Raw genomic sequence first — 259,000 nt, forward strand, 5'->3', positions numbered from 1 at the left:
GTAAGATATTTAAATTTAAGATATACTGAAATCGGGTATAAAATAGAGACAAAAGATGATAATTTCCTCTTAAAGAATGAAAGACCCCGGCTGTCAAAATCAGGTGATTAGCAAAACACAAATGGGTTAACTCTGGTCATGCCCTGATGTGTACATACGTGGAAAAAATGAAAAATACCTGACAAATATATTCCTTTTGATTCAAATCCTATCATATTGTTTTCTATCTTGTTTATAAATATGTGCATTTATGAATAACTGCCTGATTTAGAATTTGACTAATCAAATAAAATGGTTCATAAATAATTTACAATTTTTTTTTCTAAATTCTGACATGACGACCGTCCTTTAATATATATAAATTTAGTTTGGGTAGATTTTGATGATTGAGTTGGACCCGTTTATAAAACGTCTCAATCTTGAAAGAAGCTTGTGAAATTTTGTAAGCCACTTAGGGGGGCTAAGGACAAATGTATGGAGTCCTTGACAGTTGAAAACAGTAACAACATAAATCAATGTCTTAAATGAAAGCCTGTGCCAAATAATTTGGTAAGCATCAACCATATGTTCCTTAGAGAGAGAAGATTTATATATTGTAAGGTGACCCCTTTTTCTTCTTCTTTTTTTTTTGTCCCTAACATCTCTATTGTGACATCTTCACACCTTTAATTGTTATAAAGTTGAGATCCTTGCTGTTTCTCCTGTTTGATGTGTCACTTATTGTATTGGGAAGTTAAGACCCTCAGGTTGAAAAAAGAAGAAGAAAACGCAGACAATCTTCCTTTACATTGAATCAGCAGTAAAGGGAAAACCCATCATTCCTTTGTTTTTGTTGGTTCTAAAATGGGTTTTAAGATTAGGATTTTCAATGTATTTTTGTCGCTAATAAGTGACCGAAAGATGTAAAGTGAATATCATTTCAATTTGAAGTGAGATCAATAAATTTTTTAAAAAGGACAAAGTACAATTTAATCGTGATATTAATACGTAATTTCCTAAAAATTAAAGGAATTATATAAGCAATTATTCATTTTTGAGGAGGCCAAAGCGACTGTCTACCCCACCTACCCCTCCCTTCACGCCTACTTATATAGTTAAAAATAATGCATTTATCACATAATTATGAATGAAATAGATTATAATAATTTTGTTTAATGAATGTTATAGTAGGATTAGGGTTCCAAAAAAGAGATTTTTTAAGAAATATATATTGGTTTTTATGGATTACCATACATATGTAAGTAATCCTCAAACACATCTTTTAATGAAAGCATTAAGAACCATACAAAATTAGACTAAAGTAATAAATATTGCTTTAGATATTGCTATAAAAGCCAAAGAAAAAAGAATGCTGCAAAAATATGAAACAAGACAAGCTAAAAAAGTTGGTGGGTTTATACTTTTATTTATAATGGCGGAAGGCTTAAGAGCCGAAAGTTACACATTATTATTAGATTTAAAATGAAGAAAGGGAGGCCTATGGTCTAATGACCTTCCATTACTGTTCTCCAATATATAAGGAAGAGGGAAGGTATCTTATTTACGCCTAAAAAACAATACCAGTTTGAGAACTCTGAATAAAAAATGTTGATACTATATATAGTATTATTCCATTACTTAATTTTCATATGCCCATGGCTTTAGCCTTTGCAGTTTCCACTTTCCATACCCAACCAAAACCATACATATATATTATAATTATTAGATTAATGGTAGCAATGTATTTATAAAAATTTAAAAAAAAATTATTTTTTTAAAATTTTAAATAAAAAATGTGATAATAATATTGATTACCTTTTAAATAGAATAAACTTTTTGTTATTTCTAAATTGTATCAATGTTTTATTGATAGGGGCATCAACTCAATCAAACACTTTAAGTTAGTAAAAAAATAGGGTAAACTTCACTTAATGTCATTAAATTATTAATAAGTTTATGTTTTAATCACTCAATTTCAAAATGTTACGAAATGGACACTGAACTATTTGAAATCTTTCATTTAAGTCATTGGTTTGTTAAATTTACTAATATATGACATTTTTTCACATGCACCAATCAAAAGCTCTTCTTCTTCTTCTCCTTCTCTTCCATATTTTTTATTTATTTATTTTATGAAATAGCTTTGAATGTCATGAATCTACGAACCAAAATTCAATCAACTTTTTCTTTGATCTCTAACACTGATCGTTAGATCGACTTGGATCTGAGGTACATTCTTCTACTTGTTGATGGGTACCGATCCACCGTATCAATCACTGAATTGTCGCTTAGAGCTCACTAGCCAAACTTTATTAAGAAAGAAAAAGCTTAACAGCCCAATGACTTAAATAAAAAAACTCTCGAGTAGTCCAGTGACTTAAATGAAAAATTTTGAATATTGTAATAATCATTTTGTATCTTTTTGAAGCTGAGTGACCAAAACGTAAATTTAGTAATAATTTAATGACTTTAGGTGAATTTTACCCTAAAAAGTAAAGACAAAATATGTCCCCTTTAACAGTAGTTCCTAAAGCCCAAACCAGCCAATAATATGGGCTTAGACCTACCGCGTGACCGACAATAAAATAATGTGAGTTATGCATTCTATTATATAACTTTTTTTATAATATATATTCATTTTATTATTTAGATTTAGATTTTTTTTTAATATTTGAATTTATGTTCTTCTCTTAAAAGCTTAATGCGTCTTACCATTATTATTATAAGAAATGTTAATTTAAATTTTCATGTGATTATACTGAATAAAAAAATCATGTGATTATTAGAAAAGAAAAGAAAAAAGACGCAGACATGATGGTATTAATGTTAGAACAAATCGATGGTTCTCGTACACACTATCCATCTTTATTCTATTTAATTGAAAATGCCTACTTTAGCTAAGCACTCCAATTTTTGTACCTTAACTTTATGGGAATGGAAATTGGAAGGCTAAAAAACACCAAAGGCAACCCATGCCTATCTTTCTTTTATGAAAGCAATAATGAATTGCATATATATATGGCTCGTTGATATTTTTAGATTATTTTTATTTTTTTCAATAAAAGAATGATAAATTAGATTTTTTATTGACTTTTAGTTTTTTTTTTTGAAAAATTTCGAATCCAACTAAAAATACTAAAGTTTAGGAGAAAAAAATTTAATTTATCATTCTCTTATTAAAAAATAATATGAATGATGTAGAATCATATATTCATACAATCTTATCACTTTTGGACATAACTATAATATCAAAAGTGAACATAATAAAATACATGTTATTAACAAGTCAAATTTTATATTTTGGTAATATTTTAATTACATTTTTTTGTTATATAAAAAAAAGAATAATTCCAAAAAGAAAAAGGAGAGGAATATTAATATAAATACATAAATTACTCATACCATTACCATAAAACCTTAAATACTATAATTAGAAGCTCATCTCTATCACTATCATCATGTGAATTCAATAAAAAAGTCGCTATCATAGGGCTAATATATTTTGTCAATAAAAGTAATGTGGCCTAATACGAATGGTAGGGCCATTGGTTAAAAGTGGAGGAGGGTTCATCATAATTTTAGGATGTATATTTATTTCTTCTATGCACATGTTGATCGTATATACTATTTAAATTATATTTATTTATTGTATAGAATTTATAACGATCACGAAATTAGAACAGAATAATATATAAGTTAAATTTTAAGAACATAAATTGAATTTAAGTAAACCGTATTTTTGAAATTATTTTTAAAAAATATATACTAAAATAATAAATTATGTGAAATTCTATTTTTATAAATAGTTTTTATAATCTTAATTATTAATTACTAAAGGTAGATTATTAAATAAATTTAAATATTGTGGCCAGCTAAAAATTTATTGTAATATTATTTATATTTTAAATATTTATTTCATCTTAATAATGTATTTAATTGGTAATAAAAAAGGTGGTTTAAATGATTTTAAAATTTGGAGTGGATTATCATATAAAATTGTAAGTTAAATTGTTGAATATAAGTAAATTGAAAGAAATTATTATGAAAATACAACTTGCAAAACACCATCAAAAATTATATAAAAAATGCGAAGCGGTTTATGTTGCAATTTTCCCCTCTACATATGGTTTCTTTCTTTCCTTGCCCCGTATCAAAATTTTATAGTGTGAACACATTTAAAACTTAAGAATCTTGTAATATATAATATATATTAGATTTAAGATTTAGATGTGTTTAGGTTAATAAATTTTCATGGAGACAACAAAATGAAAAGATAATAAGTAAAATTTCGCTAAACATACAAAATATTCTCATACACACACAAAAAAAATCCTTTTCTTTCTTATTTTTAGATAAATTTCCATCCTTAATCAGAATTTTCACAGTTTCATATAGAAATAAGTTTTTAATTTATTTGTGTTGAAGCTAAAAAGTCAGTAAAAGTGAGAATTATAAATTTGAATACTTGTAATAGTTAAGTTTGAGTTTAGTTGTTAATAATATTTTAGCAATTTGTAAATAATACAAATAATTAGTAGTTACATTTAATTAGTTGACAATTTTGATTCAAATTTATAAATACATGTCATCTGTATAAATTTCATTTTATTTTTTAAAGAAAATTCATTCTTTTAAGTCTAATATGGTATCAGAGCATAATTTTTTTTCCACTATACAACTAATTATTTTCTTGCCATATAAACAAAATTTCATTTTCTTTTTAATAATTATGTCAAACTTCTTTATTGATATATCTTTTAGAGATTTCATTTTCTTTTTAATAATTATGTCAAACTTCTTTATTGATATATCTTTTAGAGATCGATTTGAACATGACAGTAAATTCTATTGCCTTTATCAATTAGATAAATTAAGCCTTAATCTTGTGTCTTAACCCTTTTTAGTGACAACTACGATATTTGAAAACAATCAATGCTAATGGCTCTAGCTTTCAAGAAAAATAGTGGATTTATTTATGGTTATCTTCAATAGTTTGATGCTTCTATAGAATAGATTCTAGATCCATTTATGAATTTATTCACTTATGACGATAATAGTGTGATATACTTAAATCAAGAGTGAACGATGAACTATATATGCATGACTCATATACTTTGATCTAAAGGAAAACATGAGTCCTATATGATTCAAAAGACAGATGATTGATAACATTATTTCCTCCATCATCAATAGGTTTCGACCTAAGGTGAAAGTCATAGAAAATTAGGGACCGTGAACTGACCCTTTGTAATGATTTACTTGCATTCTCTCCAGACCAATGTTTTGACAATCTTTTGTCCACTCTTGGATGATCTTTTACTTTCTTCTACTTTATTTTCATCTATTTCGGTAATTATACTTTTTAGAATGGAACTTTTTGGATGTGATAATAGTTGAATTTTTTTACATTGGTGCACATTTACTTATCCACTTCTTACTTAGTTATAATTATAGTATTTTGATTATTAATATTAATTTTAGACAAAGCATTGGTGATTAATTTACTTAGTTATAAATAACTTATCTATACCATATCTTCATCCATATGATAGTTACACTACTATTACACTGTCAAATTGATTTCAGCACTTACCCAAAAGCCCTCCGATCATCACCATCGTGCAAAGGTCAACCTTTCTACATACACCAAATTATACGAACAATATGCACATTGTCATGTGGTCAGAGTGAAAGATATGTTTTAGAGAGCAAAACGATACACGAGTATACTTGTAAGAAGTTCATAGTTTTAAAGAATTAGTGATTAAATTAGTTTGACTTAATGCCAAATTCAGTTAATATTTTTATAATAATAATAATAATGTACTTTGATTTGAAATTTCCTATATTTTTGCTAATTTAATTCCTTCCATCCGATAAGATTAAAGACGGAAAGCAAAATGTAATTATTTACTCATTAGCAATTTAATATAAGTGAAACCAAATTTAGAATCTAATCATCAAAATTAGTGGGGTAGGAAAGACCAAAAATAAAGTAATACTAGCATTACACTTTTGCATTAATTTTGTGTTTTAATCAATAAAAAGTGGTGTCCACATAAAAAGTTTAATGCTTCGTTCTCAAGTTTGGAACTTATTGTTATTGTTATTCACCCACAAATATTAAACCAACTCTACCGTTTTCAAATTGAAGAAAAAATGGTGCTAAAATATTTCTATTAATATTAAATACATTTTTACATAATATTTTTCCTTCATAAACTGTCACATAGTTTACTTAGGGAATTATAATTTCGTCTTCTTAAAATAGCATAAACATGTAGCTTTCATATTGGTAGTGCTCATACCTACATTGTTACTATACTATTTGATTAAGTTCGAAGGTTTATTTAAAAAATAGAGATCTCAATAAAAATATAAACCCGAAAAATGAGTTTGGGTAAAAAAATAAAACATGTCTTTTAAAAGGGCCAAGCTTCGAGCAGATTTTTTTGCCCGGGCTCGACTCGACCCGAATCACATGTCTATACCTTTTTATGTATTTTTAATTTGTTGGGAAATATATATTTTTAACATATTTGATGTATTATATTCTTAAATTTATTTTTATATAAAAATAATCTAAAAAAAATATTATGGTCAGACCAGATCGAGCTCGTGTTTGACATTTCTAATATGAGTCGGGTTTGAACAAAATTTTAAATTTACTTTTTTCAGCCAAATGCAAATTTAAAAAAAAGGCCTAAAATCTCAAACCCGACCCAATCTTGCCCATGATCAAGTGTAATTGTATGTACCAATTAAAGAGGTGTTCATGGTTGGTCGAAAATTCCAATCAATTTTTTAAAGAATTGCCTTATTCATATTCGTTTGATCCAAAAATCAATTACATTATTTAAAATAATATAAATCTAAATATTTTTATAATTAAATTTAAATACAAATATTTTTATTATTAAATATAAAATTAAGTTATATTGGACCAGTCTGAATTCACAAAATATCTATTTAAGATCCGACCTGTAAGCATCAGGCGTACCCCAACCTAGCAAATAGCCCAGCCTATTGAAATGGTACTAAATGAAGTTTGCAAAAGGGATAAATCTTAAAATGATACCTGAACTTTTAATTTAATGTACAATTTGATATATGAACTTTAATTTGGTGCAATTGTACACATAAAAATTTGATTGTGGTTCAAATGTATATATGAAACTTTAATTTTGATTCAATCATGCACATTTAAAGAAATAAATAAATCAATTTGTTCTTATTGTGGATAAATATAATTATATATATATGCAATATATAAACATAAAATTATGCTATACCAATAATTATGTTAATAATGCATGAGAATTTGTTCAAATCAAATCAAATTTAATGTATAAAATTGTACAAAATCAAAATATATGTATAGAATTACATATTAAAGTCATGTATAGTATTAAGATTTATCCCTTTGCAAAAACATCAATTTAATTAGACTTCTTTTTGCTATATTATAATAATTTTAATTTCAATTCCAAAACAATAAAGGTAAACTTCATAAATAGTTACCTGATTATTAAAAAATTTCTTATTAAATATTCTGACTTTAAAAAATTATAAAATAATTATTTAACTTTTTAAATTTTTTTAAAGTTCAAAACTGCTGGCTGATGTGGCTGTTAACTTGATGACTTATATTTTTGACAAATTATTTTTATATCTGCCCTTGCAGCTTCCTTTCTTTTCGCAGCAGACACTAATTTTGGGTATATGCATGATTTCAAGCCTATTTGGTCCTCTAAATTTCATTTAGTTTCTTCATTTTCGACAATAAGAAATGGGAAATTTAATTAGAAGGAGTTTAAAGTAGAAAAAAGTCTTATTTTGACGCATACAATCAAATCTACTAAATTTAATTTAAATCCACCCAAATTAATTCAGATTCGTCGTGCTTCTCATATCTTCATTCATTTGCATATTAGAGTTAATATTTGAGTTTTTTCTTCTGATGAACTGAAAAATTGGGTTCTGGTAGTGATGATAATTGGATATTTGATTCTGATTTTAAGTGTAGAAACTCATTTGCGGGATTCTGGTGTGATCTGGGTTATTTAATTATTATATGACATAGAAATTATGTGTATTAAAAATAATTTGTCAAAAATACAAGTTACCAAGTTATCAACCACTTAAACAAAAAAAAACTAAGTGATTATTTTATAATTTTTTAAAATTGAGTGACTTAATAAAAAAATTATAATCATTGAATGACCATTTATATAATTTACCTTAATTTTAATTAAAAAAATCACTAGTACCTAATTTTATTTCTAATAGTTGGCATTCTGCTAGTGGTTTAAATATATCTTCTTTTAATATTTTTTTAATGGAAAAAATTAACTGTTGTTTCTTAAATTCATGAATTCTCTTTATATTTTATAAATATATTTTAGAAAAGTAAAATATTTACCCTTAATCCTTCCTCAACTAATAATTAAAAAGATAATATATTTCAATGTACTTAAACTCACATTATATTATATTAACAACAATACCCACACTCAAATATATATTTTTAATTATGTTTTTAGGTGTTGCTTCACACCTCAAATGATTGCATGAATCTCCTTCATATTATATATACGTTCAAAAATGTGCTTTTATTATTATTATTTAAAACAAAACACAAAGGAACACTTTGGGTTGGAACAAAAATGATTGTGCCACATTTGATGTATCTATTTGATAAAGACAATTCCAATTAAGAAAAATCTCAACTTTATGTAAAATATGATCTTCCACTCCCTATATATCAACCATAATAATATATTACTATATTGGACACAGAATCAAGAGGTGGGCCATATGTTCCACTCTTTCAAACCTTCATTCTGTTTTTATTTTTAAATCACTTCTCAAAGCTTGATTAGACCGTCGTGGAAACTTGGCTTTTCTCCATGATTTAAAGTCTACTCTGTCCCTACCTCAACTTGCATTTCCTTCCTATACATCTCATATATTTTATACCGTATTAAAGTCTTAAGTTTTTCTTTTCTTGATAAGATATTAAAGTTTAGTTTGTCACGTACAAAAAGTTTTAGGTTATATACTGTTATTATTATTTTTTTATATTTTATAAAATTATGATTGTTAAATTCATTAAGTTATATTATTTTTAAAGTTTATTGCAGTAAATATATTATCATATGTGTAATGACATGTCAACTTATTATTTTCACATATTACTCACTAAATATTTAATTAATTGACTAAGAACTGTAATTTGTGTCAAAACTAAAATTTTAAAATTTAAAAGTATAAGAATTTAGAATGACACAATTACAGAATATAAACTAAATCTGTAATTATATGCATGGTACATGACTAACAGTTAAATTTAATCAAATGAATTTAACTGTTATTATTTTAGCCAATATTAAAATTTTAAAATTTAGAAATTACAAAAAATATATATAGGGACTAATATCAAAATTTAACCAAAATTCACTATCCAAATAATTGTTAGCTCAAAGATAATATAAGTATATTATGGAACCTTAGCAATGTATATATATGAGACAATGGTTGAACAATAAAAAAAATCACATCTAATCATTAATTTATCTTACCTTTATCTTTGGTAATATATAACTCTAAAAAGTTTCCTTTTCTCTTTATCGTTTCAAAAATTGGGAGTTGGGAGATTCCCTTTTCCATTTACTATATATTATCATTTGCCATCCGATTTTAGTTCATGAACCTTTTCTTTACCTTACAATTATTTTTTTCCCCTTTCTTTTGTCAGTTGTCGATTGAGTTTTTAACTCGATTGGTATGGACATTGTTATTAATATAGGAGGATATAGTTCGAGTACGTTGAAACGCATTATCTTCCTATTTATAAATTGAGAATAGGCTATAAATAATTCTAAATATTGTGTCAAAAAGAGCAAATGTGATTATAAAATTACTCAAAAAAATATAACTACTAAACAGATTGGATTTTCTTCATATTCAAATTATTTTAGGCATGAACTTTTTTGGGCATAGACTGTTTTTTATTCAGATTAGTTCAAGTTGAGCGGACTTTGATGGATTCAAATAATTATTTATTTTATTTTATACATAAATACCATATTATATGAATAAATTTTGTATATTTGAATTATTATAATAATATATATAAAAAAGTGCGGGTTTGAAAAAAAATTTAATTGATGAAAATAGCTTTTATTGTTTATTATATTACTATATTGATAATTGAATAATTTTTATCTTTTTTTATTAAATTTATAAATTTAATACTCATATTCTATAGTATTTATTTCAAGCTTTAAAAAATAAAGTATTTATCCCAAAATCTAAATATATTATTCAGAGTCCAAACCCAAATAACATACTCATTAGTATCCAAACCCAAAATAAATTACTTATATCCCAAATCTCAAGTCCAAAATAAAAAGAAATCAAACCCAATACTCAAATACAAATTGTAAAGTTAAAAACCCAACTCAAAATCTAATTTATAAAAATAATATTTTTATTAAAATATTAAAATATTTTTGTATATTGCAGAATATATATATATGTATGTATTAATATATTATGTAATACTATAGTGCATACTATAATTTATCATATATGTATTATTTATATTTAATAATATATATCATTATATCAACTTTATAAAAATATATATTAACATTACTAGCATTATTAACAATTTAACTGAATTTGGGTAACAATTTTAATATTATATCTATATGTTGTTATATTAATAGTTATATAATATATAATTATATTATGTAATAATTTATCTATATCTTATAATATATTAATAGCTATATATGCATTATAGTTATGGTAATAATTATATAATATTATTACATTATGTTAAAGAGGATCACTTACAGTAATGTAAAACAAAAACAGTATTACACACATTTGTAATTTTTTATACAATTAATATTTTAATAATTTGATTGTGAAATTTCATGTTTTATTTACATAGATCGTTCATGTCAAGTTTTGAATAAATTAAAAATGTCTGACAATTTGTTTAATATAAAAATATTTCAACCTTCAAATATATATATTAATAAAAACAATATTCTTAACTGATATGAAAATATATCGAATTGATTTGAAACTTTATGTGCATGAGCATGACAAGTATAACTATGTTGATAAATTAAATAGTTAATTTGTTAAAATACATACAGAGAGTTATATATGTAGCCGCTAAAGAAAATTTTGAACTAATTACAAAGCATCACGTGTCAAGCCAAAATTACCATGGTCAAATTAAAATTATTGTGCGTAAAAATGATGACATCACATACTATGTCATAATTATTACTTATCTCTTAATTAAATTAAATATTAAGCGATAAATAATAAATAAATATATTATTATTTCTCTAATTAATTAAATTAATATGAGATAAATAATAAATAGATGAGAAGTTTTTAAACTTGGATTCTGCCACATACTTTGGTACTTCTATAATAACGTCGTCTTAGAATTCGATAATGTGATACTGTGAACTAATAATATGATGACACGTGGCAACCTGATATCCTTACATGTGGCAAGCTTTAATAAAAATTTAATTTTTTAAAAGATAAATAAATTTAGAAAAAATTATAAAATCATTATACATAGAGAATGAACATGGACAAATGGTTGTCATTTAGTCCCTATATTTTTTTAAGAGTTTAGTCTTTCTACATTTTAGATTTCAAAATTCAAACCGAATTATTAACATAGTCAATATTTTGTTACATTTGCTGATTTGACATTTTGAAATTAAAAAAAAAACTTAATTGATAGTCATGTAATTAAAAAATAATATTGTAATGAACTTAAATTTAACAAATTAAATTTATTAATGTTAATAATTGAACCTGGATCTCAAAATTAAAAAATTAGAAGGACTAAATTCTAAGAAATAAAAGTATAAAAATTAAATTTTAACATTGTGAAGAGTATATAGACTTATTACATATTTTAACCTCTTTCTTCTTTTTTCAAGTTTTTCACTTCGAATTTGTTTATCTCTTTGAAACTTGTTTGTTGTTTTTTTTCAATAAAATCATAAATTATTTTTAAATTATAAAAAAATAAAAAATATTAAATATTAAAAGTTTTTATGAACTTTTAAAATTTTAATTTTAAAAATTATAAATTTTCATTTTTATGTATTTTTAAAGAGTAATGACCAAATTAATAAAAATTATAAATATTAAGGGCTAAAATAATTATTTTATCTCTTTATAATTACCACATCAACAACTTTAATAGAAAAATTGGAGGGACCGATATTTTTAAATATAAAAAAGGCAGGAACTAGAAGGACTAAATTTTAAATTTCAGAAATGCATAGGGACTTCTGAAAAATTTAAACCTAATAATTATAATTTAAGACGCCCGATTATTGTGCAACGAGGAAGATTAAAGTCGGAGCAGAGATAACAAAAGGGTGATGAAGGAGGAAGATTTAAGGCTGCTCTTCTCTATTTTATTATTATATGTTTTCTTTATTATTTTATATATAAGAGCTAAGCATACGCTTCCAGTCTCTTGCCTCTTCACAAATCGTAAGTTAAATTCCCGCCATCTTTATTTGAAGATTTGAGTAGCCATTATTGGCGGCATTGCTTCTTATGGAAGAAAAAAGAATTAGGGTTTATTGCTGCTTTTGGTGTCCCTTGGAATGTAGTTCCTTTAAAATACTTTGATGGTTCCTGTAAATCAAAGTTTATTTATGTTTAATTTCTCATCATATATCTTGTCCTATTTGATAAATTGGGGTAGATTTTATCTTCAACAAAACATGTGAATATTCCCTAAGAATTAATATGATGTATTTGCATGTTGAATCATTCCGTTATTTTTCTTGGTTTCAGGTTGTGCTATTCAAGTATGGCAGAAGTTGAGAACATTGAATTTAAGTGGGGTAAAAAGAGAGGAATTGGTGCGAGAAATAGAGATGTTCAGTTTTATGAATCATTCACTTATGATGGCCTCTATTACACTCTTTTTGACAATGTTTATCTTCACAAAGAAGGCCAAACTTTACCTTTTCTAGGGAAACTTATAAAAATATGGGAAAATCCCGATAAATCCAAGAAAGTGAAGATTTTATGGTTTTTCCAACCTAATGAGATATCAAAATATCTTAAAGTTGAATTGAATCATCCTAATGAAGTGTTCTTGGCATCTGGTGACGGAGTTGGCCTATTTAACATTAACCCTTTGGTAATTGGAATTCCATAACTTGTTTCAGTACTCCATATTTCTTTTATTATCTGAAATTTGACAATTGTAGTTTATATTTGTGGTTACTTGTGGTATTTACAGTCCAGTGTTTGAGTTTTGGTAGCTATCGAGTTTATTAATTTTATTTTGTGCTTTTTACTATAGGGAAAGACTTTGAAGAGGACAAGTTCAAGAGCTTTCCATTCATAGTGCTAATATCTTCTTTTAGCTACTCTGTTTACATCCTGTTAAATTTCTTGCATGAAGTGGGTAGATCACAAGTTTCAATGGTCTAAGTGTTTTCATCTCTCCTAACACTTTCGAGTTTGGACATATATGTTGGATTCATAGTGGTCTCAAGTACAGAAATTTGGTTTACAAATCTTGTTACTTATTCTTGAAAATGGTAATTTGTGTCCAATTCACTTCGGCCTTGAGGATAACTATCTTGCTAAAAGGGGTTTGTATTTAAGTTTTGCAGGCACTCAGTTTTAAAATGTAATTTTGCCAATCATTTTGATACCTGTTTTTAAGCATGTAGCATTCAGATATGTGTTCTATTTAAGTGTTTAGCAGACATTTATCTGACTAGCTACTAATTTCTCTACTTTAATTCAGGAAGCAATTGTAGGAAAATGCAATGTAGTTTGCATTTCAAAGGATAGCAGAAATCCACAACCCTCAGATCAAGAGCTCCAAAAGGCTGACTTTGTATTTTGTCGTACGTTCAATGTTAAGCGCTGCATTATTGTGGATGAAATGGATGAAAATATTGCTGGAATTGATGGTATTACTATTTATTCTTTTATCATTTAATGTTACTTCATTGTGATTTCCTGTTCTGTGCTGGTTGTATAAATTGTTGATATTTGTTTCTGGAATTGTTGCAGTTAAATTTATTTTTAACCGAATGGGTTCTCTAAAGCCCTCTTCTAGTCATAACACTGATGTGGATGATAAACATACTAGTGAGACTGCAATGACAGTAAATAAAAAGGTGATTTTGTCTAATAAGTTGAACTCGTTTGAGACTCAAAATTTTGAAGATAGACAAGGGGAACAGAAACCCGTTGTTGAAGAAACCTTTGCTACTGATGATAGACAAGAGAATGTCTTTAACTACAAATCTGCTTCAAGCCTTAAAGCTGAAGAAAACAAAGAGTTGAAAGTTGATGAGAAATTAAAGTCCATTGAGGATTTGGGAGAGTTAGATGAGAGGCCATATAAGAAAGCAAAGCTAGATAGTTTTGGGAAAGTCTCTGATTGCAAGAACAAGATTGATGTGCTTATACCAAATATCATTGCTTCTGAAGACGAACCCAGATGTGCTACAAATACTAATGGGACATCAAACTCTTCCACGAAGCTGAAGTTGGGGGATGACGAACTCACAAAACCTACTTGCAAGTTGCCAAACGAGTCTTCTTCATGGCCTTCAAATGATATCATCAAAACTGATGACAAAGCATTGGAAGTTATTAGTAGACCTGATTTTGAAATTGGTGTTCTGGAGTTATCTCCTTCTTTCCTTTCCTTTTGTTTATCCCTTGCAACATGGAGTTCTAATGTGCATTAAAGATTGTGAGCTTGGTCCTATAATGTTGAAAAGGATTGTTAGCTTTAGTTATTGCAGCCTTAACACCAATACAGTAGCATCAGACCTTCAATGCTTCTCGAAGTGATTCAATTCTTTCCCAGGATGGTACGATACCTAGTAGTTGATCTTTGCCTCTTCTGTCTGTTTTGGAACTTGCCCAGTCTGCATCTGTATTGGCTTCTAGTTTTAAAGATAATAGAAGGCAATTTACCCTTAAAGTATATTAGTGTTCTTAATACAACTTGAAGATGGGATTTTTGTAGGATCATGTATGAATTGACTCACAACACTAATTAGAATATATTTCCCTATCATTCTCTGATATTCTCTTTCATCCACTGCTTGAATATGTTTCTATTGTGAAATGCTATGGCCCAGCTACCTCAAACCCCAAAAAATATCTCAAGCAAGTCTTTGATTTCAATTTCTTTTGCAGGCTTTAGCTTTCAAAGCAGCTATTTCTTCATGATCATCACCTGTTACCAATGACATGATGCACATACACAATCAATGTAGTAAGTCCGTTTTTCAAGGTATTCTTTATAAATAGAATGTGACCACCTTGACTTGGAAGGCAGCTTTAATTTCTCATAGCTACCGAAGTGAGAATATACAATGCAAATTTGCAGTAAAGAAAGGATTGAACAAATCATGACACAATCTAGGAATTAAATGTCATCCTACTTTTAGAATTCTATCCTCTAGCTTCGAGGATAGTCTAATACGTGCCTTTAGTCACATGCAGAAATTGTTATTTTGAGAGTTTTTTTTTGAATAATTTTATTATAAATTTTGGTCATATCTGTTCTTTTTAACATAATGTCTACAATTATCTATAATATTTTTCTAACTCAAATAAAAAATAATACAAACTACCATTCAATTGATTATTCTTTCGGAATTAATAAAGAGTACGGAAACAAAACTTGATCACTTCAGTAATCATAACATCCATTTTACATCCATTTTAATATATATAATCTAATAAATGTAACAGTCACGCAACAAAGTAAGACTTTCGGCGGACACGTTAAAGCTGGAAAATGTGGGGCCCCTCTTTCTAGTTAGAGTACTTGTTTGGCTGGCTGGAGGAGCTTAGCCTAACTTCTTTTCTACTAATTTATCCATTTTCATTTGTTTATTATTGAGATAATGATAAGTTTAATTCTTAAATTATTTTTAGAATTTAAATATTTTTTAATAAAAATATTAATAAAAATATTAATTTTTAATGTTGTTGGTATGACATTATATGATTGTTTATGTTTACTTCATGCTAATATGACATTATTTGTCTATATATCACATCAACAGATAATTTAAAATTTATAAATTCAAAAAATTAAAATTCAAAAAATATTAAAAAACTCATAAAATGAAAAACATTAAGTACTCATACATTGTAATACAAGTTGACACATTTAAAATTTTAACATTTTAATTAATATTTTTGTCAAAAAAATCATTTCAATTCTTTTTCAAAAAGTTGGTGGTCAAATTTAATTTAAAAAAAAGTAATAATAAGGGCTAAATTGACAAGATATAAACATTAAGAGCTAAATTTGACATTATGTCTTTATTATCTAGGTAAACTATACAGATAGTCCCTCAACTATAAAAGGTTTTTATTTTATAAGCTCAAAATAAAAAATTTGCAATTTAAGCAAACATATTATATAGTTTTGTCATTTTGGTCATTAATCCTGTTAAAATTACAAATGAGAAGCTGATGTGGCAATTAAAGAATTGGTATAATAATAAATTTAACTCTCAACTTTTACATATTACATCAATTTAGTCAAATTTTTAAAAATTTGACCTTCAAAATTTACAAATATTTTAAATTTGATACTAATTCTAAAAGTTTAAAGAAATATATAAAAATCCATAAATATTTTTTAAAAATATATTAATAAATTTAAGTTTTATATTAATATTAATATTTTTATTAATGATTCACAAAGTCTAAATCGAATCAAAACTGAAAATTTTCATTTATTTACAAGCTTGTTGGTTTATTTAGGGAAAGGGGTTGGGAGAGATATTGGGGTAGGGTTGAGAAAAAAATCCTATTAAATCGAAAGTCGATTTGAATCGAGGTATTTAGACAATTTATGAAATGTAACTTCAAAAATTGTTGTTACTCAAAATCGAATCAAATTCTTTTATTTATTTAATATATAATTAATTTTAATTTTTATGATATAAAAAATATTTTATATTTGAAATAGTGAAAATGATGTAAAAGTTCTTGAAAAATTATTGTTTTTTAGAAGTATATATTTATGAAAAAAACCTTGAAATTTTATCAAATAATATTAAAAAATCATAAAACAAAACTCATTTTTTTATCAAAATAAGTCTTCTAAAAACAAAACAAAAAATTAATATGACAAATCAAGAACTAAACCGAGCCGGATTGAATTATGATGGATAGTTCAAAAAATCTAAAAAACCCAACTGAACCAAACCGATATCACCCCTAGATGGGGAAGAGGGAGAGGGACAGGGGTGAGGAAGGGCTTTTTATTTTATGTAATATTAATATTAATGTAAAATTTAAATTTATTATATTTTTTTGAAAATATTTATGTATTTTTATATATTTCTTTGAATTTTTTAGAATTAGGGTCAAACTGAGACTATTTGTAATTTTAGAGAGTCAATTTTTTGAAATTATGATTAAATTGATATGATATATAAATGTTGAGGGGTAAATTTGTTATTATACTGATTTTTTAATTACCACATCATCTTATTGTTTGTAATTTTAATGGAAGTGATCAAATGACTGAATTATGTAACGTGAGTATCTAAATTGAAAATTTTTTAATTTGAGTACCTAAAATGAAAAATTTTAATAATTGAATGACTATTTATATAATTTACCTTTATTATTTTGAGATCCCTGTTCCTTTATTATTATTATTATGATATCAATTTCAACAAACGTTTTAGGTGAAAAAAAATATTCTTACTATGATTTATGTTTTATTGACCCATTGGAATGAGTTGCTGAGTTGGTCATAGAGCATACCCTTTTATTTTTCATACAAAATATTGATAGCCAAGCCGTATATGCAGCCAAACTATTTGACTTCATACATGCTTAATGCTGATTTGAGCAATAAACTTTGCTCTTTCTCTTATATATATATGTATGTAAGATAGGGTTAATCACGTTACATGCATTTATATAAACCTCATCCTATTATTCACCATTTCTAGCCATGGAAATCAAAATGTGGCACAGACAGAGCTCCGGCAGAGAAACCATCACATTAGGCCGGAGCTACACGCAGCGTGGCATCAAAGATGATCGTTCTAAACCGAAGTGGACAAACTTTTGGAGGAAACTCAGAAGAGAAAGGAAGAAACTGTTCAGTTCTGGTGGTACATTCCAAGCTTCTTATGAACCAGATGCTTACTCCCAAAATTTTGATCAAGGAACGGGATGGGCGGAGCCTGATAATCTTTCTCGATCTTTTTCAGCTCGGTTTGCCGATCCGTCGAGGATCTCGAGAGCCAAATTATGAGTTGTTTGCATTCATGTAATTAAGAACTTGAAATAGGAAAGTGTTACCATGTTTAATATATCTTTTATAAGAATCCAAACTCATGCTTTTTGCATACCATTTTCTCCTCTTTTTTGAGCTATTTTTTCTCTGCATTGCCATTTGTATGTAGTTCATGTTAACTGGTTGGACTTAATGGTGAAAAAAAACTCAAGCAAACTTGTTAAACCCAGAAATATTTATGTTTCAAAGAATTGTTTGGATGTGTTTTCTGGGTCTTTTTGAAGATCACAACCCAAGACAAAGAAAAGCATGGGATGTTGCAACTTTGATTTGCTCTTTGCTTTATTCACAAGCAAATTAAGATGCTTTTGAGCTTCCTTTTTTTTTTTAACAGGTTTTCGCTAGTGGAAGTCACATTGAATAAAAAGCATAGAGAATCTTGCAGTATTTACTGTTTGTTTTGCTCATATTTTAATGAATGTAGTCAGTCATTCTCAAATAGCTAAGTATATTTTAAGTCAAGTTCCACTGTCTCAAAGTTCCTTTGGCTGAAGGAAAATGAAAATAGCCAAGAGAAGTAAGAAGATGAAGAAGAAGCAGTTGAAGTTCAAAACTATGTGAAATTGGCACCGCCAAGCCAGCTATCATGATTATCCCCTTCAACCATCAAATTATTGCTTTAAATTATCTCAAAAAGAATTATTGCTTTAAAAGTCAATCAAGCTATAGTAGACTTTTTTTTTATTTTATTATTGCACATTTTTTAAAACATTTTTTATTTTCAAGATAAGAATATTTAGATATTGTTTATCAAAATAGGTTTTTGTAATTATCATCTTGAAAACTATCACAAAGGTCTATTTAAATGGAGATTAAAATTTTTGCCCCTTTCAAAATTAATGGAGTTGCGGATTGAGTTCTAGTTTGTATGAATATCATTATTAATGTAAGAGAACATGAATTCGAATATATTAAAGTGCATTATTCTTTTATTGATAAGTTAAAGAGAAGTTATAAATAATTCTAAATATTGTGTAAAAAAATAAATATAATCAAAACCTATAATAAAATTATTAAAAAGATTTGAGCGAATTATGAGAGTGAGAATGATGGATGACATTATTCACCTCTCAAATTTATCCATGATAATTATATTTTATATTTATTTTCTCTTCTTTTGTTTGAAATGCTTATATACTTTCAACAATTTTGTTTCCATTAGAATTTTCTAAATAATAATGAGTAATTGATTTTACACAAAATAATTTAATAAATTTAATAGTCAATTATAGCTTAATTAAATATAAATTTTTAATTTAATTTTAATTAAAATTTTATTAATAAAATAATTTAATATTTTTTATTTTAATTTTACTATCACATATACAATTTCATAGCTATTTTTAATTTCACTACTACAATATTTAATTTTTCCATCACCATTATTTTTAATCTCACCATCCCATCAAAATGTAACTCTAATAACATTGTTTTTAGAACTAGATCAATGGTTGAACAAGCCAGATCATCAGTTTGCTGGTTTAACCAATTCAATTAAAAATTATTAAAAATTAAAAATAAATAAAATAAATAAATTCAATTCAACATGTTTCATACAGATTTCCAATTTAACTGGTTTAAAGTAATTTTTCGAACCGATATCTCGATCAGTTTCCAATCTAACCTGTCTAATCAGGTTAAAATATCATCGCGTATGGTCCATCGTTATTTCATTCTGTGCGCAAGAATAGGTAAGCCAAAACAGCATTAGCACCTTACCAATAATCTCTGCAGGAACAAAGGCCATCCTTGAACTGATGAAACCTGTTAGCATCTCTCACCACGAAAACAACCTTCACAATCTTCGACAAGCATTTTATGAAATCATGACAATCCCCACAAATTCTCAAGTTCTTGAACACCCTTATCACTCTTGCTTCATCCCACCCTCCATGGCAAAGTGCCAATCCGATTGCCAGCTTCTCACTGTGAACCCTCAAGCTCTCCACCTTCGACTCTTCGTCTATATCCCGCAAAGCAAATTTCACCCCATGAACATAACCCATTTTTTCTTTCATCCTTCTCTCCATCTCCTTCAACACTCGATGAATCTTGTCTATCATTGGGTGAGTATCGTCTCCGCCGTAGAAAAAGTGGACCACCTTGTCAATCTCCACCCAACTACGCCCTGCCTCTTTCCTTAACCCCTTTGCTTTTGCCATTTCTCTTACTTGCTCGTACTCCTTCCAGTATCCAGCCTCGGCGTAAATGTTTGAAATCATCACATAGTTGACAGGGTTTTCGCCATCCAATGTCAAAAGATTTTGGCCTACTTCTTTCCCAAGTTGCAAGTTCCCATGCACCCTACATGCACTCAGCAGCGTTTGCCATATCCCTACATTTGGCTTTAATGGCATGTTCTCTATCAGGTCTTTGGCTTCTTTCAAGCGTCCATCTCTACCAAGAAGATCAACCATGCAAGCATAATGCTCGATCCCAGGTTTAACCCATCGATTACGACATAACTGTGAGAAATATTCTTCACCTTCCTTGGTGAGTCCTGAATGACTACATGCTGATAGTGTAGCCAAATAAGTCACCCCATCAGGCTCGATATTATTCGACTGCATTTGGTCAAATAAACGAATTGCCTCTTTGCCAATGCCATGTTTTCCATACCCGGTGATCATTACTGTCCAAGAAACCACATTTCTTGCTGGCATTTCGTTGAAAAGTCTTTCGGCCTCATCTAGAAGTCCACACTTCAGATACATATCAACGATTGAATTGGACACTGATATCTCAGAACCAGAAGGAACCTTAACAGCATACGCATGCATTTGCTTGCCTTGCTCCACAAGTGCAAAATCAGCAAATACACCCATCATACTTGATAGAACGAAGCCATCCACTTGCTTGCTGTTGTTTTGAAGCTGCTTAAACAACTCAATGGCTTCTGCCAAATTCCCTTCTTGAGCATACCCCAGAATTAATGCACTCCAAGATATTACATTCTTCTCTCCAATCTGATTAAACACCCTTTGAGCCCCAGCCAAGTTCCCGCATTTCACATACAAATCAATAAGAGAACCTGCAATGGCTGCTTTTCCAGAACATGGAAACCCACTAGTGATCAAAAAACCATGAATCATTGATCCTTCCCTAATCTTCCCAAGACGACTACATGCTTTCAACACGGTTGTTAATGTATATTCATCAGGTATCTCTCCATTTTCTAGCATTCTATGGAACCAAAGTAAAGCTTTTTCACCTTGGCCTGCAAGTGTATAACCTGCTAGCATTGTGTTCCAACTTATTAGATTCTTAACTGGCAAAACATTAAACATCATTACTGCTTCGTTGATTCTTCCACATTTTGAATACATATCAACTATTGAATTTCCCACCACAGGGATAGTTTCAAAGCCAGTTAATACACACCTACCATGAATCTTCATTCCAATCTCAGGAACATTCAAAATCCCACAAGCTTTGAAATTCGTGGAAAAAGTGTACTCATTTGGTTTCAAACATGAAAATGCCATCTGAAAGAAGAGTGATAATGTTGCTTTGGCATTAACATTTTGTAAATGGCCACACATGAGCGCCGTCCAAGAAACCACATTTCTCTCAGTCATTCTGTCGAACACAAGAGAAGCAGTGTCCATTACACCACATTTTGAATACATATCTATAAGATCATTGCTCAACATCAAGTCAAAATCAAATCCCATCCTCAAACTAGCTGCATGAACCTGAATCCCTTGATCAAGCAACGAGTTTTTTGAGGAATATCTTAAGAGATTGGCTAATCTCTGCCTGCCACTCCAAATCGGAAACAACAACCGAATCATTGATTATCTTGCAAAACTGCGTCTCAGTTTAAGAGTTTTATTCAGCGAAAAACATATGTAACCATATAGCATAATTAAGAGAGCTATGAGGGAAACCTATGCCCATATTTCGAAGAGTGAATTCTTGGAGACGAAGTGTTGGTTTTTGTAATAAAAGCATGTTCTTCGAGTAACTCTTGATTCTCTGGGTATGTTTAATATGTAGGTAGAAGCATCCCATTCTGCCCCTTTACGGAAAAAAAAAAGTAAAAACCTCTTATTCATAGTCTGTTAAGTCGTAATTGGAAGTTCTTATCAGTCACATTTCGAGATCACAGAATACAGTTATTGGTCATATGACTAAGTTTATGGCGACAAATTTCACAGATATTCAACAGATATTCAATGGTTTGATCAACCTCCACAATCCAATCGAGATTTAGTCAAGTTGGACTATGTTAAAAGATTTGAGAGATTAATGTAATATTTAATTTTCACCTAAAACGAAGAAAACCTCCATGATACACCTTCATTTGCATGAATTTGGGACCTAAGCGAGTAATTTTCATTGCATCAAACCAATATGAATTATAAGTAAAATTGCATATGAATAGAGAGTTTGGATGAAAACTTTATGAGCAATTGGATTTTTATTCCTATTCGTTTATCAACGTTAAATAAACAAAAACATGTTTTTGAAACTCGTTTATTAAACACGAACAAAGTATGTTTAGTTCAGATTCATACCATAATTTGCAGTAATGCAATCTGAGAATAATAAAATGCAACCCAATACTTCATTGAAGATAGTTTTGAAATACAAAAGTATAACTTGCAAGTAACCCAAAGAATACCATTCTTGATCCATTCAACTTGAAAAGTTCAGCAGGGGTGCCTAAAAAGATACATCATAATCCCTAACACATCAAAAAAATATCAAAACAAATATATGCTATGTGAAGGAGAGGCCACATATTCAAAAGTATAACTTGCAAGTAACCCAAAGAATACCATTCTTGATCCATTCAACTTGAAAAGTACAGCAGGGGTGCCTAAAAAGATACATCATAATCCCTAACACATCAAAAAAATATCAAAACAAATATATGCTATGTGAAGGAGAGGCCACATATGACAATTATTGCATATACACTACAATCCATGAACACTGCATCAACCACCTTTTTTGCTACCAATCCTACATCCAAAGTCTTGCTTAATTGCTCAGCCCAATTATACTCATCTGTGGAAGTGGCTTTGTGCTCTTCTCCAATGGTTCTCTGTGAACTTCCATGATCACCGTAAAGAAGCCGCCCCATCACCAATGTTACATTGGTCAACAAAACCAAGTAAAGTGGCCTAAAGTTAAGAATGCTCCCTACGAACTTGTTTCCTGGAAGAGGAAACCCCAAATGCAACAATACAACTAAAACACCCACAATTACTGAACATAAAAGGCGTGCTTTCTCAGATCCATCAATGGCAGAACTTATTTGTTTAGGGGTGAAGAAGTTATGTTTCCGAGCAGATGTTTCTGAACCCTGTACTGTCCCTGACGTGGAAATTGGTGAACTTCGATCATTTGATGAAACCAGAAATGAATTCGGTTCACCACTTGTATCAAAAGCAGAACCATTTGAAGGCTCAATGCTTCTATCCCGTCCGCTGGATGCTGATCCTTCATCAATTCCACCATTATAAGCACTGGTCTGACCCTGATCAGCATCAGAAACAGGGTGATGTTTGAGCGACAAAGGACCGGAGGCTTCATCGTCGACATCAGGAGAAACTGCATGCCAAAAAAAACCCCAAAAGTAATCAATCACAAGAACATGAATCCATCAAGAAAACCATTTTTATTAATTTCGTTTCAGACAGTCCTTCAGTATTCTAGTAACTTGATGACATCAATGGAGGACATTTGATGGGGGCTTATGAGAAGCAAGTCCAAAGCTTTACCAAATGCAACATTTAACTACTATTGTAAATCCAAATTTCCATTTGCTAAGATTCAACTAAACCTAGATCCTCAACGGACTCATCCAATTAACAATACGTAATAAACGGAAACGACCCTTGAGTTCAAGATACACAAAAACGAGAATGGAGGGAGGGGGAAAAAGGGTACCGGCGGGTTGAGTCGAAAAATCAGTAGGTGGATCTTGCGGCGGAGGAGGGTTGGCGTGGAGTTGTTCATGAGAGTGAGGAGGAGTAGGCAGGTTTTGGAGCTGACCCGTAATAAAAGCCAAACGATCAGATCCTCTTTCGAGGATTTTCCTACGCCGACTTTCTCTGGCGCTGGTTGCCATATTTGAGACTGAAATCTTTCGTTCCAGAAAAACACGGCTGTTGTCGGTTGAAATTTACTGGAGCAAACGTAAGCGAGAAGACCAGAAAATGAAGATTTCCGCTGGGCTTTGCTTTGGAACATTTGGGTCAAACTTTGGGCTTTTGTTTATTGGATTGTCTCAGTTTGGGCTTCTGTAAGAATGGGCTTTAAAAAATTAAGGCATGATGTCAGAAGTGGGATTTGAACCCACGCCCTCTCACGAGGACCAGAACTTGAGTCTGGCGCCTTAGACCACTCGGCCATCCTGACAAGATGATAATTAACTTTAAAAGTTTTAGTTAAACTTCAATTAGATATATGCATCTTCATGTACAGTTGTAACTTAAAAGCAGATTAAATCTTATCAATTAATTCTTCATCCATTACTTTTTAGCATATTGGTTATCATTATCCATGTGTATGATACACTTATGAATTATGTAAATCATATGATTAAATTTGTATTAAATAATGATGAAGGGAAACTTAACCCATAATAATCTGAAATGATGTAATCAAGGCACCCCCACTAGATATAAAAACAAGGGGAAAACAGGGTTTCTGCTTTCTTTTTATATGTATTTTGCATTTCTAGATCATCTTATCCAACAACAGGCTTAGCATATATACATATATGGTGCAATTAAAGTAGTTTCCATAGCTAGAAAGTGTGTCAATTTTATACATAAAATATATAGGAAAAAACCATATTAAATATGTAATAAAATAGAACAAGCTTCAAGACAGATTATTCGGCTAAGATGATAGACTAAGCTTCTAGATCAAAATATGACTAGGAGTTCTCATTTTGGGATTGAAAATCACTAGGTAGTTTTCATTGGGATCCTCCTCCACTTGGGCTTGTGTAGGTGATATTTTGTAGTATGCAATTACCGGCTTGCTTGCCATTATTAACATATTATTGTCCCTCGTTACTTTTCTTCCTCCGAATATCTCTTTACCAAAACAAAGTAGCTGCTAGTGATCTGATCCAATCGAGCAGTGAAATGAAGAACAAGTCAGCCTCCGTTTCGAGTAGCCTATTACCGGCATTTGGAACCGTTGTTGATGATGGAGACCTGCACCTCAAGAGAAATGTTATTGCTCCTTATGATCGTAGGTACCGGTGAGTAATTCATTTTCAAATCTAAGGGGAAAAGAAACAATTAGGATGATGCTCTTATAATGTTATAATTAAGGTTAAAAAAAGAGAGGCGGATTTGATGACATTTATATATTTTTGTGAAAGGGATGCAGATGGTGGCAAACGTTTTTGGTAGGGCTGGTGATATACTCGGCATGGGCATCTATTTTGGAGTTAACTTTTGATAAGGCAGCAAATGGGGTGCTCTTGTTCATTGATTTGGTCGTTGATTTCTTCTTCGCCATTGATATCATCTTAACTTTCTTCGTTGCTTATTTTGATACATCAAATTTTATCCTCGTTGATGATCACTTGAAATTTGCGTTCCGGTGTGTACTTTTTTTACTTTTCCTAAATTTAAAATTTATTCTTTGTACCTTTATTTTACGAATTTAGTCTTTTTATTTTTCAGATTTTAAAATTCAAGTTTAACTATTAGCACTTTTATATTTTTGAGACTAAATTAAGCTGTATATTTTTACTATAATAAAAAAAGCAATTTCACCATTTTAATAACTTATATATTTATAATTTTTGAAAGACTAAATCAAAATTTTATCATTATTCGGAAGTCAAAGTATAATTTTACTATTATTAATTTAAAATTTTATAAATTATAAAAAAAAAAGAAAAAAATTTCATTTTAAAGGGGTTGAAGCTCATGCTAGCCCCTTAGCTACACCCCTGTTTACATCATTTTTTTAGTTACACTGCTATCAAGAAAATTTATTTTTTAGTTTTAAAATATCATATCAATGAATTTAACAAATATATATATATCTGAATTTTAAATCTAAAAAGTAAAACTAAATTCTTAAAAATAAAAATATAAATAAATTCTAAGTTTGTGCGGAGTATAATTACCTATGTAGGAGTTTTAAGGTTTATGTCCTAATTTAATTAATTTATTACTGGGAAAAATAACTTATAATGTGAAGAAAATTTTTTAGATAAACTTGTGGATTAACGTATTTAACAAATTTTATTTATCCAACTTTCACTAAATAATAATTATATAGTGTATTAAAAAAAATAAAATATTTCCATGTGTCTTTTAATATTAAAAATTTAAAAATAAATTAAAATAAACACATGTCATTTAATTTGTAAAGTCAAAACTCCATTATATAAAACAATAACCTATAAATATATTTTTTTTCTAAAATCTCAGTTTCCTTAAACGCGATTAAAAAACAAATTGATTTTGTATTTTCATTGATGCTTTTATTTACTTTTTAGTAATATTATCAATGAAATTGATATTAATTCATGATTCTAAGTTAATTGCTTGATAATGGATAAATTTTTAATTTTTAAATTTTAATCCATCTATGTTGGAATATATATTAATTTTAACGTGTGATGATTGAATATAAATAAATAAAGATATTCTAATATTTTTAAAAAATGTAAATTTTCAGATACGTGACAAGGTTCTGGTTATTTATGGATGTAGCATCTACAATACCTTTTCCATTAATAAACAAAATCCTTATCGATGAATGGCATACAGGCCAGGTCTTCAGCCTCCTCAACTTGCTTCGTCTTTGGCGTCTCTACCGTGTTGGTGAACTTTTCAAAAGGTAAATAATTTCTAGTTTGACAATTTCTTGCATTTGTTTTTTTAGCTACTCTCATTTTCAAAAGAGTCTACAAGAACAATACAAACCACAAATAATACATGTTCAATCAATTAGAATTAAAATCAATTCAGTACAAAACACAACGAGCTAAAAATCAGAATAAATTAGACAAAAATAAGTCTAGGCAGGAACTATGTATATTAGAACTTTAAACCTAAAATAATTTAAAAAATTTATACATGACATTTACACATGATAAGACTCAAACATGAAAGTTGTGCATCCATAACTTAACCTTCACCAACATACCATAGCCTCGTAGGCTATATAATAGAAATATTAGACATATAATATCTCATAACGATTATGACATGTAAAAATAACACAAACGAGAAATAAATACACGGATTATCACGACAATTTTCTTATCAAATTTGAACTCATTTTTGATAGGTTAGAAAAGGACATTCGCTTTAGCTACTTCTGGACAAGGCTTCTTAAACTAATATGTGTGAGTATTATTGTCTACTCATGCTTTTTTATATAGTCTACTACCTCTAACCAAACATTTAGAATTAAGCTTCATTGTTAATCAAATGGCAGGTTACCTTATTTGCAGTGCACTCAGCTGGTTGCTTCTATTACTGGCTCGCTGCACGCCATAAACCATCAGAACATACATGGATTGGAAGATTGATTGGAGACTTTAAGCAAAAAGGTTTCTGGCATGGTTACATCTGTTCCATTTACTGGTCAATCGTCACTCTCACCTCAGTCGGTTATGGAGAGTTTTATTCAATGAATGAAGGAGAGAAGATATTTAACTCTATCTATATGCTATTCAACATGGGCCTCATTGCCTACATAATTGGTAACATAACAAATCTCGTTGTCCAATCTGTGGTCAAAACCTTTGCCATGGTGATTCTCTCTTCTCTATTTTCATTTATAGGCAACAACAATAGCATACAAGACTATCATACTAATGTTGTTTAGATTGAAATGATCCTATTTTGAATAAGGTAGCTCTATGATGGTCAAATTTTCATTCCTATATTTCATATTTGTACATTGCAACGCTGCTACTTCAGCATTACATTTTAATTCAAATATATTGAACAGACCATAACCAGATCATGTCTTGACAGAGAGATAGCATCAATGAGGTAATGCGTTATGCAAGCAAGAACCAACTCCCGGAAGGGATGAGAGAACAAATGTTGGCACACATGCAACTAAAGTTCAATACAGCTGAGTTACAGCAAGAAGAAGTGCTAAAAGACCTGCCGAAGGCAATAAGATCCAGCATTGCCCAACACCTATTCTGGAAAACCGCAGAAAAGACCTACCTATTCCAAGGAGTCTCTGACGACTTTCTTTCTCAATTGGTAACTATATTTCCAATTTTTTATGTGTAGTTACATGGGAGATTCAAATTCCGAACTTCTCATTTAAGCTGCAGTGCAGGTCCCTAGTGCATTATGGAAAAAATAATAAAAATAAAAAATGGTTCACCCTAAACAAAATTACATTCCAACATATCACTGAATTTCCTGTCATGAAATGTTAATCAAAGCTGACCATCTTACTAAAGAATTACTGTGTTAGAACAGAACTTTAATAGCTATAAATAGCTTATCAGCCATTAGATTTCTATGGGGATTTCTTCTTGCAGGTATCAGAGATGAAAGCAGAATACTTTCCTCCAAGGATTGAAATTATTTTACAAAATGAGATACCCACAGACTTCTACATTCTGGTATCAGGAGCAGTGGTATAGCATCATTCATTATTTTAAGTTTTTTTCCGTTTTATTTAACCTTGGAAGCAAAATCTAAACTCAATGAAACTGCAGGATGTGGTCACATACAAGAATGGGACGGAGCAGGTATTATCTTTTTCTAAAAGTATAATTCAGAATGATCAGAGAACTTAATAACAAATGCACAAGTAGGTGGAACATTTGTAGACTCAGAGCATAATATTCCTACTGACTCCGAAAAAAGGTCTTACGAACTACAACAACAGATTTGAAGAGTATATAAGTTTTATTTTTTGCCTGTAGATTTCCTAAAATTTTGGGAGCTTGGAATGGGGAAAGCTCAAACTGAAACTAGATATGATGGGAGAGTATACTAAAAACACAGTATATATATCAAACAAATAGTTTAAAAGATAATGTCTCGGACTGCTGATAGGTTCAGAAGTAAACGGCTCCGTGGCAACATGACAATTTGACTCTTCACATTTTATACCTTCAAAAATGCTGCAGTAAGTAAGAAATTATTAATTTAACAAAGGTATACTTAAACCAGGAAATAGAGATTTCCAGTCAGCAAAAAGAACATGAAGATTGCTGCATTGATCAAGAGACCCAGATGAATGTTAGTAACATGAGAGTTATATTATTGGGATTATAAGAGTTAAAAAGCCAAAACACATACCATACCAGTAATTTAAACTAAAACATCTTTCTTTGCAATTGGTCTTATTACTAAAGTTCCGGTCTTTCCTTTTTCAAGTTTTTGTCAAATCTAGAATCTGCAGATATGGCAGGAGAAATTGGAGTAATTTTTAATATTCCCCAACCTTTCACAGTGAGAACTAAAAGGCTCTCTCAAGTTATCCGAATAAGTAATCACCAGTTCAAACAAATGGTGCAATCAGAGAGTAGAGATGGAAAGATAATTATTGCTAACTTCATGGAGGTACGTAAACTTTATCATCTACGGAAATAGGCAATCTATAGACAGTTCTACGCTATAAAGGAAGGAAAGAAAAATAATAAAGGAATGAAAAGACATTAATTGCAATTAAAAGCATTCCTTTAATGTGAAATCATCCACATGGAACCTAAAGCTGTTGAAAATATTTTAGATCAGAGCACATAACAGAGATTTAAATTTGAATAAGCAGTTCCATCAATGGTTTGGAGAAAAATAAACAATGAAAGCTCACCATCAATTCATGGACAATAGAAATCTTCATCCATAAAAGTTTTATTAGTTTAACCAAAAATTTAAGAGCGCTTCTTTACTCCATCTCCTCTATTCTCAGTACTTGAGAGGCTTAGAAAAAGACATGCTACAGGAACTACCTTTCCTAACAGAATTGCTGGCAGACCAGAATGTACAGGTATGTTTCCATTCTAAAGTTGAACTAACTAGACAAGGAAACGTGAGCCAGAATTGTGCTTATAAAACAAAGAACAAAGATCACATTTATGAAAATCTAGACCATCATTGTGTGATAAGCAGATTAGGTTCTATTATGTTTCTTTGCAGCCTACGGCACAAAATGAGGAGAAGCAAAACAGAGAAACAATGGATTCTACAGATGGAAATCCTACAGGTAAATAATTGCTTCTTCATTAATCGTATCAAATGGACATAATCACTTTTAAGGGCATTTGGTTCGAATCATCTTAAATTCACAGGGATAATCATACATTTCGACATAATATTCTGACTTTTGGTTTGCAAAGATTACCTTAATCTGGTAATACATCCCCAATAGTACTAAAATTTTGAAATATAAGGGTAATCTAAATTCCAACTCTTCCTTAAGTAATGTATGATTTTGTAGTAATCCTCATCCTTCTTTCTATAACAATTAACAATGACAATTTAGTAAAATCTGCTTTTAAATAATATTACATTACGTTAACCAAACAACAAAACCTTACATTCTATTACCAAACAGCATAATGTAGCATACCTAGTAATGTGCTAAGTAATCTTAGCTTACAATAATCTATCACCGAAGGAGATCTAATATTCCATGAACCAAATGCACCCTTAAGCATTTAAGGATTATTGCTGAAACTTACAGTAGCAGCAACAAGTTATTATCATAAAATAAACTATTTTAATAGAAACACTGACTTATTTTCTTTATATCATGTCAACTCTTGACTAGCATCTATTTTTTGTTTCGACATGTAACACATTTGAGCATATGAGTCAATCCTTTTTTTATGAAGGAAAAAGAGTGAATCAATCATCTATCTTGAATTTTAGAAACTCTGTATCCAAAAATGATGTCTTATAGTGATGATGACATTAGCTTTCTAATGCACGGATTACACAATATTGATGATATGCCTATAGCCCTATACCAACCAATTTGTCAAATAAATCCAAATATAAGTTCTTATAATAAAGTGCATAATATTCTATAGATAATTGCATATTATTGATTCAACCACCTTGCAGGAACATCAAACACTTCCGATCCTTCACTAAGTGCAGGTACCATCCGGGTGATAATATATGGGTATCATCCATCCAAGAAAACAATTTCTGGTGACAGATTGGGGAAGCTTATATATTTGCCTAACTCAATCGCAGACCTGTTCAATCTAGCAGGTACAGAGAACTACAAGCTTCTCAAAAAGCAAATATTTATTTGTAACTTCTGCATAGCAAGCTAAAGACAGAAGGAACGCATAAAACTGCCAACCAACCAAACAACAGAAAGAAATAACCCAACTAAAACTCGTTCCTAAGTTATGAGATCAGAAAAAATCAACCATACTCATGGGAGACAATATTTAACGTGATCCAACCTTCTAGTCTACATCCACAATCCAAAAAAAGAATAAAAAATCACTCCACTAACATAGATTTCATCCCTCCTCTACTCGATAATTTTAAAATCTAAACCTTAATGGCTGTTTAAAAGCCTATTACTTGAACAGTAAGAAATCTCATTCACTAAGATTTCCTACCTATTGAGAACATCTACTTCATTAATAAACTTAATTGTCAAATAATGTCTAACCAATAGAATTACATTAGAATCCCAATTGAATATTGACAACCAGATTTTGGGTCAATATCTAACAGGTGTCCAAGTGCATGACGGCATGTTGAAAATTTTTATCTTGAGATTTCAAACATGAAGCTTAGCATATTAAACCAGTAGAAGAGACAATTTCATTTTGTATCACAACAATATAGACTTAGAACAATTAATGTATAAGATAATACTTCTAGCCAAATTAATTTCATTAATACATGATTTGGAAAGCTTGTAAACTTACTTGAGAGGAAAACAGCATGTTCATGGCTATGCTAATATACACTTAAAGAAAAAACACAGGTGATAATTGTGTATCAATACAAGATCCTGAATTTCGTTATATCTGGTTAATGCAGAAAAGAAACTTGGAAAGAGAGGGAGCACTATTCTTATGGCAGATGGCTCAGAAGTTGAAGATCTTAGTGCTTTAAGAGAGAATGATCATTTATTCATTGTTTAAATGTTAAAATAATATTTATCAGTTATCAATATGTTGATCTGGTTAAGTGATGATCATTCTAAATGTCTAAGAAGTTATGATGCATGACATTTCTAAAGAAAGAAATATCTGCAATATAGCTGCATATGTATGTGAATGGATATGTGCATATCCACCGTTTGTGGACAGAGGCAATGAAAATTTACCCATTGTGCTTTAGCTTCAATGATAATGGTAGAGTAGTATTTATTTATGCCCCAATATAAACCCAAAAATTTACCCGTTTGTGGACAGGGCTTACGATTTTCATTCTCTGCTATTCAGCATGTCCAAAACAGTGTATGCAGCTTTCTGAAACTTTTCCTTTTCTTCCTCCAAACTTTTCTTCCTTTCAAGAGCAGATTCTTGCACTTCTCTACCTCTTCCATTATTCCCAAGGAGTTTTGATCAATTTCGCTGCAGAATTTTATTTAAAAGGTAAACAGAACATAATTTTTAAGAGAAATACGGTGTTTGCAACAATTTAATGATTTATTAAACTTGTCTCCCCTCTTAAAAGAACGTCTATGGAAAGAGCGAGGCAATAAACAAATATTGGATCCCAAAAATAAAAAATGGGCAGTCCTGGAGGACAACATCGCCTGTCTATGTTTAACAAGTTCATTTTCCTTGCAACAAACTTATTCCAGGAAAAAAAAAAGCAAGGGAAGAGTGATATAAAAGTGATGATTGCTGAATTTGTTAGCAACACAGAGTAATTAAAAAAGAGAGAACACTTGAGAGGAAAGAAAACAGCAAGTTATGCATTCTTTATCATGTTTGTGTAATTTTCATAAGAGAGCTTAAGAGAAAAAGAAGAAAGTGGATATGCATGAGTAAAACACTAATCATATCTGTGTGTAATCTTCATAAGAGAGCTTAAGTTTAAATAAGGAAAGAAAAATAATTAACAACTATTCCAAGATAAGTTCCACATCGCCATTAATCACCGGATGAAGTAATTCACTTACTTTATCATCTTAAGCATATTCTCCATTGCCATCTGAACATGTTGTGACAAATCTGCATTAATTAAATCAAAATTACCAACTAATATTGTGAGATAAATAAAGATACGGAAAATAACAAGATCTGAGAAAATAAAATTGTAAAAGCTTTACAAGGACCTATTCATAAAAGTGAAATTTGTCTGTTTCAACTTATCGTACTCAAAAGTGTCCCGAGTCCACAAAAATTACGAGTAAAACAGGCGATCTCAAGAAATTAACCATGAATTATGGAATTTAAAACTGATTCAAGCCTAGACCCTCATGTTTCACAGTGTTTCATAGACAATTGGAATTACGTTGGTAATAATAACAAAATGCATTTGTTACACGTGAAACTTTAGATCATGCGATCGGTTAAAGGAGAAATCACGTAACAAAAGAGAATACTAAATGTAATTTGAAACGTTAAGCGAAATGAAAGTAATTATTGGAGAAAGGGAGAAAAATAAACAGAGAGGGAGAAAAATAAACAGAGGAAGAGAAATAACCAAAAACGAGAGAAGAGAGGAGAGATTCAGGTTCTTCAGCCACAGGCGGAGGAAGAGAGTGGTGATCAACCTGCTGAGGTGGTGAAGTCGCCATTCCTTCTTTTCCAACTTTGAACAGAGCGTTCTTTTTTTACTTTCAGAGCGTTTGTCAGTTGATTGGTATGGACTGTGGGACTATTTAAATCTAAGCATAATCACTTACTTTCACTCTAATAAAAAAATTTATTTGACCCATTTAATTTTTGAGAAAAATTTAATTTAATGTAAATATATAACACATTAATAATTAATTATTTTTTATGTTTTTTAATAATATTAATTAAGGTGATTTGATGAATTTAAAAACTAAAAGAAGTGAATAATATTAGAATATTAGAATATTTATATTTTGGTGATAAGTAGTTATTCATTAATTTAGTTCACTGAATTTTCGTTCAACTGAATTTCATTCATCTCTTATTCCACCTTCTCCCATAATAGTCATCCTCGCCTAATCTAAAGAATAGCATTACAGAGCCTTCACTGAATAAATAAATAAAAAACATAACCTCCCATTATTGCCTTTTATCACTCTCCCTAAGCAAACACTTCAAGCACCACACACCAGCCTTGTCTCCTCGTTCCCGTTCAGTTGTTCTCATCCCACCATCATCATCGATAAAGATCTCGACATTGTAAAAAGCTTCTTCAAAGTTGAGACGAGTAAGTTTATTGTTCCCCTCAATCTCACTTCCATTGTGAGAATTTCATCTCTTCTTATCTGCTTGTGTATTTCGCTAGTAGGGAGCTATTTCATTTGCATTTTTAAAATCAATTTTTCAATTGTGATTTACTTGGTAAACTTTTTTTATTTATTGATGATCTAACTGTTTGGGAATGTGATAATGCGAGTATAGGGTCTCATATATCGAGTTTTCTAAATTATTAAGCGAGTATTTTCCAAGAGGGTTTGTTTGTTTCTATTTAAGGTCTTATTACATATACGGTTCCTTGTAAAGTATTTACCTATTATGATCAATAGCTTTTTATGTTCTTTTCACTGATAGGAACTTGTTGAAATTCGACTGATTCTTTTCTTTTTCTGGTGTTTTAAGTGGAAAAACAACAGCACAAAGATTTGATGGCTCCTTAGTCACTGATTTATAATATCTTTATGTTGCATTGTGTAGGTTTCGGGTCGAAGCGGAATGGATTGTGAAGGGCTTTAAACTTATTAAATGTATTAAAATTTTAAATATAAATAAAATATATTACATTAAATTTATATTATTTGCTTTTACTTTTACACGAGATCCTTTTATTATACACGTCTAGCAATATAAAAACAATTTGTAAATTAATGAAAGTTTGTCAAAAAATATAAATACAACATAACAATTTCATTAGTTCTTTTGTTGTACTTCAAGATCTGTCTTTGATAGAAATATTTGAGACAAGAGAAAGAGGTGTATTTTCCATTTTTTTTTAAATTATTCTTTAAGTAACATATAGATTATGACATATCAACTAATTTTTTGTTAATGTATGAAAATTATGTTTGGATATAAAATATAATTCTCAAACTATTTATTACTCCTAATCTTTTGTTCTTTTATTTAGAGGATAATTAAATTATCTGTTTTGCTAACGATATTTTAGCATATCTATCTAAAAAAATTATGATTAAATTATTTATATATATTATTATTGTTAAATTATATTTAATAATAATTTTATTAAAATATGATTAAATTTTTTTATTAAATTATATTTAATAATAATCCTATTAAAATTTAATAACAATAATAATAATCATTTATTTAAAAATATTCTGGTAATGGTACTTTGGTCATTTTTTTTCTTATGCTATTACAACACTATTCCATTCAACCAAACACAAAAATACTATTACAGTTCTATTTCATTCCATTCAACCAAACAATTGAATTACTAATTATAATTTTATTTCATTACAGGTCTATTGTAAATATTTTAACCCCTTCCCTTAAATTGTAACAAAAAACTATAAAAGTTATTAGAGGCAATGATGCGTGTGAAACTTTTAAGGTAAACTTCATTGGTGTCATCCAAATATTAAAGTATTTTTATTTTAATCACCCAAAAATAAATAAAAATCATTAACAGAATGCAGGTATGATATTTTTATTTGCATAATAACAAATTTTAATCCTTAAAAGTTTAGACTTTCTTAATTTGATATCGATTCTAAAAATTAAAAAAATGAAAAATTATTAAAATCTTAAAAAAAACATAAAAAATATTAAAAAATATTAAAATTTAAAAATATATATATATATATATATAAAGAAAAATATAAAGAAATATAAAAAAAATTTAGTAATGCCAGACGAAAGTACTCCTGCAATGATGAAATCTCAAATATCCAAGGGCTTATCAAGCGAGTGCGGGACATACATTCAAAAACATCCTAATTCAATTACCAAAAGCATGTATTTTCACAAAGCAACAAATTATTTTGTGAGTATTTTGTTTTTTATATATTATTTTTAAAAAATTTATACACTTAATGAAATTTGAACTCATAATATTAGTTTTTATTATTTCAATTTTACCATTTTAACTAAAATCACATTCATTTAATCATTTTATTTTATGAATTTGTTAAATATATACTTGGAGCTACACTATTGATCACTCAACTATGTATAAATTAAATTTTTATTTTGATCACTCAAATTCAAAAAATTATAATTAAGTAAATCAATTATTTAAGATTGGTTTCTTTTATCACCCAACCATTAATGGCTAACAGAAGGATGAAGTGGCCAATTTTTAAATTATTATAATAGTAAATAACCTTCAACATTTACAAATTATCTCAATATTTATGTCAATTTAGTCCTATTATTAAAAAAATATAAAATACATAAAAAGTTTTAAATATACAAGACAAATTATATGAAATTAAAAACCTTCATTTTATTTTTTAATCAGAAACTAATGTTTTCCTTCGATTTTCTTTTCTTAATTTTGAATGATTTTTAAAGATTAAATCAACCATCTCAATAACTAGTTTGAGACGGCAATACTTTCATTGAAGCTCAGAATTACAAGCTGCTCCAGCTGATGGGATGCAAACGCTCTATCACACGAACCCCAACTACGTTCCCTACTCTTAACAGGCACCAACCATCTGCTGCTGCCACTAACATGTTCTTTAACCTCAAGAACATCATCTACCTCCTTCAGACCAGTCAATTCCGACCATCACCCGTTCAATGGTGTCACCATAACAAGATTGACTAAACAAAACGAAAACTTACGAATAATTGAATAACCAACCTCTTAGTTTAGTTTAGTTTAAAAAAAAAAATTGCTAGACTAAAAAAAAAAAAAAGCCAATACAAAACAAATTTGTATATAAATCTTAAACCCTGCAAATATATATAAAAGCAAAGCTAAACTCATTGGTCTCTCTCTCATTGTTAAATAAAATGATTGTCCAGCAATCATCTGTTCCAAGATTTCAAGCGAATCAAGTGGACTGACTCTTCTAATTCTTGGAAAGTTCTTGGCTACGCTTAGCAGCTGCCACAACTGCATTCATCAATGTTCCCCGGAAACCATTCTTCTCTAACTCGTGAATGCCAGCGATTGTAGTCCCACCAGGTGATGTAACATCGTCTTTCAGCTGACCAGGGTGCTTCCCAGATTGAACAGCCATAGCAGCTGCTCCCAACACCTGCAAAAGAATGAACCTAATTATCATCTTAACAAATAAATAGAGGCAAAGAGCTAGAAACTAAGAGATCCCTTGATGAAGATGCCATCAACTAGCAATTGCTAGTATTAAAATCACTGATTAAAACGCAATCCTGTACTCAAGAACCAAGTGCTCCGCAATCAAGGTAAAGCAATTTATTATGGGAGAATTTAAGGATAATGATAGAATCGAATAATCAAGTCAACTTTGCTTATGGGAGTACCTACTACTTTTTCCCCTTGTTTTTCTTTATCCTTTATGAACCCACAACTTCCAAGTGCTCCACAATCAAAGTAAAGCAATTTTTTACAACCACGTGATCAAGCACTTCCATCATAATACCCATTAAAAATGGATTTCTGGTAAGCTTACACAATGAATGTATTTTCCAAAGTTGTCAGAACCAGTCTTGACTGACTGGTTTAATTGATTGAACCAAAAGCAGTGGTCCGACTGGTGGTACATAACCAGAAATGAATAAACCACTGTAAACTGGTAAAAAAAAAAACAAAACAGAAAACCAGGACAAGTAACCGATGGTTAAACGGTTATGATTTTTTATATTATTATTTTTTATGATTTTTTTATTTAATTATTTTTGAACTGGAAACTGATAGTCTGACCAGTCCCACCAATTTGGCTCTTACCACATTGATCAGCAAATTTTATGTATAAACCAAAGGGCAAATTCTCACCTTTAGCCTTACATGGAAATTCAAGGTAAAATTGTGCCAAGAGTTGTGGAGAGGTCAAGGATCTTTCTAAGAATATTAACGAACACTAAAATGCATGATTTATTTGTAGTAAACATAACATGATGCATAATGTATAACTGACTTACAGTCTGAGAAGCAAGTCCCAATGCTAGTTCTCGCGGAAGACCAGCAGCCACTCCCCCATCAGCCAAAGCTTCAATTGCTAAATATATATAAGCGGGACCACTGCCACTGAATATTTTCAGGAAACATATATCTTGTTAATCTAACTTTTGTTGGATAATCAAAGACAAAACATGATAATTCATTTTCAACCTTATTCAATGGAAGAGGTAACTCTTAAGAGAAAGAATTCAACCCAAGCAATCAGCCTCACCACCCGCTGCAAAATGCAGGGACTATTGAGGCATACTATTAGGTAATCAGTCTGTTTATTCTGCTATTAAAACAGCAGAATACCTAAGGCCAGTGACAGCATCAAACAGTTTCTCATCAGCTTTCCATGTCTTGCCAACTGCTCCAAATAATTTACCAACTAATTCCCCATCCTGTTCTGTTGCAGCTCCTCCCAAGCTCATAACTGTACATTATGGAAAAAGATCAGACATTTCTATTGCCATGCATTGCTATTATAATAAAAGATTGCAAAACAAACTTGTGAGACTAGAAGAATCATATTTTACAAAAACATACGAAAAAAAGATGATGATTTCTCTTATGGCTCATTTTTTAATTTGTATTATTACATATTAATACTTGGTCAAATTCTATAGAAGAATAAGAAATGATAAACTTATGGATCTCTACTGCTACCATTTGTACCCAACATGACATAGAATCCATAGACTGAAGAAGAAGAGGAAGATCCCAGTTAGCAGACCACAATCCTCTAGAATCTAATGACACCCTTTAATTGCTGGTCTTCTACAACAAGCTAATATGAAAACGCCAAAAGTAACTATCTCCAGGAGTATGAGGCAAGACCACAGGTATTCTAGCCCCATATTGTAGACGAACCTAAAGCAAACAACTGCTATGACCTCTATGGTAGATAGTATATCTGACCTTTTATTTCACATATCGACTCCAACAATATTTCTGACCACACCGATCTACACAAATATACTTTGCTATTCCAAAAAAACTCAAAATAAAACAAATGATGATGGTACTCCCACAACAACTTAATGAAAAGCTCTCAACACCAGGAAATCCTTTCAACTAACACCATATTACTCTACAGAAATAATCGTGCTGAATTGCCATGTTATGTGCATAGCTTCTACAGTAACTTATAGACAGAAATTTTGGCTTGAATCTGACAATCTGAAGACAAGGGTGACAGATCAATAAGATCAAAATCTTTCAAGTAGATATAGTTTCCATAAATGGTCCATTATTTGAAAAAAAAAATGGCAGCAAGTCATAGTTTAGAACACAACAAAATGCTAAATTGGACATGATAACTTCAAAAATTGCTTTGCTCATAAGCATTTAATGCAAAAAAGGTTATACCTGAAGCTCCCATACCAACAGCAGATGGTGTGTTGGGCATCACCCGGATAAATCGGTCATGGCCAGCCCATTCCTGAACAAAATAAAATTATGATTTTATTGATGTCTGACATTACAATGGCACATGAAGACAGTGAGTAAGGACTATTTTGCATAGAAAGAAAAAAACAAGACTGGTTTAAAAGAATTCACTGGTGCTTCATCTGAAAACATGAATTTCAGACTGAAAATTTGGAATTTGTTTATATAGAAAATGTCAGAATGAATGTACAAATCACAAATAAATTACAAGAGATTAAAACTACCAATGCATTTGAGAAAGCATGAGGGGTAGCTAAATTTCATTTGTCATCCAAGTATTTCTGATTCACTACTTCGTCAAAATCATAGATTTAAGTGTAATAATGAACATAATAAGATGTTTTAATGAGTTCTATAGCATAAACGTATGCATTTGAGCACAAACCTTTTATTCATATTTAAGTTAGCAAAACCCTAGGATTTAATTTGGTCACAGATATCAATAGAAAACTTTCTAGTTGAGTCCCCTAGAATGCACCAGAAAAATATTACGGTTTCTATCCCTTCCTTTTAGCAAGTTCCTTCTCTTCATATTACTTTGCGCAAACACTCTACATACCTTTTAGCCACAACCAGCCCATTCATTTTAGAACTTATCCATAAATCTTAAACTAATACCCTCAACTAAAACCAATAATTTAAATCCGTACTCCAGTGCTGATAAACATGAAACCAAATGCATTTAACTGACCAAGATCTCTGGTAACAGGTAACTTTATACATTGTCAATGGTTTAAAACTTGCATTCTATGAGCAAGGATCCAACCAAACTGGTAAGTAGGAACTTCTAATCCAGCTTAATGAAATCACTTACAAAAATCATCTGCATTTACCAGTGCACAAAGAACCAAAAGCCATAACATCTTTATGTCCTTTTGTTTTCTGTATTCTTACTATTAAGTTCTATTAAGAACAGCAAGTGTTAGTAAATAATACTCAAGCAAAAACTAAGATGAATATATTAATAACTATGAACCACCAAAATTATCACATTAGGAATGAGAAAAAGCTAAATATTTGTCAGTGTTTGTTTCCACACTTCAAAATTAAATCTATTCATTTCTAAACCAACAAACAAAACTTAAGAACCTTCCTGTATCACATGGTCAAGAAAGGTTATCCACCATAAGCTCAGATTTTTAAGTTGATGCAACCCACTTCTTGAAGGAGCTTAATATCTTAGAGGGAAGTTAGCCTAATGCTTTTATAAATCTTAATGTTCTAGAAAGAACTCGCACACTAAAAGGTATTTTATTAACAGTGGAGCTAGAAGAGTCTATTATATTTTTCTCATGCATTCTATTATACGAATGAAACCTTGAAAATGCAAGTTCTACTTAAAATCAGATGTTTTCCCACAAAGAATTAACCTAATCTCTTCACAGTTTTATTCAAAAAAAAAAAAAAAGTCTCTTCACAGTTTAAATTAACATTAAGAGTAGAAAAGATAAAAGAACTCAAAAGACAATAACACTCCAAATTGGCATTATGCTACTTAGAAGGTTCAATACTCTCACAGTGGCACTATAAAGGGAAGTTGTATCTCTCTTTTATCTTCTTTTTTTTCACCAAAGCTCATAAAACTGAAATACTGATGTCAAGATTTCATTAAGTCGTGAAAAACTATTTCTGGAAAGAAAGGAGATTCTTTTAAATCATATTATGCTACTCTTCAGTGAATAGCATGATAATGCATAATTTATACTAGCACCATGTGGTTTAGGCTTTTGTAAAGGCAAAGAGCTCAAAAGGACATACTTCCAGATCCTTCAGTTTTACTCCTGCAGCAATTGAAACCAGGAGCTTTTTCTTTGAAAGTAACGGCCTCAGCTGCAAGATCACATTTTTAACTGCAAACCACCAAGGAAGAGGTTTAGACTAAAAACAGAAGCTTGGAAATCATCCTGAAGATGTTCTGCGCGAATACTTTTTGCTTTCTGTTTCTCTTGGTGATATCTCTCTTCATTTAAGTTCGACATAATGACCAAATTAATAAATGCAAACTTGCAAATCCATAGTGCTCAATGTGTGATGTCTTTACAAGAAATCATGTGGTCCATGTATAAACATATTTGAGATAAAAACAAAACAAACCGGATCATGTTTTACTGCAGTTGTTAAACTAAAATACTATATTGTATTTTCTATAATTAAGGTAAAATAACAGAGACTTTAGAGCCTCATTCACAGTTCATATTCTAAACATTTAAAAAAATTCATTGTAAATCTCCTAACATAATTTTCAAGCTTCTCTAAAGGAGAAAAGATGTATCACAGCTGGTATATGTTGGGTAGGTTAAAAGGTGGAAGAAAGAATAAATAGTGAAAAAGTAGAAAGGTTCCTTCTAGTAGGAAAGAAAAGTGAGAAGGAAAAGAAAAATAGAAAAGTTAATCATTTTCCACTCTTGCTCACAAAAAAGAATACTACAAACTAGAAAGAAAACTAGCGAGAAAATGGTAGAGGTCTGAGTTAAGCATTACATAGTTACAAGAATATCCATCTATTTAGATCATAAATTTCACATCTTAACTTGCAAAATATATAATGGTAAAATTGCATTACTTTTATATTCTTTCCTTTTGTTTTTCAACTCTACTAGAGGGAAGGAAATACCTTCTTTCCTACCAAACACATCTACGAAAATTAATATGCTTTCTATCTTTACATGTTTCTCCCCTAAAAGAATTTCATCTTTACACATTTCTAACCACTCTGCCAAGGGAAGTCGAAGTTTCTAGCATTTCATTATAATAATTGAGAAAAAAAAGTACCTGCTGCAAGAATGGTATCACCAACTCTAGAATTTCAAAAACAAAAAGGGAAGCGCACAGAGGCAATGAAAGAGGAAGCATGAGAAAAAGGTACCTACTGCAAGAATGGTATTGCCAGCTCTAGAACTTCAAAAACAAAAAGGGAAGCACGCAGAGGCAATGAAAGAGGAAGCACTCAGGCTAATAGCATTACCTACTTGGGGTTTCACAGAAAAAATTATCACATCACTAGCATCCACAACCTGCTTCCAAATATCCATAACTTAGATCAGAAACAAAATAAAAATAAGAACACCATATTATTAAAACTTAACAGCATAACAATCTTAAAGGATGATTATTTCTATTCTCTTTTTTTCTTTAATTAAGTCTTCAGTGACATCTTTTCACTTCCTTCCAATTCCACGTACAAACAAAACTAACAGAACACATGTTGATTTTGCTATTTTTTTCCACTTTGTAAAGAACTAAAATATGTATATGCAAATGGTGAAAAGCAAAATAAAAGTAAGTCAAATAGTCCAAACCAACTTGGTTCTTTGATTGTTTTTTTACCCCTTGTATATATATATCAATGTTGTCAAGGGAGCCAGGCGCACTCGAAGCGCTAGGACCTTTATATAGCCTGAGGCACAAAAAAACCGCTCACCAGTCGAAGGCGCAAGCATATAAATATAAATATATATGTAAAATGTATATAAAAGTATATGTAACTAATACATATAATCAATAAGTATTAATTAAATAGTAAAAGAAAGATAATATAGTTCAATTTCTAAATTCAAAACATTGTTCAATAGTTTTAAGTGTAATAATTTTCTTAATGTATTGTAAAATAAAACACCATAAGAACGAAATTAAATATCATCACCAGAAACTAGCTCTAGATTTCGTTCATCTTCTCTTGAAAAGTTTTAACTTATAGGAGTTAACTATGTTAATTAGATCAATAATTAATTAAAAAAGTCATTTATTATATTTTATTATGTTTTTCTTTTAAAAGTCAGAATAAAAAAAATAAACAGGAGAATGGAAGGGCTCTTTAGTGAGGCGGGCTCTTTTGCGCCTGGGTTTGCAACAAAGGCGCTCAAAAGCCTAATTGATGTCACCTCGCCTTGAGGTGGCTGAGGCGGTAATGGCCATTTGCTGCGCCTTAGCGGCTAGGTGCATCTAGGTGCTCTCCTTGACATCACTGATATATATAAAGCTATTTATGTATTCTTATAAAAAATCTTTAAAAGTATTAAACATAAATATCTATATATACATAATTGTCCAATAACCAAAGTAAAAAAGAACTAACTAAATTTCTTTCCACCTGGGAGTAAATATCGTATCTTTAATAATTCAACATAATAAAAACAATACTAAATGTAACAAGAACAAGGGGGAAAGAAAGCACCGTACGTCGGTGTTGTGACTATAAACAGAGATGCCGAGTGACTGGAAGGCAGTACCACGACTGGGATTTGAGTGGATTGCTGTAGAAATACGTTGGGGAGGCAAAACACCAGATTGTACCACTCCTCTGGCAATGCTCTCTGCCATTTTCCCTGCTCCGATGAACCCTAGCTTGAAGTTTTCACTCTGTATAGGCACTGCCTCCATGTCGTTGCTTGGATTTTATGTCTGGGGAAAAATTAAAATCAAATTAACATTACAGAAACACGAAATTAAAAAGGTTTTACACATTTCTGTCATCCAATGATGTTTTCCAAATATTTGAAAAAAAATCTAGAGGAAATAAAGCTAGTTAAGTAAGACCCGTACAAAAAAAAAACAAAAGCAGTGAGTTGACTGGCTATTCAATCTTAACCTTAATCTGAAAGAAGAAAAACAGCTGAAGAAGAAGAAGAGAACACGTGCACTCCACGATCCCCAAATCAGTCTGAGATTTTGAGCATCGAAGGATATTGGAAACTGAATGAAGGATGGAAGTGGGCAATTAAATGAGAAGCGGAAAATCAAAACTATTGACGGCTTGAAAGTCATGGGCCCTAGAGATACTCATGGGCCAGGTCGAGCCTAATTCGAGACCATAGACAACTTATAAAGCCAAGAGCAATTGGGCTCGGAAGGAGTCTAATAATTTCACTTGCGCCACGGTAAACGAAGCCTTATCACTAGCACGAGATTCCTTCTCCTTGGACAATTCAGCCTTGAAATTCTTTAGCTTATTGTTCTTCTCCTCCACCTACTTATCTTTCTCTCCCAATTGACCCTTTAAAGCCTGCACTTTCTCATGTAACCTTTTTATTTTTCCCTCAAAAGTAGATGTTTTTTTGTTGGCTTCAAGATGTTTTTTTGTTGGCTTCAAATGTAGTTGAAAGTTTAGCCTCATCTTTTGCCTTGTTCTGAGCTATTTAAAAAGTTGTTATTTCTCAGGCCACTTGGTCACATGCTAACTTCAAAGTCAACATGGGCGCCATAGAATCTGCATAAACAAACACCATTAAGAAGGAAAACAAAAAGCTTAACAAAATTAGCAAGATTATAAGAACTAACCAAGGCAGCTGCAACATTGGATGGGAGGACAACAATGAGCATCGAGGGAGAAACTCTTCCGACGAAAGAAGAACCTATCATGGCTGCAATAGGTTGAATTGAAGAAGCAATCGTAATGGAAGGATTAGAGTTGTTAGCAGCAACAACAGTAAAAGGGGTCTAGACGTGGTCAAAAGTACCACTAGGAGGATTGACCTCAGTGGTCAAATCTTTGGCACTAGAAGTGGCACTCTCTCGATGTTGCTCCCCACCTGTTGAGAGTTCGGAAGGGGTTGCCTTCCTCTTTTTGTTTACCCGTTTCCTCAAGGCAGGAAGAGAGATAGACACCTCTTTCAATAGGTCTTTTACTATGGCGTTTGCCTTCTCCATGATATATTCACCTTCCATGGTTGATCCTACACAGACAGGTCAAAAACACATTAGTAACATAAAAAAAAACCATAAAACAATACCGTATCTTACAACATTTCCTTTTCCCCGAGCCAAGGGGAAAAATAATGAAATCTGTATCCTTTATGAACTGTTCGGTCCAATCTCGGATCATTCCGTAAGGACCTCCAATCGGAGGTATGAGAGGCAAGGGATTAACCACTGTACTCCTTAATACTAGCCACTTTCAATCAGAACAAGCTCCTATATTCACTAAATGGTTCCAAGGTTACAGAGTCCTCCCCGTTAACATTAGGCTATAGGAGAGACACAATCAAAGGGGCATGACTCTGCACGAGGTTTCCAGCGCCCTGTGAAGTAAAACCTTTTTGCAAGATCTACCTCTGAATGCCCGTAACCCTTTTTATCCAAAAGATAGAATTTAACATCTTCATGTCTCAGGGAATAAGAAGCAGACTCTCTCGGTTAATAATTTTAAATTGTTCTCGTGCATTGAGGTCTCTAATTAGTGAACGCCTAAATTGCAAACTTCCTTGGGAGGTAGAAGCCACTTGGTGGGGAAATTGAAGTCACTCTAGTACATGCATGAATACGGTGAAATTTATTAAATTTCATTCATCAGAGTTGTCAATTTTCAAGTTTGGAAAATCAATCGGCATGCAATTACTTTTTGGATGGGATCTAGACATTTCTGGGCTGAGATATCTTCGTAGCGTTCGAAGATCTATCTCTTAGCTTCGAAACGCATTTTAATCACTTAATTTTAAGTTTGGAAACTCAAGTTATGATCATTTTAGTGAAGACTATATGAGCAAAATTTCTAGACAGGGTTGTTACGAAAATTATGAGTTTCGGGCTTTTAATTCAGGTTTAAATCATATTGAGTTTGATTTTTAAGATTAATTTTAACAAAGACCTTTTTGCTCATGAATTCGTGCAATAAATTCTTTTTTCCCTTATTTCGTTGCTCTCTCTTCTTCTGTAGCGCACCTTCCGTGGAGGCTTGACTCAAACAAAAGGAGGTGCAACTTTTAGGTTGAGTAACAACAGTTCCCGTTGTTAGAGTCGGGACCTTTATCACAGGTTTAAGAAGAGAAACCTTAGGCCAAGCTTTAAAAGAAGAACGAGACTGGCTACTCGAGGAAATTGAACACCAAGAGGTATGGTCAAAATTCGAAAAATCATGGCTAGCTACCCCCTCGGACCTCGCAAAAGTTCCCCTCCCAATTAACCTCTCTCATGGTCGTTTCCTTCCAGAATACCCATTGCTTTCCCTAGACCTCTTCAAGACTTTGCCACTTCAGCCCTAACGAAAGACGAAAAAGCATATGAGGCTAATGGACAACTCCCGTTGTTTCAAAAACCATCATCTATATCCTTGGGAGTGTCCCTACAAACGTCTTCCTCTCCAATACAATACTTGAAAACATTACTCAAGGTAATCTCAAGAGAAACCACTAACATTCCCTTTCAATCATCATTTTATGCTCGTGAAAACCTTCAGGTACATCCAATAGACATGAGTAGTAGTAACATTTCTCAATAAAAGGACGCGTCCACTCAACAGGAAAATCGAACCTCTTACAAAACTTCAACTTTACGAGAATGTACTTGCTATGATCAACATTCATTCCTACCTCTCAACTATAAAACAAATTCTCTATCCAAGGAATAGTTTTCCAAGGATGGAATTCAAACAACCTAGGAGATCTTTTCCACTTCCCGAGGAAATACATATAACAAAACATCCTATCAGAAGGGTATATGCCTCTTATATGACACATCATAAATTACCTAACCAATAACTACTGGAAAGGCCTGTCAACTATTTCGATACTATATTGAAATCATAAAGAACATTCTCGGATGAAGTTTAAAAGGGGGAGAGTAAAACTCGCCTTAAGAAAAATAATGGAAGAAATAACCCAAGCCTCCTGTTAGTGGAGTCAGGGCCAAACAATTCGCTAAGATGATGCAACCCTTCAGAAATGTTGAATTCATACTTGTGGTGTTCCACAAATAACCCACTACACATCAACAAGTTTTTAATCTCTTGATGGGTTGTGGAATATGGATAACTAAGGCTAACAATGGATTCATCATTTTTCCTTTTAGACTTTTTCACAATAATTTTTCGCTCCTTCACCACCTCTCTTGGCAGAGCATTTCCAAAATGACCACCACCTCAGCCTTGAGTTCGACCAAATCTTCCATTCTCTCTAACCATTTCTTTAACAAAGATGACAAAATGACTCTAATAACAACAAGAGCTAAAAGATTAATCAAATTATAAATACTTATCAAAACCAGAAATCGTTGCAGAAATCAATCAAAATCAGAAAACCAACAAAAAATAGTTATGGAAATTTCAAAATGAAATAAGACAAAAGTAACTTCAAAAAAGAAAACCTATAGAATATATAGATCTATCTCATGAAACACATTGTTTTGAAAAAAAAGATATCCAATGATGATTCACCATTTATTTGGAAAGGTTGTTATTTATCATTATCACGACTCCTCAGAAACAAAGTCTTAAAGTATATTTATAACAAAATCTCAAAAGTTCTATCACAAGTTTCATTGTCAAACCCAATCACCATCCATTGAAAAACCTTTAAGGAAGGGAACAATAAGGCTTAGTTTGGATGGGCGATTGGTGCGGTGCGGTGCGGTGCGTTTAGCTTATTTTTTGTCTCACGCTACAGTATCGCTATAGTATCTAATTTCACTGTCACCGCTGTTTTTACACTAACCACAGGTAAACGCACCGCCCATCCAAACTCACCCTAAGACAATATGTCGCCAGAAGGGCCACTTTATAACCCTTCCTCTCAACTTGAACGGGGGAAAGAGGAATATTGTTATACCCCATCCATATAAATACATGTGGCAAGTCGAAAGGACATCTGAACAACAAGATAGCCAACAATGAATCGGGACGTCACCCACAAATTCTGCCTTTTGGCACAAACATCTAGACAAGTGCAAGCCATCTAGTGGCCAAACCTTTAAGCTTCCGTTGGTTACCAAACACCACATGAGTTCAATTGCACTATACCGTTAAGCTAGAATGAATAACAAGATCTGTCCCATCACAGACATCCTCACCCCATCGACAACATCCACCCCACTCATTCCATAATGATCACTACCATCTTACATGGGACCTTTTGTAACGCCCCCGTACCCGAGACCGTCGCCGGAGTCGAGTACGAGGTGTTACTAAACTTAATTCATTAATTAAACAGCTTAAACAATTTATTTTAGAATTTCCAAACAAGCTATCTACTAATTTTTTTCTAGAATTTTTGGTCGAGCCAATTAGTACAGTTTATTAGTTAAAGGGGATATTTGAAATTCATAACTTATTCATCATTTAATTCCATTTCTTACTATTTTTAGTGATTTTTCAAATTCACATCATTGCTGCAGCAATATTCTGTTTTGTAGCCAATTTTACCTTTCCAAGGATTTTCATGGGTTAGTTAAGACATAAAGCATACATGTTATCATATATAAACTTGATTAGCTATTCCAATAGCTAATCATTTACAAACCCTTTTCTTACCAAACCATAACCATATCATATGATCATTTACACAAAGTGAGTATACTGCTATACATGCCATATTCAAAATATACAAGCCATTTTACCAATTTAGGTCTTTGGATAGAGTGAACGAGCCTTCGACCTATCCCGATTCTCAAGCCGGCTTGTCAAAACTACAATGAAGGAAAATGAGGGAGTAAGCATAAATGCTTAGTAAGTTCACACGCAAATAACAAGTAACATAATCATGCCATTCAACATAAACATTATTTGCATAAACAACACCAAGACATTCATGTTACATTTGCATTTAATATCTTACTACAATTTCATCATACTAAGTTCTCAACCCGAGGGTTTAAATACATACCTGTCAAATTTTCTTATTCATCACACTTACTAACATGTCACCTTCGTATTAGGCATTCTCCTTATTCTATTAGAGATCTCTCGTTGAACACATCGGAATATGATTTCGGATACACGGATAATATGCACATAAGTGCTATACTCATAGCTAAACAAGCTCACTATCTTTTGAAATCTATGTAGCCAAGCTACCATGTAACCCGCCCATAAACAAACTCGGACTTAACTCAACTAGCTCGGATGCCTAGTTACATCTCACGAACTCAGACTCAACTCAACGAGTTCGGAACTCAACCATCCTAGTGACATGTCACTTGTACCCTAATCTATTCCCAAGGTTCAAACAGGATTCTTTTCAATTACACATTTCGATCGCCTTCTTCAGAATATAGAAATCAATACTAACATTAAATCACTTAAAATAAAAATTATGTTACCTTATTTACACATGAACTTACCTCGTATGCGAAAATGGTCATTTTTACCATTTTGTCCACAACTTGGTATTTTGCTGATTTTAGCTCGAATTGCGATTTTCCTTGCCCTATCATTTCAAATATAGCCTAATTAGGACTCATATTATTCAAATCAACCCAAAATCATATTTTGGTAAAATTACAATTTTGCCCCTAAACTTTCACATATTTACACTTTTGCCCCAAATCTCGTAAATTAAACTTCACCCTATTTTCTTATGTTTTGTGACATGCTGATCATTTTTCCCTTCTATAGCAATATCCAATTCTCACTCTAACACGTATTTATGAACATTAGGTGTTTTTACCGATTATGTCATTTTAGTCGTTTTTACGTAAAATCACTTAGCAAAAGTTGTTTAACACAATATCAAGCTTCATATTCTACCATAAAACATCAAAATTCATGCATATCATTCATGGGTAAATTTTTAAATATAAACCCTAGCTCAAAATATTGGTAGAAATAGGTAAACCGAGCTACGAGGATTTAAAAAATGTAAAGAACATTAAAAACGGGCGTAGAAATCACTTACAATCAAGGCTTAAAAGTGTTGAAACCCTAGATATGGTGGAGAGCAAAATTCAGCAGCAACTTATGGAGAAGATGATCATTTTTTTTGTTATTTTTCCCATTTTATTTCATTTAATATCCAAATGACCAAAATGCCCTTCCTTACTAAACTTTCAAAAATTCTATCCATGTCCAATTTATGTCCATAAACTTAGAAATTGGTCAAATTGTTATTTAAGACCTCCTAATTAATATTTCAAAGCAATTTCATACTAGAAACTTCTAGAATGCAAGTTTTGCAACTTATTCAATTTAGTCCCAAATTTCAAATTAAGCACTTTATGCATAGAATTTCTTCACGAAAGTTTCACACAATCATGCAATCATATCATAGACCTCAAAATAATTATAAAATAATTATTTCTATCTCGAATTTTTGGTCTCGAAACTACTATTCCGATTAGGCCGTAATTCGGGATATCACACCTTTGCTTGTAAATACTTCTAGGAACAATGAATAAAGGATTGACTCTCCAAAGATACGAAGCCTACACTCTGCCAACTTAACTTCGACATTCAATAATCAATCTTTTTACTCTCCTCTTCTTCATTCCTTATAACCTTTGACTTTCTGCCCTAAATGGGTGAACTGGTCTCCGTAACAACTACCACTCTCTCCTCCATAGATCCTCCTTGTTGTATTATTGTATCAACAATAACCAAAAATGTTTTTAATTAAAAAGTTTTTTTAAAAGCATGCATGATAAGAAGCGTTTTAGCTTCCATGTAGGATGAAAGCTTATTATAGCTACAAATGAAATTACTTCACACAAAGCTTGAAATGCATGGTCCTTCCATTTTAAAATAGTATATTAATTTTTAATAAAAATAAAATATATTAAATTATGACACATTATAAAATGGGTGAAAATAATTATATAATAAGTTTATAAAAGAATAACATGAAAACAAATATGGGTTTAATTGAATTAATGAAGTTGAGGGAGTGAATGCCATGATATTTTAGGTTCAAATCCCATATTTATATACTATATATAAAATGATTGACTGAGTTGGTGTAGAGTTGATAAAATTCTTAAAATACATTTTTTTAAAGGCAATTAATAATATTATTATAAGTGTATTATTATCTTGTGTAGTTTGGTCTTTATTTGTTTTTCAATTTTATTTTTTTTGTGACCCTTTCACTTAAAAAAATCACATCTATCAACTAAATTAATAAATTTGATTAGAAATATACTAAAAATGAAAACACCCAAAATCCAAGATAATAATTTTTATTTTTTCTCATTCTTTTAAAATTAGCCTCCATGTCACAGCTAAAAGTGAACCTATAGAAGATGACCATATTACATAATGTGTAAATATTGAGAGCTATTTTTTTGGAAGACTAAACTGACACAATATATAAAAGTTGAGCGTTAAAATGATTATTATGCCAATTTTAAAAGTTGCCAAGTTATCTTCCTGTTAGTAATTTAACGCTTGGTGAGAAAAAAAATTAGAATAGTTAGGTAACAAAAAAAAAGTTGAATAGTTATGTGATTATTTGTAACTTTTTATAATTAGGTGATTAAAAAAATTATTAGTAGTTAGGGGACTACTAATATAGTTTACCCTAATATATATTTATATATATGTTAATATTTAAATTAAATAATATTAAAATTATGTTATATATTACTATATTAAAAAATAATACTTTATTGTTGATTGAGTCTTAACTCGATTAACATGAATATTGTTGCCAAAGCAAGAGGATGTGAGTTTGAGTGCGTTGAAGCGCAATATCCTCCTATTTGTGAGTTGGAGAGAAGTTATGAATAATTTTAAATATTATGTCAAAAATAACAGATATAATTAGAACCCGATTATTCGGAAAAGAAAATACCCTATTGTCTTGTACTCTTGTTGAAAGATGTACCGGAGGTTTACTAAAAAGTCTTCCAATCAAATTGCTTTTCGGTTGGAATTTTCTTCTTTGATCTAAATATTCTCTATTTTTTAGGTATTGACACTAAATAAATAATTAAATATTCAATTGCATCCAAAGTGACTGTACTTATGAGAATCTTCATCCAACGGAAAGGTTAAAACGCATATTGTCATACGCGTTTTCAAACAAACAATTTTGACCAAAAGCCTATGACGATGATGATGATGATATTTAAGAAATGAAAATTTTACTTAAGCTTAGCTATCAAAGAAAACTACAGGGATAAGATAATATTTAGCGTAATTTGTTTAATTCAATTTTTAATTTTATCAGAGTGTCGTCTATTAAAATTAAAACTTTATTTTTATCAAATTTCAAGATTTTTTTAACAATTTTATTATAAATTTTAATTATATTTATTTATTTTACACTATAACTATCACATAGAATAGAAGAAGAAACCGTCGAAGCTTGGCACCTTCACCGGTTGCATCTTTTCCTTTTTTATGGATACACAATTTTCTTTTGTCTTCCCTTCCTTTTTATCTTGTTGAAAAAATGTGTCTCAATTATAAAAATAAGTCTCCTACTTATTCCTGGGAAGCTATAAATAAGAAAGCAGAGTAATTGGTGGGTCACTCATCATCTATCAAAACCAAACCAGAGCAAAAACAAAAAACAATGGCAAATTTGTTCATCAAGCAAGCAAAGCAGTACGCACAAGGTCGACCAAGCTACCCACCACACTTGTTCCAATTCATTGCCTCAAAGACTCCCCAACATGATCTTGCATGGGATGTCGGCACTGGTAGTGGTCAGGCTGCTCGATCTGTAAGTCTAAAATTTTAATTTTATACTGTTGCTTGAAGATTAATAAAGTATTTCTACTTTTTCAGTTGGCTGAGATTTACAATAATGTGATAGCAACAGACACGAGCCCAAAACAGCTTGAATTTGCAACAAAACTCCCCAATATCCGATACCAACAAACCTCACCAACAATGTCCTCGGCCGAGCTTGAACAAAAAGTGGGAGCAGAATCAAGTGTAGATCTAGTGACCATAGCCCAAGCCATGCACTGGTTCGACCTTCCTGTGTTTTACAAACAGGTGAAATGGGTATTGAAGAAACCCCATGGGATAATCGCGGCATGGTGCTACACCACCCCAGAAGTCAACGACTACATGGACCAGGTGCTTGAACGATTTTACAAAAACTCATACTGGGATTCACCACGACAGATGGTGGATGATAAGTACAAAACCATCGATTTTCCGTTCGAGGCAGTCGATGGAGAGGATAGTACGGGACCGTTTGAGTTTGAGAATGAGAGATGGATGGGTTTAGAGGATTACTTTACTTATTTAAGATCATGGTCCGCGTATCAGAAGGCCAAGGAGAAGGGTGTGGAACTTTTGAGCGAGCATGTGGTTGAAGAGTTCAAGCGTGCTTGGGGTGAAGATGAAAATGGTGGGCAAAAACTGGTTAAATTCCCGATTTATCTGAGGATCGGAAAAGTGGGTGCATAACTACCATGATGGGCAATCGTAATGCTAAATGAGAAGATCAGAAGAGATAATTGGGGTCCAATAATAAGGAAAAAACTATTACATGTGATAAGGATTATAGACATAATTTTATTCCAACATCTCTTTCCTTCTTATAAAAAGAAGTTACTTATCCATGAATTATTGATTGATGTCTTCTTTCATCTTCACAGTATTCTTTTTATGAAAAAATAAAACATTCATAATTGAGATAATTTAGAATTGTTAATGGATTGAGTTATTCATTTAAACTCGAATGTTGATTCAAAATTTAAGAAGATTTAGATAAAAATATTAAGTTTAAAAAATAAATTTTGACAAAAATTTAGATCCGTTTAAAATATAAGTTGGACTCGGGCTTAGACTTGAATATTCAGGACTTGAATCAGCCCGGCCCGACTCGCTTTTAAGTTTATAAAGTTTTATTTATCTTATTTTTTTACATATTATATAATTTATAACATATAAAAAATTAATTTATAGAAATATATAATACTATTATAATGTAAATATTAAAATATGTTAAAGATAACTAAAATAAACATATATTTTTAAAAATAACATGCACAAACCTAAAATGAGTTTAAATAAACTATTTACAAATATATATAAATTTTAACAAAATTTTAAACTCATATTTTAGATTTAAGTAAACATACTGTAAAAATTGAGAACCTGTAAAGATGTGGCATAATAGTATAAATATCTTTTTCCATACTAAACAAAATTTTGAGTGGTTAGAAGGTTGAACACGTCATATCATCTTTAATGATATCTAACAATAGTCTTTATAGAAAAAATATAAATTTTAAATTTGAAAATAATGCTTCTCATATTATTATTTTAATAATTTGATTAATTCTTAACTCAATTAATATTGATATTATTATTAGTATAAAAGAACATGTATTTGAGTATTTTGAAATATATTAACTTCTTATTTAAAGGTAGAAGAGACATTATGAATAGTTTTAAACATTCTTATAATGAAATTAATATTTAATAAATAATTTTTTTCTTTAAAGAATTATTTTAATAAATATTAATTATAACTGTTATTTAAATATATATATAACTACTAATAAAAGTTGACTGACAAGAATGTTCTTGAAAAAAAAAAGACTGACAAGAAGTGTTTCACTTTCCAGACATAAAAAAAGTTAAAGATCAGCTGCCAATTTTTTATTACTTGGAAAAGTTTGTTAAAAATCATCACGTTGTTATACTTTTTTTATATATTTAGAGTTTAGTTCCTTTAATTTTTCTAATTTTTAACTTTTAAAATGTAAATTTAATTATTAAATGGTTACTGTCGTTTTTGGTTTGCCATCTTCATAAACTCAAATCAGATCATTGCCCTCTTCTACTTTCATTGGAACCGGAAGTGTCCAGACAAGCATATAGACCTTTCCGATTTAATGCTGGTTGGTTGTTACATCCTGGATTCAAGAAGATGGTTAGTGATAATTGGAGCTCTATAATGATTTGCTTATTAATGAGATGCAACTCACAGAATCTTATTAATGTGATGCAACTCACAGAATCTCTAAAGATTGGAAAAGAGAAGTGTTTAGGAATATTTTTTGGAGGAAGAAGGATGTAATTGCACAGTTGCAAAAGGTTCAACATAAGATAGATTAGCATGAGTTGGCTAGGTTGCGAGATAAGGAAGTTGCTGTCTGGTTTAAATTGGAGGAGGTGTTGTACCAAGAGAAGTTACTTTGGAAGCAGAAGGTGCGGTGTGACTAGTTGTGCCATGGAGATTATAATACTACGGGTGTGCCTCTTTTGGAGGGTTGTTTTGCTACAATTTCGAGTTGGGATACAGTGAAGCTAACGAAGGCGAAAACATCTGAGGAGGTCGGTAGTGTCTTGTTTAGAATGGCACCGTTTAAAAGGGTATTTTACGTTGATCTATAAATTATATTTTATTTAAAAAAATAAACATAAAAAATATAGAAAATATTTTTTGTAAACTTTTTATATGTAAATAAACGTAGTATTATTTTAGGGAACTTCAAAAGTTTTTTCTTTACTTTTAACATTTCTTTAAAGTTTGGCCTAACTGAGGCACTGCCTCATTTTCTTATTAGCAGTTGACGGCTGTTGGACAGTTGGTGTTTTTATAATCTTTGTTCAGTGTACAACAACATTTGCATTCAGATTTTATTTCCTAGTAAGCTATAAATAAGAAAGCAGAGTAATTGTTGGGTCACTCATCATCTATCAAAACCAAACCAGAGCAAAAACAAAAAAACAATGGCAAATTTGTTCATCAAACAAGCAAAGCAGTACGCACAAGGTCGACCAAGCTACCCACCACACTTGTTCCAATTCATTGCCTCAAAGACTCCCCAACATGATCTTGCATGGGATGTCGGCACTGGTAGTGGTCAGGCTGCTCGATCTGTAAGTCTAAAATTTTAATTTTATACTGTTGCTTGAAGATTAATAAAGTATTTCTACTTTTTCAGTTGGCTGAGATTTACAATAATGTGATAGCAACAGACACGAGCCCAAAACAGCTTGAATTTGCAACAAAACTCCCCAATATCCGATACCAACAAACCTCACCAACAATGTCCTCGACCGAGCTTGAACAAAAAGTGGGAGCAGAATCAAGTGTAGATCTAGTGACCATAGCCCAAGCCATGCACTGGTTCGACCTTCCTGTGTTTTACAAACAGGTGAAATGGGTATTGAAGAAACCCCATGGGATCATTGCGGCATGGTGCTACACCACCCCAGAAGTCAACGACTCCATGGACCAGGTGCTTGAACGATTTTACAAAAACTCATACTGGGATTCACCACGACAGATGGTGGATGATAAGTACAAAACCATCGATTTTCCGTTCGAGGCAGTCGATGGAGAGGATAGTACGGGACCGTTTGAGTTTGAGAATGAGAGATGGATGGGTTTAGAGGATTACTTTACTTATTTAAGATCATGGTCCGCGTATCAGAAGGCTAAGGAGAAGGGTGTGGAGCTTTTGAGCGAGCATGTGGTTGAAGAGTTCAAGCGTGCTTGGGGTGAAGATGAAAATGGTGGGCAAAAACCGGTTAAATTCTCGATTTATCTGAGGATCGGAAAAGTGGGTGCGTAACTACCATGACGGTGTTGTTCCAATAGGGTCAGAAGCGTGTAAATTATTGTACTAAAAAATCACACAAAGTTCAATTCCCAGGAAAGAGAGGTGGATCACATGGATCTCTTAAATACCAAGTCTTTCCTTAGACAGAATATCCCTTCTATAGTAATTTAATAGCACAATTAAATACTACTATTATACCCTCAAATATTGAAAGAAAAATAGGACAAGAAAGAACACAAGAGTTTTAACGAGGTTCGGTAAATTATACCTACGTCCTCGGGTACTAACACCAGATGATAACTTTACTATCTCCAAAATATTACAAACAAATAGAATTCCTTAAGAATTCTCAAATGGGAGAAGAGAGAAAACTAAGAGAGAAAGATTGGTTGGGATGGTTGAAATGAAAAATGAAAAGGCCTATTTATAGTTGAGGTTCAGGGACTAACTTGCAAATGGCCTAAAAAATTAGGGACCAAAATTGCAATTATCCCATTCAACTTTTCAACATTCGGTGCAACTTGCTCAACCTTTTTAACAAGTTGCTTCCTACCTTTGTTGACTTTTCAACAATCTCCACCTTGAAGATTTGATTAGGATAATCACATCTTCACATACTTCCTTCAACTCCCCAAATTCGATAAAGCTATCTTTTGTAGTGCCTCCAAATGCGCTCTCGAGCGCCATACACCTAAAGGTGCTCAAATTCTCAGGATGTTAATCAAGTTCAAACAATGATTAAACTTGATTGTTGTTACCACCTTGGTCATCATATCTGCGGGATTATCTGTTGTCGGAATCTTCTCAAGTAGAATTTTTCCTTTTTCAAAGACTTCCCGCACAAAGTGATATCTTACGTCGATATGCTTGGTTCTTGAATGATAGACTTGATTTTTCGCTAAATGAATAGCACTCTGACTGTCACAATATAGACTAATGTGACTTTGAACAACTCCCAAGTCTTTCAATAATCCATTAAGCCAAATAGCCTCCTTAACAGCTTCTGTAACTGCCATATATTCTGCCTCTGTAGTAGACACAGCTACTGTAGACTGTAAGGTAGACTTCCAACTCACTGGGGCTTTCGCAAGAGTAAACAGATACCCCGTAGTTGAACGACGTTTATCTAAATCACCAGCAAAGTCAGAATCAACATATCCAACTACAAACTGACCAAGTGCTTCATCCTGTTCAAAAATTAAACCAACATCTACGGTTTTTCGAAGATACCGTAGAATCCATTTCACAGCTTGCCAATGTCCTTTTCCAGGATCATGCATATACTTGCTCACAACTCCAACAGCTTGTGAAATGTCAGGCCTCGTACACACCATCGCATACATCAAACTCCCAACTGCATTAGCATATGGGACTTTTGCCATATATTCTCTTTCTTCTTCAGTTTTCGAAGATAATTGAGCACTAAGTTTCAAATGAGAAGCAAGTGGGGTACTTACATGTTTTGTGTTTTCATTTACACCAAAACATTGTAATACCTTTTTCAGATATTGCTTCTGATTCAAACAAAGCTTGCCTCTCTGTCTATCTCTACTTATCTCCATGCCGAGAATCTTCTTGGCCTCACCTAGATCTTTCATCTCGAACTCTTGATTCAACTGAGCCTTCAGCTTATCTATCTCATTTTGGCTCTTCGAAGCGATTAACATATCATCAACATACAAGAGTAGATAAATGAAAGATCCGTCATGCAGCTTCTGCAAATACACACAATTGTCATATTTGCTTCTTGTGTACTTCTGCCTTCTCATAAAGCTATCAAATCGCTTGTACCACTGCCTCGGGGATTGCTTCAATCCATATAGCGATTTGTTAAGCTTACAAACCCAATTTCTACCACCAGCATCTGTGTATCCTTCTGGCTGAGTCATATAGATCTCCTCTTCTAACTCACCATGCAAGAAAGCCGTCTTAACATCAAGTTGAGCTAGCTCCAAATTCAACTGTGCTACCAAGGCCAACAAAATTCTAATGGAGGAATGCTTCACAACAGGGGAAAATACATCATTGTAGTCAATTCCCTCCTTCTGAGCGTAGCCTTTAGCTACCAATCTTGCATTGTAGCGAATATCCTTCTTGCTAGGAGATCCATCTTTCTTTGCGAATACCCACTTGCATCCGATTGCCCTTTTACCTTTCGGTAATTGCGCCAACTCCCAAGTATTGTTCTTCCGGAGAGACTGCATTTCTTCATCCATGGCACTTTTCCATTTATCACTTTCTAAGCTTTGCATTGCTTCTTGATAAGTGATAGGAATATCATCAACAACGGGAAGGGCGTAGGCCACCATATTAGTAAATCGAGCAGGTTTACGAATTTCTCTCCGTGGCCTTGCAACTGCAACTGGTTCTGGTGTACTTAGTGGTTCTTGGGTCAGAACCTCTTCAACCTCTAATTCCTCCATTGTGGCTGGAGAATTAGACTTATTAACTGGGCAAATCCCCATCTGCTCAAACTCCACCTGTTTTGGAGTACACTCCACCTGCTGTGGAGTATTGCTCGTCTGAATATCTTTATCTGCTACCTTTTTCAATGTGGCAGATTCATCAAAGGTAACATCTTTGCTACAGATCATTTTCTTTGTGCTTAAGCACCAAAGACGAAATCCCTTCACTCCAGAAGTGATTCCCATAAAGAGAGCTTTCTTTGCCCTCGGATCTAACTTTGACTCCTTCACATGGTAATATGCAGTGGATCCAAACACATGTAAGGAATCATAATCTGTAGCCGATTTTCCAGACCATACCTCCATAGGAGTTTTTCTTTCTAATGCAGATGATGGCAAACGATTAACAAGATGGCCAGCGTATGTCACAGCCTCAGCCCAAAATTGCTTGCCCAACCCAGCATTGGACAACATACATCGAACTTTCTCCAGCAATGTTCGATTCATACGCTCTGCCACTCCATTCTGTTGTGGTGTATCCCTAACTGTGAAGTGTCGAACAATACCATACTCTTGGCACACATCGAAGAACGGATCACTTTTATATTCCCCTCCATTGTCCGTCCTAAGCCGCTTGATTTTCTTGCCAGTCTGGTTTTCGATCATAGTTTTCCATTTAAGAAAAACTCCAAGCATTTCATCTTTAGTTTTCATGGTATACACCCAAACTCTTCTGGAAAAGTCATCAACAAAAGTAACAAAGTAGTGTTTTCCTCCCAACGAAGGTGTTTTGGAAGGCCCCCACACATCTGAGTGAATATATTCCAAAATACCTTTTGTATTATTGATAGCAGTGCCGAATTTCACTCTCTTTTGCTTTCCCAGAACACAATGCTCACAAAATTTTAATTTGCAAGCCTTTGCACCTTTCAGCAATCCTTGCTTTGCCAGAATTTGCAAGGATTTTTCGCTGGCATGTCCCAACTTCATATGCCACAACTGCATTGAGTCCAATTCTTTGTTACCGGAAGCTGTAGCGACTGCTCCAATAACTGTACTACCTTGGTAGTAATACAAGTTATTTTTCCTGATGCCCTTCAATATCACAAGTGCGCCAGATGTCACTTTCAAAATCCCATCTCTCATAGTAACAACTGAACCATTGGATTCCAAGGCTCCCAATGAGATGAGATTTTTCTTCAAACTGGGCACGTACCGAACATCAGTCAGAACTCTGGTTGATCCATCTTGATTCTTTAATTGGATTGAACCTATCCCAACAGTTTTACAGGCATTGTCATTGCCCATATAAACAACTCCTCCATTTAATTCTACTAAATCAGAGAACCACTCCCGGTTAGGGGACATATGATAGGTACAACCCGAATCCAATATCCACTCATCTGAATAGAACGACGATGATGATGCAACCAGTGATAGTTCAGAGTCACTAGTATCATGCTTAGCAACACAAGCATCTACAGCAGCTTTTCCCGTATTCTTCACCTTTGGACAATTTTTCTTCCAGTGGCCTTTCTCATGACAAAAAGCACATTCTTCTTTCCCGAGTCTGGACTTTGACTTTGATCTCTCCTTTTGAGTTTTCTTCCGAGTGTATGAACGACCTCGAACTACTAAAGCTTCTGTATCTCTGATTGAGTTTTTCTGTTTGTCCTTCTTTCTCTGTTCATAACTGTATAAGGCCGCACAGACTTCGCTCAGAGATATATCACTCCTGCCATGAAGTAGAGTAGTTTCTAGGAACTCAAACTCCTCAGGAAGTGACCCCAACAGCATCAAAGCCAAATCTTCATCTTTGAATGTCTCATCCATATTCAGCAAATCAGTGACTAACTGATTAAATTTGGTGATATGATCATTCGTTGTGGTACTTGGGACGTATGTGAAGCGAAACAGTCTTTTCTTCAAGTGGAGCTTATTTTGACTGTTTTTCTTCAAAAATTTTTCTTCAAGTGCCACCCACAACTTATTTGCAGAAGTCTCCTTTGAAAAAGCATACCTCTGCTCTCGAGAAAGGCACGATCGAATTGTGCCACATGCCAACCGATTGATCGCCTTCTAATCTTTCTCCTGTACATCATCTGGTTTCTCTTCATCAATGGCAATGTCTAGACCCTGCTGAAAAAGGGCATCTAGAACCTCACTTTGCCACATACCAAAATGGCCCGTGCCATCAAAGATCTCCACGGCCAATCTTGCATTTGCAATTGTCGGTCTTGTCCACATGGACGATGTTGAAGCTCCTACACCGACCGTTTTCTCCATAATCTTTCAATATACCTAAGGAAATCTTTTCTGATGTGGAAGATCAGTTTAAACTGCAACCACAGAGCATACTACGATTAACCTTCGGCTCTGATACCACTTGTTGTTCCAATAGGGTCAGAAGCGTGTAAATTATTGTACTAAAAAATCACACAAAGTTCAATTCCCAGGAAAGAGAGGTGGATCACATGGATCTCTTAAATACCAAGTCTTTCCTTAGACAGAATATCCCTTCTATAGTAATTTAATAGCACAATTAAATACTACTATTATACCCTCAAATATTGAAAGAAAAATAGGACAAGAAAGAACACAAGAGTTTTAACGAGGTTCGGTAAATTATACCTACGTCCTCGGGTACTAACACCAGATGATAACTTTACTATCTCCAAAATATTACAAACAAATAGAATTCCTTAAGAATTCTCAAATGGGAGAAGAGAGAAAACTAAGAGAGAAAGATTGGTTGGGATGGTTGAAATGAAAAATGAAAAGGCCTATTTATAGTTGAGGTTCAGGGACTAACTTGCAAATGGCCTAAAAAATTAGGGACCAAAATTGCAATTATCCCATTCAACTTTTCAACATTCGGTGCAACTTGCTCAACCTTTTTAACAAGTTGCTTCCTACCTTTGTTGACTTTTCAACAGACGGGGTATCGTAATGCTAAATGAGAAGATCAGATGAGATAATTGGGGTCTAATAATAAAGAGATTAGCTCTTTTGAAAGGAAAAAATGTTACATGCATGTATATGTAATAAGGACTGTAGACGTAATTTATTCCAACATCTCTTTCCTTTCTTATAAAAAGAAGTTATTATCCATGAATTATTGTTTTATGAAAAAAAAAACATTCATAATTAAGATAATTTAGAACTGTTAATGGATTGAGTTATCCATTTAACCTCAAATGTTCATTCAAAATTTAAGAAAATTTAGATAAAAATATTATACTTAAAAAATAAATTTTAACAAAAAATTAAATTCGTTTAAATTATGAATTGGGCTTGGACTAAGATTTGAATATTCAAGATCCGGATTAGCCTAACTTAACTCGCTTTTAAGTTTATAATGTTTTATATTATTTTATATTTTTTACATATTATATAATTTATAACATATAAAAATTAATTTATAGTAATATATAATATTACTATAATATAAACATTAAAAACTATTAAAAATAATTAATATAAACATATATTTTTAAAAATAATATGCACAAATATGTATAAATTTAAACAAAATTTTAAATTTATATTTTAAATTATATCATATATAAATAAATATAAAATATATTAATATAATACATAACCCTCTCCAAATTAATAATATTTGGTACCAAAGGCCCAACATATACAATAAAAATTGAGAAACCTATAAAGACGTGGAATAATAGCATAATTTAACACTGACAACTAACAACCCCATATTTTATTATCCTTTTCCATACCAAACAAATTTTTGAGTGGTTAGGAAGTTGAACACGTCATATCATCTTTAATGCTATCTAACAATAGTCTTTTGTGGAAAAATATAATTTTCAAATTTAACAATAATGCTTCTCATATTATTATTTTAATAATTTAATTTAGTCTTAATTTGATTGATATTAATATTATTATTAGTAAAAAAATAGATTCAAATACATTAAAACATATTATTCTCTTATTTAAAAGTTTGAAAAAAGATTATGAATAATTTTAACATTTTTATAATGAGATTAATATTTAAAAAATAATTTTTTCTAGTACTGTTATTTAAAAAAATTTATATAACTGCTACTAATAAAAGTTGACTGACAAGAAAAGTTCTTAAAAAAAAAAAAAAAGAGGCTGACAAGCAGAGTTCCACTTTCCAGACATAAATAAAGTTAAAGATCAGCTGCCAATTTTTTTTTTTTACTTGGAAAAGTTTGATTGATTATACATATATGATATGCTATATGTTAAAAATCTTCACGTTGTTATAATTTTTATATATTTAGAGTTTAGTCGCTTTAATTTTTCTAATTTTTAACTTTTAAAATGTAAATTTAATTATTAAATGGTTATTGTTATTTTTGGTTTGCCATCTTCATGAACTCATAAGATCATTGCCCTCTTCTACTTTCATTGGAACAGGCAGAGTTCAGACAAGCATATTGACCAAGGATTTAAATAGTAGTCCGATATCGATATAGTGGTAATGACGCCATTCGAAACCGCTATTGTTGAAAATAGCGGTGTGAAGCGGAGTCACACCAATAGTAATGGATCGCGGCCGCAATTTAATGGGTAACGGCCAATCGCGGCAACAATAGGCCGCTATTTCCATTATTTTAAATCTTCAAAGACATGCAGGGTTTTCGTGAAGGATAAAAAGTTTAGATTTCATTGTACATGAGTCCGGAGAAATATAAAAGGCTCCGATAAAACTCAGGATCTTAGAGGGCCAGCAAATTTTTTCTTAAAAATCAAGGCTACTCTGAAGGTTTTCTATGGTGCAAGAAAAGGAGTTATGTTTTTAAGGGTAAACCAAAGGGCTTTAATGTTTTTTAATTTTCAAATTGATTTATGTTGTTTTCAATGTTTTATTTTTAGTTTTAGGGTACAGTGCTAGTGTTTTAGTTTCCCAGTGCACTGCCCATTTCATTCATTTTTTGAATGACATATCTCATTGATGTGAAAGGGTGGGAACAATAATATTTTCTTAGGGCTTATTGTTTTGTTTTCTTTTGGTTTTTCTCATTTTTAATGCATCTGTTAATTTTACTTAAACTAAAAAAAAAAAAAGATAGAAAACACTCTAAAAATTATTAAAAGCGATTTTTTATAATTATAATAATAGTAATTATTTTTTACAGTAAATTGTATGAATTTTAAAAAATTCATAATTGCGATACCTGCAGTGACTACAATAGCATCCGTTATGTCTGCAACTGTGATAAACACAATACAACCGAAAACGTGACTGCAATTGTAATTTAAATCCATAATATAGACCTTTTCGATTTAATGCTGGTTGGTTGTTACATCCTGGATTCAAGAAGATGGTTAGTGATAATTGGAGCTCTAATAATGATTTGCTTATTAATGTGATGCAACTCACAGAATCTTATTATTGTGATGCAACTCACAGAATCTCTAAAGATTGGAAAAGAGAAGTGTTTAGGAATATTTTTTGGAGGAAGAAGGATGTAATTGCACAGTTGCAAAAGGTTCAACATAAGATAGATTAGCATGAGTTGGCTAGGTTGCGAGATAAGGAAGTTGCTATCTGGTTTAAATTGGAGAAGGTGTTGTACCAGGAGAAGTTACTTTGGAAGCAGAAGGTGCGAAGTGACTAGCTGTGCCATGGAGATCATAATACTAGGTATTCGGGTGTGCCTCCTTTGGGTGTTGTTTTGCTACAATTTCGAGTTGGGATAGAGTGAAGCCAACGAAGGCGATAACATTTGAGGAGGTTGGTAGTGTCTTGTTTAGTATGGCACCGTTTAAAATGATAAGTCATTTTACAAGAAAAATAATTTATTTTACATTGACTTATAAATTATTTTCTGTTCACAAAAATATAAATATAAGAAAATATAGAAAATATTTTCAGTAAACCTCTTTTACATGTACACAAGCGTAGTATTATTTTAGGTAACTTCAAAAGCTTTTCTTTTACTTTTAACATTTATTTAAAGTTTAGGCAAACCAAGGCACCGCCTCATTTTCTTATTAGCAGTTGATGGTTAAAATCTTTGTTCAATGTACAACAGCATGCATTCAGATTTTATTTCTTGGGAAGCTATAAATAAGAAAGCAGAGTAATTGTTGGGTTACTCATCATCTATCAAAACCAAACCAGAGCAAAAACAAAAAACAATGGCAAATTTGTTCATCAAAAAACAGAAGGTGCGGTGTGGTTAGTTGTGCCATGGAGATCATAATACTAGGTATTCGGGTGTGCCTCCTTTGGGGGGTTGTTTTGCTACAATTTCGAGTTGGGATATAGTGAAGCTAACAAAGGCGATAACATTTGAGGAGGTCGGTAGTGTTTTGCTTAGTATCCACCGTTGAAGGCTCCCAGTGTTAATGGTTTGCTTGCAAAATTTTATCAGTCGCAATGTGATATTACGAACCTGAATATTTGTGAACAGGTTCGAAGGGTTTTTATAAGTGATGCGATTCCGGCTGACATTAGTCAAAAACCAAGAGGATAGTTTTACCTTTTATTTTGATATTTACAAAATAAACTACAACGGAACATAGGGAAGAAGCCGGGCGTTGAAAACTTGGAAATAATGGTTTCCGTGTCATGGACGTGTGGGACCTACTCCAATGCTGAATTCAGTAAGATTTCGCCACGTCAAGGAAAAAACAAAATTGCCTACTTCATTGATTCCTGCCTTCACCTGCAATGGCAGTTTCTTAACCGAATACCAACTGTTCATATGTGGCAACTGGCAACTCCAACGATCCTTTTTCTTTTCTTATCATTTCTCGGTACGGTTGACCACTTTGAATATATATATTTACAAATTTAATTTTACTCAAAATAAAAACAAAAAATTTATTTATGAATTTCATCCCTTTAATTTTTTAAAATTAAGCTTTAAATTATCAAAATATAATATCTTAGTTAAAAGTGATAATTTAATCTAATTTTAATAAACATCTAAATTTTGAATTGCTAATTTGCTGTTTATAAATTACTGAACTGTTTTACGATAAAATTCAATACTTTTATTTTATTGAATAAATTTCTTAATTTTGTAAGACAATTTTTGATAAATTAAATTGGGAGGATTAAAATTTTAATTTTTGTAAACTTGACCCATTCGCCAACACATCTACAAATGAAAAGTAAAAAAAGAACAAAAAATGGCGAAAATAAAAATATATTCTTCCATTTCATCTCTTCCCTTAGCTGCAATCTACAGTCTCTCTCCCACAGATCCGCTTTTGATAAATTAAAACCAACTTAAATTTTTTTAAAAATTGGGAAGAAAGCTACAGGTTAAATCAAAAACCAATTGAAAATTTGTTTTCTCATTGGAACTGAGTTTTTAGAATATGGAAACTACAAAGGCGTTGAAGGAGGAGGGAGGCGAGGGAGGACAGGAGAAAGAAGTGTTGTTGGATGGCAGCAACGGAAGCAGTAGCAGCGGCGACGCCAACACTAACGGGGCTCCTAAACATAGGCATACCCCTACAGCTAGCTATGGTGGGGATGAGAAGGGGATTTATGAAATTTTCGGATGGGTGTATCATATTGGAGTCAATTCGATCGGCCACGAGTATTGTCATCTTCGCTTCCTCTTTATAAAGGGCAAATACGTAATGATGTACAAAAGAGATCCTCACGAGAACCCCGGTATTGTACGTCTCGTCACTTTTCCTCTTCTTTTTTTTTTTTGGATTTATTGGAGCTTGCCATTATGTATATGCCTGCCATGTAATTTTTAAGTTATACTGATTTGTTCATTGTTTGGATTCTTGAGCTGTTGAAGGATATTGATTATTGACAATTAAAGAACTTATTTAGGTAGTCTTCCTTCTAGTTAGGGTGTTCCAGTGAATGGATTGACATTGAGATTGTTGAGTTTGGGGTCTAATTATTTGGTAAATCTCCAAACTTTGTTGAATTAGTAGGGTGAGGGAAAAGAAGGCTGCCTTAAGCTAATTTAGCATAAGCACGGTAAGGAAAAAGAAGGTTAAATGCATTGCTGTTGAGGAAGTATATAATCTTTATGAATCGTGCTCATCCTTTAAGAAGTTAGTATTTGTTTTCTCAGATAAGTAAACCTGGTTAAAATTTTAATATATAAGTTGAATGAGAAAGCATTTGCAACATTTTATCTGGAACTAATTTATTTGCTTCTAGGAGGTCACCATTAAGAAGAGAGTGCTATTTTTAGAAGGCTAGACTCTTTGGAGTTTGTGGAGAGCTGATTAAAGTTCGTTGATATGTGGCCTTTTAAGGGTTACATGATCTAAATAACATGGCTTCACTATTTTATTTTTAGAAGTATCAATTTCAGTTCTTTATAGAATTTAACTTGCCTTTAAATTGTTATGAAAAATGGTTCTAAATGACTCTTACTCAACTTGGGGCTTTGATAGTAGAACTGTCTTCTGTTACGAGAAAGTGACAACTCATGTAGGCATCCAATTACAAAGTTCAAATTCAAGGTTGTCTTCTTTGTAATCACATTTGAAAGGAGACCTTTATTTATTTACATTTGATTTGAAAGGAGACCTTTATTTATTTACTTATCATGATGGTATGCATGAAAAACCTTCAAATACAATATTATATGAGGAAATTGTTTTCAACTCTCTTGCTTGTTTTTTATTATCTCTTGCCAATGTGCTTGAAGAAGCAATTACTTAATTTACGTGGGTCAGACCATTCTTCCAATTTAATTGTTTATGAATTATTGGTTTCTGATATGTTATCTTGTCCAGAAACCTATTAGAAAGGGTGTCATAGGACCTACATTGATGGTGGAGGAGTTAGGACGGCGAAAAGTCAATGACGGGGTAAGTGTGTAGTAATCCTTGTTTGCTTAGTTCATTGATATTATTCACTATCATTTTTCTTTCAAAACTTGGCTCTTAGATAGGATATTGTGATTCTCATTCTTCTTTTTCCAGTTTTATTTTCCCACTTGCTCTTTCGGGTGGTTGGTTGTCTAATCTTTTTTTCATTGCTTCGTGATTTGCTTTTCGATTGGCTATTTTAATGTTTTTATGGTCAATCAATCTTCATGTCGGACTTGACAGTTTTCTTTTGTTAACTATTTGTAGGATCTATATGTTATACAGTTCTACAATCGATTGGATGAGTCGAAGAAAGGAGAAGTAAGTTTGTTTCAAACAATTGAACTGATAATGGTTGCTAGATTTTGGCTTTTATTGTGCTTGACATATGGCATTCTGTTGGTATGTATAATCTTTGAGTTTGTCGAGTTGTTGGAAATTGTAAGTTTACAAGTTATTATACAAATGGTTTGGGTGATAGCATGCTTGCCTTGGCTCATATTTTTAACCTCTCCCTTCAATTAATTTTGAAAGATGTCAAAAGATATTAAATCCTGTGGTTGGGATCAGTAACTGATTGAGAAGCTTTATAAGTATTTCCTCTTGCCTTGGCTCATATTTTCAACCTCTCCCTTCAATTAATTTTGAAAGATGTCAAAAGATATTAAATCCTGTGGTTGGGATCAGTAACTGATTGAGAAGCTTTATAAGTATTTCCTCTTGCCTAGCATGTAATATAAAAGGGAAGATGCAATTATTGACTAGAATATACCTGGTTGGCTTATGAGGACTACTGTTTCTACGGGCATCCTGGCGATATATTAACCTTATTGACTTGTCATTTAGCTTTTTGGCTGGCTTTATTTTTAGTTCTTTTTATAAGTGCAACTGAATCACTAGGACAGCTTGTCATTCCTGGTTAAAGCTGACTAGCTGAACCACTTTGTTCTTGTTCAACTTCAAACTGCCATTGAGTGCGACAATAATCCATCTTTGAACCAAGCTGTTTGGAAAGAGATAATGGATCCCCATTCTCCTACAGCAACTAGAAGGAAAACCTCTTGTACCTCTCTGAGAATATAATTTTCTCTTGAGTTTTGATTATATTGCTCCCATAAATGTGATCGTTTCAGTAATCACCATAACCATATTTTTTTCCCTTTAGAATTTTGTCTGCAAGTCCTTCATGTCTTATGGTGAGTCCATATTACATTTTGTTGGTTCCTCTGGTGATGTAACTTCTTGGCATAGGATAGGGGAATGGCAACTTTTACTTTGTCTCTACAGAAAATTAGCTCTTTAAGTTACTTTTCTTATTAATGGTTAGATAGTCTTGTGTGCTGAAGTGTCTAATGACTAACTTAGCATTTTTCTGCTTCAAGATTGCTTGTCCAACAGCTGGAGAAGCTCGAAAATGGATGGAAGCATTTGATCATGCCAAGCAACAGGTACAAGGAAGTCGGTTAAAATGATTTGATTCATATATGTGGTTGCTTTCTTAGAAGAGAAGAATTTATTTTCCTCATGATTTTTCTTATGCATTCACTTAACTTGCCACCTATTTTGACAGGCTGAATATGAGCTTTCAAGAGGAGGTAGTACCAGAAACAAATTAAACATGGAGGCTGAGTAAGCCATTTTTCCTTGACCATCTTACTGTAGTAGCCTTACTTGAGTTTGCTAATAATTAAAGACTGATTTTAGACAAAATTTATGGATCCTGACTGTATGGTGAAGATTTGGGGTGGGGGGGGGGAATTTCCATTAATAGATTCCAATTATAGGTTCAGAAGAGACTAATAATAGAATAAAATGCTGTATAACTACATAGTTCTTTGATGTTAACTTAAGCTGAGGCTAAAATTTTGGTTTTGGTATTTTGACTGGTGATTTATCAATATATATGTTTATTTTGACCATGTAGCTGAACTATAAGGTATAATAGCTAGTAGGCACCTGTAACAAAGTCAAATTGTTTTCTACTTTCTTCAACTGTTCTACATATTATACTTTGTTTTGCCTATATTCTATTTTGGAAGAAACATAAATTACTCTGCCTGTTTTCTTTTGAAGTATTGATTTGGATGGGCATCGACCACGAGTAAGGCGGTATGCACATGGATTAAAAAATCTTATAAGAATTGGAAAAGGTGAGTTGGTAGTGTTCATCATTATGGTTTTGGGCCATTGCATCTTTTGCATTAAAAAAGGATTCTGCTATGTCCACTTTGTTGTATAAAATGACCTCTTAGTGTATCATAGTCAGTATGCTTCCTCATGTAAATTATTATGGAAAACTATTTCAAGTGCAGTTTTATGTGCAGCTTTTAGATATTACCAATAAAATTACAGTCAGATCATGGTAAACTAATGCTTTATGCTTCAAACTTCAGTTAAAGAAAATGCTGCATCTCATATTCTCCATTCTACAAAGCATTATTTGGTTACTTTCTTGCTGGATTTTTCCAATCTTAAATTAAGGTGATAAAAGTTAAGTATGCATGTTAGTTCAGTCAGACAGTTCCAAAATAGTTGACTTTGGGATATTGACAATCAAGATAATGGATTCTTAAAATTGAAAACATGTTGGTGTTAGAAATTTCAGCCTTTTAGGTGTGCATTTTTGTCATGTGAAGCACAGAAATCCTTGAATAAATGTTCTGTAGAATATTTGTGATTTGGAGAGATTGAAAAAGAATTACTGCGTCATATCCATGCAAAAACCTGTGTGAGGAAGTGAGAAGTTTAATTTAGGAATTAGTTGATATGAAGGGCTTCTTTTTATTTATTTTAAAATTTTAATACTAGCTTTTTATGTTTCCAATATGTATGTTTTAATGATTTTTCTACTTAATATAATTATTTTATAGCGCCGAGTTAAATTTGTAGTTTTCTTTTATTTTGGCTGTCATAGGTCCAGAAATGCTTTTGAGGCAAACCTCAAACTTGGGTGGTAGTGGTACGTCAAATAGATACTTTGAAGGGGAGTTTGGAGATGCAATTGAAGCACATGAATGGAAATGTGTTCGTACAGTCAATGGTATGCTTACACATTTTTCTTTTGGTTAAAACAAAATGCATTAATCCAAAAAAAAAAATGTCAAGATATTGAAGTGTAAATAGTACCAATAGGATCAAACTTTTGGATTGGAGCAATGATCTATATAAAAGCACTGTAGACAATAATCCATACTGAACTGGAAAACCTGTAATGACGTATTTCTTATACTGTCACTGTCAATGTTTTACTGCAATTAAAATTTTCTGCTCCTTAAGATGTGGAGGATGAAAATTTTGACTCTGTAATTTACTTTGGGTCGCTCAATATGCTGAGAAAATGGTGGTGTCCTAATAGAGAAACAATTTTTGTATAACCATTTAATAGTTTGGTTTCTGCTTGGTTTCAGGTATTAGAATCTTCGAGGATGTGGCTGATTCTAAGGTACTTATGGGATCATACTTATTATTTCCTTTTTTATTTAGGACAAGTGTCGTGATAGGCTTTCCCACATACTTTTTGGAAGTTTGGAACTTTAACCTTACTCCATTCATGTTGAGAAAATATGTACAGGAACATTGATGATAAAGCAACTTTAATTATTAACTTAGCAGTTAAAACTTAACTCAGTGCCAAACATGCAGTTTACAGATATTGCTAATTGAAGTTGTAGAATTAAAATTTTTCAGTGCTTATGATTGTTGCTGCAGCTTTCTTTTGTGTTCAAATAATCATTGGTCGCTTGTTCTTATATTCCTAAACAATATCAAAATTTTACAATTACTCTTCATCAGATGAACGAGTCATTCTTTTCTTTAAATTATCTTTGAATATTTATAGCGTGGAAAAGGTGCCCTTGTAAAGGCTGTTGGTCTTGTAGATGCAAGCGCAGATACAGCTTTTGATGTAATCTTAAATTTGGAACGCCGTAAGAGATATGAGTAAGTTGTTCCTTCTATGTTCCTTGATTTTATATTCCCAGTATGCAAGTTTGGTTTCTCAACTAATGATCTTCACAGGTGGGATATGTTGACTGCTGACTTGGAGCTGATAGATTCTTATGATGGACACTATGATGTTGTCTATGGAACATATGATCCAAAATATCTTACTCGGTAAGTTTTGCAGAAGGGACTACTACTTTCTGAAGCACCATTTTCCCACAATGTGTAGTGCACATGTAGTAACCATATCAACTGTACTTTATCAAGCAAATCCAGAGTTTGTACATATGATTGATTTGATGTATCCTCAATTTTTTTCTTTTCCTCTAAAACAGATAGTGATAATTAAGATTTAAATGATATTTAGTTTTCTTTTTATAACAGTCAGTGGTAATTAGAGGTTGAACAATATTTCCTCATTTAATCATCAACTAATCAAATTCGCATGAATCTTGTCTCTTCTGTCATTGGCTTGCATTTATTTGTCATATTGCATGTTTTCTAGATGGCAATCCAAGAGAGATTTTGTCTTCACTAGGCAGTGGTTTCGAGGGCAAGATGGAGCATACAGTAAGAGATAATATGCTGATAATATTTTTAGTTTATTAACTTGCCTCCTTTTTGCTCACATATGATATATGCTTGTTTTGGCAGCAATTTTGCAACTTCCAGCTGCACATAAGAAGCGGCCTTCAAGATCTGGATACCGTCGTACATCAATTAGCCGTAAGAATCTGTGTTCTTAGTTCGAAAATTGTTTTCTATCTGAAGTGTGTATTGATCTCTATTGCTTGAATGCACGGTGCATCTAAAATAAGAGGAAATGCTATCTTTCTTATTTGCATCTCTACTTCCTCTAGATACTTAAAATTTTGAAGGGATTGATTGATCCATGTAAATGTGATTATTTTTGTATGTTCTATTGGTAGCTGCAAATGCTAGTTTTAGAGGTCTATTTCCTTTATGTGGCAATTCAACTGTTCATAAGGTAGTGCTAGGGGGAATTGGAGCACTATGAGATAAGCCTTTTATAGGTTTCATTAGTAAGCAGACCTCATGTTGCTTTATCTCTGTTCACAATATATATCTCTATGTTTGTTGATGGCAGCATCTACGTGGGAGGTTAGAAGTTTAAATTCCCCCATGGGTTCAAACACCACAAAATGTCTTGTAACACATATGTTGGAGATTCGTTCTTCTGGATGGCTTCGATGGAAGAAAAATAGCAGCTCGAAGTTTGAACAGACCATCCCATATGCTTTATTATCACAAGTGGCAGGTTTAGTTATCTGATCAAGTTCTTATCATCTGACTTATGATCTGATATTAACAAGTAATGACTCAGAGACATCTAGTTATGTTGTCTCAGGAATTCATATCTTCTCTCTCTATTAGACTGCCGGGCTTCAGATTTCTTATGCATTTTAGAGACGTGATCAGCTAAGACAACCTAACTACACTGATCTTCAAATACCCAACTATTTTTTCCTATCCCTAGGGCTTTCATGATCTGGCCATGATGGACTATCTTCAGTGGTAAAATCTATTGAACAGGATTGATGTTTGACTGAACCATTTTATAGGTTTATGATGAGTATATATTGCCAGACTTTCTAACAGTGTGGCCATAAAGGAATACCTTTCTTTCCTAACACTGCACGCAGATGTTGATTGCTGGCTACACCGAGAACATAAGTGACAATTTTTAAGAGTTACTGTAAAAATGCATCTAAATGCTGGGTCAAAACCTGCAGGATTTTGCCACAGATATCATTTATGCCTCTGCCACTGTATTGCAGTTATATTTCCTTCTAAATATGTTTCAGGGTTAAAGGAATATATTGGAGCAAATCCATCACTGAGTTTTGAATCTTCCGCCACGGTTGTCCAGTCAAAACTTTCTGATGTTTCAACTTCCAGCAGTGAGTTTGAGGATTTAGAAGTGCAGGATGAATTCTATGATGCAATTGCTGGTGATTCTACTTCATCTTCAGAAGATGAAGAGAGTGAGGATGATACAGAGAACAAGGTAATTCCATTTTGCCTCAATGAAAATCACAAGTGCCTCACCTTTCTCCCAAAGAAGAGTTAAAATTTGTTGTACTATTTGGTCTAACAGATATCTTAATTGTTTTCTTAAAAACCTCTGTCATTGATAGATTGCTCTCAACTTTATCATGAACAGAAAATTAAGCTGAAGAATGTATCATGGGCCATCTCAAGCTTAGCTTTGAAGCGAGCTTCAGGTTCTTTCTTTTCTTAAAATTTGTATTGCAAAAGATCAATTTGCTTTTACCTTTCATTCTTATTTGAAACGGAAAATTTTATGGAGGAAATCTGTCACTATTGACTTGCACTCTGTTTTCATTTTTGGTTGTCGGTAACAAATAATTATAGCTTATAGCTTAAACAATGTCTTATCCTTAATACATTTGTGAGTTATTACCTTATGCTAAGTATAAGATCACTGCGTATGCAGCTCCTGATGTAAATAAGGAATTGGATCCTACTGTACCTCCTGTCCATGTTGATGCAAGCCAATTCAGTGGTTCCCTCCATAAAGGAAGGGATGAGACTGACTCAAATTGTTGGACTTGTCCTAGTGGTACAGGATTTATGATAAGAGGAAAGACTTACTTAAAAGATAATGCCAAAGTGAGTGTTTCTTTTCTTCTAAATCATTTTACATCCATTTGCCTTGTTTTACTTGTTTTGGGTGCATTCATCTATTTATTTTATATAATCAAAGTATGAATATATATGGATTGCTAGAGTTTGATCCTTGGTCATTGGAACTAAGAGTCCAACAATCTACGAACAAACCATATGCTTGTTGGCAAAAGATTGAAGCTTAATTTTCTAGTATATTATTATGGCAAATGAGATGGACATTGGAATGACAGTCAGTGTCTGCTTGACTGAAGTGCTACACATTCTGTCTGTTCTCCTGAGTTGATAAGTTTGCTTTGTTTGCCAGTTGTCATTAATTCTGTTTATGATGGGTCACCAGTGTGATTTAGTTTCCTTTAAATTTTGAACTGAAATTGGCTTTACATGTGTATGTGCTAGTGGTATTTGCTGTCTCACTGTTGTAGTCTTTGTTTGGTGTAAAATTTGAGACCCTCTGATTTAGTTCAGTCGTTTCACGTGCTTTGTTTGAACTATTATCACATTTTGATTCGTTTCTTAATTTTAGCTTTCTTATTGTATGAGTTCTTTGATTGCTTTGAAACTGTTGTTATCTTGGCATAATGAATTCTTTGTGAAATAATGTGCAACTTTAAATGCAAATAAGAAATTATGGCTTTTCTTATGATGGAAAAAAAAAATCTTTTTGTCTCACATCTGACAGAGGGACAGTCCTTCTGCTTTGGTTTTAGTATATATGTGATATTGGCCTATCATTCCTTGTTCCGGCTGAGATACTGGTTATTCTGTTGAGAATCAATTAATGGTGTAAACCTTTTTCACAGATAATGGGTTCAGATCCCCTTCTCAAACTAATAGCTGTTGACTGGTTCAAAGTTGATACAGCCACAGATAAAATTGCATTGCATCCAAGGTCTCTAGTTCAGGTATTATATTAGGGTTTGTATTTTGCTTCCCTTTCTTTGCAACTGTGTTTTAACATTGTGTGAAATTGATTCCCTTTTAGCAATTTTGCTGCATTTGTGATTTTTGGTTTTTATTTTTTCATTTACTTTGACTCATTGTGCACAAAAGCCTTACTACTACAATTCAGTGTTATCCTTCTAGATCTTTCATTTTACATTCTCAAAATTTAATGGTAAAATGTATAAAAGTAAACAGTAGCTTTCTGTATTCATAATTTTTACTGCTATGGGTTAGCTATTCCTATGCTAAAGGAATACTTTTTATTCTGAGCAAAATTGTATATATTTTGTAGGTTTTTCTTATAGGATACATTTAGCCTTACTTCTGTAGATAATTAAATAAATGGACCAGCATTCATCTAGCAGAAAGTCGTATTTAGTATGCTTGTTACTATTTATTACGTTTACTTTGACAGTTCTAAGTGGGGCTGTGATATAGTTAAACTGAGCATGAATAGTGGTAAGCTTGAGCTTGATTTGGAACTTGTGGCTCGATACTCGGTTTTATCAAGTATCATTTGCTAAGCTCGAGCTCAGCTCGAGATAAATTTGAACTATTTGAGCCTGACTTGGTTAGGCTTGTTTACTAAATTTCCATACTCAAGCTTGAATTAACCTTTTGCCTTGAAAGAACATTATAATTAAATCTAAGATCATACAATTTTTGAAAAAAAAAAAAAAGAAAAGAAAAAGGAACTAGATAAAAAGCATTCCATTTGAAAAGCATTACAAAGAATAATATAGATGATAGTTTAATTTCAGTGAATGTAATTGGCAGGTCTTTTTATTATTGGGATTGGTTTAAACTAGTCCCAATTTAGTCCCTATACTAGTAAAGGGAACCAAATCAGTTCAGATTTTAACAGAGTCAATATTTACTGTTTAAAATTTTTAACTTTATTTGATTTTTTTACTAGTACAAGGATTAAATTGATAATTTAATAGAAGAGGGATTGATTTAAACCAGTACTTATAATAGAGGGACCTGACAAGTATTCTCATCATTTAATTTCTAAGAATTCCAATCACAAGCATACCCGTCCCTTATCATAAAAAGTAACAAAAATAATAGATAATAACATTTTTTTTCTGGATTCCTTTAAAAAAAAAAGGGTGGAATTAAAAATGACTGAATGAAAATAAAAATACCAGAGAAATATTTAAAACCTTACTTTTAGATGAAGTTTGCTGACTGAAGTTAAGGAATAAAGATTAAGGAGGTTGGCTGATGTTGTGTCTTTGACTCTTTTTGGGCTAGGCATGGATATGTGGGAGCTTGAGAAAGTAGATCGGATGAAATGAAACCATTCTTAGTTTCTTCTGTTAATAATTTTGTCTAAAAATAATAAGCGAAGGCCTTTCCCACTTCAATGGTTTCACTAACCCAATCTTTTCCAGATCATATATTTATTGTCATATCTTTTCTTGTACACCCAGTCTGCCTTTGTAGCATCCTCATCCTAGCTGGACTCATTTTTATGTATTATGAGACTTAGGTAAGTAACTATCAAAATGCCAGGTCGATTTGCAGTTGTTTAAGATTTTTGCTTCAGTTTGGAGATTTTCTATTTTGAGAATTATTGAACTGACTGTTTATACTTGCATTATATCCATCAGCAAATAGTTTGCTACTCCAAGCAGTTAGAGACTATAAATTTGTTTTGGAACTGTCAAACTACCTATTCTTGCATCTTTGTATTCTAGTGTATTGGAGCATCTCTGTTTTACAGATAAATAACACCTTTGTAATACTATCTATCACACGGGACAGAAAAATTTCCTTTCCTGATATAACAAGCTAATTTTGCAAATATTTGAGCTATCATATGTGGTTTTGTATGATTGAAAGACAGCTTTTTGATGTTAACCTTACTGCTCTTTTTCATTTTCAGTCAGATGCTGGAAAAAAGCTTCCATTTATCCTTGTGATTAATCTCGAGGTATGCATTCCAACCTCTTTTACTGGTGCATGCTCTTGAACGAACTACCTGTCATATACTGGGATTTTTTATTGAACTCTTTCCTTCGGTGGCATTCCATGTTAAAAGACTACTACTGCAGAAAACTAATCGTTAAATGCTTGGGACATATAATTTTGGCATTCTGACCTTTAAGTCTCTGCCCTATTGTAGGATCATTATTGGTGATAATGCTTAGGCCATAGTTTCAGAAAAGAATATGATGAGTTCATTTAGAGAAATGCTGATCCATAAATAGGCATGTTTGTACATAGTGAATGATATGAAGGCTAAAGTAGAAAATTTTGAACAATTTTTATTGTTGTAAATGGTCAACTAAGATCACTCTCTGGCCTTTATATTCACTTCTAATTTCCATTTTCTCCAAGGAATGTGGACTCTGGAGGATGAAAATGGGAAGAATTGTAGCATGCGAAGAATTTTAATTGAATTCTTTTTTCGGTTGCCACTAGTTTGATTTTGGTCTTTCAAAGAGGATATTATATGCTTTGCTGTCTCTCTTTCAGGTCCCTGCAAAACCAAACTATAGTTTGGTCCTTTACTATGCTGCTGAAAGGCCTGTGAATAAAAATTCTTTATTGGGAAGATTTGTGGATGGAACAGATATGTTTCGTGATGCCAGATTTAAACTGATACCAAGCATTGTTGAGGTATAAAATGCTATATTGTAGACATCTCTAGTGCACTTATTTATTTTATTGTAATGCTATTGAAAGGCTTATTTATTTGCTCTCATATGCACAGGGCTATTGGATGGTCAAGCGTGCGGTTGGAACAAAAGCTTGCCTACTTGGGAAAGCTGTTACCTGCAAGTATTTCAGACAAGACAACTTTCTTGAGGTAATGCAACCCCAGTTTTGCTAATTTGCTTGCCTCAATAGGCATGCTAGTGATATATGCATCTAATTTTATTTTTAGGTATGAAGTTAATGCACTTCATCTAAAAACTACAAATAACATGAAAAACATGAATCAATTGCATGGGATCAAGCGGGAACTTTGGAATCTACATTTTGTTTTAGGTATGAAGTTGATGTACTTCATCCTGAAACTACAGATAATATGAAAAACATATATTGTGTTCATAACATGAATTAACTAACTGCATGATATCAAGTGGAAACTTTGGAATCTCATATCTTCTGCCTTATACTGGTAGACGAAATCTGCAGATGTTCTTATAATCTTAAAGTGTAGGTTGTATCGGGAGCCAAAATTATTTCGATTTGTCTATAAATCTAAGAAGTTCTACTGCAGAGATATATACTGCGATTATCTCTATTTCTATATTGAGAATTAATGCCTACCTGGTATCAAAGTCGTTAGATGAGGATGTTCTGATCTTGATGATACTGTTGCTGAATCTATTCTTATGCAGATTGACGTGGATATTGGGTCATCATCTGTAGCAAGAAGTGTTATTGGCCTTGTCCTTGGATACGTCACAAGCTTAGTAGTAGATCTTGCAATATTAATAGAGGTCTGTGTTTTTCTGCTGTTGATTTTCGAGCTATTGTCTTCTGAGGCAGCCTGTTTTTTTTTTTTTTGGCCTAGACTGGAGCTTTATTAATGGTTGGGATGTTTTATGGTTAATTCTCATGCAATGTCAAGTGAATGTTGTGCATTTGCTGTTTGAATCATCTTTGAAACTTTGGGGCATGCTTTAGAACTATGTACTGAAAAATTCTGTTATTGTTAAAAACAGGCTATTTCAATTATATTTTTCACAAGAAATTACATAAATATTTATAGACATAGTGAGCCTAACTTAGGAAACTTTACACTAGGAAACATACTAATTCTAGGGATGCTGTACCTAAAAAACAGCCTTAAAGTTAGGGATAAAATATTTACAGAATCCTATTTGATACACTCAAATATTCCTTAATTAGGAAACTGAAATCTGACACTCCCCCTCAAGCTGGGAAGTGGATATCATCCATTCTCAGTTTGCTTACTAATTTCTAAAACAACTTCCCAGACAATCCTTTGGTAAGTATGTCTGCTAGTTGACCATCAGTGGACACAAATGGAGTGCAAATTAAGCCACTGTCCAGTTTTTCCTTTATAAAATGTCTGTCAACCTCAACGTGCTTCGTTCGATCATGTTGAATTGGATTATGTGCAATATTGATAGCAGACTTATTATCGCAATACAACTTCATTGGACCTTCCCACTCGATCTTCAAATCTTCCAAAATAATTTTTAGCCATAACAACTCACAAACTCCAAGAGCCATCGCCCTAAATTCAGCTTCTGCACTAGATCTAGCCACAACATTTTGTTTTTTACTCCTCCAAGTCACAAGGTTGCCTCGTAGGAAAGTACAATAGCCTGAGGTTGATCTTCTATCAACATAGATCCTGCATAATCTGCATCAGTATAGGCTTCAAGGGTTAAATTCTGCCCCTTTTTAAATAGGATTCCTTTGTCTGGTGTGCCCTTTAAGTACTGTAGAATCTGATATACGGCTCTAAGATGTGATTCTTTGGGATTGTGCATAAACTGACTTACAACACCTACTGCATAGGCAATATCTGGTCTGGTATGAGACAAGTAAATGAGCTTCCCCACAAGTCTTTGATATGACCTTTTATCAACTGCTGCATCTTCTAGCGCATTTCCAAGTCTGTGGTTCACCTCTATGGGTGTCTCTGCTAGTTTACAGCCCAACTTGCCCGTCTCTGTCAACAAATCAACTATGTATTTTTGCTGATATATGAATATTCCTTCCCGAGACTGTGCCACTTCAATACCAAGGAAATATTTTAACTTACCGAGCTCTTTGACTTCAAATTCTTTTACTAGGCATTTCTTTAAATTCTCCATTCCTTCTAGATCATCACCAGTCACTATAATGTCATCAACATAGACTAATAAAGCAGTCACTCCCCCTGAAGATGAGTGTTTTACAAATAGAGTGTGATCTCCTTGACTCTGTTTATACCCCAACTTGGGCATTACTTTGGTAAATCTTCCAAACCAAGCCCTCGGGGACTGTTTTAGTCCGTACAAAGCCTTTTTTAGTCTGCAAACTACCTTTCCTGTATTTGGACCGAATCCTAGAGGAACATCCATATAGACTTCCTCCTCAAGATCACCGTGTAAAAAGGCATTTTTAATGTCAAATTGCTGTAATTTCCAGCCTCGGTTGGCAGCTAGTGACAACAACACTCTTATAGTGTTCATCTTTGCTACAGGGGCAAATGTCTCAAGGTAGTCTATTCCATACATTTGAGTGTACCCTTTAGCAACCAATCTTTCTTTGTACCTCTCCAAAGAACCATCTGACTTATATTTCACTGTGTACACCTAGCGACATCCCACTGGTTTCTTTCCTCTCGGTAATTGCACTAAGTCCCATGTCTTATTTTTTTCAAGAGCTTCAACTTTCATGGCATTTTTCCAATTCTCATCTTCTAATGCCTCGGATACAGTTTTGGGAATGGAGATAGAATTTAGGCTGGTAAGAAAGGTTTTGTGGTTATAGGACAAGTTTTTGTAAGACATGAATAGGTACAAGGGATGTTTTGTACAGGTTCTAGTCCCCTTTCTAATAGCAATGGGAAAATCATCTAAATTTACAGTATTAGAATTCAAAGTAGGTTCAGCAATTACCTCAGGTCGTATAGGAGAAGAAGATGATTGAACTTGCACCGGTGCCTTCTTCCTTGAGTAAACCAGTAAAGGACGAGTAGTGTCCTGAATTCCTCTTGGTGATTTGGGTGTATTAGGCTCTGTTTCAGGTTATTGTTTCAAGTCGGGCAGGTTGGTTAGTAGGCAAGGATTGAGTGGGAGTGTTTTGCTGCTGGACAGGAGCTGGAATGTGGGTGTTTTGTTGCTGGACAGGAGCTGGAATGTCAAGAAGAAAGAATTCTGTCCTTATCTTCTGTGAATAAGATCTCCCCCTGAAGATAAGGACGAGTAAAGAAATTCTCTTGTTCTGTAAATGTAACATCTGCTGTTACAAAAAAAATTTTTGTGGCTGGATGATAGCATTTGTACCCCTTTTGAGTGGAAGAATAACCAAGAAAGACACACTTGATAGCTCGTGGATCAAATTTTCCTCTATTTTGAGAATGAACATGTACAAAAGCAACACAGCCAAATATTTTGGGAGTAAGGTTACTTGAAGTATTGAAATCAGGAAAGAATTTTGCTAGAACTTGCATAGGACTTTGAGATTCAAGGACTTTTGTAGGCAATCTATTTATCAAATGAGTAGCAGTTAAAACAGCCTCCCCCAATATTGTTTAGGGACATTTTTTTGGAACAAAAGGGCTCTTGTAATAGCTAAAATATGACCATTCTTTCTTTCGGCAACACCATTTTGTTGGGGTGTACTAACACAAGATGACTCATGTATAATGCCTCTTTCCTGGAAATATGTTGAGAGAAATTAATTGAAATAATCCTTGGCATTGTCTGACCTAAACCTTTTTATTTCAGCTCCAAATTGTGTTTTGATCATGTTGTAAAAGGTTGGAAAGACAGACCTTACATCAGATTTTTGTTTTAAAAGAAATATCCAAGACACGAATACAATCATCAATAAAGGATACAAACCACCGAGCCCCAGCAATATTTGAAATAGTGGATGGCCCCCAAACATCACTATGAATAAGAGTAAAAGGAGTGAAGGTTCTTTTATTGCTTACTGGAAAAGAGGTACGTTTATGTTTTGCAAGTTCACAGATATCACAATGAAATTTTTCAACAGCCAATCCTTTGAACAATGAAGGAAACATAATTTTAAGGACTCTAAACGATGGATGACCAAGGCAAAGGTGATAGAGCTAAATTTGGTCTTTATTGATTTTAATAGATTCGGATATGAAAGATGAATGTGAGGAATTCAGAGCACTAACTTCTCCATTGGATTCTTCAAGATAGTATAGGCCATTTACTTCCTTAGCATGTCCAATCATCCTCCTCGTATTCTGTTCCTGAAAAAGAAATCGATTGTGATAGAAAACCACTTTACAATTAGAGTCTTTGGTAATTCTTTGAATGGATAAAAGATTGGTAAATAGTTTTGGAACATGAAGGACATTTTTAAGAGTAAGGGTTTTGTTTATAACAATATCACCCTGACCAGCCACTGTGATCACAGAACCATCGGCTACTGTTATTTTTCTACTACTAGGGCAAGGTGTATATGAAACAAATTTTTGTGAGGAGTGGGTCATGTGGTCCGTAGCTCTTGAGTCAATGACCCAAGAACTTTTGTGACTGTATCTGAGACTTTAGAATCTTGAGAAGAGGATATACCTGAAAAAGCCAGACTACAAGTACCTGTTGAAGAAGTTTTTTCCAATGATCCCAGCAAATTTTTTAACTTCTCAATTTCTTCTTTATTGAATCCAACAGGTGATTCCTGAGAATTATTTTTTCCATCCAGCTGTCTTGCTGTATATGCTTGGTTGTCCACCTTTTTTTGAAAAATTTTTATTTGTTGTTTGTGGCTTCCCATGGAGTTCCCAGCATCTTTCTTTAGTGTGACGGGCCTTTTTACAGTAGGTGCACCATACGGAATCCCTGTTAATAGGCTTTGTACGTTCTGTCTGTCTATTATCTTCACTATTTGGCTGCTCCAGGCCAAATCTCCTCTCACTTACAGCTTTTGTAACCAAGGCTGAACTATCCACTTGACTGTTCTCAACCATAACTCCTCTTTTTCCTTCCTCAGCACGAACAATTGCAATTGTCTCATTTAGTGATGGTAGTTCCTCTTTTCCAAGTACTTGAACTCTTACCGCATCAAACTCAACATTTAGTCCAGCAAGAAAATCATAAATTCGATTCTTTTCAACGAACCTTTTCAGGAGTGCTGCATCTTCACTGCACTTCATCTGAATGCACTGGTAATGATCCATCTCTTGCCATAAACTTTGCAACAGATTGGAATACTCCGTGATTGATCAACTTCCTTGCTTGGTAGATGAAATCTTGGTCTTGATTTCATAGATTTGAGCAGCATCTCGAACTTTAGAATAAGTCTGTTTCACAGCTTCCCATATTTCTTTGGATGTGTTAAGAAACATGCATGTATCACTGATTTCTGGCATCATAGAGTTCCATAACCAAGACATTACCATAAAGTCTTGTTCATCCCAAGCATCAAACTTAGGATCTCCTTCTTTAGGTCCAGTTCCGAGTAAGTGGCTCAGTTTTCCTCTTCCCTTTAAGAACGTACGAACCAGTTGAGACCACTTCAGGTAATTTTTCCCATTTAGCCTGTAGGCTACTTGGATGTTCTGAAACTCACTTGTTGGGTTTGAGTTGTTCACAGAAACTTCTGAGACATCCCCAGTGTTACTGATCTTGACAGTTTCAGTCATGTTTCGTTTGAACAAATTTTACAGGCTTGAGGACTGGTTGGAATCAGGAAAAAAAATCGCCAGACAAAGAAAAAAAATCCCAAAAATCGGGCTAAAAAAACTCTGATACCATGTTAAAAACAGGCTATTTCAATTATATTTTTTACAAGAAATTACATAAATATTTATAGACATAGTGAGCCTAACTTAGGAAACTTTACACTAGGAAACATACTAATTCTAGGGATGCTGTACCTAAAAAACAGCCTTAAAGTTAGGGATAAAATATTTACAGAATACTATTCGATACACTCAAATATTCCTTAATTAGGAAACTGAAATCTGACAGTTATCAAAGGGAAACTTTTGCAATTTGTTTTGAGAACAAAATCAGAAAACAAACAGCAACTCTAGCAGCACTTTTCCTTTTGTACTTTTTGCTTGTCTAACTCAAGATTGTCGGAGTTAAGCATATTTTCTCTGGGTTGTCTGGTTTTTTGTATTGCAGCATATCTGTTGCTTTTCTTTGCTACAAGTTTTAAAATGCCCAAACTATTTTTCCCCGTTGGTCTCTTTTTGCAGCTGCAACATGCATGAAATAAACAATTTTAGTACATATTGTTTTAGTTAGAAGCAAACTCTCAAAGTTTTGGCTGCTAATTAGAAATATGAATGGGTTTTGGAAATCCCTATTCTCACTATTGACAAAATTTCGACATTTTCCTTCTGTCAACCACTTATTCTTTAAGCAATATCCTCTGTTGGCATTTTGAAACTGTACCATGTTTTATTCACAATGATGAAAGTGTTTCTAAAGTGCTGTGTAAGATCAAATTGTTCCTAGATTTTAGGTTTAAAGTTACACGTCTGAAGCACATGTATTGACACTTGCTCCTTCTGCAGGCAAAGGAAGAGGCAGAATTGCCAGAGTACATATTGGGCACTGTCCGACTGAACCGAGTGAAGCCTGAATCTGCTGTACCACTGAACGCTTGAAGTTAACCACTGTGGCTAAGCCGGTCCTTAACCATCTTGTACTGGTTGGTATGAATATGAGTAGGCTCCAAGTTTAAAAGTTTTATTTGATAATAGTATTAAATGATGGATGAGTTAGGTTGGATTTGCACCCAGTTTTTCAATTGTTTCAGTTTACGATTTGAGAAGACTAGCGTTGGGTTCATAGTTGATCTTCGAATTGGGGGTTGATCTTGTGCTGAATATAATTGCCTCTTTATATGCTTGGTACAAGATCATATAGGTTGAAGAACCAAATGGCCTCTTTATATACTTGGTACCTGATCATCTTATAGATGGAAGAAACAAATGGTGTACTTTGTACTTAAATTTTTACCACAGAATTTGGGTCATATTCGATCCGTCACTTGGGACTTGTTTTGATGGATAGTCTGTTTTAATGAATTCCTTTTTTCCATAAAGAATTTGTCGAGTTTTCTCTGCATCTTTCCATTTAATTTCATTGTTTAGGTTCTTTAGTTACTAACACTCATGCTTTCTCCTGCCTTATTACCCTTTCCTTTTTTTTTTTTTTTGGAACGACAAAGAGTTATCCTTTTTCTCATCGAGTTGTAATATATATATATATTATAGATAGATTAATATTTGGGTATAACTAAATCAACAGCCTCTAAACTTTGTTTAAAATTATGTTTCAATTGCTTGACTTTAAATAGTTACCTAATAGTCACTAATCTTAATTTTTGTTAAGAAATGACATGACATGTTAATAAAAAGACTGACCAAAATGAAACAAATTGAAAATATTAGTGACTATTAAATAAATTTAGAAAATTGGGTGATTAAAAAATAAAGTTAAACAAAAATTTAAAATTATTAATAGAATTTACTTTCCGTTAAATTTGTATTTACTGTTAGCACTGAATTGTAGCAGTCAATTTGTATTTGCCATAACACTGAACTGTAGCATTCAATTTAGATTCGGTTTGATTATTACTTGTATCTATTCCAACATCATCCAAAATTTATAATTAGTTTATTGTTTTCTACAATTTTTATAATATAAAAACAATTTATATATAAATTAGTAAAAAAAACATATCTATAAAAATAATTAGAAAACATATAAAAAATATTTTTAACCAATTTCATTCAATTCAACTACTATTTTTGATAATCAATTCAATTTTTATGCATATAAATTAATCTAGTATTTTTATCATAAAAATATTTTTATAAATTAATCTATTTTTATTTTCATGCATATAAATTAATTTAATATTTTTATCATAAAGATTCATAATACTAAATTTATTAAATTTTAACATACTAAAAAGTAGACATGCATTGTCCATGCAAAAGAGATAGATGATTGTTAAGAAAGAAGAGATGTTCACTTGGCAAACGTGCCTGACTTTTTTCATTTCATCAGTCAGATACAAATTAATTAGACTGCAGAGGGAGAGCAGCCGCTCCTTTATTACTAACCCATTACCGATTCTAATCGGTAAAAATATCGTAAAAATTTTTATATCAATAATTAAATTGTATTTTATTTTTTTTATACAAAATATGATAAACTAATCCTTTTACATAAATTAAAAAAATTAATATTTTCATTAAAATTTTCATTGATTTCAACTACTAAAATTTAATATTTATATGTATTTGTCAGACCAAATCAATTTTATTTTTAATAAGAAAATTGACTTTTCTATTTGATCTAATTAATAAAAAATAAATTGATATTTTTAGTTCTCCAATGACACTACACAAATTTAATGCATACATCACTTGAGAAACTAAGCTCTAATCATTTCAAATTTACTTCATTCATTCATGGATAATACTGCAAAAATTGTCAATACGTCACTCTCAAATCTCAATCACATACAGATCATCCAACAGAGAATGCAATAGCTTAACATAGCAACCAGAAAAGCACTCAAATCAAGATAACTCAAAAAGCAAACATAAGCTAAACCAAAATCATGAATTCAAATACTGCCAATAATTTCATCAATATCTCTTCCTAATAATATTAATCCCACATAAATAAAATTCAGCAAAATTACTTGGAAAAAACAAAATTAAACTCTTTAATCTAAAGAACCCCATCGAGCTTAGAACCCTAGCTTGGTACGGCGCCAGTGCCGTCGCTTGGCGTTGTACCTGCACACCAAAACCAAAAATCGAAACAACCCATTAATAAATGCTCCAAAAATACCAATAAAACGAAAGAAAAACAACGGATTTGTAAACATATCCAAGAAAATGAAGAAAAACATATTGACCTGATGGTGTTATCTGTGCGCATACGAATCCAATAAGGGATGGGCCTGTTTTGCCTCATCTTCTTGGCCAGCTTCTTCTTGATCATGAAGGTTTTGTGTGAAGGCTGTCATATCAAAATAAACCATTCAAAAACAAAAATTTCAGATACCTATCTTTCAGAACTCTTTAACATTCTTTGCATATAAAAAGAGATAAAAACCGACCATTTTTCCAGATGAAAAAGAAATAAAGAAATTCAAGCTTCAAATAAATGAAGATTATAAAGAAGGGAAAACAAAAAGAGGAAGGAGATTTACCATGTTTGAAAGGTTGGGGATGCGGCGCTAGGTCTTGATATTGCAGAGTTACGAGCGTTTCGGAGACACAGCTCTGGGAATTTCAGGGTTTAGCTTTTTGTGGACATTTATTGATGAATTCCGGCCCAATTTAAGCTACTTTTGCCATAAATATGGGCCACTTATATTCATTCTTTAGGTCTTCTCCACTTGAAGCACTTCAAATTGCAAGTTTGATCAAAAAGTTTAGACAAAAATTTTAAATTCAAAAAAATATGAGTTAAAAATATAAGTTGGGATTAAGCTCGGCTTATTTTTAATATTATAATATATATTTTGTGTATAATTAAAGTTTACATTATAATTTAAGGAGGACGGACTTGAATCTTAAATTTTAAAATATCAATATTGGTAATATATTATTTTATTTTTATATATTAAGTCACATAAAAATTAGATTTTATAATAATATATATAATATTATAATATAATTTCACCCAAAAAAATATACGTTTTCTTAAAAACCATAAATTAAAATTAAACTAAATATAGCATAAATTATTTTTAAAAAATTTATAAATAGTGGAATCAAAAGAGGTGTTTAGGTGAAGCTCGAAATGTGGTATTTGGTAAAATGTCTTCATGGTGGTCCTTAAACTAATAGGTATTATCAGATTCGTATGCTTGCATAGATTAATTACAGTCTTCTTAAATCTAATTAAGCTTAGATGAAGTTGAGATCACAAATGATAGTGGAGATGTGGTATAGCTCAAAGTCTATGGCAAATTGACGTGTACCAGTAACAAAGCGAAAAAGGTGAACATTGTGAAGCAGAAGTGTTGACTCCACTTAAAAAAATTACTATACTTGAACAAAATCAAAAGAACTTGTGCCAAATCCAAGAGATGTGAGCCTATTTCTTACAAATGGATATACAAAGATAAAAGTGTTGCATAGATGGACCGTTTAAGAGGTGTAAAGTTTGTTTGGTAGCTTGAGAATTCTTTCAACAATATGAACTAAACTACGATGAAATGTTTAGTCTAACGGTAAAGCTTATGACAATGACAGTCTTATAGCACCTACAAGTAGAAAAGATTGGAACTTATTGTAGATGGACGTGAATAATGCACTTTCACATCGACAATTAGATCAAAAGACCCACATGAATCAACCCATGGGCTTTTAGACTAAGATCACCCTGAATGAGTATGCGAGTTATGGGAGGCGCTTTATATGTTAAAGTAAAAAATGAGAGCTTGGTATGTTAAGATTGCTAAATGTCTTATTTATAGTGATTATTCGGTGACACTTGCAAATTTTAGTTTGCTTGACATTGACAAAACTAATGAAGGGTATCTTGCTATTGTTCTAGTATACATGGATGATTTAATCAACAAGAGATTGTGAAAAAGAAAATATCAAAATGAGAAATTATTAATTCACTTTTAGATGAATCAACTTAGACAAGTATTTTTTTTGATCTAGAGGTTGATTGTATTTAAAAAGAAATATTCTCTATCAGCAAAAATATTTCAAAGATCTATTGAAGAAGCTTGGAATGTTTAAGTTCAAGCCAATTTCAATGCTAATGGAGCCACATACTAAAAAGGACAGTTCATAAAGGAAAGGATTTGGAAGATGCAACAATATAATCTACTTAACTTTAACAAGATTCGATATTTTTTATGTAGTTAACGTGTGATGAGTCGATCTATACAAAGTCCAATAAAGTCTCATTTGAAAACATTTTAACTAATTTTAACATATGTGAAAATCATACTGAGCTATGATGTTTCGTACAAAAAATACGAAGATGTTTCATACAAGAAATGCGAAGATTGCAAGCTTGTTGGCTAGTGTTTTATTATTTCCATTTTGAAAGATACAAATAAAAAGAGATCAGGTTTCACATTGAATCAGCATTACTTAAAATCAATCTTCCAATCGCCATTTATAGATCTCTCTGCCTGCGGTCTACTTAGCACTACTACTACTTGCCCCATATTGCTCATTCACCAACAGCCCACGCTCTTGAAGCTGCAAAAACATCAAAGCATAGACTGAATCTTAATTAAATCATGTCGTAGGTTTAAGCGAAATGAATTATTAATAGATTCATAAGTGAATCCAAAGGCCCTTATGAACCACAAGGCGTGAAGTGAAAAACATTAAAAATAAATTTAAAAAGTTAAATAATAATTAAATTTGATTATAATTATTTGTAATTATATAGGTGCTTAATGTTTAGATAAGTACGGTTTCCATCCTATTAAATTAAGTATAATTAAAGCACTTAATCACACTATCTAATTCTTACAGACAAATTAAGTAGAGAAAGAATAAAATGTGAGTGTTACCGTATCTAGAGATTTTCCACTCGCTATCGTAGCCAATAGCCCAAAAGAAATAGCCACGAATCCTAAGTGCCTGGGCGAACCCAACCTTCAAGGTTGCTGATACAGAATCATCGTACCCAATCCACACTGAACCCGCATATGAATATGTGGAAACAGTTTCCATGTCATGTTCTATTTTGGCTCCATTCTTCTTGTTGAACTCCTCAATCTCCACATTCGTAAGCACCCCAACATCTCCTGGACCCACACTAACCGCAGCAGACCCGATCTCATGCGAATTCGGATCCTTTAGCACCCATGTCTTCCCATAAAGTGGCAAACCCATCACCAGCCTGCTCCTAAACAGACCAGCTTTGACCCATGACCTAAGCCCATAACTAGTGCTTATGTTGCTGTTTGGGTCATAAAGTGCTGCATGAGCCCCTGTCGCTGATGTGTCCCAGCTTCCATGATAATCGTAACACATTGCGTTTATCCAATCCAAGTTTTGATTAATCGACCGTACTGGGAATTTTCTATACACTTCATCCAAGAAAAAGTCGACCGAGAAGTAAACCGCCGCCGTGAGAAGTAGCGGAGCACGGTGGGTTTTTCTAGCCTCGTAGTTGATAGCTCGTCGCCAGTCCATAAACAAAACGCCCAAGTTTTGCATATCTGTTGGGTTTTCAGGGAATTCCCAATCCAAATCCATCCCATCGAAATCAAGTCTTCGGGCAGTCTCTATAGCTGAATTTATAAAGGTTTGACGTGACTTTTCATTTGAAGCCATGCGAGCAAAGAGATGAGAATCAGTACCTCCGCCGCCGATGGAGTAAAGGGTTTTTACCGGTGGATTCTTGCGGCGGAGGGTGGTGGTAAAATTCGAAAGCTCTAGAGCTGTTGAAGTTGAGATTTCGAATTTGTAGGTGTCAGTTGGCATGAGAAAAGCGTAGTAAATATGAGTAAACAAGGTTGTATCTATGGCTGATGGCGGGAACGTCGTCCATGAAGGCCAATAAGCTGCTTTGACAGCCGGTGGCGACGCCATTACAACTCTTGTAGATATAGATATGGTTAAGGAAAGAGTGAGAACGGCAAGGTGCTGAAAATATGTGATAGAGCCTCCTGCCATCATTGCAAGAGGAAGGTGTCATATGATTGTTATCAAGATTCTCCAATCACATATATATTGCAATCAGTGGGTAGCCAATAGTCTGTCAGAAGATAATTTGATTAAGTTTTTTGTTTCTGTGTTTTGACAGAAATTCTTAAATAATATTAAAAAAATGAATTAAAACAAATATATTTGTAGAATTTAAAAATTCGAAATAAACATAATAAAAATAATTTATAATTATAATTATAATATAAAATGAAAAAATAATTTAATTTTAGCCAATAATATAGAGAAGTTGAAATATAAACCATTTCTAATAATCTTTGGATATAACACTAAAATTTGTTATAGAATTGATTTTTTTATGTTTTACTTTTTACTCTTTATGATAATTTTTCATCTATAATAGTAACGTACATAAAATATGAAGTATACATTTTACTAAATTAATGTTCTATAAAAGTTTCATATTTCAAATTTTAGTAAACTTCATTATATTCCTAAGCGAATTAAAAAAAATCTTAATAAAAATATTATTTTAATAAAATATTTAAATTTTATATAAAATATATTAATTATATTTTTAAACGAAAAGATTTTTAATAAATGGAATAACTTCATTTTTAAATTTTATTAATGATATAATCTAAATCTCTCTTATTAATAATAATATATTTAATATATTATAATTTTTTTAAACTAAAAATTAAAATATAATTTAAATTTAAATATTTTTATAAATATCTTAAATACTATCGTTAATATAATAATATTTTTTTATAATATTCAAAATTTTGATATACAAAGAGGTTGACTAGGACCATTCTATAAATGGTGGGTTGGGTGAAAGTCAACTCTCTAGAAGAACAATTTTGTTTTAGAAAAGAAATTGGGTATGCTTAAGGAAGGTTAAAAGATAATAAATTAATCACTACTGAGTATTAAGTAAGGTGATGGTAAAAGTTTTTTTTGCTTTAATTAGTGATTGATGATTTGATTTTTATTTTAAATATGAAAAAATTTTAAAATTTATTATCAACATCTACCCTATTAATAGATCTATAAAAATATAAAAATTAATTATTAAATTCACCAAAGTAAATATATAAAAAAAAAAACAGTGTATTAGGTGACATTCAAAACAACACACAAATATACATGAGCAATAATGGTGTGTTTGAAGGTTTACATAATGGAGTTTTGTGGTGGGCTGGACATGAATGAAAAGACAAGGCACTCTTATTTAGGTAAAGCATAACCAAAGAAGGCGGCCACATACCAACAACTTGCCTCTCATCAAAATCTCTTATTTAATGTGCATAAATTCAATATCTCTTCTTCAATGCAGTTAACATATAGTTTTCAACTTTTTAATATATATTGTACGGCTTACCCATTTGATTTTTCAACCTCGTGAAAATCATTTATTCAAAGAAATATAATTTTACGTTTATTACTCCAAATAAAAATATAATATTTAAAAAATATTAAATATTAAATACGTAAAATAACATGTAACACATGTGACATTAGATATTTTATGAAAATTTGTAATAAAAAAAATTGTAGAATCTAATTAAAAATTTTAAAAATTTTCAAAAGTTTGATATTAATTTTTAAAACTTTTGGGATGTAATTAAAATTTTCAAAAAAATTTAAAAGTATAACTAAAAGTTTCAAAAATTTTGAGAAGGCAAGACCCTCCGAAGCCATAATATAATGAGGACTCACCCCTGCATATAGCTATTTTTTAAAGAGAATAAAAAAATACATTAACAATGCACTAAATGCCAATTCTTTAAAATTTAAAAAATAGATAATATTTTATGAAACATATAACTAATATTTTCATTTGACTTATTGAAAATATTTGTTATATGTTTTTGACTTTATTTTAATTTAATCCTTAATTTTTGAAGTGTTGCATTTATATTAGAAAATTGCTTGGTAAATTAGTAAATATGAGTATTGGATATAATTACGTTGTTTCATAAGAGTAAATATTAATTTTTAAAATATTATTTAATTTTAATTTTAATCTTATTAATATAATATTTTAGATTAATATCTCATTTTTTAAATGATAATTTATGTGATAAATAGCTATCTACCTCATTCAATACTTTTTTGTTGAAAATTTATATATTAAATAAAATATTAAAATAACTATCAAATATATTTAATATTACAAATTTAAAATATTAAATGTTGAAAATTTTCATTAAATTTAATGGTTTATTAGTAAAGCTTATAACTGTTTCCAGATATGATAATAGAAGGAAACTATTGTAAAACAAATGAAGTGTGATAATTCGTGGACTCACTATGACTCACTATTAATTTTCTTTTGATTGGATTAGTTTAGTATTGCTAGTAGAAAAAGTTTCGTCATTACATGAGTTAAAGAGGATCGAATCAGGATGTAGTTAGGGTTTGACACTTTTAAAATGAAATTTTTTTTATTTAGTTTTTTTAAAATTTTAAATTAATAAAAGTAAAATTATATTTTATTCTCTTAAAAATTATAATATTTCGATTTAATCCTTTAAAAGTTATAAAGATATAGACTATTAAAATAGTAAAATTATATTTTTACTATCGTAAAAATTATAATTTAATTTTGGACCCCTGAAAAATTTCTAACTTCGCCCATGAATCGAATTGACTTAAGAGAACAAATCAAATCAAATAAGAACGATTAAAGTCAATGAATAAAATGCAGTTAATGGTCAAGTTATGACTAACGATTGTCCTAAGTTGACTGATGCGTTAGGGAAGGTGTCTGTGCATAGGCGATGTCTAAGGGACGAAAATGTAATTTAGTCGATTGAATTCAGAGTGTTACAATAGTTATTGAAGTAATTTAGTCGATTAGTTATCAATTATTATCCCATTAAAATATAATTTTTAAATATACTTATAAAAGTAAAAATAAAAATAAAATTATTCAACGCGTCTCAATCAAATAGCCAATGAGTAAATGGAACCAAATCTATCATTTCAAAAATAAGGGTTTGCAGAGATTATTTGATAATGCTGTTTGATCATGAACTTATGAATCATTTATAATCTGCACACGAAATTAAAAACCCTAATACTAAGCTTTTCATGGCTTAATGGTGATCTCTAAATTCTAACTTTACTAATATTAAAATTTATTTTCGAGTAAGGTAAGTAAAATCCATAAAACATTTCTAAAATAGTATAAAAACAACCATCCAATGATTTTCCCAACTCGTATAATTCCATAAAACATTTTTCATGGCAAATTGCAATTTGGCAACTTCCATAACACAAATTTTCAACGAAAGTGAACAATTAAAACTCTATTTTTTGTTAATGTGGAAGTTAGGAGAGAAAAATCTCAAACTTACGAATGAAACACGAACAACAACTCGAATAGAAAAATGAAGCAATAGGACAAGGCTTCAAGGCGTGTATAAAGCCACTATTTTTAAGGTTTTATTCTCCCCCACCTATATTTAGTGTGCAAATCAGTTTCAAGTAAATGGATCTCAGGGATATAATGAAACCTGATGATTTTTTCTATTTTGCACTGACGAAAATAATTCACTAAGCACTAAGTAGAGCATAAAACGAAAAAATAGTTTTTATAAATAATTTAATTCTTTATAGAACAATCTAAGAATAGTAGAAGATTGAGGACAAATAGAAAAAAACTTTTAAATTTTTTTGATATATTTTTCAAATGAAATCCTATTGCTATTTATAAGAATTCTCATATATAAAGACATTACTTTCTATAGGTGTTTTTTTTTTGAATAAACACATATATAAAATAGACATAATTATTCAACTAATATTTCATAAATAGACATATATTCAAAGTATAGTAAAGTTGAAATCGTATTTGATGAGAACAAATTTTCTTAGCCACCAAAGTCATCGACCAACCACTTCTGGTATGGTCGAATCATCGATTGAACATATTTCAAGTTTCACATTCGATCTCTTTAGTTCATCATTTTCATTGGTTCTTTTTGAGAAAGCAGGTCTTTTCGGGTTGGCCATCGGTGTGGTTTCATTTCTAAGCATCGACGACACTTGCAACATGGTAGGCCTGTCATTGGCATTTTCCTGCACACATAACAAAGCTATTTGCATGCATCTCAATAACGTGCATGATGAATTTGTGTCATCCAGTGTGGGATCCATGAATTCCATGCCTTTCTCTTGTATCCATAGTTCATATGCCTGAGTTTTATTCAAACATTATATTCAATTATCTTCACAACTTAATGATTGAAAAAAAGGGTATAGAGATCATGTTGAGACTTACGAATTCAAGAAGACTTAAATTTTCATGTAATCCATATAAACTTGCAGTCTTTTGTCCACTTATGATCTGAAGAAGTAGGACCCCGAAACTATATACATCTGATTTGATGGAGTATAAACCCTTTTTAACATATTCAGGAGGAACATAACCACTGCAAAAGCAAAACAAATTGTCAATGTCCACACTCAGTTTTCGTATTCTCAGAATTAACTTACTATGTGCCGACAATGCGGTGTGTGTTGGCTTCAACTTCATCTTTAGAGAAAATTCTAGCCATTCCGAAATCTGATATCTTGGGCTTCATTGCTTCATCTAGTAAAATGTTGCTAGCTTTTAAATCTCTATGAATAATTTTCAATCTTGAGTATTCTTGAAGATATAGAAGCCCTTGAGTAACTCCTTCAATAATTTCAACACGTTTTTCCCAATCCAACATGTACCGTTTTATTGGATCTGTAGAAAATGAAACATTCATCATAAATGAAATTAAGATAAGATTTAACCAGTTATTGTTCAACCAGTAATTCAATTGCTTATCGATTAACTATAAATTACCATAAAGGTAGTAATCCAAACTCTTATTTGGCATAAACTCATAGACCAGCATACGTTCTTCTCTCTCAATGCAGAATCCCAAAACTCTAACAAGGTTTACATGCTGCAGTTTTGCTGTTAGCATGACCTCATTCTTAAACTCCTCAAATCCTTGTGTAGATGTTTTCGAAAGTTTCTTTACTGCTATCTCCCGTCCATCTGATAAAACACCCTGGCAAATGGGAATTTATTTTCAGTTCCTTGGCAAAGTGCAATGTAATTTCCAAAATTTTACATCAAATAGCTAGAATAGCTTAGCTTTCCCTTGTAAACAGGACCATATCCACCTTCCCCAAGCTTATTTTCAAATGAAAACCTATTAGTGGCCACCTCAATATCAGAGAATCTATAATCCATCAGATTAGGAGCATTGTTGTTAAAATCTCCAGCTTTTGTCATAAGATTTGCTTTGGACTTGGAATTTTTAGCTTTGTACTCGGTATCTGTTAACCAACCAAAAAACATTCATGAATAAACTGCTTTGTACTCGGAATTCCATTTACATAATTCAACAGGATCGAAGTTTAGAGATTTATTGCTAAATAATAAAGAGGGAATAGTGAATGATGCAGTTAAGTGAGATAGCTCGAAACAAATACCTTTCTTCTTATTCTTTGTCCTTCGAATGTAGTACTTCAATGCCCCGATCAAAATCAAGATCCCAATGACTGGAATCAATATAATAATCAACGACAACCGCCCTTTTTTCTCTGTACCATTCTCACCATTGACATCAACTGATACAGATTTAAAAATAATTAATTAATTAAAGCTTGCCAGAAAGATTATTTTTTCATTAATTTCATGATGTTTATTTCTATGGCCTCTTTAGCTTATAGTTTTTCTTAGTTAACTAATTCCCTTTCTTTTCTTTTTTTTTTTGTCCTTCTCAAGCGGGCTTGGTGAGCTTCTCCTATTTTGATAAAAGTATCATGAAAACTCTTGTACTTGTCCAGTTTTCAAATATAGTAGTTATGATGAAAGAAATTGAATTGGTTGATAAAAGTGAAGCATACCTGCAGTTTGCGAAAGCAACCAATTGTCATCATAGGGAACTTGCCACACAAAGTAGCCCAGCAGCTTCCTTTCTTTGGCAAAGGAAACTTTGACTTTGACAACCTCAACATCATCGAAACCAATCCAGGTGGTTCCTACGGTGCAGTAATTCACTACAAAAGTAGCATTATACACTAAAGTGGCTCCATAACTTTGAATATAATTCCTTATATCCTTGTATGAGATCTGCCCAGATTTTGATATAGCCGGCCCCGATGCTGGTGCGCCAATCGTGTTATCCCTGGGGTTGACTAGTGTCCACGCGTAGCCATACAAAGGCAAACCCAAAACCAACTTATTCGCTGGTAGTCCTCCATTAATCCATGATTCTATACCGAAATCTGTATTGCGATTTCTGGTTGGGTCATATAGTGCTGCATGAGCTCTCGTGAAGTTTTGCCATTTTGGCATGTACAAATCGAAGGCATTAACGTGTAACCAGTTCAAGTTCGTCCTCAATGAGTCTATTGGATAAGTAGACGACTCTGAATATTGAGAGTATGGAACTGCAGCCGTTAATATCAACTTAGACTGACCCGTCTCTGAATCTATTGCAGCTTGCCATTCTTGGAAGAGAGCAGCCATATTGCTCATATCGGAGCTTGTGTTGGCTGAACCCCAGCTAAAGTCTAGGCCTTGGAAGCCATAAAGCCTAGCTGTTTTTATTGAGGAATCAATAAAAGATTTCCTATGGGACGAATTGCTTACCATTGAAACTATGACTGAATGGTTTGCACTTCCTCCTCCAATGGATAAAAGCGTGGTGACTGATGGGTTTTTTTGTTTGACTGTGTTTGTGAAAGTAGAGAAGTGTTGGTCATCGGAAGAAGAAACGGAGAGCTGATAGGATGAGGCATTGATGTTAGCAAAAGCGCAAATAAGGTGTGTGAAAAGAGCTGAATTTATATCGGCAATGGGGAATTCAGAGCCGGAATACCATTAACCAGCTTGAATCCAGGTTTGTGCTCGTGATGGATTGAGTCCTAAAGAGAGAAAAATATAGAGAAGTATGATAAACTTGGGTACCATAACCATGGAGGAAAATTTCAGGGTGATGATTTCTACGAGAGTTGATAATTAGATGTAGAATGGTTGGAAATGAATACATAAAATAAAACAGACAAATGTAATGCTGTCCCCACTCATACAAGACATAACTTTTTGACTTTGATTTGCTCAAATAATAATCAAGTTGAAGCAGGGTCAGGAATAACAATTCTTTTTATGATAAATAGATGCATTTTGCAAGTTTATTATTACGGGTAGTTCCTACAAAGGGTTGGACTAACTACATATACAATACTTGAATTCTCAATGTAGATGCTATATAGATGGTTGTCATTTTTTAGAGACTACGAGTGTAATAGGAGCATCCGTCAACAAAAGGATCCCCCAAAGATCATCATCTCATTACTATTGAGAACGAGTCAAATAAGATGATTCTATTTCTCAATCTTTCAGATTTTCTCCTAAAGAATCAATGTCGAAAAGATAATATATTTACATTTGAATTTTTTTATTTTTAAATTTTCAATATAAAAAAATATTTTTAATTTATAAACCTTAAACCCGAGAAATAATTATTAAAACCAACATAATCCAACTAATATAATTCGATTAAATTGTTTCTGTTAATTTGATTTTGAACTGGTTAGAAATTAGTTTAAATGTGTTATCCTGCTAAATTTATATATATTTAAAATATTTATTTTTAAATCTAAATTTAAATATATTATATATAAACTCAAATAATCTCTTTAAACCTCAAACTCAACCTAAAAGAAAAAGGGTTATAGTCACTTATATTTGGAATATTATATTATAGTCACTTACGTTATTGTGTTGTAATATTTTAGTTACTAAGTCATTAATTGCCATTACAAACGTAACGATTAGCTGACGTAACACATTAAATATCATTTCAAACAAAATTTTAAATTAAATTATATAATTAATCTCTATATTTTTTAATTTTTAACATTTAAAACCTAAAAAGATAAGGGTTTATCTAAATTGTATTTTTGTCTTTTAAAAATTAATAATTATATTCTTTTTTACGCTAAATTTTAAATTCTAAAAATTTATAGTTCTACCTAGATTTTTTAACACAAAATTCCTGAGCTCTACAAAAAAGTGTGCTTCCAGCAATATTAAACTATTGGCAGGGAGGAATATTTTTAGTATTAAACGTGATGAAATTACGAGGAAAAAGAGCGTAAGACAGGATTTTTATGAATTTATGGTGTTTGTGGATTCCAGCTGAGTTGAATTAAGTAAAGAGTGGTTCAAATATACAAAAGACTTTTCGTATGAGAAAATATCTAGTACTACCAATGGACCCCCACCATTAATTCATAAAACTCCATCTTGAACAGTACGGGATGAAAGCCGCGTGGAAATGATGGCAACAAGTCAAGAAGTAATTTAATTACGAAAATTGAGGGTTTTTTTTATCAAAATAATATAAAAACAATTTAATTATGAAAATTTAAGAAAATATAATTTTTTTCTTGTATTTTTAAGTATCATTAATGTGTCAGATAATACCACCTAAATTTTATTCAACCAAAATGATATTTTTTGATTAAATAAAAAAAGAAGAAGCTAGTTTTGATTAAAGTAATGAAAGAGAAGAGAGATGTTTTGTGTTTTTACTAAGACAAGACGAATATTGCTTTTGTATTAAAAACTTTTTTTGAAGAACATGAATGGAGGAGTGAAATCAGGGAGAAGAGAGGAATCTTATTTTTAAGGCTAAAAATTGTTTTTTTTTAATTAAGGAGTGTTGCGGATACATTGACGGTACTAAATAAAAATTATTATTTTTTAACGAAATAATTAACTAATGATTTAGAAAATTTTAAAATAATATAGCTTGACGCATTAACCACATCCAAAAATATTATAGAAATCACTTTACTTTTGTAAATAATCTACCATTTATATCATTTTCTTAATTAATTTTTTATATTATTTAAAAAAAAACTCATACATTTTTTATATTATTTTGAAAAAAGAAAACGAATAGAGTCTTTTGAAATTCTTTTGATCTTCTCTTTAATCCTTATTGATAACTCTTATTTCAACCATCCTAATATCCTTGTAGCTCTCTGCCCTTCAGATGAACTGTTATGAATCATCACAATCTCCTCCTTGTATTAGCACAGTCCTATCTCTAAATCTTCAAATAAGAATTAAGATCACAATCTATCTCTTTTTTTCCTTTCAAAAATCCTTACTTAGATCACTCAATCTTTAGGTAAAAAAAAAACTAGTTCAATAAATTGAAATTTTGGAAAAAATAATGTGTGACTCTTTTTTTTTTAATTCGTTTCACAATTCTTTTCTAGTTCTTTTTGGTTCTTTTCAATTCGTCAATATTTTAATTTAATATATAAAATTGAACTACTAGATCTATTAATTTTCGATTGAATCAATCAGTACTGTTGACAAGTTAATTATAAACATTTTCCAACAAGTTATTATCTGAGTGGCAAGACTTAGTGAGTTTCAAGTCCCATTAGTTTTAGAATTTGAACTTTATTCCCGTTCTATAAATAATTGGATAATTTGTAATACTTGCTTTAGTAAAACCAAAATTGAAGTTATTGCAGAAGCCAATAATTTTGGGAACATTTTTTATATTATTTTAAAAACTTTTTGTTGAGGTCCAATTTTGACCCAACTTAAACCAAAAAACTACCTACCCAAATAACCCAAAACCCAATTAGACCCAAAACAAAAAAAAAAACCTAGCCTAATACATTAAAAAAATCTAAACAAAAAAAAAAAACCTAGCCCCATGACCCTAGTGCCGCCCTTAACCTCTGCCACCAGCTGCCATGGCAGCACCTCCACTTGCCCCACTTGCCTGCAACGGAAAAGACAAATAAATTAAAAAAAGAACAATTTGTAAAAGGATATATGAAGCCACAATCTCAATGTAATGAAAGGGGGGAGGAAAGGATTGTATTTTTGAAAGGGGGTTTTCTTTGGATACAAAAAAAAAAGAGAAGAATGTAAAAGTAAAAGGTTTTCAAACAAATCTGAATAAAAAAAACAGCGAGTATTGAAGAAGAAAAGATTCAAACGCGTTAAGGTTTTTATTTATTTTTCCTTTTTATTTTCATTTTTTTCTATACATATAAACATATTTTCTCTTCTTTTTCTTTCAAAAATAGTATATATATTTAGATATAAAAATATAAAAAAAATAATACCTTTTTTAAATTCCGGCCACCGTGCGACGGCGGCGAAGACGGCGGACGGCGTCGGTCTGGCGCCTGGGTACTGACCGGAGCTAGGCCGGATTCAAAGGGGGAGAGGGAGTTGAGAGCAAATCTTTTTTTTTTTTTGAAAGGGGGGGTTAAAACGAAGGAATTAAAAATTTTGTGGTTTAAATAGGGGCTGCTAAATGACGCAGTTTTGCTAGGCCCCCCAAACGCCCAAAACAACGTCGTTTTGAGGGGCCGACCCGCGACCCGACCCACTCCAATTGAGGATCCGTGCTCTTTGTTATGGAAGGGCTAATAGCGCATTTAGCCCTTCCACTTTTTATTATTTTGAAATTAAACTTTTAATTATTCCTAATTTTGCCCTGTAAGTTATTTTGGCTTTCAATTCGACCCCCATTGGTGCTGTGCGTTTTGGGAGGATGGGATATTGCCCATTTCGGTCCTCCCTTGTTATCCGCGGGCCCAAATTGGTCATTTCCTTTGTATTTTTATTCCGAATTGGCCCCGAACTTTTACTTTAAGTTTAATTTAGTCCTTTTTCTTATTATTTTCAATATTTTAATTAAATTAATTATTATTATTACTGTTATCTTTATTACTATTACTATTGTTATTATTATATTATTATACTAACATATTATCATTATTATATTATTTTTACCTATTATTCTTTAAATACACTCATTTATTTTTTATTTCTCACTTATATTATATGTTATTTATTTACATGTACATTTATATATATATACATTTGTATATATCGTTCCAAACTTTAAAATATTTATTACGTTTATTATTACCATTATTTTTATTATACTTGTATTTATATTTATTTTATTCTAATACCATTGTTACTACTACTTCCATTATTTTTTATTTCTAACTATTATTATTTTTATGTATATATTATTATTTATATTATTGTTATTATTACTATTACTAAATATTTTTATTATTACTATTATTTTTGTTCCTTTTATTATTGTTTATTATCATTATATTATTATTATTACTCCTATTATTATTATCATTACTGCTTTTTTGTACTACCATTATTGTTCATACATATACGTTATTGTTTATTATTATTACTATATTTTTTTATTATTACTATATTTTTGTATTCTTTCTATTATGTATTACTACTATTGTCATTATTTTACAATTATATTTTAATGTACTATTAATATTACTCTTATTTTCATCATTATTATTATTACTATTATTCTTTATTGTCATGGTTCATATTTTTATTTTTTATAGCTATTATTTTTTTATTACTGATATCACTATTGTTATATTTAGTATTATTTTTACTTTCATTACGACTACTACTATTATTATTATGGTTTCTCTTTTTATACACTTACGTTTTTTATATAATACATTGGTTTTATTATTTATTCGTTTATACTTTTATGTAATTTCGAACTTTGAAATTTTTTTTATTTTGTATCATTATTTTGTTTCATATAATACTTATTTATATTTATAGCATTATTATTATTTTATCATTTTTATTATTATTATAAGTTTGTTTACTTACTCGTATGTTTATTTGCTTATCCCCGATTTAAAATCAACTTTACACTACAATTTGCTTTGTTATTTCATTTATCATCATATTTATTTCATATTTATTTCGTTTTGTTCTCATTTTCATTATTTCATTATATTTATTCGTTTATTCATATATGTATCTATATATCTGCAAGTTTATGTTATTCGTCATTATTATTGTGTTTATATCATCACCTTTGTTATTATTATCTTATTATGCATAGTAATGCTGCGATTTGTTTTCTCATTTCACCATGCGATTATGATTACATTAGTCTTTTACTCGATGCATACAATTGTGTTTTCTAAAATAAAACGAGCTCCGTATTTAGACAATTCGAGAAAATTGTGCCCTAACTTACTGGGTTTCGATTTTTCTCGTTTAATCTAAATAACGACATAATCCTCTTAAACCGCAATATGAGTTTTGAAAAATGCCTATTCTCGGAGGTACGAGGTGTTGTGCCCTAACTTACCGGGTATGACATTTTGTCACTTCGAAATAAAAATTTGTTTTCAAATAAAGGCAAGCTCATTCTCAAAGTTCGAATTTTTGTGTCCTAACTTACTGGGCGTGACGTTTTATTACTTCGAGATGAGGGAGTCCTTAACATCCGTTTTAACTTATTCGATCATTTTTAAATTAACATTCATACAAAGAGGGATTGTGTTTTAAATTCTCTCAAGTTTTCAAATCTTCGACACTAAGACACTAATTAATCAACTAGGTACCAATTTTGGGCGTATCGAGGGTGCTAATCCTTCCTCGTGCGTAACCGACTCCTGAACCTGTTTTCTTGATTTGCGTGGACCAAAATCGTTGTTTAAATAAATCAAACTATTTATTAAAAACAACCACTTTTACGAGGTGACCCGATCACACCTCATCAAAAAGGATCGATGGCGACTCCCGTTTTTTCGTTTTTATTTTCAAAATCTAAGTCGATTCCCGTTTTCAAAAAAATGGTTATGACACTTTTAATTTTATTTTATTTACTCTTCTTTAATCTAATTTTAGTAACATTAGCATTTCAACTAATTTTGATAATTAAATTGTGATTTTATATCAAAATGATTATGTAAAATATAGACTCGTTAGAAATAAAAGAATATTTAATAATGAATTATATATTAAAATAAATGGTAAACTATACAAATGGTCACCAAATTAGTGTTAAATTTATATTTTTGTCACTTAACTATCAAAAGTAATAGTATGATTACCTATGTTATTGAGTATATATTTTGATCACCAGTCCATTTATTGCCATTAAAGGGATAACGACATGCCGATGTGGCAAGTTAAGTTTTATTTGCTACCTATATTACCCTTTTTTACCTAATTTTCTACAAACATTAACTTTATTTTTATTCCTTTTAGGTCTTTTAATGTAAAGTAAAAATCCTAACCTAACACTTTCAATTTCAACCCTTTTTTTTATTTTTTTATTTCTAGTGTTGAAACCATTTTTTGATTTAAAAAAAAGGTGGGGATCGACTTTTAAAACAAAGTGTGGAGTCGCCACCAATCTTTTTGTTTAGGTATGATTGGATCACCTAATAAAACATTTTATTCCATTTAAATCAATTTTGGTCTACGTAAATTTGAGAAAACGGGTTCGGGAGCCGATTATGTATGAGGAAGGATTAGCACCCTCATTACGTCCAAAATTTGTACCAAATTGATTAAGTACTGTCCTTATGTCTAAGATTTAAAACTATTTTTGAAATGTGATTCCTTTTAAAAACATTTGAATAACTAAAGTTGGTCGTCAAAATTCTCTTGTTTCAAAGGAATACAGCATCACATCCAGCACGATAGGACGCGATCCTTTATACCTTTGAAAACACGATAATTTTTTGACTTCTGCAAGTTTATATGTTAAAAATTACAAAAGGATGCCCAATTATTTAGTCCAATAAAAAAACCGCAGCCCAGCACAGTAGGGCACGATTCCTCGAATTTCTAAACATTGAACATTGCCTTGTCTTAGAATTTAGAAAACACAAGTGAAATTCTAAACGAATATTCGATTATTTTGAACAAACGGGAAATCTAAACCCGGCATGATAGGGCACAATTCCCTGAATTACCAAACATCAAACATTGCCTTCGTTTTAAGGTCGGTTCAAAATTCATTAATTTGACTTGAAATAAAATGGAATCATTAATTTTGAATTAATAAGTTGAAAACTACAATGCGAAAATTGTGAATGAAAGGCGAATAAACATGGAAAAATATACGTGGATAACGAAATCTATTAATGAATGGAAATAGGATAAAAAAAATAAATTAACATACACACAATAGTAATAAGTTCACATCCAAACAATAATAATAAAAAATATGAAAACTGAAAATATAGCTATTTAAAAGAAACAAATCAGAATAAAACTACAACAAATTATCAAACATAAAATTGGATAGCAACACAAAAGACTAACGGACAATATGAAATAATAATATATGAAATAATATGAAAACAAAAAAACACATATGACTTACATCATTTAAATATCAACATAAATAATCGAAGACAAATGAATTAAAATAATATAAAAATAAATAATATAACAAGATTTAAAATAAATGATAAATGAAACCAATTAAAGTAAAAAAAATACATAAAAAGTTTAAAATAAATAATATATAAAAATTTTAAAATAAATAATAAATGAAATGATTCAGAATAAACAATAAATATATATATAAATTCCAACATAAATAAAATATATAACAATTTGAAGTAAATAATTTATAAAGAAATTTAAATAATATAAAATAATTTGAAAATAATAGTTTAAAACAGATCAAAATAAATAATATGATAAAACAATTTAAAACAAACACTATATGAAAATGGACTTTAAAAAAGGGTAATAATAAAACTGTTCCAAATAAATACTATGAAAGATTTATAATAAAAGAAATAAATAAGTTTAAAAATAAATAACATATGAAAAGACCTAAAGTAATAAAATAAACAAGTTTAATACAAATAATATATGAGATATTAAAAAATAAATAAGCTTAATACAAATAATATATGTAAAATATTTAAAACCTATAACAATTCACAATACATAAAACGTAAAAGGATTACAATAACTAATAATAAAATGGTTTAGCATAAATAATGTAAGATAAACAAACTTAAAACAAAACAGTTCCTAAAAAGTTGAAATAATAAATAAATAAATAAACAAATTAAATAGATTAAGACTAGGCTGAAATTGAATTAAAAGTTAAGGTGCAAATTGTAAATAACGAAAAAATGGCCATCAAGGACCGAAATGAAACGCGCCTAAATAGTGGGGACTAATTGGGAAACTATTCCCAGCCCTTATGCGCACCATTTCAAACGGGACCAAAATGAGACGAGTGCAAAGAACATGGGGTCAAATTAAGAAACGCAAAAGAAAGAACAAAAGGGCCAAATTGAAAACAAGAGGCAAAACAGACAGACCCGAAGCGCAAATAGCCCATTTGGCTTTAAAAACGCACGGATCCTTCCCAATTGGCTTGGGTCGAACCGCCCCTCCCAAAAACGACAACATTTTGGCATCTGGAGGGAGGGAATGAAACGGCGCCATTTCACTAGGCTATAAAAAGCCAAAAATTTTCAAAAAAACCTTTATTTTTATCCCTTTCCCAAAAAAAAAACAAAAAGGCCCCCTCTCTTCTCTCAAAGCTTCCAAGGTCCGGCCAGGGTCTAGGCGATCAGCCACCGTGATGATCGCCGGTCGCCGGTGACGGCGCCGCTGTCTACGGTGGCCGGGAAAATAAAAAGTCATCATTTTTTTGCTTTTCGACCCCCTAGCCCGAAAAATACCCTCTTTCATCGGAGAGGGCGGTCCTCGACCACCTACGGTGATGAAACGCGAGAGCAACGATAATGTTTCAACTCTCTTTTTCTTTTATTTTTTTCTTCTAACAAAAACAAGCATGAAAGCAAAGTAATCAAGAAAAAGGAACAACCTTTTTGCTATTTTTTTATTTCGATTTCTATGGGATTTTTTTGTATTTCGACTAAAATGAGTTTTTTTTTCAAAATCCCCCTCGATTACAAATTTTGCTCTTTGGCTATATAGCCGAATACAAGCTTGTCATGTTTTCTTCATTTTTGTTGTCGTTTTGATGTTGTTTGCTAATGTTTTTTGTCTTCTTGTCCATTAGTTTCTTTTACTTGCGTGTTTACTTTGTTTTGTAGGTGTCAGAGGCACATGGAGGCAAGCCGAGTGACAGTGGCAGAGGCGAGGGTGGCGTGCGGCACTGGTTAAGCTGAAGGAGGCTAGGGTTTTCCCTTTTTCTTTTTTGGCTGAAAAATAGTTAAGGTTGTGGGCTAGTTGGGCTTTAGAGTTTCTAGAATTTTGGGCTTGTTGGGCTTGGCAACTTTGGTTTAAATTTGTTGTAAATGGTCTGGGATATTAGGCTTATTTATTATGTTTATTTTTCATTTTATTTTGTAAATTAGGCCAGGCCGAAATTGGCCTATTACATCTAGATATAGAAGCTTTAAAACAAGGAATAAAGAAAAGAAGAAAAAAAACAAAAATGGAGTTACCTGATATCATTTGTCGAAACCATTTTTTGGAAAAAACGGGAATCGACTTGATTTTGAAAATGAAAATTAAAACGGGAGTCGCCACCGATCTTTATTTGGTGTGATCGGATCACCTTTGTTTTAATAAAACAATTTTAATTTACTAAAACAGTATTTTGGTCCACGAAATTCAAGAGAACAAGTTCGAGAGTCGGTTATGTGTGAGGAAGGATTAGCACCCTCGACACGCCCAAAAATTGGTACCGAATTGATTAGTTAGTGTCTTAATGTTGAAAATTAAAAATCGGGAATGGATTTGAAATACGATCTTTTTTAATAACATCGATTTTAAAATTCTTGAATTAGCTCAAAACGATTGCTTAAAGATTTCCTTATCCCGAGATATCAGAGTATCATATCTCGTAAGTTAGGACACAATACCATGAATTCCCGAGTGCAAGGTCGTCTTTAATTTAAATTGAAATCTTGTGTATTTTAAAACTCGAAAAGGATATTTAACTATTTAGAAACAACGAGAAAATCGAAACCCCGTAAGTTAGGGCACAATTCCTCGATATTTCAAAATGCAAAACATTGTCTTATTTGGAAAATTTCGTTTTTGAATGGTAGCGAATACAATATTTAAAAGACGTGTATTATTTATTTAGGTTAAAATAAAGCGATTTATTGGATAAATGTATTGGGGTTTAACTTATGATATGACTTAGACTAGATGAAACAAAATATAGCCTAGAGCATGGAATAATACAACATGAATACCATATTATACAAGCAAATGACAATAAAGAAAATACGAATAAACTAAATCTAATACACACAATGGTAATAATCGTATAACATATGTCACTTAAATTCTAATCTTAACAATCAAAAGATGAAATAAAATAAAATAACATAGAGCAATTTCAAGTAAATAATAGTTTCAAACAATGTATAAGAATAATTCAAAACGAATAAATAAAAAGAAATCTCAAATAAATAATATAGATAAACTTAAAGTAAATAATAGTAAAACAATTTGAAATAAACTATATATAAAACTTTGAATAAATAACATATAAAATAATTTTAACTACATGATATATAAAAATTTTAAATATGTAAAAACTTTAAAATACATGGTATATATATAAAAACATAAAATAAATAATATACAAGATAATTAAAAAATTATATGTAATAAGACCGTTTAAAGTGTCTAATTAAGAAAATGTATATTCATAACCTAGAATAATGTACAATAAAACAATTTGAAAAGAATACCATAACTCAAATTTAAATAAATGATACATAGAATGTACCTTTTTTAAGAACTAATATATATATATAAACAAAATAAATAAAATATATAATTGTTTAACAGAATACATGTTCTTCTAAAAAAATAAATAAGTAAAATATACAAAATAGTTTGATATTTGTAGGTTAGGGATTAAATTAAAAATAAAATACAACTAAAGTGATGAATTTTAAAAGAAAGAGGGTTCGAATGGAACGTATGCAGAGAAAGAGGGACTTATTAGGAGAATATCCCAGCCCTTATGCGCTTTTTATCATGCAGGACCAAAATGCGATTAGCGTAAAATCCATGGGGCCAAATTAAAGCGCAAAATTAAGAACCAAAGGGGGATATTGAAAACGGGCAGCAAAACTGAAGGACCCATAGTGAAAATGACCCACTGCTGCCGTTTCATGTTTTTTATTAAGGCCATCTTTTTTTTTATTTCTGCATTCCCTTTTTTTTTAAAAAAAAACAGAGAGTTCTTTTTACTCTCTCCCTTTCCCTTTTCCTTTGGTCACCGAGGGTGCGATTCACCTCCGCACCGGCCGCCATAAGCCGTGGTCGGAGGTGCGATAATGGGCTCTTTAGCCCCTGTTTAAACACGCCTAAAGGCCCCCCCTTTTAGCCCCGAAAATGTTGAGAAAAGAAGACTCCTCTCCCCCCTTTTTGGACTCGAGTCCGGCGAAAGAGAAGGAGGCTCCGTTGGCGCGACTACGGAGTAGATTGGTAAGTTCCCTTTCTTCCCTTTTTTACTTTTGTCTATTTTCGTATAAAAATAATTAAAAAAAAAGAAAACAGAGTAAATGAACTCAGAATTTAAAACGAAAATGGAGATAAAAAAATCAACCTCTTTGGTTCTTTTGCTGTTTTGATTGCTTAATGCGCGTAAAAAAAAATACAAGGCTAAAGTTCGAAGCTTTATAACCGGATATAAGATCTGTTTTTGTCCATATTTGTTTTGTTTTCTGTCATTTCTTGTCGTTTTCTTTGTTGTTTCCAATTGCTTTGCGTGTGGATCACTCTTTGCAGGTGACGTGACGTGTGGAAGGCCGGTGGTTGGTGCCCCGAGCGGCGGTGGCTAAAAGCCTGCGGCGGCTGCATCTTGGGGAAGGGTTTGCTGCTGAAAATCTTAAGCAAGTGGGCTATTATTTGGGCTAGGGTTTAGTAATTGGGTTATTTAATGTGTAATGGGTCTGGTTTTAATTTTGGGCTACACATGTTGTAAATGGACTTGAAATTTGGACTTTTTATTTAATTATTTGGGTTTTGTTTGTTTTATCATTCTAGGGCCAAAATTGACTATTAAATCATTGTAGAAATACGAGGGATTTAAGAATTTTTTGATCAAGTGACAACCCGAGTAGAAGATATGAGTTTTATAATTCATTTTGCTTTTTAGCTAGTATGATCCACTTATGACACTTGGTGAAAATGTTGATCACCTTACGTTGTTAAGAAAAGTGAAAACAATGAAGAGCAAAAAGAAAGAATGAATCCTATTTGTGCTTTGGTTGCTTATGTGCTGTTGTGGGTGTGGGTGTGGGTGTGGGTGTGGGTGTGGGTTTGAAGTGACAGAATTAGATGAAATTTCTAGCTTACACCGCTTGTATAAAAAATAGTTCATCCTTTCTTTTAGATTTTAAATCTTGATTAATGAAGCAAGTAGACATTTTTCTCTCAGTTTGCTCTTATCCTTCCTTCCTTCTTCTACAATTGTTCAACATAACTTAATCATGAAACTAAAATAGTAAAGTTGGTGATAGTAATGTAATTTTTGATAGATGAAAAAGAACATAATTTTAATTTAGTCACCATTTGTATATTTAAAGTAAATAATATTGCATATATATCATTCAAGAAGTATGTGTAACATAAACTAGTATTATTATACGTATATCCGGTCAGTAACAAGTTTCAAGCTAAATTTTTTTAAAAAAATTGGCAGTCATTCTTATTCAGTGTCTTCGTTATTTCAGGCAATTGTCATTTACGATCCTCAAAATTCCGATGCTGCTGAAACAAATATAAATAAAATAAAAGTTAGTTATTTGATATATTGGTAGTAAAATTTCTTAATTTTAGGAATAAAACGATATTTAGTCTTTAAATTTGGTAAAAAAAATGTTAATTGGTCTTGAACTTTTTTTTGTTCATATTAGTCCTCAAACTTGGGTTCCATTAAATGGTTTAATCCTTTAAAGCAATATTTAGTCCTGAGTCCTTGAACTTTTTTTGTTCTTATTAGTCTTGTAATTTGACAACTTTTTTTAATTTGGTCATTGAACTTGGATTCTGTTAAAGTATGATGATGTGGCACTTTGTGATTGTGCCACATATTCACTTAAGATTTTTTTGTTAAAAAATTAATATTTTATTTATATTTTTTAATTTTTTTAGATTTTATATAATTTTTAAAATTTTTCAAGTGATGATATGACATAATCATAGTGTGCCACATCATCACATCTTAATGAAATCCAACTTTAGGGACCAAATTGAAAAAAATTGCCAAGTTCTAATATTAATATGAATGAAAAATTTTAAGGACTAAATTGATAAAAACTATCAAATTCAAAGACTAAATTTTACTTTATCTTTTTTTTACACTATTAGGAGGTTATGACAGAGTGCCGTGTCATTAAAAAAAGACTGTTTAAAAGTATTTGAAAATCTTAAAAAAGTTACAAAATTAAAAAAAAAGCCTATGGAAATATATAAAAATATTATAAAAATTATATGAAATTTATAAAAAAAATCAAAATTTATGGTAAAAAATACCCATTGCAAAAAGATAAAAAAAAAATGAAAAATTTGTACCCAATTCAACTTTTATAATTGAAAAATTAATCAATTAAGCTCTTGATTAACGTTGACCAAATCTGACCGTTATTTTTTTACTAATATAATTAATTAATAATATAACAAAATAGTGACATATGGCATACCATATAAGTTTAATATGATAGGAATTTTTTCGCAAATAATTTTAGAAAATTTTTTAAAGGTCTAAAAATAAATAACATTTTAAATATTTATTTAAAAAAACTACGCCTAAGATGAACTTGGATAATTTATTACTATTATTCTTTTGTATTTAGATAATCATTTATCTAAGTTTATTTCGAACATAATTTTTAATAAATTTAAATAAAAAATATATATAGGAAGTAAATTAAAAAAAATAATCATATGATAATAAATAACTATTAATTAAAATGAATAATTGAGAAATGTGACGATTTCGGTTAAAACCTACACCACATGAACATAAAATATTGGGTGTAATCGCAATACAAAACGAAGAGAACGCACTATTAGAGAAAGAATTATTTAGAGTACGGGGATTGAGAAAGTATAGGTATGAAATCATTGACTGACCTGCTCTCGAGAGAGTCCGACCGTCATCGTCTGCGCCAACGTGCCATGCGAAGTAACCAAGCAACCCATTTTGTTTAACATAAGAAACCTTGGCTCTAATGCTTTCCGTATCATCATAACCAATCCATGTCGTCCCAGCGTAACAATAATTCGAACCCACCGCCGCGTCGTAAACTTTCGTGGCTCTGTTAGCGGAAATAAAATTCTTGATCTGACCGTAACCCAATTCTCCCTTTGGCGATACAGCCGGTCCACTAGCCGGTGCAGAAAACCCATGATTATTTGCAGCCACAAGCCGCCAGGCATACCCGTAAAAGGGAAGCCCAAGAACTAATTTATTGGACGGAATCCCTGACCCTGATTGTGTCCATGATCTGATCCCATAATCCCCACTCAATTGAGTTCCAGGATTGTATAATGCTGCAGGAGGTCCGGTTACAGTTGACCTTCCAGGGCTGTTAAAATCATAAGCCATCACATTGATCCAGTCCAGGCTATTTTGTATAGCCTGGATTGGATAATCCGAGTTGCGGAAAGGTAGTGCTGCTGAGAGAAGTAATTTTGAGTTGCCAGTAGTGGCGGATTCTTTATCCACAGCTGCTCGCCATTCTTGGAGAAGTAAACCCAGGTTGGTCTTTTGAGGAAGCGTTGATAAGTTTTCTCAATCAAGGTCAAGGCCATGAAAGCTATTAGATCTAGCTAGCTTTATGGAGGAATCAATGAATGATTTCCGGGTATTTGCTTGGCTAGCCATGGAAGCGAAATCTGACGCCGATGAACTCCCCCCACCGATTGAAAGGAGTGTTTTAATGGAAGGATTTTTCAGTTGGACAGTCTCAGTGAAGGTGGAGAATCGGGCCTGGTTTGCCGAGGAAATGGTGACTTGGTTGGTTTGAGAATCAAGATCAGCAAATGCACAAAAAAGATGAGTGAAAAGTGTGGAATCTATGTCGGGAACTCGAAATCCACTGTCTGCGGACCAATAGGCAGCTCTAACAACACTCTGACCGGCGGAGAAGTGAAGCTGAAGCAGAAAGTGCGAACAGAAAAGCAAGAAGCTAAGAAGCTTTGCAGCCATTGTTGAGTTCCAAATGCAGCTTTGAATGGTATATTAATAAATATAGCAATGACCAACACTGGTTGAAGAAGCGCCCAATACATGGCACTGACCAACTTGTGTAGCCGGTAAAAAATATCCAACACTAGAAATTAATCATACATTATTAATTGGTCAAAGTATACTATATATAGCACTAATCAAATTTCATTCTTCTACTCCATGAAAATTTATTTTCTTTATATGAAATGAGGATATTGATATCCCATTTATTCTTTGTTATATAATATATATATTTGAATTATAATTCACATATTATTTGTCTTGATTTGATTTTAGTGGAATACCTAGAAATTCTTCTTTTTTTCATAAAAAATATTTAAATTTTCAACAATTTTTTTTAAAAAATTCATAAGGTTTATTTTGTTTATTTATTTTGAGTTTGCTTAATGATAAATTGTATTAGTGAAATTTATTCAAGAATAATTTATGTAATTGATGAATACTTTATTTTTATTTTCTATGGTGATATTTGAAATCATGCCATCAATATTTTTTTTTCTTTACCACTTCAGCAAAAGTTTTATTTTTAAGGAGTATTTTACATAGAGATTTAGTTAATCTCATTATTCGATATTTGTAAATATATTGTATATTATATATATCTCATATTCCTTTGTGACTATTTTTGTATAAATATTATGTATACTCTTAAAGTTTATCAATAAAATTGAAATGAATTATTCTATTCTTGTCAGTATAGAAAAACGGTACATTCACCGATACAATACCAATTATCTTATCTTGAAGAGTTGAAAAAACATTGAAGAATTTCTAGATAATTGATCGGAAACCTTTGAATATACCCACGAATTACGGAATGATTTGTCAAATTTGATGGAAACTCTTTTCAAAAGAAGATCCAAGTTTGATGAGGGTTGATCCCTATGAAAGAGTTGGGAGACTAGTCTCTTAGGGGAGTTTGGCCTTTGTGGGTTGAGTTGAGGTGTTCACTAGTTGTAGTTTCCTGGTTTAGACTTTTCTATTTTTTATGAATTGAATATTAAAATAAATAATATCACATTTATTTTTTTTGGTACAAATTACAAACAGAGAAGGAAAATGAAAATCATCATAAAAGGAGATTAAGCTTGTCAACTATATTTATTAAATAGTTCACCATCATTCTTATTGACCACCTTCAAAATTAAATGACAAGGATCATATTTTTTCGTGACTTGTAATAGTATAACTGTATAAATATCTTATTTTCTCGCAATTGGCATCTACGATCCCCAAGTTTCCGATGCTGCAATATGAAAATGAAAAAGAAACCCATTAAAATGTTATAAGTTAATCAAACAAATGCTATGGCTAAAAAGAATGGTTTAGACCATTCAGATTGAGAATATATGGGTATTAAACCATTCACTGACCTGCTCGAGAAAGAGTCCAACCATCATCAGCGCCAACATGCCATGCGAAGTAACCAAGCAACCCTTTTTGTTTACTATAAGAAACCTTGGCTGTAATGCTTTCTGTATCATCAAAACCAATCCAGGTCGTCCCAGCGTAGCAATAATTCGAAACCACAGTTGCATTGTATACCTCCGTGGCGCTGTTAGCCGAAATAAAATCCTTGATCTGACCGTAACCCAAGTCTCCATTTGGCGTTATAGCCGGTCCACTAGTCGGTGCAAAAAACCCATGGTTATTTGCATCCACAAGCTGCCATGCATAGCCGTAAAAAGGGAAGCCGAGAACTAATTTATTCGATGGAATACCTGATTGTATCCATGAAGTGATTCCATAATCACCACTAACTTGAGTTCCGGGATTGTATAACGCTGCAGGAGGTCCGGTTACAGTTGACCATCCAGGGCCGTAAAAATCATAAGCCATTACGTTGATCCAGTCCAAGCTATTCTGTATTGCCTGGATTGGATAAGCCAGAGTATAATAATCCGAGTTGCGGAAAAATGCTGCCGACAAAAGTAATCTTGAGTTGCCAGTATTGGCGGCTTCATTAACCAAAGCAACTCTCCATTCGTTTAGAAGTAAAGCCAAGTTGTTCATTTCAGTAGGTGTTGATGGGTACTCCCAATCAAGGTCAAGGCCATGGAAGCCGTAAGATCTAGCTATATTTATGGAGGAATCGATGAATGATTTCCTGGTATTAGCTTGGCTAGCCATGGAAGCGAAATCTGACGCCGATGAACTTCCCCCACCGATTGAAAGGAGTGTTTTAATGGAAGGATTTTTCAGTTGGACAGTCTCAGTGAAGGTGGAGAATCGGGCCTGGTTTGCCGAGGAAACCGTGACTTGGTTTGTTTGAGAATCAAGATCAGCAAATGCGCAGAAAAGGTGAGTGAAAAGCGTGGAGTCTATATCGGAAACGGGAAATTCACTGCCTGCCGACCAATAAGCAGCCCTAACAACATCCTGACCGGCGGAGAAGTGAAGCTGAAAAACAAGAAAATGGAAACTGAAAAACAAGAAGCTAAGGAGTTTTGCAGCCATTGTTGAGTTCCAAATGGAGCTTTGAATGGTATAATAAATAGCTGGGAGCGCCACATATATATAGATAGAGCCATAGAGGACGATGGTTGAATGAATTTATTATGATTAAACAAATGCCAAACCTGGAAATCTTCTTGGATTACTTCAATGCCTAGAGTTACGTGGTTGCGTCTTATTGCGATAACTTGTGAAGATCAATGGTTTATGTGGCTATATCTGTTACCGTCTACTTAATTGGATATTTTGGGTGTAAAAACACTAATTCAGAGGAATTTATATTTTATATTCCAAGTAAATCTATAATGACGTCTGATTCAAAATATTTAAGTTTAATTGAAAAAATAGTTATTCTACTTTAATTTATCAAAATTTAATTCATGTATTCATTAAAAATTGAAAAAATAATTTAGGTAATAATGTTAAAATTCAGCAATTCAATAAATTTATGCAATATATTAGTAAAATTTTGTAATTTAAATATATTTATTAATTAGTTATTGGACTAATTTCTCAATTTTTATGGGGCCTAAGAGGGTCTTAAGCTAGCATGGGAGAAAAGTGTTAGAAATGTTATCCTTCAAATGGATTGCATAGAGACAGTTTCTTGAATATGGTTAAACTCTAGATCAAAGTTTGTTAGGGAAAAGAGTGAAGGAATATTTGCAGCCGATGAAGAACTTTTGAGTGAATCATGTCTTGAGGCAGAAGAATCAAATAGCGGATGGTATGGCAAATTTGGCTATGAGAATGGCTGTTGTATGAAGGGTTCTTGAGGAACTTTGCTAGACACTGCATGACATTGTGATGGCTAGTTTTCTAGCTCATTGCTTGAAGCTAGTTGGTAGTTTTATGTTATATTGTGCTCTTTCCTTTTAATCAAAAAAATATGGAACTAACTTCTCAATTTTTATAAAATAAAATAATACAATTTATAATTAGATAAAATATTTAAATTATATTTATTTAACTTAATTTTAAATTATATTTCATAATTTAATTTATTAAAAAAATTAAAATCTATACTATATATATAAAAGAAATGTTGTTAACTACCTAAAAAAATGTCTCTTAATAACACATGTCCTATCTAAATAATGGTGAAATTTCAATTTTCATCTCTGATTTACTTTTATAATAATATTATTAATCTAAACAGTTAACATCTTTAATTATTTCAATTAGAATAGTTAACATAAATTTATCTTAAAAACACTTTTCTAATACAATATGTACATATCATTTTGATATGATAAGTTAAAATAAGTATTTCTTTTTAAGAAAAAAATTATCTCAACATTTTAACCGGAATAATTAAAAGGTGTCGATTATTCTGATCGACTAACTAATAATATTATACACAAGAACCAAACTACAGATACTAAATCCTAAATATAAATATAGTAAAAAGACCATATCCATAATTTAACCTACAACAATATATACCTAATACCATCATTTAAAAATTTGATATTTTTAAACTAAATTAAATTAAATTATCCAAATCAGATATACATCAAATGTTGACTTTGGCATAATATTAACCTTAGAAAATTACAGCTATTGAGTTAATTGGTCAATGTGCCACTTTTAGGAATAAAAGAAAAATCAAACCCTAGACAATAATCCATATCTATAATCCCAAAAGTCAAATCCCTTTAAAATTAGAAGTAAATACTATTTTATGAATTTACTAAGTATATGTATTGAAGCAGAACTTTAGACCATTATCTGATATCTATAATCCTATTTGGATTTTAATTAAATAATAATATTTCAAGAAATTACTCAAGTATACAAGTAATTGTTAACCAATTAATATTTTCAACTAGCCAAATGAATTGGGTAAACTACCAAAATAATCACTTTTGTTTGAAATGTTATGTTTTAGTCACTAAGCCTTAAATTGTTGTAAGTGGCGTAACGGTAAGTTGACGTGGCACGTTAAATCATCATTTCAAATAAAAATTTTAGGTTAGTTTATATAATTTGTCGTCATATTTTTCGTTTAGAGCAAATTTTTTATTTTATGTTCTTTTAATTTTATCTTTCTTTTTTCCGTTATCTTCTACTTCTCCTTTTATTTTCCTTCATTCTTCATCTCTTTTAACGTAAAAGGAAAAAATTAAATTGTTCAAAACGAAAAAAAGTATAGGGACCAATTGTATAATTTAACCTAAAATTTTAGTTTGAAATGATAATTTAAAGTGTCACGTCAGCTTACCGTTACACTACTAACAACAATTAACACTTAGTGGCTAAAATGTTATAACACAATAACATAAGTGACTAAAATATAACTTTGAAGGAAACAAAAGTGACTATTTTGGCAATTCACCCAAATGAATTCCTTTAAAATAAGTAACTAATAACGTGAATGAGACGTCTAAAAGGCTTCCTAATTAACTTGATCATTGACTTTTCCAAGTAAATTTCATCAGTTGACTTTTAATAGGGCTTTGTCAGGCCCATTTAGAGATAGCAATGTAATGGAAACAAGACTCAAACTCGACTCAGATCTAAAATTTAATAAGTTCTTATTCAACTGTAAACTCGATCCTAAATATACATTATACAATTGAACTTGATATTTTCAATATATATTATCAAAATTCACCACAATTTTAGTCTCAATTGAATCCACTAGTTAGAAATACAATACCAGAATGATTTAATGATATTCACTAATGGTAACATCGACTCAGTTGTGGGAGTTTGGTGTATCTTACACATTTTATCTTTTCCCTTCTTTTCGGATTCAATAACAAATAAGTATCACTCCTATAAAAAAAAGTAAAATAAAGTTGATAGTTTCTAATAATACTTGATAGTTTCACTACAAGAAAAATAATATTTTATTAAATGATGTATTGTTGTTGTTAAAATTTTATTGTAACAATAAAAAGTTGTTACGAGATAGTTACATTTACATTCGTTGTTTGAAGTATACATTTTTAACAATGATTTAACTTTTTTGTGTGAAAATGTTTTAGTTATAATAAAATTGGTTATGAAATTTATAACTCAACAACTTCAGTTGCAAAAAATTATTTTCAACAACTTCAGTTGCAAACAATGTAAATTTAGATATTAAATTTCTTAGATAACAATAATAAAATGGTTGTAAAATATTTAATTGGCAACAATGAAATGTCAAAGATGTTTTTAGATATGGATGTTTCGGTTTTTGTGCATGTTTATATCACCTAGATAATAATTTCTAGTCCACCTTATCTTTGGAGAAAGGACCGAGTTCAACTTCAGCTAGAAAATGGTAAGTTTCGCTGACTTCAATGCGTGCTTTAGTAATTTTTTTATATTATCTCTTTTCTTCATGGTAGATGTTTAGCATGAAAAGTTGAGGAATGCTTCGATTAAACAGGTTGTTGTGTAGATCTCAATGTAATTGTTGGGAAAAATGGTGGTCCATTATCTAAAGTTGAGTAAAAAAAGAAGATCTGGCTGCAAGGACTCTTTCTCTCTAATGATGAACATTTTTGTCTATGCAGGTCTTGGCCTTGAGTTGAATAACATTTGTGGAAATGATTGGGTGTTCAGCGATGGTGATCGAGGTAACTTCTCAGGGTTTGGCTCCTTCCAATGCCTAAATACTGGTAGTAGACTGAAAATGGTGAGCATATGTAGAAGGGTGATCGAACTAATATATAAATGTCCTTGTGCAAAATATAATATGTAGAAGGGTTTGGCTGGTGTTTTAGCATGGAAAGATCCATGTCTTGGTTCCTTCCCTTAAGATTGCAGAGATTCTGTAACATAACACGCCTTCTCTAGTTTGTATTAATTGGTAATCAAAATAACACTCCTTATGTTGAGAAGGATAATGAATCTGTATCTCTAATATCATCGCATTCCAGGCGTTACAGACGACGCAGTTGTGACTCAAATCCTGAAGGAAGTTCAGTGGAAAAGTCTAAGAATCCAGCATCCTTAAATATCAGTTGTCCTCCTAGTTCAATCGAAATCCCTACAACAAATATTCCTACCATTGTAAGTGCATCTAAAGATAGGTATTTCCCCTCTCAGCCTGGGCCTGTTGAAGTTGGTATGACTGAAGAGCTTTATAAAAATTCTTAAATAGAATGCTGGTGTTGATGATCAAAAGGATGATATTTTTGTTGTTTAATTTTATAATAGAACGTGGGCTTATAGGGAAGAAAGTTGATTTCTGTTGTTAAATGTACATTAAACTAAAGTTTAGATTTATTCCACCTCATCGGCTTGGGAGACGTGATAGCACAGCAAGCTACCCAATATAGCTCCTTCCGGCTAGTCACCAAAGGAGCAATAACCCAAAAGGTCTGATTCCAAACAACCTCCCATCATTCTCGCAAGCTAGCCACCCATTCTTGCCGAAAGGTTCTCGTCCACTTGTCCTTCACGACATTCACCCTTCTATTGAGAATGTGATTCTTTAAGCTATTAATTTTGTACCACAACTCAAAAAGGAATGATAGAATGTGTCCATTACAGACATCCTTCTCGTGCATCTCACGATGATGGTTTGATAACAAAGATCATCACATTACCACTACTAAACACGGGACCTCTCTTATAAATACTTCACAGCTCGATGAAGAAAGGATTGACCCTCCAGAATTCTAGTCTGTTCCTTTACATCCTCAACCTCCTTGTTTACTTATCACCTTCAGCTCTCCACCTTACAATATGAACCGACTTTCCATAATACCACCATATTCTCGTTCATGTCTCCTCCCTTTATGAATACCACATCAACAATTCTTAATCTTAATAATACATAAATATGTGGGACTCTTTTGTGCTTTACTAGACACCTTTTAATCTGTTGCCTTCTTTAGTTGCAGATCGTAACGTTTTTTTAGAACTAATCTTTGCGACTTTAGTGCACCAAATCCCAAGCATTCTATGGGCCATTTTGACTCGCTCTCTTCCTTTGGACTGAAGCATATCAGCAAGATTTGGCCATATGTGTTGTTGATGTGTTTCTTTTTCTTTGGTTAATTGTGAAAATAATAAATAAAACTCATTAAAGATTACAACTGTTTTTAGTTAAAGAGTAAAAATATTGGCTTGTGGCTCTGGTGAATGATTTCAGGGCCTTTAAAATCATTGAGAAACATTGAATGCTAGTGGTTTGTGAGTATTGGGTGGGTAATCAAAGCTTGGCCTAATTAGCACTCAACTCCGTTTTTTCTTCAAGGTTTTGCAGTGTTAAAATATGGAAATGGGAACCCAAATTGTTTTCTTGCATTGAATGTTTGATCAGATTCAACTTTTGTTCATTTATTAGATAGATCTCTCCACACCTTTTATTTCCAATATTATATAGGAATGTAAAGAAAACCTTGTTTAAATGTAAAGAAAACTTCTCTTTATATATATTGCATACATAATTTCAATTGTCCAATTTAGTACGTATAAGGTTGATATAAGGAGTCAAATATTTGTAGTACTTATTTCCAATTTATAAATTTGTTTTAAAATATGAATTTATTTATTATTTGCGAGTATTATTATCAAAATTCGAATATGAATTAACTAAATTTTCTCTTGAATTTCCGCGTTGAGATATTATAAAATAGTTTTTCAAATAAAAAAATTTAAAAATAAAGTTGATAACAAATCTAGATATTCATTATCTTAATATTTCCAAAAGTAGAGTGAATTAGAATAATGAAAATCTCCATATCCATTACAAATAGTATATAGAACATTCAAATCTAATATTATTCGAATCTATGATATCAGTTTTGATACAATTTTTCTCACTACTCATACTTTAAATCTTTAAATTAAATGAAAAACACACCTAAATGGGCTCAAACCCAGATTATTCTAATTGTTTTAATAACAGCAATTCTAACTAAGTTAACGCTCAATCAATATTGAACCGATAATATTTAAATTTACAAAGAATAGGTCAAATATCCATATTTAATTAAAAATAAAATATCTATAAATATCCAAATTTATGATCCCTAAAAAATTAAGTAGAAAGCTTAAGTTGTTACACATTACATGAGCTTCAATCATTAAAAATTAATTTGCCTTCACTTGCTTTTTGGTTAAACCTATTTATGAGTTGAATTGTTCGAAAAATGAGAGAATTTAAATAAAAATATAAACTCAAAAAATAAACTTATTATTCTTTTAATGACAATTTAGTTTAACTTTCAAAATTAAAAAACTAATACTTTGGGTTAACTAAATCATGTTTTCTAGACTAGAAATTCATAAAAATTTCAAGTGTAAAACTAGTGTATCTTGATTAATAGCAAACGTGGAAATCCAAGCTTCTTTCTCTTCTTCTAGCTACAGTTTAGGAAGAAAAATTTGCAAGAATGATGTTCATTCATCTCTCTTTCCCCTCTCTCTCTATATACTAGTAATTAGTTAAGAGGTTTTTTCTTAACATTTTTCTAGACTATAAGTGTTTCTCCCGTCCCTTAGAAATATAGTAAGTTCTTCTTCACTATTTACTATCACCATTCCCTTCTAACTTAGTATTCTTGTAACTAAAAATTAATTTTTCACTCCTATTAATTATCAACTTTGTAACTCCATTCTTGAAACACTATAAATAGGAGAGCTCCACAATTAGTGAAGTGGCTTTTGACACTATGGCATTTTAATTCTCAAAGTTATCAATAAAATTCTCTCAACTTGTTTTCTTTATTTAGCCTTATCCTCAGTCACATTTCCCTTTCTCCATCTTACCAATCACCATCTACCATTGCACTCAATGTTACTGAATCTACTCTAGTTTTACTCTCTACCTTGGTGGATTTCGTTCACTTGTTTACAATACCTACGTTGATATGACTAGATCTACTCTAATCCTCCTTTTTCACCTTCTTTCGATACATCCATTACAAAACTTAAGAATCACGCTGAATTGATTCCTTCGTATAAAAAATAACCTCTTCCCCAAAAAAAAACTTTCGCAGGTTATGAGTCATAATTTTTTAATAATGTTTTAATACTTTTATATTTTTTACTATTTTTTACTATGTTTTAATTTATAATTTTTACAATTAATTTAATAATCTTGTATAAATTTTCAATAATTTTTTGTGTACTTTAAAAAGTAATTAAAAAATTATTCTATCTATTTTCTAATTATCACTTAAATAAAATTAATGGTAAAATTAGGGAAAAGACCAAAAATTTTTAAATAAAAAATAATGAAAATATTAAATTTTAAAGTATAACCTCTGGTGTAGCAAATTTAAACCTAAAAAAATTAGGGTAAACTACTAAAATAGTCACTTTTGTTTGTCTTAGATTACATTTTGGTCACTTATGTTTGAAATATTACATTTTAGTCATTTATGTTATCGTGTTGTAACATTTTAGCCACTAAGCTGTTAATTGTCATTAACGATGTAACAGTAAGCTGATGTGGAACGTTAAATCATCATTTTAAACGAAAATTTTAGGTTAAATTATATAACTGATCCTTATATTTTTTTCGTTTTAAGCAATTTAATTTTTTCCTTTTATGTTTTTTTAATTTTCTTTTTTTTTCCGTTCTCTTCTACTTCTCTTTCTGTTTTACTCCCTTCTCTATTTCTTTTAACGTAGTTTTCTATGTTTTCTATTTGTTAAAACTAATCCCTATACTTTTATGTTTTGAACAATATAACTTTTTCTTTTTATTTATATGATATCTATATAAACACTTGGTGACAGTGAGTTTTAACATTATTTTCTTCTTCATTGTTGTTTTTCCATCAATACTAATATTGTAGGAATATTCTGTAAATATTTTAGGAATATTTTGTAGATATTTTCTTTATTAAAATCCCTTATTTTAAGGGATCATATCTCCTATTTAGTATCTTTCCTAACTTAGAGTTTCCTAAAGTAGTGTCATAGGTTGTATATAAAAACTCTGATTTATGTTCTATTTAGTATTAAATACTATTTGAAGAAGTTGTTAAACAGGGAATTCGAAACCAAGGACTTGGGAAAGCTAAGGTATTTCCTAGGAATGGAGGTGGCAAGATCAAAAGAAGGACTTGTGATCAACCAGAGAAAGTATGTACTTGATTTACTCAAAGAAACTGGTTTTCTTGGCTGTAAGCCGGCTGATACACCAATGGAGGCAAACTTGAGATTCAATAAAGAAGATGAGTCCTTAGTAGACAGAGAGAAATTTCAAAGGTTAGTTGGGAAACTAATCTACTTATCCTTGACAAGGCCAGATATAACTTTTCCCGTAAATGTGATAAGTCAACACATGACTAATCCTACTGAAGAGCATATGGCAGCAGCAAATAGAATTCTCAAGTACTTGAAGAAAACTCCAGGACACGGCTTAATGTTTAAGAAGACACAAGACAGAACTGTTAAGATTTTTACAGACTCTAGTTGGGCTGGAGATCTCACTGAAAGAAGATCCACTAGTGGGTACTGCACTTTTGTTTGGGGTAACCTTACAACTTGGAGAAGTAAGAAACAATCTGTTGTTTCAAGAAGTAGTGCTGAAGCTGAATTTAGAGCACTAGCTTTGGGGATATGCGAAGGAATTTGGCTACTTAAATTACTAAAAGAACTTGGCACAAATCAGGAGGATCACTTTGAAGTTTTGTGTGATAATCAATCTGCCATTCAGATTGCCAAGAACCCAGTTCAACATGACCGAACAAAGCATGTTGAAATTGATAGGCATTTTATTGCTGATCAAGTCAACAAAAAGACAGCCACTCTTTCTTACATTCCTTCAGAAGGACAGATTGCAGACATTCTTACCAAGGCTTTGCCAAAACCTGTGTTCAATAAATTCATATTCAAGCTGGGATTATACAATGTATATTCTCCAGCTTGAGGGGGAGTGTAGGAATATTCTGTAAATATTTTAGGAATATTTTGTAGATATTTTCTTTATTAAAATCCCTTATTTTAAGGGATCATATCTCCTATTTAGTATCTTTCCTAACTTAGAGTTTCCTAAAGTAGTGTCATAGGTTGTATATAAAAACTCTGATTTATGTTCTATTTAGTATTAAATACTCTGATTTCTACAAATATACACACTCATTGTAAGACTACTACGAAAGCACCTATTATAGCCTTTTGCCAACTTCAAAATCAAAACAAACTGACTAAGAGAAATCATTCTACATAAACCAGAAAAAGAAAACATAAAAAGCAAACCATACGATAATAACGAAACTAACAAAAACAATAGTGGAAAAGGAAAAAATGATGGATCAGAGAAATGTGAATGACTCAATTAAACCCCTCATCAAACTTTGCGACCATTGTCGGGACACTCCCTAACGAAATGCATAGAGCCTCCACATTTGTAACAAGCACTGCTGCCGCCACTGCCACCATATCTTCCTCCACCACCACTGCCACCTTGTCCACAGTCCCGTGCTAAATGGCCCACCTCACCACACTTATAACATCCACTACCACCACCACCATAATCGCCTCTCCTTCCCATTCCACCATAACCACCGCCATAACCTCCACTGCCACCAACATCATTGCGCCTGGATCTAGAGGAGCCACGAACAGGGTTTTCGTTGGGGCCAATAACCTCAACAGCTTTGGGGCGTCCTTCAGAAGGCTTGACAACATACTCAACCTTTTCACCATCAGCAACAGAAACATTGGAACGGATGTTTTAACAAATGGAAAACATAAAAAAACTACACTAAATGAAATGGAGAAAAGAGGAAAACAGAGGGAGAATTAGAAGAGAATGGAGAAAAAAGAAGTTAAAAGAACATAAAAGAAAAGAATTAAATTGCTCAAAACTAAAAAATATAAGGACCAATTGTATAATTTAACCTAAAATTTTCATTTGAAATGATGATTTAACGTGCCACGTCAACTTACCGTTACATCGTTAACGATAATTAATAGTTCAATGACTAGGATATTATAACACGATAATATTAGAGACTAAAATGTAATGTAAGTAAAATAAAAGTGAATATTTTAATAATTTACACACAAAATTATGCTAAAATGGTTTAAGTTGCAGGTAGTCAGAAAGCCGTAGACACATGTTACAAAAACATGGGTTGAAACCTGAAGTCATATCTAACCAATGGAAACAGGGGAATATCTGATTCTGACAATATTTCTGATAACTTCTCTCATCCTTCCTCTTCTACAACCAGACCTTTGACCAAATCTCAACCCTCCATCTCTATACAACTTCCTTTTTTCCTCTTTAATTTACTATTTATTAAATATTATTAATCATGTTTAAATAATTATTTTTCGAAATTATCAAATTTAATTTTAGTACTTTGTAGAGGTAAAATTATATATTTTAAAGGCACTAGATTTTAGGAACGACCCATTTTTTGGAAGAAGGAACATTCAGCCTAGAGATTTAAATGTCAAAAGCACCCTTCATTTTGAGCTTCTATAAAGTTGTATCCAAACCCTACAAATTACATGCTTTAGCCTTTGATTTAATTTTTTTATTTTTTATTTTTTAAATATATGTTATTTGTCAAATTATCTTTAAAATAGATAAAAAATTAATATATATTAACTTTGTTAACGTGGTATACATATAAATTGTCACATTAATGCCACATCAACAATTAATTAATTTTTTTAATTTAAAAATTCAAAAAAATATAAAAAATATTTGTTAAAAATATTTTTTATTTCAAAAACTTGATAAATTACTAGCGGACATATACGTGAACTGTTATGTCAGCAAAGTTAACTTTTTCATTCACTTTTAGGTGATTTGAAAAACAATACAAGTTCAAGGATTAAAAGAGGCGAAATTTAATAAATGATTAAAATAATTTTTCTATAAAGTTAGAGGTTAAATAAATTATTATGCTCCAATTTTCTTCGTTATTTCAATTTTTTTTCTATTATAATCAAATATCTGTTTTTATAACAAAAATTTAATACCCAGAACTCCATAATGTAGGATTAAAATGATTTATTTTTTTTAAATTCTATATTACTAAATATTAATCAGAGTAATTAATATAATTTTAAAATAATTAATATGTAATTTACAAAAAGTATTCTTATCAGATATATTACATGTCTTTTAAGGTATATTTAAAATAAATAAATAAAAACTTAAATTAAAGAAACACATATTATTGTTGGAATCTGTGAATTTTTATTTTCTACGTAAACAATGATAGTATTTATCACAAATTTACTGAAATATGAATTATCTGATACAGATGATATTTTTATTTTTTAAAAACTTTACAAGTAAAATTAAGAAAGTGTGATCTAGTTTGATATTTAAATAAATAAAAATAAATAAATGAAACACGTGGTAATTATTTAAGGTGGTTTATGAGATTAAAAATTCTAATAAAGAATATAAAGTTTATATACGGAGATTGGATCATCGGTTTTTGTCGATAGATAGGGAAATGCTCAATACTTGATACCGAATTATGGGATATCTTGTATGATTTATTATTGGTGCAGAAAAAACAAGGAAACGAAATGTTGATACAAATAGACAGCTTAGAAGCTATTGAAGCTATCCAAATTTCAGAATCAACACCCTCAAAATCAACAATAATTAGGTGGGATAACTGGAACACATTCTCAGAGAAGGAAACATAAAATAGATTGAATAACTAAAACAACCTTTAACAGGGAAGAAGGGTTGCGTGTATCTTTTCTTTTCTTTCACTAAAATTAAAAATAAAGTTTAAAATAATTTCCTAAAAATATAATATTTAAAATAATATAAAATATAAATTTGGAACATAGATTAGATGTAATCTGAATAAAGAAATTTAAATTTAAAAATGGTAATCTTTAGTTAAATAAATCAAAATCAAATTAGAAAAAAAAAGGAAAATTAAGCGGGATTCAAGTAAAACAAAATTTCGGTCCGATATATTTGGATAACAAAAAAAGTATACTTGAATTTATTTGGAGATTTAGCAAATAATTAGTTTCAGCGTAAAAAGGGTAAATCGGACATTTCGTCAAACACAAAACTAGGTGGTGTCAATCACAAAACAGAAGAAAAATAGAAGGCAGATAGACGATGATGAAAACAGCCATTGATTCTAAGCTCCTTGAAAGCAATTAAAAAATAAATAAAAAGGGGTTGTTGTTAATTGTTATAGCTATTAGCTATCAATATTTTCTAGGCCTTTGTTCTTGTTCAGGAACACAGTTGCAGCGCTCACCCATTTAGACCGGATCCACAAAAACCCAAAAAACCCTTTTTTTTTTCCTCCTTGGCCTTATGTTGATTGCATGTATTATGCAGTTTCATATCTGAAAAGAGAAAAAGGGGAAAAAAAAGTTGGGAATTTTTGGGTTGTGAAATGGGGAATGTGACGTCGAATGTGGCTGCAAGGTTTGCATTTTTCCCACCAGACCCACCAACGTACGATGTACATAAGGATGAAAGTGGGAAGCTTGTTTTGCAAGGGATGACAGCCGACAAGAACATAGATGTTCATATGCTTGATACCAAAGGTGGGAATAAAATCATAGCCACCTTTTGGAGACACCCTGTTGCTCGTTTAACTCTCTTGTATTCCCATGGCAATGCTGCTGATTTAGGCCAGATGCATGAACTCTTCAATGAACTCAGAGCCCACCTTCGTGTCAATATTATGAGGTATCCCTTCTCCTTCCTTTTTATTATGTTGAAAGGCTTCACTTTTTTTTAAGGTTTAATGTTTTGTTTTTTTGTGTTCTGTCTGTATTATTTGTCAGAAAGCTTGAGGGAGAACATGATGTGTTTGTCATATGGAACTCCTGTTTTATTTTTATTTTTTCAATTTGTTTTCCTTTTTGCCTTGATATGTGAAATTGGTTTTTTTCCCACGGCATGATCATTCAGTGATGTGATTATATTAACGTTTTGTTCTTTATTTTGCAGTTATGATTATTCAGGGTATGGAGCATCTACAGGCAAGGTAAAGGAATCCTTCATATTGTTGTCTTTATTTTGAGGGTCAACCACACTGTTAAATTGCTTGAAAATGTGTTTTATGAAAAAGGGTTTTTTTTAATTATTTTAAAAATGACCCATAACATGATAAATTTGCTAATCTTCTGCACTTCCAATTGCAATAGCCAACTGAATTCAACACATATTATGACATAGAGGCAGTGTACAATTGTTTAAAGAAAGAATATGGAGTTAAACAGGAAGATTTGATAGTGTATGGTCAATCTGTTGGAAGTGGACCAACTCTACACTTAGCTTCTCGTGTTAAGAAACTAGGCGGAGTTGTTCTTCACAGTGCCATCCTTTCCGGCATTCGGGTCTTGTATCCCGTCAAGATGACTTTCTGGTTCGATATCTTCAAAGTAAGCTTCATTTATGAACTCGTCCATTCGGTTTTCAAGCTTTAATAAATTATTCCCTTTCGTATTAATCGAAAAGCTCTTTCGAACTATGTTTGCAGAACATTGACAAAATACGGCGCGTCCAATGTCCGGTTCTAGTTATTCATGTAAGTATGCTCATCTCTTATGTCCCCTGTCTACGTCCAAATGTAACAATGGTTCATTCATTTTGTTTGATAAACCCTTTGCAGGGAACAGATGATGAGATAGTTGATTGGTCTCATGGGAAGAGATTATGGGAACTTTCAAAGGAAAAATATGATCCATTATGGGTGAAAGGTGGCGGCCATTGCAACCTCGAAACTTTCCCAGAGTACATTAAGCATCTACGCAAATTCATAAGCACGATAGAGAAGATTTCGATTTCGAAACCGGCTAAACAGCTTACTTCTGCCCCAAGTATTACAGAACATAAACACTGTAAATGCTTGAGATTGAAGGCAAAGAAGGAAAAGGAAGAATCAAGAGTTGGGGCAGATAGTTGCATTGTGTCCAAGTATGTTTGATGTACTTGGCTGGCATCACCCAGTGAGTGGCAGCCGGTGGTTGATGATCTGTTTCTCCCATCCCAGGTTTGTAATGACAGATATGTAGTCTCTGTTTGATCCGGATCCGGGTTTTGAACGATTGAATCGTTAAGGGGTTCTTCGAATTCATTCATATGTATGCTTCTTGATCAAGAACTTCATGTATGATATTACAAAGTTGGTCCATGTAAAAACTCTCAAACATTCAGAAGAAAGGGAAAATATGTGCATTACTTTCGTTCACAAACTCCATTGAAAAGGACCCAAAGTTGCACTGGTTAACCCAACCCATTACAATGGCTAAAGATTTCAAACTTCATTTTTGTTTGTTTTATTTTTGGCTAAACAATGGTGAAGATACCGTGGCTGGAATTCAGCTAAATTAAATGGCAAATTCGATACTTGTCGCCCACAATCAAATGAAGCCAAAAAATCTGCCATTTATAAACTAAAAAGAGATTGGTGGCTGTAAATTAACTTGGGTCACTTTTGACTAAAAGAATATGTTCATTAAAAAAGGGAAAAAAAATATGGGTAAGTAATTGTTAGTTAACAATTTTTATTTCCTAAGCAGCATTAAAAATTGACATGTGCCTCTTTTTTTTAAAATATTTTTTATGTCCCTATAGATACGTGTCAACCCTCTAATTCTACTTGTAAAGTTTAAAAACTCTATTGTTATCGTAGTAAATAATTTCTCATTATATATATTGGAGCATTTGATGCATTATCAATACATAAGTTTCATATACCATCAAAGAATAATAACAGGACATCTCATTATTAAATAAAGCAAAAAATAGTGGAGAGAGTATAAATAAATATTAATTACTTTATTTGAACATAATTAAACATTATATATACCAACAATATGTCAAATATTTTTGTTTCTGTATTAGATTATGTATCACTTTGGTGAAGGGAAAAATTATATTAAAAAAAATATAAACTCAATATCAACACTAAAAATTCAAACTATACCCAAAATTTTTTAGATCTTTCAATTTTATTAGGCTAAAATTTGATATTTGTTTTAAGGTTGTAATTTAAGTTATTTAAATTATAAAAAATTTTAAAATTATTTAAATATATAAATATCGTTATAATAAAAATTATGGTTTTTCAAAAAAATTAGCGTTTTAGTCTTTTTCTAATGACATAAACTAAATAAAACCCTACTAATTTATCCATGCAATATGCATAAAATTGTAGATTTAATCTTTATACTTTAATTTGAACAATTTTAATTCATATACTTTCTAAATTTTAAAATTTCAGTTCGGACCCAAATAGTAGAAATTAAATCATTTTGTTTAAATTCTGCTATTAATCGTGCACCATGTGTAAAGTTATAGATTTAGTCTATATTCTTCAATTTAATCATTCTTAATCCTTTTAGTTTTCAAATTTTGATATTTCAGTCTTAACGCAAATGACAATCATTCAATCTATGGTAAGCTAAGAAGGCATTACACATGTGATAATATTTACTATATAGGAAAATAGCATAACTTAGTTTAATGGACTTAAAGGTTGCTATTCAATCAGAACTAAATTTTCACAATTCAAAAAATATAAAAATTAAAAATGACCAAATTAAAACATAAAGACTAAATCAATAAATGATGCATAATAGGAGAACTAATAGCATAATTACCCATATATGTACATACATGGTTGTAGCCAGATTTGCTTTATGTACATCCTAAAGATACATATATGCTAATTAGTATTTTAAAGGTCATTTGTTATTAACAACTTTATAATTAACACCTTTGTGTTTTGATTTTTTTTCTAGGGGTGTAGGGAACCAAGGCTATATTTAGACTAAGTTGTTTTCCACTACATGCTAAGGATATAATGAAAAATAATTCATTTTATTTTCATAAATGGTGAAAAAGTTAATGAAATTTATGAGTAAACCTTTGAAAATTTGCTTTTTATGGGGGTGTCTTAAACTTTATCCTCAGCAGACTATAAGTCAAATGCATGCCCACAATTTCACAAGAGAAAATTTAAAGAAATTAAATATGTTTGTCTGTCTTTTAAATTTTGTAGTAAAAAAAATTAAAATTAATTTTTTAAATTTGTTGAGTGTTTTTCTCTTTACCTAAGATGGTGGTGTTTGTCATATTTATATGATATGTGTATTGTTTATTCATATGACATATTAAGTAAGTTCCATGTATATAGACACGTATTCTACTCTAGACCTAGCACGTGTTTATACGATCTCATGTACGTGTAATTTTGCAAGAGAACAAACTCGATTTACGAACTCAATAAAATTTGACTCAAATTCATTCGGATTTTTGAGCAAAGTTAACCTTAAACCCCATATTCCTTTTTTAACTAATATAGCCATTTTAAGAGTATTAAATAACTCATATATGGTACAACATAATCTCCAAAATTATTAATTATCCTATGTCAAGAGTGATGTATAAACTAATTAGATTTTTACATGAAGTTATTTGAATCATTTCTACTACTTGAAGTCCAAAATTATGTCTCAAATTATTACAACTACAAGTTGAATTACAAATAATGAAAATATTAGTAACTGCTAACGGGGTTTTCGGTTGAGATTCTAGAATTTTGAGATTTTAGGTCAATGATATTTGAATTGGATTGAACTTGTTGTTTAGATCAAAAATCGATTAAGCTATCAGTCTGGAGAAAAATTTTGAATCGATTAAACTGAGAACTGGTACAAATAAGATGAACCAAGTTTTTATTATTTTTAAATTTTTTTTAATTTTAATGATTTTTTAATCGGACCGATGACTTAAACGGTTCAATCACCGGTCTTGTTCTAAAAACATTGCCCTAGGTTCTCTCTTTAATTTATTCTAGTTAGTTACTTAGAGCTAAGTTAATTATTCATTCCAATGCTTGCAACTAGTGATATAATTACAACTTTAAGAAGATAGTTTTAGCAATTTATTAAAAAAAAAAAGAAAATAAGAAAAAAAAACGAAGCATCATAATTTTTTATGGAATTAATCTATAAAATGGAACATTTCATTAAGCTAATTGGATGGAGTAATTAATTTTTTAAAAAAGAATTGAAGGATTAGTGAGAAAAAGGGTCTAATTAAAATTTTTAAACTTTTAAAGGATTTAATTAAAAAATTTCAAATATTTTGAGAGCAAAGCCCCCTGGCTCTGGCTCACATAAGACAAAATTGTGCATTTAAAAAATATGGTCCATTTTATTAATTAAAGAGTAATTGCGTGTGAACATGTTGATGTGTTCATATCGGTCATCAAAATAAACCACTTATGACTTCAAATGAACAACTCTTTGTCCATTAAGCAATCCTTTTGGAATACTAAAAATGGCATATAGAGAGAGCAGTTCCACTTCCACAAACCTTTGTTTAAACTATAAAAGCCCATCACTTGATTCCGCCTAATGCTCACCAAACTTCTCCAATATAATTAACTATAATAACCAGAAATCTTAAAATAAAATAAAATAATGTGTCCTCATCTGTAATTTTCTTAATAAAGCAAAATGGGCATTCAAGTGTTTGATGATTTGTTCATATAATCCCACTTTCTTGTCTTCTTTAATCATTTTCTCCACCATGTTTCACGTTGCTCTTTGCTAACCCTAAAGGATGTCATTTATGGTATGGATTGAAAGTTAAAGAGGTTGGGATATTCCATTAAATTGTTCCCAATATACCTTAACCTTCTGTTATTGAAAATGCAAAACTATGACCCATGTCACAAAGGCTTGATGTAGAGGATTTGGAAGTATATGAGATCCATGGAACATGGTTGTTGCAAGTCTTACAAAAAGTAAAGAGGTGTTGTCTGGCTCCTATATGCAGTGAGTGGACCAGTTTGTTAAGGTGTGATTGAGACATAAGACCCCCCAACACACATCCCCATCATAATATCATCTTCTTCTCAAACAACTTTGGTATGATTCATGAGTTAGGGTTCATTGGATTTTATAAGAATTCAAGTTCAATTTCGCTTAGGGTTTTTTTCTTTTTCTTTTTATAAAATTAGATTTCAAAAGTAATCCTCACATCCTAAATTGGAGGCTGCCTAATCCAACCACCATATAATATAATTAAACTTACAAATTTTGCATTTGAATCCAAATTCTTGGAATTGTAGTTTGAAAGAAAGACTGAGACATCCCCCATTCACCAAATGGGTTCAAAAAAATGTTCAATCAAAACAGCATTGCTGTGTTTAGCTGGATGCCATTAAATATTAATTAATCATTAAGCAACTTGTTTCATCATACATTACATTTCTCACTCTTCTTTTCTAGCTATGGCTTCTAACTAATGGATTAATCTTTAATTATTTTGATATGACCTTTAATCTTTCATTACCATTTTTAAGCTTAAGGGTGATTAATCTTTCAGGTTAGGGCCGGCTCCTCTCAATTATTTTCATTGATAGAATACGTGGGATATGCTAGGGTCGTTAAAAGTTGTTTGAGAGTATTTAAAGAGCTATGGCAAGATATGAATAGAGTATTGACAATGGAGTAGTCGCACATCTTAGAATTAAGTTTTGGTTGCCAGTTAAATTTTCAAAAATTTTACAAGTTTAATGAATTTTTTTTAAACGAAAATTTTGAGGGTATAATTAAAATTTTTAATTTTTTACGAGATTTTTAGAAAGAATAATAAAAGAGGTTAATAAAAAATTTCAAAAAAAAATAAAATGTAATGAAAATTTTCAAAATTTTGAATCGCGTCATTAAAATTTTAAATGAGAAATGCCATGACCTCTTGAGCTACCATAATGATGTGTATCCCTCTAACATGGAGTAATAGCTTGGAGCCTCTAACATGTAAAATAAGAGCTTGGTGCGGGACTCTCTGTACATGTGTCCTATCGTGTAAAATAAAAAAAAATGGCGCTAGAAAAATTAGGAAAAAACAGCTTCCTGTTGAAAGCGTTTTTGCTGACTTAATGAAAAGAACTTCTAACTAGAAGCATTTTTCTGCATAACAACTGAAAAAGCTTTCAGCTGAAAGCATTTTTTTAAAATTGGCCCATTCCCGTCATTTTTCATTTAATCGGCCTGGTCTCGTAAATATTTTATTTTTTTGACATTTAATGGTAAACTAATCTTTAATGTTATTTAACTATTAATATGTTTTCATTTTGGTCACTCAATTTCAAAAAGTTACAAAATAGTCATTAAACTATTCAAAATTTCCATTTAAATCATTGTGTTGTTAAAATCATTGATCTATGGTTTTCTTTGTTTGCACCACCTACATCAATCGAAAGTTCTCCTCTCTTTCTCTTTTACAATTCACTTTGTTTATGAAACAACTTTAAATGTCACAAACCTAATAACCAAAACTCAAACAACTTTTTCTTCGATCTCCAACACTGTTTGTCAGATCGACTTAGATCTAAGATATATTCTTCTTATGACAATTCATGTGTAGTTCATGTTGCTTTTTTTAAAAAAAAAATTATGAACTTCTTATAATTATTTTTAATTTTAATTTTTTAATTTTTTTAATTTTTTTAATTTTTTGTAATTTTTAAATTATTTATTAATGTGACATATAAGACAAATAGTATCATGTTAGTATAAAATATATGTGGATTATAACGTAGTCTGGCACACTAATATTGCTAAAAAATTATTGTTTTATTCAACATTTTCATTAAAAAAGTAATATAACCATTTTTAAAAAATTAATTATTAAATTTAGTTAGAAAATAATGATGAAATTGATAAAAATATAAATATTGAAGATTAAATTTGTGATTATACCCAAATTAAATTGTAATTGAACGTGAATGACTTTAAAAGGAGGAAAAAGAGAGGATAATGGAAACGAAAAAGCCAAATGCCGCAAAGGGCAAGGGGGTTAGATCGAGTGAGTGTGGGCACAGTTTAATTATGAGATATGGACCCACCAATTTCCGAATTCCAAGCAAGTCCTTGTCTCCGATATCCTGCGACCAACGTGTCGTTATCCGAAAAGGAAAAATAAAAAATAATTAAAAAAAGGCTGCTGCTTTGCATTTTGGCTTTTGCATTTTGGGGTTTGGATTCTAAACTGCTGGGTGGGTCCCACACTGTAAACCGCCTACTCAATAGAAAGATGACACGTTGATATTCTGATAAAAAACGCACTTTCTTTTGGTGCTTTCCGTTTCGGAACACGCGGACCTCTTTCTTAACTCTCCTTTTGATTGCGTGGGAATCACCGCCCCTTCCTATTTTACTTACCACAAACAATTAAGTTACAATTTGTATCTTTATTAGTGAATCAATTGCGCTTACGTTATTAAAAAGAAGTGCTAAATTTTATTTTAATTTTTTTATGATGTATCATGAAAAAACTATAAAATACGCACAAAAAATTGTATGAATAATTACGTAATCTCATTTGTATTCTTTTAATAATTTAATATCACATCAATATTTTTATTTTAAAAAAATTAAATCTAAATAAAAATCTTGAAATTCAAAATAAAATTAATGATTTAACATTAAACTATTGAAAATAAATAATATTCATGTTTCATACAATAATTTCTTAAAATACGTATATAAAGAGGATAATTTATTCGAGGATAATTATAAATAATTTATAATTTACATTTATTTGTTTTTTTAAGGAAGATATAGATAAAATGGGAAGTTAGTTTTTAAGTAAATTACAAAAATATCCTTAGTTGTATCTTATCTTATATATTCAATTGGTTTATATACACCAAAGGTCCTTATACTCTTTTTAAATTTAAAAATTAGTCCTATATTTTAATTTTGAGATATCGAGCCCCTATACTTTTCTATTTGAAAATCTTGGTCTCTCTGTCTCATTTTGTCATTAGAGTTAATGATCTAAAGATAAAATAACTTTTTAACCCTCAATATTTATATTTTTTTGTCAATTTGGTCCATACCCTTTAAAAGTACATAAAATTATTTTTAAAAAATAATTTTTTTCATATTTAAAAAAACATAAAATTTTAAATATATATTTTAAAAATATTTAAAATATATTTTTTAGTCTAGTGAGAGGTAAAAACTTGGTTGATTTACGAATTAGTATAGATTGGTTAAACCAGGCTAAAACACTAGTTGAATTGATAGTTGAATCGGTTTTTATAATTATTTTAATAATTTGTTTGCTTTAAACCAGTTGGATCAATCATTCCAAGAACCAATTGGTCAAACTAATTTGAAATCAGTTCAATCGATTTTTTACCCGATTCAACCAGTCCATGTTTGTTTTCGAGCCAACTGGTTTTTTATACCCCAACTGGTCAGGTCCGATTTAGATAACGCTGAATTTTAGATTTTTTATATTTTTAAAATCATTTTTATTTTATTTATTTTATGAGTTATTATTATTCAATTTTTTATTTTTTTATTTAAAATATGAAGAAAAAAAAGAATAGTTTTTTATGTACTTTTAAACAATAATGACCAAATTGACAAAAAGTTGTAAATGTTGAGGCTAAAAAAGTTATTTACCATTGACATCGTTAACTCTAATGACAAAATTAGATGGAGGGACCAATATTTTTAAATGAAAAAAATACAGAGATTCAATGTCTCAAAATTAAAGTATAAGAACTAAATTTTAAATTTCTAAAGAGTACAAGTTCCTTTGAAAGATTTAAACCTATCTAAATTGATTTTCTTTTTTGACATTTTCATAATCAAGTTAGAGTAGAGTTAACTCGTGACACCAACCCAATATTAATATAGAATTTAGATACATGAATACTCACAACCCCTCTTTAATCATTATATTAAAATAAAAATATGCATAAGTACAATTGAACTTATACCTTTTTCTTATTAATTGTTACAAATCACTAACAATATTATTGAATTAATACCATTTTATGTTAATATATTACATACGAACAATTATATTGATCCGATATGAAAATAAATATATGTATTTATTTATTTAAATTTGTATAATTGAATCAAAATCAAAGCTTCATGTATACATATGAACCACAGTTCAAATTTTATTCCCTAATTTTTATAATACACTTTATTCTTAACAAATATTTGGATTAAATAATTAATGTTGAAATTTAATTGATCATTTTTTCATTTTTTCAAAACCCCAATGTAACATAATTTGCTTTAGATGTTGAAAAAAAAACATAATTTATTTCAATATAATACAAAATTGCTTTCAAATTTAATTGATCACTTGTCTTATCTATTCCACTTCTAAATAGGCTACAAACATTTGCTCATTCTCAAAAATTATTCTAGTAGAATTCTCAACTACATACAACAAACCATAATTCAAAGGTAAATTATACAAAAGGTTATAACCAAATCAGCTTCAAAGCTAAACCTAAACCCTAATTTTTTTCCCTTTTACTCGTAAAGATTCATAAATATTAAAAAGTAAAGAAATAAAATGATAGAAAATAAATGTAATATGTAAACGATATAGTATATAGATGATTAAATATGGATAAAAAAATTAAAATCAAAGGAAAAAAAAACATTCGAAGAACCCATTGAAGTAGTTGAAAAAATGAAATAGGAGGAAGGAGGTAATAGCTTCTTCTTCTTATTCTACCTTTATTAATAGATTAATACCATAAACTAATATAAAATAAGGTTAATTTTGTCCTTATATGTTTTTTTAACTTTCTAATCTACATGGGAAAGTAACTTTCCCACCTTTAATCACGAGAACACATTGCCATGTTCATAGAAAAGTAACTCCCAAAAGAAAGTTCGATTTTAAGGGAAGTAAATAAAAATTGACATGCCAAATGTTGGAATCGCTTACCATTTGATTAAATTTCTTGGAAAGTAACCATTTTCTATCATACCAATTGCTGCCTAAATAAAAACTTCAAGTAAATATTTGTAGACTTGTTAATATCTATTTATTTTTTTCTCAAGACTTATTTCAAGCCGTGATTAAAACTCCCTATTACACTTAGACAACGCGAATTCAAATTTTATTATCCCATCTCCTTCTCTAATATTGTAATAAAAAATCATATTTTTCATAAATTAAATTAAAGCTGTAATGATGTAATTGATAAATACATAAATTAGACATGTCAATTTTGACACGAACCAAAAACGTAACTCGACCAATCGAGCCTGAACTTGACCCACCTTGATTTGATCATGAAAAACTAATAGCTTGAATCCAAAACTGATCAAACTCAAAAATTGACCAGAACTGAAATGATCTAAATTCTAAAGAATTTGAATATATAACCCAAACTTAAATTAAGTATAACTTTTTTTATTAAAAACAATACTTATAACCTAAATTATTATATTGTTTTATTTTATAGCTTGTAAATTGTAAATATCATTTATCTATTGTTATAAAATATGCAATTTCATCTTATGTTATAAAATCTTGATATACCAATTGCAAATACAAGAATACACTTAATAATATATCTTATCTCTTTATTCGCAAATAAATTTAATAAGTAAAGTAGAATAAAAAATCTCAAAAGAAATATATTTTAAAATCTCAAAAACTTTTGATTTTGTTTTTATTTGACTTCAAAATCTATAAAACTTTTGAATCAAAATCCTAAAATGATTTTTATTGACCTCCCTTTTGGTATATTGAAAATAGAGTTTTTAGATTCTACAAGTAGGGTTAGGGAATTGACAAGTGTCTTATGGAGAACAATAAAATATTAAAAAAATAAATACTTAAAAAAAATAGACTTATCAAAATTTTTAAGATTATTTGTGGAATAAAAAAAAATATACTACTAATGTACCAAGTATTAACCCCAATAAAAATATCGAACTTTAGATTAAGAATATTATTAAAAATAAAATATTTATAATGAAAATGTAAAATAATCTAAATAACTATCTTTTGTAAAATAAAAAATAAAAACCTAAATAACATCTATTTAGTCATTCAAAAGGCTTTATAATATAGGTTAATTAATTTGAATTTATGACGATTTATTTCAAAAATTATGTATGTTTATTATTAATTTTATAATAAATTTAAACTAGTTAAATAATTTATTTAACTAAATTAAGAAATTGAACTATTGATTTAATAGTTAAATTTAAAATATCTAAATATCTTAAATATAAAATTATCCAACTCAACATAATCTTTGTATTAAATCAAGCATAAATAGATCTAATCCGAGATAAAATAACTTAAAAAAATTCAACACTTAAATTCAAAATGACCCAAACTCAAAATTATTTAAATCTAAAACCGACTCAAACTTAAAACCACTCCATAAAAAATTAACCGTATTCGAAATAACATGAATTAATCCAATAATTTGCCTCTATACAAAATCAGCCAGCCTAAAATGTACGGTAAATGCATCACATGTGTGAACATAATAGATCGCCTTCATTTATTTTTTTTGGGGTCAAAATTCTCTAAGTTTTATATATTTATATAATACATAAACATTCTTAAGCATGACAAAAATGAAATTATTTAAGCAACGTGGAAAATGACATATATAAATATATATATATATAGAAAAAGCCAAAGCAATGAAAAGATGATTTGAGAAATATGCAATGCATTTAGACAAAAAGAAACATATTCAAAAAGATGATGATCTTTCTACTTTCTAGCTAATTGGGTAGTCGACTCTACCTAGCTTCCTTGCCTAAATATGAATAGGGTTTTGAGATGATGAGTAGCATTAATGAGCTTAAATAGTGATTAAGAAGATAATTAGATACATGATTTTGCTATCATTACTCAATAATGAAAATCAAGTACAACTATGTTTGTAATTAAAAACACTCCCAGAGATTCGAATATAAGGTCTTCAAGTTTTTAAAACTTCGATTTGTTATTGAGTTAATGCTTTTTTTGTTCTTTTCTTTTTTGATACTTTTTATGTCCGTTTTATGATTCATGTTCGAGATTTGTTGTTTCCTCTTTAATGGATGAATACACTTTTCTTTTAATATTTTTTAAGAAGGGTATAATTATAATCACGTCAATTGATAATGTCAAATATATTACACCTGAATCATTACAAAGTACAAATTTAATCTCTTTACTTCAAGTATGTCATTAGTCTTTATACTCTTCGAACTTTAGAAATTTAGTACCTTGATTTTTATTTTTAAAAATTTAATCTCTCTATTTTTTTATTTAAAAATTAAAGTCTAATTGGTAATATTTTTAACAAATTTTCATTATATTTGAATATGTGACATTTTAATGTTTAAATTTCTAATTAAAAAAATTTCTAGTTGATATCATATATTCAAAATCAATATAATTTATTTAATAGTGTTGTCAAGTAGATTTCAATTTTTAAATTAAACGAGTAAAAGGACTACATTCTTAAAATTAAAAGTAGATGTGACTATACTAAGCTGAGCTGGGGCCTGATTTCAAAAAAATTCTATGCTCGAGCTCGACCCACCAAGATCAATTTCATTGTTTTAAAATAATAATAATTTATTCGAATTTAATTATAAAAATATATAAATATTAATATGGAGTTATTTTTATACTTATTATTTATAAACATTAAAATGGGTCAGGGTTAAAAAATATAAACATAAGTTTGACCCAAAGCGGACTGGTCCGACTGATAAATACTTTTTTTGTGCAATGTGTAATTTGATATATGAACTTTGATTTGGTGTAGTTATACATATAAAACTTGAATTGTGGTCTATATGTATACATGAAACTTTGATTTTGATTTAATTGTATACATTTAAAAAAAATGCATACATTTATTTTTCATATTGAGTTAATATAATTGTTTGTGTACGCAATATATTAATTTAAAGTGGTGCTAACTCAATAATATTGTTAGTGATATGTAAAAATTGAATCAAATTAAAAAAAAATCATGCACAAAATCACATAAAATTAAAGTTCATCTATGAATTTGATATTATATTTTCTTTAAGAAAAATCTTAAACAAATTTTGAGAGGTATGTGAATTAAGGTAATTACTATAAATGCAATTAAAAAAGCTCTCAACAAATAGGTTTAGATATTATTATATGAATTTTTAGAAAATATAAATGACAATATTTTAAATCCGCTTCTATTGTTTCACTTATATACGATAATTAGTTATAAACTTATTTATTTAGGGTGTGTTTGGTTGGGTAGAAAAATAAAAAGAAAATAAATTTTGAGTATGGTCGGGTAAAAAGAAAAGTGAGATGAAAGAAAATAAAAAGATGATAATTTTCCTTCTAAATTAGAACGGTTGGAGGAGAGAGAAAAAGAAGTGAATGTTGGTTAAAAATTTATCTATTTTTAAATTTTTTTCTTTTTCTTTTTTAATTTTATTAAGCAATACATGGTTTTTTTTTTTTTAAAAATTCATCTTTCCTACCAAACACATTCATGGACAAAAAAATCAAGTCATAGAGTTAGGTGACATTAACAATTGAAAATGGATTTAAGAGGCGACCCGTAAATTCGCGGAGTGCCAAAAGACGATTGTTTCACTGGGGCAGCAGTTGAAATCGCTTGCGACATAGGAAGATCTGATAAGCCACCGGAGCTTGCAGATGGAGGATTAAAATGTATCGGAAACAGTGAGAATAGCAAGGTTGTTGTTGAGGAGTCTATATTACCGATTAAACCCGTCATCCTCTAACAGAACTCAATTTGGTTTCGGGAATATTTTCCCTCGCGGTAGGAGTGGGAAACCGGTTTGAGTATCTACTGTCACTCGTATTTGGTTTTAGACCCAAATCTTTTAACTTAATGTTTGTGAAGATGAAAAGTAACTTAATGTTTTAGACCCAAAGTACACTCACTTCGTGGATGAAAAAAAATGTAATAAATATATTTGGCTTAATTCTTCTTTTAGCTCCTATACTACAATTAAATTATCACTTTGAAAAATGTAATATTTTTTATCAATTTTTCCTTATACTTTCAGTCTATAATCCTCCTCCAACCTAAATTTTTGTTAAAAAATTAACCCAGCAAATGATTCATTGCCACGTGCCAAGAAAAAATAAAAAAATCCTAAAATTTCAAAAATATCAGAAAAAATTTAAAAAATCATCAAAAATGAAAAATTGGAAAAAACTTTAAAAATTATAAAAAAATTGATAAATTATAATATGCTTTTGAAAATTACAACTTTTTTAAAAATTATAAGTACCCAAAACTTCAAAACAATTTTAAAAATTCATAATTTTTTTAAAAAAAATATTTTTAAAAATTTAGGTAACTTTAGGAATTCTTTTTTTGCATTTTGAGAAAACTTTTATAGTTTTTAAAGGAATTTTGAGCAAATTTTATAATTTTTTGCATATTGAAAACTAATTAGTTTATATAAATATGATTTAATGAATTGATCTCAAAATTAAATATGAGTTTAAAATACTCCATTTTTAATAAAAATACTTTTTATTAAAAAAATCAAATATATTTAATTTTATAAAACTTCAATTTAAAATTAAATTCTTATTAATTTGTAATAAAATAAAAACAGAAGATTAAATACAAAATATGAAACAATAACAATAAACTATAATGGTGTTTTTATTTAAAATTTGTTGACCAAATATATGTGAAGGAGTTTTTATTTTAAAATTTCTCCGAATTTGAGAGGAATAAATGGGTATACCTAAAACTATTGGACCAAGTATATTTTATTTTATTTTTACTCTTTAAAGAATAAATAAAATAAAGATGCTCTGTTCAGTTGACAAGAAAAGCTGAAAACAATTACATAACAGAGAGAGAAAAAAAGAGAGTGAAACAAAAAACAAACCAAGAAAGAAAAAGGAAGAGAGTATTGCTTTGTTTGCACCCAAAAATTTAAAGAAGGAAAAAGAACAGACATTTTTTTAAAGAAAAAAGTTATCTGTTTTGTTGGAGGGTTGAAACATCTTTAACTCTTCTTTAGGCTATCAACATCATTGTCACTTTGTATAGTTTTCACCTGCAAAGCCCTCACGGTTCTAGTTTCCAATTTTCTCTTACTTTCAATCTTTCTACTTGTACTTTGTTTTTATTTTTCTTTGCTATTTTTGGGTTTTAGCTATCTGGGTTTTGTTTTGAAGTTAAAAAAGTAGTGGTTAAACTTGAAAAATATTGAAAAAAAAAAAACCTTGGGTTTGTGATCTCTGTTTTTTTTTTGTTCTGTTTTCGTATCTTGGTTGTATTAATGACTATGGAGGAGAAAATGGGTGGTTCCAATCGTGAAGATGAAGCCATGGATCGGTTTCCAGTTGGTATGCGTGTTTTAGCCGTGGATGATGATCCTATTTGCCTCAAAGTTTTGGGTACTCTGCTTCTTAAATGCCAATATCAAGGTCAGTCCCCCTTTTTTCTTTTTCTGACAAAAGATTCAATCTTTGTCTGATTCAAAGCTTCATCATTGTTCTCAAAATGTTTGATAAATTGCCTTGATGTGTCTTTCATTTCGGGTTAATTAGTCAACTTTTTGGATACTGTTTTCATTGTGGGAAGATCTGTCTGGTGTGGTTTGCAAGTGTGCATTTAATTTGGATCTTTGTAATTGTACTGTACAAGAACGTTTGACTGTCGGCATTGTTGAAACTTGAAACTTTAGGCTTCTTTTTGCAAAATCATTAATGGCGTTTGTTTTGCAGTTACTACAACAAATCAGGCAATTTCAGCCCTCAAAATGTTGAGGGAAAACAGAAACAGATATGATTTGGTTATCAGTGATGTTAACATGCCAGATATGGATGGGTTTAAGCTTCTTGAACTTGTTGGGCTTGAAATGGACCTACCTGTAATCAGTAAGCTTTAACCCTTTTTTTCCATTATTGGTGGTAATAAATTAGAATTGTATTAGAATGATTTAACAAAATGCTTTCTGTCAATGAATTCCAGTGTTGTCAGCTCATAGTGATACCAAGCTTGTAATGAAGGGGATTACCCATGGTGCTTGTGACTACTTATTGAAGCCTGTTCGCATTGAGGAACTCAAAAACATATGGCAGCATGTGGTCAGGAGAAAGAAACCTGATTCTAAGGATCGAGTTAATGCTCTGAATCAAGATAAGGCTTCGGGAGGAATCGGAGAAGCTGTCCAAACATCAACAAGCTGTTCGGACCAAAAATTCAATAAGAAGCGAAAGGACCAAAATGAAGATGAAGAAGATGATGGTGAAGATAATGAACATGAGAATGATGACCCTTCAACCCAGAAGAAGCCTCGAGTTGTTTGGTCTGTTGAGCTACATAGGAAGTTCGTTGCAGCTGTCAATCATTTGGGCCTTGACAGTGAGTTTTCTGCTGTTTACTGTGTCTTATTGTCCAATAGAGTTATCTTCCTTGATTGCATTTCTAATTTGTTTTTTATTTAAATGCAGAGGCTGTTCCAAAGAAAATTCTTGACCTTATGAATGTTGAAGGGCTCACAAGGGAAAATGTAGCAAGCCATCTACAGGTAAGCCCCTTTTGCTCATTGTTCTCGACCTTTTGCTTTATGATTCATCTTGTTGTGTCCACTTTAAGCTTGCTGTTTTATGTTGTTTTGCAGAAATATAGGCTTTACCTGAAAAGACTCAGCAGTGTTGCAACCCAGCAAGCAAACATGGTTGCTGCATTAGGCGGTAAAGATCCCTCTTACTTGCGTATGGGTTCACTGGATGGCTTTGGAGATTTTCGTACATTGACTGGATCAGGAAGACTTTCAAGTGCTTCACTATCATCATATCAACCGAGTGGGATGTTTGGTAGACTGAACTCTTCAGCTGCTTTAAACCTACGTGGGATTTCTTCTGGTGTGATTCAACAGGGACATCCTCAAACCTTGAGCAATTCCATCAATGGTCGTGGGAAGATCCAGCCTGTTGGGTTGCCTGCAAACCAGAATCAAAATGGAACTTTGTTTCAAGGGATCCCAACATCAATAGAACTCAACCAACTATCGCAAAATAAGTCCGCTAACCACTTTGGAGAACTTAATCCTGTTAATAATCCAAATGTTTTTGGTGTTGCCACAAACTTCCCAGATGCTAGAATGACTGTTGGTAGCTCGAGCAGTTCTCTATCTACACCCTCAGGCAGCCCTTTATTGTTACAAGCAAACACACAACAGGCACAACATAGTGGTGCAATTGGAAACCAATCATCTCTTGGTGTGGCATCGTTAAATCAGGAATCGTTTGACATGGGTGTTCATGGTTTTTCTAATTTTGTTGATAATGGTAGATGCCACGAAAACTGGCAGAACACGGTTCAATTATCCAGTTTCCCGTCAAATTCGTTGTCGACATGTGAAGCTTTTAGTCACGAGCAGTTGCATACTAACAATTTGCAAGAAAGCATTTCTTGGAGGAGCTCTCACCTAAGTGATAACCCCATTGATCTTTCTGCTTCCATGGCAAATGCAGGCCTGGAGGACTCTAGAGGAGACATGCAGTGCCAAATTAGTCCAAGTAATAATGTCATTCACAATATAGATTATGCAGCAAAGCAACAGTGGGGAGAAAACAGTTCGTTTGCTGGTGCAGACTCCCTGGTTTCTGGTGCTCCTTATGTTCAGCACCTTGAGGCTGGGAAATTAGCTTTCAACACAAAACTGAGGTCCAATGAAGACTTCCTCTTCGAGCAGAGAAAGCCGCAAAATGAATTCAGTCAAAACAACTTTGAGACCTTGGACATTATATCAAGTTCCATGATCAAACCGGTATGACACGAGAAAAAGATAGTTTATATTTTTTAACCATTGTAAGATAGTTTATATTTTTTAACCATTGTAGTTAAAGTTACTTTTGTATGTTTGAAATATAGTTATGAGCATAAATTCTTTAAAAAGACTGGATTGTGTGATGCAGGAGCAATATAACGAGACGGGGATGATGGAGGGGGAATTGGGATATGATGCATTCCCCCTCGGGTCATGTATATGAGACGGTTATGCTGATTGTGGTTGATGCTGATTCTGAGATAAAAAAAAAAGACGGTGAAAAAGGCGTAAAAAAGGCTGCTCTTTATAGGAGTCTCTGTATCCTTATGTAATTTATTCTGTGTTGCTCCATTTTCTCTACTGAGATTCTCTGCCCCTCTTTTTCATGTCCTTTTTACACTTTGACATGGAATAGTAGTTAGTAGTTAGCTTCACTCATGTCTTGTTGGGAGTAGTCATTCGGTTAAAATATGCTATTAGCCCCTCTACTTCTATAGAATTTGAGATATAATTCCTGTATTTTAAAAGTTACCTTTTCAATTTAAAAATTTTAGTTCAATCATTATTGTCTTTGGTAGTTTTCTTTAAAATTTGTCAACTTATTTTTTGTCAATATAAAGATAGCTTAATCAATATGGCAAGTTGACAAAATTTGACCGAAAAACGTAAATTTTAACTTTTTAAATATAGAGATTAAATCTCAAATTTTGTCAAATTATAGGGACTACCAACATATTTTAACCAAACCATTCATCTTGCTATGATCAAATATCAAATTTCCAATATTCCAACAGCTAAAAGATATGTTTGATATTTAATCTTTTTAAGATCTCTGCAAAATAGCATAAATACCTGGAGATCCCTCTACCATACAGGATCATCGACAATTTAGTCCCTTTCAATTAGACCTGTTTGAATTTTTAAATATTCAAAGTTTTATATCATTCTAAATAGTTCAAAAACATCCAAAACATTGTTAATTTTTTTTTTTACAAAAGTTGTAAAAATTCTAAAAAAAACCTGACCATTACTCAGCCAACACCAATCTCCTGCAAAACCTGACCCCTGAACCAGAGTTGTATATTGGCATGTGATTATGCTTCAAAAGAAACTGAGATGATATATAATAGTAGTAATAGGTCCACACAGCAGTATCACAGTTAACAGCTGAAAGTACAGGTGGGAGGGAAACATATTGGGGGGCCTCTTTGCCCTAACAAGATTTACTAGACAATGAATTATACAAACAGTTTATTCCCCTTCCCAGCCCATTTGTCGAGCTCTTTGCTCCCACACTGTAGTTACTTTGCTCTCCCTGATTAGCGAGGCCTCGGCTCGTTCTCTGGCTTCCTCGCATGTTTCGATGGCTGCAATACATTTTTCTGCCTCCTTCTGGTACTGGGAAGCCACCCTTTTAGCTTCACCAAAGGTGATGTTCATATGGCGGGAATGCTCTTCGGCGACAGTCTCTTGCAACTTCAACTCCTCTGTTAGAAGGTCCAGGAATTGCTTCTCCATCTCTTGCTTGAGATCAGGGTCATTGCTTCCGCAATCTGTCACCATAATCCATATCATGCATGCATGATTATAAATAAATAAGTTAAACCAATTTGAGTTTTGATAGAATAAACTCTAACCTGCGATTGAAAGATTGGTCAACCCTACAAAAGAAGAACAAAGGCACAAAAAACATGTTAAGTAATTCACAGGGATAACCAAAAGTTTTTAGTAGCAGACGCATTGACACAAACTTTTACAACCATTGCGCCTGAAACTAGAACAAACATAGAATAAGGAAATCAACAAGCTGCAGATTCCTACATGAAAGGTAATATTGTCCAAACCCAAGAGAAGCCATAATATCATTGATATAAATGTAACAAGTTCTGCCTTTCTCCGGGCTCTAGAATTTCAACATTTTCAGCAGTCAAATGGAAGTATCTTTTCGTGATGAATATCGAGTTCGTTCGTATTCTGGACTGTTGTTAATAAATTAAGAAAAGCAAGAACAAAGGGGCAACAGCACTGCAAATTATCAGTTTTAGTCGTTCTTAAATTTCAACTCTAATCAAGCTCAACAAATATGTTATCTCAATAGCCATTCAAGAAATTTGAAGACCATTTCAGTGCCCTTGAAGTAAACCCAATACTTCCTGGCAATAAAGGGCATAGAGTTATAGTTAGGGCTCTGATTTCCATAATTAGTATATGATTGAACAAGCACAAATCTGAAGCCAAATTTGGTTTTGTTTGCTTATTTGCTATTGCAAGTCAAAGGCCAAGCAATAGCAGCAGCAATAGATCAAAATCTCAAATGGTTAAGAACTAGAGTAACATAAGATTACCCAAAGCTCAGAAAGCAAAATTAGCAACAAAAGCAGATCAAGACTTGCAATTTCCCTAATGGGTATTCCTTAAAACTCATCCCAACAAACAAACAAACAAAACCAAAATCTGACAACAGCCCAGAATGAAATAAAGCACAAAAAGAAGAAGGAGGGATACCAGGGGCAATGTTGACAAGGGAAAGAGGAGGAGGACAATCACAGATGCAAGGAGGACAAGAGGATTTGGAAGGACCCAACTTGAGAGTTTTTTTGAATCCCCAGTAAAGAGCTGGTCCACATACTGCCAATGCCGAAATTACAGCAAACGTTACTAGACATAGCCTCAAGCAAGTCCCTGATCGCCTCGACATGTTTCTATCTCTCGTTCTTTCTTTTTACTGTTTATGGAATAGTGAGATCTAAACCAAGGATATTCATTGATTGGGAGCTATAAATATGAAATCTATTGCTCCAACTGCCTTTTTAATGTTTTCATTCTCCTGTTTTATACTGTGTCAAGAGTAGTTCCAAAATCCAAGGCTAAGGTAGAATCACCGTTGCAAAGAAAGATAAAAAGTATTAAAAAATTCCATCAAGTCCGTGTAGAGGTAAAAATTCCATGAAATCATTGGATGGGATTACACTTGGATTTAACAAAATTACAAGTAATCAGAGATACAGAGCAGTTGAAATCCTGTCCTTGAACATCATCAGCTGGCGGCTCAGAGACTGATTATGAGGGACAACCCAACATGTATTTATGGCTGTGTCAGTGTCATCACGCCCCCATTACAATTGGTAAATGTTTTTAAAGCATCATCCATTTTTTATACAACAGGTCGGTTTAATTTTAATTAAATAAATTACTAAGATATTTATAAAATTTTAAAAACAAAAAAAAATAATTCAACTGGACCGCGGTTAAGTTATTAGTTCGTTGATTCGACCGGTTGAATCAGTCTGATTAAAAAATTATAAAAAATTAAAAATTTCAATTCAATCATTCGATTCAACATATGTTTTTTTAGTTCAACTGATTCGTACTAGTTCCCGGATCAATCGGTTCAAAGCCTTCATCCAGATCGGTATGCCAGCCAATTCTCGATCCAATTGATCTAATTGGCCTGTCTAGTTTGGTTCAAAAAACATTGTTGAACAATTCTAGATCCAACCAGTCGATCCAACTCCATTCCAACAACTATGGATCTTTTTTGTGTTTACCATGTCCGTTAAAGATTTATGTTTAGGTTTCATGACTGCCCATTCCGACAAGGTCATCTCTAAAATTTGAGTCTACATTCTCCAATAAAATGAAATGTATCTTATCACTGTATTCAACACTTATTGATCCAACAACCACGAAAATGATCTTTTATCTTAATTTTGACCCCAACTTAATTATGATCAACTTAAAAACAATTTACTTTTAAGACTTTGTTTGACAAAGAAAAAAATAAAATAATAAAAAATTGAAGGGGTAAAAAACTAAAAGGATGAAAAATATAATTTTTCTTCGAGGCAGAAGTGAAAAATGAAAAACAAAAGAAAATAAAAGATTTGAAAACAGTACTGGTTATCCAGTTATAGGAGTGACCCCATAGGCTTTCGCTTTCTCATCTCTCTAAAATTACAATCATGGTAAAATCTTGGTTTATTTAATCATTTGGGGCTCCCAAGCACACAGTATAACATGACTGTATTATTTTGAAATAACATGCACATCTTCTCATTTTCTCTCCTCTTATCATCTAATTTGAAAGCATTAATTTTTATACATTAAGATAAAAAATGACTTATTTTTTTATTCACTTTTTTTCTCAACTAAGCACACCCAAAATTTCTTTCAATTTTTCATTTCCTTTCTCCTATCTCTTTACTTTTCCACCCAACCAAACATATATGATCTGAAACAAATAACCAGAAATGCTACCAACTATAATGACACAACTTAATAAAACGAATCCCACACTAAAACAGCTCAAATTTAATCAAAATCTGAAACCAACATGGAAATTTTAAAACCAGGATTGCTTCATCTAATTAACCTAACTCAAGTAAATGGTTTTACTAGTTCTTCCATCATTTCATGGGAACTTAGCTTGGTCATATAAATGGCTTCAGCCTGAGCATTTCTGCAAATTAGATGATGCATGCATGCTTGCAGCAACCATTGATTGATCCTAAATCTCAACCTTAAAAACTTATTCATGTCAAAGATCTGCATAGTACTCATTTAACCACTTTTGGATGATCTCAACTTCTTGTTTCCTCAGTTGAATAAGCCACTTTGGATCCTTTTTTGTTGCTGACCGGAAATCAACATGGTGAGCTCCTATTGACACAACAACAATTGGCTAATTTCTTTTAGCTTCATAACAAATTTTAAGACACAAAATTCTTTTGTCATGATTCAGACATACCTTTTTCCGTGACAAGAGCAATGATACTAGATGATATGTTTTTCAACACGCTGTTCAATATTATGTATCAGTTTCTTTGATGACAAGGAATTTATGATCTATGAAGCTAAAACTGAACAACTTACCCTCCTCTGCTCCATGGATCCTGCATTCCATTGGAAAATATGATATTGCTGCCGAATCTCTTCAATACTTTCTGAATTCTCTGCATCGATAAGGCACGTTAATACGTATACCGGGACCAAAAGAATGGAGGAGAAGAGAAAACAATCAATAAGAACTCACTTCACCACCAAATTCAGTTGTGATCCAGTGCGGTCGTGGTGAAACACCGTATTTCATTCGGCATTGTTCGGCAAACTCTTCGTAGTCGAATCCAGATGGAGGAAACATGCTCTCCTTAGAACAAGTCATCGGCATAACCATCTCTGTACATGTCTGCATAACCATTTGGATGATTAAGGGGGATCCATCAGACTAGCTTAAACAATATATGATATTGGCACATTTTATATCAGATACCTGCCAATCCCAACCATGAAGGCCATGACCATCAACTTCATGTTCTATCTTAAAGCAATTTTCTGAACGAGAATAGTTGTAATACAAGCTTGCCGCTGTGAAAGCGCGACTAAGCTTCGTCGCCCTTGATGGAATCTTATCGATTATCTTGCACATCTATACGTAAATACACATATATAAATGCCGAAATACGAAATAAACCAAGAGATGTTTGAAAATGTTAAAAACTTATTTACAAGACTTACCTTCTGCACAGGATAAGCAGGTAATGGCTTCATGAAATCTGCTTTAGTTGGATAATTGACCATGGCTGTATAAACAAAAGCAGTCCATAACCAATCTCGAGCAGAAGCTGTCGAATGAAGGCTCCTGAACACACAAATTAGTGGTCTCATTATTACACCTAAATTACTTCATCATCATATAAAACACTTCCATCACTCACTTGCAGGTTCTGAAAGTTTTGCTTAGTTCAGCCAAGGCTTGTTTCTGAGTTGACATTGCCTCTAGTTCTGCCCAGCTCCCCTTTATCACTTGATAGCAATTCAAGCTTACATCCTAAATGCCAATGTTGGTTTAGTTATAGCCATAGAGGAAGATTTGAAGAACACAAAAGAAATGTAAAGTAGGAGCACAACGTGGACCTTGAAATCCTGGGAAACAGCATCATAGAAGCTTGACCATGGGATTAGCTTATCAAACTGTAATATAGGGGCTGAAGAAGCCAATGCACCAATTGCTATATGTGGGTATTTAAGTCTAAACCATGCTGCCAGCACTGGAAGAAACAACCCTTTTTTTTAGCAATGGTGAATATAAAGGAACCATGAATTTCAGGGTTTGTTTTGAACTTACTTCCTCCATAAGACCCACCGAAAACCACAACAGGGGAAGCTTCAGATGATACATTCTGCTTCAAGCTGGTTATGAGAACTGCAAAATCAGCTAAGGCTTGTTGAGAATTCAAGTACCCCAAGGTCTTTGCTGACTGGTACGAGTCTTTCCCAAATGGCATCGACTTCCCATAAAATCTATGCTGAAAAAAATCCCAACAAAAACAAACCAATTCCTATAAGTTAAGCCCCCCAAAAGGAAAAAGCATCTTTAGAGTTGCAATAGACCAATCAGGTACATTACTTCAATGAAGACAAGGAGGGCTTTGAACTTGGGAGCAATGTCAAGCATGAACCCTGTATTAGCAGCAAACCACTCAATGTTTCCTTCATTGCCAGTATAGACAAATATAGGAGCACCTTTTCGCCAGTAATCACTGTTGATTAGATACTTTTGGTAGAACAATTTGGAGCTCTTGGGCTGGAAAGTGAAGTGGTCCAAAGTTTGAGGGAAGTAGTGAGTCTTGAATGGAAGCTTTGGTTTTGAAATCTTGGCTTGTTTGATCAAAGACTGATAGGCAGCTCCAGGGAAAAATGTTGGCAAAGAATTGGCTGGTATTGCAGAAAAAGAACAGAGGAATAAAAAGAAGAAAGATAGGCAAGGAGCCATTGCCTCACACGGAGCAAATTTGCTGGTTCAAGGCTGCTACTTTCTTGGCTTCAACAACAGCTTAAACCCTTAGAACAGTTGAGAAAACCAGACGCTAAAAAGTTAAAAAGATGAGGTCCATGATATTTTGTTGTCATGTATAGATAAACCCTTTAGAGTTGAACAGCTATAAGTTTGTCAGCTAGCTGCTAATTGTCAGCTGAGGCTAAGAATACCAGATTAGCATGTGAATGAAGAAAATTGTATTAAATAAGTATCACACAAGATCATTGAAAAAAAAAAACAGATACAAAAATAAAATAAAATAAAATAAAATAGATGTTATAGTTTTGGAGATGTGAATTATGATAGCAAAAACCATAATGCAGACCTGGGATTGGGAAGAAGAAGAAGAGGATGTCAATTTCCAAATTAAGTGTAGGGAGGGGCCTTTGATTCCAATAAGTCCACCATCACACTCACAAAATATGGGCAAGTGAAATTTGTGACACTATTCAATTCATGAGTAGTTGCAGCATATTGTAGACATGAAGGAAGCTGATTTTAAAACCCACTAGAGGAGTTGGCAGCTTAATTATCAAAACCAAAAAATGAAAATAGAAAGTGTAATAACTCTAATATTTAGAGTTAGAAATAGGCTAGTTAGTATTGTGTATCATTTTTTTTAATATTTGGAGTTAGAAATAAGATATAATAAACCAATTTAACTTTTAATTATATATTCTTTTTTACTATATTTTGAAAGAAATTGTCGAGAAACACCTCGTAAAATGTTGACGATTTCATCAATCAATAGATGCAAGAAATTCATGAAAAAAATCATCTAAAAGTATGAGATGGATATGCACTCAAAATTGTTGGTATTACATTTAAAATGAATCTCACTGCCAAATAAAATGGTGATAAATAGGTGTTTATAGTTCAGAAAAATTATTATTTAAATTTAAAAAAAAGAGAGAAAAAGAGAAAGAGAGGGCTTTAATTATCAAATAATTTACACCAATAATTTATACAACGAAACATAATGTAGGAAACTACGAGAAATAAAAACACACCCTTCATGCAATGGTAGAATTACAATATCAATCAAACATGATATGCAAGAAGCATGGTATTGTTATGGAGGCCATAACGTACACTTATTCAGTTCTTTAAAGCATTACTTGGAAAAGCATGGTGTTGTTATGGAGCTCCATTGATGAACACCGTACAAGCTGATTGGTCTCTGCTCGAGTAATTCCTTAGTTTGAGAAGCACATGCACCACCATTCCACAAACAAATCCCAGTGCTGCACTTGAACCTACAAGCGAAACAGCTGTGCATATCAACATTACAAAACATTCTCCCTTTGAATTCATATCCCTGCAGGTCATTGCTAGCTCAAGCCCTGCAAATAATAGTAGAACACCCAATATGCCAACCGGAAACCAGTCCAAAATCCTTACCAAAGAAGTTCCTAAAACCAAACCCAGCGCCATCTTGGCTGCACCTAGAATGGCTACACACCCACCACTCCTGCCTCCAAACTTGTACTGCCCGGCTAACCCACCTGCACCATGGCAGCATGGCATGGCACCAAACCAGCACCCCACCAAGTTCATTAGCCCCACGGTTATTGAAACCGAAGTAGCTGAGAATTCCTTTCCTGGAAACAGATCTGATGACAACTTGCAGACTGCGATCACTGAGTTCAGAATTGATAATGGCAGTTGGGGAATGGTTCCCTTGATGAATCCTTGTTTCCATGCATGACTAGTGAATTGCACGATCTCCATTGGAGAAGGTCCAAATTTTATGTCTTTCACCACGGCAGGCTTTCGTATGAAAGCCAAAACTACGCCTAATAAGAAAACGATAAAAGCTGAAGGAATATTAGCCATGGTTTTCTTGATTCTCTTACTTCTCATATTCCTTTCCTCATCATCAACATTACCAGTCTCTCTTTCGTTTCTTTCTTCACCTGCACCATTGATAACAATTATGAAACAAGCGCACACAATAGCCAAAATCAGTCCATCCAATCCCACCCAATGCCTATGCTCTTTAGATTTCGATTTCGAAAAATCCTGAACCTTTCTAATGTACTTAACGGCAGTCATAGCAAATGCCAAGCCTTGTGACAACTGAATTCCCCTAACAACAGATAGAGGTATCAGTTTGTACACCAGTTGCATCAACCCTGTAGCACCCAAGACCAACAAGATTGCACCGGTACAAATCCCGGCCGCCATTATTTCCGGGATATTAAAATCCAGACCATCCGATATAGCTACCGCTGCTATCGACTTCATGGGTTGGACGGGCATTGGAACACCATATATGACACCGGTGACCATGTTGTAGACACCAGTGAATATCAATGTGGTGCCTAAGTTAAGGTCCTTGGCAAGTGTCAAGGCCAATACAATAGGAATATATGTGCCTAAGTCTCCCATGGCACCATTCAGTTCTGCCCATTTGGATTGAAAAACTAAGTTGCTTTTCACTTTATGAACTAAGTTAGCCGGTGAAGGAGAGGTGGGGTTGCTGTCTAAGTTTTCAGATGTTTGGGGGTTTTGAGACTCCATGGCTTTGAAATACGGCAGTGTGTATGGACTGAGAATGGAATGTGTGGGTTTTATAGATGAAGGCCAGCTTGTAAAGCGGAGATTTTGACTGTCCTTTCGGTTCATGAGCAGCCAAGTATATGTGATGCTCAACATCTCCTAAATAGATACCTTAGCTTCTCTCAATAATTTATCCCAAAGGTCAACTCTAACATTTCTGTTTCTTTTAATGCAAGGACAAGTCTTTTTATTTTATATTTTCGTTTTAGTTTGAGGTTTAAAATTCGTAAATAAATTGAATTCTAGGGGTGAAAAATAACTGATTTATAAAATTTTATAAATAAAACATTTTTTTATCCAAGTATAAACTTTTAGAAAAATTAAAATAATTTTTTATTCTTTTCCAATAAAAGAATATTAGACAGCTTTGTTTGATTGACCTAAAGAAAAAACTCCCCCAATTGAATTTAATCTAATCTATTTAAAATTTAAGAATATATAAATATTTGAGTTGAGTTGTAATTAAATCCGTATAACTCAAAACATTTTTCATCAAATATAAAGTTTTAGAAAATTTCATATAAATTTTTATTTTTTTCAAATAAAAGAATACTAATTAGTTTATCTAAAGAAAAAACTCGACTTCAATCTAATCTATTTAAAATTTAAGAATATATAAATATTTGAGTTGAGTTGTAATTAAATCCGTTTTAATAGTCTAAAGTTTTATCAAAGTATAACTCAAAACATTTTTCATCAAATATAAATTTTTAGAAAAATTCATATAAATTTTTATTTTTTCAAATAAAAGAATACTAATTAGTTTATCTAAAAAAAAAAACTCGACTTCAATCTAATCTATTTAAAATTTCAGAATATATAAATATTTGAGTTGAGTTGTAATTAAATCCGTTTTAATAGTCTAAAGTTTTATCAAAGTATAACTCAAAACATTTTTCATCAAATATAAAGTTTTAGAAAAATTCATATAAATTTTTATTTTTTCAAATAAAAGAATACTAATTAGTTTATCTAAAGAAAAAACTCGACTTCAATCTAATCTATTTAAAATTTCAGAATATATAAATATTTGAGTTGAGTTGTAATTAAATCCGTTTTAATAGTCTAAAGTTTTATCAAAGTATAACTCAAAACATTTTTCATCAAATATAAAGTTTTAGAAAAATTCATATAAATTTTTATTTTTTCAAATAAAAGAATACTAATTAGTTTATCTAAAGAAAAAACTTGACTTCAATCTAATCTATTTAAAATTTCAGAATATATAAATATTTGAGTTGAGTTGAAGTCAAGTTATCTGCTTAAAGTCTAAAGATTTGTTTAAAGTTTGAGAAGGTTTAAATAAAAATATTAAGTTGAAAGATAGATTTTGACAAAAAAAAATTAGACTATTTAAAATATAGACCAAATTCGATCACCAAAATTTATAAGCCCGAAATTGGCCCGAATGGACATGTTTTTGAGTTTATGATATTTTATTCTATTTATTTTATTTTATATATTATGTTATTTATTTCATATGAAAATTTAATATATGTAAATGTTAGAAAATATTTTATGTATGTTTAGATTTAATAAAAGAAAGAATATATAGTGGTAGTAAAAGATATATGTATATAGATATATTTTTTTAAAAAATAAAAATTATTATATTTTTAAATAAAAATTATTATGAGTAAGCTTAAATGAATTTAAATTAGTCATTTATTAATATTGACGAGTTTTCTATAAAAAAATATTGGGAGTTTGGACAAAATTTAATGTCCATATTTCTGGTTAATCAGAGCTTGGGTAACTGTACATGGTATTAATTAATACCATGCATAAGTCTGACCTAAACCTAATCCAAGAACACCTTTAATTGTAATATAAGGGTTTAAACACATTAATATATTGGTAAATTAGACAGGTAGTCATTCAATTATAAAATTTTTTTATTTTAAGCGCAAAAAATAAAAAAAAATTACAATTTTAAACACGTATGTTATATAGTTTATTCATTTTTGGGCACACACTTTCGTAACAGGTAATAGGTAAGGACTTCTGCTTCTTCTTGGCATTAGCACATTCTAACTAAACCTGGTCATACCCTTTGCATTTGAAGCATTGAACCTCTTCTTGTTCTGAACATTATCCTCTTTTGGTTGAAACTTCCTATTAGAGTTGATAGCACCAAAGTCTCCTTGAGGTTTACTGAAATTTTTGGAAAGCAAAGCTATTTGTTCTTTGATCTTATCAATGACTTTTCCTGTTTGCTTCCTTGTCTGGATAGATAACTGAACATTGAAGGCAACATTCTTCTCAATCCTCAACTTGTCATGTTTTCCTTCTTTAAGATTTAGTTCAAAGGTCCTGAAAGAACCTATCAACTCATCCAATCTTAGGGTGGTGATATCCTTAGCTTCTTTGATGGTCGTGACCTTAATAGCAAAACGTTCTAGAAGAGACCTCAAAACTTTTCTCACCAGTTTCTTCTTGGAGAAGCATTTACCAAGATAAAAAGCTTCGTTACATATGTCCCATAATCTAGTATAGAAATCTGAAATAGTTTCATCTTCATCCATTTTTAAAATTTTTAAACCTGGTAGTCTAAATTTGCAATTTGGACATCTTGACAACAACATTCCCTTCATGTTGGTTTTGTAAAATGGTCCAAGCTTCTTTAGTCGTTTCACAAGTAGAGATCATCTTGAACTGTTCCATGTCAACCCCACTAAAAATGACATAAATGACTTTTGAGTTTGCCTGGGCTGCCTTTTTCTTTTCAGCAATATATTGTTTTTTTCTCTTTTGCCTTCGTTACTCTATCAGCACACTACTTTAGGCTTTGTCCATCCTTCATCAACAGCTTCGCATGAAGATTCATAAGTAGACATGATAAAAAATCTTATCCAAGTTTTCCAGTAGGCATAATTCAAAGAGCCAATGTGAAGAGGTGCTCATAGGGCTTCCTTCTTTCTTAGCTTCCATAGTAGCAATCTATGCTAGGATCGTCTTCAACTGAATCTTGAAGCCTACTTTGACACCACTTAAAATAACAAGTCAATTTGCCACTTGTTCAACCTGCTATCTAAACAGGTGTTCAGATGCAAGTTTGATTAGAGAAATTAATCAAGAAAGTAAAGAGAGATATGCACACAATTTTTGTTAACGCAATTCAAAAACAATACTACTTTATGGATGTAGTTGAATGATTAATATTTGGAGAAATAAAACAAAGAAAATGATAAAGAATATAATGGAGAAGAGAAATAAATTTTGTATGAAAAAATTCTTTCAAATAATCTTTTATTTCAAGCACACAAAGTTAATAATTCTTCATCACATACAACTCTTTATATAGGAGTTGTAAGTGACTATTCATCTATATCACTATATGCTAGGAGTTGTGACTATTCATGCATGTGTGTATCTTTTCATATTCAAGCCTCTTAACTTTTCATCTTCAAGTCTCTTCACTATTTATATTCAAGTTTTTTCACTTTTCATATTCAAGTCTCTTCACTCTTCTAACTTTTCATAATTTATTTGTGCAAGGTTAATTTAATTATGTGCCAACAATGCCTCCCTTAAATTAAACTTGCTTTGAACTCCCAACCTTTCAACATTTTTCTTGAAGACTTGTCCACTTAGAGGCTTTGTGAAGATATCAGCCATCTGATCTTCCGTCTTGCAATATTCAACTTGAACATCACCATTATTCACTAGTTCCCTCAAGAAGTGATATCGAATGCGAATGTGTTTTGTCCTTCTATGAAGAACTGGATCTTTTGTGACCGAAATAGTAGAACTATTGTCACAAAACAAAATTGTTGACTTGCTTTGCTTCTGCTTAAGACTTTCCAAAATTCCACGTAACCAAATCAATTGACATCCTGCATAAGATGCAGCGATATATTCAGCTTCTGTAGTCGAAAGCGCCACAATTGATTGTTTCTTTGAACTCCATGAAACTGCACCACTTCCAAGGTAAAAAACATAACCAGAAGTGCTTCTGCTATCATCAATGCTTCCTGCTAAATCACTATCCGTATAACCAATGAGATCAACTAATGTATTAGCTTTATAGAAAATTCCATAATCAATGGTTCCCTTCACATATTTCAATATTCTCTTAGCAGCCTCCCAGTGATTGGAGTAAGGTTTCTCCATGAATCTACTTACCAAGCTAACAGCATACACGATATCAGGCCTTGTCGAAGTCAGATACATCAACTTCCCAACCAAACTTCTGAATATGGTGGAATTGACAAGCTTTCCTTCACCCTCTTTAGATAACTTCAGACCTGTAATGCATGGAGTAGAGACTGGATTCGCATTTTCCATCATGAATTTTTTAGAACTTCCTTTGCGTAGCTCTCTTGTGAAATAAAAATTCCTTTCTCGGATTGATGAACTTCAATGCCAAGAAAATGATGAAGTTCTCCCAAATCTGTCATCTTAAATTCTGCCATCATTGAGTGCTGAAATTCTTTCAACATCTTCACATCATTTCCTGTGAAAATAAGATCATCAACGTAGAGACTTACAACCATGAATCTTCCTTGATAATTGCCTTTGATGTAGAGAGTATGCTCATATGGAGATTTCTGGAATCCACACTTCTGAAAATAAGAATCGATGCGGCTGTACCATGCTCTGGGTGATTGCTTCAACCCGTACAAAGCTTTCTTCAACTTGTAAACTTTTTCTTCTTCTCATTTTTGACAAACCCTGGTGGTTGATCAACATAGACTTCTTCTTTGAGAACACCATTCAAAAACGCAGATTTTACGTCCATTTGGAACATTTTCCAATTGTTTTGGGCAGCAAGAGAAATAAGTAACCGAACTGTCTCAAGTCTTGAAACTGGAGCAAATACCTCTGTAAAATCTTCTCCTTCCTTTTGCTTGTATCCTTTTGCAACCAGTCTTGCCTTGTACTTGTTGATAGAGCCATTCGGATTCATCTTTGTCTTGTACACCCATTTGACTCCAATTGAATTCTTGTGCGGCGGTAAATCTGTGAGTTCCCATGTATCATTGTTTTCAATTGAGCAAATCTCTTCTTTCATGGCTTTCCTCCATATTTCTTCTTAATATGCATCATCAAAAGAAATTGGATCTTCTCCTGCAAAGAAGGCAAAGAATACAGCATCATTTTGCACAACTTCATCCGTTACATCATATAACTCTTGGATGCTTCTCGTTTTTCGGATCGGGCTAGATGAAGAAGAATTTGATGAAGAACTTGGGGAAGCAGGAGGATTTTCTACTTGAGCATCATCTTCAGCATTCTCAATTACTGCCTCTTCTTCTTCTTCAAGTTCAAAAGGAAAAATTGGCAAATTTTCCTTTTCAACTTTCATATCTTCAAACATGGAATTTTCATCAAACCGAACATCTCGGCTTATCACAATCTTCTTTGTCACCGGATTATACAACTTGTATGCCTTACTTCTTTCACTATAGCCAATGAAAATGCATTTCTCTGACTTGTCATCCAACTTGCTTCTCATTACATCTGGAATATGAGAGTAGGCAACACTCCCAAATACTCTAAGATGACTAACACTAGGCTTTATACCATACCACGCCTCATGTGGTGTGCAATTCTCCAAGCTTCTTGTCGGTGATCTGTTTATAAGATAAACTGCACAGGAAACAGCTTCAGCCCAAAATCTTCTTGATAACCTCTTCTTCTTAAGAAGACATCTAGCCATTTCCATAATTGTTCTGTTCTTTCTTTCACACACACCATTTTGCTGAGGTGTATGGCGGACTGTCATTTCATGCCGGATGCCACTATCTCGGCAATATTTCTCAAATTCTTTTGAAAAATATTCACCTCCACGATCTGTACGCAATGTGTTAATTTTCAACCCAGTAAAGTTCTCCACTTCTGCCTTGAAATCTTTGAATCTCTGAAAAGCCTCTGATTTTTCTTTGACACAATACACCCATAACTTTCTTGAGTAATCATCAATGAAAGAGATAAAGTAACGATTACCTCCTAAAGATGAAACTGTCATTGGACCACAAAGATCTGAGTGAATAAGTTGCAATGGTCTTCTTGCTTTCCACGAGGATTGAGAAGGAAAAGCAATTTTGTGTTGCTTTCCAAGTTGACATGCTTCACAAACATCATCAAGCCGATCGATTTTTGGTAAACCTCTAACCATCATCTTCCTTGAAAGCATCTCCAAATTTCCATAGTTTAAATGTCCATATCTATCATGCCATAACTTTGAAATTCCTTTATGAGCACCAATAAAACAAGACATATTCTGATTTTGAAGGGTAAGAGAGAAAAGATTATTTGATGCCACTCCAACTCTAGCAACAACCTGATTTTTCTTTGATAAATAGCAAGCCATGTCACGGAAATGAATATCATACCCCTTCTTCAAAAGATGCCCAACGCTAAGCAGATTATTTTTAAGACCAGGAACAAAATAAACTTTAGACATTTTCTCTACCCTTCCTTGCTTTGTTTTGAACTCCAACTCACCAACACCGCTAACTTTGTAAGCTTTTCCATCTCCTACTTTTACTTCTCCACAATCAGATTCAAAGAACTTCGAAAATAAATTTTTGTTACCTGTCATATGCTTGCTAGCACCACTGTCTATGTACCAGACATCATCAATCTCTCCACCATGAGATACGAGCAACAAAGTTTCTTGCTTTTGCTCTTGATTATTTTGTACTATATTAGCTTCATTTTTCTCTTCTTTTTTGTACCAGCATTCACTTGCCAAATGACCAGGTTTGCGACAATTATAACATTCAAAATAGCCACGACCTCTTCCTCTTTGATTTCCACGTCCACGTCCTCTTTGTGATCCTCTAAAATTTTGACTTTGGTTGGCTTCTTTCCATCCATTCTCCATGCTTACATCTTCACCTCTTTCACGAGTATTTGAGCCTCTTCCTCTAAAATTTCTTCCTCTTCCATGACCACGATCTCTCCCTCTTTGATTTTTAAAATCTCTCTTATTCTCATTTAGAGACAACTTTGACTGGAGTGCTTGATCTAGATCTACTTCATTTTTCTTCTTGTTTAATCTTTCTTCATGGGCTTGCAACGAACCTGTGAGTTCATCAATAGTCATGGTACTCAAGTCCTTTGATTCTTCAATGGCAACCACAATGTAGTCAAATCTGGAATCTAAAGAACGGAGGATTTTCTCAACACCACGAATATCATTCATAGTTTCACCATTTCTTTTTAATTGATTGACTATGGACAAAACCCGTGAACAGTAATCAGAAACTGATTCTGACTCTGTTTTTTGCAATCTTTCAAACTCTCCTCGAAGAGTTTGCAACCGAACTCTTTTCACCTTTTCATCTCCTTTGAATGAATTTTGTAAAAATTCCCATGCTTGTTTTGCCGTGGTGGCACAAGCTATTTTTTCCCAAGCCGCTTCGTATGATTGAACTCCTTGATATATCCAAAATAAGGCTTGCTGATTTTTCTTCCTTGATTTTCTTAGACTCTCTTTTTGAACTTGTGTTAATCCTTCCTCCACTTCAGCCTCAACTTCATTATAACCTTTTTCAACAATCTCCCAAACTTCTAGAGATCCAAGAAGAGCCTTCATTTGGATACTCCATTTGCCATAATTTTCTTTGGTTAATTGGGGAACGGAAGAAAGATGAATAGAATTGTTCATTTCGATCGAACAAGGCTCTGATACCAATTTGTAGTTGAATGATTAATATTTGGAGAAATAAAACAAAGAAAATGATAAAGAATATAATGGAGAAGAGAAATAAATTTTGTATGAAAAAATTCTTTCAAATAATCTTTTATTTCAAGCACACAAAGTTAATAATTCTTCATCACATACAACTCTTTATATAGGAGTTGTAAGTGACTATTCATCTATATCACTATATGCTAGGAGTTGTGACTATTCATGCATGTGTGTATCTTTTCATATTCAAGCCTCTTAACTTTTCATCTTCAAGTCTCTTCACTATTTATATTCAAGTTTTTTCACTTTTCATATTCAAGTCTCTTCACTCTTCTAACTTTTTATAATTTATTTATGCAAGGTTAATTTAATTATGTGCCAACAATGGAGCCTCGCTCAGTGAATGGTTTATTCCACAATTCATCTAACCACCTATTGGTTAAAGCTTATTCTACCATTGCTAGCTAGCTCTAACTTGTTATAACCACTCACCCAAATTCTCACTTAAAAAGAGTTAAGTCTCTCAAAAAAATGCCTACGATATAAGTGCAAACATATAAGGAAAAAACAACAAAAGAAACTTTAACAAATTAGCACATCACTCTCTTAAACGACACATCTTCATTTGCGACCCAATTGCCTATTTATAGGCTCAATATGGCAGCCTTAATCAATTAGTACTAAGTAGAGATAAATACTTCTTTAATGCTACAATAATATTGGATAGATAATCTTCAAATCTTATCTCAAGATAAAGCTTGATAATCTCCATAAAATCAACACATAAATCATCCAAGATAGAGGCTAAAGGATAAGCATAAGCCTTATCCAATAAAGGCATGTCAATTTCTAATCTTTCTTCAGCCACCACGTAGGATCCACATAGGTTTGAGATGAAATAAAATATGTTCAGGGTCTCATTTGCTTATGATAAAATGTATATGCAGGCCCAAGTCAAAATGACAACACCTTGTAATATTCAAGTTGTCCAAAAGTTTTGTTTGAACAAGTGTTTAAACATTTGTTAAACAGATTATGTTTAAACATGTGTTTGAATAAGAGTCGAGTTATTAGTCTTAGACAACCTTGGTCTTAACACGTATCTCTGTCATGCTTGGGTAGCTACTGTAATTAGTAGGTCTTATTGAATTGAATATAATTAGAGTACCCTAATTACACTCTCAAACTCTTAAAGAGTGAGAATTAATGAAGTAGTTACATAGGTAAATACAAGCAATTATACTTAAATCCAATTACAATTTTTTTCAAAAAAGCTCGTACATAATTTAAGTTTAAAGAGTTATTTTTATATAATAACAATAATATTTTAATTAAAACATATATTTTAATTTTTTATAATATAATTATATGATATATTTTATTAATCTAATTTAAATAATTTGAAAATTTTATCAACAAATATGGAATGCTAAAATAGTTAAAATAAAATTACTAAAATACTTATTATTTTTTAATTAATTTTATTAGTAATTATATTGTCGAATATTTTCTTGCACTAACATATTGTATATAATAATTTGGTTGTAGGTTTTGTTACTTGTTTAAATTTTTTTTCAAGTAATATTAATAATTTTTATAAATAATATTTTTAAAATTTAAATTTATATAATTACAATTTATACAATTAAACAAAATATACATTGATATGAGAAATTAGACAAGAGAATAATTACTATTTTTTATTGTACAAACACACTTTACATTACACGTAGAATTACAATATCAATCAAACATGATATGTAAGAACCACAGCATTGTTATGGTGATCCATAACATACATTTATTCGGTTCTTTAAAGCATTACTTGAAAGCATGGTGGTGTTACTGAAAATAATTTTTTAGAAAATGATTTTTGGAATATTGATTGATTTTTTTGAAAAAATTGATAATTTTTATGTTTGGATGATTTCGCATAAAATATTTTTTATTATTTGAAAAATTATCTTGAAATTATTTTCTGAAAATTGTTCTTATTGAAACAACACAACATAAATATATTTATTATAAATATATAACATTTCCTTATAATAATTGAAATTTATAATTATGCTTAATTAAAACTTAATTTAAATTACGTATATTATATAAATGTATATTTATTTCATTAAAAAATAACTTGTATAAAATATTTTCATGAAATTTATCGACTAACAAAAAAAATATTAATTTTTTCATAAAGGTAATTCATTTTTTAGAATAATTCATTTTTTAGAACCATTTTCATTTAAACAAATATAACCTTAGTTTGAGAAGGAAATGCACCACCATTCCGCAAACAAATCCCAGTGCTGCACTTGACCCTACAAGCGAAACAGCTGTGCATATCAACATTACAAAACATTCTCCCTTTGAATTCGTATCCCTGCAGGTCATTGCTAGCTCAATCCCTGCAAATAATAGTAAAACACCCAATATGCCAACGGGAAACCAATCCAAAATCCTCACTAAAAATGTTCCTAAAACCAAACCCAACACCAATTCAGCTACACCTAGAATGGCTACACACCCACCACTCCTGCCTCCAAACTTGTACTGCCCGGCTAGCCCACCTGCACCATGGCAGCATGGTATGGCACCAAACCAGCAACCCACCAAGTTCATTAGCCCCACGGTCATCGAAACCGAAGTAGCTGATAATTCCTTTCCTGGAAACAGATCTGATGACAACTTGCAGACTGCAATCACTGAGTTCAGAATTGATAAGGGCAGTTGGGGAATGGTTCCCTTGATGAATCCTTGTTTCCATGCATGACTAGTGAATTGCACGACCTCCATTGATGAAGGTCCAAATTTAATGCCTTTCACCACGGCAGGCTTTCGTATGAATGCCAAAACTACGCCTAATAAGAAAACGATAAAAGCTGAAGGAATATTAGCCATGGTTTTCTTAATTCTTTTACTTCTCATATTCCTTTCTTCATCGTCAACATTACTAGTCTCTCTTTCATTTCTTTCTTTACCCGCACCATTGATAACAATTATGAAACAAGCGCAAACAATAGCCAAAATCAGTCCATCCAATCCCACCCAATGCCTATTCTCTTCAGACTTCGATTTCGAAAAATCCTGAACCTTTCTAATGTACTTAACGGCAGTCATAGTAAATGCTAAGCCTTGTGACAACTGAATTCCCTAACAACAGATAGAGGCATCAGTTTGTACACCAGCTGCATCAACCCTGAAGCACCCAAGACCAACAAGATTGCACCGGTACAAATCCCGGACGCCATTACTTCCGGGATATTAAAATCCGGACCATCTGATATAGCTACGGCTGCAATCGACTTCATGGGTTGGACAGGCAATGGAATACCATATATGGCGCCAGTGAGCATGTTGTAGACACCAGTGAATATCAATGTGGTCCCTAAGTTAAGGTCCTTGGCAAGTGTCAAGGCCAATACAATAGGAATATATGTGCCTAAGTCTCCCATGGCACCATTCAGTTCTGCCCATTTGGATCGAAAAACTAAGTTGCTTTTCACTTTGTGAACTAAGTTATCCATGGAAAGAGAGGTGGGGTTGCTGTCTAAGTTTTCAGATGTTTGGGGGTTTTGAGACTCCATGGCTAGCTTTGAAATACGGCAGTGTGTATGGACTGAGAATGGAATGTGTGGGTTTTATAGATGATAGCTATCTTATGAAGTGGAGATTTTCATTTTCCTTTTGATTCATGTGAAGGCGAATATGTCATGCTAAGCATACAATAAAAAACAACACGTCAACCTTACTGTTAACACAACACTCCAGTTCTAAAATAAATTTAGTACACAAACTTATTACCATATTGAAGAACAAAATATTTACAAACCAAATATTCCTTTCTTTAAACGTTATTCTCTCTTACATATAATGTATATTTTGTACTATATATAAATAACGTTAAACTATAAGCACTCTCACTTTTATATAATTATATCATATTATATATAAATAGTTTTAAACTGTAAACCCTCCTTCATGAATTTATTCAAGTGAAGAAACTCGAAAAAGTTCAAAAATAAATGTATATATAAATAAATTTAAATTGTAAGTATTTTTTGTATTTTTTTTTCAAATGAAAAAAACTTAAAAGCTAATAAAAATAGTAAGAAAAATGACACCCACTTATAGTGTAAGGCAATGCATTTCCACGTAATTTTATTAAGAATAATTATTTTCCTATTCTCAAGATAAAGTATAATATCTTTTACTCGAACGGACCAATTTTTGTTACACCTTTGAATTGAATAATACCAAAAATCAATCAAAAGAAGAAAATAACAAAGAGAGAGAGAGAGAGAAAGAGAGACTATTTTGAGGATACATCATAAACATTATATATGTCAACCTTATTGTATTTACGTATCATTCCAGTTCTAAAACAAACTTAATACAATTCTAATCTAACAGTTCCAACTTAACATTTAAAACAATATCTAAAACAACCTTATTGGAATCATTCTAGTTCCAAAGTTCTGGGATTATTTACAAACCAATACTCATTTCTTTAAATAATATTATTTCTATATATATCATATATAAGTAATTTTAAATTCCAAGTCCTCTCTTGTGAATTTATTCAAATGAAGGAATTTTGAAAAGTTGATTATATAATATATATCATAATATATATAAATAACTTTTAACTATAAGATCTCTCTCGTAGATTTCTTCAAATGAAGAAACTATAAAATGCTCATAAAATAATGACGTATATATAAATAACTTTAAATTATAAGTCTTTTCTCATTAATTCCTTCAAATGAAATTTTTTTTAAAGAGCCTATAAAAATAGTGAGAAAATATACACTTATTAATAGTTTAGGGGTGAGCTATTAGAGTGTTCTTTAGTCAATATAAAATTTATGACGCTTTTATTTCTCTGTTTTGAAAATTATTATTACCATATAAATACAACTAATAGATAATGAAAATTTTAAAAAATCTAACCTAATAAATAATGAATAATAAAATAAAAACTATAGAAATTACATAAAAAATAAAAATAGCCACTTGCAATCATTACATTCTTTTGTACCTTATTATATTAAATATATATGTTAAGTATTTTCAAATAACTATTCTTAATTATTATTATGTGGAAATTTTTTATCTACAAACTTGAAAGGCAATGTGTTTCCACAAAACTTTCCCTATTCCCAAGAAAAAATACAAAGTTTGTTTTTTTAAGAGAAAATTTTGAATAATAACAAAAATCACTTAAAAATAAAAAGAAAAACGATAAAAAAAATACTATTCTCAAGATACATCCTGTATACTATAGACGCCAACCTTACTCCATTCACACATCATTCCTATTCTAAAACAAACTTAATTTAGTTCTAGCTTAACAATTCCAACCTAACATTTGAAGCATTATTTAAGACAACATTTAAAACATATAGTTCTAGCCTAATAGTTCCAGCCTAACATTTAAGACAAAATGCCTAACAGTTAAACATGTAAAACAAAATTAGTACTGTATTAGAATGATACTTAAAATAAATTGCCTAACATTTAAAACAAATTTAGTATTGCATTGGATGTGTGTGTTAGGACCAGAGTTGGTCAATGTTGATGTTTCAATCCTTGTTTAGACAACTTTTTTAAAATATCTATCCAAATAGATTTCTTTCGACAGTCTAAGTGTCATTAGATGATGGCATTTTTTACTTAGACCTTCATATGTGTTTTTATCATAAGCAGATAAATCCTATGACATGTTTTAGTTTATCTCAAGCTCTAGTGTGTAATTGTTTGAGGAAGATTAAGATCAACATGCTTTATCAATTAAGACTTATATTTATTCTTTTAATCCTTGGTGATTTATGAGCCAATGATTAATTGGTTTACCAGGCTTTATCTTAGGGATAAAATTTGGAGTTTATTTATCAAGGATTGTTATGTTATTAAGGATGATTTTATCTCTACGAAATTCGATTTGGGTGGCTGCCTTATTTGGCTTATAAATAGGTAGCAGTTCGTATGCTGAAGTTGCATCTTTTTGAAGAGTGCTGTGCTAATATGCCGGTTTACTTTCTATTGGTTTTCCTTTGTATTCTTGCACTCATTTCGTAGGCATTGCTTGTGATAGTTTAAACTATTTGTAAGTAAGGTATTTGAGTAAGTGGTTGTAACAAGTTGAGATGCGGTTGCTTTTTTTGTAAGGGTAGATTGGGCTTTAGCCGATAGATGGTTGGATCAATTGTTGAACAAACATTGTGTGTTTATTTCTCCTTATATGCATTGTTTCATTATTGTTCTCTATCTTGTTTAATTTCATATCTGGAGAATTTGTTTAGACAACAGTTTGAACAAAAAGTAAATTGACTAATTATTTTCAATGTGCAGTAGCACATTGTTCTAGTTCCAAAAAAAACTTATTACAATATTAGAATGCCCGAGTTATAGGTTATTTCCAAACCAATACTCCTTTCTTTAAACATTAATGTTTCTCTTTTTTCATGTAATACATATCATATTATATATAAATAACTTTAAACTATAAGTTCTCTTTTAAGAATTTCTTTAAATGGGAAAACTTTAAAATGCTTGTAAAAATATTGAGATATATATATAAATAATTTTAAATTATAAGTAATCTTTCGTTAATTTCATCAAATGGAAAAAAAAATTCTAAAGAGCTGAGCAAAATAGTGAAAATTTTGATATTTATTTATAGTGTAAGTGTAATTTATTAGAGTGTTCTTTAATCAATATAAAATTGTGACACTTTTATTTCTCTAAAATTATTATCTATAATATACATAAAAACACGTATTTTAAAAAAATTTTGAAATATATATTTTTTTATTTCATTATGAAATTTCACGAAAAATATTTTGGATGAAGCCCTTGTTGCAGGTACATGATTCTCGATTTCAACCAATTTTTTCTTTTATATTTCTATTAAATTTGTTTATTAATTTAATTTAAATATCTTTTATATTTAATAAATAAAAATATATTTTGTATGCATCGTAAACAACTTGCGTAAATATCTTCTTGGTAGTAATGAGGTGGCCACGATGATAGTCATATTTCCATTCATTAATTTTTGCTTATATGTTGAAAACATTTATTCTGGAATTGATTATATTTAATCGGGTGTAATAAATACGGGATTACTTAAATTAAGATTATCTTAAAATATTTAATTTTTAGACATTAATAAAATAGAGTTACATCATTAAATTACTCGAAAGGTTTAAAGGATCATATATTTTAAAATACAATGAAGGATCAGAGTGGTATCCAGAGAATCAAATTTAATTGCGAACTGTTTGACTAAGATTTGTCTTGCGTGGAAGTTGAGCTTACAAAAATTTGATGTGCCTCCTAATGAGGTCATGAGGGATCTTCAACAAGATAAAATTCGTGGTGTGATTAAGTCATTAATATGATGTAATTTGTTTTTACTGTTCATAAGAAAATACAAATGGTACTATACACTCATCTATATATAACATCTTCTCTACCTTAATTTAACTTTAATTAAATTACATGAAAATAATTAAAATTTTGAAAAAAAAAGTTGAAAAAATCATAAGAAAAAATTGAAAAAACCTGAAATAAATAATTAAATTTTAACATATTATATATTTTTAACTCTTTTTATTTATTTCAATTTAAATTAATTAAGGTTTGATTTGTAAACATCCTAATTGTAATTTAACTAATTTGATGGTATTTTAACATTTATTAAGGTTGTCGATTAAGTATTAACTCGATTGGTATGAACATTCTTGTCAATGTAGGAGAATATATGGGTTCGAGTATGCTAAAACACATTATCCTCCTATTTATGAGTTGGGAAGAAATTATGAATAGTTCTAACATTGTGTTAAAAAGAACAGATATAATCGGAATCTATAATGAAATAATTCAAAAAAATATTTATTAAAGTTAAAATGGATAATAATATTTTGATCTGTATTATATAATATAATATTTTAAATAAAAGTTTATCATAATAAATATTTTAGTACTGTGTACTATTAAAATTATGGCTTTACAAAGGGAAAATATTGAGCAATGTTAAAATATTTGAAGTTGTTGCAATGTGTTGAAGGAAGTGTTCACTTTTATGACAAAACAATAATTTGTCATATTTGGAATTCCATTTTATTTGACCTTATAATAGTTCAATTAAGATGTTATTCAACAATTATGAAACTATAAAAAATAGGTAATTTTGATTTTTTTTATGATATCAATCATGTTCGTATTATAGTTCATTGAGATTAATAATTTTTTCGAAAATTCATGACCATCCCTCTTAATATCATCATCTCTAAAGTTTTAACGCTAAGTTTGGATTTATTTAAACCATAACATACACATGCTACATGGTTCCTCTCCCTCATTTCATTTAAGAAGATTAGCCAATGAACCAAAAATGATAAATAAAAAAAAATCTGTGGTAAAAAAAAATTGTAAACTAAAAGGGAATGCAAGTAGTGAAGGAATGGGGACATGGAAAGGTATATGGGAAGATAGTATGAGATAGCGTTAGCCCATGCATCAATGATGGAAAGCAAAATGGCACTGTGAATGTGGTGAAGCCTGAACCAGGGACTTGGTTTAACACAAGGGCAATGCATACAAGATTCACCCACCCGTGGCCATCAATGGAATTGGTGTACATTTATCCAACTCCAGCCAGCTTCCAACAAGTAGATATTATATGATAGTAATAACGTAAATGATGAATAGGATGTGCTTCATCCATTCTTTTTTCCTTCTCTTTAATTCTTGTTGAATTGCGTTTTTATTTCTCTGTGTAAAAATAAATGAAAATAAATTTTACATATAAAAAATATATACATACATACACATATATAAAATGTTTTACTACCATCCAAACACTAAAATAATAATATCAATTTTTCTAGAAAATCAATTCATTTGGTGTTTCAATTATTGGTTTGATTGCTGTACAAGCAACTCATTTGTCTCTTTCCTTCCTCTAATGAAATGGTCTAATTGGACTGTTCTAACCATTTCTTAGTCAGTTCATTATTGTCCTTTTACTTCCTGTCTAAGTTACCTTTCTTGCAATCTCTCACTCTCAGCATCACAACAAAACGACCCCATAAGGCCATACCCTGTTCCCACTTCCCATAAACGGCCCAGAAGCTCCCATGTGCATGTAGTAGCTTCTTGCATTCACACCTTCTTCACATGTGTGGTCCTTACTCGTCCACGTTTCATTCAATACTTCCCCCATTGCAAATATTAAATCCTTATTTTCCCTTATATTCAACTGAAACCAGATTATAAACCATCTTAAGCCCAACAAAAGAAATCACTCCTCTCACAAACCTCAAACAATGGAAGTGGTGAAGAACTTGGACATCCAAAGATACATGGGAAAGTGGTACGAGATAGCTTCCTTCCCATCTTTCTTTCAACCTAAGAAGGGGGAGAACACCAGCGCTTTTTACACTCTGAAGGAAGATGGGACGGTGCATGTGCTTAATGAGACTTTTGTTAATGGCAAGAAAGATTCCATAGAAGGCACCGCCTACAAGGCTGATCCCAAGAGTGACGAAGCCAAGCTCAAAGTCAAATTCTACGTTCCTCCTTTCTTGCCTATCATTCCTGTTACTGGGGATTACTGGGTTTTATACATTGATGAGGATTATCAATATGTTCTTGTTGGTGGTCCTACCAAGAAGTACCTTTGGGTACTATTATTATGCCTTTATTAACCCTTTCAATCGCTCTTTCTAGTATGCAGTAGTTATAATTGTGGGTTATATTTGTCGCAGATATTATGCAGGCAGAAACATATGGATGAAGAAATCTACAACATGTTGGAGCAGAAGGCTAAAGACTTGGGGTATGATGTGAGCAAACTGCATAAGACACCACAAAGTGATTCTACACCAGAAGGAGAGCATGTCCCCCAAGAGAAAGGGTTCTGGTGGATAAAATCCCTGTTCGGGAAGTAGGAAAAGATGAATCATGGTGAAGTGTACAAAAATAAATATATTGGCATCAAAATCCAGTTTGTGTCTTTTTTTATTGAAGTCGATTCTCATCTTGTGCTAGTGGTAGTGTCCTAAAGAGAGACATTGTTGTATGAATGTAAGCTTGTGTATTGTTATATCCATACCTGAAGTACAGTTTTAATGGTTATGGATGGTGGTGGAACATGTGTATTGATGAATATTGATCCTCTGCCACTCTTCAGATATGATGTGACTGAATGCTTATCTATCTATCTACTACATAGGACGGGGGAGTTGTGGACTGACTGTGGACCACACAGCTTCTGCTTCTCTCTCTTCGCGCGAAACCAACCCTTTGTTTTATGGCGGGGAACACTCATACCATGCGTTACAGCCATTCATGAATCATTAATCATATTAATATCCCATCATATTTTTTTTATTTTTTTTTACTTGTTAACGTAAAAATTACCTGAAAATAAAAGGGTTATATTTAAGTTTTTATATTTTTTAAATTTTTAAATTTTAATCTTGATACTAATAATAATAGTTAATTTATTAATTGAAGTTTTAGTGAAAAATATATGAAAATAACAAAAATAATATGATATTACATACATAATAATATATTTATCACATTATATTTTAAAAATAATAAAATTTAATTGAATGAATTTAATAATTATTGGTCGATGATAACTAAAATTTTAAATTTTAAAAAAAAACATAAATACTAAAATGACTAAATTAAAATATAAAAAATAAATCCACATTTTTTAAGATTAATAGCATAATTTAACTAAAAAAGAGGTGAAAACAAAAACATTATATATTAATTTCAAAATAATTTTTAAAAGTTGAAAGGAAATATTATATTAATTTTAAAAAATTGAAAATAGAAAATTTTTTGTTTAGTTTCAAAAACTTTTATTTAATCTTTTTTATAAGGAAAATGAAGCACAGAAAAAAGACTTGATTTGGAGGTGCACATCGAGAGATACCGGTCGCTTATTTAAAACTAAATCCAGGCAATAATAATTTTCTTAAAAAAGTAGTTCACTTCAAGTAAATTTCAATAACGTCTATCTATCTTTAGTACCAACACAAAACAACATCGCCAACCCCTTCATATTTTTATTAGAAGCAAAGTTATGTTGTATCATCACAACATAAGAACTGCAGGAAAAACAGGACATAAAATTTGGCTATTTCTCCTATCACACACTACAAGTAATAAGGAATAAACCATATAAACAAATAACAGTTACCACCAGCTTCAGATGCTAACATCACTGCATAGCTGTTTTTCTCTACAAGGTTTACAGTATACTACAACATTGATTGGTTTTCTTAGCCTGACTGTAGAACATCTGTTTCAATAACCAAAATAGGTTTCATGTTAGCAATTACATTTGGTTGTTCAATTCAGATGAAGATGTCACAGTTTTAATAAAAAGGATGGATATGAGCATTGTTGTCATAAACCCACGATATTTAGGACAATTTGAAGACATAATCAGAGTATGCTGGACTTGACATAATGATATCAATTTACCTTGTAGTAAAGACGATAATAATCTCTAAAAGGGCACAAATGAGAAAGGGAGAGGAGATAAATTCAAAGTGACTACCATTAGAATAGTAACGATTAATAAAAAGGAACAATAAGAAATATAAGCCTCGCATATAGGATTATATTGTCTTGCGCATGTACCTGAGATGCCGCACTCAGATCTGAACTCTTCTCAACTAAACTGTCCAGCTTCTCACCTCGTGCAAGCACACTATCAATAGTTTGATGCTGCATCAAAAAATAATCATTTCTATGAGTGAAAGAAGAATTAATAATCAATCAAAATGCTAACACAAGCATGCTAAAACTTTCAAGATTTCTTCAAGTTGCATTTTAAATGGCAAAAGTTTAATAGAAAACATAAACCATTAGCTAACAATTATTCCTTTATAATGTTCAAGTTGAGAACATGGTAAGAAAACAAAGAGATGACACTTATTAAGTGCTTGATGTGCCCAACATATCAAACCAAGACACCATTTCTTGATGGACCTGAAATCAATTCCACAAGGAATTTACAGCCAAGTATTAGGAGGTATGAACTAATTTGAACAAATTGTATGCAAACAATGGAACCTAAATTCACTTTAGTTGTCAGTAACCATTGACCTTTTCGTCTTTTCTAACTAGCCACTTGGCAGTTCATATGATCTAAACTTGAATATTTCACAACACTTCTCTCCCAACAATGACAATAGGCCACAAGTATATCAGCAAACCACTTTTCCAGTCATTTCCTGACAGCAGAATACGAAGGAGAAATAATTTATAAGATCCAAATGAAAAGCTACAAAATCAGTTTCCAAACATCACCCCCAGTTAATCCCACAATGATCATTACTAATTTGTTCTTTAGAAACAAATCTTCCTTTGGAATCGTTATCATTGAATCACAACATTAAAGAAAAATATATACTAGTTCACTATGAATTAAAAGTCTTTCTATTGAAATGATATCATTCATGACAATAAAGGAAAAAAACTTTCAAATATGAATAGCAACGAAATGATAATTGAAGCTGAGGATTGCATAGTACGGTAGCTGAAAGCTAAAAGGAAAGCACACAAAATTGTCATATTTTTGCACAAAAACAGCAAAATACTTACAAGGATGATTTTAGTTTCATCCAACTCCCTCTGAATTTTCAATAATTTATCTGCCTCTGCTGGGTCCTGAAAACAGAAAGAGGGTTATGGAAGGTTTTCTAAATGTAACTCCTATAAAGCTCCTGGTAACATGCTCTGAAAATAAATTGTGAAATTAATTTGAAAATTATAATTACACATCACATTAAAACACAGCAGAAATGCACGAGAAACAAAACAGACACCTGATATTTGGTCAAAGCATTATCCAAATAGGGCCAAGGTTCAGTGCTATCAGCTTGTGCAGTTCTCCATGATTCCCCAAAGTTTTTCTGATATTCATCTATCACCTGCCAAACATTACTATTTGAATTTCTTCAAAGAAACCAAAGGGGATACAACCTCGCAGATATATTTCACAACACCAAAACAAAGAACAATAAAAGTAATGCATACCAAATGTGATGATATGTGACCTGGACTCTTGACATCATCTTAAACTTTTAGTGTCAATACACACATCTACCTCCACCAATCCATCTGGTTATCACTATCAGGTTCAAAGAGAAGGAAACCGAACCCCTATCCAGCTAACCATGAATCAAAAAGGATAACCATATCCAACATATGTGGCAAGCAACAAGCATAAACTTAAGTTAACAGTGGGAACCAATCAAAAGGTAGTATTTGAAGGAAAATTTTAGCTATTATTGCTATTTCTGTATATCTCTTGAAACAAAACAGTGTGCAAAAAATCTGTGTGATAAATTTAAGAGTAGAGCCTGCTGATAAGGTTCCACGTGAAACAAAGGATCTGGTTAAGCCCGGAATTGAGCTGGAAAATGAGACTGAGCTTAGACTTAATCTTGGAACTGCTGAGAAATGAGAATAAGCTGAAGGCTGAGCCAGGAAACGAAGAGAAGCAAAGAGCTGGGAAGATGGAAGCTAATGGAGCTGCAAGGGAGCTAATATTTGATAGCTAGAGTACAAGCTGAGAGCTGGTAGGCAAAGTATCAGCCAGAGGGATCAGAATGAGGAAAGAAGCAGTGGTTACTGAGCTGGAATTAGGCCAATATCTAGAATTTGAAGCTCCTGTTGTAAATAGGACAACTGTCAATAATTACATTATTGCTCCTATAAATTAGCTCATTTTACAGTAATCTAGTCGCTATTCATATATTCATGTAAACAGTTCTAATCATGAATGAAAGTATCCTTTCTCTCTTTCATATATTCTTCTTCTCTCTTTTGCTTTCTCTTCATTTCCTGCTATAATCACAGTCTCGGGCTATGACACCCTATAAAATTGTACTAAGAAAACTAGATGCAAACAACTGAAAACACCAATATTGCAGCCAGTAAGATTGGATGATATTGAAGCTTAAGACAAATCATGACACAGAGAATTCAATTACCTGGTTGAGAAGCGAAAAAGCACTTCGAACAGGGTAGTGATCATCCATAAATCCAATTGCACAAAGTCCATTTCTGTTGTAAGAATGTACCTTGTACTCTACAATAACATCACCAAACCAATAAATAAATTATTAATCATAATTTCTCATAGTCTCGTCATGATCAACCAAATCATCTTCTCAAACCTAAAATAGAAACGAAGTTAATAAAAACATAAAGATCACCCCATAACGTGAGAAATCTTTATTAATCGAGAGAAAACGCAAATGAATCATGATATTCGTTTTACTCGTAAAATCGAAAATTCAAAAAAGATCGCAATCTAAGACAAGATAGAAAACAAAAGATCCAAACACGATGTTCTTGATCCAACTACCACATATATTGGTAATCGACGATAACAAGATTATCCTAAAACACAAAATTAAGAATGGTTCGAAGTGGACGGACCTTCGTGCTGGACGGACTGGCGCTGACCGGGAGGGGTTCGTTTGGCGACGGTTCGAGAAACAAAGACGATAAACTCCCGAACGCTTGACCTTTGGAAGAAACCGAAATGGCTCACATCGCAAGCATTGGCTAGAATTATCGGATCGGCTCCTTCCGGCATGCACTTCAACATCAATAACGCCGTGATCTTCATCTTTCTCTTTCTCTCTCAATTTCCCCTAACCCACAATTTTTTTTTTGAAAAAAGATCGTTTTTCTTTATCTATCTCTCTGCAAAAAGGGAAAGAAAATGTTTTTATTTTTCGTGTCTGGATTCGTAAGAAAGGAGAGTCGATGATTTTTCAGTTTTCTTTTTATGATTCTTTGCAATCGCCTTGGCTGCCGCGATTTTAATTTGATTTAATTGTAATTTTAGTCCCTATATTATTTAATATTTAAAATTTAATTTATCTATTTTAATTTGGTATAATTTGATCCTTTTGATGATACTATTAATAGTTTCAAATTGATAACTTTATTAATTACTGCAGTTAAATTGATTATTTTGATTTTCTAAAATAATCCTAAGAATTTGATTGATATGAAAATTTATTACTAGTTGAATATGGCTAACTATGTAATTTTGATTGTGTAATCAAAATATAGTTTAAAATTTTACGTGATCACTTTAATATAGTAACTAATATTGTTGCCAATTTAGTCCTATTAATAACGTTGTAAAAGTAGAATACCCAATTTATGTTAATTAAATGTAAATATTTAGATTTAGATTTCAGCATAAAAGAGGGACTAACATTATTGTTAATTATATCGGTTTGGAGGAAGTTTGATAGATCAAGACCGTTGATCTATTTTGTTCCACAAGAATCTTGCACAATGGCAGTTCAATTTTGGTTTAAATTTGTAAGAGGTGTTTGTATTCTTTTAAAACTTAAAATTTAATCTTGTATTGTTTTATTTACAATTTTTGATCCCTTCATCTAATTTTGCGAGATTATGAAATTATGAAAAAGGTAAATAAAATTTTTAGCCCTGATTTTTACATACCTCGTAACTTCTCCCTAACTCTTAAATAGGAAGATAATGTATCAGTACACTAAAATCTACATTCTCCTACACTAACAACAATATCAATGTCAATAGAGCTAAAACTCAATCTACAATTCTTTCTTATTTAAATTTAATTATAATAAATAAATATTAATATAAAATATTTTAAAATTTATTATTAAAAAATAAAATAGACAAAGTCAAGTTGAGCCATGGTTGGGTTGATTGAGATGAACGGACTACCCAGCCCATCAATACCTTTATTTACCGTTCAAAGGGCAACTAACATATTTCCTTTTTAAAAAATCATTTTTTTTAATTTTTTTCATAAATTTAGAAATTTTAAAATGACTTTTTAAATTCTTTTTCATAAATTTTTTTATCTTTTTAAAAAAGAAAATATTTTTTATAATTTTTATTTAAAAATTATTTATTATACTTTTAAAGTAAACCAAAATTAAACAAATAATAAACGTTGATGGTTTAAACATCAACGATTTAACAACACGGAATGAAGGAAATAAAACTTTTAGTTAAAATTAAAAAATATGAAGTAAATTTTAGAAGAGTATAGGATCTCACAGATTTAAACCTTCCATTTTCATACATTTAAAGGTGGAGCTGCAGTCAAATTAAAAGCAAGGTTGGGCTGTCCATGAACTATAAATATAACTTATTGAGCAAAATGAATCAAATTCTGCCCATGAACCTTTTAAAATTTAACAAATATATTATAATTGAAAATAACTTGTTATTTGGTTAATGTTTGATGCAGACAGTGAATAATTCTTTGTACTGTCAATAAATGTCTAAAAATAAATTTACTTACCTTCGTTTACTATGAATGATGCATTGAAATTGATAAACAAAGTTTTCAACTGCGAAAGAAAAAGGGCAAATAGTGGTTCAGTTTAGTTACAATGAAGGTTCAGATTCAAAAATATGCCGCTGGGTATCCTTCACCAGCGAGAAAACACACAAACCAAACACAGAAAGAAAATAGGGAGAAGGGGTTGGAAATGGTGAGACTCAGATTCTCCTCTTTTCAAGACAGGTAAAGGAACAAGGCCTGTAGCTGCAAGAAAGACAATTTTCGCCAATGGTTTCACTGTAGTACATTTAACAGTTCTGAGTTCTAAAACAAAATCTTGCTACTGCTAACTTACATGTAGGAACAAGCTGAACAATGATAACCAAAATGTAAATTTACTGTACATTGAATGCCTTCTACAGGAATTGTTGAAGAATTGAAGGACAACCAAGAGAAGAAGCTCAAACGAAATGGAAATACTGGAAGCAAATAAGTACTGGATTCAAACATTTATTTTTACATGACCTGTCTGCCCCTTTGTTGAACTACAATTTTTTTGACGATCTCCCCTGCTGAGGTAACAAAGTAGGTCACCTGACATAGAATGATGGAAAGTTGCAGGCAAGAAGAAAAGATTTAGACATCCAATGCCTAATACCAATATTAATGGGTGATTTTGAAGTTCAAAGAACCTATAAGTTTCTTCGGGCATACACTATGATCAATTGAAAATGAATAGAGTACTTACCATCTCCAGTGAGCCGAGTCTATGGAGAAGAAACCCATTAGTCATTTCTCTGAGAAACAGAAAGACAAAAATGTTCGTCTCAAATTAATATTCAAAATAGAAAACAGGATTGGCATGAGGTTTTCGAGAATATAACTCACGTTCCAATTCGGTATCTTCCATTGCCAGAACCCAAACGGGAGTTCTCTTTAATCAAACCTGGGTTACCTATATAAGCAACATTATCTTGAAGGGCATAGCTACAGCAACCTTGCTGGCTTAGGTAAACATTCTAGACACAAGCACAAAAATTTGAGTCAGTCTAAGCATCAAGATTACCAGAAATGTCATGGTGAATGAAAATCAATGTTTTTTTGGTAAATCCATTCAATTTTTATGGGGATGGTGGAGTTCATAATACTGAATTTGAATAAGCCTCACCACTCCGAACTTCACGAATATATGGTGTAGAGGCTCATTAATCAGTTTTGCAGTAAATTCTTCCTCATTCTCTTTACATGCAACCAATGGGTGGAACCCAACTACCATGCGCCTGGATTCATAGATCTCAAATCCTTAACTACTGTTACGGATGGAAATCTACAAGCATTTAATAATAAGAAACTGAAACCCAAAGAAGCAACTTGTTGTGGGAAAAAGCAGTCCAAGCCATGAAAATTTAGAGTATTTCTTGAAGTTTTAACTTCAGCAGGCAGGCTGAACAATTGCCACAGAACAAGAAATGCAAGATCTCTAACTTAAACAACAGGTGCTAACTCAGCTGAGACTATATTTCAGTTCTGATCTATACTATTATCACTGAGATCAGAAAACTTGTCAAAGCTAAGTTAAGTAGACTACTGCAAGACTGAAGCATGACCAGCCACGAAGATATAGTCTCATTTACCAGTCACTTGTGGTTGCTTTTAATGTCCTTGTCAGCCAATTTGACAAATTGCCCCTCTTGCCACTCGGTGATTCCACAACCACAGTGTCCTTACAGTTTCATAATGAGCCCAAATTAGAGGAAAGAAGACAGATCATTAACACAAATATTCATGCTCATAAATAAGACAGAAAGCAAGTGAATAATTTCTTGAAAGTACACTTCAGTAATCATACTCAAGCTCTAACATGTAGGGCCTCTGACCATGGTAATAGCCAGATAGCCAATCTATAAGGTTTAAAACCAAGAACTATAATAGAAAAGTAGGTTAAACAACTAATGATAATGACATAAGGGCCACCAAACTCGGTATACTAAGTGATGGTGCAGGGGTTAGTACTTAGTAGTATTTTCTTTTTACATCTTATCATACTCTCAGTGAACAAAGAATTTAAACGCTGGATCTGACAAACAAGTAACCACCTGCAATGAAGCAGTATTCAAACTGAGAATATCTAACATTCTCCCATGGGGTAGTTTGACCTGATGGAGAAAGCAACCGAATCCATCATGTTTAGAACCTCCAGTGGTATACCTACAAGCACCATTATCCATAACTATTCACTGAAGCAACGCTGGCAGATGAATGCAAATATGCTTATGCAACCAAGTGAAAGACTTGATTAGCAAGGGGATTGTATACCAGGGGACATTCAATAAGGGAGAGAGCCTGGTCACCTGCAAAGCATATATTTAGATTCATTAGTATGGAAACCAAGCCAGAAACAATTTGTATATTAATCTTATTGAAAACAAATTTCACTGTATATGGAGAAAATGCAGAGAGGACTTACGTTCTGCATGAGTGGATCGTCCTCACCAAGCTCGCTAATATTCACCACAAACTTCAAATCATAAGCTTTGGCCACATACCCCATCTTTATCAAGGACAATAAATTTAGTCAAACCAGGAAATTAACACAACAAATGCTCTGATGCAACCACCAATTATAATTTGATTCAATCATATCAGATAGAGAGAATAAAAATAGGGAATTAAAGCCAACATGGGCTGGTTCAATTGGTTGAGTAATCATAAACAACTTAACAAGCACCAGGTCCCATGATCAATAAGTACCACTTTTATGATCAAAAGAAAGAAAATCAGGTAAACGGAACGAAAAACATGAGAAGGCCACCCACAACCACTGATTTAGCATCAAAATCCCTGTTTGATTATTCATCGTAAATACTCTTTCCGCTATAAACATTACAGCTTAAGATATAGAAAAGCCAAAACTCCTGTTTTCTATTCTTCTTATTGAAATTCAACACTCATCAACTCCATAATTACTCTTGTGCCCAAAGAAACAAAGCCAGAAGTGACTTGACAATTTTTGAATTCTCCATCGGGATAGAAACTTGGACGAGAAAATAAGACGAAAACGAAAGCGAAAACAGAGGAAAGAGGAAAGAAACAGAGGAACTAACCAGTTTGAGAAGATGGGTCTGTTCTTGAAGTGATCTAAAGCCACCTCTAACACTGATAAAGTACAGGTCAAAGGGGCTACCATTATCGTTGTAAACCAACTTTTGAGGCTGACCCAAGTTGAGAACAATGTAGAGAGCAAAGCAAAGCGATAGCTGAATACCCAAAGTACGAAGCCACGATGTTGTTGATCTCTCCATTTCTACCTCTGCTAATTCTATTGCTCTGATTGATTGATAGATAGATCGATCGACCTATCGAGTTATAATAATAAACATAAGAGCAAAGCCCATATCTGAGATCTGACAGTTACATTTGTTTTAGCTTTGATTCCTGATGCTAAGCATGTCACATGGTACAATTATTCCACTAAAAGACGCAATTAATGCCATAATAATTTATGTCAGGACAAAGAAATTAAAAAGCTTATCAGTTAATAAAACACTTATAGTCAGTTCATTTGTCCTTTCTCTATTGGCAACTGATACAACACTTGAAGGAAATTCAATAATTCGAATTTCAAGATCTACATTCTCTATCAGGGTACCCATTTTTTAATGTAAAAAAAAAACGAAGATATTGATAAAATTTAATCAACCATGGGTATACAAATAAAGGAGCCAAGCTCTCTCATCCATCCCACCTTTCTCTATAGCCATGGCAAAAGCAAAGTATCTCATCTACTTGCTGGTTAGCACCAATGGTGTAGGCAAAGAAAACAAGTTCCTGCTCTGTTGCCGTCAACTTCTACATAGGCCCAAAAGGACCCTGTCACCAACTCTGATCAATACATCCCAAATTAACAATAAATGGAAAATGTGCAACCACTTATGACTAATTCAATGTTACATTCTCTAGTATATACACGTAGTATTGAGAGAAAAAAGTACATGGCGGCGGGCACCGTTACAATCTCATACGTGATATGAACGTATTAATAGTACATGAACATTTCAGGAACCCTTATGGCAGGACCTTTGGGGTCCAATAATTAAAGACCTTGCAGCACAGCAACAATGTGGGCTTCCTTATTCCACTATTACTTGCTGATCCACCTTCGTTTTCGGATTGGTCTCTCCGGCTTAACTTCGGAATCTGCAGGAGTTTCATTCTTGGCTGAAGGCAATGCCTCGCTCTCCATTTTCTTTATTGCCACGGCATCTTTTTCCTTGGGCATTGGAAGTTTGAATCTCTCACTTCGCTTCTTCAGTTTCTCGACAGTGTCAAGATGCCGGTCGTCCAATGGCCTTGTATCGGTCTCCTTGGTCTCTGGCGCACCAGCAGTTTTATTGTCAGACAAAGGGTGATGGTTCTCAGCAGGCTCGACCAATTTACCAGGTTCATCTAGAGTTTTGTTTGATTCTGCAGCATCCACATTATCAATCTTCTCAATCTCCTTGAACTTTGAGGAAGCAGATGACTTGCTATTGATACTGTAATCCCTTTCCTTATGGCTTGTCCAACGTTCCAATTTGGAGCGCCCCCGTTTTGACTCTTGCTGTTCATCATCTGAAGAAGGATCGTCTCTGTGTTTTTTGGAAGAGTTATAATGAACAGGATTCTCGTTCTTCTCAACACTTCTCAAACCCTAACCAAGCAAAAATGTAATAATAATAATGACACAAAACAATTATACCCGTTATTATAACAACAAAGTTAACAGATGGTCAAAAAAACAATGTAAATAGATGCGTTATGCAGCATGGCAATTCCATCATTTAATTGAGAAGGGACGCCATGGTTAACAACCTACTAAAAAATGCAATTGAATACAATGTATTTATGATGGCACAGGAAAAGTCTAAAAACCAAAGTGCTTCGATTTAAATCATGTACCCAAAATCAAGCTTATTGTCAATGATAACTTACCATTTTCTTTCAAAAAGTGAAACCTTTACATAATAAAATGAAATGTTAAAAGAAGAGTAAATTTGTTTATACAGTAGAAGGAGATTTACCGAGGAATCCTTCCCCTCAAAATCCCCTTTATCTGGAGGGTTTTAAGAAATGAAAAGTTGGAAGGTCTTCTCCCATCCCCCTCCCTAATTCCAAACAAAGCCTTAATGCAACTAAATAGATTATAAAATTCATAGCCAAACAGCAGAACCACAGAAATCACTTAGCAAGCCTCAAAAATGACAAGCGGTGACAGCCAAATACTATGGCAAAGAGAAGTTGCTAATCAATGAACAGAAAAATTCACGTCCAATGCGCCAAGCTTTATAAATAGCAGTATATTATAAACATTGCATGCTGAAATTGCTGCCCAAACTGATTGCATGATCATAGGAATTCAGATGGAATGATGTGTTCTGCTTGGGGCATTATAAGAAAATAGACAATAAGCTATCAAAGAGAGGCCAAACACTACACAGTAAATCACCAGAACATGAATAGGACCAGAATTTGAGAAGCTGGGGAAGGGGGCACTGCTCCTGAAACGGTACCTACCTTAATGACGAATCGTATTCCTAGCAGAAAAGATTCATGAATTATGGAGTTTTAACTTTTAAATTACTCTCAATCTAAGGTAAATATCTGGGACACAAGAAGTGAGCAGCCAACAACACAGTTCTCCAAACTCTTAACAGATATGCATGCATGTGTATACTGATTTTAAAATGCTTTAAAGACATCACAATCAAGTAATCAAAACCAGAATCTCTAATTTTGAAGAAACTGAATCAACTTCAATAGAAGATTATCTTCATATATAAGTATGCACATGTATTGGCTCATTCTGAGAAAATTACCGTGGTATTTTTCTCCTTATTAAAGAACCATTATCTCCTAGAGTCTATGAAACATACCGTTTCATTGTAGTGACCACTTAAATCTTCCTGGTTTCTCTTGGCAGAGCCCAAACTGATTGGATCTCCACCTTCCGATTCTCTATTCTTCCTAGTGTTTTCTTTATGTTTCTTCTCATGCCCCCTTTGGCTATCTGAAGCATTGACAACTTGGTCACTCCGAGTGCTTGACCTTTCCTGCCTGGATTTTCTCTCATCATTGCTAAATTGGTGTCCACGTGCATTCGAATCTTCACGTCCCCTATGACGTGAGAAACTTTCATCATCATTCCGATCCCTTCTCTTCACCAGCTCACTGTGGCGCGCTGTCTCTTTGAGTTGGTATTCTTTTCCAGAAACTTTATGTTCATCCTTTGCCCTGTTATGGCCAACCCATGCTTTGTCTTCTGAACCACGTCCACTCCTCACTGGACCTCGTCCTTCTTCTCTCTCCCGTTTTGATAAACTTTCATCATGCGATTGTTTTAGCCTATTCCAGTCATCCCTCTCCCGCTGCCTCTCAACCCTCTCTCTATGCAACCAAATCTCGTCTTTGTGCCGAACTGAATGATGATCAAAAGTGTCTCTAATTCTTTGTTGCTCAACTCTCTTACGCGGGTCTAAAATTTCATCCCTTTCTCGCTTTCTGCGACTGCTGCTGGATTCTCTGTTTCCATGCAAGGTCTCCTCTTTGTCTGCGATGTCTCTCCTGACATACTCCTCATCTTTCCTTCTTTTGCTGTGGTAATCATCTGCTGCTTCATACCTACTCTTCAAATTATCATCTCTTTCCCTATGTCTTGCACTGGCATCCTTATCATGATGAACTTTATAAATGCCATTATCCAACTGTTTTCTAGAATGTGGATAATCATCTCTGTCACTCCTCTCACTTTCTCGGACCTTAGCCCTGTTCCTAGAACCCATTTCATCACGCTCTCTCTTCCTCATGTCCTCAGTTCTACTTTTTTTGCTGTAAAAATCATCTTCTCTCTGTTGCCATGTAACATCAATATTGTCGCTCTCCCTTCGCCTATCCAAACCCTCCGTTTTGATGTGCAAACTATGTGGTGAGCTAGTGTCGTAGTCTCTAACAGGGTAAGAATCTTCTCCTGGTTTACCTACAATCTCGCTTCTTTCAAACTCACATCTCGCATCACGATCTTTTCTCCGGAAATTCTGATCATGTTCATCCATATGCTTCTTGACAATCGGGATGCGAGAAGAACGTCCACCTTGAACAACTTCATCATCAGCACCATCTCGCCATTTCTGATCATCTCTGCTGCTGCCAGATCTTGCTTCGCTATTTTCACTGATTCTTGCAGCCATGAAGTCCTCACCACCTTCTAGTTCTTGAAGCTTCTGTTGCTCTACTTGAGAACTTACTTCTTCATTTTTCTTAGGATCATGTGGACTCTCATCTTTACGGGGGTCATTTATCTGCTCATCCTTTTCTGTAACAGGGCTTCTATCAGCTGGCTCAAGCTCATCATCAACGTCATCCTTAACGGGGAGAGGAAATTTGTGACCCATGCTTTCAACAGATTCCTCCTCATGGGAATGGGTATCACTTAACTTGTCCCATTTACCTCGACTAGGTGTCATGTGAGGGGATCTCTCACGTGCTCTTCCCTGCCTATGCCTGCATGAAGAAGAGAGTTAGTGGCACTTATCCATGCATATGTAGCATGACCACCTAACTAACAAACTAAGACTTCAAGCTAATGGAAACCATAAAACTAAACAAAGACAATGAAGAAATCCTTGCTAAAAGTCAAATGCAGCCTTTCACACCAGCTTCTATCTCTCACTTCCAAATTATTAGATTGATTATGAAGGCATGGAATTCAACCATGTAATCGGCTCATTAGCAAACAAGAAAGAGTCAGTGATAACATCAACGCAAATAATTTCCCATCACAGCACAACATTCTAGAGAGTAACGTGTCTGCTTAAAGAAAACCAACTATGATGAAAACCGCACAATGATATCAGTTTACATAGGACAATTTTGATTCCACAATGACATCAGTTTACGTTATAGACATTTTGATTCCCATTTATTTTCCATTTCCCTTCAGATAAATAAAAACTAACCCATCATCATTTTTGATAAATCGCAACATCCATCAAGTTCATCCATAGCTTCTCAGGGCATGAGAAAGAAGGTTTAGGCGTACTTCTTAACAATTAACATAGCAACTTATCCATTCCATTGTAATGAATAATCAGTTTATCCCAACTATATCTTGCTTACATTTTTCCACATGAATTATGCAAACAGAAAAGTAAACAAATTAGAACAGAACCAGAACTAAGCACATGTCAGGTCATGTTTGAAGCAGACAACATCATGCTACGTGAAGCAGTGCAGAATCACAAAAAAGCAACACAATAGATTATTATCTAATATTATTAAGCCAAATGAAATGACAATAAATTAATAAAAGATTAATACCTCTCATCACGAGGACTGCCGAAGTTTCCATTATGATACATTGGACTCTGGCTCCTAAATCCAGGACCATATGAGCGTGATGTTTCCCCACATATGGGCAAAATGCTATCATCTTCAGGAACATTAGTCCGAACAGAGTTCATTGTTCTTTCAACTAGCTCCCTCTTTCGACTGCTATAAGCATCTGGAAAACCATTAACATATTCAGTATCTTCATGCACAATAGCAGCTTCAGATGCAAGATCTCCTCTAAGATCCTCCCTTGGCATATTATTTTCTGTTCGGTCTTCAACAGTATTGCCAGTGGAGGAATCATCGTCTAGAGTATCCTGACAAACAATCTGTATACACAATTAAGAGTTAATTTTTTTTGGCAAAAGCAGCACATAGATGCAAAATAAGACTTGGAGTAAGTGCAATTGAAACAAGGTTTCACTGTTAACCTCAATAATTGCATCTGAATCACGGATACGAGGTGGCCGAGTATCAATGGAGGGAAGGCGTTCCCCAGAACCTCCCTCGACCTGTATTGCTCTACCAGTTGGCTGGTACAGTAAATAAAAATTAAGTTCTCAAACAGATAAATGGAATAGCACAAAGGTCTATAATAAATGGAACTGTTAATTACATTCCTAGGAAGATAAATATTGGACTAGCAATAGAAGAGAAGAAATAGACAAAGATCTAGCACATATCATAAGACTTAGTACAAGTATTTAAGGAGAAAATAAAAGCATGGTAGAAGACCGGACATCTAAGAGATGACTTTTAAATTATAGCATATCTACTGTGGAGCAGGTAACTGAAGCTTACTAGAGGTGGTCGCACTCGGGCAGTTCCTTTTGTCAAGTCATTTTGTCCACCATTTGACCTTCCAAGATTAGCAGTATCAACTGAAATCTCTTGCCCAGTTGCTGCTGCCAATTCTGGAGGCAAATCTGGATCATAATCCTAGAAGAAACCAAGACAATTTTACCCTTATTAGCAATAGCAGAACAGCAGAAATCATGGCGTTAATCCAAATACTCAACAATCAAAGGGAAACACTTTTTCAGATATGCATAAGCACCTAATTACCTGCTCTGTTCGCCCACTTTCATAAACACGAATCTTGCTTTGCATGGTTGTCTCCAAGCGACGTTGTTCCTACAAGATTTCAACATTCAATATTCCAAGATCTTAGTTCCCACAAGAATTAAATATAAAGAATCACTGTAGTAATTACCAGTTGTTTGCAATAATCTTTCCAGCTCTCCTCATTTAGACCGAAATTAAAGAAGTCTGAAAGATCAACACCAGGATATTTCCACGACTTTTCTTCAAAACTGTCAATGTCAACATCAAATATTGTCCTGGATTCACATAGGGAATAAAAAAATTGTCAGGCAAAACAAGCAAAGAATTTAAAGAGTTTGCAAATGATATTTGAAGAATGAAATACAACAAATTCTGGCAGAAGACAAAATTATCCTGCAATAAGCAATTTATCTCCATATTCAGCTTCTACAAGCCAAAATTAAATGGATTTAGTATACAATGCATAAAATTTACACTACAACTAATGATAAATAATAACATAGTTTTAGAAAAATGAGTAATTACTTGTGAGAAGGAAGTGTGAAATCCAGTCCGCCACCAAAACCTCGCCCTGCCGTATTGTTACCCCAACCAGGCATTCCGAAATTAGGATGGAAACCTTTTTGCATAGAAGGACCAGCTTTCATTCCAGATGGCCTCCAATCACCTCTACCACGACCAACCATAGCACTCATACCTGGACGAACCTGACCTGGAGCTCCTCCAGGACCACCGGCAGTGGCTCCAGGCATTGGTGCTGCACCAGGTCTTACATACTGCATGAAGCAGAAAATAGATCACATCACCAATCAGGACTATAGTTAAAAAATAGCATAAACCCATAAAAAAGAAATGTGGTTATCATCCAGCAATTTTTTTTTCAGTCTACTATAAAAAGTGCAGTACACAACAGATGATCAGAACCTTGACATGTAAAAGAGATTGCTATAAACTTTCCATTCAATAACACATTCAAGAAAAATACCAACAATAGCATCATGTAACCAAACGCTAATTTTATTGTAAATAGATTGCTAAACCAGAATCTCTTTATAGCAAGCACGACAAGATATACAAACAAAAAGCAAAGGGCACATACACTGAAACCAAAATATCAATTATAATAAGAATCTCAAGCTGTAAATAACTTGACATTTATGCCCAATGACAAAGGTTAGGTAAGTCAAATCAACTTCTATTTGAAACTAGTTTGGAACAAGTATGAAAAGAAAAAATTTCATCGAACGTTCGTCATTGATCTAGCTTACATTTCAAGAAACAGAACCATCATGCCCTCAACTATAATGTTATCCCCTATAGTTACATCTCTTTTATCAACAGGTTTTTGACACTTTTACTTTTCAGAAGCATCTAATTTGCTTTTGAGCAAAAATTACTTGACAAAGTTATAAATAAAAAGTGTTCTGACCATAACTGTTCATTTTCAACAGCTGCTACCAAGAATTATTGGCTTAGAAGACAAGCAAAAGATAGATATATCTTCAGAAAGTATGCCAACAAATGCATTAACTGTATTTGTAGTTTAGTAGCAAGTCCACAAAGGTTTTGCTATTGAAACCATTAACTAATGAGCAACAGAACATTTGAAAATCAAAAGTAATGACCAAAACATTTTTTTTAACTATCACGTGATGTTTAGGATCAGGGATTGCCGGTTCATATCACCCTTTCTTACAACCTAAAAGTCAGTGTTGCATTAGTCAACAGTTCACGGAAAATTTGCCCCTTGAAATCAGTGAGATTTCAAGTAAAGCTCATGCTTTTGAGCCTACCACAAGTGCCATCAAAGGCTGGCCAAAAGATGAAGGCTCAGTTCGTGGATGAACATAATGATTTCTGACTGCAATTTAGAATCTTCAATATTCAAACATGATATCAAAGCAAAAAACATCGAAATATAATTTCCACCCAAAACCTTGCCACTTGGCCACAGATTTTTATTTTTAAAATATGACTTTTATTTATCATTCGGTTCTGTACAAAGTTTCCAAACCAATCACTAAAGAAATCCTCATCATTCATCAAATGATTGGGGCACATGACAAACAAAAACCCAATTTTTTTCTAAAGATTTCCATATTGTTTAGTTCAGCAACAGCAGCATCAACATGATAACACACTGACCTTAAACTGAGAATGAAACGGATGGAAACCATGACTGCTGTACCCAATTTTTGGTGCAACCACGCCCCCTCCTCCACTGCCAGCAGTGCTAACCTTCCCTACTTCTCCCCCTTCTTTCCTATCCCCATCAGCAGTCTGCCCTCCTTCTTCACCCCAGTCCTGCTCCTCCATCCCTTGGTTTGCATCTGCATCAGCCACTATCACAAGCGGGTCCCCATCTTCGTCATCGTCGTCATCTTCCCCAATCACTCCTCTTTCCATAGCCATAGGCCCGTGGTTGTTGTCGTTTAACACTATCTGTAGATCATCGTCACTGTCACTATCCCAATCATCCCCTTCTCCGTCCGCTTCCGCTTCCACTTGGCCGCTGCCTCTAAGTCCACCATCGCCTCCGTCATCGTTCCTTCCAGAATCTTCCTGGCGAACCGAATCGGTTAAACCCGGGATTATCGGGTCATCTAAGCCTGAGTCCTCAATCTCTTTACTACCCCCTTCTTCAATATCAAATACAACCTCTTTTCCAGAATCCAAAACCATTGGTTCAGGAGCTGAATTAGGGATCGAACCCAGAGCTGCTGCAGCGGCAACAGCAGGAGGAAGAACAGGATGAAACTTCAACGGCGCTAGGTTTTGAGTGTCCGGAATCGAACGTGAGGGCCCGAAGAGGATATCATCGTCGTCGCCACCCTGAGATTGAGGATTGGAATCAATCGGACGGTGGAAATGGGTGGGTGTAGAAGGCTGAAGCGGTGGCGGAGCAGCGGAAGAGAAAGGCTTGAGAACGTCGGTGTATAGATCTCCGAACTCATCGTCGTCTTCCATCGGAATTCCTCTGAGAGAAGAAAAAAAGGGGGCGAGAGACAAAGAGGAAGAGAGAGTTAGGGGAAAGGGTTTTGATTTTATGATCTATTTGTTTCGTTTAGAGACATCGGCATTAAGTTTAGAGTAAATTACATTTGCCTTTTTGATCAAATTATATTCAATTTTTAATCTCGTTTTTATATATTTCATATCACTTTTTCAAAATTTCAGTTAATTTTTAATCTGATTTTATTTTATCTTTATTTTTTTATTTAAATTTTTGGTAACGGTCCATTTAATTCTAAGATTTTTTTTATCCAGTTTTAAGTTTCTGTTATTAATCTAATTTTTATATTTCTTTTTTCCATATTTTCTAAATATTTTATATAAATTATATATAATTATACCTTAATTACATACATATTTATATATAAATATAAATTTTAAAATTATTAATTAAGTTTAATAATTTAATTAAATAACTAAAGTTATTTTTAAATGTAATTATATAAAAAAAAGTTAAAGATAAAAAAAATTAAAATCTTGTACCAATTGATAAGTGCTTATACATATCAATATAAGTTAATATTGACCAAACAAATCGAAATATATTGAATGCTTTATTAAAATAAACTCAAACTACTTGGTATCAATTAAAAAACAGAATTTGTATTGACTATTATGTTGAGAGTCCAAAGATTGACCAAAAAGTCTAAATCCCACAAATGACACGAGATGAGTGGATAACAAATAGTTGTCAAAATCCAATAAAAGCACCCAATGATAGTCGGATGACAAAAAAAAAAAGGAAGTTGGAGGCACATTCCTATCAAACTTAAGATACACATCTCGACCAATCACTTGTATAAATAAGCTTCGTAGAACACACAAAAATTTGTAAATAATTTTAAGGAGATACAATTATGAGACACCTATGCATCAAAGTCATTATTCTTAATTTGTTTTTAGTCATTTTGTTGTCCAGACAAGACATCAACACTACTCAAAGGTAGGCACATGTTAAGTGTCCATGTACCCAATTGGTCTCATAAATTAAAGTATAGGATACTTGAGGACAATATGTAGGTGCTTGTTACAAGAACAAATACACTGAAGATGACTCACTATAAGAGTTCCATTTGGTATTTCAGTTAAGTATCTGTGAACATACTCTTGTATGTTAGTAGTCCAAATAATTCTCAAACCTATGACATTAACTTTCATTTCTATGTTATCTTAATGTATCGCAAAACGAGTTCATACGAACAAATGTTTAAGATAAGATGTTTTAAGTATGACATAAATCATACAAAGGTGGTGGAGAGGTAAAAAAAAATCAATCATCTCAAATGGTATGAGGAAATATATCTTAAATGCTCTTGATCAAAAGTCCTTGGCCCAAGCAATTAATCAAAGACTGATATAAATAAATGAAGGTAGACATGATGCCGTGCTTTTAGCTTATTTGAAATGTAGGATGAAAGGATTGAATTTATATAAAAATATTGAAGAATGAAATGTTTCATCAAAAAGGAATGTTGACTTTTTCCAATAATTGGGGACCGTAATTCGTTGCTAGATCTCCCTTTGCAGGTATAATTATTTTTAATTGAAATGAATTATATTTATTTCCTACATAATTGAGAGCCTAATAGGTCGCACGTTACTAAAATTCTGGAAATTAAAACAAAAGAGACTTAATTGAAAAGTTGAATAAAGCTTTAAGGATTTATGGTCTAAATAGCCAATAATTGGTTAAAAACTCTACCTTATATAACTCACTTAAGCCGCCCCTCCTAATAGATGGTCAATTTTCCTTTGCGGCTTATCATGTGAAGAAAACTTTAAAAATAATTCAATAATTAATTAAGTCATCAATCGAAAACAACATTCAATTGAGCCATCAATCGAATTTAAGCAGTTCATTAAACCATCATCCTTTGGTTTTTGGACAGTAGCAAGTTTCCGGCAACCAAACTCAATGGTATATGAAAGCAAAAAAAAGAAAAAGAAAAAGGGGTACATTAAAAATGTGTAAAGAAGATGATCCGGGTGGAATCCGTTAACAAAGCATTTTCGTTGCTCCATGATTGTTTGTTTCGATTAAAATCTTTGTTTTTAGACTGTTTTTAGACATTGAAGGAATTGGCAACACTGAAAAATGGGGTAAAATTTATTGGCATTAGTTCCCTCAAGGAAAGTCAAAACGGGGGTGGGGAGATAGTGGTTAATTAACATCTAATTCCGTTTCTAAATTGGTGATATTCACTTGGAGACCATCATGCACTTTTAAGAGTGAAGACACCATTGTTAGTAGAACTCCAAGCATTATTGGCAGAATCACAACTTGAAAAGGTGTGTAACTTTGAAGGAGAAATTTGTTATTATACCAATCAAAATTGTATACAATTGATAAAAAATATTAACATCATAATTAATTTTTATTAGTTGCTCACTTTTGAAATTGACAAAGATTAAATTACTCTGATCTTTTTAGAGGGACCAATTTGTTCAATTTCAAAATTGAGAGAGACTGGAGAAGTCGTTTTACCCAGAATGATCGAATTGAAAATATGGACTAAATCTATATAGTATATAACTAGCAGTTGAACTTAAACAAAGGGATCTAACTACTAATGTTTTGATTAAGACTAAAATTTTAAAATTAAAAAAATACATGAACTAAACTTGACCAATTCAAAAAGTATAGGGACTAAATCCACAACTTAAAAGAAAAGGGACTAATAATAGAATTTAACCAGAATTATTAGCTGTATGTGCACTTGGTTTATTTCGTTCTTTGTCAACCAAAAAGTTATAATCCTGATTTGTGTGTGAGAGAGGGTTTAAATAATTTTATAACATTTAGTAAACCTTATTTTGATAGTCTTATTAAGCAAGCAAAACATCATTATTAAGTAACAGACACTAGGAATCGGCCTCTCAAAGCAATGCACTGCAGTGTCCCTTCTAATATGAAGCTTAGCAATAAAATCAACTACTCTATTTGCATCTCTCGAAATCTTCGCGAATTTAACTTCTCACCTGCATTGATGAAGTTCTTGAATATTGCGAACAAGAGTAATCGAGTGAGGATCCATTGAGCTATCCGATATAAGCTGCACCACCATCTCAGAGTCACTCTGACAATGATGATCTTCTTGTATCCTCGCTGCCAAGCTAGTTTTAAACCATATCATACCGCCAGCAACTCAGTTTGCAAAACAGAACCTGAACAAACATTCTACTATATCCAAGTAGCCAATTTCCATGGTCGTCTCTTAGCAACCCCACCAGCTGCTGCCCAAGAATGGTTCAAGGCAACCGCTCCGTCTGTGTTGAGTTCGACCCATCCTGGGGGAGGTAAACTCCATCTCTTGGAAGAATCATTACCATTCTGCTGTGGAGAATTCAGATGATAGACCTGCGTCACATTCATAGCCCAACTTGAGCAGTGTTTCAACAACTCATCAACACTACAAGAATCATCCTAAAAAATGACTTGATTACGCTGCTTCCATATCCGCCAGTATGTAATAGTAAATAAAGTTCCCCAGGGTATAGAATTAACAAACCGTCCAGAATTATTATCAATATCATCCAACAACCAATCATTTAAACTCGAAGAACAGAAATTTTGTTTTGCAGCAGTAGAAACAAGATTTAACCAAACTGCTCTGGCAACTTGGCAATTACGCAAGGCATGAAGCACAGTCTCTTGATCAGCTCCACAAATTTGGCAAGTATATGGAGTAAGATGTCATCACCAATACGCATACATTTAATAGAAAAGATATACACATGTAGAAATCTAAGAATAATGACAATAATAAACTAATAATACTTCATCTGATCCGAGAGATATTTCATGGTTGAAATTGTATTAAAATCGAACTGCCACACGAAAGTGTCATAAAATGAGATTTTAGTTTCATTTTCGTGTGGCTCAAACCATGATAAAAGATATTAAAGTGTTGCCAAAACCCAGGTTTAAGGACACTGTAATATCATGCACTCACTCATAAGGCATCACTGCAATCAATCTTATTTTATTTGTCTTTATTTGCTGGTTTATGAGGTGTTAACTTTCTATTTCTAACTATATTTATACATTTCTAGAGGGGAAGAAAATGCAGCTTCAGAAAAGGAAAAATAATAATAAAACTTCAGTTAAAACAGAAAAAATGGACTGCACACATAAATTACAACTGAAAATCAAAGAATTAAAGGAAAAACAACTAAAGGTGTTGGAATCCATGGGAGATGGTAATGAATGATGAGAGAACGCAGAAAAAGCTGCAGGACATGGACATGGAATAGAAACTTAAGGCAAAGGTTGAGGCATTGGATTTCAGAAGACCCTGAACCTCTTAATGAATTGCTAACCTATATAAGGGAAGTAAATGTGAAGGCATCTGAAGTCTGAAGCCAGACTTTAGCATTGTAGGGGCTGCATGGGCATCAGGCTTATCATATTTTCTTTGACGATGTTCTCTTTCATAGGATACTCTAAAAGTAATATGGATAAGTTCTTGATATTGAACAAATAAGAACCTGTATGTAGAAAATAATGATGTTTTTACATGTTCTAGGAAGTTTTTGATGAGAAAAAAAGGAACAATGGGGTGATTGGTTTAAGAGGCTAGTAAGCCATTGCTTATGTAGTGTAGACAGCATAGTATTGATGGGAAACACAGGAAACAAAGTAAAGGCTGTGGCCAGTTCTTGATTCCCTCTTCTCAAATGAATTTTCTAGAGTAATAAACAACATGCCAAGGGCACAGCAAAAATGATATATATATACATGTATCCTTTCTCATCATCCCCCTCTTCTCACCTCCCATTACAATAGGAACAGAATGATGATCAATGAATCTTACAGTTTATTCTTCTTAATCATGTTGATCAACGATAGGCAATAGCTTACCTCAGTCTGCATTCTACAATCCTGATAGAGCTTCTGCTCTGCAAATGGCAATGTTGTGGAATCAAATCTTACAATGGCTCCTTGGCAACACTGAATTGTGGCTGTTGAACTGAGACACTTCGAAATATTTACAATGAAAGGAATGAAACTTGCTAAAATGTCAGAGGTTTGATTAAAGCTTAGTAGGAGTGAAACAAAAACATATCAATAGTTCAAAACTACCATGAAAATTATCTCTCTATCTATTTATTATCATGATTTTGGAAAGCATGCTTACAATTTTATACTGAAAATCTCCAGGGGGAAAAGGGCCTCATCCTTTGGCTGGCCATTGTGAAACATTTCTATTACCATCCCTCCACCCTCTCCCTCCACTCATATGCATTTAACATTCTTTGATAACCAACAAGCGCAAAGCAAGTATAACAGTTCAATGAAATGATCAATGATATCCGTGCAGTAAGATGTGTAAAACAGGCTGATGATAAGATACGAGATATTATAAGTAGATTGCAAATGGAACACAAAGTCTAACAAACAGCTTTTATTTCATAATTCTTTGATATTTAAGAAGTATTCTGTCAATTCTGAACGACCAAGACCATATAACAAACCAGCATATCTCTCAGTCGACCAACTAAAGAAGTTTTCTTTGATTTATTAGAGAGTATTCTGTCCATTCTCAACACCAAGACCATATAACACACCAGCATATTTCTCGGCCAAACCACTAAAGAAATTTTCTTTCAGTTTCATGAATGTACAACAAGTAAGCAAACTATCTGAACCAGCTTGGTGACAAATACCAATCCTCTCCACTTCTAACAGCTCTGCAAGCTTGTTCAACCCACCATGTAGGCTATTGCAAAACTTCATCAGATGCTTGATATCATATAGAGTCGGGAAATAAATCTTAATCAAACTAAAGAACCCTGTCTGTGTTTCAGGAAGATTCTTGCAAGTGAGCAACTTAAGCAAATACCCAAAATCGTAGCCGCTATGAAAAGTCACCCAATGCACATTATCATTCAAAACAATCCCAGATGACATTAACAATTCACTGAAGTCATGAGAACTAATGCCCTTTTCTTTGTTCTTCTGAAAATCAATGCCACTTTGAGACAAAAGCTCAATGGAGTCATTAGCATAGACATCCTCATTAGGATCGAATTCGCGGAAATTGAATTGCCAAACACAGTATTTATCAGTTCCACAAGTAGGCAAATTCCCTTTGGCATCAGAGAAAGTAAGACCCAACTGAATCAGTTTCAAAAGATCAACATTTGCTTTCAAGGTTTGGTAATTGTAATCAAAACTGCTCTTGAAATTGCCTATTGGGCGTAGAACAATGCCCGGGAACTCAGTGTCCATAGCAATGAAGGGGTAATCATCCACAATATCTCGAATTAACTCGAATTCACAATTCAAATTCTCGTCCCAAACTTCCCTTATGTGAATTGATTCACTTTTCGGCAAAATCGACATCTTCCTTCGGAAAAAAAGAAAAAAAAAAAGTAACAAAGCTTTGATTTCTAGAACAACTATATAAAGGGAAACAAAAAACCAATTCTCCAGAATCTGCAAATAACAACATAAAAAACCATTTAAGTACGCATTTCTCCTTATCAACAGATAACAGTAACCCATATCTTGAAAATCCAATCAAAGCCTTCAAATTTCAAAAAAAATAGAAAGAAAAAAATGGACAATGAAGGTAAAGAACATGAGATCTTACCCTGGAAAACGTTGCAGCTGAGGGCAAAAAAATATATAAAAATGAGATTCGAATCGAAATCTGTAGGGGCTTTAGAAAGATGAAATGAATGACGGTAGGAGGAGGGTTTATGGATTCTTTTTTATGATATTTTTTCTTTTTTTGGTTTTCTTAAAGAAAATGACAAATTGAAATTTTGGGGGCGTATAAGTTTTCCTTTCTTCTTTTTTTTTTTTTAACAAAAATGGAATTTTATGGGATGAAGAAGATAAAGAAAGCTTTTATCCAAAAGCCTCCCTGTGCTTCACATTGTAACAGCATCAACATTGAAGAGATAAAATCATGAAGTGAGAGAAGAGAGAAAGACCAGGCGCTTTATATGACGAAGCTTTTATACCAATATACTTTTTTCACTTGCCTCCTCTGTTGCTTTCACCTTCCGCCATTGTATCGTTTCGGTTTTTATTTATTTATTTATATTGCATTATGTTTTTGGATTGTTTATGGATATTATTTATTATTATTTTATGTTTATTTTTGTTATATGGTGGTATACTATATGGAAGGTCCAATCCTACAAGGTCCAATTCGACTATCCGACCTAAACTATGGTGATATAATCCTCATGCCACTTCGATTTTGGAGTCTGAGCTTGTCAAGCCTTGACCTTGCAGGCCAAACTCAACAAGTTTGGCCCGAATGTCATGCTTTCAACTAATCATTGCATCCTTAAGACCCACACAATCTCAAGGAAATATATTGGGAAAATCCCTAAAGACACCCATCACCCATCACCCATCACCCATCACCCATCACCCATCACATGCAATAACTCACTCGTCTAGTCTTTTCTCGCCCACCTTTAAATTCTTGAAAATTTGATCATCTTTGTTTAAAATAAAGTGAGATGTTTAAAATTTAATAATATAATTTTAAATATAGTTTTTTTATAATTTAAATTTTATATTTATTCAAAAATATAATTATATTCCATAACTAATTTTTTAATCAATAAATCAAATAAATTTTATAACTTAAAATTTCACCATTTAATTTTTGAGTTTATCCAAAAACCACTTTTGAAAAATCTTGATTTTATTTTCTTTTAAATAAATAATATATAAAGTAAATTAGAAATCAGTATCAAAAAGGCTTTCATAGCTCAGTTGGTTAGAGCACCCGTTTAGTAAGCGGGAGGTCTTGAGTTCGACTCTCAATGAAAGCAATTTGCCTCCTTTTTGGCTATTCCCTGTTTTATGGGATTTCCTTCGTTGACAAATTCGCTACACTCTCGCGGTTGTCGGCGTTCGCAACCGCCATCAGAGTTCTAAAATTAAAACCCTAAAACCCAATTTCTCGTTAAACCAAATCCCTAATTCACCCGCTTTCTCCTTTCCCGCTCCTCGGCGGAGGCGATGGCGGAGCCACCGGAGTCGAGTCTCGCGACTGTTACCTCAAGATCTACGCTGTTAAAAAGCCCGACAAAGTCGACCCGAATGAGCAAAGGTTCGGTAAGTGACTCAATTGCGCTTTATCCAATGACCCCTTAAGAGAACCTTGCGTCATTGATAAACTAGGCAATATTTTTAACAAGGAAGCTCTTGTTCAAGCCCTAATTCACCCGCTTTCTCCTTTCCCGCTCCGCGGCGGAGGCGATCGCGGAGCCACCGGAGTCGAGTCTCGCGACTGTTACCTCAATATGTACGCTGTTAAAAAGCCCGACAAAGTCGACCCGAATGAGCAAAGGTTCGGTAAGTGACTCAATTATGCTTTATCCAATGACCCCTTAAGAAAACCTTGCGTCATTGATAAACTAGGCAATATTTTTAACAAGGAAGCTCTTGTTCAAGCTTTGTTGGGCAAGAAGTTTCCCAAAGGGTTCAGACATATTAAGGGGTTTAAAGGTATCATAATATTAAGTTGATGGTGCCGTGTTTCAGTGCCTGATTATGGGGCTTGAATTTAATGGGAAGTATAAGTTTTTTGCATTACAGAACTGCGGGCATGTGGTTAGTGCTAAGGCTTTGAAAGAGGTGAAGTCATCAGCTTGCTTGGTTTGCCATAAGGAGTTTGTGGAGTCTGATAAGGTGGTGATTAATGGGAGTGAGGCGGAGGTAGCTGCTTTGAGGGAGATGATGAAGGAAGAGAAGGCAAAAACGGTGAAGGGGAAGAAGAACGAGGGATGGATGTTCTGGATGGGGAGAAGGGTTTTAAGGGATTGAGTAATGGTGAGATCAAGAAGTTTAGAGCTGCGGATGCGGCACAGGCTCATGCTACTAAGGAAGTATATGCTTTGATATTAACTTCTTCGAAGAAGTCAGATTTAAGGAAACTTTTACGTGCAGATCACTCCCATTCGGTCGAAACTGATGATAGGCTGGTATTATTCTCTCTTCTATGCTAGTTCATGAAGGGAGAATATTGATGTTGTTTGAGTAGTATTTTTTAGGTTCTTATATGTATGTGTGTATTGAAACTAAATTTAGATATACTTGTTTAACCTAATTTTAGCGGGTATGTAATTTCGATTGATTGTGTAGTGTATTTTGGTAGACAACGTTGAATTTGGGCTTTGGTCCTCAAACATGGAGGAAAAGAGGAATGGGTGTTGGACATCGGGAGAAGGGCTTTAAAGGATTGAATAATGGTGGGATGAAGAAGTTTAGAGCTGCGGATATGGTGCCAGCTAATGCTACTTAGGAAGTTTATTCTTCCATATTTTACTACTTAGAAGAAGTCGGATTTTAAGGGAACTCTTACGTGTAGATCACTCCGCTGGGTTGAGACTGATGGAATGGTATGATTCTATTCCAAATTTTTGGGTTCTTATACATGTTGAAATTGAATTGTAATATACTTGTATGAACCTAATTTTAGTACATGTGTAAATTCAATTGATTATGAAGTGCATAACATGCTTTGTTGCTTGCTCTGATATGATGTATTTTGGAAGACTGTTGAGTTTGGTGTTTGTTTTTCAAGATAGGCCTTCTCTCCCTAGAAGCTATTGATTTCAGCAAAAGTGCAATCAGGTCGGAGAAATAATCAAGGCAAGAGATAGACAAGTCCTGGCAATCCCTAGGAAGTCTCATGAAAGGACCTTAGACGGAATAACATGTCAAGTCTAAAGCATGTAAATTTGTTTCATAAACTAAAGTATCAGTACGAATTAACCTATACATGATGCAGATGCTCTAACCTATTTCTAACATTTGAACATTTAAGTGAAGCTCAGAAGGTAAAACAGGTAAATACCTGAGGAGGATAGTTATTTATATGTGCATGTGCACATACATATTATCACCTTTTAGGGACACGTAAAATGTATCGAATTAAGCTTACAAGAATTGGCATTTCTTCAATCACAGACAGGCAAGTCAATTTGAGTGAAGACTCTGGATTGCAATTCTTGAATGTATGTATAAACAATCAAGTTTTTAATGGTTAAATCATCAATTAACAAGTGTTTTATGCCCTTTTACCCTTTTTTTTAAGTAATTCACACAACTTAAAAAAAAAAAAGCCAACTTTAGATATTCTTTATTCATCGATGTATATTTATTTCACCGTGGGCATAAACTCTATCCAAAGTATATGAAATCATTTTTGGCCCATAAAAGGTTAAATTTTTTTTTCATGATTAGGTGAACAAAGTATTAATTTATTAGTGTCGTCATTTAATCCAATGACATACAATACCTAATATCTTCCTTTGATCTTTAGAATCATTTAAGCTAAAACCTTCAGTTGTACTTCTCCAAATATTAATACTGAAATGAATAAAGAAATCTGCATTGATAAAAGTAAAATTGATGAAAATTTAGCCTTTTATCTTTGAAGATTGTTCTCTTGTCTTTTATTGAGTTTTTAGAGACCTATCTTCAATTTGTAACCGTTTGAAGTAGTTGGAGATTATTTGTAGTTGTTGACAGTATTAAATTCATGCATTAATGACAGTCTGCAAGTAGGGATACTGATATCTACAAGTGTAGTACTTGTATCTTGGAGAAAAATAGCCATTAGAAGCGCATGAGTATCGATAATACTATACCCTCTAGATGGTATATATTGTGTTTACTGATTTCCAATGTATTGATACCTAAGGCTGTGTGTTGATATTGGGAGGTTATGTATCAATACATTCTTGTTGGATATTGATGCTATACCTCTTTAGTAATGGTACTTGATCTAAAAATTGATTGAAAATGGCGCGAAAATATTTTTAAAAGATCTTAAAAGTACTTAAAAACATTTACAAAAAGTTTAAAAGATAATGAATTGAATTTTTTAAAGTTTGATTAATGAAATTTAAATATGATTTATTATATCAAAATATTTAAAAATAAAGAATAACAAAAATTAATCTCATAAACATAAATAAAAATAAAGTACAAAAATGGTTTTGAGATTTATTGCCATGGATCAAGTAGAGGATAAGAGTAGTATATGTTATTCTAATTTGTTTAATTATATGTAGGTATAATTAAAAAAAATTAAAATTAGATCACAAAAACCCCCTTTAACTAGAGAGTTAAACTAGTTGTTAACTAAGGTTAATAGTCATTAACATGAAGAATATTTAATGGAATCTGTTCATTGTAGTAATTTATATATTATTATTTTTTTAATTAAACAGGACCAAAACCTAATTTTTCAACATTGTTCTGTACTTAATTGAATTTTGGTGCAGCAAATAATGGTTCTAGATTATGTTTTTATATATTGGATTGCTTTTTTTTCTATGTTTAACATGCATAAAACACATGTCATATTTCCATAAAAGTATTGCAAGTTAAAGAGTTATTTCATTTAGATAAAATACGATAGATTACTCAATTGTACATTTTTTTTGTCACTTAACTACAAAAAGTAGTAAATTCCTTTTTTGGTTACTCAATTATAAAAAGATAAAATATGGTCACCCAACTATTTAACTTTATCTTTTTGGACACCAGCTGGCTAATGTAAAAATAGAAATACCCAAAAGTCTAAGATAATTGGGTGACTAGAAAAGACAAAATTAAATAATTAAGTAATCATTTTGTAACTTTTTAAGGAAAAATATAATTTTAAAAAAAATAAAGGATGCAAATGAATTAAAACATAATGAAAAGGTTTAACTTTATGTTAAAAGATAATGAAAATACAAATTTCAGCTTTTAGTTTTTTTTTTTTTTGGACAAGCATTTGAAAGTTTTGTATTATAGTATGGTGTGGCCAAAAACAATGGGTAGAAATATTTGAATGATTGTTGTGATCATTGGTCAAATTAATACAAAATCCACCAAACAGGGAAATAAATGCCAGTTTATTTTTTTTTTTGTAGCTCCTCAAGGTTGAATAATAGATTAATTAATGGGTGAATTTGGGTTGATTAGCAATGGTCCACTCATGGAACCATATGTATGCAGCCATCCACCACCTACACTCAAAAATACACATTATACTTATCGGTCCCGTACGAATTAAAGGTTAACTTAAAAAATAAGAAAATTTAAATAAAATTATAAACTTGAAAAATAAATTTGAATAAAAAAAAAGATACATTTAGAAAATAAACTTAGGCTCAAGTAAATTTTTTTTTGTCTAGACTCGACCTGAATTTCCAATAATAATAAAAACTCTTGCTGCTTTTGCTACTGTTTTCTCACTATTTTTTCGTTAATGCTTGGATATTTTATAATACTTATTTTATTGTTAATTTTGTTACTATTATTTTCACATATTTTAAATATAAATATTTTTTTAAATTTATTTTTAATTTATTGAGAAATATTTATTTTAATATTTTTAGTGTATTTGATGTATTATAATTTTTAAAATTTTTTATATAAAAAATTTAATACGAGCTGAATTGGGTTAAAATTTTAATATTTTTATCCAAATCGAATTTGGACAAAATTTAGATACATTTTTTAGCTCCACTCATAAACAACTCTACACCACACCAACCACTAATATAAATTTACATATATCAATTATTTAAATATGTTTTACTTATTTAAATAAAGGATACGAATTAGAATATTTGAATTTCTTGATATAAAATATTTACAATTTACAATTTATATATTTATATATTTCTATGATATAAAATATTAATATCTTCCTCCATGTTTTTGTGGGATTTCAACTTTTAAATATTAAATAAACTTTTTTGAAAGTAAATTTTTGTTTCCCATTTTCAACTATTAAATATTAAATAAAATTTTCTAAGTTTATTAAATATTAATTTTTAAGCTCCACGTTTTTATTGGATTTCAACTCTTTTTTTTTTTTAATTTATTTCAGTCAAAAAAGGAGAGTGTAACTCTTAACACAACAAGTTCACAATCCGAAGATAGGGAGATCCAAGAGTTTCGGCTAACAAATAATAATAAATGATTTGACCCTTCATTATTTTTTAAATTAAGAAAGCTTTTCCAACTATTAAATATTAATTTTTAACTCCATGTTTTTGTTGGATTTTAATTTTTTAAATATTAAATAAATTTGTTGTGTGTGTTTTCAACCATTAAATATTAAATAAATTTTTTTTGACAAAATTTTTCTAAAATTTAAATATTTTTTTTTACTCCACGTTTTTGTTGGATTTCAACTTTTACATGTTCAATAAAAGATTTCGAAACTAAATAAAAAAAATTCTATTTTCAAATTTTAAATATTAAATAAATAAATAAACATATTTTTTGGTTTAACACCACAAGTTCACAACCATTGGATAGGGAGTTCCAATAGTATCAGCTAACAGAAAATGAGAAAGACCATTAGATGGGGAAGAAAAAACAGTTATCATTGGCTGAGTATTGAGTAAAGCATAATAAGAATATCAATTTTTGTAAAGAAATTTTACAGATATTTTTTATACAATAATCTAGGAATATAAAAGACGATGAGCAAAAAAAAATAAAGAACTCTTGATTTATTTTTTTGGTGTGTCGTGCAAATGAAATTCCACTATTATTTATAAGAGGTCTCATATCTCTTCATAAAGATATAATTACCCAAAATAGACACTCATATATTTAGTAAAAAACATAAATATTTAATAGATATCTACTTGAATAATTATGATTATTTGTTAATAATCAACTGACATGACTTTTGGTTACTTTTATCTTTTTATTTATTAATGAACAATGTGGTCCTAACTGCTATCAACGTTAATCTTATAACAACCACCTCAAAGCCCGAATATTTTTGTCAAGTTCATGGCTAAACTTGGATAAAAAAAAAAGTTGCTAAATTCAAGTACCAAAAATTGATTTAACCTTTTCTTTTATATTTATATTTATATTGAATTGAATTTTTTATTAAAATGATATATTATTAAATAATAAACCGCATAGTTGTCATTTAAAATTTCTAAAATTAATTATTCAATATTTAAAGTCCTTATTAAAGTAAAAAAATAATTTAGTCGGTTTTTTATTAATTTAAATATTGACTAATTTTTCTGAAGATTGAAAATTTTGAAATTGTTTTTCTTTATTAAGATATTGGACGAATAATAGTATTTAATTTTATTTGATTAATTTATGAATAAGGCTTAGTGCCAAACACCTAACCGGGGAAGGGGGAGACCTGGGGGAGAAGGGCACAGTAATCTATGCAGGATAGAATAGATAACATAAGGTATGGCAATGATGAGGATAACATTTTTCTGGGTAAAAAGGAGAGGCCCTTCCATAAGGACCTACTCATTAATTCCTTACTTTAAATTCAGTTTTGTCGTTGTCGTGCAAGTTTCATATGTGAAGATAAAATTTTAGCTCCCATGCAATTGGGAAGGTACTAAAAAACATTTGCCGAATCCTAAAAATAGAAACCATTTCGACAGGTTCAATTTTCTTTCCTATTATCTGCATCATGTCTAAGCTCTAAATTTGTTAACTTAGTCCCTGCAAAAACAGTCCAGGGACAAAGAAGTAAAGCTAAACAGTTTTTGAGTACCCACATCTATTGCTGCTATCTCTTTTGTTTTTAATCAGATAAGAACATGTGAAGGGCTGAATCCAAAACGACAAAAACGAGGCTAAACAAACGTGTTAATTTTGTAAGCGAATGAGTGGTCAGCAAGAATGAATGTGATGTGATAAAGAAAAGGTTCAAGGTTAGAAACCATGTCTGCTTGTAACTTGGCACATTGTGAACCACCTAACACCAAACTCTTTTCTCCAAAGTAGCTGCAACCAAGGCAAGGAGTGGCTCACCTTCTCCCTATATATATGCATGCATGTATCTAACTCACACCAGACACTCCATTCTTCTCTCTGGTTCTCTAGGAAATCCAGAAAAACAAAAGTAGATAAAAGTAGATTTTTTCTTGTTTTTGATAATGGCTGGGACTGGTTTGTTTGCGGAGATATTGGATGGAGATGTTTACAAGTACTATGCTGATGGAGAATGGAAGAAGTCTTCTTCAGCCAAAACTGTTGCCATTATTAATCCAACTACCAGAAAAACTCAGTTCAAGGTTCAAGGTTATACAGCTAAGCTTTGAAACTTTTTAAGTTTGTTTCTTCTGCTAAATTGCTTTGTTTTTTCCTTTGTGTTTGCTATATAGTTGTGAAATCTGCAGCATGGATAGAACTGTACATAGCTTTAAATCAAGGCTAAATAGTTGATTAAATAAGTAAATCTTAGCATTAGCAGTTAATGGATAACTTTGAATAAAATGAAATGTTAGTTAAGAATGGCCTATGGTGAACTTATGAAGTTAAATTATTGATGGTGTTGAAAATAGCTTGTACACAAGAAGAAGTGAACAAGGTCATGGAATCAGCAAAAACTGCACAAAAGTCTTGGGCCAAGACTCCACTTTGGAAACGAGCTGAGCTACTTCATAAAGCTGCAGCCATCCTAAAGGAACATAAAGCACCAATTGCTGAGTGCCTGGTTAAAGAAATTGCAAAACCAGCCAAAGATGCAGTTACCGAGGTATATCATTGTCTATGAACTTGTTTAGTTCAAAAGTGAACAAAAATCAGTTTAACACAAACTGATTTTTCAACTGATTTCTTTAAGGTTGTAAGGTCCGGGGATCTGGTTTCTTACACTGCTGAAGAGGGAGTTAGGATTCTTGGAGAAGGAAAATTCTTGGTATCTGATAGTTTTCCAGGGAACGAAAGAACCAAATATTGCCTCACTTCCAAGGTAAAGTTTCGTTGTCTGCAATTATATGGTTTCTAAACATGACACACTTAATGGTTCATATTTTGTATGTTTTGATGATGTAGTTCATGATGTAAAGTTGCATTTTAACTGCAGATCCCGCTTGGAGTAATTCTAGCCATTCCACCATTCAATTACCCTGTCAACCTTGCCGTTTCAAAAATAGCACCGGCTTTAATTGCAGGAAACTCCCTTGTACTCAAGCCACCTACACAGGTATTTGACAAAACACCAATCTGATAACATAAGTTGAAACAAATGAACTTTAATCGAATGGGATGGTTCTTCCTGTAGGGTGCTGTTTCAGCTCTTCATATGGTGCACTGCTTTCACTTGGCTGGCTTTCCCAAAGGGCTCATTAGCTGTGTGACAGGGAAAGGCTCTGAGATTGGTGATTTCCTTACTATGCATCCTGGAGTTAATTGTATAAGGTAATTCAAGTTCATCTTGTGGACTCCATTAGCTCCCCATTGATCATCCCATTTGTAATTTGTAATCTCCTTTTGCCTAGCTTCACTGGTGGAGACACTGGTATTGCTATCTCAAAGAAGGCAGGAATGGTCCCTCTTCAAATGGAATTGGGAGGAAAAGATGCTTGTATCGTACTCGAGGACGCCGACTTAGATTTGGTTGCTGCAAACATAATAAAAGGAGGATTTTCTTATAGGTTAGGGGCGGAAAACACTATGTTACATTGATTCTTTTCACTTCTACTACACATTATTATTATCTTTACTCTTTTGGTCCAACAACTATGACAGTGGCCAAAGATGCACTGCTGTTAAAGTTGTGTTGGTGATGGAATCTGTTGCTGATGTTCTGGTGGACAAAGTGAAGGCAAAAATCGCAAAGTTAACGGTTGGACCACCGGAGGATGACTGTGATATCACTCCGGTTGTGTCGGAATCATCTGCAAATTTCATTGAAGGGCTGGTCAAGGATGCCAAAGAGAAAGGAGCTATATTTTGTCAGGAGTACAAGAGAGATGGCAATCTTATATGGCCATTGTTGTTGGACAATGTTCGGCCTGATATGAGGATTGCATGGGAGGAACCATTCGGCCCGGTTTTGCCAGTTATAAGAATCGACTCCATTGAGGAAGGAATCCACCATTGCAATGCTAGCAACTTCGGTCTCCAGGCATACACACATACATAAAAAACTTATCAAATTTCCCAAAATCATCTTTTCTCCCATGATAATGAAAAAGTACATGCAACATTGCAGGGATGTGTGTTCACTAAGGATGTCAACAAAGCAATATTGATTAGTGATGCAATGGAGACCGGGACAGTTCAGATTAATTCCGCACCAGCTCGAGGACCGGATCATTTCCCGTTTCAGGTAAATAAAATCACCGTGCTTGAAATAATGCTTTTTTCATGTATCAGCAAAAAACTTAAATCAAAATGCTGTGCTAACAGGGTTTGAAAGATAGTGGAATTGGATCACAGGGAGTTACCAACAGCATTAACATGATGACAAAGATCAAGAGCACTGTCATCAATTTACCAACCCCATCTTATACTATGGGTTAGTATTGCCAATCAGGGAATACCTACATACATACATACATACATACATACATCTAAATTAGTTAAAATCTTAGCTAAGATGGTAAATATGTATGTTTGAAGATTAGTTGCATATGATGTTTAGTGAATAAGAATAATGGAGACAGAGAACTCAGCAACCAGTTTATATTGGTTAGCTGATGAAGAAAAGAACAAAAATGATGCAGGCAATGGAGGACATTCCAAATTATGAGGACGTGAAGACGGCCTCCCATCTCTCATCATCATCATGATTCATGCATCATTGAATGATTCATGGTTTTGCAATTGGGCAAGGATTTTGTCTCCATCCTTCAAACTATTACAAATATTTCTTTGTTTGTTGTACTCCACTTGACAGTCTTATCCAACAAAAAGGGTGTCAGACCCCTTGCCTAAGCAATTTCAATTTATTCAAATAAAAACCCAGCTGCTTTTTATCTCAACGTCTCCAATTGCTTTCGGATATAAATTGGTTAAATTATATTCTAGGTCACCCAACTTTATTTAAATTTCTTTTTAGTCACCTATCTATCTCAACTAGTTGTTTTAACTTTAAAATATAATGAGATGTTAAATTAAAAAATTTATTATAATTTACAAACAGAGTTAGGAATCTTGCTCAAGCCCTAGCCATGAAGAAGGCAATGAACCCATCATTCGGCCTAATCAGGCTTAGATCTAGCCATTTAGAAAGCTTCATTCTAAAAAAGAAATAATAGGAAAAAAAAGTTAAATTAAAAGGAAGTAATAGGAAGAAAATAGAACTTTTTAATTAAAAGGAAGGTTTTTTTATTGGTATCTTTTAAGATAGAAAATGGATGATTTTCATCTATAATATATATATATATAAAAGTGCGAGATTGAAAAGAAAATTAAATTAATAAAAATACTTTTTTTATTTTTTAAAGTTTCACATTTAAAAATAAAAAATTTAGAATAAAATAGAATTTGTGATAATTATACTTTTAAAAATAATTATAATTTATTAAAAATTAATGTTGTGAGAATTACACATTTAAAATAATTATAATTTAATTTATAATTATTAATTAAAAAAATATTGTGCTAATTGTATCTAGAAAAAGTTATGCTAATTTTATTGATGTAATGTAAGATCAAGTTATTACTGAATAAAATTCTAAACATCTTAATTATCACTTATTTAATATTAAATTTAATTATTTTGATTAATTATTATTTTAAATATTGTTATTTTTCTATTAAATTGATAAATTAATATATTTAATTATATTCAAATAAAAAATATTATTTTATATTATTACTACAATTAAAAATAAAATATTTAAAAAATTGATTGAATATTAAAAGCTAATGTTTTTAAAAGCTTGAAATAAGTAGGTTAAAACACCATTTCCCCGACCCATAAAAGAAAAATTAAATATCCTCACATGGCATCACTTTAATATTTTCTTCTTCTTTTTTATTCATGCCCATTTTATGATTTATATTTAAGATTCCTAACTATCCATCACCATAATATTATCTTTAAATTATGATTTAGTCATGTTTTTCATTAATTAAAATAAATTTTCATATTAAAAAGATACAACTGTAACACCCTCAACCCTATCCGTCACCGGAATAGGGTTATGAGGCATTACTGAACTTATACATTAGCATTTGTACAAAACCGAGTCATAAATTTGCATTCCAAATCAAAACTTTTCAAATTTCATCAAAAAGTCCCTAATATAGGCCTACGAGCCCCAATACATGCTTTGGAAGTGGTTCAGGACTAAACTAGCAACTTTGAAAATTTTTCCTTGAAGATAGGGGCACACGTCCGTGTGGCTTGGGACATGGCTGTGTGGCCAGCCCGTATGGAATTCTGACTTGCAATTTCTTAAGTACCAAAAGGGCACACGGCTAGGGTACACACCCATGTGGCTAAGCCGTGTGGTAAACTGATTTTTCACCATTTTAAGCCATTTTCACATGATTTTGACATACGACCATGCTTGAAACCCGTGTCCTTCACACGACCAAGACACATGGCCGTGTCTTTTGCCTATGTACTATCCTGACTTCACATTTAAGGATGCAGGGGACACACGGTCATTTCACACCCACGTGGGTTTACCGTGTGTCACACACGGCCTATGTAATACCCCATACCCGTATCTGAGACCGGGATAGGATACGAGGCATTACCGAGATTTTCAGAATAATTTCAATTAATTTATATTATTCAGTATTCATTTTCATGTTTCATGTAACATTCTTTTCATATATTCAATTCAAAATATCATATAAAATACGATACAATACTTAAATTTTTATATTTACATGCTCATGCAGGATATACGAACCTACCTGACTAAATTGCAGAAATACCAAGATTTAGGGGCATATTGGTAATTTACCATATTCCCAAATTACACCCAATCTTAAATTGATAATTTTATTCAATTTATTAATTTAGATAATAAAACAATTCATTCCCTTCAATTTAGTCATTTTCGACATTTTTACAAAATTACCAATAAAGTTTTATTTTTATTCAATTTAGTCCCTGAGCCTAAAACATACAAATTAGCCATGCTAGCTGAATATTTATACATATTTTTCCTCCTCTTCCTCTCCATTCCACATCCTTAGTATAAACAACACACTTGTAGGTAACATTATCCATAATTTTCACTATCTACTTATGTGAATATTCAAGCTATCCATCTGTGTCATAGTCACTAAATTATTTTTATCTTGAGCTACAGAACTCCAAATTAAGATCCGCTAATTTTAACTGAAACTAGATTCGTATACCTTCTTACAATAAAAATTTCATAATTTTTGGTTGGGCCAATTAATACAGTTTATTCATTAAAGTCTCCCCTGTTCTGCTGTCTGACAGTTCCGACCATTCTTCACTAAAAATTAATTATCTTCTTGTACAGGATTCGAATGATGTCCTCGTTTATTTCTATTGAAAATAGACTCATTCAGGATTCTAAACATATAAATTTAAGCCCCTAATTATTTTTATCTAATTTTTGATGATTTTCCAAAGTCAGAACAGGGGAACTCGAAATCATTCTGACCTTGTCTCACAAAAGTTATTGTATCTCATGATTTACAATTCCATTGCTTACATAATTTCTTTTATAAGAAACTAGACTCAATAAGCTTTAATTTCATATTTTATTCATTCTCTAATTCGATTTATATAATTTTTGGTAATTTTTCAAAGTTAGACTACTGCTGCTGTCTAAAACAGTTTTAGTGCAAAATGTTGATTTCCATTTTGCCCCAAATTTCACAATTCATACAATTCAGTCCTTACTCAATTAACCCCTCAATTAAGATAATTTTCTCAATTAATACTTTTTCTAGACATTATAAGTTATTTCATAACTATTGAAATTCATAATTTCCATATGGAACTCTAACTTCAAACTCTTTTACAATTAGGTCCCAAACATTCACTTTCTATTCAATTCTTTCAATAAAATCAGCATATAAATAATTTAAAGCTCTAATTACATGCCAAATCATCATGTACTTCCAGCACATATTCATAGCAACTTTCAATTTCTTTCATAGAATCAAAAACTAATGAATTCAACAAGTGGACCTAGTTGTAAAACTCACAAAAACATAAAAATTTTAAGGAGAAAGCAATAATTAAACTTACATGAAGCTAGAGTATGAAAACCAGCTTGAACCCTCCTCCGTGGCTATTTTTCAGCTGATGAATATGAAGAGAATTCTAGATATTCCAATTTAGTCCCATTTTTATTTAGCCAATTTTGGCAATTTTCCAATTTTGCCCTTATTTCATCCATTTCCTGATTTTTCTCAGCTATTGCCGCCAAAAATATCTCCTTTAGGATTATTTGCACTTTAGGTCCTTCCTCATTTGACAATTGAGCTATTTAATCCTTCTAGCAACTTTTACACCCTTTTCAATTTAGTCCTTTTTATTTAATTAACCACCCAAACGTCAAAATTTTCTGACTAAATTTTAATACTACGTCACCAACACTCCATAAAAATTTCTAAAAATATTTATGGCTCGATTTATGAAGTCGAGGTCTCGATACCTCACTCTCGACCCAATTTACCTAATTAATTCTTTTAAATCACCAAATTCACTAATTCCAAAATGCTTTTATATTCGCATTTGACTCATAGGTATTAATTTATTAAATTTTTAACTCACCCGTCGGATTTGGTGATCTCAAATCTCTATTCTCGATACCACTGAAATTAGGCTGTTACAACCTAGACACACGCCTGTGTGTCGTACCCATGTGGACGAAATAAGGTCATTCCTAGCCTCATTTCTCACCCCAAACCAAATCATTTACCTACATGAAAACTTACAAGTATACACAAATCAATTCAACCAATTACCATTATTCAAATCAACATGTTTCTATAATAATTCACAACATATCCATCTCAAACATGCATTACTAACCACTTTTATGACTTAATTACAACCCAAAATATTAATTTATCATTTGGCCATAAAAGCTTATACATGCCATTATATGAAAATAGGTTTATCATTTTCACCAAAATGAAAAGATTGATAGTGTGATGATAGCTCTGACCCAATTCCAACCTTCACGAGCCTTGAGCACTATAAAACAGGGAAAATAAACCTAGTAAACATTAATGCTTAGTAAGTTCATATAACCAAAATACACTTACCATTTATGTTCATCAAGTAATTCATACATTAAGTAATATGTTCATTAACTTATTCAATTAGCAAATAAGGTCTATTCACAATCATTCAACCAATTGATTAGTTTCAAAAATATTAAAATGCATAGATGAGCTCATCATACCATTTCTTTTTATATCACTATACATGTCGTTGACGCTGAATTATTGAATTTCCGATGGACCTTTACTTTTCCAGTTGTACACTTAAGGTGTACATTCCTTTCCAAGTGGTACACATAAAGTATACCTTTCCTTTTCATATGGTATACACAAAGTATACCTAACCTTTCAAGTGTACACACAAGGTGTACATAACCTTTTCAAATTGTACCATTTGGGTACACCAATCCTTTTTAAGTATTATCCATTCGGGTTACATTCCTTTCCATAATGAGATCAAAAGATTATCCTTTCGGAACAACTTTTACTTCAACATATGCAGGATCTCATATAGACGGTAATCACCTGTCCAATCGGAAATCAATATTTCATCATTTACATGTAAATCACAAATCAATATTGGTTTATTTCATTTACATACCAATTATAAATTATGATACACATAATTCAACAATCAATTCAACACATTTACATGCTTAATTTAGTTATACGAACTTACCTTGACAATTGATCGTATCTGTTGACACCATTTTTGGATAAAAACGGGGTCGACTTGGGTTTTGAAAAAAATGAAACAGGAGTCGCCACCAATCCTTTTTATAAGGTGTGATTGGATCACCTCGAAAAGCGGTCGTTTTTAATAAACGGTTTGATTTTATTAAAACAACAAGTTTGGTCCGCGAAATTCAGAAAACGGGTTCGGGAGTCGGTTACGCACGAGGAAGGATTAGCACCCTCGATACGCCCAAAATTGGTACCTTAGTTGATTGCTTAATGTCTTAATGTCGAAAATTGAAAACTTAGAAGAATTAAAAAAAATACGATCCTTGTATTAAAACGTTGAAAATTTTCAGGAAAATGGGCATATTTCACATTATTCGAGGAAGAGAATCATATCCAGTAAGTTAGAATACAATGTCTCAAATTCCCAATACGTGAATGAATGCCAGAATTTTACTTATTTAAAAGATATTTTATTATCTCGGGTTTAGGAAAGGGATCATGCCCAGTAAGTTAGGACACGATCTTTTCTTAATTCCCGAGATCGTTTCAAAACTTGAGTTTGAAAAGATTAGTGTGTTTAGATTTATTGTGGAAATCGAAACCCAGTAAGTTAGGGTACGATCCTCCTCGAATCTAAACACAAAATATCATTTTTTTAAACAAATTTTATTATCGAGTGAAATAAAAACATGAAGCCGTAGTAAAAAATGTGAAAGCAAATTACATTGTTATACATGACAAAATCATAATGAATACAAAAGTGTAAAAATGATACGAGCAATAGCAACAATATAAAATAAATAAAAGTCAAACCTACAATCATATAAAATAACAATGTATATAAACAAATAAATTAAACATTCGTTCAAAACAATAATGAAAGTGAAATAAATAAATAGTGAATACAATTAAAATGTAAAGGGATTTATATATATTTATATGTATAGACAAAAATAAAATATGTGTATATTCATAAATTACAATATATATATAAAGTATATTTTAAAAAAAAAATGCATATATATAAAAATATGTACATATATATATAGGTGTATAAAATTATGGAATATGAAAATAATGAAGTGCATATATAAAGTAGACACATGAAAATATGTATGTACAAATGAAAGTTTAAAAATAATGAAAATATACATACGTATACAAATAAATACGTTAATTTATATATATGTTTAAAATATATTGAAAATATGTATGTATATGTCTATGCAAATTAAGATATACAAAAATACATAAATACATACATATAAATATATATACTTATAAAAATAAAATATGTATATGTATATAGATATATATAAAAAAGAAATATGAGTATACGTATATATATTAAACCAATTATATGTAAAATATGTACATGTATATATACAAGCCCTTATATTATAATAATAAGACATATATATTTAAAGATACATAAGTAAATATGAATGGAGATATAAAAGAAACAACAATAATACCAATACTAATAATAGTAAAGATGATAATAATAATAATAATAATAATAATAATAATAATAGCAAAGTACTAAAAAGAGGACTAAATCGAAGTAAAATAAAAAATACTGGGTAAATTCGAAATAAAAAAGGACTAAAAAGACTAAATTGCAACACGCACGGAAAGGAGAGGGACCAAAATGGAAAATAGACCAAAATCTCAAAACCGGCGCTTCAGGGGACTAAAATGAAACAGAAATAAAAATTTGTGGTCAAATTAAAACAAAGAAATAGCGAAATAGGACCAAATTGAAACACGCCACAAGTCAGAGGGACTGCGCGCGTAAATAGCCCGAAAATTAAAAACACGCGGATCCTTCGGGTCGGAGCGGGTCGGGTCGCGGGTCCAAAGCAAAACGACGTCGTTTTGGGCGTTATGGAGCTGGGCCAAAACGGCGTCGTTTCACACGCCTATATATTCAAAAAAATTTCAAAAATTTCATTCTTCTCCCCTTTTCAAAAAAAAAACCGAAATGCTCTCTCTCCTCCCCTTTTTCTCCTGAGCGCCGGCCAAGGGTCCGGTCGAGAGCCACCGCACCGGCCGCCGCCCTCCGGCGCCGGCGCCGCCGTGTACGGCGGCGGGGAGATCAAAAATCTCCCCTTTTCTCTCCGATGACTCTCTCGGCCTCCTGAGCGCTCCGGCACCACCGGCGAAGGTAAAAGTCTTTCCTTTTTATTCTTTTTTTTTGTTTTTCGTATATTTTTAAAATAAAACAAAAATAAATAGAGTAAAAAGAAGTGAAAGTTAAAAGAGACCTTTAGATCTAAATCGGTAACCACCTTCTTTTGTTTCTATTTCTTCTCCTTCAAAATCCTTTTTTTTCTTACATTGGTTGTTATGGCTTTATAGCCATGTTTACAATATTTGATCTATTATTTGTCATTTCTTTCTCTGATTTTGCAGGCAAGTGGGTGGAGTTGGTAATGGCAGAGACGTGACGTGCGGCGCGGCGGTGGCAGGGGGCAGGTGGACTAGGTGCGGCGGCTAGGGTTAGGGGTTAGGTTTTTTCTGACAGTGTTTGGGTTAGGGTTTGTTTGTAATTGGGCTGAGGGTCTATTTTGGGTCTTGGGTTTGGGCTGGTGGGTTGTTTTGGTGATGGGTTTGGGCTGGGTTAAAATTGGGCTCGTACAGCTGCCCCTCTTTGCTCGTTGTCGTGTAATGATAACAGAGCAAAGACTAAGAAAGCCCAATTTTGCCCGGTCTCGTCGAGTTTCGACTTCTTGGTGCTTTCCTTCTTCAGGTAGCTTCATTCCAGTCCACTGTCTTGTCGTTTCAATCCACTCTACTGCAACTTCAGAGAGATATGACTTGTAACTTCAATCCATTCTGTTGTAACTTCAGGGGGTAAGGTCCATCATTCTGACCCGCTTCACTGCAACTTCAGGGAGATCGGACTCATATCTTCAACTTGCCCCACTACAACTTCAGGGGGATAAGATTCGTTGTTTTCAATCCATTCCACTGCATCTTCAGGGAAATAAGACTTAATGCGACCTACTCTGCTGTAACCTCAGAGAGATAAGATCCTTTATTTTAATCCACTCCACTGTAACTTCAGTGAGATAGGATAGTGTCTTCGATCTGCTCCGGTGTAATCTCAGGGAGATAAGATCTCTGGCTTCAATCTGCTCCACTGTAACCTCAGGGAGATAAGATCTGAAATTCTTTGGTCTGTTCCACTGTAATCTCAGGGAGATAAGACCTGATGTGATCTTCTCTACTGTAACTTCAGAGAGATAAGATCCTTTAATCCGCTCCATTGTAATCTCAAGGAGATAGGATTACTATCCTTGATCTGCTCCGCTGTAATCTCAGGGAGATAAGATCTGAAATTCTTTGGTCTGTTCCACTGTAATCTCAGGGAGATAAGACCTGTATAATAAACCTAATTATGCCTAATGATTAGGATGATATGATCAAAATGAAACAAATGCTCCTAACTTGACATATGTGAATGGTGTTTGCATGAATGCAAATTTTATTTTTCTGAGAATGATCTCGCTTAGGTTATCACTACTCGCAGTTTATCAAAGTTTTGTGACTGACGTGCTACAACGCCTTCTCGCTTGACTGATTTTTCTGAAGGAACATTTAACCAGACTGTCCCCATTGTAAACCTCAAAGTTATATCCACTGGGACGCCAAAATTTGTACCATCATTCTCTCACAGTAATCTAAGGGTAGAAATATGTGGCTTTTCCTCTGTCCTCACAATTCGGGGATATAGGATCTGAACCGTTCTGGTTTCCTACCCATTCTCAAGGTGTCGTACCAAAGTCATATGCGCAAGTGAAGGCTCTCTTCTCCGAGGTAACCTCTTCCTATTGCCTGATGATCATTGCTCGCTTGTTCATTTAAGCTTTGTAATTAACATGACAGCTTGTCATTTTGTTCAATCAATGTTTTAGACAACAAAATCTGAAAGGATAGTCTTTAGCTTAGACTCTTCCATCTTAGATATTTCACCCTTTAAACTTGGTATTTTCTAAACAATAGTCATGTTTCAGGTCCCTATATTATTTAGAAATTTTCCAGAGTAATGTGCAAAACTTCTTTCCTGAAAGTTTCATTATTTCGTTAATCATTATTCCTATGCAACATGTTTGCAAAAATATCATAACAATGAATAAGAATAAAGCTAGTTCTGATCATAACTCAAATAAAACATCAAAGATGGCGAAAGAAAGGTAACAAAGAAGTGGATTGAGAATGTGCGTTTTCACAAAAGGAAAGGAAGAAAGAAAGAAAATAAAAGAATATATTTTCAAGAATACACCTAAGAACTAGGTGCCCCAGTTATCGCAGCTTGAGTTTCTCTGTACAAACTTTCCGCAGACCCTTCTAAGTTTGACATGTGTTCAGGAGATCTGCAATACTCTGTCAATGTTCCAAGACGTTGCATATCCTTTCTTATCGGTAAAGCAAGATCATCATATGCCCCTGATCAAAATTTGATCCGCTCAAGTCCTGATGCTCCAATCCTGCCTAATACTTGAGTCGCCCTTTTCGGGTTTTCGATTCAAGCCCTCTTTGGTCTCAAAGTGCCCTTTACGGGTTTTCACCTTAGCCTCTCCAAAGTTTTTTTTTTTTTTTAGGAAGCAAAGCGCCCTTTACGGGTTTTCACTTTGGTTCCCCTTTCTTTCATGTGAAGTATTTCTTGACGGAGTCTGCGTTTACAGGATTTGGTAAACTTTTGCCATCCATCTCGCATAGGATCAACGCTCCACCAGAAAAGGCTTTCTTTACAACATAAGGGCCTTCCCAATTTGGCATCCATTTTCCTCTAAAATTTTTTGCATAGGAAGAATCTTTTTTAGTACCAAGTCCCCTTCACGAAATTCTCGGGGGCGAACCTTTTTATTATAGGCTCGCATCATTCGTTTCTGGTACATTTGCCCATGGTGAATAGCTCTTAGCCTCTTTTCTTCTATTAGGTTCAACTGATCGTACCGAGATTGGATCCAATCGGCTTCATCCAACTGTAGCTCAGATAACACCCGTAGAGAAGGGATTTCAACTTCAATGGGTAATACTGCCTCCATTCCATAAACCAGAGAAAAAGGCGTTGCCCCAGTAGAAGTTCTAACAGATGTTCGATAGGCCAGGAGAGCAAATGATAATTTCTCATGCCAATCCTTGTAGGTTTCAGTCATTTTCCCCACAATCCTTTTAATGTTTTTATTGGCCGCCTCCACTGCGCCATTCATTTTTGGACGATACGGCGATGAGTTATGATGCTTGATTTTAAATTTGCTACAAACTTCAGCTATTGTGCTATTATTCAAGTTCATCGCATTGTCGGATATGATCCTCTCAGGCATTCCATATCGACAAATGATCTCCTTCTTCAAGAATTTGCTGACTACTGCTTTTGTGACATTTGCATATGAAGCAGCCTCCACCCACTTGGTAAAGTAATCAATTACTACGAAGATGAAGCGATGCCCATTAGAAGCCTTTGGTGATATTGGCCCAATAACATCCATGCCCCACATGAAAACGGCCAAGGAGAGGTCATGACGTGAAGAGGTGAAGGAGGCGCGTGTATTTTGTCTCCGTAAATTTGGCATTTGTGGCACTTCCTGGCATGATCAATACAATCTCCTTCCATGGTGGGCCAATAGTACCCAAATCTCATGATCTGTCTGGCCATCGTGAAACCACTGGCGTGCGTCCCACAAATACCCTCATGGACTTCTTCCAAAATTTTCTTGGCTTCCACAGCATCCACACATCTTAACAGTACTTGATCCTTCCTTCTTTTATATAACACTTCTCCATCTAAGACATATTCAATGGCTATCTTTCTCAGAGTTCTTTTGTCATTCTCTGTCGCTTGATCAGGGTATTCCCGATTCTTCACATATTGTAAGATACTCCGATACCAAGGACAATCATCTTTTCCCTCCTCCTCAATATTGCAGCAATTAGCCGGGGTCTCAGAGATACTCATCTGAACAGGCCTCATTGCCTCAAGTCTATTCACCTGAATCATCGAAGCTAGAGTAGCTAATGCATCAGCCATTTGGTTTTCCTCCCGTGGGAGGTAATAGAAGGTGATATCGTCAAACTCCTCAGCCAATTCAAGAACTAGTTTTCTATAACCGATTAGCTTAGGATCTCTGGTCTCCCACTCCCCTTTGAGTTGGTATATCACCAACGCTGAATCCCCGTATACTCTCAGTACTTTGATGTTCCGTTCAATGGCTGCACGAATGCCCATAATACATGCTTCATATTCTGCCATGTTATTTGTACAATCGAAGTCCAACTTGCTAGCAACAGGATAATGATCTCCACTTGGGGATACCAAGACTGCCCCAACTCCATTACCCGTAGCATTTGAAGCTCCATCAAAATTTAACTTCCATACGTGATCCATTTGAGGATTTTCTTCAGTATTCGCCACATACATCAAGTCCTCGTTTGGAAAATCGAAATTCAAAGATTCATAGTCCTCCAAGGCTCTACTAGCTAGGAAATCGGCTATTGCACTTCCCTTTATGGCCTTTTGACTGACATATACTATATCAAATTCTGAGAGCAAGATCTGCCATCTAGCCATTCTCCCGTTCAAAGCAGTCGATTCCATCATATATTTTAAAGGATCTAACTTTGAAATCAGCCAAGTCGTGTGATACAACATATACTGCCTCAGTCTTCGGGTTGCCCAGATTAGAGCACAACACAACTTCTCAATTGATGAGTACCTCATTTCGCAATCGGTAAATTTCTTACTGAGATAGTATATTGCCCTTTCTTTCTTTCCCGTCTCATCATGTTGGCCCAATACGCACCCCATGGAATTCTCCAACACTGTCAGATACAATATCAATGGCCTATCTGGACTTGGAGGTGATAAGACTGGAGTATTAGCCAAGTACTGCTTTATCTTATCGAAAGCCCTCTGACACTCTTCATCCCATTCGCCCGGATTATGTTTCTTTAAGAGCCGGAATACTGGATCACATTTCTCTGTCAGTTGTGAGATGAACCGAGCAATGTAATTCAGCCTCCCTAGGAAACCTCGAACCTCCTTCTGAGTGCACGGGGGAGGTAAATCTCGTATTGCCTTTACTTTGTCTGGGTCAACCTCGATCCCCTTTTTGCTAACTATGAAGCCTAATAACTTCCCTGATCTGGCTCCAAACGTGCATTTGGCCGGGTTAAGCTTGAGCTGAAATTGCTTTAATCTCAAAAATAACCTTTTCAAGACCTGAACATGCTCTTCTTCCGTTCTAGACTTCGCGATCATATCGTCAACATAGACTTCGATCTCCTTGTGCATCATGTCGTGAAACAAAGTCACCATAGCTCTTTGATATGTTGCTCCCGCATTCTTCAATCCGAAGGGCATTACCTTGTAACAGAATGTTCCCCATAAGGTAATGAATGTGGTTTTCTTCATGTCTCCAGGATGCATCTTTATTTGATTGTATCCAGAGAAACCGTCCATGAAAGAAAACAATGAATAGCCCGCCGTGTTATCTACCAAAGTATCAATGTGAGGCAGTGGAAAGTTGTCCTTTGGACTAGCCTTGTTTAAATCCCTATAATCCACACACATTCGTACCTTTCCATCTTTTTGGGAACAGGGACGATGTTGGCTACCCAATCCGAATACTTGACCTCTTGCAAGAATCCAGCATCGAATTGTCTTTTGACTTCTTCTCTTATTTTCAACACAATATCAGGTCTCATTCTCCTAAGCTTCTGTTGAACGGGTTTACAATCCTCCTTTATGGGCAGACGATGCACCACAATGTTAGTACTTAGCCCAGGCATATCTTGGTACGACCACGCGAAAACATCCTTGAACTCTCGGAGCAAATTAATGAGGTCTTGCCTTGTCTTTGCGGTGATTTCAGTCCCAATTTTCACCTCCTTTCCATCCTCTAGGCTCACTATTTCTAACGATTCCCTATGAGGTAGGATATGCTTATCCTCTTGTTCCATCATTCTTAACAAGTCCGGAGATGCATCATAATCTTCGTCATTTTCAAAGTCGTGGGATCCCTCTGAACACACTTCTTGCTCAAAAATAGGCTCCGCGTTTGAGGCAGCGTCACTCATGTCATTGATATCTGAAGACCTATGTGGGCAGATCAAAGAATATACCAAGAATATAAATTTATGAATGTGTTTGTGCAAAAGAATTACAAATGAAAGAATTATTTGTAAGACAATCAACCAAATGAAAAATATAAAAGGGAAAAAAATGACTAATCGAGATGAACATAGACACGTATTTCATTAAAATAATGATATTTAGGCCCAATGCCTATTTCACAAAAAATTTCGTATCGTTTCTAGGCCAACAAACAACAGGAATGTTTTGAGCATTACTCTGAATAAGCCCTAAAGACTACAGGGATTTCTTCAGCAGTCCAATTGTTTAGCTCGCTTCCAGGCTCATAAGGGCAGATCTCCAACAAAGCCCTCCTTTCCGTTGCTTCTATGGCGTTAATATAAACGTTTTCCAACATTCCTCCCATGCCGCTACCGGACACCCCACATTCAGAATGAATAAATCCTCCCGACACAAAAGATGAAGATATGTGGGGAAAGGTTAAAGGCTCACACTTAGCTTCATGTCCATTCAAACGCGCCCTTCTTCTCTCTTGTCTCTTCTCTATTTCTTTCTTCTTCTGCTTCATGTCTGGCTTGTACCCTAAACCAAATCTATCAAACTTTTCCTTCGGCATTGGTGCCTCAATCCTTCCCTGAAGATATTTTCCCAATCCTTTCCCGGGTAAGGCTCCTCTTCCTACCATCAATCGCAATCCCATCTCAGTGGTCCTGGATATTTTCGGTACTGGAATTCTATTTCCCTCCGCAATAAACATCGCGTTCACAAATTCTAACGACCGAAAAGAACATTCTAGTGCCTCATCGTTGATGTCCACATAAGGTGCATCGCTAGTCATCATTGCGATAATATCCTCCTCTGCATCTATTGTTACCAACCGATCCTCCGATACCAACTTCACCTTCTGATGTAATGATGAAGGTACTGCCCCTGCTGAGTGTATCCACGGTCTCCCCAATAGACAGTTGTAGGAGGGTTTAATATCCATTACCAAGAAATCCACCTCATAAGTGACTGGGCCAATCCTTAATGGTACCTCAATTCTCCCCATAACCTCCTTTTTTGTTCCATCAAATGCCCTTACTATGCTCTGGCATGCTTTCATGTGCGAACTGTCTATTGGTAATCGGCTAAGAGTGGACAAAGGCAATACATTTAGTGCAGATCCATTATCAACCAAGGCCCCCGGGAGTGTGTACCCTTTGCATCGGACAGTAACATGTAGGGCTTTAGTAGAACCTCTTCCTCCGGATGGTATTTCATCATCACTGAAGAAGATAAAATTGTCAGCACCAATATTGTTGATCAGCCGATCCAGCTTGTTTACCGAAATATCGTCAGCCACATATGTTTCGTTTAGCACCTTTAATAGTGCATTCCGATGTACTTCCGAGTTTAAGAGTAAAGCTAATACAGAAATGCGGGCTGGCTGTTTGTGTAGTTGCTCCACAACACTGTATTCACTGTGTTTCAAAAACTTCAGAAACTCCTTTGCCTCCTCTTCTTTTATTGGTTCATTTACCAATGGTTCAACTTCTACTGCTTTCCCTTTCCTCTGTTCTTTCTTCCAATTCTCTTCCCTGGACGACTCTGCTTGAGCGTCATATCTTTTTCCATTGCGCGTGTAAGAACCTGTTTCCTGATTTCTTTCTGCTTCTTTTCCCAAAACGGTCACATTACACCCGTAATTCCACGGCACCATTTTGTTATCCCTATAAGAGAAATTTGATGGTTTCTGGATTACAATTTTCGGTGTTACCTGGGCCCTAACCTCATTACCCTTAGGGCGTGAGATAATGACCACAGGATGATTTGGAGCCTTTGTTCCCAACTCTGTCGCGCATATGCTCCTCATTTCTTTCGCATCTTCGTAAAACCTCATCTCTTTGTTATCCATCATGCTTTGAACCAAAGCCTTAAATCCTTCACATTCTTGGATTTCGTGCCCTGTTTTATGGTGAAATTCACAATAATTTCCCATCTCATGCCCTTCCTCAGAATCTGAAATAACCAAACCTCTTTTCGCCATTTCTTTCCAGACCCGTTTCAATGGAGTTTTTACTTCAGCAATGTCAGTCTTGACTTCTTCTCCCGTACCTTCGCTAACCATATTCACCCCCTTATCTGCGTGATTAGGTAACGGATTCTTTGCGTTAGGTGAGTCGTCAAGTTTGACAACACCTAAATTGATGAGTCCTTCTACTACCTTCTTGAAGGCAGTACAATTTTCTATCGAGTGCCCAGAAATTCCCGCATGATAATCACATTGCGCGTTCGTATCATACCATTTTGGATACGGGGGTTGTAGAGGACTCAAGTAACGAGGAGCAACAACATGTGCATCGAATAAAGTTTGATACAACTCCTTGTATGACATCGGGATTGGCGTGAATTGGGGCTTTTCAGTAGTTTGCCTAGCTCCTGACTCTTGTCTTGATGACCCCTGTTGATTAGCAACCACTTTCTTTGGTTGATTCACAGTAATTGACCTACCATAAGCATTCACATTATTCACTTCATTTTCTCTTTTCCTCGGGGGTGCCCTCCTATTATTTTCTCCTCCATCTATTTTTCCACTTTTAATGGCATGCTCAATCATTTCACCATTCATGATTATATCCGAGAAATTTTTTGAAGCGCTTCCCAACATGTGAGTGATGAACGGGGCTTTCAAAGTATTAATAAAAAGCGTCGTCATCTCTTTTTCCAAAAGCGGTGGTTGCACCTGAACTGCCACCTCTCGCCACCTCTGCGCATATTGTCTGAAGCTTTCGTTCGATTTCTTCTCTAAATTTTGCAGAGTTATCCTGTCAGGCATCATTTCTGAGACATGATTGTACTGTCTCAGGAAAGCCTGTGCTAAATCCCTCCAAGTAGCAATTTTAGCTTGGCTCAGCTGATTGTACCACTTTGACGCCGTTCCCGTAAGACTTTCCTGAAAGCAATGTATTAATAATTGATCATTATTAATATGCCCCGTCATTCTTCTACAAAACATAGTAATATGGGATCCTGGGCAACTAGTCCCGTTGTATTTCTCAAATTCCGGCATCTTAAATTTGTAAGGAAGCACCAAGTCCGGAACCAAGCTTAGATCCTTTGCATCTATTCCATAGCTTTCGCTACTTTCTATTGCCCTAAACTTCTCTTCTATCCATTTCCATTTCTCCTCAAATTGTTTTGGAAATTCTTCCTTCGCCTTGTCCTTTTCAACCATCTCGTCAAGATCTGGGACAGCAATATTATTCGGGCTATCGCCGGGATTAAAGCACGCTCCGGATTGAAAATTCATTGGGATTGAAGCATCGCCTTGGGACTGTTGGGGCCTAACCGACACAGAGGGTCTCCGCGGATGCAGCTCAGTCTGTACTTGCACATGCGGAGGCGTGAAACCTGGAGGATAAAGTGGTTGACCATTGTTTTCTTCTTCACTAACAATCACAAGCCCTTTACCCTTATCTACTCCCTTCAATAATTGCGTCATCTTAGCCACCAGATCATTTTGGGACTCCTCCATCTTTTGTACCATGTCACGCTGAATCTTTTCTATTTGCTCCTTCATTTGCGCCTGCAACTGGTCTTGCATTTCTTTTTGAAGTCGCTCTAGCCTCTCCAACCTTTGGTCCATAATTTTTGTCTTAGCTCGGGTACCGTAATTTTGTTGGTTTTCCAGGTTAACTGAAATGATTTTATTCGATTAGTTTTTTTTAATGGTCATTAATGCATATGATGTGATGCAATGCATGAAAAGAATGCAAAGAAAAAGAGGCACTGATTCTCATTCAACTCCATTAGAAAACTTTACTAGATAAAGAGTTTCTTTACATAAAATAGACTACATATATGGCTTTGCCCTTACACTCAAAGCCTTAACCTTTCTAAGAAGCCAAGCTAACTCTCGGCCCCTGTCGGACTCTAACTCATACTTCAAACTTAATAGATCAGCCTGAACTGCTAGAGTTTACAGATGATCAGCTACCTCGCGCACTTGAGTCACCGCCTCTCCCATAATATAATCTCTTTCTCCAATCTGCTCTTGAGACCGACGGAATTGTCTTTGCCACTGCTCGTTACTTTCTTCCAGAAGCTCTATTCGGATTTCACTATTGTGCAATGCATTCTCTAGCCCTCCTATTTGTCCTTTCAATTCTTCAATTTTGTCTAAGCTCGCCCTTAATTCAACCGTAGCATTACGATTACAGTACTGGTGAAGCGATTTTTCTAGTTCAGTTATCCGGACCTTCAACTCCGTCTTCTCGTCTTGGCAATCTAGTAGACTCTTTCCCAAGGCGACTTCTCGAGCCCGAGTATCCTGGAATTTCTTTTCCCATTGATTAGCTTTCGTCTTTTCCTCCTGAATTTCTTGTCGCCATTGTTCTGGCGTTTTACCCAAGCCAGCAGCTCTTACCGACTTACGCAACTTTTTGTAATCTGTCTTCAGGCTGTCCAAATCTTCTTCTGCTTTGTTCTTTCCTTTTCTCAACTTGTTGGCCTCTAATCTTTGAATGTCCACATCCAGCCCTAACTGCATTTTTTCTTCCTCTAGTTGTTCTATCTTCTTCCCCAATTCTAAACTTCTTTTTTCGAATTCTTGTTTGATGATTTCTATCTCAGAAGGCAAAACTTGTAAGTGTTCCTCTAAAGATCGAGCAGTTTCTGAATTTGACGCCGGGATGTTGTCGTTGATCCTTTGATCACGCCACTGACCATACTCGGGGGTAATTGTCGGACCCACGGCTAAGATCTTCATTCGACGAGTCTGGTTCCAGGCACTAGATATTTCTCGAACCTTCTTCTTGTAATTGTCCTCCCTATATGAAAAATCACTATAAGCCAACCCCTGCGTTGCTGGTATGAATTGTCGTGATCTATACTGTCTTGATACGAGTAGAGGAGCATATCCGATAGCTCCCCATATTCCGAGCAGCGGAACCCAGTCAAAATCTCCGCATCGGTATAATATCTCATCAGGAATTAACCAAGGAGCCCTCCATTCAATATCCTCATCCTGGAGATTCTGGAGTATCTCTATCCATTTTTCTTCTGAAATATCCTCCCGTCTTGGCGTGGCCACCAATTCTCCTAGAGGGGAGTAGCTATCGGAGAATACCCGATAAGAGACCTTTTCGACCTTCCAGAAGTGGCTATGGAACCATGCCAATAAGAGCTGCGCGCATCCAATAAACCTTCCCTCCCCTGCTTTTCGACACGCATTCAGGGATCTAAAAGTTTCAGCGAGTATTGCCGGAACCGGTGTCACCCCTTTCCTAAGCCGATCAAACAAATCAGATACAGCATCATCTATGTGTCCTAAAGCTTTGGGGAAAACCACTAGTCCATAGATACCTAAAGCGAAGATATCGACCCTTTTCTTTAAGTCAGGATGTACAAGCACCAAATCTCGCAAACTTTTCCAAGGAACACATTTACTGTCGCCTTTCTGTTGGATCCGGGCAGCGACCCACTGCTCGCTCATCCCAGTGATGTTCATTAATTTCTTTAACAACGGAGGGACACAAGCAGCTCTGGAATAAGCCTTGTCGACTTGAATCTTTGGGCACCGAAGCAAGGTCGTATACTCCTCCACAGTAGGCGTCAAATCTACTTTCCCAAAAGTGAAACAACTGTAGGCAGGATTTCAGAACTGGGCAAGGGCTCGGAATAAATACTTGTCCACTTTGACACTAAGCAGATAAGGTAGGTCACCGTAGTTACAAAAGAACAGCTGCTTGGCCTCGACATCCCATTGATCCCAGACTTCTTTCATTTCTCGAAGGTCATTCTGGATTACACTGACACGGGTAAAATCCCACAATTCTGACACGTACCCTTTGGTAAGACTATCGCCTTTCTCTCGTTGTGTCGTTTCAGCCCATATTCGCACAGCCGCATTATCCTCTACTTTATCAACAAACCCCTTTTCCATGATAAGCTTTCTACCAAGAAACTGAACGCGAATCGACACCTCTTTTAGAATGAAGATGCCATGCAATCACAAACAAAGTAAATTAGCATTAAACACAGAATAAGATTTAAAATAAACGACAAATAAATACAACATTCATTTAGGTAGGCACTAAAAATTTGGAGTAGCTCTACCTAGGTCGGTTCCTATGGCTCATTACATGTGGTTTGGTTCTAAAGATAAGGTACCTGAACCAGCAGATTCCTCGATCTTTACCCATTATAGGCTCATACAGACCGAGTTCGGTTCAGGGGAATACATTTCCCTATGGCCATGCGGAGATGAAAATCTCACGAAGACATAGGTACGGATGTATCCCGAAAGCGATTCACTATCCCATGCGGAGGTGAAAACCTCACGAAGGCGTAGTTTCTCACTCCCACTTAAAAGGGTGTGACCAACGGTCATGCAATGCAATGCAGAAAGATATAAAAATTTAAAATACAAAACCTGATGAAAACTATAACTCAAAACAAATGAAATGCAATGAGAGGATCGTAAATTTAAACCCAAAATTTTAACTTTCGACAAAAAGACAAAAAATAATCAACTCGTGGCTTGACTCTCTTATTTGGTATCCCCAGCGGAGTCGCCAAGCTGTTGACACCATTTTTGGATAAAAACGGGGTCGACTTGGGTTTTGAAAAAAATGAAACAGGAGTCGCCACCAATCCTTTTTATAAGGTGTGATTGGATCACCTCGAAAAGCGGTCGTTTTTAATAAACGGTTTGATTTTATTAAAACAACAAGTTTGGTCCGCGAAATTCAGAAAACGGGTTCGGGAGTCGGTTACGCACGAGGAAGGATTAGCACCCTCGATACGCCCAAAATTGGTACCTTAGTTGATTGCTTAATGTCTTAATGTCGAAAATTGAAAACTTAGAAGAATTAAAAAAAATACGATCCTTGTATTAAAACGTTGAAAATTTTCAGGAAAATGGGCATATTTCACATTATTCGAGGAAGAGAATCATATCCAGTAAGTTAGAATACAATGTCTCAAATTCCCAATACGTGAATGAATGCCAGAATTTTACTTATTTAAAAGATATTTTATTATCTCGGGTTTAGGAAAGGGATCATGCCCAGTAAGTTAGGACACGATCTTTTCTTAATTCCCGAGATCGTTTCAAAACTTGAGTTTGAAAAGATTAGTGTGTTTAGATTTATTGTGGAAATCGAAACCCAGTAAGTTAGGGTACGATCCTCCTCGAATCTAAACACAAAATATCATTTTTTTAAACAAATTTTATTATCGAGTGAAATAAAAACATGAAGCCGTAGTAAAAAATGTGAAAGCAAATTACATTGTTATACATGACAAAATCATAATGAATACAAAAGTGTAAAAATGATACGAGCAATAGCAACAATATAAAATAAATAAAAGTCAAACCTACAATCATATAAAATAACAATGTATATAAACAAATAAATTAAACATTCGTTCAAAACAATAATGAAAGTGAAATAAATAAATAGTGAATACAATTAAAATGTAAAGGGATTTATATATATTTATATGTATAGACAAAAATAAAATATGTGTATATTCATAAATTACAATATATATATAAAGTATATTTTAAAAAAAAAATGCATATATATAAAAATATGTACATATATATATAGGTGTATAAAATTATGGAATATGAAAATAATGAAGTGCATATATAAAGTAGACACATGAAAATATGTATGTACAAATGAAAGTTTAAAAATAATGAAAATATACATACGTATACAAATAAATACGTTAATTTATATATATGTTTAAAATATATTGAAAATATGTATGTATATGTCTATGCAAATTAAGATATACAAAAATACATAAATACATACATATAAATATATATACTTATAAAAATAAAATATGTATATGTATATAGATATATATAAAAAAGAAATATGAGTATACGTATATATATTAAACCAATTATATGTAAAATATGTACATGTATATATACAAGCCCTTATATTATAATAATAAGACATATATATTTAAAGATACATAAGTAAATATGAATGGAGATATAAAAGAAACAACAATAATACCAATACTAATAATAGTAAGATGATAATAATAATAATAATAATAATAATAATAATAATAATAGCAAAGTACTAAAAAGAGGACTAAATCGAAGTAAAATAAAAAATACTGGGTAAATTCGAAATAAAAAAGGACTAAAAAGACTAAATTGCAACACGCACGGAAAGGAGAGGGACCAAAATGGAAAATAGACCAAAATCTCAAAACACGGCGCTTCAGGGGACTAAAATGAAACAGAAATAAAAATTTGTGGTCAAATTAAAACAAAGAAATAGCGAAATAGGACCAAATTGAAACACGCCACAAGTCAGAGGGACTGCGCGCGTAAATAGCCCGAAAATTAAAAACACGCGGATCCTTCGGGTCGGAGCGGGTCGGGTCGCGGGTCCAAAGCAAAACGACGTCGTTTTGGGCGTTATGGAGCTGGGCCAAAACGGCGTCGTTTCACACGCCTATATATTCAAAAAAAAATTCAAAAATTTCATTCTTCTCCCCTTTTCAAAAAAAAAACCGAAATGCTCTCTCTCCTTCCCCTTTTTCTCCCTGAGCGCCGGCCAAGGGTCCGGTCGAGAGCCACCGCACCGGCCGCCGCCCTCCGGCGCCGGCGCCGCCGTGTACGGCGGCGGGGAGATCAAAAATCTCCCCTTTTCTCTCCGATGACTCTCCTCGGCCTCCTGAGCGCTCCGGCACCACCGGCGAAGGTAAAAGTCTTTCCTTTTTATTCTTTTTTTTTTGTTTTTCGTATATTTTTAAAATAAAACAAAAATAAATAGAGTAAAAAGAAGTGAAAGTTAAAAGAGACCTTTAGATCTAAATCGGTAACCACCTTCTTTTGTTTCTATTTCTTCTCCTTCAAAATCCCTTTTTTTTTTCTTTACATTGGTTGTTATGGCTTTATAGCCATGTTTACAATATTTGATCTATTATTTGTCATTTCTTTCTCTGATTTTGCAGGCAAGTGGGTGGAGTTGGTAATGGCAGAGACGTGACGTGCGGCGCGGCGGTGGCAGGGGGCAGGTGGACTAGGTGCGGCGGCTAGGGTTAGGGGTTAGGTTTTTTCTGACAGTGTTTGGGTTAGGGTTTGTTTGTAATTGGGCTGAGGGTCTATTTTGGGTCTTGGGTTTGGGCTGGTGGGTTGTTTTGGTGATGGGTTTGGGCTGGGTTAAAATTGGGCTCGTACAGTATCTACTAATCCGAAACTTTTTTTTCCCTCAATCTTTTTCTTTGTTCGACACTTCCGGATCTATATAAATAAATTTAATCATCAATTCTATGATTTTTACATTCAATCAAGCCCATTTCACATTTTAGGCAAAAGTACCATTTTGCCCCTAAACTTTTAATTAATTCCAATTTCATCCTTAGGCTCGGAAATTGAAATTCATGCAATTTACTTCTTATTCTAAGCTTATTCAAAATTCCAATATAAATTTTACAGAACATGTATTTCATAAATTTCAGAATTTTTCCAAAAATTGCACTACTTTGTAATTTAATCCCTACACATGCTTTCACTAAAAATCACTTTGTAAAGTAGTTTATTTAACAATAATCTTTCATTTTCTATCAAAAACTTTCATTTTACAGCATATTCATCCATGGGTAATTTTTTAAAATTTGATTTTCTTTCAATTTAATCACCCAAATAAAGAAATTAAGCTTTCCCGATCTCAAAAGTATAAAAATTACTAAAAACGGGACATAGAACTTACCAGAACAAGCTTGAGAAATTTCCTTTCTCTCTCCTAAGGTTTCCATGTATTTTATGAAGAAGAAGATGATATAAAATGAATTTAATTCTATTTAATCATTTATCATACTTTATTTAATTCAATTTCCAATTTAATTCTTAACCTTTTTCAATTTTTCCATGGATGACTCATTAAAAATATCTACATATTTTTCATCAATGGTCTAATTGTCATATAAGGACTTCTCACTATTAATTCTATAGCTATTTAATCCTTATAACTACTGGAATTCAACTTTGACATTTTATTCAGTTTAGTCCTTTTTGCAATTAGACACATATTTGATAAAAAATTTCTATAAAATTTTTCATGCAATATTCCTATCATAATACCTATTATTTTATGAAATTTAAATAATTTTATTTTTCAGACTCGAATTTATGGTCTCGAAACTATTATTCCAATTTCACTGAACTTGGGTTGTTACAACAACATTCATTAGTACTCATATTTTATTGAAGTTTCATTTTTTTCTTGGTTTTTAGTTAAAGTCCCTTTGTAGTTATAAAGGATTATGAAATAATGTTAACCAATTTAAAAGATGTAAACCTTTAACAAACAAGATTTTTTTAAATATTTAATTGAAAGAAAATGAAAACATATTTCTTAGCCAGAATAAAAATTAAGTGTTAGTATAATTTTCTCGACAATTAAGTCTACTTTGGCATCTATAATTTTTTATCTACTTTAGTTATTAAATTTGAAAACTAGATCTATTTTTATCCCTGAACTTGGATGTTGTCAAGATTTGGTGATGTGACCAATATTACTAGAATAAGACTGTATCGGATAGACCAAGAATTGATGTACATAACGAACCAAACAAATGGTTTGAACCGATTAACTCGAAAATTGCTTGAAATTGTTAAATATCGAAAACTAGAACAAAAATTGAAAAATGAATAGGTTGAACCCGTTTAATAAAACAAATTTATTTTTAAATTGTTTGAGATGTTTATGAATTTTTAATTATTTATTTAATTATTGTTGGTCTAACGGTAGAACCAATCGAATTGGTTGAATCAGGAATTGATGGTATGACCTGTTCAACCACCAGTTTAATTATTAAAACATTGAATATGACACTCTGTCACATGAAAATTTATATAAAATTTTAAATTTTCAAGTGATAATATATCTCAATTTCGAAGTGTCAAATCATCAAGCTTTTATATTTTTCAAGTTTAGGATCAAAATGAATCTAGTTATCAAATTCAAATATTAAAATGAAAAAAATATAAATAACAAAATAAACCTGGATACCAAAATTACAAATTATATAAAAACTAAAAATTAATTTAAAAAATTCTATTAAAATTCAAAATTACTTTTTACCAAATCTGGCTTTAATATATTTTTTAAAAAATATATATTTTTTTAAAAAATTATGTAACATAGACCTTAAATTATAAACTTTTTATTTTAAATCCCGAAATTTTTTATAATAAAGTAACTATCTCTGTATATATTAATCCAAAAACTGATAAATGGAAAATTTGGAACCGCTAAAGAAAGTAAAAAAAAATAAAAGATTTGGAATCCTAAAGAAAGTAAAAAAAATAAAAGATTTGGAATCGCTAGCTTTAGCTAATAGATGCAAGAGCCTAATCACTGATCATACCAATAAATAGTACTATATCAGATCTGCTAGTATCAGCATATATAGTAGGATCGTATCTAATATCCCTTGTTAACTCAACACCTGTACGTAGACTTCCCTACTCCATACCTATTACCAAAATGAGGAGCAAGGCGATATGAACTCAAGTCTCTTATATATAATATATCTCAGGTTACGTTTGGTTCGCTGTATTGGATTAGCGGTGTATTGGATTGGATTAGAGGTGTAATGGAATAGAGGTGTAATAGCAAATCAACTGTTTGGTTGAATGTAATGGAATAGAGGCGTAATAGTAAAACTGTGTTTGGTTGAATGTAATAGAGGTGTAATAGCATAATGGAGAAAACTAAAATGACCAGAATACCCTTAGCATAAATTTGTTTTGGTAAATGATTATTGTTATTGTTATTTAAATTTTAATAAGATTATTTATTATCAAAAATAAATAATTTAATCATATTTAAACATAATTATTATTTAATATATTTTAATTAAAATATATAATTTAATAAAATTCTTAATAATTAGCAGAAATTTGTTTTGGTAAATTATTTTATTTAAATTTTAATAAGATTAATATCAATAATAAATAATTTAATCATATTTAAACATAATTATTATAAATATATTTTAATTAAAATATATAATTTAATAAAATTCTTAATAATTAATATTCTTATATGAATTTACTCAAACCATATTATTAAATATGATACTGTAAAATATAAAATAACATAATTATTATTAAATATAATATAATTAAAATATATTATTTAATAAAATTCTTAATAATTAATATTCTTATATGAATTTACTCAAATCATAATATATGATTATAACTAATATGATTTAATTAAATATATGATTTAATAAAATTTAAAATTATTATAACTAATATGATTATAGTTTATGAATTTGTATAATTTAAAATAATAATTATTACATATAATTTAATAATAATATATAATTTCATAAAATTCTTGATAATAAAAATTTTCTTATATGAATTTATACAATTTAAAATAATTAATATTAATATAATTATATAGTGATATATAATTTCATAAAATTCTTAATAATAAAATGTTCTTATATGAATTTACTAAAATCAATATATAACTTGAGAATTATATTATGCATAAACATAATTAACTTATATTAAGAAAAGGTTAGATGAAAATGAAATTGTACATTAAAATCCATATGTTATATAGTTTTACAACATCAAAAAGTTTGAACATTGATATTTAATGGTAAGAAAGAAATCTCCTAACCCATTCCAATCGGGCAACTGAAGGTAAACTAAAGAAAACGATCATTTGAGTTGGATGGTCGGGAATTTTACTCAATGCATCATATCGTTGATCGTCGGTTAAACCTTCAATTGACCATAAGGCTGAATATAAATTTGAAGCTCTCTCTTCCATATGTTGTTCTGACTTCTGCTGAACTACCACCTCGGAGGCAAAACTCCTACTGATTTGATCGCCAACGGCCTGGATTTTCTCCCCGAACAAAGTGGCAGCCTCATTAAATGAAGAAAACATATTATCACGAGCATCAGATTTCTTCTTTCTCTTGTTTGAAGATGAGGAACCCCCTTGGTCTCGATCTCCTCGTGGATCCGTACCAGAAACATCCATGTCATCTAAAGAGACGTCAGCTTCGCAGTCATAGAATGTGTTTCTCTCTTCATTCAGATCTGTAGTACGTTCATCATCAGCGTGTATTTCTTCAAGAACATCAGCAGCTGTTTGAGCATCTCTCCCAGTTGCTCGATCTCTTGCGTATATGGTAGTAAGCTGGTCATAGTAAGGGAAAGTACGAAATCTGAATTGGGCGGCTTCTTTGTGACTCTAAAAAAATGAGGAAATCATATTAGTCGTAAGTTTGGTAAAAATAATATAATAAAGACTTGAAATAATCTTACCTTTAAATAGGACTCCCAAACCGCATCTTCAGCAACAACGAGCTGCCTATGCTCGTCCCAACCAAAACCGCTATTGTTTTGGCCATTAAGCATGTCGTAGACGATTGACCACTCCCTTTTAAGTAACCTAATCCTTGATTCAATATTAGGTTTCGCCTTCAACATTGCATTTGGTAAAACCGTTTGTAGCTTTCTTTCCAACTCGTTCAAATAACCGGCTTTGAACCCGGTATCAGCATTAAATGTTCCAACATTGTGCAGGTCCACCATGCTGGAAACTAATGCTGCATCTTCCTCGGGAACCCATTTTCTTTTGCTTCCTCGAGAAGCTTGAGCATTTGATTCTGGAACACCTGACATAATGATCTTAAGAACAAAAAAAAAATAAATTATATTAATTACTATTTTAATATCATGATTCAAAAGGTCAACACTTTATAAAATCTAGTAATTAAGTTGAATATCATGAATCAAAAGTTCCATAGCACAAAAAATTTAAAATTATAACACAAGCTGAATTAGAAGAAATTATATTATAATTTATGTAGTTTAGTACAATACAAAAATAAATACAAAAGTTTCACAAAAGTTTCACAAACTAATTTCTAGATGCTTGCCATTCATCGAACATTTGGTTGGCTAGTTCCATCCTCCAAGTAGCCCAAGCATCCGATGGATGAATATTTGTGATATTCGGTTCATCGTCATCCACCACATTAATTGTAGGTAATCCTTCTCCCACCTCCGCTTCAATGGGATCACTACTCATATGGGTTCGAATAAAATTATGGAGCAAACAACATGCAATAATAATTCTATTGTGCACCCTTACAGGATAGAACGATGGACTCCTAAGTATTCCCCATCTAAGTTTTAATAAGCCAAAGCATCTTTCAATGACATTACGTGCTGAGGCATGTTTCATATTAAAAAACTATTGCAGAGAACTTGGCTGATAACCCTGACGCCACTCGTTCAAATGATATCGTTGTCCTCTAAATGGTGCAAGAAATCCCTCACAATTTGTGTATCCAGCATCAACTAGATAATAACAACCTATAGGATAAGTTTCATATTAAAAAATGATTAATTCAGCACACAAAGTGTGATCTTAATGAATAAATCAAAGTCCTATAACTATACACTTTACCATGAGGAACTTTTAATCCATGTCTTCTACTAATGGCATCTCGAAGAACTCGTCCATCAGCAACTGAACCTTCCCAACCAGGAAGAACATAAACAAATTGCATCTCAGGTGTACAAACACCTAGCATATTTGTTGCTATGTCACCTTTTCGCGTCCGATATCTAGGTTTATCAACTGTTGGAACCCTAATCTTGATGTGGGTTCCATCAAGAGCACCTAAGCAATTCTATATCACATGATATAAAACCTTGAGTTAGAATACTAATTTAAATCTAAATCAAGTAAATGTTGTTGAAGCTATATATAAAACTTAGTCCTATACCTTAAACCATTTCCACCTTGTGTCAGAAGAATCGGCTGTAATTGGCTCCGGGTTTTTAAATAACACATCTTGCAAGCGTATGACAGCATTTAAAACACTATGAAATGCTCTGCTAACAGTTTCCCCGGACCTTCTAAAGTGATGCTTGATAACTCGATTTTTCAGGTGATGGGAGATGATATGTAAAAACATTGCTACTTGCTCGTCAACAAGCATGAACCTTGTCGACTTCAATCCCCCTATCGATTCTAACATCTCACATAATTTAAAAAAGGCAGCTCTATTCATCCTAACTTGTTCAATACAGGTCTCGTCACTAGCATATACAAGCCTATTCACATAATCCCGTTTTGCATAAAAATCTACGGTATAGGACCTAATCCTTGGTCTATGTAGGCTAAGGCTGGCACCCATTCTAAATAAGAACCAAACCGCGATTCTACAGATTTCCAACCATATTGTCACAGCAATACTAATTCTTTTACGCCTCACACTTTGTGCAATTAAAGGCAGACGAGCCATTACTGCAACATTTTAAAATTAGAACACACTATCAAAGAATTGAAGTTGCAATTACACATTATCGAATAAAAATAAACAGCACAAATTTAGAACACACGAAGCAAAAAATTAGACGACTAAATGATATCGTTGCAACTTTAATTTCATTTCTTTATCAATCACCCAAATAATAATGAAAGAGTATATTTAATTACTGATGATTAGTTTAATTAAGGTTTTATAACTTTTATAACATTTTAAATGGTAATTTCATTTTGTAAAAATATAATTAACTTTGAAGAGGACTTATTTTTTACAAGAATTGTTACTTAGCTGTCTAGTATCAAGTTTAAAATACATGTTTAGCATTTTTTCATCAAAAAATTATTATTATTAAAATTTCAGAATTCTATAGAATTTATTAATTTAACAGCCAAATTTGACTTTTTAAGTAAAATTTGTATAATTTTATTTATCATAATATATATACGTTAATTTTAAAAACTTCCTTACACTTTCACAATTATAATTTATGTATTATAGGGAAATCATATTATGAATGAGGAATATTTTATGTATAATGTAATTGACTTAAAATCTAAGATAGAATTAGACAATATATTATGTGCATAAAAGGTTAATTATAATCCATGAGCATTTAATTTCTTCAAAAACTTATATTAAATTTTAATATATTATGTATAATTGAGGTAAAATTAATTTTGTTTAATAATGAAATTGAAGTTTTAAAACTAGATAATAACATTTTAAATGGTAATATAATTTCATAAAAAATATATAACTTTTATCTCATTTACATGTACAAATTTATCTCATAAAAGATGTGTAGGCATAATGCTCTTTAAACAAAATGTTACCTAATAGTAAAAACATATAACTTGGCTGATAAATTCAAAAAGAACAATGGTCATGCAGCAATAACCATAACCATACAAACAAAAGCTTTAATGAGCATTACAAACATACAAACAAAACCATATTCATTTGGGAAACAACAGAACCTACTACATCAATACTAACCTGTAATGCTCAAATCTGGGACGACTGCGATGTGGAAGTGTTGGAAAAATGTTACCTGTAATGAGAAAAGTGCTCGGATCAACCTTTTTTTTTGGGGAAAATATTTATGCCATAAACCAGCAAAAAAAAAAAAGAACACCTTAAACAACTTAACCCAACTTTTAGGGGACAATAACAAAATCTAAATCGAAAAAGCCAACCAAAACAAAGAATCAGTGCACAAACCAACCAAACAATGCAGCAGCAAAACAGAACAATCCACTACTGTACAGAAAAAACAAAGCAAAATCTGCAAACAGTTTCCTGTTTATTCTTTCTCCAACTCATAGCAAAGAATAACAAAAAATGGAAAGGGAGTGTCTTTTGTAAGCTTTCTTAATTTAAATGAAGTCCGCAAGGCAAAATTTCAATGTATATATGTATATAATATGGTATTAAAAAAAACATGAATACACAAATGTACCACAATCCATATAACAGAAATTATTTAAATGTTCAAATTTGTATACCTATAATACCTTAAAACACGAATATGACACGAAATCAATACGAATATGCAGATTGCCAAGCATAAAGTATACTATCCTGTTGTCTACCTAAAGACCCATGTCTCTCAATCTACACCGAAAAGAAAATATAAATATATATTTCTTCTCAATTCATCTCCTTAAATAGTCCTTCAAATAAGGAAGAGCAGATCTCCTTTGAAACCCAAATAAGAGTGAAACCATGTTGGACTCTGTGGAAGCAAACAACTTTGAGGCATTGCCACTTCTGTCATTGAATCATGTCTCATTGTTGTGTAGATCAGTCTGGGATTCAGTGCGGTTCTATGAAGATGTTTTCGGCTTTGTTTCCATCAAACGCCCTTCTTCTTTCAAGTTCAATGGAGCTTGGTAACCTTACTGCTCTACCCTTGTTTAGTAAAATCCAGTGTTGAATGAAACAGGATACTAACTGAACAACTGATGCAGGTTGTATAATTATGGCATTGGGATACACTTAATTGAGAATCCATCAATCGATGATTTCGACACTATCGTTGAACCTCGACCGATTAATCCAAAGGATAATCACATATCCTTCCAGGTATAGCAAAATGAAACCAAGTTGAATCTTTCAGAAACCAAGCAGCACTAACAAGTTTCTGTTTGAAATAGCAGTGTACTGATGTTGGCCTTGTCATGAGGAGGCTGCAAGACATGGGAATGAAGTAAGTTACGGCGGTGGTCGAAGACCAAGGGAACAGGGTTGATCAGGTATTCTTTCATGATCCAGATGGTTACATGGTTGAGCTCTGCAACTGTGAGAACATTCCTATCATTCCTCTTTCTTCATGCTCATTCAAGCAAAGGCTAAGCAGTTTCTACAAGTCTGCACCGGCTAAATGCGGATTCATGGAAAACGCCATGATGGAGAGCTTAAGCATGGAAATGTTGAACATTTCATTTTGAATCAGCACAAGGAAAAGAAAAACTGTGAGCAACTTTCATTTTTCTTTTTCCCTTCCTTACAGAAACCTAACATGATTGCCGTATACGTAATCACATTCGGCATCACCCCGTCTTTCAACATCTTCTTCAGAAATCCAACAACCTTCCCAACACTACCTTCCTTCGAAAACCCATCAATAAGGACAGTGTAGCTCACAGTATCAGGGTTTATTCCTCTTTCAACCATCTCTCTATATTTTCTCAAAGCCTCCATTAAACACCCATTTCTAAATTACCCTAAAATCCAACAGCTATAAAGAATAGCATCCAAAGCCAGCCCTTCCTTTTTCATACTATAAACCAACTCACAACCCTCATCAAATTTACCCAACAGATTAAAACTGCTTAAAAGAGCTGTATAAGTAACAACATTAGGCTTTAAAGCTCCTGAATTCATACAATTTTCGAAAAACCGAACTGCAACTTCAGGTTTCCCAATCTTACAAAAACCAACAATCACTGAACTACAAACAAAATTATCAAAAGGGTATCTAACATTATCACCTGTCATCAACTCCAACACCTCAATTGCTCTATCCATATTCCCTTGAGATACAAAACCATGAATCAACGAGCAAAAAGTAAAAGAAGAAGGCAATGTACCAGAATCACTCAAGCAATCCTTTAACAACAAAAGACCCTTCTCTGGGTTGTTTCGGATGACAACAAAAAGAAATCAAACCCGTTAAAACCAAACCTGTTCTAACACTAAATTCACATTTTTTATCATCACTCATAAACATATATGAATAGAAAGTAAAGCAAAAATTAACAAAAAGATTCAATCAAACGCAGCATAAAATCCAGTAGGAAAAAAAGAGAAAAGAAACTGTAAAAATAAAAATAAAACCCAGTAACATCAAAGCTATCCCAACACTAAATTCACTGTGTTCATAATCACATAAGCAAAATTAACAAAAAAAACAATGAAACAGAGAAGAAAGAAAAAACGGAGGAAAAAAAAAAAGCCAAAGGACTGAATGAAACGGGAGAATACCTTGATTGAGAGGATCAAAGAAGGGAAATTAGTGGTAGATCCTTCGATGTAATTCAATCCAGATGAAGAGAAAGGACGGCGAAAATGATTAGGGAGAGGGTCGGGTAGGGAGGGAGGGTAAAACAGGGAGATGGGGAGGGAGGCCGGAAGTAATAGCTAATACACCGAAAAGGGAAGGGATTGGAAAACACGGGAATTTGGGGATTAGGGGCGTAACCGATTACGCGCGTAATACCTATTACAGCGAACCAAACGCCGGAATAGGGGCGTAATGTAATACGCACGTAATCGGGGCGTAATGGATTGGGTATTACGGCGAACCAAACAAGGTGTCAGTTTTAAGTGAAATGGAACTTGTGTTGAAAGAAGATGGTTTGTCAGTCGTTTTAGTGTGTGTATATATGCATATATGTGTGTGTGAAATTTATTACTAAATGTAACTGTGAGAAAAACATAGAGGTTTATAAAAAGGCTGCAACCCCATGTTTAGTGGAAAAGTAGGGTTCCCTGTTCACATATTTACATATATGTGCACGCATTTTAAGAGATGAAGAAACAGCATAGGCACTAAAAAGTTGTACATAGTGCTCCACTAATTAAATATATAAATAGATTGTATTGTTGATTTTGCAGCAAAGTCCGGCATGATTATGAAGGTTATTGTCAGTTAGCTCACCACTCACCAGTCGTCTGCATTAATCTGCAAACCCACCCAAAGGCCCCCCTCTCTCCCACTTGCATAGAGTACTGTTGCTATATAGTCTCTGCTGGGAAAAGTAAGAGAATATATATAATATTTATGAAATGGTTTTGAGAGTTTATGGTGGTATAAAATTTCTGACGGTAAAACAAAATGAAGTTTGTTTGCCGGAAAAAAAAATTTAAAAATATAAATATGAAGTAATCACTTGTCCAGTACTGGTACTCTAGCCTTTAGTAAGGGGTTGCCCTATTTGCCTATGTATGTATAGTTGAACCAAACAAGAAGTACTATTACAGTCAAGGCCTAGCTAGAGATGCAATAATAGTGCTCGGTGCGGTACAAAAAGTACCTAGAGCTAGGATAGCTGATTTCATTGGTTCATCACTTGTTCACCGGTGTATTGTAATGTATAGGAGAAGATATTATATAAAAGAATAATATTATCTCTTTTCAACAATTTAATATCACATTAATAATTTTATCCACGCTTTAAATTTTCATTATCATCTTACCAATACTACTCCAAGATGATAGCAAGCAAGAGCACTTTTTAAAACATTTTTTACTGGAAAAGCTAAAGGAGGTAATCTTGGAATACTTCCATATCAGGAAAATTGGGGGCAAACCTTAACTTTTCTATGGAACATAAGTGCTCCATCTCCCTCTCCTTGTTGAACAAACAATGTATTTATGCTTGAGTGTGCAAAGTAGCACACTTCTTGCCAAAATATGTTATACGAGTGTAACTTTCATATAACTATTATTATACTTAAAACCTGTGTAACTTCACTGCCATTATTTACGTCTAGTTAATTTATCTGACTTCGCTAACCATTATCCTTAATAATCTCTCCTTCATAACCACTATTAGAGGGTTATAAATAAGGGACTGAATGTATATTTAAGACTCTTGATTTTTTGACAAACTTGGGTATATTCTAAATTCTCTCTGTAACTTTCTTCCAACAACTGTAAACAGCCATGGCTGTTTTCACTTTTCTTTACTTCCATCCCACCACACTTGCCACTATGACCATCTCTCTACGACCCTTCCTATTATTAAATTGTAAGTTCCCATCACCAAAACAAAACAACTTGTGCTATTTGCGTGTGTGTGTATATATATATAGTTGGGCCAAACAAGAAGAAATATTACAGTCAAGGCTAGCTAAAGATGCAGTAATAGAGTCAAGTAGCTAAAGCTAGGTTGTGGTTTTCATTTGCTCACCATGCAACAGTATATCGCAATGCTATCTCTAATTTATCTACATAAGTGTATATATAATTAACATTGTATAAATAAGTAGCATTTTGGTTTTTTTTTTTTTACTTCTTTTGCTCTATTTAGCTAAGTTAATATGGCAGGTTGTTGACATATTTATTAATTGTGGGACAAATGTTGTAAAGTAATAATGTTAATAAAAGAATACAATCCAATTAAACAAGAGGATCCCTTTCTCCCAAAAATTGAAATGTAGAAAAAACATGTAACTAGAAAATCTCAATAAAATTTATGGTTGAAATGTATTCAATATAGTTTTCATGAATGGAACTGGATTATATATATTTATGTATGACATCAAAGTGTACATAGTTGGATTACTTTCTCTTTGCACGTGTGATAGAAGTCACAAAGCTTATTTGGCCCATAAATTAGGGGTAAAGTCATAAAAAATTTTAAGTTAATGGAGTAGGATCGTCAGATGAGGAGGCTATGGTGTAACACTCTTTACTTGTCCTAATGTATAATTAATACGTATGAGAGGTGCTATCTGAACACTTTTAAAATAAAATCAAAGTTTTCTTTTAAATAAAATACCATCTGATAATCATATAAAATTTCTTTAAAATAATTCCTAACATTCAAGAAAGAATAAAATATAAATTGAAATTATTTTAGAGAACTGAACACATGTTAGGATCCATTTAAAATGTAACCAAATGTTTAGGGTTTTTCGGGCGGTGGTGTGTAAAATTTTACTATAAATTAAAACTTTGAACAATCTAAAGAAAATCATAAAAATAATGTAAAGCATTTTTAAGGCTTTAAAATTAGCTTAAAACCATTTTGAGTCAATTTAAAGGTGTTTGGAGATGTCCGTGATCATGTACGAGTTTTGGAGGGCTTATTTTCCTCGAAACAATGTAATAACATTGTTAAGACTCTAGGTATCGGTACCTAAGGCATTAGGGTCTAGACCCTTGGCTCCTGGGACCGAAAAATGGACCAAAAACACTTTAAAATCATTCCTAAACATCATATATCATTTCCACATATTCCCAAGTATTAAAAATCAATTTCAAAACTCATCTAAACAATCGTATCATTTCTAAACAAGTGAAGGGTCATTTGTGGGCATTTTTCAAGTGTCTTGTCATGGTGCCACACGTCATTGTCATATAGGGTATAACAATTGTCCTTCTAGTCAATAGGTAGGTTATAAAGTAGTCCGCCTTGAGACCATTCTGTAGAAGAACTTCATAGGTAGTTAATCAATCGGGGGCATGGTAATGGCTGACTTAGGAAGTGTACTGAGCACGTTGTTGAAGATGAAAGGTTGCCTTGGAGCTTTTAGAATATTGGTATTAAATGCAAAGTTGAACCAACTGCACCAAAAGAGTCAAAGCAATGATGAATGGCAATGTTTCGACAGATACATATCTAAGTGTCACTAGTTGGTAGGTGTTAAAGTCTAAAGATTAAGAAACACACCATTTTGGGAGAAATCTTATATATTGTCATCTTCCTTATCCTTGGAACCATTTCTACTACTACACTTTTGAAATTTTCTTTGGTACTTTTCCTGTTGAGTTGTTCTATCGTTGTTTAGATTTTAGTCATTATTTTCTTGGTTTTGAGGTTGTTTGCTTAAGGCTTTTGAGGTGAAATGTTTTTATTTTTGCATCTTTTTACTTTTTTTCACATTCTGCTGCTATTCATGGCTAGGAATGTTGGAAAAATAAGTTTGGAAAACACGCAGAAAATAGATTTGAGGAAAAATTAGAGTTATGATATCTAAAGTAATAAATCATTAATCAAAATTTTACCTTTTCGATTCGTCTAAGATAAATACTTCAACCAAGTAGTTTTCTTTGTTATCCTAAAGCTCACGTTTGCTGAGTATAAATTCGCTTCAAATAAGAAAATTTTTCATAAAATTACTAGTGAGGCAATTTTGTAATTTTTTTAAACTTTTGTGTCTAAGTTTTAAATAAGAAAAATATCTCTAGAATTTTCACTCTATAACTTTCTCTTGGATTCAAGTGTGTAAAAGATAATGATTCATATCTCTCTTTATATAAGAAGAGTTTAGAGAGTTCGGTTAAACTTAATCACTTTAATATTAAATTAATCTAATAATTATCAAGATAAATATTAGATTAAATTTAATATTAAATCTATTAAATTAATAAAATATTTATCTACAAGATAAATATTAAATTAAATTTAATATTAAGATAATTAGTTTAATATTAAATTAATAAAATCCTATTAAAATCAGTATTAAATTAAATTTAATATTAAATCTATTAAAATAATAATATTTTTAGAATAATTAATTTTAAATCAAATTACGGTAGAATTTTAGTAGGAGTGTGCGATTCCTCCATTGCTCAACTGTCAAAGGACCATTCGCTGGCCACTGAAATGTTGTCACCGCCACCGCCAACACCATCATGTTTCGTGATGCCATCGTAGGTGCGACACCCTCATGGCACCTTGAGCTGGTTCGGTTCAGGCCAGTGATAGCTCGATTGGTCCGATCCTTCCACTAGTTGGACTGTTGGTTTAATTTCACGTACTTGACTAGATTCAACCAATTTTTGGGTCTCGATCTTAATTTTGCGTTCTGAGGCTCAATTACCTATTAGGTCAATTGTCTGACTTGAAAATTAGTTTCCAAAAATATTACATTAATTTTAATCAATTTAATTAATTTAATTTTACTTGATCAAAATTAATTTTTTAATAAAATTATTTAGTTAAACAATTCTCACGATCGCCTAATTTAATTCAACATTGAATAAATCGACTCAATTAAATTATTTCTAAAGTAGTAGAATTTTCTCTTGATTTAAATGTTATCCGGTTGAGTTTTTGTTGAGCTAGTGGAGAAACCAATCGAACATATACAATTAGGCTCTAGTAATTGCAATTATGTCTAAAAGCATCGTTCCGATAATTCGCAATTTACTTAATCATAGAATCACTTCACAAGAAGTATCATGATTGGAAACTCCTTATTGTATACTATTTACAAAAGCAATTCATCCAACTACTTTGTCCAATGACCTCGTCATGTGTATGTTACCCTCATATAATATTCTTGATTCCTTTGAGTTAAATATGTTCACTCAATACAATCATATTTTATCTTATTGTCGTCATTGTGTCATCTTAATGATTAATATGACCATTGTCAATAAATGACTATGATAAATGGCTTGTTCGGGAACAAGCAACCCGTGGTCACGTTTCATATTTATCAATTCACATAATGTAAATAAGAGGATATTGTTAATGTTGACACCATTTTTTGGATGAAAACGGGGTCGACTTGGATTTTGAAAAAAAAGAATGAAAACGGGAGTCGCCACCAATCCTTTTTTGAAGAGGTGTGATTGGGTCACCTCAAAAGGTGGTTGTTTTTAATAAATGATTTAATTTTATTAAAACAACGATTTCGGTCTACGAAATTCAGAAAAATGAGTTCGGGAGTCGGTTACGCACGAGGAAGGATTAGCACCCTCGATACGCCCAAAATTGGTACCTAGTTGATTAATTAGTGTCTTAGTGTCGAAAATTTGAAAACTTGAAAGAATTTAAAATACGATCCCTCTTTGTAAAGAAAATGCTCAAATGTTAAGGACCTTCTCGTATCACAATATAAAATGTCACATCCAGTAAGTTAGGACACGACATCTTGAATTTTCGAGAACGAGCTTGCCTTTTATATAAAAATTCGTGTATTTCAAAAGGTTATTCAGTTAGTTAAGGTGAACGAGGAAAATCGAAACCCAGTAAGTTAGGGCACGTTTCCTCGAATTCCCAAACACCGAATATTGCCTTTACTTGCAAAAATCTTATTTCGAGGTAACGAAATGCCATGCCCAGTAAGTTAGGGAACAACACCTCGTATCTCCGAGAATAAGCATTTTTTAAAACTCATGTCACGATTTAAAAGAGTATTCCGTTATTTAGGTTAATGGAGAAAAATCGAAACCCAATAAGTTAGGGCACGATTGTCTCGAATTACCAAATACGGAATATTACTTTTATGAAAGAATTATTATTGGGTTGGATATAATGATAATAAGAATAATATTAAAGTAAAGTAAACAATAATACTATATATAAATGTATATATATATGTATATAATAGAAATACACACTACTATATAATAATAATAAATATAGAAATACAAAAAGCAAATATAATAAAAATATTAAATTAAAGTAATAAAAAATAATACTATATATAAAATATATATATACATAAAAATATACACTAATATATAATAGTAATAGTGATAGCAAAAATAATAAAAATATAAGTAATATTAATAATATATTAGAATACAAAAGTAAAGTAATAACAATAGGGGTGATAATAATAATAATACAAACAATAATACATATATATAATAATAGTAGTTAGAAATAAAAAATAATAAAAGTAACAATAATGATAGTAATAATATAAATAAATATGGAGAGGGCATATATAATATAATAATAATATAAAAATAATATATACATGAGAAATAATAATAATAATATAAATAATAGTAAAAATAATAAAATAATAAAACAAAGCTCTCAACTCTCTTTCTCCCTCTTTTCTAAATCCGGCCGTTGGTCCGGCTTTGCTGCGGTCATGGACCCCCACGGGCCGCCATCGGCGCCACCGTACACGGCGGCCGGACCTCAAAAAAAACCTTTTTCGATAATGAAAATATGGGTAAGCTTCTTACTTTTATTTTTACTTTCGTATAAAAAAAACAAAATAAAATTGAAAGGAAAACAATAAACAAACAAAGAACTAAAGATAAGAATAGACAAAAGAAACCTCTTTTGCTTTGATCTTTGATTAATCTCCAAAAACTAGCCTTTCCAAGAAACAAAAATAACCTTTTTTACAAAAAAAACACCTCCAAAAAACAAAAAAAAACCTCCTCCAAAACAAAGAACAATCCTTCTCCAAAAAACCAAAAACCCACCCCTAAAAACAAAGTCTTGAATGGCTTTTATAGCCAAATTTTACAAGTGGAGTGGTTGGGGTGGTTTAGGTGGCCAAGGGTGGTGGAGTTGGTGGCTAAGGTGGGTGGCCAACAAAGGTGGTGGAGTAGGTGGCTAAGGTGGGTGGCCAACAAAGGTGGTGGAGTAGGTGGCCAAGGTTTTTATTTATTTATTTATTTATTTTTTGTGTTTGGGTTGGGATTAGGTTGGTTTAAGTTGGGCCAAAATTGGGCCTTTACAGTTAACTTTTTAATCGAGCAATGAATTCCATTGCTACTAGTAAAGTGATGTCATACATAAGTCATGTACCCAACATACCGGCTATGAGCTCAATCATCTTTAGAATATAAGCCTGCACTTATATCAAAGCACATAAGTTACATGTGTATGGTTAATGACTAACTCAGGATTTAGGTAAATCACACCATGAATGTCACGAGTGAATTAATTCACAAAACGAATCAAAATTAATTCAACTTGGGTCTAGTCCAATGTATCATTCTTCCAATGAATACATCTATGTCTCTACCCGTGGAGTTAACTGCTCCGATAGCCAAGATTAGTAATCTTTCCAATTGGAATTGTAGACGACATAATAATCCTTCTAAGAATTTGAATCAAATGCTTACTTTGATTCTTTTACAAGATTACAAACTTGTTTAGATTATCCACTGAAGTAAGTTGTCTTTCTTGCAATGTAACATTATTATAGTGCCACTTATCACTAGTTTAAACTTAGACAATCAATGAGCTAATATTTACTTGTTACAATTTTGCTATGTATGCAAAAAATGAAAGATAGAAACACAAAAGATATAATAGTGAAATGTGAAATTAACTTTATTTATTTATTCATCGTTCAAATACATAAAAAACAATTATATGTTTACTACAATATAGACACATTTCCCGATAAGGAATAACAAATAATTTGTCATTGGACCACCGAGGAGTGTAATAAAAAATTGGCCAACTACTTGGAAGGAATTGGAGAGGAGGAAAATGAACCTGTAGCTAGTGCTTCCTCCGAATGTACCTCCACAGAAATGAGAAGGTTGCCAAGATGTCGGGAGTTGCTTACAAGGCATCATAAATATGATTTCAGTGTTTTAGATGGGTCTCATCATCTCAGCGTAGTACTTTTTCAACTTAATTATGGTGAAGAAATAAATTCGATCTCCTCACAGATATACTTAGATAACATCATGAATTGCATAAAATAATTAGAAATATAAAGGAGCACAAATTGTGCTAAAGTATTTTTTGCCCATAAGAGAAAGTTGTCTCACATCCCATGCAATTTACTGCAAATCTTTTCAACCACAAACCTTAAATATTACTCATTATTTTACCATGAAATAAAGACATTCACAGATATGTTCCGGTGATTTTTGTACCCTTTGAAATCTAAGTAGAATTACATTTAATTGTAATGTAATTTTTCAAAAATTGTTACATTATTTTTTTATTTATACCGTTTGTCATAAATATACATAAATATAAGTGTCGAAACCCTTTTTTTGGAAAAACGGGAATCGACTTAGATTTTGAAAATGAAAATGAATAGAGGAGTCGCCACCAATCCTTTTTGATGAGGTGCGATCGGGTCACCTCGAATTAATCATTTTAATAAAAGTTAAGATTTACTAAAACGATAATTTTTGGTCTACGAAAATCAGAAAATGAGTTCGGGAGTCGGTTACGCACGAGGAAGGATTAGCACCCTCGATACGCCCAAAAATTGGTACCTAGTTGATTAATTAGTGTCTTAGTTTCGAAAATTGAAAACTTAAAATACTTTGAAATACGATCCATCTCTTTGTAAAAAAAACTCAAATATTAAAGACCTTCTCATCTCTAAGTGATAAAATATCACATCCAGTAAGTTAGGACACGACATCTCGAGCTTTTGAGAGTGAGTTTGTCTTTATTTAAAATTCATGCATTTTAACTTTTTTTTAAAAAGGATGTTCGGTTATTTAGGGTAAACGAAGAAAGTCGAAACCCAGTAAGTTAGGGTACGTTTTCTCGAATTTCTTAAAAACGAAATATTGCCTTATTTTGAATTTTTTTTGAATAATAGCAAATGCAACATTTAGATAATGTGCATTATTTGTTTGGATTAAAATAAAACAATTTATTGGATAAATGCAACGAGACTTGATTCATGAAGCGATGATATAAAATAAAAATATAGTAATAAGCCTAGAACAACGATACATGAACACAACATTATATGGATGAATCACAATAATGCAAAAATACGAAATAAACAAATTAAAATACACAAAGACAATGATCATACAACATTTAAATAACAACATCGATAGATAAAAGACCAATGAATTAAATAATAATTTTTTAAGAAAATAAATGGCATAAAATAAATTAAAATAAATAATATAAAACATTTTAAAATGACAATAATAAGTTTGAAATAAATAATGTGAAAAAGGAAATTTAAAAATCAATAACACACTAAACGATAAAAAATATGTTTATACAAAAAATTAAGATAAACAGTATGTATATATATGTATAAAAGTATGAAGTGAATGATATAAAAAGAGCAAATAATAGCAGTAAAACATTTCGAAATAAATAAATAGGATTCAAAATAAGATACGTATAACAATTTAAAATAAGCAATATATAAATAAATAGAGTTTAAAATAAATGATGTAAAAAAGAAATTTTATTTAAAAAAAGGAACAATAATATACGAAAAAGAAAAAAAGATATATGAAGAATAGAAAATATTTATATAATATGTGCAAAGAAACCAAAATAAATAATGTATGTAGAGTAGTTTAGAATAAACAATATATTGTTGCAGGCCCATTTGCCCGGGCCCAAGAAAGAAATAAAAGGCCCAGCACCCTGGCCCAACAGCCAAGCCCACATCAGACTAGGGTTTCAGAAACTGAAACCCTAGTATCCCACTTGCCGCTGCTCTCTGTCAGCCGCACGTCCCATCGCCATCTCTCCTCCACCTGCTCCCATCACCTCCTTGAACACCTGCAAACATGACGGAAGCAGCAACAGAAACAGAAAAATAGCAAACAGTAACAAAACAACAATAGGACTTTGTATAATCGGCTATAAAGAGCCATTCATTTTCAATGTAAAAGGGGAGAGATTTCGGATTCTATCTCATTCGGCTAAAAACAGAAGCCGAAAGCAATTGTAAAAAAGGGATCCCCATTCTTGTACACACGCATATTTCAGAAATAAAAGAGCAAAAACAAAAGAAAAAGGTTACGTTTTTTTCAATTTCTGATTTCTTTTTTTCTTTTTTCTTTTTTGATTTTGCTTTTAAGCTTCAAGAACAAGAAATAAAAAGAAGACGGGGAGAAAACTTACCCGAACCCCTGGGTCACACCGTCGGCGGTTCCCTCAGTCGTCGGAGCCGAACCCAAAACGGGTGGAGATCCCTTCATTTTCGGGTTTTCTTGGTTAAAAAACCTTAGCCTTCATACCTGGTTGAATCAGGGGCTAAAAACCCACCCTTGAGCATCGCCAGCCACCGATACGGTGGGGGCGCGGTGATGCGACGGCGACGGGCTCACGATTCAGTAAGAGAGGAGAGGGAGAGATGTAATAGCCCGATTTTAGGCTTAGTCGGAACAGTGGTTTCGGGACCACAAATCCGACGAAAAAATAATGTAATGGCTTGAATTTTCAGAGGTGTCGGAACGGTGATTCGAGATCACTAAATTCGACAAATGGGTAGAAAATATTATTAATTTAGCAAGTATAAGTTAAATATGAAGTTAGGAAAATTTTTGAAATAGTGAATAGTGCACTAGAAATAAATATTAAAATAATTAGAATCGAAATGAGGTATCAAGACCTCGAGGATTTTAAACTGAGCCATAAATATTTTTATAAATATTTATGGAGTGTTAAAAAGTTAGTATTAAAGTTTCGTTAAGAAATTTTAAAGTTCCGATAATTAATTGAACAAAAAGGACTAAATTGTAACAAATGCAAAATTTTAGGAAATGATTAAATAGCTTAAATGATAAAAGGAAGAGGGCTTAAAAGCAAATAGACCCAAGGTCTATTTGGGCTGGACGGCAGAGGCATGAAATCAGCAAGAAAGTAAGCAGAATTAAGGGCAAAATTGGAAAATTGCAAAATTTGCTTAATAAAGTTAGGACCCAAGTGGAATTATCTAGATTTCTCTTCATTTTTCTGAATTCTCATCAGCTAAAACACCATGGAAGGGCTTCTTCAAGCTGGTTCTTCATATATTTATTACAAGTAAGTTCAATTCTTGACTATTTCTTGAAATTTTTGTATTTTTATGACTTTTACAACTAGGCCCACTTGTTAAATTCATTAGTTTTTGATTTTATGAAAGAAGTTGAAAGTTGATATGAATATGTGCTGGAAGTATATGATGATTTAGCATGAAATTAGAGCTTTAAATTGTTCATATTCTGATTTTATTGAAAGAATTGAATAGAAAGTGAATGTTTGGGACCTAATAGTAAAAGAGTTTGAAGATAGAGTTATATGTGGAAATTCTGAATTTCAATAGTTGTGTAACAACTTATAATGTCTAGTAAAGTAATAATTGAGAAAATTAGATTAATTGAGGGGTTAATTGAGAAAGGACCGAATTGTATAAACTGTGAAATTTGGGGCAAAATGGAAATCAACATTTTGCACTAAAGCAGTTTTGGACAGCAGCAGTAGTGTAACTTTGAAAAATCACCAAAAATTGTAGAGATTGAATTAGAGGATGAATAAAATATGAAATTAAAGCTTATTGAGTCTAGTTTCTTATAAAAGAAATGATGTGAGCAATGGAATTGTAAATCATGAGATATAATAGATTTTGTGAGACAAGGTCAGAATGAATTCGGGTTCCCCTGTTCTGACTTTGGAAAATCATTAAAAATTGTACAGAAATGATTATGAGTTATAGTTTATATGGTTATAATCCTTAATGAGTCTATTTTTATAAGAAACAAGCTAAAACATCATCCGAATTCTGTACAATGAGATAATTAATTTTTAGTGAAGAGTGGTCGGAACTGTCAGACAGCGAAACAGGGGAAACTTTAAAGAATAAACTGTACTATTTGGCTGAACAAAAAATTATGAAAATTATATGGTATGAAGATATGTGAGTCTAGTTCCAGGGAAAATTAACGGATCTTAATTTGGAGCTCTCTAGCTCCGGATAAAAATAATTTAGTGACTCTGACTCGGATAAACAGCTTTGAATATACATGTTAGTGAATATTGAAATTATGGTTAATGTTGTTTAAGTGTGTTATACACATTAAGGATGTGGAATGGAGAGGAGGAGGAGGAAAATTGGGAAATATATGAATGATTCGTGTATAAATGGTCATATGTTTGATTATAACTCATAAACGATAAAATATGAATGATGCTTATTTTTGTGCATTATTGGTCATGGTTTAAGCTCATGTATTGAAAATAAAGTTTCATAGTATGTGTGTATGGTATATTCAGTATATGATTTGGCATGAAATAATACCATGAATGGTTTATGAATTAACATATGTTGGTAAGCCTGATATATGAATAAATGATCAAATTGAGCGGAACGCCGGATTTGAGTACTTCTGATCAAGTGATAAAGTGATAAGTGGTAGCTTTAGCTACACTTATCTGATCAAGTGACAAGTGGAAAGTGATAAGTAATAGCTTCGGCTATACTTATCTGATCAAGTGATAAAGTGATAAGTTATAGCTTCGGCTATACTTATCTGATCAAGTGACAAAGTGATAAGTGATAGCTTCAGCTACACTTATCTGATCAAGTGACAAGTGGAAAGTGATAAGTGATAGCTTCGGCTACACTTATCTGATCAAGTGACAAGTGAAAAGTGATAAGTGATAGCTTCGGCTATACTTATCTGATCAAGAGATAAAGTGATAAGTGATAGCTTTAGCTACACTTATCTGATCAAGAGACAAAGTGATAAGTGGCTACACTTATCTGATCAAGAAACAAAGTGATAAGTGGCTACACTTATCTGATCAAGGGACAAGTGATAAGTGATCATACGTAAGACCATAGTTATACTATGGCAAAGTGAAAGTGAAGTACTCAATTTTCCGTGACCGTTCCCTAATTTGATTAAGGATGGTAAGTGACAAATGGGCCCAAAAGAATTAAAGTAAATGGATAAGTGGTAGTGTATTTATATCAGGACGATGTTGTTATTCAAACTAAAGTGATATTTTCATTGCTAAATTGAGAATTTCATAAATGTGTTATTGAATGGTATAATCAATAAACATTGAGTTAAATGGTAAATACGTATTAGTTTTGAATTTGATGTCATTGAATTGTACGTGAATTAAATGGAAATTTCTAGTGATATGATTTAAATTATGAGCATGAGAAATTGCGAATTGAATGAAATGGAAATGAAGCATTAAATTGCATGAGTATGTATCGGGTCTCGCAGGCCCTAATTATTATGATTATAATATTTTGAGGATATATTGTGAAAAGTTATAGAAACATGTTAATTATTTTTGAAAGTTTTAATTTTGATGAAATTTTATAACTCGGTTAAATACGTTTACAAGTGTATGTGTTTTGGTAATGCCTCGTACCCTATTCCGGTGTTGGATACGGGTAAGGGGTGTTACATTTAGAAGCTTTAACATTCTATTTTTTTTGTTCTTTTTTCTTTTCTTCTATGAAATTAGGGCTGAAATAATAAAGAGAATGGGTGTTTTAAACACCAAACAAAACGGTGCCGTTGGTGGGGATGGGGATTCATGTATCCTCAATTATTAGGATATTTGCACACGAGGTCCCTCCATCTTTAGCGTCCTTTGATCAGGCCCTATTTTATCTTTGCTTTTTCTCTTAATTTAGTTGTTAGATTTTGCTTGTTTTTTAAATCAGTCTTTTGATCTGTCGGGCCTCATGCGCATGTTAGGGCTATGGTTTTTGTCCCATTTGGTCCTTATGATTTTAGGTGCACTTCATTTTAATCCTGGCAGTATCTTTTTATTTTTTACCTAGAATTTTGTATTGTTTTCGAATTAATCCTTCACCTGTTTAATTCTTTTTCTTAAAAAAGGAACTGTTATTGTATGTGTTTAAAATATTCTATATACGGTTCATTTTCATATTTTATTAATTTTAACCAATTTTATGTATCAATTACTCAAAGTTGTAAGTTGTTTTGCATATATTGTTTATTCTAAACTACTCTACATACATTATTTATTTTGGTTTCTTTGCACATATTATATAAATATTTTCTATTCTTCATATATCTTTTTTTCTTTTTCGTATATTATTGTTCCTTTTTTTAAATAAAATTTCTTTTTTACATCATTTATTTTAAACTCTATTTATTTATATATTGCTTATTTTAAATTGTTATACGTATCTTATTTTGAATCCTATTTATTTATTTCGAAATGTTTTACTGCTATTATTTGCTCTTTTTATATCATTCACTTCATACTTTTATACATATATATACATACTGTTTATCTTAATTTTTTGTATAAACATATTTTTTATCGTTTAGTGTGTTATTGATTTTTAAATTTCCTTTTTCACATTATTTATTTCAAACTTATTATTGTCATTTTAAAATGTTTTATATTATTTATTTTAATTTATTTTATGCCATTTATTTTCTTAAAAAATTATTATTTAATTCATTGGTCTTTTATCTATCGATGTTGTTATTTAAATGTTGTATGATCATTGTCTTTGTGTATTTTAATTTGTTTATTTCGTATTTTTGCATTATTGTGATTCATCCATATAATGTTGTGTTCATGTATCGTTGTTCTAGGCTTATTACTATATTTTTATTTTATATCATCGCTTCATGAATCAAGTCTCGTTGCATTTATCCAATAAATTGTTTTATTTTAATCCAAACAAATAATGCACATTATCTAAATGTTGCATTTGCTATTATTCAAAAAAAATTCAAAATAAGGCAATATTTCGTTTTTAAGAAATTCGAGAAAACGTACCCTAACTTACTGGGTTTCGACTTTCTTCGTTTACCCTAAATAACCGAACATCCTTTTTAAAAAAAAGTTAAAATGCATGAATTTTAAATAAAGACAAACTCACTCTCAAAAGCTCGAGATGTCGTGTCCTAACTTACTGGATGTGATATTTTATCACTTAGAGATGAGAAGGTCTTTAATATTTGAGTTTTTTTTACAAAGAGATGGATCGTATTTCAAAGTATTTTAAGTTTTCAATTTTCGAAACTAAGACACTAATTAATCAACTAGGTACCAATTTTTGGGCGTATCGAGGGTGCTAATCCTTCCTCGTGCGTAACCGACTCCCGAACTCATTTTCTGATTTTCGTAGACCAAAAATTATCGTTTTAGTAAATCTTAACTTTTATTAAAATGATTAATTCGAGGTGACCCGATCGCACCTCATCAAAAAGGATTGGTGGCGACTCCTCTATTCATTTTCATTTTCAAAATCTAAGTCGATTCCCGTTTTTCCAAAAAAAGGGTTTCGACAATAAGTATAATCTGATTTTCTTAAATAATTACAATATGAATTAATTGAAGAGTAATTACAGTTCATCGTGTGCGCTGGCAAGATATTGACTTGGATTGGTCCTATTGGATGTCAGATCCTGTCAACCTCCTTTTCTTTTGGGTTAGAAATTTGGATGAATTAAAGGATTTTAAATAAATACATACCGAATAGAAAGAAAATTATAAAAATTAATCTCTACACGTTAGATTAAAGAATAAGTTAATTTTTTTCTTTTAAAAATTACATCTATTTGTATCGTTAAAAATCGACATAATTGACTGAATAACCAAATAATGATATATGACATCCATATGTACCTGTTAATGTACGAAGACCAATTTTTAATAGTATAAATAGATAAAATTTTTAATAAGAAGATCAATTTGGTTTTTGATTTAAAGTATAATGACTTATTTATCTATTTTTTGAGTAGGAATAATAAAATTTAATCTAACTCTTAATACAGAATTATTCATTGTACTTTTACCCTTTTTATAGCATATCTAATATTGAGTTATATGGTAGGCATAGCTTTCGAGCTTAGAGGAAAGGTTGGGAGTCTTGGGGGCAACCATTTAAGAAAAGGAAATATATTGTAATTTTTATTTTAAAGTATTTTTCAAATTTTATAATTTTTATATTATCTGTGAATGATGATTAAAATAATAGAATATGTAAATGTAAAAATATTACGAACTAAAATTATTATTAAATCAATTAAAAAAAGTAACGTCAACATTCCCCTAATGATTATTCAACATAAGATTGACTAAAATATTCAATGTAAATAATTTTAATGATGAAATTTAAAATCTTTATAATTGGATGACCCAAACGGAAACAAACTAATACTTGATGGTCAAGAAGTGAATTTACCCTATTAACTGTCATTATAATTATCAAAACAATTAATAATTATATATATTAATTAGAAGTCTTTTGTACTGACTTCCAACAAAACCACATCACCGACAAAATGACCCTCTTATGATGATTAATCCTAAGGCCCAAATCACAGCCATAATCATAATCCATTTATTACCTCCCACGTGTCCGCTTCTTAATTCTATCCAATTGAAGTTTGACACGTCATAAGACTGTCCGTCTCTAGTCTCTATTTTGTTCTTATCTCCACCTATCATTTTATCCTTTCTTCGAAAAAAAGCAGACAGCAGGCTTATGTCAAGCCAAAACAAATAAATAAATGAATAAAAATATTTTTATTAAATGGATAATATAAAATATATATTTAATCAATTAATTTAACACTAACTTTTTCCAATGTTTTTAATAATGTAGTTTTGATTCTTGAAAAGAGATTATTTATTTTAGCAAATAAAATTATTTTATTTTTATTCAATTTAATTTATAAGTTACAAAATTTATTTTATAATTTTTGCTTGAATGTATAATGATAAAATATATTGCGCTTGATACAAATTCGAACTTTAACTTTAAAATATTATTTATTAAAGAAAATGATAACTATTATATATACTTTATTATTTTATTTTTATAATATAAATACGAACATAAAAAAGTATTTACATTTTTTTCTAGATTAATAAAACATTGAAAGCATTATAAATATAAAATTTATATATCAAAATAAATGTGAGATTTAAATTTAAAAAATATATATATTATGAGAATATACATAATTAAAATAAAACAAACTCCAACTTAAAATCTTAAATTTATCTTATCATTGAGTTAAAACTTTATTGCTAATAAATAAATTAACTTATCATTGGTATAAATATCTATAGGACTATTAAAAAATTCAATAAGAAAAAGGTTAAAAGAACTATTGATTTCAAAAATATATAAAATTTATAAAAATATTTAAACTTAAAATAACTT

At 32.2% G+C, this 259,000-nt stretch overlaps 25 protein-coding genes, 4 long non-coding RNA genes, 2 other non-coding genes and 5 pseudogenes across 45 annotated transcripts; 14 read left to right on the forward strand and 22 right to left on the reverse strand.

Moving 5' to 3' along the window:
- The first annotated feature begins 12,394 nt into the window (after positions 1-12,394).
- Positions 12,395-15,111, forward strand: LOC107900503 (protein ANTI-SILENCING 1). The gene is made up of 4 exons (XM_016826113.2): positions 12,395-12,531; positions 12,841-13,192; positions 13,811-13,979; positions 14,083-15,111. Exons 2-4 carry the CDS (start codon positions 12,857-12,859, stop codon positions 14,766-14,768), a joined length of 1,191 nt encoding a protein of 396 aa, XP_016681602.2. The 5' UTR covers positions 12,395-12,531; positions 12,841-12,856; the 3' UTR covers positions 14,769-15,111.
- Positions 15,112-19,856: 4,745 nt separating this feature from the next.
- LOC107900501 (putative pentatricopeptide repeat-containing protein At3g15130) lies at positions 19,857-22,582 on the reverse strand. Its single transcript, XM_016826112.2, has one exon. The coding sequence runs from the start codon at positions 22,159-22,161 to the stop codon at positions 20,083-20,085; it is 2,079 nt and encodes a 692-aa protein (XP_016681601.2). The 5' UTR covers positions 22,162-22,582; the 3' UTR covers positions 19,857-20,082.
- Positions 22,583-23,136: 554 nt separating this feature from the next.
- Positions 23,137-24,515, reverse strand: LOC107900500 (uncharacterized). The gene is made up of 2 exons (XM_016826111.2): positions 24,269-24,515; positions 23,137-23,929 (listed from the first exon to the last, which is right to left on the reverse strand). The coding sequence occupies exons 1-2, from the start codon at positions 24,447-24,449 to the stop codon at positions 23,250-23,252; spliced, it is 861 nt and encodes a 286-aa protein (XP_016681600.1). The 5' UTR covers positions 24,450-24,515; the 3' UTR covers positions 23,137-23,249.
- Positions 24,516-24,655: 140 nt separating this feature from the next.
- Positions 24,656-24,739, reverse strand: TRNAL-CAA (transfer RNA leucine (anticodon CAA)). Its single transcript has one exon. It is a non-coding gene; the product is annotated as a tRNA-Leu (tRNA).
- Positions 24,740-25,211: 472 nt separating this feature from the next.
- Positions 25,212-32,654, forward strand: LOC107900498 (potassium channel KAT3). Its single transcript, XM_016826110.2, has 13 exons — positions 25,212-25,595; positions 25,727-25,942; positions 27,035-27,196; positions 27,650-27,707; positions 27,800-28,117; positions 28,345-28,584; positions 28,872-28,970; positions 29,052-29,084; positions 29,719-29,904; positions 30,254-30,331; positions 30,481-30,547; positions 31,411-31,563; positions 32,356-32,654. The coding sequence occupies exons 1-13, from the start codon at positions 25,354-25,356 to the stop codon at positions 32,457-32,459; spliced, it is 1,956 nt and encodes a 651-aa protein (XP_016681599.2). The 5' UTR covers positions 25,212-25,353; the 3' UTR covers positions 32,460-32,654.
- LOC107900497 (uncharacterized) lies at positions 32,642-34,136 on the reverse strand (annotated as a pseudogene).
- A 3,202-nt stretch (positions 34,137-37,338) lies between these two features.
- Positions 37,339-44,757, reverse strand: LOC107900495 (pyrroline-5-carboxylate reductase). Of its 3 annotated transcripts, none has more exons than XM_016826108.2 (8): positions 44,600-44,757; positions 44,191-44,412; positions 42,977-43,025; positions 41,770-41,861; positions 39,931-40,003; positions 38,875-38,995; positions 38,541-38,646; positions 37,339-37,678 (listed from the first exon to the last, which is right to left on the reverse strand). In XM_016826108.2, the coding sequence occupies exons 2-8, from the start codon at positions 44,389-44,391 to the stop codon at positions 37,490-37,492; spliced, it is 831 nt and encodes a 276-aa protein (XP_016681597.1). In that variant the 5' UTR covers positions 44,392-44,412; positions 44,600-44,757; the 3' UTR covers positions 37,339-37,489. The 3 variants fall into 3 exon arrangements, with proteins under 3 accessions (XP_016681597.1, XP_040973127.1, XP_040973128.1); XM_041117193.1 differs by having other exon boundaries at positions 44,554-44,744; XM_041117194.1 differs by lacking the exons at positions 41,770-41,861; positions 42,977-43,025.
- An 8,224-nt stretch (positions 44,758-52,981) lies between these two features.
- On the forward strand, positions 52,982-54,235 carry LOC107900494 (putative methyltransferase DDB_G0268948). 2 transcript variants are annotated; one of them, XM_016826107.2, is made up of 2 exons: positions 52,982-53,361; positions 53,444-54,235. In XM_016826107.2, exons 1-2 carry the CDS (start codon positions 53,329-53,331, stop codon positions 54,074-54,076), a joined length of 666 nt encoding a protein of 221 aa, XP_016681596.1. In that variant the 5' UTR covers positions 52,982-53,328; the 3' UTR covers positions 54,077-54,235. The 2 variants fall into 2 exon arrangements, with proteins under 2 accessions (XP_016681596.1, XP_016681594.1); XM_016826105.2 differs by having other exon boundaries at positions 52,996-53,378.
- Positions 54,236-56,290: 2,055 nt separating this feature from the next.
- LOC107900493 (putative methyltransferase DDB_G0268948) lies at positions 56,291-57,216 on the forward strand. Of its 2 annotated transcripts, none has more exons than XM_016826104.2 (2): positions 56,291-56,503; positions 56,569-57,216. In XM_016826104.2, the coding sequence occupies exons 1-2, from the start codon at positions 56,354-56,356 to the stop codon at positions 57,199-57,201; spliced, it is 783 nt and encodes a 260-aa protein (XP_016681593.1). In that variant the 5' UTR covers positions 56,291-56,353; the 3' UTR covers positions 57,202-57,216. The 2 variants fall into 2 exon arrangements, with proteins under 2 accessions (XP_016681593.1, XP_040973129.1); XM_041117195.1 differs by having other exon boundaries at positions 56,306-56,486.
- A 9,369-nt stretch (positions 57,217-66,585) lies between these two features.
- LOC107900492 (protein ENHANCED DISEASE RESISTANCE 2) lies at positions 66,586-85,685 on the forward strand. Of its 3 annotated transcripts, none has more exons than XM_041117196.1 (22): positions 66,586-67,229; positions 68,319-68,393; positions 68,661-68,714; positions 69,776-69,841; positions 69,964-70,022; positions 70,467-70,543; positions 71,308-71,433; positions 71,801-71,835; positions 72,232-72,332; positions 72,411-72,506; positions 72,841-72,905; positions 72,990-73,061; positions 73,444-73,614; positions 74,162-74,364; positions 74,521-74,581; positions 74,815-74,990; positions 75,809-75,910; positions 77,842-77,889; positions 78,435-78,578; positions 78,673-78,768; positions 79,307-79,408; positions 85,153-85,685. In XM_041117196.1, the coding sequence occupies exons 1-22, from the start codon at positions 66,924-66,926 to the stop codon at positions 85,243-85,245; spliced, it is 2,328 nt and encodes a 775-aa protein (XP_040973130.1). In that variant the 5' UTR covers positions 66,586-66,923; the 3' UTR covers positions 85,246-85,685. The 3 variants fall into 3 exon arrangements, with proteins under 3 accessions (XP_040973130.1, XP_040973131.1, XP_040973132.1); XM_041117198.1 differs by having other exon boundaries at positions 67,068-67,224; XM_041117197.1 differs by lacking the exon at positions 73,444-73,614.
- Positions 85,686-87,198: 1,513 nt separating this feature from the next.
- On the reverse strand, positions 87,199-87,969 carry LOC107900491 (60S ribosomal protein L39-3). The gene is made up of 3 exons (XM_016826103.2): positions 87,816-87,969; positions 87,519-87,622; positions 87,199-87,396 (listed from the first exon to the last, which is right to left on the reverse strand). Exons 1-3 carry the CDS (start codon positions 87,816-87,818, stop codon positions 87,348-87,350), a joined length of 156 nt encoding a protein of 51 aa, XP_016681592.1. The 5' UTR covers positions 87,819-87,969; the 3' UTR covers positions 87,199-87,347.
- Positions 87,970-89,634: 1,665 nt separating this feature from the next.
- On the reverse strand, positions 89,635-91,384 carry LOC107899828 (class V chitinase CHIT5b). Its single transcript, XM_016825578.2, has 2 exons — positions 90,156-91,384; positions 89,635-89,835 (listed from the first exon to the last, which is right to left on the reverse strand). The coding sequence occupies exons 1-2, from the start codon at positions 91,267-91,269 to the stop codon at positions 89,807-89,809; spliced, it is 1,143 nt and encodes a 380-aa protein (XP_016681067.2). The 5' UTR covers positions 91,270-91,384; the 3' UTR covers positions 89,635-89,806.
- A 3,676-nt stretch (positions 91,385-95,060) lies between these two features.
- Positions 95,061-98,287, reverse strand: LOC107899827 (cysteine-rich receptor-like protein kinase 25; annotated as a pseudogene). Its single transcript, XR_005930694.1, has 7 exons — positions 97,162-98,287; positions 96,745-96,882; positions 96,380-96,588; positions 96,107-96,332; positions 95,767-96,004; positions 95,552-95,702; positions 95,061-95,466 (listed from the first exon to the last, which is right to left on the reverse strand). The product of XR_005930694.1 is annotated as a cysteine-rich receptor-like protein kinase 25 (transcript).
- A 2,497-nt stretch (positions 98,288-100,784) lies between these two features.
- Positions 100,785-101,815, reverse strand: LOC107900213 (uncharacterized). The gene is made up of 2 exons (XR_001684831.2): positions 101,422-101,815; positions 100,785-101,072 (listed from the first exon to the last, which is right to left on the reverse strand). It is a non-coding gene; the product is annotated as an uncharacterized lncRNA (long non-coding RNA).
- A 7,179-nt stretch (positions 101,816-108,994) lies between these two features.
- Positions 108,995-110,122, forward strand: LOC107900490 (uncharacterized). Its single transcript, XR_001684953.2, has 2 exons — positions 108,995-109,570; positions 109,874-110,122. It is a non-coding gene; the product is annotated as an uncharacterized lncRNA (long non-coding RNA).
- Positions 110,123-110,709: 587 nt separating this feature from the next.
- LOC107900489 (class V chitinase-like) lies at positions 110,710-113,663 on the reverse strand (annotated as a pseudogene).
- Positions 113,664-114,350: 687 nt separating this feature from the next.
- LOC107900488 (class V chitinase) lies at positions 114,351-115,832 on the reverse strand. The gene is made up of 2 exons (XM_016826102.2): positions 114,716-115,832; positions 114,351-114,588 (listed from the first exon to the last, which is right to left on the reverse strand). The coding sequence occupies exons 1-2, from the start codon at positions 115,797-115,799 to the stop codon at positions 114,566-114,568; spliced, it is 1,107 nt and encodes a 368-aa protein (XP_016681591.1). The 5' UTR covers positions 115,800-115,832; the 3' UTR covers positions 114,351-114,565.
- Positions 115,833-118,871: 3,039 nt separating this feature from the next.
- Positions 118,872-119,979, forward strand: LOC121231972 (uncharacterized). The gene is made up of 2 exons (XR_005930203.1): positions 118,872-119,070; positions 119,306-119,979. It is a non-coding gene; the product is annotated as an uncharacterized lncRNA (long non-coding RNA).
- Positions 119,980-125,046: 5,067 nt separating this feature from the next.
- LOC107899826 (cold shock domain-containing protein 4-like) lies at positions 125,047-126,707 on the reverse strand. The gene is made up of 2 exons (XM_016825577.1): positions 126,696-126,707; positions 125,047-125,394 (listed from the first exon to the last, which is right to left on the reverse strand). The coding sequence occupies exons 1-2, from the start codon at positions 126,705-126,707 to the stop codon at positions 125,047-125,049; spliced, it is 360 nt and encodes a 119-aa protein (XP_016681066.1).
- Positions 126,708-127,781: 1,074 nt separating this feature from the next.
- On the forward strand, positions 127,782-129,908 carry LOC107900487 (alpha/beta hydrolase domain-containing protein 17B). Its single transcript, XM_016826101.2, has 5 exons — positions 127,782-128,397; positions 128,662-128,698; positions 128,859-129,095; positions 129,194-129,241; positions 129,326-129,908. The coding sequence occupies exons 1-5, from the start codon at positions 128,099-128,101 to the stop codon at positions 129,638-129,640; spliced, it is 936 nt and encodes a 311-aa protein (XP_016681590.2). The 5' UTR covers positions 127,782-128,098; the 3' UTR covers positions 129,641-129,908.
- Positions 129,909-143,309: 13,401 nt separating this feature from the next.
- On the forward strand, positions 143,310-146,856 carry LOC107900486 (two-component response regulator ARR12). Its single transcript, XM_016826100.2, has 6 exons — positions 143,310-143,943; positions 144,244-144,396; positions 144,491-144,883; positions 144,973-145,049; positions 145,143-146,294; positions 146,443-146,856. The coding sequence occupies exons 1-6, from the start codon at positions 143,796-143,798 to the stop codon at positions 146,515-146,517; spliced, it is 1,998 nt and encodes a 665-aa protein (XP_016681589.1). The 5' UTR covers positions 143,310-143,795; the 3' UTR covers positions 146,518-146,856.
- Positions 146,857-147,391: 535 nt separating this feature from the next.
- LOC107899824 (uncharacterized) lies at positions 147,392-149,347 on the reverse strand. Its single transcript, XM_016825576.2, has 3 exons — positions 148,800-149,347; positions 147,932-147,955; positions 147,392-147,847 (listed from the first exon to the last, which is right to left on the reverse strand). The coding sequence occupies exons 1-3, from the start codon at positions 148,990-148,992 to the stop codon at positions 147,546-147,548; spliced, it is 519 nt and encodes a 172-aa protein (XP_016681065.2). The 5' UTR covers positions 148,993-149,347; the 3' UTR covers positions 147,392-147,545.
- Positions 149,348-150,573: 1,226 nt separating this feature from the next.
- Positions 150,574-153,578, reverse strand: LOC107900485 (lysosomal Pro-X carboxypeptidase). Of its 3 annotated transcripts, none has more exons than XM_016826098.2 (11): positions 153,437-153,578; positions 152,701-153,134; positions 152,419-152,599; positions 152,208-152,341; positions 152,009-152,121; positions 151,809-151,932; positions 151,564-151,719; positions 151,327-151,479; positions 151,167-151,246; positions 151,042-151,091; positions 150,574-150,953 (listed from the first exon to the last, which is right to left on the reverse strand). In XM_016826098.2, the coding sequence occupies exons 2-11, from the start codon at positions 153,064-153,066 to the stop codon at positions 150,832-150,834; spliced, it is 1,479 nt and encodes a 492-aa protein (XP_016681587.1). In that variant the 5' UTR covers positions 153,067-153,134; positions 153,437-153,578; the 3' UTR covers positions 150,574-150,831. The 3 variants fall into 3 exon arrangements, with proteins under 3 accessions (XP_016681587.1, XP_040973133.1, XP_016681588.1); XM_041117199.1 differs by having other exon boundaries at positions 152,701-152,753; positions 153,437-153,509; XM_016826099.2 differs by lacking the exon at positions 153,437-153,578 and having other exon boundaries at positions 151,042-151,067; positions 152,701-153,426.
- Positions 153,579-154,027: 449 nt separating this feature from the next.
- LOC107900484 (molybdate transporter 1) lies at positions 154,028-155,704 on the reverse strand. Its single transcript, XM_016826096.2, has one exon. The coding sequence runs from the start codon at positions 155,632-155,634 to the stop codon at positions 154,249-154,251; it is 1,386 nt and encodes a 461-aa protein (XP_016681585.2). The 5' UTR covers positions 155,635-155,704; the 3' UTR covers positions 154,028-154,248.
- Positions 155,705-165,498: 9,794 nt separating this feature from the next.
- LOC107899823 (molybdate transporter 1-like) lies at positions 165,499-167,017 on the reverse strand (annotated as a pseudogene).
- A 5,318-nt stretch (positions 167,018-172,335) lies between these two features.
- On the forward strand, positions 172,336-173,461 carry LOC107900483 (temperature-induced lipocalin-1). Its single transcript, XM_016826095.2, has 2 exons — positions 172,336-173,007; positions 173,092-173,461. Exons 1-2 carry the CDS (start codon positions 172,651-172,653, stop codon positions 173,272-173,274), a joined length of 540 nt encoding a protein of 179 aa, XP_016681584.1. The 5' UTR covers positions 172,336-172,650; the 3' UTR covers positions 173,275-173,461.
- A 927-nt stretch (positions 173,462-174,388) lies between these two features.
- Positions 174,389-178,178, reverse strand: LOC107900482 (VAMP-like protein YKT61). 3 transcript variants are annotated; one of them, XR_005930205.1, is made up of 7 exons: positions 177,800-178,178; positions 177,349-177,446; positions 176,179-176,283; positions 175,955-176,020; positions 175,457-175,584; positions 174,989-175,075; positions 174,520-174,644 (listed from the first exon to the last, which is right to left on the reverse strand). XR_005930205.1 is itself a non-coding variant. In XM_016826094.2 (6 exons), exons 1-6 carry the CDS (start codon positions 177,990-177,992, stop codon positions 174,594-174,596), a joined length of 600 nt encoding a protein of 199 aa, XP_016681583.1. In that variant the 5' UTR covers positions 177,993-178,175; the 3' UTR covers positions 174,389-174,593. The 3 variants fall into 3 exon arrangements, 1 of the variants encoding a protein (XP_016681583.1); XM_016826094.2 differs by lacking the exon at positions 175,457-175,584 and having other exon boundaries at positions 174,389-174,644; positions 177,800-178,175; XR_001684951.2 differs by lacking the exon at positions 174,520-174,644 and having other exon boundaries at positions 174,989-175,339.
- A 1,529-nt stretch (positions 178,179-179,707) lies between these two features.
- LOC107900481 (uncharacterized) lies at positions 179,708-183,116 on the reverse strand. Of its 3 annotated transcripts, none has more exons than XR_001684950.2 (10): positions 182,765-183,116; positions 182,128-182,211; positions 181,977-182,011; positions 181,757-181,868; positions 181,295-181,383; positions 180,829-180,940; positions 180,549-180,679; positions 180,409-180,457; positions 180,016-180,254; positions 179,708-179,924 (listed from the first exon to the last, which is right to left on the reverse strand). XR_001684950.2 is itself a non-coding variant. In XM_041117202.1 (10 exons), exons 1-9 carry the CDS (start codon positions 182,960-182,962, stop codon positions 180,177-180,179), a joined length of 888 nt encoding a protein of 295 aa, XP_040973136.1. In that variant the 5' UTR covers positions 182,963-183,116; the 3' UTR covers positions 179,708-179,924; positions 180,158-180,176. The 3 variants fall into 3 exon arrangements, 2 of the variants coding, with proteins under 2 accessions (XP_040973136.1, XP_016681582.1); XM_041117202.1 differs by having other exon boundaries at positions 180,158-180,254; XM_016826093.2 differs by having other exon boundaries at positions 179,708-180,254.
- Positions 183,117-183,561: 445 nt separating this feature from the next.
- LOC107900480 (FIP1[V]-like protein) lies at positions 183,562-192,198 on the reverse strand. Its single transcript, XM_041117201.1, has 9 exons — positions 191,235-192,198; positions 189,615-189,865; positions 189,238-189,364; positions 189,090-189,158; positions 188,826-188,963; positions 188,456-188,557; positions 188,013-188,353; positions 185,573-187,196; positions 183,562-184,350 (listed from the first exon to the last, which is right to left on the reverse strand). Exons 1-9 carry the CDS (start codon positions 192,054-192,056, stop codon positions 183,802-183,804), a joined length of 4,023 nt encoding a protein of 1,340 aa, XP_040973135.1. The 5' UTR covers positions 192,057-192,198; the 3' UTR covers positions 183,562-183,801.
- A 2,567-nt stretch (positions 192,199-194,765) lies between these two features.
- On the reverse strand, positions 194,766-197,316 carry LOC107900479 (uncharacterized). The gene is made up of 3 exons (XM_016826090.2): positions 197,240-197,316; positions 196,963-197,071; positions 194,766-195,459 (listed from the first exon to the last, which is right to left on the reverse strand). The coding sequence occupies exons 1-3, from the start codon at positions 197,314-197,316 to the stop codon at positions 195,283-195,285; spliced, it is 363 nt and encodes a 120-aa protein (XP_016681579.2). The 3' UTR covers positions 194,766-195,282.
- Positions 197,317-197,493: 177 nt separating this feature from the next.
- LOC121202911 (probable CCR4-associated factor 1 homolog 7) lies at positions 197,494-199,164 on the reverse strand. Of its 2 annotated transcripts, none has more exons than XM_041117203.1 (2): positions 198,698-199,164; positions 197,494-198,540 (listed from the first exon to the last, which is right to left on the reverse strand). In XM_041117203.1, the coding sequence occupies exon 2, from the start codon at positions 198,445-198,447 to the stop codon at positions 197,623-197,625; it is 825 nt and encodes a 274-aa protein (XP_040973137.1). In that variant the 5' UTR covers positions 198,448-198,540; positions 198,698-199,164; the 3' UTR covers positions 197,494-197,622. The 2 variants fall into 2 exon arrangements, with proteins under 2 accessions (XP_040973137.1, XP_040973138.1); XM_041117204.1 differs by having other exon boundaries at positions 197,494-198,451; positions 198,698-199,128.
- Positions 199,165-199,827: 663 nt separating this feature from the next.
- On the forward strand, positions 199,828-199,901 carry TRNAT-AGU (transfer RNA threonine (anticodon AGU)). The gene has a single exon. It is a non-coding gene; the product is annotated as a tRNA-Thr (tRNA).
- A 141-nt stretch (positions 199,902-200,042) lies between these two features.
- On the forward strand, positions 200,043-201,611 carry LOC107899822 (replication termination factor 2-like; annotated as a pseudogene).
- A 5,143-nt stretch (positions 201,612-206,754) lies between these two features.
- Positions 206,755-209,843, forward strand: LOC107900478 (NADP-dependent glyceraldehyde-3-phosphate dehydrogenase). The gene is made up of 10 exons (XM_016826087.2): positions 206,755-207,159; positions 207,423-207,616; positions 207,704-207,832; positions 207,947-208,066; positions 208,145-208,281; positions 208,362-208,517; positions 208,612-208,990; positions 209,078-209,194; positions 209,275-209,383; positions 209,592-209,843. The coding sequence occupies exons 1-10, from the start codon at positions 207,015-207,017 to the stop codon at positions 209,615-209,617; spliced, it is 1,512 nt and encodes a 503-aa protein (XP_016681576.1). The 5' UTR covers positions 206,755-207,014; the 3' UTR covers positions 209,618-209,843.
- Positions 209,844-239,864: 30,021 nt separating this feature from the next.
- On the forward strand, positions 239,865-240,684 carry LOC107918881 (uncharacterized). Its single transcript, XM_016848460.2, has 3 exons — positions 239,865-240,060; positions 240,139-240,253; positions 240,328-240,684. Exons 1-3 carry the CDS (start codon positions 239,894-239,896, stop codon positions 240,379-240,381), a joined length of 336 nt encoding a protein of 111 aa, XP_016703949.1. The 5' UTR covers positions 239,865-239,893; the 3' UTR covers positions 240,382-240,684.
- Positions 240,685-248,113: 7,429 nt separating this feature from the next.
- On the reverse strand, positions 248,114-248,493 carry LOC121231973 (uncharacterized). The gene is made up of 2 exons (XR_005930206.1): positions 248,429-248,493; positions 248,114-248,297 (listed from the first exon to the last, which is right to left on the reverse strand). It is a non-coding gene; the product is annotated as an uncharacterized lncRNA (long non-coding RNA).
- Between the last annotated feature and the right edge of the window lie 10,507 nt (positions 248,494-259,000).

Source organism: Gossypium hirsutum, chromosome A07 (genome assembly GCF_007990345.1).
Source record: "Gossypium hirsutum isolate 1008001.06 chromosome A07, Gossypium_hirsutum_v2.1, whole genome shotgun sequence".
In the NCBI taxonomy this organism is placed as follows: Eukaryota; Viridiplantae; Streptophyta; class Magnoliopsida; order Malvales; family Malvaceae; genus Gossypium; species Gossypium hirsutum.

Coding starts and splice junctions, on each gene's coding strand:
- LOC107900503 (XM_016826113.2), top strand. CDS start 12,857: ATGGCAGAAGTTGAGAACATTGAATTTAAGTGGGGTAAAAAGAGAGGA. Junction 13,193..13,810: donor TATTTAACATTAACCCTTTG/GTAATTGGAATT, acceptor ACTTTAATTCAG/GAAGCAATTGTAGGAAAATG. Junction 13,980..14,082: donor AAATATTGCTGGAATTGATG/GTATTACTATTT, acceptor GAATTGTTGCAG/TTAAATTTATTTTTAACCGA.
- LOC107900501 (XM_016826112.2), bottom strand. CDS start 22,161: ATGATTCGGTTGTTGTTTCCGATTTGGAGTGGCAGGCAGAGATTAGCC.
- LOC107900500 (XM_016826111.2), bottom strand. CDS start 24,449: ATGGCAACCAGCGCCAGAGAAAGTCGGCGTAGGAAAATCCTCGAAAGA. Junction 23,930..24,268: donor TTTTTCGACTCAACCCGCCG/GTACCCTTTTTC, acceptor TTTGGCATGCAG/TTTCTCCTGATGTCGACGAT.
- LOC107900498 (XM_016826110.2), top strand. CDS start 25,354: ATGCAATTACCGGCTTGCTTGCCATTATTAACATATTATTGTCCCTCG. Junction 25,943..27,034: donor CACTTGAAATTTGCGTTCCG/GTGTGTACTTTT, acceptor GTAAATTTTCAG/ATACGTGACAAGGTTCTGGT. Junction 28,118..28,344: donor TGGTCAAAACCTTTGCCATG/GTGATTCTCTCT, acceptor ATGTCTTGACAG/AGAGATAGCATCAATGAGGT.
- LOC107900495 (XM_016826108.2), bottom strand. CDS start 44,391: ATGGAGGCAGTGCCTATACAGAGTGAAAACTTCAAGCTAGGGTTCATC. Junction 43,026..44,190: donor TTTATAGTCACAACACCGAC/GTACGGTGCTTT, acceptor ATTTGGAAGCAG/GTTGTGGATGCTAGTGATGT. Junction 41,862..42,976: donor TTCTGTGAAACCCCAAGTAG/GTAATGCTATTA, acceptor GGTGGTTTGCAG/TTAAAAATGTGATCTTGCAG.
- LOC107900494 (XM_016826105.2), top strand. CDS start 53,229: ATGGCAAATTTGTTCATCAAGCAAGCAAAGCAGTACGCACAAGGTCGA. Junction 53,379..53,443: donor GTGGTCAGGCTGCTCGATCT/GTAAGTCTAAAA, acceptor CTACTTTTTCAG/TTGGCTGAGATTTACAATAA.
- LOC107900493 (XM_016826104.2), top strand. CDS start 56,354: ATGGCAAATTTGTTCATCAAACAAGCAAAGCAGTACGCACAAGGTCGA. Junction 56,504..56,568: donor GTGGTCAGGCTGCTCGATCT/GTAAGTCTAAAA, acceptor CTACTTTTTCAG/TTGGCTGAGATTTACAATAA.
- LOC107900492 (XM_041117196.1), top strand. CDS start 66,924: ATGGAAACTACAAAGGCGTTGAAGGAGGAGGGAGGCGAGGGAGGACAG. Junction 68,715..69,775: donor ATGAGTCGAAGAAAGGAGAA/GTAAGTTTGTTT, acceptor TTCTGCTTCAAG/ATTGCTTGTCCAACAGCTGG. Junction 70,023..70,466: donor AAATTAAACATGGAGGCTGA/GTAAGCCATTTT, acceptor TTTCTTTTGAAG/TATTGATTTGGATGGGCATC.
- LOC107900491 (XM_016826103.2), bottom strand. Junction 87,397..87,518: donor CGCACAGATAACACCATCAG/GTCAATATGTTT, acceptor TTTGGTGTGCAG/GTACAACGCCAAGCGACGGC.
- LOC107899828 (XM_016825578.2), bottom strand. CDS start 91,269: ATGATGGCAGGAGGCTCTATCACATATTTTCAGCACCTTGCCGTTCTC. Junction 89,836..90,155: donor GTGGAAAATCTCTAGATACG/GTAACACTCACA, acceptor ATGTTTTTGCAG/CTTCAAGAGCGTGGGCTGTT.
- LOC107900488 (XM_016826102.2), bottom strand. CDS start 115,799: ATGGCTGCAAAACTCCTTAGCTTCTTGTTTTTCAGTTTCCATTTTCTT. Junction 114,589..114,715: donor TTGGACTCTTTCTCGAGCAG/GTCAGTGAATGG, acceptor TTCATATTGCAG/CATCGGAAACTTGGGGATCG.
- LOC107900487 (XM_016826101.2), top strand. CDS start 128,099: ATGGGGAATGTGACGTCGAATGTGGCTGCAAGGTTTGCATTTTTCCCA. Junction 128,398..128,661: donor CTTCGTGTCAATATTATGAG/GTATCCCTTCTC, acceptor TTTATTTTGCAG/TTATGATTATTCAGGGTATG. Junction 129,242..129,325: donor GTCCGGTTCTAGTTATTCAT/GTAAGTATGCTC, acceptor AACCCTTTGCAG/GGAACAGATGATGAGATAGT.
- LOC107900486 (XM_016826100.2), top strand. CDS start 143,796: ATGACTATGGAGGAGAAAATGGGTGGTTCCAATCGTGAAGATGAAGCC. Junction 143,944..144,243: donor TCTTAAATGCCAATATCAAG/GTCAGTCCCCCT, acceptor TTTGTTTTGCAG/TTACTACAACAAATCAGGCA. Junction 145,050..145,142: donor ATGTAGCAAGCCATCTACAG/GTAAGCCCCTTT, acceptor GTTGTTTTGCAG/AAATATAGGCTTTACCTGAA.
- LOC107899824 (XM_016825576.2), bottom strand. CDS start 148,992: ATGTCGAGGCGATCAGGGACTTGCTTGAGGCTATGTCTAGTAACGTTT. Junction 147,956..148,799: donor CCTTGTCAACATTGCCCCTG/GTATCCCTCCTT, acceptor CTTCTTTTGTAG/GGTTGACCAATCTTTCAATC. Junction 147,848..147,931: donor GACCAATCTTTCAATCGCAG/GTTAGAGTTTAT, acceptor TTATGGTGACAG/ATTGCGGAAGCAATGACCCT.
- LOC107900485 (XM_016826098.2), bottom strand. CDS start 153,066: ATGGCTCCTTGCCTATCTTTCTTCTTTTTATTCCTCTGTTCTTTTTCT. Junction 151,480..151,563: donor TTCATGGTTGGGATTGGCAG/GTATCTGATATA, acceptor ATGGTTATGCAG/ACATGTACAGAGATGGTTAT. Junction 151,247..151,326: donor CAACTGAATTTGGTGGTGAA/GTGAGTTCTTAT, acceptor TTATCGATGCAG/AGAATTCAGAAAGTATTGAA.
- LOC107900484 (XM_016826096.2), bottom strand. CDS start 155,634: ATGGAGTCTCAAAACCCCCAAACATCTGAAAACTTAGACAGCAACCCC.
- LOC107900483 (XM_016826095.2), top strand. CDS start 172,651: ATGGAAGTGGTGAAGAACTTGGACATCCAAAGATACATGGGAAAGTGG. Junction 173,008..173,091: donor CTACCAAGAAGTACCTTTGG/GTACTATTATTA, acceptor TATTTGTCGCAG/ATATTATGCAGGCAGAAACA.
- LOC107900482 (XM_016826094.2), bottom strand. CDS start 177,992: ATGAAGATCACGGCGTTATTGATGTTGAAGTGCATGCCGGAAGGAGCC. Junction 176,021..176,178: donor ATGCTTTGACCAAATATCAG/GTGTCTGTTTTG, acceptor TTCTGTTTTCAG/GACCCAGCAGAGGCAGATAA. Junction 174,645..174,988: donor ATCTGAGTGCGGCATCTCAG/GTACATGCGCAA, acceptor TTATTGAAACAG/ATGTTCTACAGTCAGGCTAA.
- LOC107900481 (XM_041117202.1), bottom strand. CDS start 182,962: ATGGAGAGATCAACAACATCGTGGCTTCGTACTTTGGGTATTCAGCTA. Junction 180,680..180,828: donor TATTCGTGAAGTTCGGAGTG/GTGAGGCTTATT, acceptor GCTTGTGTCTAG/AATGTTTACCTAAGCCAGCA. Junction 180,255..180,408: donor GACTCGGCTCACTGGAGATG/GTAAGTACTCTA, acceptor ATTCTATGTCAG/GTGACCTACTTTGTTACCTC.
- LOC107900480 (XM_041117201.1), bottom strand. CDS start 192,056: ATGGAAGACGACGATGAGTTCGGAGATCTATACACCGACGTTCTCAAG. Junction 188,558..188,825: donor CCCGAGTGCGACCACCTCTA/GTAAGCTTCAGT, acceptor TTACTGTACCAG/CCAACTGGTAGAGCAATACA. Junction 188,354..188,455: donor ATTCAGATGCAATTATTGAG/GTTAACAGTGAA, acceptor TTGTGTATACAG/ATTGTTTGTCAGGATACTCT.
- LOC107900479 (XM_016826090.2), bottom strand. CDS start 197,316: ATGGTAATAGAAATGTTTCACAATGGCCAGCCAAAGGATGAGGCCCTT. Junction 197,072..197,239: donor GAGATTTTCAGTATAAAATT/GTAAGCATGCTT, acceptor GAAGTGTCTCAG/TTCAACAGCCACAATTCAGT. Junction 195,460..196,962: donor ATTGTAGAATGCAGACTGAG/GTAAGCTATTGC, acceptor AATGTGACGCAG/GTCTATCATCTGAATTCTCC.
- LOC121202911 (XM_041117203.1), bottom strand. CDS start 198,447: ATGTCGATTTTGCCGAAAAGTGAATCAATTCACATAAGGGAAGTTTGG.
- LOC107900478 (XM_016826087.2), top strand. CDS start 207,015: ATGGCTGGGACTGGTTTGTTTGCGGAGATATTGGATGGAGATGTTTAC. Junction 208,518..208,611: donor AAAGGAGGATTTTCTTATAG/GTTAGGGGCGGA, acceptor CAACTATGACAG/TGGCCAAAGATGCACTGCTG. Junction 209,384..209,591: donor AACCCCATCTTATACTATGG/GTTAGTATTGCC, acceptor AAAATGATGCAG/GCAATGGAGGACATTCCAAA.
- LOC107918881 (XM_016848460.2), top strand. CDS start 239,894: ATGTTGGACTCTGTGGAAGCAAACAACTTTGAGGCATTGCCACTTCTG. Junction 240,061..240,138: donor TTCAAGTTCAATGGAGCTTG/GTAACCTTACTG, acceptor CAACTGATGCAG/GTTGTATAATTATGGCATTG. Junction 240,254..240,327: donor ATAATCACATATCCTTCCAG/GTATAGCAAAAT, acceptor TTGAAATAGCAG/TGTACTGATGTTGGCCTTGT.